The sequence below is a fragment of the Phallusia mammillata genome, chromosome 6, assembly GCF_965637545.1.
Source record: "Phallusia mammillata chromosome 6, kaPhaMamm4.hap1.1, whole genome shotgun sequence".
In the NCBI taxonomy this organism is placed as follows: Eukaryota; Metazoa; Chordata; class Ascidiacea; order Phlebobranchia; family Ascidiidae; genus Phallusia; species Phallusia mammillata.
Window position 1 is genome coordinate 25,598,212 of NC_137257.1, and position 235,186 is coordinate 25,833,397.

Genomic DNA, 235,186 nt, shown 5'->3' on the forward strand with positions numbered 1-235,186 from the left:
GTTAAAATACTTGAAATTAAGTTCGCCTACGCTGTCATATTGTACGAACATCGTTGCCGCCCGGCTTCGCAATATAACCTTCTCTTTGGTCGTGCAAAAGGTTGCACATCTTTGCATTAAGCACAAGCAGTAAATCATACCAGCGTATGTGACTATGCAAAGCCTGCCTCGTTTGTTTCCTTTCATTTTATGGTTGGTTGATGGGATTTTAACTCAAACACAGAACTTTGATTTATGCATTTCGTGTGTGTGTGTGCAAAACATGCAAATGTACTGACTTATGGCGTAGTATTCTTTAGGTATGAGCCTGCACTCCATCGCATAACTTTGCAAGTATCTTGGTGAAAGATTTGACTCGGGAATGCAATCTGTTACAGGACTGGGTATAAACGCTAAAAACATTTGAATGTATTTTATATGATTTTATGCATATAAAATACAGCACTTAAAGGATTTTTTTTGTTTCTTAAAAACGTTTTTTACTCCAAAAACCTAAACTCTATAAAAATGTGAACCTCGGGTTAGTTGACTCCCTTCTTTACCGAGCAGTGGAAGCCCGAGCTTAATAATATCATGAAACGCATAATATACTTGACCTTTGTCTGCAAAGTTGTATTGGTGATTTGGTGAAATTGCCAAAAGGGCCGTGGTTTATAAGGTGAAAAGTTTTTTGCTTGGCTTGAGAACCCTACATTAATACGTATGTGTCTACAGAGTACGTATTCTGGTTCTCTTTTATTTTGGGGTATTTGGTATTCAGTTGTAAGTATATAAGTAAAGGGAAAGTAAGTATATAGAGTCGAGTTTCAGTTGGAAATTTTTTTTTTACATATTTTTTTATTTTTTTTACGAAATACTCGCTTTATTTGAGTTACAAACCCTCGAAGGTGTTTTAGTGCAAAATGCGTTTGTTTCTTAATTGTCATGAAAGCATTCTCATCAATAATAATAAAATTGCAAATTTAATTTCTTTCAACAACTTCTGTTTATTGGCCTGTTATTGTTATGTAGGGTTTCGCGGGTAAAAATACTTTGTTAATGCGAAGCAAGCTTAAACGTTTAAGAAGCACAATCTTAGGGCCCCGTTTGGTATTTTTTACAACTTTCGGTTTCGATCCGGACAGCAATTTCAAGCCTGCTTAACGGATTTGCGAACACAAATCTGTGGTAATATAATTGAAGTATAACCTTTTTGTTCTTACCTTCAGTAAACGTCGCGTGACGTTGTCGTATGAAATAAACTTGTGGGCATGCTTCTCATTTCCAAAGTTGGCCAGAATCAGCAAACAGTTCACCACAATCTCATGCTAAACGAACAAAAAATGGAAAATATGCTTAAACAGAAAGTTCTATCTCATACTTTAAGGGCCCCCAAAAAATAAAAACCTTTAGAAATTGGACGGTTTAAAATAATTTGGATAAAGTTTAACGTATTTAAAAAAAGTAAAATCCACCGGTGTTCATTAAAAAATAAGCTGAAGATAGATATTTGACTGTTTTCAAAGACATAATTGTCACATATGTATTTGGTGGATCAGAAATTCTTTTAAAAGGAGGACATTTGGGCACTTTTTCTTGTCCTTGAAAGACAACTATGATTTTGTTAAAAAGGAGGACAAGTCATCCAAAAAGAGGACGTATGGTAGGCCTACTTTATCCTAATGTCAAAATCTTTTGCGTTTCAGAAATGAGTTGGTGCATCCAGCGTGACTTACCGAACAACAAATGTCTGTCCCAATTCTCAACACAACTTCCAGCAGTTTGGCTTTTTGTTCGTTGCTTTTGATTTGACTGAACTCATTCGTAAAAACTTCGAGGTAACTTTGCATGTTGTTCAACTGCTTGACAAAAATATAGAACAAGTTACGATTCCGCACAGTTTAACAATTTAACTTTCACAACCACCATTTTTTTATTGACCACAGTTAGTGTGTTTCATGTCGTGAAAAGAAGAGTTGCATGCATTTTCATTCTTTATGAAGAATTTATTGAGTTGAATTTATTTTGCTTGGCGAAAGACAACATAGCGACACAATTAGCACTCAAAACAATCATCAAGCCGGAAATAGCTGCTGCCAACGTTAAAACAATATTGAGCGCAAAAAGTGAAGGGTCCAATTGGTGGATATGATACCAAAACGCGCTGCAACTACACCATATTATAAACAAAAGTATGCCAAACTACGGAAATTAGGTGACTCAAACTTATCAGGTAAACTTTTTTTCTTTTTTAGGTTACGCATTAACTTACGTGCAAATACAAACTATCTACCAAACTACCTTAAAATGCGAATCGTGGTACGTACCTCGTGTAAAGAAGATGGCAGGAGTGTTTCTAGTTCTTGTAATAGTTCTTGATCTGTAATATGACTTTGATTTTAGCTGATATTAGTAAAAGTAGAAGAAACTTGTTTAAACAGAACTACGTTTGCTTAACACCAAAAGGGCATGCAATATTTATGACAACTAGATCAGCGGTTTGTTTCAAAAAGCAAAACACAGAACTTCAGGTTTTAGAGGATCTACCTTGTGGCAATGTAGATCCCATTTTGTTGGCCTTTCTGGTAAAAGATACGTCCAATTGTCGAACATCAATTGTTATCACAATTGAAAACAATACTCAATAAATTGAAACAAAGCTATGTATCTATTGCATTTCTAAAGCAAATTTGATTCAAAATTTTACAAACACGGTAGCCTCCAACTGTGGCAACACTTTCCTTTTGCACGTCTACTTTACTGGCTAGCTTGGCTGGTCAAACAAAAACTGAGCAAGTCTCTTACTACTTGTGTACACATCCATTCCAGACTTGCAGAAGAACAATTATTTACATTCACTCTTGTAAAACTGACTTCGGTCACGTTTATGACAAAAGCGAGAGAGCAGTGTTTGCCTTTTTCAGGTGGAAAACACTTTCTTCTTGTACCTCAAGTTTATTTCTTGGAATTTAATGAATTGTTTGTTATAGTTCTTCTACAAATTGAATTCTTGCACTACAGATAAGTTGTTGGGCATTTCGTGGGGTATTTTTTGTCTTATACCGCCGCTCTGTCAAATGATTTCAGTCTTTTTCAGCTAGTTTGCTATAGCTTGTTGACAGCTGCAATATGGAATAGTTTAAAAGTCTATTCCGAAAGATTGTACAGTTTCATAACTTAACCCAAAATATGTTTGCAGTCCATGTAGTGGCCAACCAGACAATAAAAATGAAAGCACGTTTTAGCTGTTTCATAAATCCCTCACCATATTATATTTGCTGGTTACTTTGGCAGCCACAAGGCGGTTACTCGTCGCAATTTCGCGTTCAATCAATTATTTATTAAGTTGAAATCAGCAAATCTTAGATACACACAGCATTGCACACTTTTTAACACAACACAAAATGGAATTATAAAGGTAAAAATATTCAACAACTTAATACAACAAATTTAGGTAACACAGTTCGCACAAATTATCAACCAAACTTCACTTGGTTAGTAGGTTGATCAGTGGGCTGCAGATTTTCAAGGTGACGTCATCAGCACAGTAAAGTTCGTGATATCTCAACCCGCTGGTTACCATAGCTATAAAGCAAAGTTGCAGCACTTGTCATAGAGCTGTTATTTTAAACTACTTTTTCTAGGCCAGACAAAATACAAAAAAGTGTACTAGCTTTAAATGTGTGAAAAAGCATCTGTTAGCAGCAGCATTTATTGACATTTTTTGCTATAACTTTTTATGTTTTTATTCAAACTAATTCCCAAGCCGATTTCCTAAGAAACTCGAAAATCTTTTCTTCTGTGCTTTTTTTCCAATGGTTATCGGGAGGTAAATGATAAGAAAATTCAGCCCATAATTTATTTTTATTACTCACCAATCCAACCAGATGGAAGGAAGTTCTCTTCAACTCGGATAGGAATAATGATTTTCTGTAATTCAATCGCGTATTTTGCCTCCATTTTGCAGTAAACACTCTGTTTATAGTGGGAAGAAACAAGCGCAAGAACATGTGATGAGTTCTCTACAGCTTCGGCCATTTCCTCCATCATATTTAATGCAACTCCATCTCTGTCTATCCATGTTTTGATCCCGTTCGATGATAACAAGCCTTCCAGCTTCATCAAACACATTTTTCTGATAATTATTGCAGCCAAGATAAACATGGCTGAATTGGTATAAAGCTTTCAATAGGCAAACTATCACTTTTAACGATAATTGAACAATAATACTTCAAAACGGAATTTTTGAACTCTGCCTTGTTTTATGTTTTTTTGTGTGGCAATGATAACAATTACCTCCACTACCCGTATTTTAGAACAAGTTAGTGAAAAGTATAATTGACAGCCATGTTATACCCATTAGTGTCATTTAGTAATACAAATGTTGTTCATTCCTTTGGCATCATATCACGTACACCCTGTTTTGGTGCTTTCTACCTTAGGGGTTGCACGTACCTCGGTTCCCCCGATATAACACATTTTAGCCCATTTGAATTACGCAATTACCACTTTGATTTAATTCAATTTGTCATGAATGCGATTTTTTAAGCTGCAGAAACTTACAGGAAGAGCTACGTCGTTGTTTGCCCAACTGTAACTGATCATCACATGTTGTTGTTTTTTCTCCTGTTCGGATCCTTTTTCTTCTATTTCTTTTTTCTGGCCCATTCTTTTCTTTTTCAACATGTTTCGGATCCACAGTTTTCCGTAACGCTTTGCAGTTATGATTTCTCTCAAACTAAAAATAGAAAAGTCTTGAAACGAGATTTCCCTTTAACAACGGACAAAAGAAAAACACAAATTGTTTTCTTTAAATTTCCTTTTATGAATACAGTAAATCTATTTTAAACCAGTTTCGGTTAATTTGGATCTTTGCCTAATTTGGACTAATTTTTTGGTCCAGTCGGGCCCGGAGTAACCGAGGTTTACTGCATTTTACAATTTTCACTCGCTAACCTTAGTTGTTTTTTGGAAAACATCTTGATAAATTTTTCGTTTGAACTGAAAACTTCTTTGTTGATTTCGGTCATGTTCAAAGCCACGACAACTTCGTGTGATTTTTTCTGAATCTCGTTGCTTTCGCCTAAAAAATATAAATTTAAACTTATCATTGCACTGTCGAGGTTGATGGTTCTAACCCGACTATACTTGTTATGTTTATGACTTTGGATTTTTGAATGCTCTGCTACCAAATAGCATGTAGTTTCTGTTTGTTTGGCAAAGTGACAGAAGACATACTTGTAGGTTTTCGTTCGTAAAATCCAAGTAGCGCAAACAACTGTAAAATTTTTGCAATTAAATTTTGTTGATGCCGAAAAAACAAAAAAAGATAAGACATTTATCGTATAACTGCGCTTTATAGTGGATTGTCTTATGGTTCCATGACAAACCAGCTGTTGTTTCGGTATTACAAAAACGGGTGTGCAGATGAGGTAACTCTCCAAGAAAGATCACTTTGAAAGTTAAAACGAGTCTAGTTAACAGTAAAAATGAGAAATGAGTTCTTTACTTTAAATAAAGTTCGTCATGTCTTCTCTGATCGAGAAACTCGTTGTGCCATGCACCACCAATATGAAGTTTTAAAATTCAATTACAACAAATAAGTAAATAAGCAAACACAAATTTTCACTGCACCTTGCTTCATGTTGTCAATTAACCACTCAAGCATGCAGGAGTTAGCGATGACGTTGCTGTTGTCGTCATTAGTTACGATACGCGTGAGTGCATCCAAGATGTCGCCCTTGTTAATCTCCTCGTCCGTCGATTCCAATGCCTATTTATGCAACACAACACAGATATATGAAACAAAGAGTTTGTATTTAGATCTACCACTAACAACAAAGTCATGTTTCTACTCGTTTTTTACCCACAAAGGTCATAGCCAAAGCTCTTTGTAATTTCATTTCCCGTTATGTACTTTATAAAAATGAGTGAAAAAAATTCTTTTTTCTGAAAAGAGAAGTTATCAGTTTTGCGCCTACTGTGCAGATTGTTTCGTTATTTTCCCTTTTTTACCATTTGTTTGGAACACCGGTTCTCAACCACACTGTTTGCGCACCACCCGACAAATTTTTTATCACTGATGCATACCAGCCAATACCTGTTTGAATGGGTAGACCAAGAGATTGGTCTATCCTTCTTAAATAGATTAGCATGTTTCTGAAACCAGTAAGGTGGTATTCAAAAATATTGTCCAAGACACGGGTTTCGCCCAAAACCAGAGCTGTAGTTGGAACAGAGTTGCAATTCTTAAACTGGCTTAAAATGAGTACAGCCAATAGCTACTCACGTACCACCTGAAAAGTACCACTTGTGGCACGCGTACCACAGGTTGAAAACCACCGCATTAGAGCCACCTTATATTTGTGCTTGCTCGTCATACGGGTAAATTGCAAACACCCCGTGTTGGATGTTACCTTGAGTGTACGCAGTCGTGAGTTCGAATCTCACCGAACATTCAGAACATATTAACTTACTTAGTAGACATAAACTATGCCAAGTCAATTACCTTCAACAGACGACGTGGCACACTTTTATTGGACACGAACGTGTTGGTTTGTTCGTCATTACCGAAGCTTGCCAGGACCAACAAGCACTGAACAACTATGGAGTACTGCAAACACAAAAACATTTAAGTAAAGCAGGTAACCTTCGTTTACCGATATGACTCACTGAATAGCAAATGTCTGTTCCGATTCTGAGCACAAGATCCAAGATTTTAACTTTTTGCTTTTCTTCATCGATTTTTGGCAACTCGTCTTTCAACGTTTCCAAAGCACTTTGTAAACTTGCAAACTGTTTAAATAAGTTGAATCAGACTATTTGGAGGTACTGCTTTCATTTTGTCGATAACCCTAGTGGCCAAAGAGCTTGAATATTACAAATAAATTTTATTTAAAACTTTACAAATCATCGTTTGTCTTAAATCTCTCTGACAGTAACTTTTTACAAAAATGTTTCCATGTTACATAGATAATGATATTTTTAACTCATGGGAGAAGACATTTTTGAGCAGTTATTAAGGGTGATGGAACTACAGAAATTCTTAAAATACCTGTTTCAATTCGACGTTTGGCAATCTTTTCATCAATTCGTCCAGGATCAGATGATCTTCAACGAAAAACAAGTCTTCGTTTACTTCATGTTGCAAATAAATCGACTACATCAGTTTAATTTTAACGTTTTGTTAAAGCCCAGTTTTTTAATATTTTAAAATAATAATTTTAGGTTTTTGACTTAAAATTTGCATTTTTTAGATTGGATGACAGTATAGGCTTCAAAGTAATATAAGCTGTACAAATTTCAAGAAAAACTTTTAAACATCTTCGCAGACTCGAGAAAACTATTTCGAAATTGCGAATGATGTCTTGAAAAGTCTTTACCTTGTGGCATTGTAGAACCCATTTTGTAGTATTGTCTTTGTTGAAAACAATCAATATTGTTTAGCTTTGTTAACACAATCAAATTAAGCAAACCTTTGCAATTCTAAAGCAAAAAATCACACCTTTTTACATCTGAGGTCGTAAATCTGTCAACCATTGGTGAAATATAGCAATGCAGCAGCTCTGCTTGATGCGTACACATTTATTTATAGCTTACACATTGAATAGCTGGCAATTTTGAAGTACCAAGCTCTTGTACGTGAACAAATATTGCGGCTAATTAAAAGCCAAGACAACTTTCAATCCAGCTCAGCCTTGATTGGTTTCCACTAGCATAGATTGTTTGGAGAGTCTCCTGCATTAAGTGAACTTTGACTGCGCTTGTAGCATGGGTGGGCTAAATTAAGTATGCAAGAATAACAGTTTGAAATTTATTATTTATTGTCCTGCATAGAATATTGCCCAAAAAAGTCAGATTTCAAATACACAAAACAGTAATCTATAACAAATTTATAGAGCTCTTCTGGCAATTGCATTTTTATGCCAGGCAGCAATAGCTTATATACAGTAATCTATAAATACAACCTCAAAACAAGGAAAATACAAAATTGTTACAGCACTCAATGCGAAGTTTAAGGGTATTAGTTGTATATAGCGTTGCCTAAATAAATTTACATGCCAGATGGAAATAATTTGTGGACATGTGGCCTAGCTGTGTATGAGAGCACGTAGCACGTTGTTGTTTTCAAGTAAAGCACCTGACTATGCCGACTGCGGGTTTGTTACGAAGAACTTTGTCAATTATTAGTTAATACAAGTACCTGTCAATCCGCAAATGCCGCCGACCCTACTGCTTTAAAACGCCCACGTTATGTATGTCAACGAACAACACAACATGACTTTTAACATATGTTGTATTTGCAAATGCACAATAAATACTTAAAACAATAAGAACATTTCAAACGTACACAAACACTTGAAATAGCTCACACGTACGTTGTTCTAAACTCCAAGGGTGGTGGGTTCGATTCCCGAAGCGATTTTTTTGTTTGGTCCTTGTTCTAACCAGGGAGTCGAACCGGAACTGAAGCCGAACCCGCGAACCGGTTTGAGCGCTTAATTTCATTAAACCCGAACCGAACCCGAACCGCTAATTACGATTTTCTGAAAACCCGAACCGGAGTTGAACCGCATATTTTGTTGGGCGTTGGACCCGAACCGGAACCGAACCAGTAAAAAATGCAGTTTGTTTTATATTTTGTGATTTTGTTCAAAACAGCGCACTGAAGAATACGAGATATAACACTTATAGGGCGTGTCAAAAATAACAGTGTACCAGCAAAATTCTTTTGGAGTTTGTTAAGGTCAGGTAGATGATGGGTAGAATTAAATTAAAATGAATAAAATTTAAAACGGTTTAAAAACCGCAAACCGGTTCGGACCGGATAATTTGCCCAAACCGGAACAAAACCCGAACCCGAAAATATATATTTTTAAAAACCCGAACCGAACCCGAACCCTTAAAAACAAAAACAAGTAAACCCGAACCGAACCTGAACCCATATGACAAGCGATTCGACTCCCTGGTTATAACACAGATAAGTTTGACAAAAGATGTTTAAGATTCAACTAAGCATATCTTTGTGCTGAAACGGGTGGCATGTTTACTCTAAAACCAAACAGATTTTTATTCTAGTGAGTTTGAACATCCGAACAGTGAGATTTGACCCCCCCTCCCCCCCAAAAAAAAGAAACTACATGCATCTTGTGATCAGTTTTATATAAAAAAAATACTAGCATGACAAGAAGTGGCCTTTACAGTTACTGAGGAAAACTTGCTCAGTAATAAAAAAATTTCTAATAAATAAAAAATAAAAAATAAAAAAAAAAAAGAATTTTGGGAAAGGGTGCAAGTTGTAGTTTGCCTGGATAAAGCTTTCTTCACATGAGGGCGCAAATCCTGCTTTGTTCACTTTTGCTGTCATGCGGAGCTGTTAAACATCGGATGAGGGCTTCGCATTTATCCGAAGTGACGTCATCCTGGTGGAAGAATTTGTAGAAAAGCGACCCGCTGGTGATTTTACCTAAAGCAAGAGTAAAACAATAGTAAAATTATCAGGCTCTGGCGTTTGAAAGTTTGGAAACTATAGACAATGACACAGAAAACCATTCTTTGCCCAAAGTATATGCAAAATCTACAGCTTTTACCAAAATCTAAAACAATCACTGATGATGGCATGAGCATTTGCCAAAACGTTTTTGAATAATAGAGCATGTCGCTTTTTACGTCTTTTAGGGCCGTTATTTTTACCATTAAACTTATGAACAGGTCCGTATATAGTGTTCTAAAACATAATTTAACTTCCATCCGATTACCATGACGTTATGGTCTATAGGCCAGGGGTACACAGCCGTTTCACGAAGACGGTCGCATCACAGATCCTTATTTACCAACGGCTGCTAAGTACCTCAATTTCCTTCATTTACACTTTACAGTATGAATTACTGATGTGAAGAAACAGGGTTATCTTACAATATTCCATCTACCGTCCAGATTGTTTTTCACTTGATCCATTGGTTCCGCAAAAAGCTAAACGATTTGGAAATCAGTCTTAAGTGTTTATGACATCACCATCTGTATTGTTATGTTATTTGTCGCATATTTATTTAATTGTTTGCTCTTACAGGCTGATAAAATGTCTAACGCGTCTACACTTTGGTGACTTGGGCCGGTTTATAACCGACGTTGCATCCCTCACCTATCCAGCCAGATGGAACGAAGCCCTCTTCAACATGAACAGGAATAATCGTTTTTTCCAACTCAACCGCATACTTTGCTTCCATTTTGCAGTAGACACTTTGTTTGTAGTGAGACGAAACGAGTGAAAGGAAATGTGAACAATTTTCAACCGCCACTGCGATTTCTTTGATAAGTTTTAACTTTTGGTTGTTGCGATTCATCCAAGTATTTATCCCATGTGATACCAGTATACTTTCAAGCTGTAAGTAAAAATATAATGGTGTTTGCATGAAGGGCTGCAGCCCATGCCTTTGTAACAGACTCTGTAGTGAATCAATGAACTTTAATATTTGACAACTGAAATTATTATCGGACCACATTGCAACTATACCACATCCGGCCAAGAACAAAAAAAAAACAAATTAGCCTGTTGTGTCTATTTCTAAGTAGGCATGCAGTATTATCATGGTGCACCGTTTCAAGTACGGTATTATCATGCGCAAGTCGTACCAGAGTTGCAAGTCGGGCCGGGCTTTTCGGGCCGGGTTCGGGCCGGGTTCGGGCTTAGATATTTGTGAGAAAACGGGCTCAAAACGGACCTGACTTTACGTTCCGTGTCCGCCATTTTTTTAAATAAAATTACTCAGCAAAGTAAAAAGTCTCTGGCTTTGACCTAATGCCCACTCTACTCTAAAACGTATTGTTTACGCCATTGTCTACTATTGTTCATTGTGTTTGTTGTCTTTTTCTTTCTCATCCTTTGTTGCAATGCTTTCGTGGATAGGCCTGTCAATCAAAATTTCGGGCCTAAACGGGCTTTGCAAAAACGTTTCGGGTTCGCGCCGGGTTCGGGCCGGGTTTGGGCCGGGTTCGGGCCGGGTTCGGGCCGGGTTCGGGCTCAGATTTCGGGCCCGCTTGCAACTCTGAGTCGTACAGCAAAATACTCATCCTGTCGTGGGATTCTAACCCCCGCTAGGATCCCATGTACCAAATAATTTAATGATTTAAACTTAGTGGTATTTATCCGCAAAAGGGTAATTTGACATTTCTTGGGGAATAGGATTGCAATTTTTTGACTTCAGCTTTTTGTGACGTCATAGTCTGTCGTTTTATATTTTGTAGAAGGGGTAGATAAAATTCATTAGATTTTTCCTGAGCGTAACAATTATAAAAAAGCTAAGAATCACTGAACCTAGTCATACAGGGTCGGTGCCCAGGCAGCTGAAAGTCAATGCACATGACCTTTGGCCTTTGACATGCTGCGTGTTGTGTATATATGTTTTTTATGTCAGTTTGTTTGTTAGGTATCGCTATTGTGCAAAACAATAAGTAATGTAGGTAGGATTTGAACCAATAACTTCTCGATTTTATTTCAAACCCTTACCGCAAATGCGATTTCTTTATTCTCCCGGTTGTAGCTGATCATAACATGGTCTGTAGTTTTTCCTCTTTCTTGGCTTTCTGCCGCATAATTACGTTGGGTTTCAATATTTCTTGATTGCTCTTCATGTTGAAGGTTCGGTTTTAAACTCGTCCCCTGATTTGCTTGACACGCCGAAATTCGAAACACTTCTTTGAGTAGTTTTCTGAAATACAAGTGATAAAAGGGTTTCAGGCGAGTTGTTGCTTTGAGACAGTGGCTGGCGGTGTATGATGACTTTTGGGTTTGTAGATAAATTATTGAATACCCATGCAGTAGAAAAAAATCTTTCAAAAAGCTTTAACATTTCATGTAAAAGCTGTAAGGTATTTTATATTCATTCTTCTATTTTAAAGTTCTATTTTAAAGAAAAAAATGAAGCAAAATGGTTGTTGCGCATGCTAGCAGTAATCTTACTCAAAAATGGAATTGCCAACAGTATTATTTTAATTATTTTTTATATCATTTTAAGCTGGTGGTCCATAGCATAAAACGAGTTATAAACCATTCCTTTAATGCGAAAAAAATTCTCCTTTGTGACAAATTCGGCCCCCAATTGAAAGTTCTCCTTTGTGAATTATGCTTATTACGCTGTTAGGCCATGGACCATAGATATCAGAAAACTAAGAGAAAAATTTAAATGATATGTGTAATGCATACATGTTGCCTTACAAACACTCTTTTTAAAGATTTTACCAACATTGTCACAAACCTCTGGGACAATGTTTCGTTTAAAACCGAGTTAAACTTGCTCAGGTTGTCGTCGGTCAAATTCGTACCAGTCCTTGTCGCTTCCATCAACCAATCAAGCATTGATTGAGCGATGACGTAGCTGATGTCGTCATCGGTAACGATTCGCTTCAGTGCGTATAAGACATCCTCCCTTGAAAGTCGGTCGGTGTTCAAATTCAGGCCCTAGAATAAAATATGTCGTTTTTGGTTTGAGTTTCTTGTGGAATTTATTTGCCATGTTCACATATTCTGTTGCTAAACAACGTTGGGTATGGAAGTCATAAATAATAACGGATTTTTTGAACCAAAATGCAAAGTACAAAACGTTTCCATATTAGTTGGTGTATATGGGTCACCAACGAAGTCGGCCCAAACCCAGACATGAATAAAAGCGCTAATAATGTACAAAATCACTTACATTCAACAAACGTTCCTGAACAAACGGTCTGAAAATCAACTTTTTATATTTTTCTTCGTCGCCAGAATTCACTAGGACCACGAAGCTTAAATTTGTAATTTCCTCCTGCGGATAAAAAAAAACTTATTTAAATTTACTGAAATGAAATTTGTGGTACACTATTATACTAACGGAATGTTATTGAATCAAAGCTTAACTACAACTGAAATTAGTCAAGGGTGGGACTCGAACCGTTGACCTCAGCACTTTCAGGGCATATGTTTAAATTTAGATTATATTTCTTATCACATTGTTAAAATCTACTTGCAAGAAGGTGTGTAAGTGTATTACACACACCCACGTTTCGACTAGCACGGTTATCAATAATGAAAATAACACGCCGCTATTCTTTACCTATAACAAGGTGTGCCAAAGTCTATTTGGAGATTTCATAACTTACTTGCTGATGTTGATCTTTTCCCAGCTCAAAGACAATTTCCAAAGCTTTTGATTTTCTGTCGCCGTTTGGCATTGAACCAATTTCCTTGTTTAGTTTAACAAGGAAATCAGCATCTTCAAGGTCTGTAAACTAAATAAGGAAAAATGTTTGGGAGCGACAACATTTTAGCACAATGTGGACAGTGGCGTAGCCAGGGAGGGGCCAAAGGGGCCAGAGGGGCGATGGCCCCACCCAAATTTTCAAAATTGTACACTGAGAAACTTCAATTTAGTGTAATTTTGTCCCTCATCATTGTGGTTTCGTCTTTCAACTATCAAAGAAATATATAAATTAACAAAAATGACTGTTGTCACCAAGTTGTAAGCTGAAATCCATGCTTTTTATATTTATGTAGACATGGAATAAATCAATAAAGCGTTTGGCTGTCCCGTCGAATCAAACTTTGGCAAGTCATGTGTTAGGTAAAAGCACGCCTTATGCCGAGCATTAGCAAAACGTTGTACTAGAGTTTGACAGCAAACTATTCGGCCCCTCCCAATTTTTCGTCTGCCTATAGGCACTGTGCGTATACGCCACTGTGTGGATCTATTGAATTATCGTCAGTTTTAGAGACGTTCACAACACTGACCTGATTCTGCCATTGTCCTTCTCTTATTTGACGAAAATCTGCAAGACCTGAAGCATATTACAATATCTATTTCAGACAGTTAGGATTCAACATGAATTAATTATATTTAACATGAGCCTGGTATACTGTTATGGCCACACGTTACAAATATATGTCACTTGAAAAGACTAGCACCACCTCTCGAAGTGGTTTAACTTGATTTCAAAACATAATCTTGCAACCATAAAATCTCCAAATCGCCAAAAACCATGTAGACTTACACCCTCTGTAGATATTTAGCGTGTGGATAATTATATTGTGCAGTTAGGCAGTTCAACATTTTATTTCAAACTATAAAACTACTTTCCCACCTTTTGAAGAAGAGGTGCCCATTTCTTCATTTTAATTTTGAATGAAAAACCATCAGGTTTATATCTGCCACAGCCGGTTGTAAAGTTTTTGCTGGTGTGGGATATTGTTTAATCAGTAACTATGCTGACAAAACAAATAACAACGATACTATGCGGCCCGGTGGTCTGCGTTAGTGAAACTTTTAGAAATTCATTTAGCAGCCTATTATTTTTCGTTGTTTAACAAAGTAGGGCTACATAAACTACAATGACACAATTATGTGATTGCTCAAATACAATTAATTGGTGGATTTGTTGTATAAAATGTAGTAAAATTATCATTTTACATATGATTTCTGTGTGAAATATTTTTTTCCGTTTTTATTTCGGCTAAACAGAATTCTTTTTACGACATTAGCACTGTGACTTACTTCAGATAATTTACTGGAAAATACAGTGATTGTCACATTGGGGGATTGGATACATCATTCAACCGTAAATAATAACTGCACCAAACTCTATCATCATTGCCATTTCAATCGGAAAAGCTTGAAGTAAGTGATTTTGTGGTCTTATATGCTTTCTTCTACTGTGCCGCATTTAAAGTCGTTCACTTGGTTCGTTTGCGATTGTGTAAGGGCGTTTAAAGTGGCCTGTAAGTGCGTATTCTGCACTCAAATCTAATTGCTCCCCAGCAAAAGTTATTTTAAATTTTTGCGCCATTCAGTCTCGCGTGTTTATTACGTCACAGTGGAAAGATCAAAATCAAAGAGGCAAGATAAGCAGCAATCTATTTTCAAGTTGATTTCAGCGCTTTTGTTGCTGTTCAGAAGTTTAATATTGCCAAATGTGAGGGCTTTTACTTCGCGTACCTATGGGTAAGTGTTTAAGTAATGCCAGAAGTATAATAGATTTTATGTAATTACACTATTTTGGTAATTGCAATTAACTTGATTATGTTAAATCCAATGTACTAAAAACAACCGATTTTTCCAAACGCAATCTAGTTTCATACAAGTGTCGTAGTTCGTTTTAATTGTCAACTATGGTGTTTTCGTCATTTCTGCACCTTATAAATCCTTTATTTCTATCTGGACTTCGTCTTACCATAGTTTTTATTCATTTTTACACAAAATAGTGATTTTAGCTGCCGGTTCACCAGTATGTTATTGCTTTATAGAATCCACATTTTAATAACACTTTCTATGTCCTTTTTGTGTTAGCTACGAAACTACTACCTTTGAACATCTGCAATACAAAGTGCACTAAGGTGACTGTAACTGAAAAATAGCAATTTCTAAATTTAGGGTCAGGTGCCTCTAAGAAAAGCGCGATCAAATCAGTCAGCAACAATCGCATAATATCTTTGCCTCACCAACATTCAAACGAACACATCAACCTTTTGGTGAAGGGTCTTTCAGTATTACGTCACAACTCAGCGCTATGTGACGTCACTATCTGCATAAACGGTAAATATGGCAAATGTTTTTTGTGTAAACCGTTTAAAAATTGGAGTCATTTTGTGCAGAAACTGAAAATGGCCCCCCACTAAAATTTCCCTCACATAAGTGCGTTTTGGCGGCCTCTAGTGGCTATTTCCGAGACAAGCTTGGCGTATCTTCACACGGATTCGGTAAGAAATCTTAAATAGGCGACAAAAGCGACTTATCATCACTATTATTAAGCTTAAACGAGCTCATTTTGTGTAATCCACGACTTTTTTAGAACAGACTTCCAAAACTGATGTAGCGATAGAAGAAATCGAAACGTCAGCGGAACCGGATCTGACGTCACCTAAACACGTAAATGTGACGTTGGATTTCTCGATCAGCAAAAAATCGATGGAAGTCGTCTTGCAGTTCCTTTACACCGCCATTTTTGACGCGAAGATTAATCAACTTCCGGCTGTCCTCGAGGCTGCTGTAAGACTAGACATCGCGTCGTTGAAACGAAGATGTTTGAACGAAATTATGAACGGGTGTGTTGAGATTATTCTTTTAATACTAACATAATTAAAAAGATCCGTTGTCGTGTCAAAAATGATCCCCACAGAAATTTAATGTCTTTTGAGATATTTGAATAAGCGTGTAAGTTAGGATCGACATGATTTTTTCATCATCATCAAGCAATAAATTTTAAAAGACAACATACCGTATTTACTCGATTGTAAGCCGCGGCTTATATTGTTTTTTAACTCCGACTTTTTAATTTATTTGGGGTTCCAAACATGTATGCATGTACAGATTATACGTCGATATACGTTCTGTTGGGTACAGTTATCAACGTAACTAACAGATATGGGCAAATAGTTATACTATATAACAACAGAAAGATGTATTATGAAACAATCGTATCTAAAATTCCAGCGTGCGGCTTACAATCGAAGGCGGCTTGTAAACGAGTGAATACGGTATCTTCAATAAGCAACCCCGCTTATTGGCTATATTCATGCTTCGCCTTTTTTTGCCTAAAATAAATTGCTACAAGAGCAACAAAGGTAATTATTCCTGAAATACCATTACTACCATGACCTAAACTTACATGTGACCTTTTATTTTGTAGATTTCACACTGATTCGTTCCAAGCCATGTACAAAATTTCCAATGAGCTTGATCTTTCACTTTTTAAGGATTTTCTTTTGTCGAAAATTGCCGCAGATTTCGTTAATTTCGTCGACACGGATTGTTTTCAACGTTTAACTGAAAATGAGCTTCAGGTTTCCTTATTCGTTATTTTTCTTGTGATTATTATTTTTGTAGCTTTTTTGCACATTAGGGAATGCTAACTAGTTAACTATTCCACATTACCTACCCACAAACTTATTTGTCTTGGCAAAAACAAATTGCCTACTAAGCACTAATGTATATTTTTTAAACTGTTTTTGAGGTCCTGTTTGTGTACTCTTACGATTTGATACATTTGATTTCCGTAAACTTATTTTTTGCACAAAATATACTTTCTGCTCATCCAACATATACAAGCCGGGAATCTCCCTATTACAGTCCTCACGTTGCGCACCACAAATAGAAAAATACCGCGCTGCAAAGTGGCCCAGTCGCATCAGCTTTTAAGTTAAGATCATACTTTTAGGGATCATTTCTATAGTGTGTATCTTGAAAACGTCATCCAAGTATGACAGACCCTCAACTGCGATGATGAGACGCAGAGTGGGCTTCTGAGCATGAAACATGTTCAGTGGATGTTTCGATGTCCGCTGAGTTTGACGATTGTTCTGCAGTCAGAATTTCTGACAGCGGAGGAAGCTCACTCGTTCCGAGCAGTTGTCATTTAACAATTAATCGATCAATCCTTAAGTTACCAACTGGGGCTACCACAGTTGGTTCATTTGGTTATTGGTACATTGATATTGTGGAAAAGGATTTTTGCATCAAAAAGCCAGTCACTTGTTATCATAAAGTGCGCTTGATCTAACTTGATATGCAACAGGTTTTGTTTGGACTTCTAGCATATGGCTTTGGCATTATTAGGGCAAAATGTGAGAAAACAATCATCTAGGCCAGGGGTCGGCAACCTGAAGCTGAATACATGCACAAAACACTCTGCTTTCTCTTTATTATTGATATCTGCTGGCACGAACCACTATTGTTTAGAAAAACGTTGGCACGCAAGGTCATTAACACATGGAAATAACAAGTAAACTGGCATGTGTCGCCTAAAAGGTTGCCGACCCCTGATCTAGGCATTGTTCCATCCATCTGGTAAATTTTGCACAAGCGCTTTTGTAAGAGGGCTCTGAGTCAGATAATTTTGCTGACCAGTGGCCGTAGGTTGCCAACCCGTGCAGTAAAGCTTTGCTTGGACTTGCCATCATGAGCTTTGAATACACATCTGTGAAATCCAATTTTTTAATTTATAGAAAACAACTTTGGTTTACTATTGGAATGTCATTGCCAGTATGTACATTGTAGAACTTGTAATTATGTGCTCAAAGGTTGAATGTAAAATTTAATTTGTTGCCACTGCTGTTGTGTTCTGCCTGACCTGTATTTTATTTTTTATATCACCTAGTATTACTTCATATAAGTTTCACTTTCTTTTCAGAATATTACCTTGTTAAACATTGTGAATTGCTAAATAGAGTTGGGCGATTTATCCATGTTTCAAGTGTCTGTGTTTTATTATGTGATACATAGGACATTGTCAACAATAGAAATGGAACACTTTCAAACAATTGCATCATTCCAGAACTTCAGATGTTTAATGCAATTATTAAATGGCAAAAACATGTAAGTTACTAATGGTGAATGCAATGCTTTAAACTACAAAGTTAGTTCTTACTTTTTACCTTTCGTTGTACTTAACTTGTTCAATATGTATTGCAACATATTACAGGTCATATATTTAGATTTCATATTATTAGGAGATTTATGTTTTAATATCAAACATTGGCATTTTTGAAAACCTTTGTACTGGTACATTCATATCCCAATATTTGACCAACCAAATTGTTAAGCTTTTTACTTAATTATCTGAATGATGAGATAAACTGGACATTGTATGTAATGCTACAATTTTGCTACTATATTAAGGTCTTTATGGTAAACAGTTCTAATTGCCATTTTAAGTCATCTGCCTAGCTTTGAAAAAGTGTATGTACGTCTACATTAAGTTAGTATTGAACATGTATTTTAACTATGTGTGTGCAAAAAATGTGTTTAAAAATACTTTTCATATCATTATGCATAGATATGCTTTAGGACCAAAGAGAAAGGATAGCCTCTGCTGTCAAGCTTCTAAAGACTTTGCATTATGCCAAGATCCCTCAGTCAACCCTGTCTGGATATGTGATCAACCAATCTATTGTGATCGATAACAAGGAACTCTTTGGTAAGGTTTAAGCAAGAGCATTTATTTAAGTCAAACATATCTAATCCTTTATCAGAGTTTGTACAGTGTTTGTGTGTCAGAAATTTGGTTCACATTTAACTTACATTGTCAAAAAAGGTCTACAGTATAACAGCTACCATCAACAGTAGTCTTCAACAGGTCACAAACTTATTAACTGTGAATAAAAGTAACTTAGAACAAGTCTATGATAAATGTTTGTCAACGAAAAGTAAGTCTGCATTAGGGATGTTCAAAGTAGAATAACGAATCCTTTGGATTCGAATCCAGTTAGATTCGAATCCATTTTTTCCGTTTATATCAGGTAATTCGAACCGATATAAATGTGTGCTCTCGTCGTTGGCAAAAAATGTAAATACATGTGTTACGCTTTTACGTCGACGCCCGGTCGTTGTACCGGTTGCAAAGATGTCAAGTGCATCGTCGCCGTCAAATCAGTGAGCTCCATACTAGTTATAACGCCAAGTCACGAGTCGCTATAACAACGCCATAGCGACGGTTGTGCGTTGGAGGCATAATTAACGATTACGCATCTGATCACGTGTTTATGCCTATGCCATTAAATGACATACCAGCGACTTTTTGCAACGTCTTACCAGCATCTAATTGTTTCTAACTTTTTTTCTGACACAATAAAAATTTAACGGTCATGGCGTTAGGCAGCGATTGGAAGCATGGGATTGTCTGTTAATATCGCAAAAACAGTGATGGAATCCCATAACATATGACGTTTGCATCATTTTTTTAACCCCATATAAACATAAGAATGCAGTTAGTACACGCTGCAAAGTTCACATTTTGTGTTGCAAAATCGCTGGTAGTTTAATTGGAATTCAAAATCACTCAATGTTTTAACGTTGCTAGGGTGCCTGTTTTTGCAGTTGTTTTAGGTTAACAAACGTTATATTAGTACACTAGGGAGTGTATGTCAGTCCTCTCACATCAACAAATCAAATTACCACAGCATGCTTACAACATAGTTACTTCTACTGAAGGCAATAATAATCACTAAATAAAATTGTAAAAGTTATTTTTTAACCTTATGCTAATTTTTCTGGCTTAGTGGCTTTTGGGTCATTTAGTTTCAATGCAGTTGTGCAAAGTTTTTTCTTAGTGTTTTTCTTTGTTTTGGTTGTTTTTTATTACATTATAAATGAAAAATATGTTTTATAATGTATTAAACTGGACTACTTTAGTTGTTGTCAAGATTAATGATTGCTCAGTGAAAAATAACATAAGAATTGGATTCGATATTCTAGATTCGCATCAATTATTCTAGAATACCCAATTATTCTACTTTGAACATCCCTAGTCTGCATACTAGGAAATAGTTCAAAATGCTACATTAGGGTTTATATAGCATTGCAAGTCATATATGGTATTGTAAGTTTTTTTAGACCAAATCAAACATCTTTATTTAACCTAAATTAGTTTTTTTCGAACTGTGGTCCACATACCACTAGTGGTCCACATACCACTAGTGGTAAGGTCGGGTATGATATCCAGAAATAGAACATGTGTTTTATTTCAGGCATTGTAGAGAATGTTCTTGATGCGGACAAGAAGAGGATTTTAAACAGATTGAAACAGAAGAATTCCACACATAATGGAGCTGGTGATGTCATAATGCCAACTCGAACCACTGTCGTAGTAACGGGAGGACGGAGATTTGACCAGTTTACTTCAACGGTGTGTAGCAACATTTTGCTGTTTTTTGTTAAGCACATACGACAGGGTAAAGATGTATGTAGTTGATTTCTGTTTTTTTATTATGTATTTCGTTTAATTGCATACTGATTCATAAACATTATATCAGTTGAGAAAATACTTAACTGTTTGTAAAAAATCTCAGCAACTTGTGAGATCTTGTCATTGTTTGAATTTGTTTTAGATGTTTGTTTTAATGCAATGCTTTTGTTAAAATTTCTTAGACCTATATCCTTAACTTTTTGCTCAGTAAATTTATAATTGTGTTTAATACTAACATTCAAATCATAGAACGCCAGGCCTATTAAAGGCATCGTACTGAATCTATGTCTTAATACTAACATTGTGTCGAAATACAAATTTAAGAAGCAACTTAATGTGTTTGCCAAATTGCATATTCCTAATGCACAAGTGGTTTTCAGTGTGCTTTAAAGTTTGTGCTTATGCCCTGACACATGAAATAATTCTGCCTACTTAATATTTTGGATTCACAGATCCGTGAACTCAACATTAAGGAAGATACGTGGAAAGAAATTGGTCGCATGCCGAGCACGTTAGCCTACCACCAGGTGGCGGCAGTGGACAACTTACTGTATGTTGTTGGTGGTTTGGAGTCATCGAGACCAGATGTACGAGGTTCGGCTGCAACCTGGCGTTTCGACCCAATGAAAAACGAATGGGAAACACTGCAAGAAATGCATCAAGAAAGGTGAAATAGTTAGGGTTTTTGCATGCTTTGTCTTTCGAAACGCAAAAGCAAGGAACCATTGCATGATATTTTCTGCAGACAGTTAGTTTGTGGTTTATGCCTAGTTATGGCATCCAGTAAATTAGATAAGGCATGACTTTTTGGCCTGTTGCTCCCAACAACCTGGAGTGCTATAATCAGGCTACAATAGCTCATACCCCAATCTCTTGTTACTAACTGCACTGATTAAAACTCTACACAGTCTGCAATATATCTATTTTATAAAAGACACAAGGACTGATTAAAGGGTTTTGCCCCAAAGGATGCATGATTGATAACTAACAACTTTATCACACTCATTATAAATACCACCACACTCCCCAAATTACTTAGAATCACTGCTCGAAAACTCCAAATGCTTATTTATTCCAGATAAAAGTTATGGCTTGTTTACCTTCTTTATTTCGAGTCTGACTGTGTTATACTCACAACTACTTTCCTGTTGAGCTGCCTGATTTATTGCAAGTCTGTTAAATTATTCATTTTGGCTTGAGTGGATGAATCTAATATTGCAATCCTTTAGGTTCCTTTTAGTGATGGGAGGATACCAGGTTTTGAAGCGAGTACCACATGTATATACCTTCAATACCGAGTACTTAAGTACAGTGTTGTACTTAGTTGTATATCACTGGCTTATTTATCTGGCATGGCAGAGGTACAGGCGTGCACACACATACAAAAAAATGTAATCTCCACAGGATAGCAAAAAAATATACAGAACCTGGCAGAACTTTTTCCCGATTTTGTGCTGTCCGAAGCAAATGTTGGCCAAAAGTTGCCCGTATTCTTATGGTGTAAATCGGCCTTTGGTACTCGCCTGTTGATATAGAAAACTGCGACAAAATATTTCGATACCGAGTACGAGTATTGATACCACTGAAATTGTTCGATACCGAGTACATGGTACTCAACCCATCACTACTTCCTTTGGATGTGAGCAATGCTGCTCAAGTTTTTTGCTCTTAAAAACATGGGTGGGTTGGCGGGATTAGAACCCTCAACCTTGTGGACACTAGGCAACTGTGCTGATCACTCAGCCAACTTGGCAATGTTCTCCATTAACCCTGAGTTTAATATGCAAGCACTTGCCTACATCTTAATTTGATTTTGCAGGGCCCATTTTTTTCTTGGTGCTGTGGATCAGAGTGTGTTTGCAGTTGGCGGAAAAAGTAGCAATCTTATCAGAACTTCAGTGGAAAAATACAACATCACAACAAAAAAGTTTGTTTTCCACTGTACTGACTTTGTGTGTGGTGTGAATAGTTTGAGAGTACACTCAGTTTTTGTATATAACATCAAGGACATTAGTTTTAATGAATGCAACAAAACTTAACATTACTCAGTGAAGGATTAAAGTGATATAAGGATAAAATAGTTAGTTACATAATTGGATTAAAATTAAATTTTATAATCAATCAAAATTTTAGCATTTTACTATTTTTATTTTAATTGTTCATCAAAAAACAGTAACTTCATGGACATAAGACTATCTCATAAAACTGAAAGCCAGTCTGCTTTTAAAAAAAAATGTTGTTCCTTAAAAACATTTAATGTTAAAATATGTTTTTTTTTGCAACACATTACATTGTGAACAAATAATTTGCCTGCAAATGTAACATTTTATTAAAAAAAAAATTTTAGATGGGAATTCGTTGCATCACTAAAGGCCCCTCGATTTTCTCATGCTGGTTGCGTTTACAAACATTGTTTGTATATAAGTGGTGGTGTTGTTAGAAAATCATCAACGACTGATTTGTTAAGGTAAGTTGGCATTATGACTCTTGCATTTAAATATTTTTTTGTTGCAAAAATTTTGGTAGGCTTAACTGCAATGGGGTTGGGTGGGAACTTGGCCGAATGGCCTGGCACGCCTGACCCATATACAAAACCTGATCGGGTTTCGTCCCCGGAAGTATCCTGGGTTTGAATCCCGTGAACGACAAAGGGCAATTTTCAGTTCTCGGACTGCCGCCTGATTGTCGAAAAATACAATAAAACAAAAAACTGCAATGGGGTTTGTCATTTGTGACATCTATGCAAATAAACAGATTATGTGATTAACTGGATTCATCTGTGGAAAAAATTGTGTGTGTTACTGAATGTTAGAAGCTCACTATATACTGAATTTTGTGGCTCATATGAAAAGTGTGCTACTGTCATAATGGGTATGAAAGTTAGTCAACCACTGGGCATTTGAGTTTAGTTAATGTCGGTATATTTCGGGGTAAAAAACATAGAGACACAATTGCACTGAACAATCACCAACTGGAAAAAGCTGTGCAACATTGGATTGTTATAGATCGTAAAATGGTGGGTGGCACACTTGATGGACCTTAACTAAAGGCTCTGCAGCTACGCTGTGAAAAAGATTTGGGTAGTTTTTAAGTACTACAGAATTGATTAATATTTTACCCAGATACGAAGTTTCAACGAACCACTGGGAGGCGCTCACACCTATGCGGTCACTACGAAGTAGCCACATGATGGCGGCAGTGAGAGATCGCATCTTGGTGTTCAGTGGAGAATGTCTTAACCAAGGCATAAACGAATCACTCTCTGTCGCCCTCGAGTGTTACATTCCACAGGAAGATCAGTGGCACAAGGTGGCGCAAAAGATCTCATTTCAGGTTAGTCTTTCATTACACCTTTGCGAATTTAGTAGTTGTAAACAAGCATAATCAGAAATATTTTTTGACAAACCCTTGGCAATGGAAATATAGTCGACTTATAACAGGATATGTTTAAGATACAGTAATGTACTTTTTCGCAATTTGCTTATTACATGCCATAGTTGGGGGCTATTACCTTAGTGTAGTGGTGGGATTCAGCCAGTTCGCACTGGTTCTATGGAACCGTCTCACGAAATTTTATGAGATCAGCGAACCGGTTAGCATTACAAGTTACTGTCAATAGACTTTTGTAACAGACCTGGCTGAAACATATGACTTTTGTGATAGAACCGACTGACAAAAATTTGAATCATACCATTGCGACAGTGTATACCTGTAACACGATCCCAGTGGTGAAATAATTTATTAAACATTGTTGTGTTGCTGCGAGTGAATTTGTTCACACAAAAAATTTTGGTAAAACCAAACACCCACCTATTAAAATTCTCCACTCTGTTTAAACTCAAGGGAGAAAAGGAGTGCGCATGCGCAGAACTGGACGGCCTCGTTTATCTGATTGGTGGATGCGGCTCAAACGTCATAGACCATCGGAATGACGTAGCTAGTTATGACGCAGAGAAAGACGAATGGAAGAGTGTTGCGAAGTTGCCAACCCGGTTAAGAGGCGCTTCATGCTGTTTATTGATGCTGTAATCCCGTTTATTCTATGTTATATTTTATTTATTTTTTCATTTAGTAAAATGCACCGATTGTTTTTATTGTCTGGGAAAAGTTTTAACTGAGTTTGCAGTGTTTTAGTTTAGTTTGAATATTTTTCTATTTTGAGGTTGCTATAGACCTAAATGTTGTGTTACAAGTACCTTTCATGACACAATTTTAATCAGTAATTAGAAAGTCAAGGCATCGAGCCACCAGAGTGTCGTTAGATGGCTACACTAGCCAATACGGGCGATCTTTCGTCGCCAGCTGCAGTAATGGGACCATATAGGTCGAAACTGTTTGCACTGTCTGCAGCTAACTAAAAAATGTTGGACGAAAGAGTTAATATATACTTAAAGCAATTAATTTTTAAAACGTTATGGATGTACAATTACGCGTCGTTTGCATTTGTGGCACATTTTCTTAGTAATTAGTTTACACTATACACATACATGTATTTTAAATCAACGGTTAGACATCCTGCAAAGTCAATGTTAAAGTGCTGTATAAAGTGCCGGCTGCTTTACGGAAAGGCAATGAGATATTCATAAACATATACAACCTAGTATAACCCCAAACACAACGCAAATTTCAGGAAGCTGGTGTCGTTTTAACGCAATGACAAAAAGTTTCATCACAAACCACACAGGAAGCCATCAAATGCGTTTTAGCTGCGGTAAAAGGCAGTTATTTTGCAAAAACATTGTCAAAGCAAAACTTAACCGATGCTTATTTTGTGCTCACTGAAGTTTTTTTTATGTATTTTGGACTTTATTTAAGTAATTAGTAAAAATAAAAGCGTGCCTATTACTATCTTCTGAACACAATGAATATTACCGTGAAACAGTGTGTAAATAATGCAACGCACTGAAGCGTTGCAACGTAAACAAACATAAGAACACGTGAACAATGTTTTAGTTAAAATGTGAAAACGTTGCAAGTTTGCAACTTATCTGAGTTTAGTTTATTTCGCTTGGTGAAAGACAACATAGCGACACAATTGCACTAAAACAATCACCAATGTCGTTATCTTTTAAATCTTTATTTTATTTATTTATTTTTTACTTGATAAAGGAGACAAGATCAAATGCACAATGTTCCATTTCATCTGTTTAAGTGGCGTGTAGCGGTATAACCATGGAAATGAACTTGAAAATCGCTGTAATCGGTGCAGGCGTTGTTGGTCTTTCCTCAGCATTATGCTTGGCCCAGCATTTTCCAGCGTCCCAATTATCAGTAATTGCTTCAGAATTTTATCCAAACCGACAAGAAAATACAAGGTCAGTTAATAACTTGTTTTAAATATCAAGTGATTTATTCTGCCCCAAAATGCATTTTTAGTTCTGCATAGTTAGCTACAAATTATAAGCACTCAAAAATTTATAATTAAAAATATGCTAATTGACAACCTGCACTGATGATGACAACAGTAATTGTTGAAACGTCTGCATTATGTACCGGGGCGTATACGAATGCACTAAAGGTGGTAACTGCAGAAGGCATAAATTGCCGGAGGCGTCGTACCTAATCAGCCGGTCACCAAGCATTCACCACCATATGGCAAGGCGTAGGCCAGAAAAATCTAGCCTGCGGTGGGATTCGGACCCACGACAGACACTTCAGGGTTGATCCCAGTTATAAATTTATGTTCATCTTAACTTTTTTGTTATATTCACAAATCATTTTATTCAGCCAAAACAGTTGAGGAACTACAACAGTTCTGAAACACTGCTTTAACTGCATGGTTTAGTGGAATTCCTAAATTTTGTTGTTTTAAACATTGTTATTTGTTTAAATTTCTAGTGTGCATGGATTTGGGATGTTAACACATCGATTTGACAGTCCTAACACCAACAAAAATGTTGTTGCTTGGTTGTTAAAAACAAAAGAATACTGCAGCAAAATGCATCCAACAGTTGCAGAATCAGCTGGAATTCGGCCTGTGGATACAGCATTGGTATATTATGCAAAGGATGAAAAAGGGTTAAACACAATAAGTAAGTGCAATTTGGTGGAAATTTAAGAATGTGTAACTGAAGCAACATGTTCAGCAGAATTTATATTGTTCAATAAGTACCCAATTTTGTGTGCAGTGTCTGAAAATGCAAGATGCCTTCAAAATTACAAAAACATCACTGAGCGAAAAGCCACATTGCCTTTGTCACAAGATGACACTCTCAAGACACTTTTTACTCCACTTGAAGGTGGAGGCGATTTGTTTGCATTTGAAACATCAACGTATGTTGTTGACAGTTCACTTTATCTTCCTTGGTTGAAAAATGAGCTGGCATCTTTAAAAACAAGGTAAGACCATTAGAACGATTCTCTTTAATCAAAAATTTAGTTTTATTTTATACAAATCTCAGGCCGTTTAATACTATTAATGAAAAAAACGCATGTTCCTGTATTGCAAAAAAGCTTGACAATCAGATATAGGGCCAAATATTACTTTAGCTGTTGTAGTTGATTTATACTAACATTTAAAACCAGTGTGGACACAAACAAACTAAAAAAAACAAACAAACAAAAGAAAAATTGTCTCACTTTTTTCCCTTTACATTCACATTTAGCACTTTTGTGTTTATAGCAATGGTGAGTCAAAAGTGACATTTGTGTCTCAAAGAATTTCATCAATAGATGATTTAGCTTTGGACTTTGATCTAGTTTGATCTAGTGAATTGTGCTGGAAATAATGCCGGAAATATTGCCAATGACCCTAATATGTTTCCTATACGAGGTAATACTTTATCGAATAACTTTCAGATCATAACTATGCAACTAGCAGAAAATTCTGTAATTGTGCAATATTGTGTATACTCAATCGTTAGGGCTTAAACGAGCACATTTGCTGCAACATTGCGAGTTTGGTTAAATGAGTTCCTGACTTGTAACACATTTAAATCAGGTCTCAATTTTTTTTGCTTTTACTTTAGAAACTGGACACCTTTTTATCAGTGGTTTTAACCTTCTTATTGTTGTTACACCTGAGCAAACATATCAGTTTTATTTACCTCCTTTAAAAAAACTAAAACTATCAACTGTGATGTCACATAAGGATGAGATAATGGAACTAAACAATTATGATGCAATTACCCTCTTGAAAAATGTCAAAATACCCCCTCAGTTGACAAAAAAGTCATGAAATCATAAAACTAAACATTACTGTTTGAATGCATCAAATTTTAATCAAACTCCTCTGTTAATTGGAAAAAAGGAAAAGTGTAACAGTGTTGTTACAGTCTAAGTGCTTTTAGTCATGTAATTATTGTTTTGCAGGTCAGTACATAAGCGTTGAGAAAATAGCTGGAATTGACAAAATATATGCAGCGAGTCACACGGTCATATGTCCACGTGTCAATGACATTTGTTTGGGTGCTACTTTTCAAGAAGGTCGATCTGACACCCAAGTTGACACCAGGGACACTGAAAATCTTCTAAGAGAATGCGAGGCCCTTGTCCCCGCTATAAAAGGGGCAAAGGTTTTAAAAGTAGATGTTGGTATCAGGCCTGCTCGATATGTCGGTGCTCGACTGGAGCTAGAGTGGTGGAAATGCAATTCAGGACCATCCTCGAAAATTGGAAAGATACCTGTAATACATAACTATGGTCATGGAGGAATTGGCTTGGCTGTCCATTGGGGTTGTGCACTAGAGGTCTCTAGACTTGCCAAGTTGGCAAATTCTGTCAGAGCAAATCTTTAGGTGGATTCATAGTTATATTCTTTTATTTTGTTCAAGTTTGCGGTGGCGAGTGGGTGCGCGCGTGCTGTGTTATTGTTTACTTGAAAGCTTGTTACTTCTTCTGCTTCTCGTGGTTCGTATCGGTCATCTGCAGTAGCGAGTAAGTTCATTATTACGATTCTTAACGCTTGCTGCATAGAGCCGACATGATCCACAAAAGATCAATTTAGTTCTTGTCTTTTATTCTGGTTACGCAACACACATCAAGTCTCATTTATCTCAAGGAAAGGATACGACGGAAAAGAGAGATATCAGCGATAAACATTGGCTTTTAAACTGATACTCGTTTTTCGTGCGATCATTCCAGAACAGTACCGTCTTTTACTCACATCAACTATTATTTTGTTTTAAGTTAAACGCTTGCAAAGATATGCAGCACTGCAATGGATTGCACAACTATTTCGAAACACCCGGTTTACGCAACAGCCTGTCTTATGGTCAGGCTGTTGGAACATATGAGGAAGACGAAACATGTAACCAGTGATTCATACCGGAACGGAACGAAACATAATAACGTTATTCGTTCTAAGGAATTTATTTATTTCGTTCTGGACCGATATTTTCATTTCGTTCCGGTCTGACCGAAATAAATTTATAACGGTATTTCGGTCCTTGTGCTTTTTCTACCAAAAACAAACCGCACAAACACGGAGTGAAGGAGAGTGAAGTTGAATTTATTATTGCCACTAATATCACACATTATTTCGCAACAACATAATTGCTTCAATGATGTCCCCTTTCATGCGGTTGCGTTTGGCTTCCAGAATCAGTTTAAGCCCAGAAAATGATCTCTCCACCGAAACCTGTGTAACTGGTAGCCCCGCTGCCACTTGTGCTACTGCTTTCATTATAGAAGAGCTGTTGTTCCAATACTGAAAAAGATCTTCCTTTTTGTCAACCCGCTTGGACCAAAATCCATAGAAAACACAAGTTGTCGCACGCCATAGAAAACACAAGTTGTGGGGATGAAAATGGGGCGAAATTAGCGCGAATTTTGCATTGCGCCTTATGGGGCCGATTTATAAAATGATTAATTTGGATACTTTTGCGGTGTTTGATTTTGCAATTTCTGCAAAATTTTGAATAAAAATATAACTACGCTCAACTTATAATGTTTAAATGGAACTGATGAACATGAAATAGAGTTTAAATTAGGTTTTAGCGGGTAAATTTTCCAGTAGATATACATGTAGCCTACTTAAGTCCCGAAAGATAAAAAGGTTGTGATGTATATTCATCTAAAATTGGAATAAATAGTTTGACCATGGTCTTCCAAGGTCAGAAAAGTCATGACGTAATAGTGACGTCATCGTTTATTTACTGCATTTTGACGCTTTTAGCACATACTGAATTTTGAAAGCTTTTGGTACTACCTTTAAAGGTGTTGCACAATCTTTCCCTCTTTTTTTAATTTTTTTGAAAGATATTTGACACTTTTCAGTGATAAAAGTATTTATTGCATTAATTAAGGTCTATATACCATGTTGAATATGTGTACTGTCATATGCAACACAACCACAAGAAAAAATGCAATATAAACAAATACAACTAACATTGATGCATAAAACAACCAATATCAACAAAATTGTTAAATCTTCTTGAATCTATTCACCTGTACAGCACAAAAAGTCTCGTGGGAAATTTTGCATCCAAAGTGGCACTTTTTTTATTTATTTCAGTTTCAGCTGATACTTCCCACAATACATGTTATGTGAGGATATCACAAAAAATCCAAATGATTTCATTAAGGGCATAAAATAACATGCAAGAATTATTAGCAATTTTCAAAATTGGTGATTCCATAAAATCAAAAAAGTCAAAACTTAAGAGACACACTGCACAGTATGACATGTTTTTTTGAAGCTTCATAAACTCAAACACAGTAGTTAAATGAAGTCCAATAGATCCTGTGTCAGCCTTCTAAATGTCACAAAATTACATTTAAATCAATGAATGTTATTTGTCTTTCCATCTTGTTATGCATTACTATTTTATGTCATTATTTGTGTCTGTTTTAATCAAAATTGTTGCAAAATAAAACATTGGCATTTATGTTTTACTTTTTCTGAGTCTATATGCCTGTTGGTATTGCAAGCCAGGAGCCATATGCCAAACAGCAACTTCTTACACAGGTTTGGTGCGATGGGACACTAGATAATTCTTCTTCAGTAAGGATACTTTGAAATCAACGGCTTGTTCTTTTAAAAGCCCACCCATCCACCAGTTTCTTCATTATATTGGTGCACTTAACTGGCCACCAAACCACTTTTTTTACTATTTTAAGTTGCAAGTTTATATATATGCACTTTATTCATCTTATCATAGAACTGTTAAATGTATTGCAAATTTCTTTAGGTTTGCACTTTTTCCAGTAGCAAAAAAATAAGTTAACCGTTAACCTAAATAAAGACTTTAAAAAGTATAACTTTGATAAACAAACTGCTTTGGTAACACTTATATTTCTAAGTTTTTGAAATATCTGTACAGTCAACATTTTTTATTACTAAAAACGGACGGGATCATTTATATTTACTACACTTTATTCACAAATTTGCTAGCAAACGATGCAGAAAATTTTTTTCGCTAAACTATTGCCAATAAAACTGCTTTCCTGCAAACATTGTGTGTTGCCTAGCAACCAATGACGTCATTTTTACGTCACGCATAAATTTTCTTGTCAGCAAGGCAATTTAGAAATAAAAAATATTTAGTCGTTAAGCCAGGTTATTGAAAACAACATCCAAAACCCTATCCTTTGCGTTGTTAAAAGCGTGCAAAGTCGCCCCATTTCACGCTCCATGAATTCTCGTGCGACAACTTGTGTTTGATAGATAGACTTTGGCTTGGACTGTTCGTACACGTCGAGGGCGTCATTGAACTCGGTCGCCTTGGGAAGGTTTCCGTAAGTATTTTGCTCCAAATCTTTTGCTTTCAACAACTTTTCAATTAGGTCATCTTCTGAATCAAATCCTCTATTCCCAGCTCTTTGGTATCCTTCCGGACTGTTTTGCTCACTGGAAGTGCTGGCGACTGGACTCATTTCAAGTTGACTGTCGTCTGTAACTTTTTTTAGTTTTAACCACATTTCGTGCAGCTGTGCTCTTGCGACGCCCTTTTCGGAAGCCGAGAGAAGACAACGGTACCTCGGATCAACATATACTGAAACAAGTAGAGCTGCGTTGCCAAGCAAACACTTTTCTCTGCTTCTCAGATTGTTGGCAATACTTCTTGCAAGAGGATTATCATAATCAGATAATTGTGTCTTTAGTTTAATCCAGTGGGCATAGAACTCCCCTCCAGCAATATTTCGGGTTTGTAAAATCTTGGTTACGTCGAACACCGGTTTCAATGCATCAACAATGCGACGTACATTGTTCCATTCCAATTCTGACAAGCAAAGTCCTGCAACAGGAACACCTTGCGTGTTTATTTCGTCAATTGTGTCTCGCAAGTCTAGGACACCACGAAACATCATGTATGTCGAACCCCACTTTTTATGTGTTTTAACATGTTTCCGCCATGAGCCATCCCTTCAAAAACAAATTCGCAATGCCTGCATTTTATTTCAACTTTCTGCTTCTTCTTTACTTCAGTAAAAAAATTCCACGCTTGGTTTGTCCTTTTTCGACCCATCCCTTAATCTAAAATATCCTGGCAATAATATGAGAACGAAAATCGTAACATGTATCACTGTTATGTTACCAATCATAACCCGCACTTATTCCACTACTTAAACCTACAAAAGTCTTACAGTTCCACACACAGGCTAAAATATCTAATGACGTTAAATATCAATGCTCATTGCTTACCAACACTAAAATAAGTTAACCAAACGGAGTATAAGCAAGTTGCAACAAACAAAGATGGTTGTCTGGTGGTTATTACGTCACATAACATGTATGACAAAACAGATGTCATAGTGATTTAACTGTGATTGTATTAAAACAAATAAAAAACGATGATTTTTAATTGATGAACGAAGCATTTAAAGCAACTCTCCTGGATTTTTTCAGAACGAAATACCGAAATAAAAAATAACGGTATTTCGTTCCGTTCCGGTATTTTGAATATTTTTTATTTCGGTATTTCGTTCCGGTATTTGGACCAAAAATTATTTATTTCGTTCCGGTATAACGTTCCGTTCCGTTCCGGTATGAAACACTGCATGTAACAACGACACTGGATATGTGCTTCCAATAGTTACTGAATCATGAGAACCGATGGAACAGTAAAGTTACACCGCTCGATACCATATGTCGCAAAAGCAGCATATAAATTCCATGGAACGAAAAGTCATGGTTGCAAAGTTACAATTTTCCATTACCTAACGCTTAGCCAAACCAAAGTGCCAAAATGATGGTTTAAAAGCACGTGACCGCTACAAGTTTAAATTATTATAATGCTGTAATTAACTTTTCTTGAACATTTACCTTATTTATAATTGTGAGTTTACGTAAATAGTGTTTGAGTAAACAGTTCATTATGTGTTTTACCACAAAGTGCAATTGTCTTGTAATTTACTTGTGTAAATTTTTTTTGCAGATTTATTGTTGTTTGTACCAAACACAAATTTATGTCATTAAAAATGTCTTTTTAAAGTGAGGGGCAGTAGCAATTAACTTACCAGTCTGAAAGGTTTCAAGATAGAGTAGTTTTTTTTTTTTTCTTCCATCAGCACTCCTAGTTTTCAGACCAACAATATAGTTTTGTACATTATGCCGGTTAAATCCAGATAATCTCTTGCTTAATGTGATTTATGTACTATCCCCTGCCTTCCCGGATGTTTTGGGTCAGATTTAGCGTCGCTTGACGTTTTACAATGTTGTGCGATAGAACAAAATACGCGAGTGTTGGGTAGGATATTGCTTCAGAACAATTGATCTTTGTAATAGGTTAATAGCATTATTAAACTTGACGTTTTTCAGGGGAAAATTATGCCGCTGTCAGACCAGAGAAAAAGAGCGGCGCTTTTAAGAGAAAGAAAGAAACAAAGAACAAAAAAAGAAAAAGGCGACAGTGACCAGGCACGTCAATATTGTGGCACTGGTCAGACTAGCCTTTGTATCAGATGCGATACTGAGTTGAGTTGAGTTGAGTTGAGTTTATTTCGCTTGGTGAAAGACAACATAGCAACACAATTGCACTAAAACAATCACCAAGCCGGAAATAGCTGCGCAACGTTAAGACGTTATGAAGCGCAAAAAAGTGTCGGGCACAATTGGTGGATAGTAGTTGAACGCGCTGCAGCTACACCGTATTATAAGGCGTTATGTGTCGGGTGCTCACAAGAAAGTGAGTGTGGCGCAGAGTGAGTATAACACGACTGGGGGGGACGATGGTGGGACCAGTCGCGGGGGCCCTAGAATCTAACCACCCGTGTTAGGGAAAGAGGGTGGGGTTCGACAGGAAAAGAAACCACCGAAAGAAACCCTGCCGGATAGTTTCAAGCGCCGGAAGGAAGAACACACAACAAATCCCTAGTCGCCATTAATAGTTAACTTTGGACTCACTTGCAGTTCCTTATTGGGGGTAAATCGTCATAAATGACACCGAATGTGTAAAACAGGAAACAAATATTATCAAAACAGGAAAAGGTTTATTTTCGCAACAAATAAACGCTTGCTCTAAATCGAAGAAGAAACGACAAATATTGATACAATACAATGATAAAATATGTAAACTAACGCAGTGAAACCGTGTGAGATTAACGCGATAAAGCGACGCGTTGTCATGTCAACATGATCTTGACAAAGGACAATGATTTTCAGCAACTCGTGTAAACACCGTTTCAGACCTTAAATATTTGCTGCAAAGGAAAATATCTTGTGTACTTTAATACAATAAAACCAATAGACTGTAAATCCTTGGTTAAACAGAATCAGTCGGTTTTAAATGAAGGAATATATATTTCGCCGATATGACATCATCAGTTCCTGTAACCAAAATACAATACGATATAAAAATGATTGCTAAAACAAACACGCTAAAATAAATAAAAGCAGTAAAACACTAAAACAAGATTTTACTGTTTCAAACTGTCAACGCTGTCTGAACCAACCTCAAACACAAACAGAACAAGCGAAAACTCCGGCACTGAACCAACCATCTTGTGTGCTTAGTCTGTTTTATGCGATGGAAACAGAGGTGAGGTCATGTTACGGCTAAAACTGCTTACTCCGCAAACTTAGGTTGTTTAACATTCTTCAATTGAAGATTGCAATTTGCAACATATCTGCGACTGCGTGCAGCTGTGCACTCGAATAAGGTTAAGAATTGATAATGAATTCTAATTGAACTTTAAAATTGATTTTATAAACAAGTAATGAGCCTTAAATATATAAACATCGTTTATCAGCTGTGTAGTTGCTTGTAGATATAGTTTTTAACCTTGGAATTGGAAATGACCTTGAAAATTGCTGTCATTGGTGCAGGCGTTGTTGGTCTATCTTCAGCACTTTGTTTGGCCCAGAATTTTCCAACATGTGAAGTGACAGTAATTGCATCAGAATTTTATCCAGAACGTCAAGGCATTACAAGGTCAGTTTGTTTTCTTAAATTGTAAATAAGAAAGGTCACAAAACAGCTAGAAATTAATAATGATTTAATTCTAAACAAAAAACTCATACTTTCGTTTTTTTGTGATTTAGGGCAATGTTATTAAATGTCCATCTTGCAAAACATTTATCCCATTATGACTTGGTTGTTATTTTACCCATTGTTTAAATCTGCAATCTGGTGGTTTGAGAGGAAAACATGAAAGAAGAACTCCAAATTTTCATGTTTTAAGTGATTTAGAACAACTTCATGTAATGTGTACATAGCAAAACATTTATCCTATTATGACTATTATGAATTGTTATTATTGCAAAGGTTTTAAATCTGTAAGCTTAGTGGTTTAAGAGAAATTGAAGATACATTGCTTAAACCCAATAAAGGTTAAAAGTGTTGAAAGTGCTAATGAAATGTTATTTAGGATACTAAAGCTTAAGCAAAAAAATGAACCAACGTTTAAAAAAACTTGATAGTTTAAGAGGAAAAACTGAAAGAAAAACTCCAAATCTTCACGTTTTTAGTGATTTATGGCAACGTCATGTAATGTGCACATAGCCAAACATTTACTTAAAGTGATTTAGGGCAATGTTATTAAATGCGCACATAGCAAAACATTTATCCTATTATGACTTGATTGTTTCATAGCAATGGGTTTAAATCTGTAAGCTTGGCGGTGTAAGAAAAATCAAGGGGGTATTGCTTCAAAATAAATCAGTTTAAACTGTTGAAAATGGTAATGGCATGTTGTTAACAATGCTAGAGGTCAAGCAAAAAAACTTAACAAGCGCTCACACGGATTTAAACCTTTAGTGTACATGGATTTGGAATAATTGGACATCGACGAGAAGGTCTCAATACCAACCCAAAGGTTTCAGATTGGTTGTTAAAAACACGGGAATACTGCAGAAGAATGCATCCAACTGTTGCAGAATTAGCTGGAATTCGACCTATTGATGCTATACTGACTTTTCATGAGAAGGGCGAACAGGGGTTAAATTCAGTATGTAAGTGTGTTTTAAAGGCCAATTTTGACCTTTGACGCAACGTATCAAGCGGAATCTAATATCCACTCTGTAACTTTAGTATTTAACATTTAGTTTAATTTTTTTAATAACATTGTTTCATTTTTTTCTTGTCATATTAAATTTTGTTTACATGTATTTAACAGATAGAAAGTTATTGCACTTTAAATTATGTTTTTAATACAATTTACAATTAAACAAAACAAAACGTAAAACTAACAGAAAGTGTTTCAAATGTTTATTGATAAAATTGGGTGGATAGTGTATTTAATTTTGTGTCCATTACTACTTCCAGTTTATGTGTTTAATACACAGTGCCAGAAAGAGCAAGATGTCTTCAAAATTTGAAAAAGATCACTGAGAAACAGGCGAAAGAACTCTTTCCTTTATCACAAGATGGTGCAATGGAGCTGCTTTTTCCTCCTTTAAAAGCTGAGCATAATTTGTTTGCATTTGAAACATCAACATATGTTATTGACAGTTCGCTTTATCTTCCTTGGTTGAAAAACGAGTTGGCATCTCTAAAAATGAGGTGAGATGTAGCCTCTTATAGTTTGTAACCAGTGTTTTTTTAGTTGCATCACTTCCTTAATAACTTCATGATATTAAAACTTAAAAAAACTCTACAAATATCTTTTCTGATCAACTGAGCAATTTGGGTAGATATCTATGTAAAATAGACTAAAGCAATTAACTAGTTTTTGTGTTAAAGTTAGCATATTGTTTGGAGATATTGACCCTAGTTATAGATATCAGTCAGTTTGGACTAAGATATGAGATCCTTTGTCTTGCAGCTGTGTTTCCTCTTACTGCTGAAAATTTTTCTTGGCATTTGTGCTGTATTTTTGCCATTTGGTACTAAGTAAAAAACTCCATCACATTTAATGTAGAAACTGGTTTCATTGCTTTTACTGCTATTTTGACCAGGATTCTTGTAAGATTTAGACATGAATTTTGTTACTAGCTAATTTGATTGTTCCTTTGTCTTTTGTTGCACATGTAATTTTTTAGCCTACATTGACATCGTGTGACAAAAAACATTATCCATCGTTGTGACTCTGGTGTATTTTCTGTCAAAATGCAAACATTAGCAAAATGTTTGTATTCACAGCAATGGTGAGGCAAGGGTGACATTTGTCTGTCGCAAAATTTCAAATTTGGATGAATTGACCTCTGAATTTGATCTGGTTGTAAATTGTGCTGGATTTAATGCTGGGAAAATTGCCAATGACCCCAATATATTTCCTATAAGAGGTAAGTTGCCAATTTGCCAATAAATGAGTCAACCATTGCACATACAGTTTGACTTAGGCGGTAAAATTCAATTTAGTTGATCAACTTCGGTGTCAATAAATGTCAAAAAGAAGATATATTACAAATAAATATGTAAGCTATAAACATGAAAATAAACAATGTTTTTTGTGTTGTATTGCAGGTCAGTACATAAGCATTGAGAAAACAATTGGTATTGAGAAAGTTATTGCTGGACGCGAAACAGTTGTATGTCCGCGTGTCAATGACATATGCTTGGGAGGTGTATATCAGGAGGGTCGATCAGACACACAAGTGGATCCTCAAGACACAGAAAGCATTCTACGGCGATGTGAAACCCTTGTCCCTGCTGTAAAGGGGGCGAAAGTACTAAGGGTTGATGTTGGCATTAGGCCTGCTCGATATGGTGGTGCTCGACTTGAGTTAGAATGGTGGCAACGCAATTTAAAACCATCCTCAGAAGTCCTTAATACTACAAAACTGCCTGTGATACATAACTATGGCCATGGGGGAACAGGTTTTGCTGTGCATTGGGGGTGTGCACTAGAGGTTGCTAGACTTGCTAAGTCAACATATTCAGAAAGAGCAAAGCTTTAAGCAGATTTGTGTATTTTACCCTAGATCAGTGGCGTATCCAAGGGGGGGTTTGGGGGTCCGGACCCCCCCTTTTCAAAAAATTTTTCGGTAAATTAAATAGGCTCAAATCGTTCGGTTACGGTTGCGTGATAACAGGGAGCCGTTATGTCAAAGTCGTGAGCTTTCAATCTCTTGTATTCGCTTGTTATCTAATTGCCAATTGTGACGTAACAAGGGTTTAACAAGGAGTTTTATGCGCTAACAAGCGGAAAGTTACGTTCCGGTTAGAACGCTGGTTTTAATTGGTTTTTGTTAGTGTTAAATGTACTTTATGCAACTGTTTTTGCAGTAAAAGAATGTAAACTGAGTAAAAATGGTTAAAAACATTTAATGATGTATTGTTTCTGTTAACTTTTTTAATAATAAAATAACTTAACAGTTTCGACCTGACAAACACGTATTAAACGTAGTTTGTTACTCGCCAGGCACAATTTTAGTGCGTCCGTTACATTGCGCAACTTATCAGTAGGATTGCCGCTTCAGAAAGGCGTTCAGTTCTTTAGAAATTTCTGCCCGTTTTTTTTAAGCAACGATTTTGATTGCCTGACTGCAGTTTTGCTGAGTAAGCTAAATAGCAGCGGCGGGTTTAGAAAACTACAAAGCTTTTGCTAAAATAATTTGTCGTTCTGTCAATTGGACAGGTAGAAAAACCGCCGAAAGTTGGGCCGGGTTTCGGTTTTGGGCCTGCTTACAATTTTGGACAAAGCGCTTAATGCGTCGTTTTTACGTATAATGACGTCATTAGGGAATTTCCCAAAATAAAACGTTGCCCCCCCCCCCCTTTAAAAATTTCTGGATACGCCCCTGCCCTAGATGGTTGCATTACAATTTGTGCAGTGGTGTGATTCAGTCAGTTCACACATGTTTCTACAGAAACATCTCAAAAATTTTATAAGATCAGCAAACGGGTTAGCATTACTGGTTACTGTCAATGGACTGTAGAACCGGCTGACAAAATATTGGAATCCCACCACTAAATTTGTGTACAATTTTATAATTTAACCTCACAATTTTGGAGTTACCTATGCCAAAATGCAAAAAATTTCCAAACCTTCAAAATGTTTAAAGTCCATACCAGATATGTACACTGTTTTATGTGTATATGTTTATGTATCACAAAGACTAGATTTTTACAAATTTATATTTCCTTCAATTAATATCTACTCTGCCTCAATTTTTTGAACATTTTTTTTTACTTCAGGTTATCAAGTCAAGCCAATTAGTGTTGTAAGAAAAGAATATTATTTTACTAATTGTCACTGCATGTGTATGTTTGTCATCATGTTTACCTCGTTACAGGTGCCTGTTTCATAGAGCAGTGCTGTACAACCGCTTTCTGCTACATTACAACTTTACCCCTTCAAACGTTATGCAAGACATATTCAAACATTGCAACATTTAGGCATTTATAGCAGTTATGCTTTTTCAACAAGCGAGAGTATTTAATTAAAATAAGCCAAATCACTCAGCTTTTTTTTGTTTACTATGTTCTTATTTATGTTGAATTGTGCCATCAGATTTAACTTACATAAGTGTTACATTAGTAAGTAAACTGTGGTAATGGCAAAGTTTGTATTATTTCGCAACTACTGAAATGTTTATTTGATTAACAATGTTGAAATTTGATTTCTTTTCTGCTTTTCAATTAGATTCCATATAAAATAAAACGGAATAAAATAAAAAAGTGTGTTAAAAATTCTTGTGATATGTGAGCCTATGACATTTGGAACTTTTTCGAACTCATTTTAGGTGCTGAAAAATACAGTATTAAAGAAAAAATTAGATAACTAGCCACTTGGCTATTAATTGTTAGGATACCTTTTATTGTCCAAAATTATAACCAGGGTTGCCATTGACTTGAAACCAAAAATAAGGACAATCGAAAAATGAAATTTTCATACAAAACAAACGGTTTTGGAAAAATCTTTTGCAGTTATACGAGCCGTGACATATCATATGCAATATTTTGGAAGAAACAAATCTGTCACTTCTTGTTCGTAGACAATATTTCGTGCATCTCACAACAGCTCAGGTCTAGGTTTACTTTTACTTGTATAATAGGGATTTGACCAGTGTAGACACGCCTGCCTCGATGGCGGCTACAATGTAAACTATGATGTTCATTGGAAATTGTTTGGAGAGTCTGATCTTTGCATCTCAATAACAGCTGACTGATTAACAGCCACACATATGTCTCTTCTTTCTTTGTATTCTTGAATAACATTAAAGGCGAACGTCCAAATCAGCTACACATCCATATGGGATAAAAATAGAAGCCAAAAATAGAATCTTTCCCGGTGGAAAATAGAAGGCCGAAAACATCAAAGTCTACGCTTATATAACAGTGCGAAACATAGGCCGGTGTACGAATTCTTTTTCTCATATTAGCCTACTTATATTATTTATTTTAAGGTAGCCATGTGAATTATAGTGCCATAGCGCAATTTAGTGAACACCATATGCTTTTTACACAGGGTGGAAACGACGCGTTCTAATACGAAACACAACTGCGGAAACATTGCAAATGCCGACGGAAATATGTGTAACATTGCAAATGCCGACGGAAATATACTATGTTTACTGTTAGATCTTTCTGGAACCCGAAAAATGGCTGAAAATAACTTATGACTACCATAGAAACGGAAATATAAACATTAGTTTTTGCAGAAATGAGGGTAAACCCTTCCTTTTAGTGGTGTGAAACGTTATTGCGAAATAGCATGCAATCGTTTTCATAAACATTGCACAATAATGTTGCAACCGTTACACCAGTAATATAATAGGGATTTGACCAGTGTTGAAAATAAGACAGAAGAAGGACTCAAGTCAAAAATAAGGACATTTCTTAGAAATAAGGACAATAAACTTTTCTAACACATTGCCCTTCAAAGTAAGGACAAATCTTAAAAAAAGGACGGTATGGCAACCCTGATATAATTTAACTTCGAATGTGTTTATGGGACTTTCCCGATTTGATTGAATGATTGCGTTTTAGTTGTGGGAAAGTTCGATTCATTTGAGAAAAAGGTTTGGGTCGTTTTGTTTGCACAAGCTCTGCGCGTCACTGCGTCAATTGAGTTTCGGAATGCATGTTTCTGCTTGCAGCGTAAAGGCGTTGTCCGTTGCAGCATTAATCAATGGCGTTCAAAATAGCAGTAATAGGTGCTGGCGTCAACGGACTGGCTTCGGCGTTATGTCTTTGCCATCAGTTTCCCGATTGCGAAATTACCGTAATTGCATCGGAGTTTTATCCGGAAAAGAAAAACCTGTGCAGGTAAGATTAATGCAAGTTTTGTGTGTTTAAAGTGTTTTTTACTGTATTGTTTGAATATGTTTAAGAGCACGTTCGTGCATTTTTATTGTGAAATTGGACAGAACACTCTTAATCCCAAAATGCTGTTTTTAAATGCACATTTACACGTGTTTATTGAGTATTGACCCATTCATTTTTACTGGTAAACACAATTGAGCTGTAAAATTCTGAATAATCCTAGGGACCCAATTAAAATTAGGTACAACTAATAATATACTTGGTATGTTAAATGTTGTTGTTGATTGTTGATAACCATCCAGTAGGATGTAGTATATGTAACTTAACAACATATAGGAAAGACACCTTTCTAGTTTTCTATGTTACACCTAAATAGATTAATCTTGCCTAAGCACAGAATATGTAGAAGTAACAAACAACAGAAAATTGTAGTATTAGGTTTTAACAGTCCACTACTATTTAAGTGCCCATGGATTTGGAGTGGTGATAAATCGTGAAACAGGGGTATTGGATAGCCCTAATGTTACAAAGCATGTTTTGGCAACAATGAAGTTTTGTGCTTCCCTTCATCCTACAGAAGCTGAATATGCTGGAATTCGACCCAGTGATGCAGTTGTGCTATTCAACCAAAAGAAAGATTTTATTGATAGCATGAGTAAGGTTTTAATTAGGAAAACATTCTGTTTAAAATTACTATTTTTGGTTTATAGCAAGACTTGCTCGTCAAACTGGAATTGGCAACTTGTTTTGCAATATTAAGAAACTTAAATCTTTTTTAAAGAAAAGTTGGAATGTTGCAAGTGTAGTTTAGTGATAAGTTAAAGATTTTTCAAGTGCTCAAACCCCAAACTTTATTGAACAGTGGTTCTGAACCTTTTATGTCCACATCCCCTTGGGTGTTTGTTCTACAGTTCTACAGCCCAATTCTGTTGTGTTGCGTCATAAGGTGTTGTATATTATTTAATTTATTTTAAAACTAGTTTGTTTTTACAAACTCACAAACAATGTATTCTGGTTTGCAAAAATATGGTTTAAATTTGTTGATCTGGCATTGGACTTGTGTGCCCCCTTAGGATGTCTGATGCCTCCCATTGAGGGACCCTGGTTATAAACCACTGTACTAGAAACACTTGAACACTTGTTGAGAGAACAACCTGGTTTAACCACCACCCTGCTTTATTTGTTGAAAACCTTCGAAAACAGCAATTGTCTTTTTTACAGTTTCAGTCGGAGACCGTGAAAAGCTTGGTTTCCGCAACGCATCAAGAAAGGAAATAGAAATGTTCAATCATATGAATGACGGTGGAGCCAAACTTGTTCTCTTTGAAAATTTTGAGGAAGCTCCATTAACAATTTACAACTGCCCAGCATATATTATTGATACGAGCAAGTATTTGCCTTGGTTGAAGAATAAACTACTGCAAAAATGTAAAAGGTTAGGTGATGAAACTTGATGTTTTCATGACGTTTCATTAGGGTTGACTTTTGACTATTTCATTCTTGCATGGGTTGCTAAGTTAAAACCATTTTTTAAAACTTTGGTCAAATCTTGCTAGAACTATTACACCTGTTCTAATCAATGTTGCAGCTGAATTTTGTTGATAATCAAATTTATTTCAAATTTTCAGAAAGACATTATTGAATCTGCACAAAATACTTTACAAACATCTTTTTCTTTTTTTTATTAAAAAGTAGTTGGCAAACATCGTACATGTTTTCACAAACTAAGTCTTTGTTTGAACTAGAATGCTAAAACTTAGATATACCTAATAGTGTAATGCTGTTTTTTAACCTTTAGAAATGGGGACAAAATGGTGACATTTTTGACTAAAGAGGTTACATCGTTTGTTGAACTTTCACCTACTTTTGATTTGGTTGTCAATTGTTCGGGATGTGGTGCTAAAACATTGGCCTCTGATCCTATGGTGATACCAATTCGAGGTAAGAAAAAATCCGAAAAAAATTTAAGGGCAAAATCCAAGCTTTATAGAAAAAATCAACACCTTGTAATGAGCGCTGTCCACAAATCCAAGATGGAAGTTTAATGAAGTAGAATGTACACTAATAAACGGTTATGTCCGCAATGGCTGAAAAACTATTTGCATCCTCATGTTACCATTTGTACCATTGCCTGCTTTGTTATAAAAAGTGGAATCATGATTTTAATCATTGTTTTTTTTTTCTTAATCAGGCGTAGTGTACAAAGTTAAAACTTACATTATTCTTTTACAGGACAATACATAAAGGCCCATGTCCCCTCAGTTGACAAAGTGTATGTTGCCGCTTCTACAGTGATTTGCCCAGTTAGTAACCATGTATGTATTGGTGCCACTCATCAGTTGGGAAGATTCGAAACTCATGTTATTCCAGAGGACACTGAGAAATTCCTCTACAAGTTTAAAACACTTTTGCCCTCGTTTGGCAAGCCAGAAGTGATCTTATCTGATGTTGGTATAAGGCCTGGCCGGGTTGGAGGTGCTCGATTGGAGGTTGAAGTGGTAAAAGTCAAGGAATCTTCTGGAAATCTCCCGGTTGTCCACAATTACGGACATGGTTATAGAGGGATTGGTCAACATTGGGGATGTGCACTTGATGTGGCCCAAATTGCTGTGCAAGCTTTGGGACAGGGATCGAAACTTTGAATTCACTGCCTTTACCTTAATTTTACGATTTTTCATTGTTGCTTTAAATTAGTTCTTGATTATAAAGTATTAAACGTTTCCTATCGCATGGTGCTTTATCTGTTTTGGATTTATCACAATTATTTTAACTTTTACTAACCAAATACGTATTTGCTCTATTGGGTGCCCTCGATTAAAAGTGGTTTGGTAAGGTGTCAAAAAGTAATGTACGCCGCATTTTGTGATGTTAGGACCTAACTACTGTTTTTGTGACACTCATTTATGTTGCTATATAGTACAACTATTTGTCAACAATTGTTAGTCACGCCAATAATTTTACCCAACAAAGCAAATGTTGAAGTATAAAACCGATAGGCAAAATAATTTTGAACGCGAAACAAATCAAAAGGGTGCAAACTTTGTGATTTTTTTATTGTCATTTGGTTGCTATGTTGTCTTTTACCTTGCGAAATAAACTCAATTCACTCACATAATATCGGCATAACATAAAAATGACGCCACCAGAGCAGGGTGTCCAGCCCGTCGATCCCGATAAAAATGGTAGTTTATGCTTTGGTTTTAAACACAGTCTTGAATTATATTGCTAATTTGTACAGCAATGGCGGGGAAAGGAACGTTTGGAACGGTGAATTATTCGATCACTGGTACGAGATAGGTGTTCATTTTTCAAGCAGAAAAATGTAGAAGCGTGACAGGGTGTTTCGGTATCTGGTGGTATAGACTGGTTTGTTTGTTTTATTCTTATCCTTGGTGGGTGGTCTGAATATGTAGTGTTCTCAATGAGTACTAATCTATGGGCGTCAAAAATAATTCTTCCCTGAAAGGGATTGTATTTGACTGTATTTTTTCTGTCAACCGCTGGTTTGTTGCATGCGTTTGGTCAAGAACGTGTGCCTTAGACATACTTAAATTTACAAACATGTTAGGTATTTATCGAAATTTGCCTCTCCTGAAGTTTGCCCCGAATGACCCAGCGGTATCCACAGGCTTCCGAAAATTTCAAAAAGGCTTTACATACTGTAGTACATGATCCAAGAGTTTCATACTTTGTTGGTTGGCGCAGTGGGAAGTATTCTAAAGTATTTTGAATACAAGCCCTAATGTGCTAAAATTAAGCAATTGTTTGTGGTGGGTTTAGTAGTAAAATTTTCAGCCCAATTGGTCGACAGCCACCTATACAGAAAGGAATCTTTGGTGTATAAATGTGGCGGTTTACAGCTGAGCACGAGGTCTCTGCTTTGCTTTATTGTCAGATTTACTTGGCAGTTGTTTCGGTAATTAGAAGTCAGCTGTTTACGCTGCAGTGCTATATGTTTTTTTTATTAGCATTGACATTTACGCATACCTTAAGTTGCATAGGGGAGATGCGGGACCATTGGGCATGAAGGACCTTTGGGCCATCATGCGTTTCTCTCAAACTGGTCGCTGTAGGGAGTTCTCAGTCATACGTTAAAGTACTTGTGTTGTAATAGTTTTAAAGCTGTAACAACAAGAAGGTCAGTCACTTACAGAAGAAACTGTGAGCATAACTAAGTTTTCGCAGCTTGAAAGTAAATATTTTGCTCCTTTACATTTTTGTAATTTCTTTGTAAGAGAAAGCTAGTTAAAACACAAAGTTTGCAGGATATTAGTTAGTTAGTTGTAGCGTTAGATGAGCATTAGTATTTCTTCAGTTGATCTGTGTAACGTAGTTTAGTCAGATAAGTTCGTAATTGCGGCAATACAGGACCATTGAGCCAGTTGTTCACAGGACCATTGGGCATGGCCCAAAGGTCCTTTGAATTTACATCTTAATAGCGTTAATACATGCGTTGTGCTTGTGGGTTTTAAGTATGAATTTTTGTGTTAGGCCTATGTATTTATGTTGCATATTAAACTGTCAAAAACCTTTACACAAATGAATTGTTATATTAATAGAGTCTGATATTAGTCTAGTAAATCGTATAACCTATATCAAATGCCTACTTTCAAAAAAAATAAACAAAGAAAAGTATAGACATTATACTGACTCTAGCTTGAGAAAAGCTGTTCTAGAGGTTTTTGATAAAAAATGTAGCACCCGAGAAGCCGCTTTCAGCAACAACATTCCTCGTGCAACTTTGCAAAGATACATCAAAGAGGCGAAATCTACATCAACCCTTAACTTAAGCAGTTATGACTTGTGAACTGTGATTTCTTGTATTTATGGGCCTATAAAGCAATTGATGCTGGTTGTATTTCTTTCTTTTGATTAATATTAGATTTCTTTTTCAATAAAATTGTTCTACTTTCAAACACAACACTTAATAAGCTCCCTCATACGTGGTTTAATGGTCCAATATCACATGAAAATACTGGCCCAAAGGTCCTTTATGCGAGGCTCAATGGTCCCCAAGGGTAAGGACCTTTGAGCCATATTTTTTGTAATTTTTAAAACGGAATATCTTGCCAACGCATTTCCAAATAAGAAAGTTATGCCCTTGTGTAAGTGTGTTAAAACGTGTAGTATTAGTACAGGTGTTCAATGGCAATTTTTCTTTCGAACTCAAAGAAATAATCATGAAAAACTGAATTTTGGCCCAATGGTCCCGCATTTCCCCTACCTTAGACAGGATTTCAACTCGATAAATGATATTTCACTTTGTTACATATATCAGAGAAAACATTGTTGCTTATGATAAAGGTATAAAACTGAACGGGAAAGTTATGATAATTGGTCATTGAACGGTCATTGTCAGCTTGACCGCTGCATAACAAGAGGTCAGTGAAGGTCAACTTGCAGGTGTGGCAAAACTCTGTAAGAATGATTTGACATAAAAATGTAACATCTTTATTTTTGGACAAATAAACTAGAGCAACAATATATAAGTTGTATCAATCAGGCAATAATATTGTTGAACACGTAAGGATTGCATGTCATTGAAAAACGTACAAATGGCCATTACTTCGCATGGCGAAAGCTCATTTTTCAATATGTCATTAACGAAACTGGAATATTCGAAGAAAGGGTGTGTTTTCGTGGGAATATTCCAGTTTAAAACCGGTTGTGACCGGTTTCTGCCTCGTACCGAAACTCCAAACCGGTTTCAACCGGTTTCTAAAATCGAAAATTTAAATCCGATTTTTGAAAAAAACCTAAGGCTATAGCCTTTCCCTTTTTTCGATTGTAGGGGGTCAAAAAATCGAAGAAAAATTCGGTTTTGGGTGGATTTTCGTGGGAATATTCCAGTTTCAAACCGGTTATGACCGGTTTCTGCCTCCTACCGAACCTCCAAACCGGTTTCAACCGGTTTCTAAAATCGAAAATTTTGACCCGATTTTTGGAAAAACCCTAAGGCTATAGCCTTTCCGTTTTTTCGATTTTTGGGGGTCAAAAAATTGAAGAAAAATCCGGTTTTGGATGGATTTTCCTGGGAAAATTCCAGTTTCAAACCGGTTATGACCGGTTTCTGCCTCCTACCGAACCTCCAAACCGGTTTCAACCGGTTTCTAAAATCGAAAATTTTGATCCGATTTTGGAAAAAAACCTAAGGCTATAGCCTTTCCGTTTTTTCGATTGTAGGGAGTCAAAAAATCGAAGAAAAATCCGGTTTAGGTGGGTTTTCGTGGGAATATTCCAGTTTCAAACCGGTTATGACCGGTTTCTGCCTCCTACCGAACCTCCAAACCGGTTTCAACCGGTTTCTAAAATCGAAAATTTTGATCCGATTTTGGAAAAAAACCTAAGGCTATAGCCTTTCCGTTTTTTCGATTGTAGGGAGTCAAAAAATCGAAGAAAAATCCGGTTTAGGTGGGTTTTCGTGGGAATATTCCAGTTTCAAACCGGTTGTGACCGGTTTCTGCCTCGTACCGAACCTCCAAACCGGTTTCAACCGGTTTCTAAAATCGAAAATTTTGACCCGATTTTTGGAAAAACCCTAAGGCTATAGCCTTTCCGTTTTTTCGATTTTTGGGGGTCAAAAAATTGAAGAAAAATCCGGTTTTGGATGGATTTTCCTGGGAAAATTCCAGTTTCAAACCGGTTATGACCGGTTTCTGCCTCCTACCGAACCTCCAAACCGGTTTCAACCGGTTTCTAAAATCGAAAATTTTGATCCGATTTTGGAAAAAAACCTAAGGCTATAGCCTTTCCGTTTTTTCGATTTTAGGGGGTCAAAAAATCGAAGAAAAATCCAGGTACGGGTGAGTTTTCGTGGGAATATTCCAGTTTCAAACCGGTCATGACCGGTTTCTGCCTCCTACCGAACCTCCAAACCGGTTTAAACCGGTTTCTAAAATCGAAAATTTTGACCCGATTTTTGGAAAAACCATAAGGCTATATAGCCTTTCCGTTTTTTCGATTTTTGGGGGTCAAATAATCGAAGAAAAATTCGGTTTTGGGTGGATTTTCGTGGGAATATTCCAGTTTCAAACCGGTTATGACCGGTTTCTGCCTCCTACCGAACCTCCAAACCGGTTTCAACCGGTTTCTAAAATCGAAAATTTTGACCCGATTTTTGGAAAAACCCTAAGGCCTTTCCGTTTTTTCGATTGTAGGGAGTCAAAAAATCGAAGAAAAATCCGGTTTAGGTGGGTTTTCGTGGGAATATTCCAGTTTCAAACCGGTTGTGACCGGTTTCTGCCTCGTACCGAACCTCCAAACCGGTTTCAACCGGTTTCTAAAATCGAAAATTTTGACCCGATTTTTGGAAAAACCCTAAGGCTATAGCCTTTCCGTTTTTTCGATTTTTGGGGGTCAAAAAATCGAAGAAAAATCCGGTTTTAGGTGGGTTTTCGTGTAAATTTTCCAGTTTCAAACCGGTTATGACCGGTTTCTGCCTCGTACCGAACCTCCAAACCGGTTTAAACCGGTTTCTAAAATCGAAAATTTTGACCCGATTTTTGAAAAAACCCTAAGGCTATAGCCTTTCCGTTTTTTCGATTTTTGGGGGTCAAAAAATTGAAGAAAAATCCGGTTTTGGATGGATTTTCCTGGGAAAATTCCAGTTTCAAACCGGTTATGACCGGTTTCTGCCTCCTACCGAACCTCCAAACCGGTTTCAACCGGTTTCTAAAATCGAAAATTTTGATCCGATTTTGGAAAAAAACCTAAGGCTATAGCCTTTCCGTTTTTTCGATTTTAGGGGGTCAAAAAATCGAAGAAAAATCCAGGTACGGGTGAGTTTTCGTGGAAATATTCCAGTTTCAAACCGGTCATGACCGTTTTCTGCCTCCTACCGAACCTCCAAACCGGTTTAAACCGGTTTCTAAAATCGAAAATTTTGACCCGATTTTTGGAAAAACCATAAGGCTATAGCCTTTCCGTTTTTTCGATTTTTGGGGGTCAAATAATCGAAGAAAAATTCGGTTTTGGGTGGATTTTCGTGGGAATATTCCAGTTTCAAACCGGTTATGACCGGTTTCTGCCTCCTACCGAACCTCCAAACCGGTTTCAACCGGTTTCTAAAATCGAAAATTTGGACCCGATTTTTGGAAAAACCCTAAGGCTATAGCCTTTCCGTTTTTTCGATTTTTGGGGGTCAAAAAATCGAAGAAAAATCCGGTTTAGGTGGGTTTTCGTGGGAATTTTCCAGTTTCAAACCGGTCATGACCGGTTTCTGCCTCGTACCGAACCTCCAAACCGGTTTCAACCGGTTTCTAAAATCGAAAATTTTGACCCGATTTTTGGAAAAACCCTAAGGCTATAGCCTTTCCGTTTTTTCGATTTTTGGGGGTCAAAAAATTGAAGAAAAATCCGGTTTTGGATGGATTTTCCTGGGAAAATTCCAGTTTCAAACCGGTTATGACCGGTTTCTGCCTCGTACCGAACCCCCAATCCGGTTTAAACCGGTTTCCAAAATCGAAAATTTTGACCCGATTTTTGGAAAAACCATAAGGCTATATAGCCTTTCCGTTTTTTCGATTTTTGGGGGTCAAATAATCGAAGAAAAATTCGGTTTTGGGTGGATTTTCGTGGGAATATTCCAGTTTCAAACCGGTTATGACCGGTTTCTGCCTCCTACCGAACCTCCAAACCGGTTTCAACCGGTTTCTAAAATCGCAAATTTTGACCCGATTTTTGGAAAAACCCTAAGGCTATAGCCTTTCCGTTTTTTCGATTGTAGGGAGTCAAGAAATCGAAGAAAAATCCAGGTACGGGTGAGTTTTCGTGGGAATATTCCAGTTTCAAACCGGTCATGACCGGTTTCTGCCTCCTACCGAACCTCCAAACCGGTTTAAACCGGTTTCTAAAATCGAAAATTTTGACCCGATTTTTGGAAAAACCCTAAGGCTATTGCCTTTCCGTTTTTTCGATTTTTGGGGGTCAAAAAATTGAAGAAAAATCCGGTTTTGGATGGATTTTCCTGGGAAAATTCCAGTTTCAAACCGGTTATGACCGGTTTCTGCCTCCTACCGAACCTCCAAACCGGTTTAAACCGGTTTCTAAAATCGAAAATTTTGACCCGATTTTTGGAAAAACCATAAGGCTATAGCCTTTCCGTTTTTTCGATTTTTGGGGGTCAAAAAATCGAAGAAAAATCCGGTTTTGGATGGATTTTCCTGGGAAAATTCCAGTTTCAAACCGGTTATGACCGGTTTCTGCCTCGTACCGAACCCCCAAACCGGTTTAAACCGGTTTCCAAAATCGAAAATTTGGACCCGATTTTTGGAAAAACCCTAAGGCTATAGCCTTTCCGTTTTTTCGATTTTTGGGGGTCAAAAAATGCAAGAAAATTCCGGTTTTGGGTGGGTTTTCGTGTAAATATTCCAGTTTCAAACCGGTTGTGACCGGTTTCTGCATCCTACCGAACCTCCAAACCGGTTTAAACGAGTTTCCAAAATCGAAAATCTTGACCCGATTTTTGGAAAAACCCTAAGGCTGTTGCCTTTCCGTTTTTTCGATTTTTGGGGGTCAAAAAATGCAAGAAAAATCCGGTTTTGGGTGGGTTTTCGTGGGAATATTCCAGTTTCAAACCGGTTATGACCGGTTTCTGCCTCCTACCGAACCTCCAAACCGGTTTAAACCGGTTTCTAAAATCGAAAATTTTGACCCGATTTTTGAAAAAACCATAAGGCTATAGCCTTTCCGTTTTTTCGATTTTTGGGGGTCAAAAAATGCAAGAAAATTCCGGATTTGGGTGGGTTTTCGTGGGAATATTCCAGTTTCAAACCGGTTGTGACCGGTTTCTGCCTCCTACCGAACCTCCAAACCGGTTTAAACGAGTTTCCAAAATCGAAAATTTGGACCCGATTTTTGGAAAAACCCTAAGGCTATAGCCTTTCCGTTTTTTCGATTTTAGGGGGTCAAAAAATCGAAGAAAAATCCGGTTTTGGGTGGGTTTCCGTGTAAATTTTCCAGTTTCAAACCGGTTGTGACCGGTTTCTGCCTCCTACCGAACCTCCAAACCGGTTTAAACCGGTTTCTAAAATCGAAAATTTTGACCCGATTTTTGGAAAAACCATAAGGCTATAGCCTTTCCGTTTTTTCGATTTTTGGGGGTCAAAAAATGCAAGAAAATTCCGGTTTTGGGTGGGTTTTCGTGTAAATATTCCAGTTTCAAACCGGTTGTGACCGGTTTCTGCCTCCTACCGAACCTCCAAACCGGTTTAAACCGGTTTCTAAAATCGAAAATTTTGACCCGATTTTTGGAAAAACCATAAGGCTATAGCCTTTCCGTTTTTTCGATTTTTGGGGGTCAAAAAATCGAAGAAAAATCCGGTTTTGGGTGGATTTTCGTGGGAATATTCCAGTTTCAAACCGGTTATGACCGGTTTCTGCCTCCTACCGAACCTCCAAACCGGTTTAAACGAGTTTCCAAAATCGAAAATCTTGACCCGATTTTTGGAAAAACCCTAAGGCTATAGCCTTTCCGTTTTTTCGATGTTTGGGGGTCAAAAAATGCAAGAAAAATCCGGTTTTGGGTGGGTTTTTGTGGGAATATTCCAGTTTGAAACCGGTTGTGACCGGTTTCTGCCTCCTACCGAACCTCCAAACCGGTTTAAACCGGTTTCTGAAATCGAAAATTTTGACCCGATTTTTGGAAAAACCATAAGGCTATAGCCTTTCCGTTTTTTCGATTTTAGGGGGTCAAAAAATCGAAGAAAAATCCAGGTACGGGTGAGTTTTCGTGGAAATATTCCAGTTTCAAACCGGTCATGACCGTTTTCTGCCTCCTACCGAACCTCCAAACCGGTTTAAACCGGTTTCTAAAATCGAAAATTTTGACCCGATTTTTGGAAAAACCATAAGGCTATAGCCTTTCCGTTTTTTCGATTTTTGGGGGTCAAATAATCGAAGAAAAATTCGGTTTTGGGTGGATTTTCGTGGGAATATTCCAGTTTCAAACCGGTTATGACCGGTTTCTGCCTCCTACCGAACCTCCAAACCGGTTTCAACCGGTTTCTAAAATCGAAAATTTGGACCCGATTTTTGGAAAAACCCTAAGGCTATAGCCTTTCCGTTTTTTCGATTTTTGGGGGTCAAAAAATCGAAGAAAAATCCGGTTTAGGTGGGTTTTCGTGGGAATTTTCCAGTTTCAAACCGGTCATGACCGGTTTCTGCCTCGTACCGAACCTCCAAACCGGTTTCAACCGGTTTCTAAAATCGAAAATTTTGACCCGATTTTTGGAAAAACCCTAAGGCTATAGCCTTTCCGTTTTTTCGATTTTTGGGGGTCAAAAAATTGAAGAAAAATCCGGTTTTGGATGGATTTTCCTGGGAAAATTCCAGTTTCAAACCGGTTATGACCGGTTTCTGCCTCCTACCGAACCTCCAAACCGGTTTCAACCGGTTTCTAAAATCGAAAATTTTGACCCGATTTTTGGAAAAACCCTAAGGCTATAGCCTTTCCGTTTTTTCGATTGTAGGGAGTCAAGAAATCGAAGAAAAATCCAGGTACGGGTGAGTTTTCGTGGGAATATTCCAGTTTCAAACCGGTCATGACCGGTTTCTGCCTCCTACCGAACCTCCAAACCGGTTTAAACCGGTTTCTAAAATCGAAAATTTTGACCCGATTTTTGGAAAAACCCTAAGGCTATTGCCTTTCCGTTTTTTCGATTTTTGGGGGTCAAAAAATTGAAGAAAAATCCGGTTTTGGATGGATTTTCCTGGGAAAATTCCAGTTTCAAACCGGTTATGACCGGTTTCTGCCTCCTACCGAACCTCCAAACCGGTTTAAACCGGTTTCTAAAATCGAAAATTTTGACCCGATTTTTGGAAAAACCATAAGGCTATAGCCTTTCCGTTTTTTCGATTTTTGGGGGTCAAAAAATCGAAGAAAAATCCGGTTTTGGATGGATTTTCCTGGGAAAATTCCAGTTTCAAACCGGTTATGACCGGTTTCTGCCTCGTACCGAACCCCCAAACCGGTTTAAACCGGTTTCCAAAATCGAAAATTTGGACCCGATTTTTGGAAAAACCCTAAGGCTATAGCCTTTCCGTTTTTTCGATTTTTGGGGGTCAAAAAATGCAAGAAAATTCCGGTTTTGGGTGGGTTTTCGTGTAAATATTCCAGTTTCAAACCGGTTGTGACCGGTTTCTGCATCCTACCGAACCTCCAAACCGGTTTAAACGAGTTTCCAAAATCGAAAATCTTGACCCGATTTTTGGAAAAACCCTAAGGCTGTTGCCTTTCCGTTTTTTCGATTTTTGGGGGTCAAAAAATGCAAGAAAAATCCGGTTTTGGGTGGGTTTTCGTGGGAATATTCCAGTTTCAAACCGGTTATGACCGGTTTCTGCCTCCTACCGAACCTCCAAACCGGTTTAAACCGGTTTCTAAAATCGAAAATTTTGACCCGATTTTTGAAAAAACCATAAGGCTATAGCCTTTCCGTTTTTTCGATTTTTGGGGGTCAAAAAATGCAAGAAAATTCCGTATTTGGGTGGGTTTTCGTGGGAATATACCAGTTTCAAACCGGTTGTGACCGGTTTCTGCCTCCTACCGAACCTCCAAACCGGTTTAAACGAGTTTCCAAAATCGAAAATTTGGACCCGATTTTTGGAAAAACCCTAAGGCTATAGCCTTTCCGTTTTTTCGATTTTAGGGGGTCAAAAAATCGAAGAAAAATCCGGTTTTGGGTGGGTTTCCGTGTAAATTTTCCAGTTTCAAACCGGTTGTGACCGGTTTCTGCCTCCTACCGAACCTCCAAACCGGTTTAAACCGGTTTCTAAAATCGAAAATTTTGACCCGATTTTTGGAAAAACCATAAGGCTATAGCCTTTCCGTTTTTTCGATTTTTGGGGGTCAAAAAATGCAAGAAAATTCCGGTTTTGGGTGGGTTTTCGTGTAAATATTCCAGTTTCAAACCGGTTGTGACCGGTTTCTGCCTCCTACCGAACCTCCAAACCGGTTTAAACCGGTTTCTAAAATCGAAAATTTTGACCCGATTTTTGGAAAAACCATAAGGCTATAGCCTTTCCGTTTTTTCGATTTTTGGGGGTCAAAAAATCGAATAAAAATCCGGTTTTGGGTGGATTTTCGTGGGAATATTCCAGTTTCAAACCGGTTATGACCGGTTTCTGCCTCCTACCGAACCTCCAAACCGGTTTAAACGAGTTTCCAAAATCGAAAATCTTGACCCGATTTTTGGAAAAACCCTAAGGCTATAGCCTTTCCGTTTTTTCGATGTTTGGGGGTCAAAAAATGCAAGAAAAATCCGGTTTTGGGTGGGTTTTTGTGGGAATATTCCAGTTTGAAACCGGTTGTGACCGGTTTCTGCCTCCTACCGAACCTCCAAACCGGTTTAAACCGGTTTCTAAAATCGAAAATTTTGACCCGATTTTTGGAAAAACCCTAAGGCTGTTGCCTTTCCGTTTTTTCGATTTTTGGGGGTCAAATAATCGAAGAAAAATTCGGTTTTGGGTGGATTTTCGTGGGAATATTCCAGTTTCAAACCGGTTATGACCGGTTTCTGCCTCCTACCGAACCTCCAAACCGGTTTCAACCGGTTTCTAAAATCGAAAATTTGGACCCGATTTTTGGAAAAACCCTAAGGCTATAGCCTTTCCGTTTTTTCGATTTTTGGGGGTCAAAAAATCGAAGAAAAATCCGGTTTAGGTGGGTTTTCGTGGGAATTTTCCAGTTTCAAACCGGTCATGACCGGTTTCTGCCTCGTACCGAACCTCCAAACCGGTTTCAACCGGTTTCTAAAATCGAAAATTTTGACCCGATTTTTGGAAAAACCCTAAGGCTATAGCCTTTCCGTTTTTTCGATTTTTGGGGGTCAAAAAATTGAAGAAAAATCCGGTTTTGGATGGATTTTCCTGGGAAAATTCCAGTTTCAAACCGGTTATGACCGGTTTCTGCCTCCTACCGAACCTCCAAACCGGTTTCAACCGGTTTCTAAAATCGAAAATTTTGACCCGATTTTTGGAAAAACCCTAAGGCTATAGCCTTTCCGTTTTTTCGATTGTAGGGAGTCAAGAAATCGAAGAAAAATCCAGGTACGGGTGAGTTTTCGTGGGAATATTCCAGTTTCAAACCGGTCATGACCGGTTTCTGCCTCCTACCGAACCTCCAAACCGGTTTAAACCGGTTTCTAAAATCGAAAATTTTGACCCGATTTTTGGAAAAACCCTAAGGCTATTGCCTTTCCGTTTTTTCGATTTTTGGGGGTCAAAAAATTGAAGAAAAATCCGGTTTTGGATGGATTTTCCTGGGAAAATTCCAGTTTCAAACCGGTTATGACCGGTTTCTGCCTCCTACCGAACCTCCAAACCGGTTTAAACCAGTTTCTAAAATCGAAAATTTTGACCCGATTTTTGGAAAAACCATAAGGCTATAGCCTTTCCGTTTTTTCGATTTTTGGGGGTCAAAAAATCGAAGAAAAATCCGGTTTTGGATGGATTTTCCTGGGAAAATTCCAGTTTCAAACCGGTTATGACCGGTTTCTGCCTCGTACCGAACCCCCAAACCGGTTTAAACCGGTTTCCAAAAAAAAATCGATAAATTTTCCAGTTTCAAACCGGTTGTGACCGGTTTCTGCCTCCTACCGAACCTCCAAACCGGTTTAAACCGGTTTCTAAAATCGAAAATTTTGACCCGATTTTTGGAAAAACCATAAGGCTATAGCCTTTCCGTTTTTTCGATTTTTGGGGGTCAAAAAATGCAAGAAAATTCCGGTTTTGGGTGGGTTTTCGTGTAAATATTCCAGTTTCAAACCGGTTGTGACCGGTTTCTGCCTCCTACCGAACCTCCAAACCGGTTTAAACCGGTTTCTAAAATCGAAAATTTTGACCCGATTTTTGGAAAAACCATAAGGCTATAGCCTTTCCGTTTTTTCGATTTTTGGGGGTCAAAAAATCGAATAAAAATCCGGTTTTGGGTGGATTTTCGTGGGAATATTCCAGTTTCAAACCGGTTATGACCGGTTTCTGCCTCCTACCGAACCTCCAAACCGGTTTAAACGAGTTTCCAAAATCGAAAATCTTGACCCGATTTTTGGAAAAACCCTAAGGCTATAGCCTTTCCGTTTTTTCGATGTTTGGGGGTCAAAAAATGCAAGAAAAATCCGGTTTTGGGTGGGTTTTTGTGGGAATATTCCAGTTTGAAACCGGTTGTGACCGGTTTCTGCCTCCTACCGAACCTCCAAACCGGTTTAAACCGGTATCTGAAATCGAAAATTTTGACCCGATTTTTGGAAAAACCATAAGGCTATAGCCTTTCCGTTTTTTCGATTTTTGGGGGTCAAAAAATCGAAGAAAAATCCGGTTTTAGGCGGGTTTTCGTGGGAATATTCCAGTTTCAAACCGGTTGTGACCGGTTTCTGCCTCCTACCGCACCTCCAAACCGGTTTAAACCGGTTTCTAAAATCGAAAATTTTGACCCGATTTTTGGAAAAACCCTAAGGCTGTTGCCTTTCCGTTTTTTCGATTTTAGGGGGTCAAAAAATCGAAGAAAAATCCGGTTTTGGGTGGGTTTTCGTGGGAATATTCCAGTTTCAAACCGGTTATGACCGGTTTCTGCCTCCTACCGAACCCCCAAACCGGTTTAAACCGGTTTTTGAAATCGAAAATTTTGACCCGATTTTTGGAAAAACCATAAGGCTATAGCCTTTCCGTTTTTTCGATTTTTGGGGGTCAAAAAATCGAAGAAAAATCCGGTTTTAGGCGGGTTTTCGTGGGAATATTCCAGTTTCAAACCGGTTGTGACCGGTTTCTGCCTCCTACCGCACCTCCAAACCGGTTTAAACCGGTTTCTAAAATCGAAAATTTTGACCCGATTTTTGCAAAAACCCTAAGGCTACAGCCTTTCCGTTTTTTCGATTTTTGGGGGTCAAAAAATGCAAGAAAATTCCGGTTTTGGGTGGGTTTTTGTGGGAATATTCCAATTTCAAACCGGTTGTGACCGGTTTCTGCCTCCTACCGAACCTCCAAACCGGTTTAAACCGGTTTCTAAAATCGAAAATTTTGACCTGATTTTTGGAAAAACCATAAGGCTATAGTCTTTCCGCTTTTTCGATTTTTGGGGGTCAAAAAATCGAAGAAAAATCCGGTTTTGGGTGGGTTTTCGTGTAAATTTTCCAGTTTCAAATCGGTTGTGACCGGTTTCTGCCTCCTACCGAACCTCCAAACCGGTTTAAACGAGTTTCCAAAATCGAAAATCTTGACCCGATTTTTGGAAAAACCCTAAGGCTGTTGCCTTTCCGTTTTTTCGATTTTAGGGGGTCAAGAAATCGAAGAAAAATCCAGGTACGGGTGAGTTTTCGTGGGAATATTCCAGTTTCAAACCGGTCATGACCGGTTTCTGCCTCCTACCGAACCTCCAAACCGGTTTAAACCGGTTTCTAAAATCGAAAATTTTGACTCGATTTTTGGAAAAACCATAAGGCTATAGCCTTTCCGTTTTTTCGATTTTAGGGGGTCAAAAAATCGAAGAAAAATCCGGTTTTGGGTGGGTTTTCGTGGGAATTTTCCAGTTTGAAACCGGTTGTGACCGGTTTCTGCCTCCTACCGAACCTCCAAACCGGTTTAAACCGGTTTCTAAAATCGAAAATTTTGACCCGATTTTTGGAAAAACCATAAGGCTATAGCCTTTCCGTTTTTTCGATTTTTGGGGGTGAAAAAATCGAAGAAAAATCCGGTTTTGGGTGGGTTTTCGTGTAAATTTTCCAGTTTCAAACCGGTTATGACCGGTTTCTGCCTCCTACCGAACCGCCAAACCGGTTTAAACCGGTTTCTAAAATCGAAAATTTTGACCCGATTTTTGGAAAAACCATAAGGCTATAGCCTTTCCGTTTTTTCGATTTTTGGGGGTCGAAAAATCGAAGAAAAATCCGGTTTTAGGTGGGTTTTCGTGGGAATATTCCAGTTTCAAACCGGTCATGACCGGTTTCTGCCTCCTACCGAACCTCCAAACCGGTTTAAACCGGTTTCTAAAATCGAAAATTTTGACCCGATTTTTGGAAAAACCATAAGGCTATAGCCTTTCCGTTTTTTCGATTTTTGGGGGTGAAAAAATCGAAGAAAAATCCGGTTTTGGGTGGGTTTTCGTGTAAATTTTCCAGTTTCAAACCGGTTATGACCGGTTTCTGCCTCCTACCGAACCGCCAAACCGGTTTAAACCGGTTTACAAAATCGAAAATTTTGACCCGATTTTTGGAAAAACCCTAAGGCTAAAGCCTTTTCGTTTTTTCGATTTTTGGGGGTGAAAAAATCGAAGAAAAATTCGGTTTTGGGTGGATTTTCGTGGGAATATTCCAGTTTCAAACCGGTTATGACCGGTTTCTGCCTCCTACCGAACCTCCAAACCGGTTTAAACCGGTTTCTAAAATCGAAAATTTTGACCCGATTTTTGGAAAAACCCTAAGGCTATAGCCTTTCCGTTTTTTCGATTTTAGGGGGTCAAAAAATCGAAGAAAAATCCAGGTACGGGTGAGTTTTCGTGGGAATATTCCAGTTTCAAACGGGTCATGACCGGTTTCTGCCTCCTACCGAACCTCCAAACCGGTTTCTAAAATCGAAAATTTTGACCCGATTTTTGGAAAAACCATAAGGCCTTTCCGTTTTTTCGATTTTTGGGGGTCAAAAAATCGAAGAAAAATCCGGTTTTGGGTGGGTTTTCGTGGGAATTTTCCAGTTTCAAACCGGTTATGACCGGTTTCTGCCTCGTACCGAACCCCCAAACCGGTTTAAACCGGTTTCCAAAATCGAAAATTTTGACCCGATTTTTGGAAAAACCCTAAGGCTACAGCCTTTCCGTTTTTTCGATTTTTGGGGGTCAAAAAATGCAAGAAAATTCCGGTTTTGGGTGGGTTTTTGTGGGAATATTCCAGTTTGAAACCGGTTGTGACCGGTTTCTGCCTCCTACCGAACCTCCAAACCGGTTTAAACCGGTTTTTGAAATCGAAAATTTTGACCCGATTTTTGGAAAAACCATAAGGCTATAGCCTTTCCGTTTTTTCGATTTTTGGGGGTCAAAAAATCGAAGAAAAATCCGGTTTTAGGCGGGTTTTCGTGGGAATATTCCAGTTTCAAACCGGTTGTGACCGGTTTCTGCCTCCTACCGCACCTCCAAACCGGTTTAAACCGGTTTCTAAAATCGAAAATTTTGACCCGATTTTTGCAAAAACCCTAAGGCTACAGCCTTTCCGTTTTTTCGATTTTTGGGGGTCAAAAAATGCAAGAAAATTCCGGTTTTGGGTGGGTTTTTGTGGGAATATTCCAATTTCAAACCGGTTGTGACCGGTTTCTGCCTCCTACCGAACCTCCAAACCGGTTTAAACCGGTTTCTAAAATCGAAAATTTTGACCCGATTTTTGGAAAAACCATAAGGCTATAGCCTTTCCGTTTTTTCGATTTTTTGGGGTGAAAAAATCGAAGAAAAATCCGGTTTTAGGTGGGTTTTCGTGGGAATATTCCAGTTTCAAACCGGTCATGACCGGTTTCTGCCTCCTACCGAACCTCCAAACCGGTTTAAACCGGTTTCTAAAATCGAAAATTTTGACCCGATTTTTGGAAAAACCATAAGGCTATAGCCTTTCCGTTTTTTCGATTTTTGGGGGTGAAAAAATCGAAGAAAAATCCGGTTTTGGGTGGGTTTTCGTGTAAATTTTCCAGTTTCAAACCGGTTATGACCGGTTTCTGCCTCCTACCGAACCGCCAAACCGGTTTAAACCGGTTTCCAAAATCGAAAATTTTGACCCGATTTTTGGAAAAACCCTAAGGCTAAAGCCTTTTCGTTTTTTCGATTTTAGGGGGTCAAAAAATCGAAGAAAAATCCGGTTTTGGGTGGGTTTTCTTGTAAATATTTCAGTTTCAAACCGGTTATGACCGGTTTCTGCCTCCTACCGAACCCCCAAACCGGTTTAAACCGGTTTCCAAAATCGAAAATTTTGACCCGATTTTTGGAAAAACCCTAAGGCTATAGCCTTTCCGTTTTTTCGATTTTTGGGGGTCAAAAAATCGAAGAAAAATCCAGGTACGGGTGGGTTTTCGTGGGAATATTCCAGTTTCAAACCGGTCATGACCGGTTTCTGCCTCCTACCGAACCTCCAAACCGGTTTAAACGAGTTTCCAAAATCGAAAATCTTGACCCGATTTTTGGAAAAACCCTAAGGCTATAGCCTTTCCGTTTTTTCGATTTTTGGGGGTCAAAAAATCGAAGAAAAATCCAGGTACGGGTGGGTTTTCGTGGGAATATTCCAGTTTCAAACCGGTCATGACCGGTTTCTGCCTCCTACCGAACCTCCAAACCGGTTTAAACGAGTTTCCAAAATCGAAAATCTTGACCCGATTTTTGGAAAAACCCTAAGGCTATAGCCTTTCCGTTTTTTCGATTTTTGGGGGTCAAAAAATGCAAGAAAATTCCGGTTTTGGGTGAGTTTTCGTGGGAATATTCCAGTTTCAAACCGGTTGTGACCGGTTTCTGCCTCCTACCGAACCTCCAAACCGGTTTAAACCGGTTTCTAAAATCGAAAATTTTGATCCGATTTTTGGAAAACCCTAAGGCTATAGCCTTTCCGTTTTTTCGATTTTAGGGGGTCAAAAAATCGAAGAAAAATCCAGGTACGGGTGAGTTTTCGTGGGAATATTCCAGTTTCAAACCGGTCATGACCGGTTTCTGCCTCCTACCGAACCTCCAAACCGGTTTAAACCGGTTTCTAAAATCGAAAATTTTGACCCGATTTTTGGAAAAACCATAAGGCTATAGCCTTTCCGTTTTTTCGATTTTAGGGGGTCAAAAAATCGAAGAAAAATCCAGGTACGGGTGAGTTTTCGTGGGAATATTCCAGTTTCAAACCGGTCATGACCGGTTTCTGCCTCCTACCGAACCCCCAAACCGGTTTAAACCGGTTTCCAAAATCGAAAATTTTGACCCGATTTTTGGAAAAACCCTAAGGCTACAGCCTTTCCGTTTTTTCGATTTTTGGGGGTCAAAAAATGCAAGAAAATTCCGGTTTTGGGTGGGTTTTTGTGGGAATATTCCAGTTTGAAACCGGTTGTGACCGGTTTCTGCCTCCTACCGAACCTCCAAACCGGTTTAAACCGGTTTCTGAAATCGAAAATTTTGACCCGATTTTTGGAAAAACCATAAGGCTATAGCCTTTCCGTTTTTTCGATTTTTGGGGGTCAAAAAATCGAAGAAAAATCCGGTTTTAGGCGGGTTTTCGTGGGAATATTCCAGTTTCAAACCGGTTGTGACCGGTTTCTGCCTCCTACCGCACCTCCAAACCGGTTTAAACCGATTTCTAAAATCGAAAATTTTGACCCGATTTTTGCAAAAACCCTAAGGCTACAGCCTTTCCGTTTTTTCGATTTTTGGGGGTCAAAAAATGCAAGAAAATTCCGGTTTTGGGTGGGTTTTTGTGGGAATATTCCAATTTCAAACCGGTTGTGACCGGTTTCTGCCTCCTACCGAACCTCCAAACCGGTTTAAACCGGTTTCTAAAATCGAAAATTTTGACCCGATTTTTGGAAAAACCATAAGGCTATAGCCTTTCCGTTTTTTCGATTTTTTGGGGTGAAAAAATCGAAGAAAAATCCGGTTTTGGGTGGGTTTTTGTGGAAATATTCCAGTTTCAAACCGGTTGTGACCGGTTTCTGCCTCCTACCGAACCTCCAAACCGGTTTAAACCGGTTTCTAAAATCGAAAATTTTGACCCGATTTTTGGAAAAACCATAAGGCTATAGCCTTTCCGTTTTTTCGATTTTTGGGGGTGAAAAAATCGAAGAAAAATCCGGTTTTGGGTGGGTTTTCGTGTAAATTTTCCAGTTTCAAACCGGTTATGACCGGTTTCTGCCTCCTACCGAACCGCCAAACCGGTTTAAACCGGTTTCCAAAATCGAAAATTTTGACCCGATTTTTGGAAAAACCCTAAGGCTAAAGCCTTTTCGTTTTTTCGATTTTAGGGGGTCAAAAAATCGAAGAAAAATCCGGTTTTGGGTGGGTTTTCTTGTAAATATTTCAGTTTCAAACCGGTTATGACCGGTTTCTGCCTCCTACCGAACCCCCAAACCGGTTTAAACCGGTTTCCAAAATCGAAAATTTTGACCCGATTTTTGGAAAAACCCTAAGGCTATAGCCTTTCCGTTTTTTCGATTTTTGGGGGTCAAAAAATCGAAGAAAAATCCAGGTACGGGTGGGTTTTCGTGGGAATATTCCAGTTTCAAACCGGTCATGACCGGTTTCTGCCTCCTACCGAACCTCCAAACCGGTTTAAACGAGTTTCCAAAATCGAAAATCTTGACCCGATTTTTGGAAAAACCCTAAGGCTATAGCCTTTCCGTTTTTTCGATTTTTGGGGGTCAAAAAATGCAAGAAAATTCCGGTTTTGGGTGAGTTTTCGTGGGAATATTCCAGTTTCAAACCGGTTGTGACCGGTTTCTGCCTCCTACCGAACCTCCAAACCGGTTTAAACCGGTTTCTAAAATCGAAAATTTTGACCCGATTTTTGGAAAACCCTAAGGCTATAGCCTTTCCGTTTTTTCGATTTTGGGGGTCAAAAAATTGAGGAAAAATCCGGTTTTGGATGGATTTTCCTGGGAAAATTCCAGTTTCAAACCGGTTATGACCGGTTTCTGCCTCCTACCGAACCTCCAAACCGGTTTCAACCGGTTTCCAAAATCGAAAATTTTGATCCGATTTTGGAAAAAACCCTAAGGCTATAGCCTTTCCGTTTTTTCGATTTTAGGGGGTCAAAAAATCGAAGAAAAATCCAGGTACGGGTGAGTTTTCGTGGGAATATTCCAGTTTCAAACCGGTCATGACCGGTTTCTGCTTCCTACCGAACCTCCAAACCGGTTTAAACCGGTTTCTAAAATCGAAAATTTTGACCCGATTTTTGGAAAAACCATAAGGCTATAGCCTTTCCGTTTTTTCGATTTTAGGGGGTCAAAAAATCGAAGAAAAATCCAGGTACGGGTGAGTTTTCGTGGGAATATTCCAGTTTCAAACCGGTCATGACCGGTTTCTGCCTCCTACCGAACCTCCAAACCGGTTTAAACCGGTTTCTAAAATCGAAAATTTTGATCCGATTTTTGGAAAAACCATAAGGCTATAGCCTTTCCGTTTTTTCGATTTTTGGGGGTGAAAAAATCGAAGAAAAATCCGGTTTTGGGTGGGTTTTTGTGGGAATATTCCAGTTTCAAACCGGTTGTGACCGGTTTCTGCCTCCTACCGAACCTCCAAACCGGTTTAAACCGGTTTCTAAAATCGAAAATTTTGACCCGATTTTTGGAAAAACCCTAAGGCTATAGCCTTTCCGTTTTTTCGATTTTTGGGGGTCAAAAAATCGAAGAAAAATCCGGTTTTAGGTGGGTTTTCGTGTAAATTTTCCAGTTTCAAACCGGTCATGACCGGTTTCTGCCTCCTACCGAACCTCCAAACCGGTTTAAACCGGTTTCCAAAATCGAAAATTTGGACCCGATTTTTGGAAAAACCCTAAGGCTACAGCCTTTTCGATTTTTGGGGGGTCAAAAAATCGAAGAAAAATCCGGTTTTGGGTGGGTTTTTGTGGGAATATTCCAGTTTCAAACCGGTTGTGACCGGTTTCTGCCTCCTACCGAACCTCCAAACCGGTTTGACCCGGTTTCCAAAATCGAAAATTTTGACCCGATTTTTGGAAAAACCCTAAGGCTACAGCCTTTTCGATTTTTGGGGGTCAAAAAATCGAAGAAAAATCCGGTTTTGGGTGGGTTTTTGTGGGAATATTCCAGTTTCAAACCGGTTGTGACCGGTTTCTGCCTCCTACCGAACCTCCAAACCGGTTTGACCCGGTTTCCAAAATCGAAAATTTTGACCCGATTTTTGGAAAAACCCTAAGGCTACAGCCTTTTCGATTTTTGGGGGTCAAAAAATCGAAGAAAAATCCGGTTTTGGGTGGGTTTTCGTGGGAATACTCCAGTTTCAAACCGGTCATGACCAGTTTCTGCCTCCTACCGAACCTCCAAACCGGTTTAAACCGGTTTCAAAAATCGAAAAAATCGAAAAAAATCGGTTTTAGGGGGTTTTCGTGGGAATATTCCAGATTCAGACCGGTTCCGGTTATGACCGGTTTCTGCCTCCTACCTCTTAGATTTAAGCATTTGAAACCACAAGACCTGACAAACATATGGCAGAATAAATTATTCTTCGGGTCCTAAAATATCGTTTGCAAATCCGTGATTTGGAAACACTGATCTGAACATGTATACGCATGAGGTGTTCAAACTGTGGTGCGGTCAAAACTAAACTAAAAAAGGAACCTGAAATCTTTTGCTAATTGAATTTTCACTTAAATATTCCAGTCGTTCAAAACACCTTGCATGAGGACTACCCCCCCTTTGAAAAGCAACGGACCCTTCACTCCAGCTAAAAGTACCACTACGCTTATTTAGTAACTGTGCTTATTGCGCCTCCTTCCGGTTTTTTAAATTTTATCTTGAAACAAGTTACTATGTTATTAGCTGCACTAAATCATATTTGACCCAGTGGTTATCCCAAAACTACCAATATGAAAGTTATTACAGATACCTTACCTCAAACTTATTTAATAACCAAGCTCGTTGTGTCAGCTAACGTCAAATTTAAATCATGTCCAAAGTGATTTGAGATATTATAGTAGTTCTACCGAAATATACTTGGCCTATAAGTGATCGCATAACAACCAACATAAATGGTCTAAGCAAGGGGTGAGCAACATACGGCCCGCGGGACGCATGCGGCCCTTTATTAAAGGTTGTGCGTCCCGCAGAGACGCTTGGATTTAGTACTGGCAAACGAGTCAATTATTACATATTTTTGAGCTGATTAATGCGCCTGATTCAACAAACGCAGTATATTTATATTTTCATGCGAATCCATCATTAAACCAAAGGTTCAAACTTTAATTAGTTGGCTAAAATAAAACTGCAACTTAGTGTTTAAGTAAAAGCAGAAACAGGAGCGCTTGTGGTTTCATACCCATTTTATTCATGCAGGTTTCAAACAGTTGGTGAACACGATACCAAAAATGCGTTATGTTACAAATACTGCAGAAGGTAGCAAACACTATGGGCTGCACATTTGAAAAAGCAAGAAAACTAACGTAACATTTGCCACATTTATCACAATCCAACCGTAAAACACAAAGGAAAACAAAAAATAAAAAGACTGTTGCGTATGTAATAGATACAATAGACCACCTGGCGGTAAAGCAATTGTTCTGTTCTAAACCAGTAGTTCGTAACAAATATGACAATGTATTTACATCCAGTCGAAAATTACAAAAGACAAACATAATTTGTTGTTTTTAAGTTTTACTTGAAGACCTAAGATCGTAAATCTTACTACACGACAGAGAGAACAGCTAATATTGGTTGCTGATACGACACAAAACATCAACAATAAAAACAGCAAAGGTTGAATTCCAACACTGTTGATGAACTGCAGTGGGAAACTACACCAACTGTTAAAAACGTAATTGGAAACAGCAATGGCAACTACAGCAATAACAACAAGTAGCCGCAGAACCATTAAAACCGGTTAAAGTTGTTAAACTTTCAAACAATGTCAATAAACAAATTTAGGATGCATAAACTCAGTTCAAAAATCAAGAGTCACTTAAGAATAACTTCAGTTGTCGCGACTTTACACCATTTTTGCGTTTTGCAAACGCGTCAGCACCAAGAGCAGCACCATTGCCCATTGTCCCCACCCTCCCACCCCCCTACCCAAACAAACAGTTTCTGTGCTTAGGCAAGAAAGATAGGTATGACGTCATGCTTCCTACGTCACAGTAACGTCAAACAGTAACTGGTCTGTAGATATGCTTGTGTAGATTAGGCGTTTCCAATAATCTGATGATGACGTCAACGTTGAAAGAGGAGATGACGTCAGTGAAAGGTCGCCAAATGACGTCACCGTACGATCGGTGGATGCGTTGTGTGTGTAGGTGTCTAAAAAAGAATTTAAAAATATGTTGGAATCTATAAGTCCTTATTATACAGATCTTCATACGCTGCCTGGGTAGAAATGTAACTTGACTTTGAACTTTTAACGTTTGTTTACGTTTTCGCACACCAGTAATAGTTGTGGCATCGGACAGAATAGGTGAGGCATAGCTTTATAGCCGGCCTATTTCTCGTTACGAGCTGCACTGATGAAACCTTACAGGTCAAAACAGTTTGCACTGACTGCAGCTTACCATCTAGTGGCATGATGCTTAATAGTTTAACAAAGTGCACAGGTGGCGTAAATCAATGTATGTACATGCGACACATTCAAGAAAACTGTACCTGGTCTCTTGCACACTTCAGTGGTGTTAACACGGTCGCAAGTCTCCATGTTGATGGCGTTGTTGGACAGGACGTTCTCTACTTGAGGTTGCAAAGTATACTGGTTCGGTGTGTACGCTGTGTGTGCGGGTGTCTGAAAACATAAATGAAATAACGCTTTAAATTCTTTACTTCCCCAAGTTACAGATCCCCATACACTGCGCGGGCACTTAGTTAAACTGAGCTTCAAATATCGTGCGTCCTTTGAAGAGCTTTCCGATTAGAGGTTTAAAATTACATTACAAACAAACAATGGCTAAAGTAACGCTCACTTAAATTTTACAAAACGACCAGAGGGGGCGCTGCCACCAAGGTTAGTAACCTGTAGTTAAATATGTTATCTGACGACAGGCTGAACGTTAACAGCTAAGTGAATAAGCTCTTAAAATATGAATAAATATGTAAACACGCCTGTCGTCACAAGTGTTACTCTACATGGGGAAAGTACAAGTCATATTTATGTACCTTCACAGTATTTTTAATGACATAAACATAATTTACCTTTAAACTACGTGTACGAGATTGTCTTCGATTCTGTTGGTTGTTGCTGAATGAACAAGCAGGTCGACCAGGATATCTGAAACAATAAAACGTTGCTTACAACTTATAGGATATGTGAGATGGGTTCTGTTGAAGATAATTAAGGCGAATGGTCAGTCGTTTATTAAGATGTGTTATTCGCATTTCAGGTTACAACATGCGTGTGGACCAATTAAGACAGGATAAAATGGGTGTTTTAATCCTCTAAACTATGTTCAAGGTATTTTTACCTATACACAAAATGCGTTTGAAAATAGACTGCGTTTAGAAGTCAACAAACAATGCTTTTTAGAACAATGGTAATAGTGACGTCACTTACCGAAGTTTGTTTCCTGTCAATGGTAAAAGAAAGCTTGGGCCAAAATTAACTCAAATCTGTTAAAATTAGTTTATTTTTTTACTAATAAAAGATGAACAATGCTGAAAAAGAAAAACACATTTGTTAAACCTGAAAAGAAAAGGTTAGTAACACGTTTAAGTATACGTGAAAGAAATTAAAGTAAAATGTTACAAAACGCTCGTTAATTTAATATCAATAATAACGGTTACCTATTACAAACCTGTAAATTACAGATTTAAAATAGAACAATTACCCTGTTTAACAAAATATAACCAGACACCCTAAAACAGTTTCGTCCCTTAAACCTGAAAAAACGTCATCCTGTCAAAAAACAACAACGTTAATATTTTTAATCAACTCTTATAAAACCTGTAAAATACAAAATGACATTAAACTTTCCTATTATTCCCTAACAAACCTGTAAAACACAAAATAAGATTATTCCTACAAAACCTGTAAAAATAAACAAATTTCCTAATATTTCCTAAAAACCTGTAAAACAAAGCAAAAATGTAATTGTTTTACAAAACATGTAGAAATGTTTAAAAAGCCTGCAAAACAGAAAATACATTGTTAAACCTGCAAAAAAATACTTCTGCGAAAGATAAAAAAAATTGTTAAACCTGTAAAAAATACTTCTGCAAAAGATAAAAAAAAATGTTAAACCTGTAAAAAATACTTCTGTAATATAGAAACAATTTTGTTAAACCTGCAAAAAATACTTCTGTAAAAGATAAACAAAATGGTTAAACCTGCAAAAAAATACTTCTGTAAAAGATAAACAAATTGGTTAAACCTGCAAAAAATACTTCTAAAGATAAACATTTTTGTTAAACCTGCAAAAAAATACTTCTGTAATATAGAAACAATTTTGTTAAACCTGTAAAAAATACTTCTGTAATATAGAAACAATTTTGTTAAACCTGCAAAAAATACTTCTGTAAAAGATAAACAAAATGGTTAAACCTGCAAAAAATACTTCTGTAAAAGATAAACAAAATGGTTAAACCTGCAAAAAATAATAACTTGTTATGTATTTCAAAATACCTCAAGCTTTTTGTGGAATCATATTTTTTATATTTCAAACAAAAAGGCAACAACATTTAAAATCCAGTCCTGAAAAAAAAAAACATTTCGTGTGATTTTAAATGCTTTTTTAGATAAATTACAGTTTGCTTACCTAAAACGCAACAGCAGCGTAATCAAACGGAAATTGAAAACAGCAAAACCTGACTTCTGTTCTAACCGTTATTTCTTCGCATTGTAAAACTAGACGATGGCGGTTCGCATGGTTAGAGCGACGAAAAACAATCAAACATACAATAATAAGGACCTGTCGGCTGATGTAAAAAGGCACAACACCCCCCAAGAACTGGTCTTACTAACGGGAAATGAAAGGATAGAAAAAGTGGACTCGCACACATTTTGGTTGATGAAAGAGGGAAAACGAAAGCTCAAATTATTATGAGAGCAAGCAATCGGTGGATGAAATCTTCGTTGATCTCTCGCATGTAACCGGTGTTAGAATGCTTCAGGATTTAAAAAAATGTTTCTGAAAAAACGTTGGAACCGCCATCGTCCCTGCGCGGCCGACGTAAAAGTACACAAGCTTGCCTCAACTAACTGCCCTGCATACAACCGTCGCAAATTAGCCTAGAAACGTAGAAAGTGAGTCTGTCGTGTTTTACAACCACCCAAATTGTCATTGCCCCATTATGACAGAGTGGCCGGGTCAATCAGGAATACGACACTGAAGTTAGTTAAATAAATTAGCCTAAATCCACGAGTAAAATAAAAAGGGCTTGACCAGTGAAATGGGAATTAGGGGCATCAGCGCATCTGGTTTGCTGTTACATGAAAAAAATTATTTTACAGATTTATCACGATTATCTGGAGTTTTAACATTACATGCTTGATATCCAATTCGCAGTCTCTTCTTATTGAAGAAAACTTTGAACCGGATGTACAAGCATGCATAAAAAACTGGTCAAAACCCGAAAACCACACGCCCTAAATTTACAGTTAATACAGGCGCAACCGTTTGTTTAGAAGGGAACAGTGACGTTTACAGCGTATAAGTCGACAACAGCGTGTCACTGCCCCTTGCCCTCAGAGTCCCCCCGTAAGGACCCATTTGTTTTACGCAAACGCAGGGCTGGGAAAAAAATTAACAACAGTTTGCGCCCTATCAGGGTGGCTCACGGGACTTTTCTGGCGAAATGCAAAGCCGTTCTCCTCTGGTCCACGAACCTGGACCTTCATTGGAAATAGCGTTGTCCGGTACTCGGTCCCGCCTGCACCGCGGCCGGCGCATGCGGTGGAGGCCATGCCAAAACCGTGTTTCCATGCGCACCTTATTTTAGCTAAGGCCATTTAGCAACGCGCCACGCCTAGCTAAAAAACGATCTAAGCTAAGTCTCTATGTGGCGCGCCGATCCCAAACGTACCCCACCTATGTTACCTAGCCTATCCTTAGTTAAAGAGTGCCACTCTAGTTGTAACCCTAGCGCCAACTTGCTGACATAGTAGCACTCCTATAGACTTGGACCATTCTTTGACCACCGAGGAAGACTTCCTTCACGAGTCAACCTCGGCAAAGAATAGGTCACTCACCCTAGCGCCAGTTAACCTAAGTTAGGCCTATCAGTTCCGCAAACCCAGTTGACCCACGACAGACTCCTATGTTTACATACAAATAAATATATGAAGTTGAAAAACGTTGGTTGAAGGACGAAGACATGGATGTCGATGAGATGCAAGATGGCGAACCTGCAAAAAAGTTAAAATGAAACAGTGCAGCAAACTAGAATGCTGCCATTAAAGCACAAAATCCCACAGGCAAAATGTAAAGGTTTGTGCGAGGCGTTACAGTACTTATGTCATCGGCGCTGATTAAAATCCCCATTTTGCTTTAGGCCAGGGGCGTGCAACATACGGCCCGCGGGCCAGTGTCCGGCCCGCGACACCTATTTTCGTGGCCCGCGCAGACTTCAAAGTACTCTATAATTATGAATACTTTTTACTGCTAGAGCATGGAATGTTGCTATTTGTACACCATCACTGGTATTTTTGACTTTATAAAACGTCACACCGTGATGAGGTTTTATCCACTGTGACGACATATTCCCATTGATGCATCATAGTGTGCATTATGACAGAACTGCCTTTCTAGCAATGATTTATTAACATGATTTATAGGTGCAGTAAATATATTGACATTTATTCTACGAAAAGGTTAGCAGATATCTCCCATTGATCAAACAGTAACTTGATTGCGTGCGCTCTGCTATTAAATAAGCTGTTTAAAAAGATATGTGTTGCTTTATTGTCTGGCCCCCAGCATCATTAAAACTGTAAGTTGTGGCCCACTGCGATAAACAGTTGCACGCCCCTGCTTTAGGCGGACCCCGAACACGCCTTGCGTATAAAGATGGTTTAGGCATTGGGTGCTTTAGGTTACAACATCAGTCAGGTTTAGTTTATAACTTAAGACTTGTACAAAATATACACAAATAGTTTGTTGCTTGCCATAAGTTACACAAATGGTTTTATATTTCATTAGTTTAGAAACAAATACTCAAACTTGCGAATGTTTGACTAATATCATTGTTGTAAAATATTCTAAAACCTCAATAACTCAACAAGATAAATCTAGCTTTGGTTTACAGATGATTAAAACAATACTAAAATAGTTGCAACTTACCTTGTAACAGAGCGACCTTCCAGCCATGGATCCCGCAACAAAATGACTTTACAATGGACGGAACGACCTGGAAGTGCATTGGGACTCGCCTCTGATTGGTCGTGACGTTGTTAAACCTTGTCAAGCGTATCAACTAAAAACGTGGCGCGTTTGGCAAATGGTTGCATTCGAAAACTCATTGTTTGCAAAAAAAAATGCACAGATTTTTGTACATATTGCCATTTTTAGCACCTTACAGGTAATGTGTTTACGGTTCATATAAAAACAGTGAAAATAAGGAGTAGTTCAAAGCAGTGGTTCCAAATTGCAATGCTCAAGATATTAATATTGATATCTTGGTGCCGCGAGATATTAATATTGCAATACCGCGGCCCATCATTATTTTAACTTTAACCCGTTAAGTGCGGAATTTATTTATTTCTAACAGAGTTTCGGTGCGTATTAAGTTTCGCGTCTCGCAGTTATTGCTAGCTCCTTATTTTATACAGTTATTTAAAATACAGAAACCTCAAAAAATTGATCCAGTTTTGCCAAGGTGCCGCAAACTATTTATCTCTTTGATAGGTGCCGCAAGGTCAAAAAGGTAGGGAACCACTGGCTTAATGTGAAATCAACTCCTACAGTCGCAGTTCCGTGTTCTCTACATTAACATTATCCAAAGCCCAGTACGTGAAATCACCCAAGCCAAGAGAGGTGTTGGAAAAAACAGTGAATTAAACGCTTCTATATGTGCACATTGTATTGTTATATATCTTGTTTACGTGTACCTTGACGAAAAAAACATACTAGCACAGGAATCGGCAATAAGGACAAGGGATAACTTGATATATCAGCAGTTCGCCATGTCTGCAGTCCTGTCCTAGACGATACCAATTAACTAATACCACCAGAATTTAAGCACCGTCTTATTTATCTAAGCTCACGCAGAAAAAAAAACTTAAAGTATTAAAAACATTCAGATCTACGATGTATTGGGTTAGGACTAAAACATACTAATTAGCAGTTTTCTCGAATAGATTTAATCAACTGAATCAGATACGCTTTTGGTATGTTCACATACGTTTCCTATCCTTCTGGTGGGCAAAACGTAACAAAACATGGAATTTGTTTGAAACAACCAGTACTTTTGTATAGCAGTCTGTTTAAATAAGATTTGCTGCCAGGCAAACAATGGTGTTATTGTGACATGATAATTGTGTTGCATTTTGTGATGTACAGTTTTGTAGGTTTAATAAGTCATATGGTCTAATACAGCGGTTCCCAACCTGGGGTCGCCTAAGGCAGGGCTGTCAAACATGCGGCCATCCAACGTTTTTTGTGCGGCCCGCAAGTAACTTTTAAAAGTTATTTTTTTACTCATGCGAAATACCCTGTCAGACCAGTGAGTTCAGATGATACAATCATTCTCTACTAGTGGTATACGCAACGTTTCAATAGGATGATCGAAATAGCCCACCTTTATAATCAACAATTGCGATTGTTGCGTCATTGTATTCCATTATTTTCGGAGAAAGCAGTTAAGCACAGTTGGTTCTTTCACACTGCGCCACTGTAGCCTATATCTGTATATAGTGGCAGTAATGAACTTTTTTCTTTCAAATCTTTCAATTTTCGTTGTTGTCATGTTACATTGTCACAATGTTTCAGTAGTGCGCCCCTAGACTTACTTTAAAGTTTGTTTTTAGCCCTGAAGGTTGTTTGAGTTTGACACACCTGGCGGCCAAAGCCATGGTTCCCAACTTGTTTTAGGCCAAGGACCACTAGCCCCAATCAAATACAGTAAATTTTAATTTAGAGCCAACTACTTTTTGACCTTGGGGGTCATCGCAACTTGGCAAATGTTATCATGGGGTCACGGCACCAGAAAGGTTGGGAAACGCTGGTCTAATTGGTCATTTGTACAAAGATTCGGTTCCGGCCAAATTGTTTGTTGCCTATATTTTTACACCAAATTACTCATTTCAACCTCAAAAGTCCATAGAACTAATGTAACACCAATCACTCGACAGCATAACTTATGTCATTGTCAAAATCGTAGGGTAAAAAAATTTTCATTTGTTTGGGAAACTACCAAATGTTCTGCTTCGGTTCGTATCCAACTTAGACGATTCGGTACATCACTAGTTCTAACGGTAGCATAAGCCGTGTTTGGCAGCCTGCACATGCATTGGTGATCTTTTGTTCCAGTGTGTCGTACGTTATTATGCAAAAGGCACCTTTTTCGCTAACTTGCGTTCGTAAAAGGTTTGGTTGCGGCTTAAACTTAGCAAATCATTATCTTTGTAAAACTGGCTGCTTTAGGGACATAAATTCGAAAAGTCAAAGCTTTGTTACATCACTAGCAATAATCATGACATAAACCCAACTAAGTCCAACGTTTTTCTTCTGACAAACATTTCTTAAATTTAGTACAAGAACGTCACTAGTCATTCACGACATCAGCACCACTATCGTGGAAATTTTCATCAAAACATATTTTTACTGGATTTACTGAATTAGCAGACGTCTCAGTGTTCCAACTTTATTTCTTTTTCCTTGGACAAAAGCGTGGTATTTTTGTGCAGTTAATCTATTGGTTTTGTAACAAGCATTGGTTTTGTAACAAGCATTGGTTTTGTAACAAGCATTGGTTTTGTAACAAGCATTGGTTTTGTAACAAGCATTGGTTTTGTAACAACAAGGATTTTTGAGATTGTAAACAAAATGCTGTTGCAGTTGGGAACAAAAATTCAGTCATTGTTAGTGTGACAAATTTGAGAATAATGTAGAAGCAAAAACGAAAAAGAGCAGAGCCCTTAAAAAACAATTAGTCACATTTTCCCACTTTCAAAAGTTCTTTTGCATTTCGCCGCAAAACAATCTTTTTAGTGCGTCAAATTGAGTCTTTGGTTATTTTACTCACAAGCACATCAGTTTCATCGAAATGACATCCCACCATCTTAGGGGCTTCGTCGTGTACACCCTCAATTTTAATGCATGCCTCCTGAGGATTCCTGGCGACTTCAATGTCCTTATGATTACTTGTATACTTGTCAACATGCCCAACTTTAAAATTTCATGATTTGGGACGCAAAGCGGTGTTTCACGATTTGGGACGCAAAGGAGACGAAATTGTCGAGTTTCGATCTTTACACCCACAATGATTGGATCTGTTGATGTTGTACTGACCCAGTGGGTAGACAATTAAACACTCCGAATATCTGACTCTAATAAACAAACAAACTATCACTGTCGAAACAAACAACAAGACGCAAAGCTAAATTAACGTTCCCACATTATATTTCAATAAGGCATGCCACGAAAACGCCTCTTGCGGCTAAACACGCAACACAAAAGTCACCGCGCACGAATCAACTGTGAGACATCAATTCTAATGCGTATTCTAGTCACTCTTATGATAACTCTCCAAGTTACTCTAGTTACTGATTTTAAGTCTAAAATGCGTCGATCTTTATAGCGTTCAGGTCAAATCTCGTTATACGGGCTTAGCTGTAAAACGTTCGCCCGAAAAGATTAACTATGTTCTAAACCGTAATTATTCTTTAAATCGCTTTACAGAAGTGTCATATATAATATGGCTGGAGGCCAAGTAATACGTGGGTTACTGTTAACACGTTAAAAGCGATGCAATAATAGCCTTAAGCCAGTATATGACCGGTCCAGTAATAAGAAAAACAGGTTTAACAGGTGGTCAAGCTTTTGTGTAGAAAAAGGCGAGTTATGAACGGGGTTGACCGAGATGATATGACACGACAATTACACGAATTAAAATGTTTTGAATTAAAAAGTCCAAAGTCTGATATGTTTTGAATTAAAAGTCCAAGGTCCGATACAATGTAAAGACACAGTTTGATACAATTTGAACTTTACATGGGAAAACAGCTATTTGGCGATACTCGTCTTGTTTTTGCTTTTTTGTTTCATAAATGCGTCAAACAAGTGGTAAATAATTTCAGCAGTGAATATCTCGACTCCCACACTATCAGCAATTTCTTGAGCTTCTCGTTCAACTTTTACATCAAACGCAAGTATAACTGCCCACTGGGTGTCATGCTCGAGCATAACTGATGCTTTGACAACATATTTTTTGCATACAGGTCCAATATCGATGCCAGCATATGGTATTTTTGACTGCTTTAGGAATTCCAAAAGCGCCTCCAAAGAGCCTAATGTGGATGCTTGCACAAAAACTCCACGTTCTTTGAGTTTAATGCTGCCCAGTGCCTCACTTACTTCAGCTTGTACCTCCTCCTTAAGTATCTCGATTTCATCGTCATTGTATGCAACCCGTAATGATATGCCAGCAAGAGCTTTGTCCAAATCTTTTGCAAGAATCTCAATGCCATGGGCTGACTGTATTTCATTAAACTTATCATACGGATTTTTTACTCTGGTTGTGACATAAGCAGACCCTTGATATGTGTTACAATTGGACCCTCGGTTCCAGGCAAAACTATTGTATCACCTATTACCATACTTTGACCTTCCGTTTGTAAAAACCACATCAATTGTAGTTCCAAGCCCTTGAATAGCTGTGCACTAGAGGTTTTCTGAAAATGCAGGTTTCTTCGCAAGTTTCGTTTGACTGGTTTCAACAAAGAGAGCAATCAGATTAAAGGGCTGTTACACTAGTGAAGTTGTAAGAGGGTCGCACAAAGACAGGGGTTGTACACTAGTTAAGTTGGAAGAGGGTGTAAATAAGTTAGGTCGTAGGGGTCGCCCAAATAAATGGGGTAAAAATGAGAGAGGTGTCCCATCATTACTGTTTTATTAAGCTTTCACAAACGACAAAAACATATAACGGAGAAAAACAACACAAGTCAAAAACACGAAAAGTGAAGATAATAGGCGCCGAGTAGACGGTGGCGCCACTAACTTGGGTTTTTAAAGCACGGTGGCGGCCACCGTGGATATTTTGGTTAGTTTGTAGGGGAAAGAAGAAATTTGGGAACACATTTGCTTTTAAACAAACGTGCTGGCAAAACAGCCAAAAAACGTGAGTTAGTGCCTTGTTTATGACGTCAAACACACAATTGTCTGCCAGTGAATGTTGAGCCATTGTTGTGTACAGTGCAAACGTATTGAAATAAATGGTTAAACTTGACGAAACATTTTATAAATGTTGCCAAGCCCATCATAAACGTTACAGCATCGTGTTGTAATTGCGAACTAAACATCATTTCAAACATATCTTTTTTCCGATTTTGTTTGAATTTGAGTTCTTGTGGTTGCAAGCATTAGTGACGTCATGTTTTATGTTACCACCTTGCATTTTGAAACTCGGCGCCAATGGTGAAGGTGATCGGATTTCCGAATAGGAGATTCAATCCTTCAGGGAATGCCGCAAAACGAAATCTGAGAAAATACAAAAATAAAACATTCAGTTGAAAAAGATTCGGCCAGATTTTTATTTTGACCCTATATTTCGTTTTTTTATTGTGACCCAATAATTTTGAGGTAAAGCACGGTTATGGGTGGATTTTCGCCGGAATATTTCAGTTTTAAACTGGTTAGGGCCGGTTTCTGCCTCTTAGCGAACCTACAAACCAGTTTAAATCGGATTCTAAAATGTGAAACTTCATCCCATGTTTTGAAAAACCCAAAGGTCATAGCCTTTCCATTTTGTTCGTTCCTTGGGCGCCAAAATTTCGAGGTAAATCACGGTTTTGGGTTGGTTTTCGCTGGAATATTCAAGTTTTAAACTGATTAGGGCCGGTTTCTGCCTCCTAGCGAACCTGCAAACCGGTTTGAATCGGATTCTAAAATGTAAAATTTTAACTCGATTTTTGTAAAAACCCAAAGGCAAAAGCTGCCATTCTTTCGGTTTTTGGGGTCCAAAATTTCGAGGTAAATCACGGTTTTGGGTGGATTTTCGCCGGAATATTTTAGTTTCAAACTGGTTAGGGCCGGTTTGTACCTCCTATCGATCCTGCAAACCGGTTCAAATCGGATTCTAAACTGTTAACTTTTACCCCGATTTTTGAAAAAACCCAAAGGCTATCCCATTTTGTTTGGTTTTTGGGAGCCAAAATTTCGAGGTAAATCACAATTTTGGGTGGGTTTTCGCCGGATTATTTCAGTTTCAAACTGATGAAGGCCTGTTTCTACCTCCTTTTTTGAAAAAAAAAACACCCAAAACCGTGATTTACCACGAAGTTTTGGCCCCCAAAACCGAAGGAATGGATAACCTTTGATTTTTTCACAAGGTGGAGGGATATTGGGAAATAAATTTAATTTTTTATCAATTGTAATGTGTAAACAAAAACCAAGTGTGCACTGGAGGCCGTTGGTAAAAAAGGGATCAAAAAAGGCAAAATAGGTTGTGCACCCTGACATAGAGCAATATGATTGTAATTTAGAAGTTGATGTTAAAAAACAAGTTTGAAACCAACTTATAAAAGAAAATACCTGAATTGTCACACAAAACTGAAAACGGTGATTTTTCACTATTTTCACTTACTTGAAAGTTCATGTTTCCCGGAGATTGTAAATGTTGAAGTCCAAGTTAAAGAGAAGGAGCTGGACGAAGCTTGGTGTGTAGAACTACACTAGAGCAAGGGTCAGTCATATGTAGAAGACATCTTCCTGTGCACGATAAACGGGAGAGTGGAGCTGCAAAAAAGTTTTGTTAAAAAACATTGACAATAAATCCAGATTTCGAAAGTACAATTAATGATTGAAAACTGGGGTGGTATGGCACATTTTGCCATTGCACATACACTATAACCTATTTTAAAATGGTAATATATTCTCTACATTTCTATGGTATTGAGTCCCATGTTTTCTTTCATAACGTTAGTTGTTTTTAACAACATTTACCCTTTTGGGGGCTAGCAGGTAAATATGTAGGGTTATCTAGACAAACGAAGCGGATGGTACATCTACATAACTATATCTACCATCTGTGTAAGTTTCATCTAAATCCATTTCAGAGCAATACAAGTCAGAAAAATGCAGAGAAGAATAAATAGAAATCAAAATGTGTCCTCTTCAGGGAAGGGGACACATAATTTAGCAGGTAATGTTACAGACTTGTTTAAATTAATAAAACATGGAAGACCTAAACATTAATTTTAAATTTTACTGGTCCTACAGCTTTAAAGAGTAAGAACCACTGGTCTAAATGAATATGTCAGTATTTATGCCACTGAAAGTGCAGTCCTCAGTTTAAGAATTCCCTGAACTAAACCAATGTGCAAAGAGAACATAAAACAATATGACTTACTTGCATTTTTAGGTTTTCCTGGAGACTGTAAAGAAGAAGAGCTTGACAGCAGTGGAATGTTGGTGACCACAACTGGAGTGAAGGATTGTGGTTCATTCGTAGAAGGCTTCATCCTGTCTATAAAATAATGTGTAAGTTGTAAAATTGGCAAAAAATATTTGGTTAAATAAGTTTTTAGGTAATAGAGTGGAACTTAGATATTGGATGGTGACACTTGTCTACACATTGGGTGAAAAAAAAAGGAAAATAAAAACCAGACAAACAGGAAAAATGAATTCTGTGCAATTAAAAAATGAAATATACACAGAACAAAACTCAGGTTTTAGTTGCAAAGTCAGGGTGGCACACAAACACTTATCAGGTAAAGTTTTCACATACATACAAAGAGGTAAGTAACATTTATCACTGCAAGTTCAAATATAATACAACCTGATTACAGCATAAGGTTCATGACATATATACATAGCACTAGTTGACTTTGGCCGATCAACAAGTTGCTATTCGATTTTCAGTTAACAAAGCACAGTAAAAAAATATATTTCAAGAAATCATACTTAGACCAGTTATATTGTATGCTAATCTCCACAAAAACCTTATACATAGTAACAAAAATTTAAATAGTTAAAGACAACATAGCAAAAATTGTGCACAAAGTGCATTTAAATTGACACAAGGCACAAGGTTGTACATTTGAAAACAATAGGTTTATAACAAAGACAAAACTTTGTATCAAGTTTTACCCCGAAAGGAATACAGATGAGAGGAAAATTATCGAATGGCACAAAATGAGGAATTAACAGTAAACAGACAGTCGAAGAAAACTACAAGTGTCTGAGAATGACAAAAAAACAAACATTGTACCTTACTTGCAAGGATTATGAGAATTCAGCAGTTTATCTTCTCCGGGAATTGAATTTGTTGAACAAAATGAGCTGAACAGAAGAGTTAATGGTCAGCACTGAGATATACAAGGCATAACAGAATAAATTACGAACAAACAAAATCTATCACTTACTGGTCCAGGTAGTTTTAGCACTTGGATCCGATGTCTGCAATTGTGTCTGTTTCATATACAACAAGGTTTTTGCAGAAACAAGCAAACAATATTTTTCTTTGCTTCCTTTTCAATTTATTTAATATGTCAGTAATTATTCTGTCCTGTAGCAGAACATGTTATTTTCCCTTCATCACAGCAGGCATCCATTTGCAAGAAGGTTATTTTTAGTTTGGGTTTCTTTAGTTGGAGCAAATGTTTTTTTGCCACTGAATGAAGCATAAGCTGATATCCATTGCAGTTTACTACAACAACAGTATGGGTTTCTGGATGAAAATAAACTTGTGATGTAACCTAATGTGAAAAGCAAAGAAATAGCATGTTAATGTTTCACTTACAGGTTCAGGTAATCTTGAGTATTTTGATTTAAAGACTGCACTTATGCGTGATTTTGAAACCCAAAGTTCATCTTGTATGTTGTGCAAACAACTGAACAAACTATTTTCTGCTTTTTCATCAATTGAGTTTCCATACATGCGAAGTGTTTTTATCTTAATTTATTTAAACACAAAGAAACAGTTTAACCTTGCTACAACTCAAGTATTTCAATGTTTTACTAAAACTTACTGGTTGTGAAAGGTTGGAAATGGATTCCATAATTTTACAAATTCCAACACTTGTCAGTTCACAATTAAACAGATCCAGTTTCTCAACATTATGAATACAGGAAGCTATTGCAGATGCACTTTGGTCAGTGACATTGTTCCCACTAAGGTCCAATGATTTAATCTGTAAATCAGATAAACAAAATGCGATAAACTTGCAACACAATAATCATAATTTTAAAATACTTAAAAGGCAAAACATCTCAGTTTCCTAAGAAGACAATTATGTTAAAAACTAGAATAGTGGTTTTCCTACATATTGCCAGTTTTTATATATATACTACATCATATTTAACGTTGTATCACATATACCATTTACTATATTTATAATGGATATATATTTGGCACCTATGTTTTACTGGGTCCCTATCTTTTTCCTGGCACTTTATAACATAATTGTTTCTGCAAGCATAATGTAATGGGTTCCCACACATATGCATATGCGATTTGGTAACAGTAGATATAGGGCACAATCATTGTTAGATATTTACCAATTTACTATACACATCAATTTATCTACACATATGATTATTTTTGCAAGCAAAAACAAATGGGTCCCAACACACATGTTTGTGTGGATTTGTGGTAAACAAACATCCTGGTTATTTTTAGATTCTAAAGGAAAAACTTAACCAATTTTAGCCTAAACCCAACTTTAAAAGTTTTGTCCTTATTCTTTTTGCATCATTATTGTCATATAATTACAAAAAAAACAGTAAATAAGAACAGGAAAAATACTTTCAATTTAATCTCATGCTTTGACCTTGATATTGTCGTTCAAGGTCAGTTTTTGAACACAATTGGCATAGCAAAAACGACATGGCATAGCTGCGCAAAAACAGCTGATGTCTAATCACTAGGGCGATTATGTCAAAAAAAGGCCAAATTTTGTCCAAATTTTTGGGATTGGTCCAAAATTGTCAAAATCAGTCACAAAGTCAAATTTTTTTACAAAGGTAAAAATTGTTTACAAACTGCATTGTCGTGGTGTTGTAGAGGTTGCACTGTCAGTGAACTGTCCATTTTACACCATGCACCCTTCTTTTTTACTGTTATAATTGGCCCATTGCCTACTTATTGTGAATCATAAACCATCAAGTGAGTGAAATAATTAGGTTGATATGGCCTGATGCTCAATACATATGAAAACATGCAAAATTTTGGTAGGTCCCAAGTCATTTTACAGCAGCTGCAGGTTAGGTGCACCTCTTGCTTCGGTTTTTCTTTAGGTACTTCAAGTATCTTTCGTTTAGACAAATGTATTGAATTATTTTCGCTGTGTTTTAACCACAGTTTTTTGGCGGTGACTTTTGCACATTCTTTTGCTCTACAGCACTGGTTCCCAAACTTTATCTACTCGTGTACCATTTTTTGGTTCATGCAGCGTTTTCGTACCACCTACAATAATTTTTGGAATTTTGTGAATAAAAATGTTACTAAGCTTACTAACTAACTTTACCTTAGTAACTTTAGCCTTTAGTAACCAAAGGCTCGTAAATATTAAACAAAAATTAGTCAAACTTTTACCGCCTTCACTACAGTGCTACTGTCAACACAACTAGTGGACTTATTACATCGTAATAACAGATTCATTACGTCATAATAAACCTATTTCGTCACAATGAAACCCTGCTTAACAGTTCAATTTATCAATACACCAAGAAATTAGAATTTAGTATGAAATTTCACGCTCTACGTAACGTGTGTGAATTAAAATATTGCTTCCGATAATCACTAGAAGATCATTTGCGATCGTTTGGTGTGAACTTAATAAGTTGCTCGCGTACCACCTTGGAGACCTTCGTTTGGGAACCACTGCTCTACAGAGTAGCCTACAGCCATATTTTAACTTTTTGTACAATAATATGTTATTTAACTACTTGAATTTTTCATAGGTCAAAATTTTGTCAAAAAAGAAGTTTTTTGAAGTCAAAATTTGTCAAAATTTTCAATTTGCAAGTCAAAATTTTTGTTTTTTTAGGTCAATAAATAATCGCCCTACTAATCACCACTGCGACTGCCTCGTGAAACGTCCGTCTGAAAGTCAAGCTGAGCTCTCCCGCTGCATTTACCCGCCTTAGTCGTAAACAAGTAAACTACCACCTTGAGAAATAAGACTTCTATCTGACTTCTATCTGTCAGTACAGCCTTTTGTTTTGTTTTGGGGGCCGGTGGGTGAACCACCTGGGTGTTTGGGGTCAAATTCAGGAGGATTAAATTGGGAACAATAACTAACATCTGTGCAAATTTGAATAAATTTAAAGCGCTCTTTCTTGACCAAATGCATTTAACAAACCAGCATTAGACAGAAACAAATATTTTGGGGTTTAAGGGGTGAAAATGGGTAAATTTTTTTAAGGTACAATAACAAAGTATATATCTCCTAAATAAAGTACTTTAGCAAATATAGCTGTTTTAAAAATTTCACGTTTTGGGGGGCTGTTGGTGAACCGATGGATTAAATGGGGTCAAAATTCACATTTACCATCGTTAGACCAATATCTATAACGTGTGCAAATTTGAAAAAGTTTGAACTATTCTTTCTTGACCAAAACATGGGAACAAATCCATGTTAGACGTAAAAAAAATATAGACAAAAACAATGTGCCCCTTTCAGGAAAGGGGACCTATAAACTAAATTAGGCCTAAAGTAAAATATTTATGACCTCAATTGTTTTGAAACTTACTGGATGTAAAAGTTTGGAAATGACTTCTGCAGTTTTACAAATTCCAACACTTGTTAGTTGACCACATCTACAATCCCCTAGATCCAATTCCTCAATATTGTAAGTACAGGAATTTATTGCAAATGCAGTTTCATCAGTAACCTTTAAGTCAACATGCAATACTTTAATCTGCAAAAGAAAGTATAATTGTCATAAATCTTGGAAATTGATTAAATTTCTTTACAGCTACGATCAACAACCAACACCAACACCACTACCATGAACAGTTTATCACTGCCATAAATATGTTGGGCCACTGTTTGATGACATCATGTAACCATAAATAACGGACAATTTCTTTCCTTCACAATCTATTGTTGCACAAGCTATCGCACAAACAACCTCTGGGCAATGTTAAATTAGGTAACAGCCACAAATTACAAACCAACCAAAATGGAGTGGTTTATTATGGCAGTTTTGTGTGTACTATTGTTGCAAAAGAGTGGTGGGGTAACTGTTGAAGCTATAGGATGAAACACAACCATCAACATCTACATAAAAGTGGTAAATTCTCCCTGCCACAATGAGGGACAATTAACTGAACACATTGAATCAATGTTGCCTTCTTTCTATGCTAGAATGCATCTGGCAGACAGCAAAAATATAATATTAAATAAAAAGAACAAAACAAATAGTCAACAATAGGAAAGACACAGAGATCTTCTTAAAAAAACAGAAAGTTAGATAGCATTTTGGATAAGGACAGAAAGAGAAAAAGTACAATTCATAAGTTGATAAAAGTTTTTCTATTGCCCCGGTTTAAATGTTTACAGAGGTATTGTTATTATTTGCATAAAACATTAAGTGGCTGTGACCAAAACGGTCAAGGCAAGATTTTTTAGGTTAAAATTAAGGTATTTAAAAGACACAACTCGCACATAAACTCAAGAAACAAGCAAAATACAATCAGCTACATTAACTTCTGCATTGTTTTAAAACTTACTGGTTGTGAAAGTTTAGTAATGGCTTCTGCAATTTTACAAATTCCAACACTTGTCAGTTCACAATCCCACAGATCCAATTCCTCAATATTATGAATACAGGAAGCTATTGCAGATGCACTTTCATCATTAACTTTGTTACAACTAAGGTTCAATGATTTAATCTGCAAAACAAAACATTTTTGTGGTAAATATGTAACAAGGACCAAAATTGAAATAGTTTTTAGCCATAAACTAACATCTAGGGTTTGTCAACAAACCTATAAAGCCAAGTTTGTTTTTCCGATAAAAACTAATTAGGTTCATGTTAGTTAATTTTTAGCCATAGCATTATTTTAAAACTTACTGGCTGTGAAAGGTTGGAAATGGCTTCTGCAATTTTACAAACTCCAACACTTGTCAGTTGACAATTTTTCAGATTCAGTTCCTCAATATTATGAATACAGGAAGCTATTGCAGATGCACTTTCATCAGTGACTATGTTATATCTAAGGTTCAATGATTTAATCTGTAAATAAGATAAACAAAATGTAATAAATTTGCAACAATAAGCACAATTTTAAAAAACTTTACATCCAAAACCTCTTAGTTACCTAACAAGACCTGTATATATATATAAACTTATTTAAGCCTAAAGTAAAATATTTATGACCTTAATTGTTTTTAAACTTACTGGTTGTGCAAGGTTTGAAATAGCTTCTGCAATTTTACAAATTCCAACACTTGTCAGTTTACAATCCCTCAGATTCAGTTCCTCAATATTATGAATGCAGGAAGCTATTGCACATGCAACTTCATCAGTGACTTTGTTTCCTCTAAGGTTCAATAATTTAATCTGAATAGGATTGTATAATTATTATAAATTTCTGAAAATGTTAAAAATTCTATACAGCTATGATATATACGTCAACAAGCCAACCACCACCACCACCATAAACAGTAGTTTTCAATTTTTGTGCATGTCAAATCTATTTTTGCACAAGCTAGCGCTCAAGTAAACCTCTGGACCATGTTAAATTAGGTAACAGCCACATTTTACAAACCATCCAGCATAGAGTGGTTCATTACTGTCAGCTTGTGTCTCCTAATGTTGCAGGGGTGGTGGGGTAAATGTTGGAGCAAAGTTAGTGGCAAATTTTACAAGCTGTCCAAATTTCATTCAATATGGGTTTTAATTCTCTTGGTCGCTTGTGTTTCCATGAGCAAGAAACTTAAGTGGCATTGCTCCAACCCAGTGGTTTCCAATGGGTTGAACAAAATTGAAGTCACCCATTGCCTAAAACCAAAAATTCAAATAAAAAATGATCAACGGACTTTTTGCAATAAAAACAGGAAGCGCGATGGCGGACTCATTGTGAGCATAACGCATTCAGGTGTTGCCCGCCCACCGTGGATAAAAGTGAACAAACAAACAATAACGACAGTGTTTTCAAAAGTCACCTGTTTTAGGAGGTTAGTGGGGTAACTAATGGGGTTTACACCCAAACAGTTAAAACAGGAAACCACAATGACTTAATCAAGAGTCCTGTAAAATTTAATTTTGTCCCAATTGATTAATGTTAAAAATTTTACCCACTAGAGGTGCTTTAAGCAAAATGCTCCTCCCTGCCGCACTCCTCCCAACGTGTCGGACAAACTTTGGAAAGAAAAAACAACATTTTAGGGGGCTGTTGGGGTAAATACTGGGGTTGTCAAGACAAACAAAGTGGGATGCAAGCCTACATAACTATATCTACCATCTGTGAAAGTTTCATCCAAATCCATCTAACATTTAATGGAAAAAGAGGGTGGACAAACTGCAGGAAAGAAAAATCAAGTAAAATCAAGATATTTGAAGGAAACCCATAACTAATTTAAAACGCCGACCCAAAATGTTTAGTCCATATTCATTTTGCATCATTGTAGCGTTACATGCATTTACAAAAGTAGTAAAGGAAAAACGACTTGGAAAATCGAACTTTGACCTCAATATTGGTGTCCAAGGCCTGTTTGAAAATAATTGAAACTTCTTGAAATAAAATAGTGAAACATATTAAGAAGCTATGTTGTGATAAAGACAATTCTAGTTGTTCTGTCTGACACCGTAAAGACAAAAATGTTACAGCTTGGAACAACTGGAAAAAAACAATTTGTGCCTCTTTAAGGAAGAAAGCAATAATACTTGCAAACTAATTTGCTACTGTACCACACAGAGATCACAATATATTCTGCTTTACACAACCAACCTATCATAAATATTGTGTATTTGTTTTTTCACAAACCTGTATGTTGGGTTTTCCTAAATTTTCTAAAAACTCCTTTAAGCTGCCATGAGGAAATTTGCAGTGGTTTGAAATCTTGATGTCATGCTTGGTTTTAGAAAAACTCAGCACTTCTCTAATGCTTGAGACATCAGTCAAAAGTATGTTGCCAGTTAAATATATCTTCAAAGGCAAAAATGCGGCAACTTCTTGATAAAATGTTTCATCATCAATTTCTTGCAACCATGAGCAGACTTGCACCAGCTTTACCCTGCTCATGTCTTCAGTGTTTTTAACTCTTATTTTCATCTCATTACAAGCAAGTTTTAGTAATTCTGCTTTCTTATCCTGGAATTCTTGTTCATTTTGATTTGTTGTAAAAAAACAACTTTTTCCAACTTTATTGACATCAGAGTTAAAAAGACCAAACACAAACTTGGTAACTACCGCCCATCTGTTACTTTTAAACTGAGGAATCAGTTTCCGAAACTCATCAACACTTGAGAAGTAAACAAGGTAACAAGCAGCAAAATACTCTTGCCAAATTAAATGTGAAAAGTTGCTCTTTCTGTCACAGTCAAGAATTGTCATTCCCCAATTTTCTTCTGTTACAAAAGCTGAAAGAATGTTAACAAATGTTTCAATGTCTATTCCCACATTGTCAAGATCTGCTTTCTCAAAAACAGATTTTTTTTTCTCAAATCCATTCCATGCCAACTTGGCAATTTTATCCATGTATTTTTCATCTTTTACTTTGCCCTTTACAAATCCATCAGCAAAATAATACTTAAATCCACATGCAAAAATATGAGTAATGGAATGAAATCTTTCACTAGAATCCTCCTTAAAGCTTTTCCAAACAGCAAATGTAATAAACACACATTTAGCTGGCACATAACATGAGTAAGATAAGTTCGGGTTGCTTTCAATGATTTTCCACACTTGATATTTATGGTCAGGGCAAATCTGTTTACACAAACTCTCTTGAGATTTTGTATTTAAACCCAAAACTTCAGCCACAAATGATGGCCGATGATTTGCATTAATCGAGAAAAAATGATTTTGCCGAGATGTAAATAGCTTTTTTGCATTAGGTAGTATGTCTCCATTCATAAGACCAAATAAATAGACCAAAGGGTTGTTTTTTTCACGTAAGTTCACACCACCCTTATACTCCAAATCCCATTCTGTTGAAGCTTCATCAAGGCCATCAAAAGCAAGGTATACATTTTTGGAATATAAAATCTCTTTGAGTACTGTTTCTTGAAAAGCAGTGAATCCATCACCATTTAACATATTGTATTCAGTGTTGCCAAGTGAATATTTCAACAGAAAATTTACCAGCGTTACTGGTTTTTGAAAGTTTATATTTTTGACAGAAATGTAAAATACCCAATCCATATTTGTTATGTTTTCCATTTTATCCTGGAGTATATTCTCAGTAATAACTTTGGAAAGTGTTGTTTTTCCGATTCCTGGCTGTCCAATCAGGGCAACCACATTTCCTTGGCATTCATGTTTTCCTTGGCATTCACCATTTTCACTTGCTTGCTGTTTAGCTAACTGAAATAGACTTTCAACTGGAACTTTATTTTCATCTTTCAAATTAATCATCTCATAATCCTTTCTTCTGTTGTAATGTCCCTCCTCTTCCCAGTTTTTTGATGATTTTGCAAGTTTTCTCTGTTTCCTAGGTGTCTCATATTCTGCTGGTTGAATTTTTCTACTTGGTTTGTCTGTTATTTCCATCGGACAAATCTCAATTTTCTGTTTTGTTAATTTTAGAAAGTTTTTCGATGAGCATCGATCTTCAGCTGACTTTTTTAAATTATTTTTAACAGTTTGTAAATCTGAAAAATAAACACAAAAAAAAACTTATCAAAAGTCAAAACAAACTTATCAAGATCAAAGTCCATTAAATTTTTGCTGGCAACACTTTTTGTTTGCAACAAAGTTATTTCAGTAAATGTCTCCATCAAGTGTATTTGTAACATTAATAGGATGGAGTTAATTTCAGACGGTTTCATTGTGCAGGGGCACATGCACTTCAATACATATTAGGGGCTGTAAAGTTGACAAGTTGGCCGATTTTAGTCAAAATTTTACATACTAAATGAGTAACCCACTACAAAAACTGAACCACACAACATTTTTAAAGATTGCTTTGTTTTAACTCACCAATATAGGATCTGTCATCAGTTCTTGGTGGTTGCGAAGTTGTTCCAGTTGTATCTAAACAATTCATAATAATTAAATTGCATTTTCCTAATCCTCAAGTAGCCTCTCACAGTGCTGTAGTCGAATGATCATTTAATAAGCTTTTGATATAGTTTTCAGTAAGACAGTCTCTTGTCTTCAACAATTAAACCCCCATGACACCACGAACCCTAAGCAGACCACAAACACAAGTGACATATGTCTGGTTGTCTTTATAGTACTATTACACCACATAAACCTTTCCTTTGTGGTAAGCAGCAACATATGAAAACGTTTCACACTTCCACCTAGAATAAACTTACTTGTGTCGCGTCCAGAAATGTTAAAGGTAGGATTGTGGAAAACACCACTGATGTGAGGCTCAACTGTTGTTCCTGATGGCTCTGTGTGGATAATATGACAAGTTAACACAAAAAATGTTGACCCATTTAACACACATTTACCATAATGGGGAGCACAATAACAAGCAGGTTAAATCATTTTGTTTTTGTAGCAAAATTGATACAAATTTGGAAACAAACATTTCCATAGTTCAAAATACAAAAGTTTAAAAATGTTGTGGGATTGCTATGGAACAGCAAATGATTCTGGAATCAATTAATAAGTTTATTCAACAATTAGATTGCCTTTTAACTTCAATATTGATTCCTTACTTATGTCAATCTCTTTCCTTGTGTATAACTAAGGATGGTATTTATGATAGTAAATCAAGTTTTCACAAAAACATGGGCTGGTGCTGGTTCTAGTGCACCGAAAAGACAAGACATGAATTAAACTTATGATTAAAACCTATTTCGTTACATATGACTTTACCTGCTTGGGGGTGCTGAAGAACTTGTTGTTGCCTTTCATGGGAAATATTGTGTGTTTCTGTTGCAAGTGCTGCAGCAGATGTTTGGGTTTGTTGGGCAAAGTTATAATGTGCGGTGCCACATGAATTTGTTCCACTTAGAGCCGGATTGTCAGATTGCTGGTATGTTATAGATGGATAGCTAACATTATGATGCATTTCTATAGAGTATGGATTCTGTACAGATGGTGGCTGGTTCCACCATGTTCGAGAAAACTGCTGGGGGTAATAATGAGACAGATTGTGGTTTTGCTGCAAACCACTTGGACCTGGGTTAACTGTAGAATATTGTTGGATATTTAACTGAAAATTGGCGTGATGAGAATATGTTTGTTGATTGACATGTGGTTGTGCTCCAATATCAGCTGGATTCACTGCAGCATAATGTTGCTGGTTTGCATAGGAGTAGGTGGGACAAGTGTTCCATGATGTCTGATGTCGATATTGGTGCGAAATATTTCCTCTCACAGCTGCAGCATCAAACCGGTTCCTTGCACCTGTTTGTTGGGGTGGAGGAACAGCTTGGTTGGGATAATAAAAGATGTTTGGGTTTTGAGGTTGGTGGAAGATAAATGGAGTTTCTGGCTCTTGGAGTTGGAATGGTTGGTTAGGATTGCTGGTAGACGCCAAGTATTGTCCACTTGTTGAAGCATTCTGAAGATCAAAGCAAATTTAAACATGGATTATTATTTCACTTGACATGATTTGAAACTCTGGAATAATATTGTGACTGCTTTTGAAGCTTATAAGAAAAAAAACAGTAAAAACCATCCTAGATTCAAATTTAACCAAAAGGAAAGGCACTTAAGACAATATTTTAATGCACAACTAACCTGTATTTGGTCATCACCATGTTGAACATCACTTTCTGTGTCATTCCGCTCCATTAAATGCAAAACAAACTGCCACTTTACATAGAAGAAGTCAACAGTTGGTAAAACTAAAACACTTTTAAACATTTAAGTGAAATCACAAAAAGTAAAAACAAGAACATTTAGTTGACAAGTTTTTTACAGTTTGTGTAACTGATACTAGCGATAACACTAAATAATATACTGCTTTAATTGCTACAAGCCAAAAAAAAAAAAACATTCAAAAAACACTATGTCGGTCCTCTTTAATTTTGTTTTTCTATCATAAAACATCTGAACCCAAAAATTCTAAATTTCTTTTTTTGCTTGTTTTTTTTAGGTTAAATACAATACAATATATCACTATTTCCGACATAAATCAAAATCTTCTGACTTCAAATTCATTTTATCGCACATACAAAAATACAGGAACCACTATTTTACGGAAATATCAAGAAAATTTCTTCATGCTTTAAACTTTTGGTCAGGGGTCACTAAACAGCTTGAATTAATTGTCGTATTGTTGACACTTTAACATCACCAGCAGAGGTACAGCAGTGTAGCCTACAAAGCCTGTTTTTTTTTAGACACCGAACCCACTCTGGGTCCGAGAAAATGTCTTTGACTTCACTCCGGCTTCTGAAGAAAGGCGCAAAATTAGACTCCGACTTCTGATGATACTCCGGTGTAATAAACGATTGTTGTTTCAACGAAGCAATAATGGAAGAAACATGAACTCCGAATCCGGCTTCTGCAGATCTTATAAAACGTAAACTCCGGTTCCGGTTTGACTCCGGCAAATACCCGGCTCCGGACAATCCAGTACTCTGGCTCATGTACACCATCACGATTACACTAATTTACGGAATGATGAATTTACGGAATGGTAGGAATATAATGATTAGGGCCAAAACTTATTCAATGAATATGTTGTTTTCGAAAGTTGAGACAATAGGTGTAGCGACCGATCACTTTCTTGATCTAAATCCTTAGCTATACTCTATTTGTGCACAAATGTGTACACAGTGGATTTGTATTAACGTTATAATTAGGCTGAGTTAAATAGTGTATTGGATATCGTTTGTAACAACACTAACATGTAGGCCTACGTGTTACAGGTGCAGCTGTCAACGGGAAACTGTTCACAAAAATGACAAGATATGTTAAGCAGCTGTAAGGAATTAAATGCTGAAGATGTTTATTGGTTCACTTGTCATTACGCTTGAGCAAATAAAAATCATAATCCCCCTACGGAGTACACTTAAGGATTAGATATATAGTAAGCACACTAATTGAGTGGTAAAGGGAGTTGCTCAAAAAGACCAGAGTGAAACTGTCCACCAGTCGCTATCGCTCTTAAAAAAAGATACGATACTGAAATTTTGACAGAATATTCTACGCTTTTAAGGACAGAAACTTTCCAAAAAATATTGTTCATAACGCCAGGGGGACTTAGTAACATGTCTTGCATAGTTTTCTCCTAAACACAAACTTTAAAATAAGGGGGATTCATGGCGAAATATTATCAACAATATGCCATATTCACCCCGAACAATATTCAATGTGTGTTGGCCTTAAATTTAACGCTGCTCTTTGAAATTTGCAAATGTTATTCTCTACATTCATATTTTTATAATGAGCCATCACTCGAACTTTTGTCGCGTTGCCTTTAGCGCCACCCGGTTCTCCAATGAGATTCCAACCTCTTCAGACCGCCCTTCTCTTGACCAGGTATACAGCTGCTGCGTTTTTTACCGTTTGTTTCCTTCTCCGAGTATTATTTTAGCGTATTTTTAACCCCTAAAATCGCTAGGTTTTCGCAGCTGTGTCCTGTATTTTTCGTGCCACTTGAAGATAATATGTTACTGTGTTTGTTGCGTCGAAGTGCATGTGAACAAAATACAGTGTAATTTCATTTGATGGTGTGCTATTGGTGGCTGACTGGCTGCGTATCAGAGTTGGGCACGGATCCGGATACTGGATCGTGATCCGGCAGGATCTTCGTTTTTTGATGGATACCGGATCGGATCCGGATACTACTTTAGAGCTGCCGAATTATTATAATATTTGTGAATTTTTGTTGTATAAAATATCATTTTTCCCCCCTGCATACTGAGAGCATACTGCATAGTGCACAAAAAGAAATGCATATATGCGAGACTTAGTGGGGAAACACTAAATAACTTAACTATCAGCAACCAATAGTTGGATATTCAGTTCTAATAAAATCGGATATTTTTCGGATCGGATCTTATTGTTGCTCGAAAATTTTGGATCAGGTATATCACAATCCAGGATCGGATTTCGGATCTCAAATTTCCCGATCCGCCCATCTCTGCTGCGTATATGCGGTAATTCTTGAGAATGTGGAGGTGACCTGTTACGCTGACTCAAGAAGCTGGCCACTTCTCCGAAGGGTCTGCGTTACACCAGTAATCCAAACAAGTTGTACACACTCGATGGTTTGACATAATTGCAGTTGTAGTTATATCCATAACCTACATTCTGAGTAACTGGAGTTAACTTAAAAAACACGGTGAAGAAAACGTAAAAATAAATACTGCTCACCGCTAAGAAATCACTAACTTTGGTTTTGGCCACACTTTAAAAAAGTTTGCCGGACCCCAGCTTAAGGTTTTGCCAACTGGGATTATTGTTGTGCTTGTCCTGTTAAAAATGTGAAGAGCATTTTAATTCTCCTAACCCGCAAAAAAGACAACACGTTCGGTGCGATTCTCATTTTCTATCTTTGCTAATATATAATCAGAAACACTATTATTTTTGTGTAGTAGCCAACTCGGTTTGGGTGAACACACAGGACGCGACAAAATACCACGTGAAGGAACTAAAATTCTGAAATAGCGGAAGACTTTATTATAAGTTCTCCTTAAAAAGTACCAAAACAATCGATTAAAGAAAAACACAAGGAAGCTGAAAAAATCATTTTTCATAAAAAAGTGCTTTCGTATAATGAAATAATTCAAGTCAAAACAACCGCACGAAATATCAAAAAAAAACATATGGAAGCTTTTGTTTAAAACACGTTTCGTGCGAGTAACAAATCAATAAGCAACAAACATCATTTTTTCAGCATAACTGTCGATCAGTCGTTTTGGTGCATTGCTAATAAGACCTTCAAATACGACAACAGTACGTGCATATTGATTGTTACGTCATTTGCAATGACGTTGCATCAAAGATGTGATTTTACGATTTTGGTTTGTTTTCGAGTTTACATATTAAAGATTCTATCCTTTCCACATATAGCATTAGGTCTTGAAATCTAAAATAGTTGATTGCAACGTCTGGGTTGTGATGTTTCCAGCCGCATTCCAGCAGTTTAAAATGGCATCTGTTGAAGTATTCAGAAGTCGTACCTTAAGCATGAAATCACATAATTAGTTTGGCAAATTGCATATTATAGGTTTCTGAACTCTGATGTAGCCACGTTTAGGTTACTTGGCTTAATCATATAAAACAGTTTGAAACTTACACAGAAATTTACACAAATACTTACCAGAGTTAACACGAGCGTCAGCCAGAAACTGTTTATTATTTGGTGTTGAGTAACGAAACAGCCTGGATACAGAATCGTAGTCTCTAAGTGTTTGGTCCAAATAATCTTTCCACTGTAGATGTACAAATATAAACTTTGTTGGTTTAATTTTTATCTTCAACGGAAAGGCAACGTGTGAGTGCGCCATCCTCACTTTGAGTGAGCCCCCGAGATGTCTGTTTCATTGCAAGTACGTTAAATCATTTTTGATTTCAGTTTTTTAAACTTGGGCTGATGTTGATTTAGTTCAACCCATCGGATTTCACTGGGTTGGAGCAATGCTGCTTAAATTGCCTGCTTAAAGAAACATAACAGAATGAGATGGGATTAGAACCAACAAGTTTGTGAACACAAGAAAGTTGTTTTAGCCAGTGATTGGTACTGTGCATATTAAATATGCTATATGGAGTAAAAACTATTTGAATTAAAAAACTCATTTTAGGGGGCTAGTAGGATAACTAATGGAGGTTTAACACACACAAACTTAAAAGTAGGAAACCACAATGACTGCAAAATTTCAGTCCATTCTGCCAACGTTTAAAATTTCAACCACTAGAGGTGTTTTGAGCAACAACCGTTGATGTTTCTGACGTCAAAGGGCTGTTAACAACCCCCGAACTGCAATGGCGCAATAACACACCTAACATTCAACTAGTGATGGCACTAGATAAAAAATTATCACATGAGCCTGTATATGTTACATGCAGTGCAGTAATGGAGATGAAGTCTGTCGCATTATGCAGTAAATGCTTTATAACAAAACAGCCAAGATTTTAGTTAAAAAAAAAGAAATTAATGTGGTATGAAGATACTTTAACACCAACTACATTACCACACAAAAACGAAATCGGTGAAACATTTTCACTTACTTGAAACTTTTCCAGGATTTTGCAAATGTTAAAGTCCAAGCTAAAGTTGAAAAGCATCAGCTTGAGTGAAGTGTTGGTGACCAGCACTAAAGCAAGGAATTGTCAGTCATATGTAGAAGATGTCTTCCTGTGCATGATGAAAGGTAGAGTGGAGCTGCAAAATAGGTTTTGATACAAAACATTGAAAATAAATCTGAGTTACAAAACTACACTGGACAATATTTTTATCTTAAAACGATAGAAAAATTCCCTTAAACAACATCCATAATAAGAATGCAAGAGTCATCTTCTAAAAGTTTAATTTAGGTTGAATACATTTGTTTTAATGGAAAGTACTTCTGTGAAAACAATGGGTTTACCACCAAGACAAAATTTTAAATCTAGTTCTACCACACAGAAATACAGATGATGTGAAATTTCTCGAAAGGCACAAAATAGGGACAGTAATTTCTATTAATAAACCAGTGGTTCTCAACCTTTCGTGGACCATGGTCCCCTAAAAGTAACTTTTTGGCTTTGTGGCACCCTTTCAGTGACCCTGGTGGACCTGTGGTCCCCTTAAAAATGCAAATGACAATCTCATGTCGGGATTCGGTACTAATTTCGGCTTTAAACAGGTCGAATAGAGTAAACAAGAATCCATAATCGTGAAAGACATCAATATAGACAAATATAATGGGAAAAAGTCATTTAAATTAGGGAATAAAGTTAAAAAGAAAATGGCTTTTAGTGGATTTTTTGGGTGAGTTTACACCTGTGGCTCCCTGGAACACAGCTCGTGGCCCCCCAAGAGAACCACTGTAATAGACAGTTGAATGGCACTAAAAGCATCTAAGAACAAAAAACATTGTAACTTACTTACAAGGATTGGAAGAAATCAGCAGTTTATCTTCTTTCCCTCGAGATTAAATTTGTTGAACAGGATGTGCTGAGAAGAAGAGTTAATGGTCAGCACTAAAATATACAAGGCATAACAGAATAAATTACAAACAAACAAAATCTATCACTTACTGGTCCAGGTAGTTTCAGCACTTGGATCCGATGTCTGCAATTTTGTCTGTTTCATACACAACAAGGTTGTTGCAGAAACAAGCAAACAATATTTTCCTTTGCTTCCTTTTCAATTTATTTAATATGTCAGTAATTATTCAGTCCTGTAGCAGAACATGTTATTTTCCCTTCATCACAGCAGGCAATCATTTGCAAGAAGGTTATTTTTAGTTTGGGTTTCTTTAGTTGGAGCAAATTCTTTTTTGCCACTGACTGAACAATTAAGCTGGTATCCATTGCAGTTTACAACGTACACACACCATTCAGGTAGGGTTTCTGGATGTAAATAAATTTGTGATGTAACCTAATGTGAATAGCAAAGAAACATTATGGTAATGTTTCACTTACTGGTGTACGTAATTTTGAGAATTTTGAGTCAAAGTCTGCACTTGTGAGTGATTTTGACACCCAAAGTTCATCTTTTATGTTGTGCAAACAACCGAGCAAACTATTTTCTGCTTCCTCATTAATTGTGTTTCCACAGATGTCAATTTTTTTCATCTAAATTTATTTGAACATAAAGAAATAGTTTAACCTTACCACAACTCAAGTATTTCAATGTTTTACTAAAACTTACTGGTTGTGAAAGTTTGGAAATAGCTTCTGCAATTTTACAAATTCCAACACTTGTCAGTTGACAATTTTGCAGATCCAGTTTTACAATATTATGAATGCAGGAAGCTATTGCAGATGCACTTTCATCAGTGACTTTGTTCCAACTAAGGTTCAATGTTTTAATCTGTAAAAAAACACAAATGTGGTAAATCTGTAACAATAATAAAAAAAACTCAAGAAACAATACAAAAACTACATTAACTTCGGCATGGTTTTCAAACTTACTGGTTGTGAAAGTTTAGTAATGGCTTCTGCAATTTTACAAATTCCAACACTTGTCAGTTGACAATCCTCCAGATCCAGTTTTACAATATTATGAATGCAGGAAGCTATTGCAGATGCACTTTCATCAGTGACTTTGTTCCAACTAAGGTTCAATGTTTTAATCTGTAAAAAAACACAAATGTGGTAAATCTGTAACAATAATAAAAAAAACTCAAGAAACAATACAAAAACTACATTAACTTCGGCATGGTTTTCAAACTTACTGGTTGTGAAAGTTTAGTAATGGCTTCTGCAATTTTACAAATTCCAACACTTGTCAGTTTACAATCCCACAGATCCAATTCCTCAATATTATGAATGCAGGAAGCTATTGCAGATGCACTTTCATCAGTGACATTGTTCCCACCAAGCTTCAATGTTTTAATCTGTGAATCAGATCAACAAAATGAAATAAATTTGCAACACAATAATCATAATTTTAAAATACTTAACAGGCAAAACATCTTAGTTTCCATAAGAAAACAAGTATATTAAAAAAAAACTAAATCAAGCCTAAATCAAAATATTTATGACCTCAATTGTTTTCAAACTTACTGGTTGTGAAAGTTTGGAAATGACTTCTGCAAGTTTAACAATTCGAACACTTGTCAGTTCACAACTTATACAATCCCCTAGATACAATTCCTGAATATTATGAATACAGGAAGCTATTGCAGATGCAATTTCATCAGTGACATTGTTCAAGCCAAGATGCAATAATTTAATCTGTAAAAGAAAGTATAATTGTCATAAATCTATCTTTGAAATTGATAAAATTTCTTTACAGCTACGATGTACAAACAAGCCAACACCACTACCATGCACAGTTTATCACTGCCATAAATATGTTAGGCCATGGTTTGACGACATCATGTTACCATAAATAATGGACAATTTCTTTCCTTCCCAATCCATTGTTGCACAAGATATTGTGCAATAAACCTCCTGAGAATATGAAATTTGGTAACAGCCACAAATTACAAACAAGCCAACATGGAGTGGTTTATTACTGTCAGTTTTGTGTGTACTATTGTTGCAGAAGAGTGGTGGGTTAAATGTTGAAGCTATAGGATGAAACACAACCATCAACATCTACATAAAAGTGGTAAATTCTAGAGATGTACCGAATATTCGGTTTGCCGAATTTATTCGGCCGAATCGGTCATTTTTGCAAAGATTCGGTTTCGGCCGAATAATTTGTTGCGATTCGGCCGAAACCGAATCTTTTCCGAACACACATTTAAAGCGTTAAACGTGTCCTTTCTTCTCAGTAACAACGAAAATGTCGGGTTGGCAATCGTGCTTGGGGCCAATGCGAGTCAATCATTATATTTTTTGACATATTGACGCTTTTTCCACTGCAGACAAAAAATCAGTTTTCCATTGTCGGGTTGGCAATCGTGCTTGGGACAATGTTAAACCCTACAGAACTAAAATAAGGACGAAACACAACCATTCTGCACTAATTGTCTAGTAGATAAACTTCTGCTTTCATGTCAAACGCGTAGGATACGACTTTGCATGACGTCATATATGATTCGGTTGATTCGGCCGAATTTATTTGGGAAAACCACCGAATATTCGGTTTCGGCCGAATCGAAATTTCGCCGATTCGGTACATCACTAGTAAATTCTACAAGCTATCTAAATTTCATACAATTTCAATATTGTTTAAAAAAATACTAATTTAGAGGCTAGTTGGATAAACGTAGGAGCTTCAGGGTTAAACGTAGCAATTGACACCCTTAAATGGTATATTCTACAAGCGGTCCAAATTGTATTTAAAAAGGACACTGTTTTCAAAAGTCACCCATTTTAGGAGGCTAGTGGGGAAACTAATAGGGTTTTAAAAACTTCATTAACAATTGGTCAATTTTTGAAACTTTGACCACTAGAGGTGTTTTGAGCAACATTTTTTCTTTATATATAGAGGGTCCTCCCTGCCACAACGAGTGACAATTAACTGAACACATTGAATCAATGTTGCCTTTTTTCTATGCTAGAATGCATCTGGCAGACAGCAAAAAATATAATATTAAATTAAAAGTACAAAACAAAGTAGTCAACCATTGGGAAGACACAGAGATCTTCTTAAAAAAACAGAAAGTTACACAGCATTTGAGAAAAGGACAGAAAGAGAAAAAGTATAATTCATAAGTTGATAAAAGTTTTTATATTGCCTCGTTTTAAATGTTTACAGATGTATTTTTATTATTTGAATAAAAAATTAAGTGGCTTTGACCAAAACGGTCAAGGCAAGATTTTTTGGATTAAAATTAATGTATTTAAAAGAAACAACTCGCACATAAACTCAAGAAACAAAAAACATACAAAAAAATACATTAACTTCTGAATGGTTATTAAACTTACTGGTTGTGAAAGTTTAGTAATGGCTTCTGCAATTTTACAAATTCCAACGCTTGTCAGACCACAATCCCTCAGATCCAATTCCTCAATATTATAAATACAGGAAGCTATTGCAGATGCACTTTCATCAGAAGCATAGCTTCCTCTAAGGTTTAATGATTTAATCTGCAAAACATATTTGTGGTAAATATGTAACAATGACCAAAATTGTAATATTTTTTAGCCATAAACCTACATGTTACTAAACCTACATCCCCCCCCCCCCCAACAAAAAGAAAAAAAACTAATTAAGTTCATGTTAGTTAGTTTTTAGACATTGCATTGTTTTGAAACTTACTGGTTGTGAAAGTTTGGAAATAGCTTCTGCAATTTTACAAATTCCAACAGTTGTCAGTTCACATTTATACAGATTCAGTTTCTCAATATTATGAATACAGGAAGCTATTGCAGATGCGCTTTCATCAGTGACTTTGTTCCCATCAAGGTCCAATGATTTAATCTGTGAATCCGATAAACAAAATGCAATAAATTTGCAACACAATAATCATAATTTAAAAATACTTAACAGCCAAAACATCTTAGTTTCCAAAGAAGACAAGTATATTAAAAAAACTAAATTAACCTTAAAGCAAAATATTTATGACCTCAATTGTTGTCAAACTTACTGGTTGTGGAAGTTTGGAAACGACTTCTGCAATTTTACAAATTCCAACAGTTGTCAGTTTACAATTTGTATATTCCCCTAGATCCAATTCCTTAATATTATGAGCACAGGAAGCTATTGCAAATGCAATTTTATCTGTGACTTTCCTCCCACTAAGGTCCAATAATTTCATCTGTGAAAAAAGTATAATTGTCATAAATCTCTGAAAATGTTAAAATTCTTTACAGCTACGATGTACAAACAAGCCAACCACCATCATAAACAGTTTGTAATAAATATGTTACCCTTTTGCAAAAAAAGTACACACAACACAGCAAAAAATATGTTAGGCCACCATTTGATGACATCATGTTACCAGAATAAAGGACAATTTCTTTCCTTCCCAATCTATTGTTTCACAAGCTATCACACAATAAACCTCTTAATAATGTTAAATTAGGTAACAGCCACAAATTACAAACAAGCCAACATGGAGTGGTTTATTATGGCAGGTTTGTGTGTACTATTGTTGCAGAACAATTTCAATATTGTTTATAAACATTACTCATTTTATGAGGCTAGTTGGATAAATCTGCAGGATTAAACATAGCAATTCACACCTTTAAATGGCGTATTCTACAAGTTGTCCAAATTTTATTCAATAAGGACACTGTTTTCAAAAGTTACCCATTTTAGGAGGCTAGTGGGGAAACTTATAGGGTTTTGCACCCAAACATTTAAAATACAAAACAACAATGAAATTAAAGTGAAGTTTAATTAAAGTTTGATTAGGAGTGTTAGCATAATACTTTAATTGTCCTATTAATTTAAAAAAAAAATTTAAATTTAAAACTTTGACCACTAGCATTATGAGCAATGTCTGATAATGCTGATGCCATAAAGCTGTTAACCTAAAACCAAGAAGACACAAATAAATACAATAAATACACAATAAATAGTCTAGTTTGTAGCTGTGTTCTGCAAAAACAGAAATGCTGAAAAGCTGTTAACCTAAAACTAAGAAGACACAATGCGTTAAACACACAATAAATAGTTTAGTTTGTAGCTGTATTCGGCAAAAACAGAATTGCTGATTTTATTAACAATTAATGTAATGACTGAAATCCTTGACATTGAGACAAGCATTCATGCATAAAGTCATTATTGAAAGGACAAATAACAGTCAGGTCCAACTAAAAGTTACAAAATTATTAAAAATACTTCCCAATACACCAACCAACATAGTATAAAACTCCTGGGTCACTTACTTTCACTAGTAGAGCTATTTTAAAAATGTTAAAAATGAGGCCTGTGATTGGAGTGCTGTTTTGTTTGTGGGCAAGAAATCACTAATAATTTGCAAACTATTTTGCTACTGCACATACATCACAACATCCTCTACTTAACACAACCATCAGATTTTAGATGTTGTAATCTAATTATTCAACAAACCTTTATGTTGGGTTTCCCCAAATTTTCTAAAAACTCTTTCAAGCTGCCATGGGGAAATTTGCAGTGCTCTGAAATCTGGATCTCATGTTTTTTTTCAGAATGACTCAACACTTCTGTAATGCTTGAGACATCAGTCAAAAGTATGTTGCCAGTTAAATATATCTTCAAAGGCAAAAATGCGGCAACTCCTTGATAAAAATTTTCATCATCAATTTCTTGCAACCATGAGCAGACTTGCACTAGCTTTACCCTACTCATGTCTTCAGTGTTTTTAACCCTTATTTTCATCTCATTACAAGCAAGTTTTAGTAATTCTGCTTTCTTATCCTGGAATTCTTGTTCATTTTGATTTGTTGTAAAAAAACAACTTTTTCCAACTTTATTGACATCAGAGTTAAAAAGACCAAACACAAACTTGGTAACTACCTCCCATCTGTCACTTTTAAACTGAGGAATCAATTTACGAAACTCATCAACACTTGAGAAGTAAACAAGGTAACAAGCAGCAAAATACTCTTGCCAAATTAAATGTGAAAAGCTGCTCTTTCTGTCACAGTCTAGAATTGTCATTCCCCAATTTTCTTCTGTTGTAAACACTGAAAGAATGTTAATAAATGTTTTAATGTCAATCCCCACTTTATCCAGATGTTCCTTCTCAAAAACAGATTTTTTTTTCTCAAATCCATTCCATGCCAACTTAGCAATTTTATCCATGTATTTTTCATCTTTTACTTTTCCCTTTATGAATCCATCAGCAAAATAATACTTAAATCCTTGTGCAAAAATATGAGTAAGGGAGTGAAATCTTTCACTAGAATCCTCTTTAAGACTTTTCCAAACAGCAAATGTAATAAACACACATTTAGCTGGCACATAACATGAGTAAGATAAGTTTGGGTTGCTTTCAATGATGTTCCACACTTGATCTTTATGGTCAGGGCAAATCTGTTTACACAAACTCTCTTGGGATTTTGTATTTAAACCCAAAACTTCAGCCACAAATGATGGCCGATGATTTGCATTAATCGAGAAAAAATGATTTTGCCGAGATGTAAATAGCTTTTTTGCATTAGGTAGTATGTCTCCATTCATAAGACCAAATAAATAGACCAAAGGGTTGTTTTTTTCCCGCAAGTTTAAACCACCTTTATACTCCAAATCCCATTCTGTTGAAGCTTCATCAAGGCCATCAAAAGCAAGGTATACATTGTTGGAGTCTAAAATTTCTTTAAGTATTCTTTCTTGTAAAGCAGTGAATCCTTCACCATTTAACTTGTTGTATGAAGTGTTGCCCAGTGAATATTTCAACAGAAAATTAACCAGTGTTACTTTTTTTGGAAAGTTCATGTTTTTGACAGAAATGTAAAAAACCCAGTCAATATTGGTTACATTTTCCATCTTATTCTGGAGTATATTCTCAGTGATAACTTTTGAAAGTGTTTTTTTTCCAATTCCTGGCTGTCCAATCAGGGCAACCACATTTCCTTGGCATTCAGGTTCACCATTTTTACTTGCTTGCTGTTCAGCTAAACGAAATAGACTTTCAACTGAAACCGAATTTTTCTCTCTCAAATCAATAGTCTCATAATCTTTTCTTCTGTTGTAATGTCCATCCTCTTCCCATTTTTTTAATGATATTGCAAGTTTTTGCTGTTTTTTCTTATATTGTGAGGGTTGAATTTCTCTGCTTGGTTTGTCTGTTATCTCCATTGGACAAATCTCAATTTTCTGTTTTGTTAATTTAAAAAAGTTTTTCGATGAGCATCGATCCTTAGCTGACTTTTTTAAATCTTTTTCAACTGTTTGCAAAACTAAAAAAAAACAAGAAAAACTTATTTTACACGATCAAGGTAAAATAAATTAGTCTAAATGGGCCAAATATTAAGTATAATTTTGCTGACACTTTGTAACATGTTTGTTCAGCAAATGTCATCACCAAGTGTTTTTTATTGACAATTAATAGGGTGGGATAAAACTCAAGTTAGGAGAAAAAAAGGAAACTACATGAAACATTCATCTATAGTGAAATGACCAATTATAAACTATCCAATGAACAGTATACAAATCAAACTGAGTAACAAAATCAAACAAGACCTTACAAATTTAAGCTATTTAAGAACTAGAAGGGTGGCTTAGCACATGTTGCCCTTGCACATACACTATGCTCTATTTTAAAACATAAATATATTTCCTATGCTTATTTTGTATTGGGTCCCATATTAGCCATCGTCTTTTATAACCTTGGTTGTTTCTGCAGGCAAAAACTCATGGGTCCCCACACATGCAAAGTAGAAAATAATGCAATTCAATATATGAGTAAGTTTGGTATTGTGAAGACAAACACAGTGATTGGTACTGTGCATATCTAAATATGCTATATGGAGTAAAAACTATTTAAATTAAAAAACTCATTTTAGGGGGCTGGTAGGATAACTAATTGAGGTTCCACACACACAAACCTAAAAGTAGGAAACCACAATGACTCAATCAATAGTACTGCAAAATTTCAGTCCAATCTGTCAACATTTACAATTTCAACCACTAGAGGTGTTTTGAGCAACAACCCCCGAACTGCAATGGCGCAATAGCGATAATTGGCATACTTTACAAGCTATCCAAATTTTAGCCAATTCTGACATTGTTTACAAACTCACCCCTTTTAGGGGGCTAGCGGGGTAAATACTTGGGTTATCCGGAAAACAAAGTGGGATGCACATCTACATAACTATATCTATGATCTGTATAAGTTTCAGCCACATCCATCAAGCATTTGATAGAAAAAACGAGTCAGACAAACTTCGGGGAAAAATACCCATTTAGGGGGCTAGCGGGGTAAATACTAGGGTTATCAACAAAAACAAAGTGGAATGCACATCTACACTAGAAGGGTGGCTTACCACATTTTGTCATTGCCTATACACTATAACGTATTTTAAAACATTCATATATTTCCTCTGCTTATTTTATATTGGGTCCCACATTATCCAGCGTCTTTTATAACCTTAGTTGTTTCTGCAGGCAAAAACTCATGGGTCCCCACACATGCAAAGTAGAAAATAATGCAATTCAATATATGAGTAAGTTTGGTATTGTGAAGACAAACACAGTGATTGGTACTGTGCATATCTAAATATGCTATATGGAGTAAAAACTATTTAAATTAAAAAACTCATTTTAGGGGGCTGGTAGGATAACTAATTGAGGTTCCACACACACAAACCTAAAAGTAGGAAACCACAATGACTCAATCAATAGTACTGCAAAATTTCAGTCCAATCTGTCAACATTTACAATTTCAACCACTAGAGGTGTTTTGAGCAACAACCCCCGAACTGCAATGGCGCAATAGCGATAATTGGCATACTTTACAAGCTATCCAAATTTTAGCCAATTCTGACATTGTTTACAAACTCACCCCTTTTAGGGGGCTAGCGGGGTAAATACTTGGGTTATCCGGAAAACAAAGTGGGATGCACATCTACATAACTATATCTACGATCTGTATAAGTTTCAGCCACATCCATCAAGCATTTGATAGAAAAAACGAGTCAGACAAACTTCGGGGAAAAATACCCATTTAGGGGGCTAGCGGGGTAAATACTAGGGTTATCAAAAGAAACAAAGTGGAATGCACATCTACACTAGAAGGGTGGCTTACCACATTTTGTCATTGCCTATACACTATAACGTATTTTAAAACATTCATATATTTCCTCTGCTTATTTTATATTGGGTCCCACATTATCCAGCGTCTTTTATAACCTTAGTTGTTTCTGCAGGCAGAAACTCATGGGTCCCCACACATGCAAATTTAAAAATAATGCATTTCAAAAGATTACCATGAGAAAGTCGGGTGTTGTAAGGTAAAACACAGTGATCAGCACTGGGCTTAAATAATAATACTATGAAACCACAATAATTCAATCAATAGTACTACAAAATTTGAGCCCAATCCGCCAATGTTTAAAGGTTTGACCACTAGAGGTGTTTTGAGCAACAACCATTAATGCTTCTGACTACATAGGGCTGTAACCCCCTAACTGCCATGCCACAAAAACATCCAACAAGCAACCCACAAACACAAGTAACACACAACTGGTTGCCCTTGTACCACTATTGGGCCACAGAAATCTTTCGTTTGTGTTGCCCAATAACATACAAATACGTTTTACACTTTGGGGGCTAGTGGGGTGAATGTTGGGGCTACAGGGTTGAACACAACAATCAACACCTATAAATGGCCTCTTCTTCAAGCTATCCAAATTTCAGCCCATTCCGACACTGTTTAAAACCTCACCCATTTTAAGGGGATAACAGGGTAAATACTGGGGTTATCAACACAAACAAAGTGGGAAGCACATCTACATAACTATCTTTACCATATGTGTAAGTTTCATCCGAATCCATTAAACATTTGATGGCAAAACGAGTCGGACAAACTTTGGGGGGTAAAAAAACATTTTAGGGGGCTAGCGGGGTAAGTACTGGGGTTATCAACACAAACAAAGTGGGATGCACATCTACATAACTATTTCACCCAAATCCATCATACATTTGATGGAAAAAAGAGTCGGACAAACTATGGGTGAAAAAAAAACATTTTAGGGGGCTAGCGGGATAAATAGTGGGGTTATCATCACAAACAAAGTGGGATGCACATCTACATAACTATATCTACCATCTGTGCAAATTTCACCCAAATCCATTAAAGATTTGATGGAAAAACGAGTCGGACAAACTTTGGGGTAAAAGGGGGCTAGCGGGGTAAATACTGGGGTTATCAACAAAAACAAAGTGGGATGCACATCTGCATAACTATATCTACCATCTGTGTAAATTTCATCGAAATCCATCAAACATTTCATGGAAAAACGAGTCGGACAAACTTTGGGGGAGAAAAAAAAGAAGAAAAAAAAAGAAAAAAAAAGAAAAAACAAACAAACAATTTGAGTAAAATCAATATGTGTCCCCTTCAGGGAAGGGGACCCATAATAACTATATCTACCATCTGTATAAGTTTCAGCCACATCCATCAAGCATTTGATGGAAAAACAAGTCAGACAAACTTTGAGGGAAAATACCTATTTTAGGGGGCTAGCGGGATAAATACTGGGGTTATCAACCAAAACAAAGTGGGATGCACATCTACATAACTAAATCTACCATCTGTGTAAATTTCAGCCAAATTCATTAAACATTTGATGGAAAAATGAGTCGGACAAACTTCAGGTAAAAAAATACCCATTTTAGGAGGCTAGCGGGGTAAATACTGGGGTTATCAACAAAAACAAAGTGGGATGCACATCTACATAACTACATCTACCATCTGTGTAAATTTCATCCAAATCCATCAAGGATTTGATAGAAAAACGAGTCGGACAAACTTTGGGTATAAGAAAAAAAAGAAAAAAACAAGAAAAAAAACAAACATTTTGAGTAAAATCAATATGTGTCCCCTTCAGGGACCCATAATTACTAGGCCGATATGACAGCCTAAAAGAAACAAAACATCAGTATTTGAACACAATTGCCAGTAAGACTTTAAAAGGTTTATAAAATTAGACTGATTTTGAAGCTATATGTGAAGTTTATGTGTTGCAGTCAACAATACCATTGCTTATTGAATTCAATAATAATTTTTATTCATTTCATCACTTTTTTCTTTAAATATAGGCAGCCATTTGTAATTGCAAAATTGAAAATCTTACTTATACAAAGATCAGGAATTTTAAACAACAAATAAGAAGCAAACCATGTACAATGTTTGTAGTTTTTTCTACAATAAGTAATATGCAACAAGTTTATTACTCATGAAACAACACCCCGGAACTTTCAATATAGTTGTGATTCTACTGAACCACACACTTGCTTTTGCAGATTGCAATTTTTTAACTTACCTGTTTCTGATCTGTCATCAGTTGTTTGGGCTGCTCCAGTTGTATCTAAACAATTCATAAAAATTTAATTACAGTTGCCTAATAACTCATGGTTTAAACCAGTGATTCTCAAACTGTGTGCTGTGAGAGATTTCCAAGTGTGCCGCAAAATAATCCCTATTTTAAAGTGCAAACATTTCCTGGTGTTTTAGGACTCCATGAGGAAATATTGGTGTGCATAATAAAGTTTCAATGCTCATACTTTACTTGCTGGAAATTAAAAGCATCCTTACCCATCATAATAAAGTTGAAAATTACATGTTTACCTGTGAAGTGTGCTGCGGCAGAAAATTTTAGTTCTTTAATACGCCGCATGCTTAAAAAGTTTGAGAACCACTGGTTTAAACCCTATATATATATTAGATTATTGGTTTACAAAAGCCAGTTCTACACTCAAACACATTAAATCATCTTAAAAAAATCTTAATTATGACCAACATTTTTTTGCAGCAAATAGGGATGTTCAAAGTAGAATAACGAATCATTTGGATTCGAATCCAGTTAGATTCGAATCCATTTTTGCCGTTTATATCAGGTAATTGGAACCGATATTTTCATTGCATCAATCTTTTTCTTGGTTTTAAAGTTTGAGTTCTGTTCGTTTTGGTCTAGGAATTACAAAAAATTCAAATCACACTCTTACAAATTGCAGAAACTCTTGGTTAATTACATTTTGGTACCCTGTAGTTAGCTATTATAAATCAAGTTACAAGCGAATACACAAATAGCAAAATCTGTGTTTTTAATTACAAGTGTCTACACATGTGCTTACAATTGATAGTCAAGTTTCGAACTCCAACGATGGAAGCACCACTAACTGTTGCTCCTCCCATTTGTATTGTTTGGTTGTTTGCAACACTTTGGTCTGGTAAAAAACATATTGTGATTAATTGATGCTTTGCGAAGATGCTAGAATGCCTTAATTTTAGGTGTCAATTCAATATAAAGCATATATAAATGGACAACTGCCAAATTAATGACCATATACAATTTATTCAGCAATGCAATTGCTTTTGTTGGGTCATGTATGCCCAAACCATCATGTATGCCCAGTTTTTAAAGTCACAACTTTTTTCCAGAAATCCAGTGTAAAGTTTTTTTTACTAAAATGGTTATGTGAATAACTGAATTTGTGTACATATATATTTTATGGTAGCAAAGCATCAACACTGGCAAAAAGTGAATAGGTTAAACTGCTACTTATTATATACAGTAATAAAGCAAACAGTTAGCCAGTTAGGGCAGCAGTTGTTCATGGAATAGCAAACCAAGAAACCTTTAGATGTCAAAAACTTTGTAATTATAAATTCTGAATTCAGTTTGCCCCAGAAGATGTAAATAATGATCACATTTCTTAAACATAAAATTTTTGAAAGATCAGACCAACCAAACCATGTCATGTGTCAAAAACATTTTTTGGCATTTTATTCTTACTTTGTTGTATGTTTGTCTCACATACTGGAGTGTCAGATGTTGAGGGCTGAGTGCTGGAGGTTCTGTTGCTCTATGCTCTCCATATTTTGGTCTGGTACCTGCAACCATACAAAAATATATGTGAGATAAGAAAAACACGTATGCAATATGAAATATCCTGAAAATTTTTTATTTGCTTAATTAAAAAAATATTTAAACAGTAAAGGTGATAGTAGAAACACAAAGCAAACTGTAATGAGCATTCATGGGTATATATTAAAAAAAAACAAGAACGAAAGGTTGCAACATAAAAAAGACCAAAATCAAACCATATTGCAAAAGCAACATTTCATCTACGCACCCAAACAACCACAGGATTTGATGCACTGACTTGTTAAATTTTTGCTTAATGAGTTACTCCGGGACTATTCTATTTAAAATGCTATAATTTGAACCCAAATTTAAAGCTTAATAATATGGTGGTATTTAAAAACTAATAGGTGGGTCATGGGTGGGAGCATGATATTAACTAAAAATACCATTCAAGGTTAAAACAAAGGGTTTTAGAAATGTTAAAATATACAATATAGCGTACTAGCAGTTGTTGCTGTTGTTGCTGCAGTTGTTGTTGCTGCAGTTGTTGTTGCATTTGCTGGCTGTGTACCTGCAAGCATACAAGTATATAAATACTATGCTATTACAAAAGCAAAGTTTTATTAAGATGTGCACATTAGTATTAAATCAGCAGAAATAACTTTACATTGATCTTTATACCAGTTAAAATGGGTGACATATTGATTTTGAAAAGTACTTTATATCATTCCACTGTCTATGGGGATTTCTTATGTACAAAAAGGTTACAAATAAAAACAATTTGTAAAAAAACATTTTGTAGTCATACTACCATGCAGACTTTTGGCTATTCTGGTTACAAAAATTAAATAATAAATACAAACAAGTGCAATTATAAACAGTAATATTGACACAAAGGTGGAACTGTAGTATTGTTGATAATCATGTACTACGGCCAGGCCATAGAATGCTACTTAATAAAACAGTAACTACTTTGCCAACAATACAGTTGTGAATCTGTCCAATGTTTCTTGTTTATAACATTTTGTGGTCGCTATGTCAGGTGGCGCGGCCACATTGTGCTTTTCAGGCAAGGCGGCATATCACAAAACACCAATACCGGCATTTTTGTCATAGAATATCCAACAAACGGCACATTTGTAACTGTGTCATTTTTTTCTTTATAATTTTTTAGATATGTGACTGGTTCTAAAATGTGCCTGCAAAATTGGCATCAGAAAAGATAAATAACAGCTCACACTTGCAGCTGCTAAACTTTGCGGTCTGGATTCAATGAAGCACTTTACTTAATCAGTGATCACATAAAGAAATGTTTAAACTGGTATTTACCTATCCTAGTTAGGTAGCAACCTAAATAGTTTCAACTTTTACAAATAATAATACTGCATGCAAATCTATTCACCTGATTTTGGTCATTTGAATTGAGATGACCTTCGTTTCTGTTGCCTTGTTCCATGATAAACAAAACAAATATCTCAAATGTATTTGTGATGTGCCAGACAACAATTGACAAACCCTACTAATTCAAAATTGTTACAATCAGCTAGGAGCAAATCAAAAATCCTTCATTTGACCAAATTGAAACAAAAACACAAATATTTTTCTAACAAATTCCAGATGTGCACTGTATATTATCTTTTGCAAAGGTTTGTGAAAGTTTCTTTAGTCAAATTTTAACCAAATAAACACTGTATATTAGTGTTTTTAATTATGCTTACCCTGAACCCAGATTGGAAAGAATAAATCTTTAAATCCACCTGCCAATCAAAAGCGCAGAAAAATCACTCCGCGCAGAAAATTGTAATTCCATGCAAAAATCTGCGCAATTATTTTGACGAAAAAAATATCCTCCTCGCAAAAAAAAACACTTTCCAATCTGGCCCTGAACCAAAGTTGTTGAAAGACCACTGTAATAATTCGTATGACTTTAGCCACCACACAGGCACCCATTTTCCTGTGATTTCCGACAGCACCAAAATCACTTACGATAAAACAATTGACCCATGTACTTTTCTCATAAACAACAATGTTTCGGTTACACACAGTATACATCTACAAAACAGGCTATTTAGCCATTTTGCTGCTATGTGATTACCGACTGCACCAAATCACTTATGGTAAAAATCAACATATAATATCATGTTCATATTAAAATGTGAACTTTTGTTATAAACAACAAAGTTTTGCTGACACACACTATCTTTCAACAAAACAAGCTACTTTAAAATATTTAAACAACAACTTACAACCCACTATTTAAACCAGTCAATTTATGGAATCTATTTCAATAAACTGCGCAATCAATGCAAAACACATTTTTCGTGCAAACGTAATTTATTCACTTTTCTGGACTATACAGAAAGAAAGAAATGCGTTTTTTAGATTACTTATTTTAAAGTACATCTTTAAAATTTAATCGGGTGAATGAAACCACTGTACATTACATTCTAGACCTAGATTGCGTATTCTAATCTAGAGGAACCTCTATAAAACAGGAACAGAAACCACGCGCTCGCCTCACCGTGAAAAAACCTGAGGACCTGAAACCTGAAAAGTATTTCGAAAAAAATAACAACCGCTTGAAATAAACTTTATGCACTTCTGCTGCTAAATCTGTCAAAATTAAAGCATTTGTGTCACCCATTTTGTATTAGTGTAGTCACCGATACTTAATGTATCATGATCACGTAAAAGAAACAGTCAGTGGGCCAAGTTTGCAACCACAATATTAAAAGTTTGAGCACAAATCGCAACAGCAACCTAAATCGCAACGCTGGTGACCCCGATGTTTGACAAACACACAATAAAGTTAACATTGAATAGGCCTACAAGTGGCCGACAATCGTCATTGAATACAATCCATGGGCAATCGTCTTACTATTTTACAATTTTAACAAATCTTATCGCGCCGAGGTTCCTTGTTCAGGTCTTAAGGCCCGTTTACACTATGCTTAGCGGCGCCTAACCTAACCTTACCTTGCGACCCCTTCCGTTTACACTGCGATTATCGGTGCGTACCTAAGCTTACTAAATAATATACTAGACGTATTTTTTCAGCTCACAGCAAATGTCGATGACCATAAATTACCACATAAATTTATTGTTACCAATTTTAGATCGAAAAAGCTTTGTATCAATCTAAATTAAATCATATTTTGTTAGTAAACATGATTTTGCATCTTGGTATTATACAGGATTGTTCTGGGTGTTGTTGAATAGATTGGTGGCATGTTTATCTCAATTTCATGTTTCTATGACATGTAGTCCGCTGTGCTAGGGTAAATGTACATTTTAAATGCAATTAATTACAATATTTAAACACAATAAAACATAACATGCAATCATAACCATGTAATAAACGTTTAAATTGAAGGCAAATAGCGTGTCATCATTTATTTTTGGCAATTGAACCAGCTTTTTCAAATCAGAAACCCGCACACAGCGATAACACAAACCGTTTGCGCAGGTTCAAGCAGCTTATCCATCATCAGTCGGAATGCAGTTCTGAGGCCCTGAACTGCTATGGTAAAGATGCGGTTTGCTCCAATGGTGAAACCTAACACATTGAATAACTAAAAATATAAACACATTGCTACAAGCATGAACAAAATAATAAACAAGGTTTGTGCTGTTCTGGTTGACATGCGAAAGCATTAGATTTATTTCATAAACGTATAAAATTACCCAATGACATAATTTAAAGTGATACTTACGTTTTTGTTCGGTTTGCTGCCGAGATAGGCGCCTCGAACGAGATTGAAGCGCTTCATGGTTCTCTAAATCCCGTCTGCTGATCAGCACCGATATCTCTTATAATTCTCATTTTGTCTGAATAGCGTTACTTAAATGCGACTTCATGATTAACTTTCCGTTAGAGCAGGGGTGGGCAACCTGTGGCCCGCGGGTCGCATGCGGCCCTTTTCTAATATTTTGTGCAGCGATTCATCTTTGTCCAGCTATTTTTCCACAAATATGGCTATTGGAGTGTTCATTGTGTTGGAACTTTTGCTCTTTCAGTTTCCTGTTTGAAGTGCGATGTAAACCATAGGCTCCACCGCTACACTAATGTGTATCTGCTATGGTAATTCATATCCGCTTGTATTTGTGATTATCTAGTACACGCTGGAAATTTGAATTATTGTGTGCTTGATGTGCGGCCCTCCTGTAAGCTCCGGAGCGCAGAGCAGAGTTGCAAGTCGGGCCGGGTTCGGGCTTAGGTATTTGTCAGAAAACGGGCCTGACTTTACGTCCCGTGTCTGCCATTTTTTAAAATAAAATCACTCAGCTAAGCAACAAGTCTCTGGCTTTGACCTAATGCCCACCCTACTCAAAAACATATTGTTTACGCCATTGTCTGCTATTGCACATTGTGCTTATTGTCTTTCTCTTGGATATAGAACTGTCAATCAAAATTTCGGGCCTAAACGGGCTTCTCAAAAACGTTTCGGGTTCGGGCCGGGCTTCTTTGGGCCCGCTAGCAAATCTGGTGCAGAGTGTGAAGTGTTTTATTAAACGAAACGCAAATTCTTATATAGCGCAAAACACGTGGTACAAAATTTCACCAGGGAACACTAAATCACCAACACAAACATGAAATTTAGGACACACAAAAATACGCTACGTTTAAATGGCATATGTGGCTTTGGGCAATTTTTTAAGTTCATAATGTTAATGCTTTCGCGTGTCAACCACTACACTCATATCACCAGTAAGATAAGTAAACACGCTTTGAGTTGGGAATGATGAATTTACAGAATGCTCACAAGGTTAAAGAATGGTGGGAATAGAATAAATAGGGGCAAAACTTATTTGATGATTAGTAGGAACGGTATATGTTGTTTATAAAGGATATGACAACAGTGTAACGACTGATCACTTGCTAGATCTAAATCCTTGGGTATACTCTGTAAACTTTGATAAAAGACAAAAATGTATCACATAAAAAAACAACCAATAAAAAAACAAGAAGAGTAAAGATTATCGAACATCCAAAGAAGAGATTCAAGTCACCAGAAAAAGCCACAAAATGAAATCTAAAAAAAACATGAAAAGATAAAAGTTATGTTCGAACAGATTTCGCTGCAATAATTTTTTTTCAAACAGGTTAGGGCCGGTTTCTGCCTCCCAGCAAATTTGCAAATTGGTTTAAATCTGAATCTCAAATGCAAAAGTTTAACCTGATTTTTGAACAACCAAAAACCTAATCATTTTTTGGGGTTTTTAGGGGCCAAAATTTTGAGGTAAATCCCAGTTTTGAACAGGTTATTGCCAGAATAGAAGTTAACAAACAAAAATCAGCACAAACACTTACATCCGATGAATTTATACACTGGTGATCTTGGTAGATAAGAATCAGACTTTGCAGCTCGTTCAGGAAAATATGGAAGATGATTAGGTAACTTTGGAAACCTGCAAACAAAACATGAGATTAATTGTATTGGAAAGTTTTTGTAAAATTGATGACTGATCGTTTAAATACGATGGATTCACTGCACTCTATTTAAATAACTAGAACCAAACCTAACCAAATTAACGAGCTTCTACATGACAATATCTACCAGCTACGAAAGCATCATCAAAATCAACTAGAACATGGGTCTCTGTATTTACGACTGAAAATAAACTTCAGAATAAGTTTGTTACCATTTGTTACCAAGTTCAACTAAAAATCTTTACTTGGCCTCTATTAAAACCCAAGTTAAAATGCTTAAAAGGGGGCTGCACAAAAACCACTGGAGGGCAGCACATGTTTGAGACCCCTGCACTAGAAGATGACTTTGCACATCGCACATACACTGTTGTAGTTTTTTTGGTTCATGGCTGATTGAAGTGCTCATGAAAAATCACAATGTTTTTTGGACCAACAATATTGGTAGATTGTTTCTTAAATTTCCTGCTAGTTGCAACACTGCTTAAGTATTTCATTATTACTCTGAAGTTTTAAAATATAAACCAACCGGTTTTATGTCGCTTCAAATCACGATCACACTTGCAGGTCCAAGTTGAAGTTAAACATCATCAGCTTGACTGAAGTGTTGGTGACCAGCACTGGTGTGAGGGATTACCATTCATGTGGAGTAGAAGTATTTCTGTTGATGACAATAAATTGGGTAAAGTTGAAAAACGGACAATATAAATTTGGTTCAATGATTTTTGTTTAATTGTAGGGATAGGCTGAGCCGAGCCAGAACCCGAGTAATTGGTACCGAGCATGGCTGTTTTTGATGCTCGGTGCTCTGCTGAGAACGGAGCAATAAATTTGCATATCCATGCCCTGTGTACGAAACTAGTGTTCAAAAGGGTATCCAAGCACAAAATGACTGTTTTAAAATGCGCTAGATGTTAAAATGATGCGCATTATTGGGGCCTGTACAACTTAATACACCGCTGGTGACATAAGAGACCTTGAAAATCTACAAATTAGCATGGAAGTGGGACTGTTGTGGCGTCACAATGCATCGAGCTAAGCTGTACATGAGATGCTATGTGCTCGACCAAACAGAACATTTGCAGTTTTGGCCCATCCCTAAGCAAGCATAAATAGTTTAGCTGCGTTATTTGCGTTTAATCTACAATAGAGGTGAGTAACCTTCATCACTAAAGGTCCAAATAAAATTGCAGGGAACAAAAAAAAATGAAAACACGAATTGTTTTATTTTTTGGGGGTTTGATTTTAGTCCAAGGACTTTACCAATACAATGCATTAGTGATGGGACGAGCACCCTGTATCGAACGATATCAGTGGTATCGATACTCGTACTCGGTATCGAATTATTTTGCCTCAGTTTTTGATTCCAACATGCGAGTACCAAAGACAGATTTACACCATAAGAATACGGGCAACTTTATGCCAACATTTGCTTCGGACAGCACAAAATTGGAAAAAAAGTTCAGCCAGATTACATATTTTTTTTCGCTTTTGTATGGTGATTACATTTCTCAGCATGTGTGTGTGCACGCCTGTACCCCAACCATGGAAGATAAATTAGCCATTGATATACAACTAAGTACAACACTATACCTAAGCCAGGGGTGTCCAAACCTTTTTTAAATAAGGGCCAATTTTTACCAGGTGAGAACGCCCGCGGGCAAACGTTTTTATAGAATCAGAACAGAAATATACTGTATTGGAGGAAATTGTGGGATTTTGTGACGTCAGCACCATGTACACTTCCTTTTTACCGGTAAATGAAGTTCCATGGAAAGCTTTTGCATGATGTCGCAACAAAAACTTAATCCAAAGTATTGCGAGCCATACGCAACACCATTTAAAAAAACAGCCACGAGCCATGTGAAGTTTCGCCGGGGGCCATATTTGGCCCATGGGCCGCACTTTGGATACCCCTGACCTAAGTACTCGGTAATCGTACTCGGTATCAAAGGTATATACATGTGGTACTCGTACTCAGTATCGGTATTCGCTTCAAAACCTGGTATCGTCCCATCACTACAATGTATTAAAAGTATATCTAATGTTCGTTAGAAAAGGACAAATTTCATGGACAATATTTTCTACTTTTTATACTGAAGAGAAGACTTTGGTGTTAAATCACAGTGAATCAATCCTAGGACCAAATAAAGTTTTGCAAATACATTCTAAATCATTACTTACTTGAATGTCAATCTTTCTGGAAATTGTGGGACATTTACGTAATTGATGATAAAAAAGTCACAAAAATATCATGAAACAAGAACTGGCAGGAGTTGGTTAAAAATCTGTGATGCGGCAAATAGGTTGCCCTCCCTGAAAAAGAGCAACATGATTGTAATTCAGCAGTAAATGCTAGAAAACAAAATAAAAACGAAATTATGAAGTGAAAAATACTTTAACACCAACTCTATTATCACAGTTAACCCTAAATCAGTGAAATATTTTCACTTACTTGAAAGTTCACATTTCCGGAGATTGTAAATGTTGAAGTCCAAGTTAAAGAGCAGGAGCTGGCTAGCTTGGTGTGTAGAACTACACTAGAGCAAGGGTCAGTCATATGTAGAAGACGTCTTCCTGTGCACGATAAACGGGAGAGTGGAGCTGCAAAAAAGCTGTGTTAAAAAACATTGACAATAAATCTAGATTTCGAAAGTACAATTAATGATTGAAAACTAGAAGGGTGGCATAGGACATTTTGCCATTGCACATACACTATAACCTATTTTAAAATGGTAATATATTCTCTACATTTCTATGGTATTGAGTCCCATGTTTTCTTTCATAACGTTAGTTGTTTTTAACAACATTTACCCTTTTGGGGGCTAGCAGGTAAATATGTAGGGTTATCTAGACAAACGAAGCGGATGGTACATCTACATAACTATATCTACCATCTGTGTAAGTTCCATCTAAACCCATTTCAGAGCAATACAAGTCAGAAAACTGCAGAGAAGAATAAAGAGAAATCAAGTAAAATCAAAATGTATCCTCTTCAGGGAAGGGGACACATAATTTAGCAGGTAATGTTACAGACTTTTTTAAATTATTAAAACATGAAAGACCTAAACATTAATTTGAAATTTTACTGGTCCTACAGCTTAAAGAGTAAGAACCACTGGTCTAAATGAATATGTCAGTATTTATGCCACTGAAAGTGCAGTCCTTAGTTTAAGAATTCCCTGAACTAAACCAATGTGCAAAGAGAACATAAAACAATATGACTTACTTGCATTTTTAGGTTTTCCTGGAGACTGTAAAGAAGAAGAGCTTGACAGCAGTGGAATGTTGGTGACCACCACTAGAGTGAAGGATTGTGGGTCATTTGTAGAAGAAGTCTTCCTGTCTATAAAATAATGTGTAAGTTGTAAAATTGGCAAAAAATATTTGGTTAAATAAGTTTTTAGGTAATAGAGTGGAACTTAGATATTGGATGGTGACACTTGTCTATACATTGGGTGAAAAAAAAATGGAAAATAAAAACCAGACAAACAGGAAAAATGAATTCTGTGCAATTTAAAAATGAAATATACACAGAACAAAACTCAGGTTTTAGTTGCAAAGTCAGGGTGGCACATAAACACTTATCAGGTAAAGTTTTCACATACACACACAAAGGTAAGTAACATTTATCACTGCAAGTTCAAATATAATACAACCTGATTACAGCATAAGGTTCATGACATATATACATAGCACTAGTTGACTTTGGCCTATCAACATGTTGCTATTCAATTTTCAGTTAACAAAGCACAGTAAAAAATAATAATTCCAGAAATCATACTTAGACCAGTTATATTGTATGCTAATCTCCACAAAAACCTTATACATAGTAACAAAAATTTAAATAGTTAAAGACAACATAGCAATTCAAAATTGTGCACAAAGTGCATTTAAATTGACACAAGGCACAAGGTTGTACATTTGAAAACAATAGGTTAATAACAAAGACAAAACTTTGTATTAAGTTTTACCCCGAAAGGAATACAGACAACATGAAAATTATTGAATGGCACAAAATAAGGAATTAACAGTAAACAGACAGTTGAAGAAAACTACAAGTGTCTGAGAATGACAAACCTTACTTGCAAGGATTACGAGAATTCAGCAGTTCATCTTCCTTCCCTGGAGATTGAATTTGTTGAACAAAATGAGCTGAACAGAAGAGTTAATGGTCGACACTGAGATATACAAGGCAGAACAGAATAAATTACAAACAAACAAAATCTATCACTTACTGTTCCAGGTAGTTTCAGCACTTGGATCCGATGTCTGCAATTGTGTCTGTTTCATATACAACAAGGTTGTTGCAGAAACAAGCAAACAATATTTTTCTTTGCTTCCTTTTCAATTTATTTAATATGTCAGTAATTATTATGTCCTTCAGCAGAACATGTTATTTTCCCTTCATCACAGCAGGCATCCATTTGCAAGAAGGTTATTTTTAGTTTGGGTTTCTTTAGTAGCAGCAAATGATTTTGCCACTGACTGAAGCAATAAGCTGGTATCCATTGCAGTTTACAACAACCACCACACTGTGGGTTTCTGGATGTAAATAAATTTGTGATGTAACCTAATGTGAATAGCAAAGAATTATTATGTTAATGTTTCACTTACTGGTTCAGGTAATCTTGAGTATTTTGATTCAAAGTCTCGACTTGTGTCTGATTTTCTCAACCAAAGTGCATCTTGTATGTTGTGCAAACAACCGAACAAACTATTTTCTGCTTTTTCATCAATTGTGTTTTCATAGATGTTTAAAATTTTCATCTTAACATAAAGAATAATTTACCATATGTAATGTAAAGTGTTTTCATCTAAAATTATTTAAACATAAAAAAATAGTTTAACCTTACTACAACTCAAGTATTTCAAAGTTTTACTAAAACTTACTGGTTGGGAAAGGTTGGAAATGGCTTCTGCAATTTTACAAATTCCAACACTTGTCAGTTTACAATCCCACAGATTCAATTCCTCAATATTATGAATGCAGGAAGCTATTGCAGATGCACTTTCATCAGTGACTTGGTTCTCACTAAGGGTCAAATCTTTCATCTGTGAATCAGATAAACAAAATGCGATAAATTTGCAACACAATGATCATAATTTTAAAATACTTTACTGCCAAAACCTCATTGTAACCTAACAAGGCAAGTGTATTAAAAACAACTAAATCAAGCTTAAATCAAAATATGTTCGACCTCAATTGTTTTGAAACTTACTGGTTGTGAAAGTTTGGAAATGACTTCTTCAAATTTACAAATTCCAACACTTGTCAGTTTACAATATGCATATTTCCCTAGATCTAATTCCTGAATATTATGAATACAGGAAGCTATTGCAGATGCAATTTCATCAGTAACATTATTCAAGCCAAGATGCAATAGTTTAATCTGTAAAAGAAAGTATAATTGTCATAAATCTATCTCTGAAATTGATAAAATTTCTTTACTGCTACGATGTACAAACAAGCCAACACCACTATCATAAACAGTTTATCACTGCCATAAATATGTTAGGTCATGGTTTGACGACATCATGCTACCCGAAATAATGGACAATTTCTTTCCTTCCCAGTCCCTTGTTGCACAAGATATCGCACAAACAACCTCTGGGCAATGTGAAATTGGGTAACAGCCACAAATTACAAACAAGTCAACATGGAGTGGTTTATTAAGGCAGTTTTGTATGCTTACTATTGTTGCAAAATAGTGATGGGGTAAATGTTGAAGCTATAGGATGAAACACAACCACCAACATCTACATAAAAGTGGTAAATTCTACAAGCTATCTAAATTTCATGCAATTTCAATATTGTTTACAAAAATACCAATTTAGAGGCTAGTGGGATAAATGTAGGAGCACCAGGGTTAAACGTAGCAATTGACACCTTTAAATAGTAAATTCTACAAGCTGTCCAAATTTTATTTAAAAAGGACACTTTTCAAAAGTAACCCATTTTAGGAGGCTAGTAACTAATAGGGTTTTAAAAACTTCATCAACAATTGGTCAATTTTTGAAACTTTGACCACTAGAGGTGTTTTGAGCAACATTTTTTCTTTATATATAGAGGGTCCCTGCCACAACGAGTGACAACTAACTGAGCACATTGAATCAATGTTGCCTTCTTCCTATGCCAGAATGCATCTGGCAGACAGCGAAAAATATAATATTAAATTAAAAGTACAAAAAAAGTAGTCAACCATTGGAAGACACAGAGATCTTCTTAAAAAAACAGAAAGTTAGACAGCATTTGAGAAAAGGACAGAAAGAGAAGAAGTACATTTCATAAGTTGATGAAAGTTTTTATATTGCCTCGGTTTAAATGTTTACAGAGGTATTGTTATTATTTGCATAAAAAATTAAGTGGCTGTGACCAAAACAATCAACTCAAGATTTTTTTGATTAAAATTAAAGTATTTAAAAAGCACAACTCGCACATAAACTTAAGAAACAAGCAAAATACAAAAAAATACATTAACTTCTGCATTGTTTTAAAACTTACTGGTTGTGAAAGGTTGGAAATAGCTTCTGCAATTTTACAAATTCCAACACTTGTCAGTTGACAATCCCTGAGATACAGTTCCTCAATATTATGAATACAGGAAGCTATTGCAGATGCACTTTCATCATTAACTTTGTTAAAACTAAGGTTCAATGATTTAATCTGCAAAACAAAACATATTTGTGGGAAATAGGTAACAAGGACCAAAATTGTAATAGTTTTTAGCCATAAACCTACATCTAGGGTTTGTCAACAAACCTATAAAGCCAACATTGTTTTACCAACAAAAACTAGTTAGGTTCATGTTAGTTAATTTTTAGCCATTGCATTGTTTTGAAACTTACTGGTTGTGAAAGGCAGGAAATAGCTTCTGCAATTTTATAAATTCTAACACTTGTCAGTTGACAATCCCTCAGATCCAGTTCCTCAATATTATGAATGCAGGAAGCTATTGCACATGCACTTTCATCAGTGACTTTGTTTCCTCCAAGATCCAATAATTTAATCTGAATAAGATTGTATAATTATTATAAATCTCTGAAAATGTTAAAAATTCTTTACAGCTATGATATATATGTCAACAACAAGCCAACACCACCACCACCATAAATAGTAGTTTTTAATTTTTGTTCTAGCACTCAAGTAAACCTCTGGACAATGTTAAATAGGCAACAGTCACAATTTACAAACCATCCAGCATAGAGTGGTTCATTACTGTCAGCCTAATGTTGCAGGGGTGGTGGTGTAAATGTTGGAGTTTCTACAAGCTGTCCAAATTTCATTCAATATGGGTTTTAATTCTCTTGGTCACTTGTGTTTTTAGGAGGTTAGTGGGGTAACTGATGGGGTTTACACTCAAACAGTTAAAATAAGAAACCACAATGACTTAATCAAGAGTCCTGTAAAATTTAATTTTGTCCCAATTGATTAATGTTAAAAATTTTACCCACTAGAGGCACTTTAAGCAAAATGCTCCTCCCTGCCGCACTCCTCCCAACGTGTCGGACAAACTTTGGAAAGAAAAAAACAACATTTTAGGGGGCTGTTGGGGTAAATACTGGGGTTGTCAAGACAAACAAAGTGGGATGCAAGCCTACATAACTATATCTACCATCTGTGCAAGGTTCATACAAATCCATTAAACATTTAATGGAAAAAGAGGGTGGACAAACTGCAGGAAAGAAAAATCGAGTAAAATCAAGATATTTGAAGGAAACCCATAACAAATTTAAAACGCCGACCCAAAATGTTTAGTCCATATTCATTTTGCATCATTGTAGCGTTACATGCATTTACAAAAGTAGTATAAGAAAAAAGACTCAAAAATCGAACTTTGACCTCAAAATTGGTGTCCAAGGCCTGTTTGAAAATAATTGAAACTTCTTGAAATAAAATAGTGAAGCATATTAAGAAGCTATGTTGTGGCAAAGACAATTCTAGTTGTTCTGTCTGACACCGTAGAGACAAAAATGTTACAGCTTTAGTTTGGCATAAGAAAGCATAAAAAGGGGTAAAAAATTGGTAAATCAAACTAAAAGTTAAAAATCTTTTAAAGTACTTTACAATGCACCATATATGATGAATAAAATTTCTGGGCCATTTACTTTAGTAAGCGGAGCCATTTTTAAAATGTTTTAGGGTCCTGTGGGTGGACTGCTGTGTATACCTAGGACAATCTTTTGATATTTAAAAAACTAACTACACAACATGTGTAAAATTAAATAAGTTTAAAGCACTTATTCTTAAGCAAGCGATTGGAACAACTAGAAAAAAACAATTCGAGCCTCTTTAAGAAGAAAGCAATAATAATTGCAAACTAATTTGCTACTGTACCACACAGATCACAATATATTTTGCTTTACACAACCAACCTATCATAAATATTGTGTAATTGTTGTTTCACAAACCTGTATGTTGGGTTTCCCTAAATTTCCTAAAAACTCCTTTAAGCTGCCATGAGGAAATTTGCAGTGTTTTGAAATCTTGATGTCATGCTTGGTTTTAGAAAAACTCATCACTTCTGTAATGCTTGACACATCAGTCAAAAGTATGTTGCCAGTTAAATATATCTTCAAAGGCAAAAATGCGGCAACTTCTTGATAAATTTTTTCATTATTAATTTCTTGCAACCATGAGCAGACTTGCACTAGCTTTACTCTGCTCATGTTTTTAGTGTTTTTTAGTTTTACTTTCATCTCATTACAAGCAAGTTTCAGTAATTCAGTTTTCTTAGCCAGGAATTCATGTTCAGTTTGATTTGTTGTCAGAAAACAAGTTTTACCAACTTCACTGACTTTTAGGTTAAAAAGACCAAACACAAACTTGGTAACTACCTCCCATCTGTTACTTTTAAACTGAGGAATCAGTTTATGAAACTCATCAACACTTAAAAAGTAAACAAGGTAACAAGCAGCAAAATACTCTTGCCAAATCAAATGTGAAAAATTGCACTTTCTGTCACAGTCAAGAATTTTCATTCCCCAATTTTCTTCTGTTACAAAAGCTGAAAGTATGTCAGTAAATGTTTTCATGTCAATCCCCACATTGTCCAGATCTACTTTATTAAAAACAGTTTTTTTCTTAATGAATCCATTCCATGCCAACTTAGCAATTTTATCCATGTATTTTTCATCTTTGACTTTTCCCTTTACAAATCCATCAGCAAAATAATACTTAAACCCTTGTGCAAAAACATGAGTTAGGGAGTGTAATCGTTCACTAGAATCCTCCTTAAGACTTTTCCAAACAGCAAATGCAATAAACACACATTTAGCTGGCACATAACATGAGTAAGATAAGTTTGGGTTGCTTTCAATGATTTTCCACACTTCATCTTTCTGGTCAGGGCAAATCTGTTTACACAAACTCTCTTGAGATTTTATGTTTAAACCCAAAACTTCAGCCACAAATGACGGCCGATAATTTGCATCAATGGAGAAAAAATGGTTTTGGCGGGATGTAAAAAGCTTTTTTGCATTAGGTAGTATGTCTCCATTCATAAGACCAAATAAATAAAGCAAGGCGTTGTTTTTTTCACGTAAGTTCACACCACCCTTATACTCCATTTCCCATTCTGTTGAAGCTTCATCAAGGCCATCAAAAGCAAGGTATACATTTTTGGAATATAAAATCTCTTTGAGTACTGTTTCTTGAAAAGCAGTGAATCCATCACCATTTAACATATTGTATTCAGTGTTGCCAAGTGAATATTTCAACAGAAAATTTACCAGCATTACTGGTTTTTGAAAGTTTATATTTTTGACAGAAATGTAAAATACCCAATCCATATTTGTTATGTTTTCCATCTTATCATGGAGTATATTCTCAGTAATAACTTTGGAAAGTGTTGTTTTTCCGATTCCTGGCTGTCCAATCAGGGCAACCACATTTCCTTGGCATTCATGTTTTCCTTGGCATTCACCATTTTCACTTGCTTGCTGTTTGGCTAACTGAAATAGACTTTCAACTGGAACTTTATTTTCATCTTTCAAATTAATCGTCTCATAATCCTTTCTTCTGTTGTAATGTCCCTCCTCTTCCCAGTTTTTTGATGATTTTGCAAGTTTCCTCTGTTTCCTAGGTGTCTCATATTCTGCTGGTTGAATTTTTCTACTTGGTTTGTCTGTTATTTCCATCGGACAAATCTCAATTTTCTGTTTTGTTAATTTTAGAAAGTTTTTCGATGAGCATCGATCTTCAGCTGACTTTTTCAAATTATTTTTAACAGTTTGTAAATCTGAAAAATAAACACAAAAAAAACTTAAACAAACGAAAGTCAAAACAAACTTAGCAAGATCAAAGTCCATTAAATTTTTGCTGGCAACACTTTTTGTTTGCAACAAAGTTATTTCAGTAAATGTCTCCATCAAGTGTATTTGTAACATTAAAAGGATGGAGTTAATTTCAGACGGTTTCATTCTGCAGGGGCACATGCACTTCAACACATATTAGGGGCTGTAAAGTTGACGAGTTGGCCGATTTTAGTCAAAATTTTGCATACTAAATGAGTAACCCACTACAAAAACTAAACCACAAAATTTTTAAAGATTGCTTTGTTTTAACTCACCAATGTCAGATCTGTCATCAGCTCTTGGTGGTTCCGAAGTTGTTCCAGTTGTATCTAAACAATTCATAATAATTCAATTGCATTTTCCTAATCCTCAAGTAGCCTCTCATAGTGCTGTAGTCGAATGATCATTTAATAAGCTTTTGATATGGTTTTCAGTAACTCTTGTCTTCAACAATTAAACCCCCAAGACACCACCAACCTAAGCAGACCACAAACACAAGTGACATATGTCTGGTTGTCTTTATAGTTCTATTACACCACAGAAACCTTTCCTTTGTGGTAAGCAGCACATATGAAAACGTTTCACACTTCCACCTAGAATAAACTTACTTGTGTCGCGTCCAGAAATGTTAAAGGTAGGATTGTGGAAAACACCACTGATGTGAGGCTCAACTGTTGTTCCTGATGGCTCTGTGTAGATAATATATCAAGTTAAAACAAAACAAAATGTTGACCCGTTTTACACACATTTACCATAATGGGGAGCATAATAACAAGCAAGTTAAATCATTTTGTTTTTGTAGCAAAATTGATACTAACTTGGGAACAAACATTTCCATAGTTCAAAATACAAAAGTTTAAAAATGTTGTGGGATTGCTATGAAACAGCAAATGATTCTGCAATTAGATTAGCTTCAATTTTGATTCCTTACTTATGTCATACTCTTTTTGTTTATAACTAAGGATGCTATTTATAATAGTAAATCAAGTTTTCACCAAAACATGGGCTGGTGCTGGTTCTAGTGCACTGAAAAGACTAGACATGAATTAAACTGACACACTCCTTAGGAATAAAACCTATTTCGTTACATATTACTTTACCTGCTTGGGGCTGCTGAGGAGTTTGTTGTTGCCTTTCATGGGAAATGTTCCGTGTTGCAGTTGGTTGTGCTGCAACCGATGTTTCGATTTGTTGGGCAAAGTTATGATGTGCAGTGTTACATGGATTTCTTCCACTTGGAGCCGGATTGTCAGATTGTTGGTATGAAGAGCTAACATTTTGATGTATTCCTAGTGAGTATAGGCTATGTGCAGGTGGTGGCTGGTTCCACCATGTTTGAGAAAACTGCTGGGGGTAATAATGAGACAGATTGTGGTTTTGCTGCAAACCACTTGGACCTGGGTTAACTGCGGAATATTGTTGGACATTTAACTGAAAATTGGAGTGATGAGAATATGTTTGTTGATTGACATATGGTTGTGCTCCCATATCAGCTGGATTCACTGCAGCATAATGTTGCTGGTTTGCATAGGAGTAGGTGGGACGAGTGTTCCATGATGTCTGATGTCGAAATTGCTGAGAATGTGAAATATTTCTTCTCACAGCTGCAGCATCAAACTGATTCCATGCACCTGTTTGTTGGGGTGGAGGAACAGCTTGGTTGAAATAAAGACTGTTGTTTGGGTTATGAGTCTGGTGGAAGTTTAATGGAATTTCTGGCTCTTGGAGTTGGAATGGTTGGTTAGGATTGATGGTGGACGCCAAGTGTTGTCCACTTGTTGATGCATTCTAAAAACACAGCAAAAATCTAGATTTCTCACACATTAAATCGATTTCAGCTCCAGAAAAGAGGCTATTCTATATTGGCAATTTATAAATGTGTACAAGCAATTAGCAAACAGCATGTAATAATTTGATGACAATGAAAAGAACAAAGAGGAAAATGCAAAATTGTAATTACATAATTTAACCTATACTTTCAAAATTAGTGGCCACATTATATCCATGATATAAGAAAAATGAACAAAACAAATAAAATAACTTCTATCAAAATCTTAATCAACATGGAAAGATTTAGGTGATAACTTGCAGGTTTTAGCGTCATATGTTCTTATCACATAATCTATTACAACAAACACCTCAGCACACTTCAAACCACAATCTTTTTGGTAGCTTTTCAGTCACCCATCAATGGAATGGAAATATACAACTTAATAACCCAGTAATGACTGAAAAATAGATCAAGCGCAACCCATCATCAATTGTGGTGTGTTGTTTATAATGGCATTTATCAGAAACTGATGCAGACCCAACCCTAGTTCTTAAAATTTATAATCTTTTGTAAGAAGCTAAGAACTATTTAAAAACTGCGCAAATTATCTCATTAATAAAAAACTAGGATCAACAAAAATTCAAAGCTGGGATCAGCCCTAAACTGCCTATGTAGACCAGCAATCAAGGTACACTCATATATAAATCACAGTACGCCAGGCCCATTGAAGGCGCCATACTGAATCAGCCGATCACCATTACCAAGCATTCACCACCATATAGCAAGACATAGGCTAGAAAAATTTAGCCTGCGGTGGGATTCAAACCCATGACAGGAGTCATTCTGGGACTCATGCTCTACCAACTGAGCTACATCAGCAGTAGTACATTGAAAGTTAAATCACAAGCACCGTTGCCTGCCCTGTATGCTACACATTTTAACTTCGTAATTGGGGAACAGGTCCACCAATACTATTTAAGATGAACATAAACTCATAACTGGGATCAGCCCTGAAGTGTTCATGCAGAACAGCGATCATGGCACAATCATATCCCACCCTCTTCCCTAACATAGGTAGTTAGCATGTAGAGCCCCTATAACTGGTTCCATCATCACTTATTTCTGGCCTGTTGATTTGTTCTAACATTAGTGTTCCTTGGTATTAAGAGATAAACGGTACAAAATTTAAGACAGTAAATAGGATTTGCGTACCTCAACATAGATAGGGCAGAGGTTTAACTACATGATATGGCCAGGAAATGTCAAATCCTAAAAATAGTTAACGGCACATCAGCTTCCAGAATTGTTAATGTTTATTAGTAGTTTGGCTACAAATTCAGCTTCAAGCAAGTTGAATAAAATATATAAATAACTGTACTTTATTTTATTGACCCAAATGTGGGCCCAAAAATGGAATGGAAACTTGTCCATTAAAAATCTGAATGTTTATTCACTTCCGATAAATCCAAATTCATAATTTTAACAACACGCTCTTAATTCTGTGCATTACCAAAGAAAAGGGGTCATTCCAGAATGGAAAAATGGCTTAATGTCTCTTGGCGAATGTTTCTAGTGAACCCCCCCTGGGGGTCCTGGAATCCTGGTTAAGAACCACTGACTTTGGTCAGACTCAGAACTACACTAGATAGTCAAGTAAGCAATGTAGAAGAGTTTCCAAAAAAATGTTTATTTCAAACTGGAATTTATCTATCCAAAAAGAAAACTAATATTTTATTTATTTTTTAAATAATTACTGCAACCCAAATTTATTCACCTGATTTTGGTCATTTGAATTGAGATGATCTTCGTTTCTGTTGCCTTCTTCCATGATAAACAAAAGAAATGTCTCAAAAGTGTTTGTGATGTGACAGACAACAATTGACAAACCTTAATAATTAAAAACTATTACAAGCAGCTAAAATTAAAACAAAACGATTATTGAACTCAAAATACCTTTTGTGAAATTCATGACAATTGACAAAAGTAAAAAACATCAACACCTTTAAAGTTTTTGTCGCATCATTATAATGTTATGTATAATTTCAAAAGTAGTAAAAAAGAATTAAAATCAGTTCTACCAATCTCTGGCTTGTTTTAACTTGAGATTGTCTTTCAAGGCCTGTTTCAAACAGTTGAACTAACACATAAGCATAAAAATACTAAATACATGGTGTATACTATACCATAAAATAACATGGTATATTTGCGTATTTTATGTTAAATACCTTAAGTTGGTAATCGGTTAAATGAGGCCCGGCCATTCTATATTACATCGTTAACCGTACAGGCAGGAAAACAGGAACAGGAATCACCTCACTTGTCTGGGTGTGGTCTGGTGAGTTGTGACGTCTGACTGACCAAGTGGAAAAATGGGTGCGATTGAGCCACTGAGCGTAGCTGATGGGAGAATCCCCCTATAATCAAGAAAAACAAAGTTAACCGCTTGAAATAATATCTATGAATTGTCACTAATTAATCAATCAGGCAATTGTTAAGGCATTTGGTTCCACGTGATTTGTACTTGTGCACTGAATGTATCATTATTATTGCCTAAATCGTTCATTCATCTCTATCATCTTATGTTTTTAGTGGTTTATTGTTTCCAATAAACCTGGCGTATGATGTTTGTGTTTCTCAATTTTTTTGTGATAAAATCTACTGTCACGTACGGTAAGCGTTTTTAATCAAAGACTTCTTGACAAATTAGCAGCTAACACCACACCTCGCGGCAGGCACAACTTCAATTTCAACAGATAGCACAAAGTGCTAAAACATATCTATTTAAATGTGAGTTTCCGAAAAGGTTGACTACGACCATTTGAAATTGGGTTAATTGAGCTTGGGGGAATCCCCTTTGATTGCAAACAAATTAACAACCGCTTGGAATATTATCTATGAATTGTCTCCAATCAATTAGGCTAGATAGGCAAAAAGAGTATCAAACATATTTTCTCTCCTTCTTCTGTCGCATATGAGTTGTTGTTAGTGCATTTGTCATTAAACTTTGCGTATGATTTCGTTACGTAAGCTTTTTTGATCGAGGGCTTTTTGCAGCTAACACCTCACCTAACGTCGAGTCCTTATTAAGCTGAATCTCGATAGATGGCGCGAAGAGCAAACGAGCTTTTTTGTGTTTTTTTCTGACGACGATTTTAGCCACTTCATTAGATATCGTGTTTGAAATCAAAATCAAGATAACAAAATGTTTTTTTAGCTTAAAGCCGACATTTTTCAGTTTGGTCGAAACCTTTACAAACATTGCGCTTTGTATTTGAGATAATAATGTAACGTGATGTAACACAGTCATTACTTACTAACCTATTCAGCGCATGAAAAGTCAAACAGCAATAAATACGATGTTTCGTTGCGGTTTTCGCTACATGCTAAATACTTATGATTTTTCACATTGATAAAGTTACACTGAGCCGACTTCACATTGGTTCCCAAGCAGTTGCTTGGTCATTGTGGGTCAGTTTCCACTATTTATAAGGGAGTTATATGGCGGAAGTTTCCCTGTTACTATAAACAGCAGTAATAGTAAACATTATGCGAGTTTGCAAATTCCGCTTAAAACATTACAAGAGTTTGCAAATTCCGCTTAAAATTAGGCATTTAAAATCGGAAGACCTGACGTTGAAATTGATTGCCGAATAACTCTATTCCTCGAGTCCTAACACCTCGTTTGCAAACCCGTGTTAAGGAACCGCGGATTTGAACATGCGTGCGCACGAGGTTTTAAAATTGAAGTGCAGTTAAAACTAATCTTAAGGAGGAAACCAAAGCATTTTGTGTAAAATATGTGGCTAAAATATAACAGTGGTTTAAAACACCGTTTGATGTTTCGCGAAATGTCACTTTTTACAATTTTAGCGATACATTGCTCAGCAGCGTTTGAGGCTTTAATCAAATTCTACTGTATAAAGCAAAGCATAGACTGTATAGAGGAGGAATACCCAACCTTTTGGAAGCAACCGACCCTTCGCCAGCCCACAACTGCGCTTATTTAATAGCTGTGCTTATTGCGCCACCTACCGGCTTTTTAAATCTTGTCCTAAACTAAGTTAAGATGTCAGTAACTTTACCAAATTATAATTGGCCCAGAATTGTTCCTAAAACTAGCAATATTAAAGTTGTAACTTTACACCTTACCCCCACCAATACTTAATAACTGTGCTCATACGCCATCTACCGGTACTTTTAAATCGTGTCTTGAAATAAGTTACTATGCTTTTTAGATGCATTAAATCATATTTGACCCAGTAGTGACCCTAAAACTCCCAATTTAAAAGTTCTTACAGACTCCTTGTGCCTAAACTTATTTAGTTACTCAGCTCATTGCTCACCTATCTGTAAACCATGTCTGGCCTAGCAAAATACTTCTAAAGATAAACATTTTTGTTAAACCTGCAAAAATACTTCTGTAAAATAGAAACAAATTGGTTAAACCTGCAAAAAATAATAACTTGTTGTTACGTATTTCAAAATACCTCCAGCTTTTTGTGGAATCATATTTTTTATATTTCAAACCAAAAAGGCAACAACATTTAAAACCCAATCCTGAAAAATAAAAACATTTGGTGTTATTTTAAATGCTTTTTTAGAAAAACTACATTTTGCTTACCTAAAACGCAACAGCAGCGTAATCAAACGGAAATTGAAAACAGCAAAATCTTACTTCTGTTCTAACCGTTATTTCTTCGCATTGTAAAACTAGACGATGGCGGTTCGCATGGTTAGAGCGACGAAAAACAATGAAACATACAATAATAAGAATGACCTGTCCGGCTGATGTAAAAAGGCACAACACCCCCCAAGAACTGGTCTTACTAACGAGAAATGAAAGGATAGATAAAGTGGACTCTTTTGGTTGACGAAAGAGGGAAAACGAAAGCTCAAATTATTATGAGAGCAAGCAATCGGTGGATGAAATCTTCGTTGATCTCTCGCATGTAACCGGTGTTAGAATGCTTCAGGATTTAAAAAATGTTTCTGAAGAAAACGTTGGAACCGCCATCGTCCCTGCGCGGCCGACGTAAAAGTACGCAAACTTGCCTCAACTAATTCCCCTGCATACAACCGTCGCAAATTAGCCTAGAAAAGTAGAAAGTGAGTCTGTCGTGTTTTACAACCACCCAAATTGTCATTGCCCCGTTATGACAGAGTGGCCGGGTCAATCAGGAATACGAAACTGAAGTTAGTTAAATAAGTTAGCCTAAATCCACGAGTAAAATAAAAAGGGCTTTGACCAGTGAAACGGGAATTAGGGGCATCAGCGCATCTGATTTGATGTTACATGAAATAATTTATTTTACAGATTTATTACGATTATCAGGAGTTTTAACATAACATGCTTGATAGCCAATTCGCCTCTTCTTATTGAAGAAAACTTTGAACCGGATGTACAAGCATGCGTAATCAACTGGTCAAAACCCGAAAACCACAAGCCCTAAATTTACAGTTAATACAGGCGCAACCGTTTGTTTAAAAGGGAACAGTGACGTTTACAGCGTATAAGTCGACAACAGCGTGTCACTGCCCCTTGCCCTCCGAGTCCCCCCGTAAGGACCCATTTGTTTTACGCAAACGCAGGGCTGGGAAAAAAATAACAACAGTTTGCGCCCTATCAGGGTGGCTCACGGGACTTTTCTGGCGAAATGCAAAGCCGTTCTCCTCTGGTCCACGAGCCTGGACCTTCATTGGAAATAGCGTTGTCCGGTACTCGGTCCCGCCTGCACCGCGGCCGGCGCATGCGGTGGAGGCCATGCCAAGTCGTGTTTCTATACGCACCTTAGTTTAGCTAAAGCCATTTAGCAACGCGCCACACCTAGCTAGAAAAACGATCTAAGCTAAAGGCCCTACGTGGCGCGCGAATCTCAAACGTACCCCACCTATGTTACCTAGCCTAACCTTAGTTAAAGAGTGCCATTCTAGTTGTAACCCTAGCGCCAACTTGCTGACATGGTAGCACTCCTATAGACTTGGACTATTCTTTGACCACCGAGGAAGACGTCCTTTACGAGTCAACCTCGGCAAAGAATAGGTCACTCACCTTAGCGCCAGTTAACCTAAGTTGGGCCTATCAGTTCCGCAAACCCGGTTGTCCCACGACAGACTCTTATGTTTACATACAAGTAAATATTTGAAGTTAAAAAACTATGGTTGAAGGACGAAGATATGGATGTCGATGAGATGCAAGATGGCGAACCTGCAAAAAAGTTAAAATGAAACAGTGCAGCAAACTAGAATGCTGCCATTAAAGCACAAAATCCCACAGGCAAAATGTAAAGGTTTGTGCGAGGCGTTACAGTACTTATGTCATCGGCGCTGATTAAAATCCCCGTTTTGCTTTAGGCGGACCCCGAACACGCCTTGCGTATAAAGATGGTTTAGGCATTGGGTGCTTTAGGTTACAACATCAGTCAGGTTTAGTTTATAACTTAAGACTTGTACAAAATATACACAAATAGTTTGTTGCTTGCCATAAGTTACACAAATGGTTTTATATTTCATTAGTTTAGAAACAAATACTCAAACTTGCGAATGTTTGACTAATATCATTGTTGTAAAATATTCTAAAACCTCAATAACTCAACAAGATAAATCTAGCTTTGGTTTACAGATGATTAAAACAATACTAAAATAGTTGCAACTTACCTTGTAACAGAGCGACCTTCCAGCCATGGATCCCGCAACAAAATGACTTTACAATGGACGGAACGACCTGGAAGTGCATTGGGACTCGCCTCTGATTGGTCGTGACGTTGTTAAACCTTGTCAAGCGTATCAACTAAAAACGTGGCGCGTTTGGCAAATGGTTGCATTCGAAAACTCATTGTTTGCAAAAAAAAATGCACAGATTTTTGTACATATTGCCATTTTTAGCACCTTACAGGTAATGTGTTTACGGTTCATATAAAAACAGTGAAAATAAGGAGTAGTTCAAAGCAGTGGTTCCAAATTGCAATGCTCAAGATATTAATATTGATATCTTGGTGCCGCGAGATATTAATATTGCAATACCGCGGCCCATCATTATTTTAACTTTAACCCGTTAAGTGCGGAATTTATTTATTTCTAACAGAGTTTCGGTGCGTATTAAGTTTCGCGTCTCGCAGTTATTGCTAGCTCCTTATTTTATACAGTTATTTAAAATACAGAAACCTCAAAAAATTGATCCAGTTTTGCCAAGGTGCCGCAAACTATTTATCTGTTTGATAGGTGCCGCAAGGTCAAAAAGGTAGGGAACCACTGGCTTAATGTGAAATCAACTCCTACAGTCGCAGTTCCGTGTTCTCTACATTAACATTATCCAAAGCCCAGTACGTGAAATCACCCAAGCCAAGAGAGGTGTTGGAAAAAACAGTGAATTAAACGCTTCTATATGTGCACATTGTATTGTTATATATCTTGTTTACGTGTACCTTGACGAAAAAAACATACTAGCACAGGAATCGGCAATAAGGACAAGGGATAACTTGATATATCAGCAGTTCGCCATGTCTGCAGTCCTGTCCTAGACGATACCAATTAACTAATACCACCAGAATTTAAGCACCGTCTTATTTATCTAAGCTCACGCAGAAAAAAAAACTTAAAGTATTAAAAACATTCAGATCTACGATGTATTGGGTTAGGACTAAAACATACTAATTAGCAGTTTTCTCGAATAGATTTAATCAACTGAATCAGATACGCTTTTGATATGTTCACATACGTTTCCTATCCTTCTGGTGGGCAAAACGTAACAAAACATGGAATTTGTTTGAAACAACCAGTACTTTTGTATAGCAGTCTGTTTAAATAAGATTTGCTGCCAGGCAAACAATGGTGTTATTGTGACATGATAATTGTGTTGCATTTTGTGATGTACAGTTTTGTAGGTTTAATAAGTCATATGGTCTAATACAGCGGTTCCCAACCTGTGGGTCGCGACCCCAACTGGGGTCGCCTAAGGCAGGGCTGTCAAACATGCGGCCATCCAACGGTTTTTGTGCGGCCCGCAAGTAACTTTTAAAAGTTATTTTTTTACTCATGCGAAATACCCTGTCAGACCAGTGAGTTCAGATGATACAATCATTCTCTACTAGTGGTATACGCAACGTTTCAATAAGATGATCGAAATAGCCCACCTTTATAATCAACAATTGCGATTGTTGCGTCATTGTATTCCATTATTTTCGGAGAAAGCAGTTAAGCACAGTTGGTTCTTTCACACTGCGCCACTGTAGCCTATATCTGTATATAGTGGCAGTAATGAACTTTTTTCTTTCAAATCTTTCAATTTTCGTTGTTGTCATGTTACATTGTCACAATGTTTCAGTAGTGCGCCCCTAGACTTACTTTAAAGTTTGTTTTTAGCCCTGAAGGTTGTTTGAGTTTGACACACCTGGCGGCCAAAGCCATGGTTCCCAACTTGTTTTAGGCCAAGGACCACTAGCCCCAATCAAATACAGTAAATTTTAATTTAGAGCCAACTACTTTTTGACCTTGGGGGTCATCGCAACTTGGCAAATGTTATCATGGGGTCACGGCACCAGAAAGGTTGGGAAACGCTGGTCTAATTGGTCATTTGTACAAAGATTCGGTTCCGGCCAAATTGTTTGTTGCCTATATTTTTACACCAAATTACTCATTTCAACCTCAAAAGTCCATAGAACTAATGTAACACCAATCACTCGACAGCATAACTTATGTCATTGTCAAAATCGTAGGGTAAAAAAATTTTCATTTGTTTGGGAAACTACCAAATGTTCTGCTTCGGTTCGTATCCAACTTAGACGATTCGGTACATCACTAGTTCTAACGGTAGCATAAGCCGTGTTTGGCAGCCTGCACATGCATTGGTGATCTTTTGTTCCAGTGTGTCGTACGTTATTATGCAAAAGGCACCTTTTTCGCTAACTTGCGTTCGTAAAAGGTTTGGTTGCGGCTTAAACTTAGCAAATCATTATCTTTGTAAAACTGGCTGCTTTAGGGACATAAATTCGAAAAGTCAAAGCTTTGTTACATCACTAGCAATAATCATGACATAAACCCAACTAAGTCCAACGTTTTTCTTCTGACAAACATTTCTTAAATTTAGTACAAGAACGTCACTAGTCATTCACGACATCAGCACCACTATCGTGGAAATTTTCATCAAAACATATTTTTACTGGATTTACTGAATTAGCAGACGTCTTAGTGTTCCAACTTTATTTCTTTTACCTTGGACAAAAGCGTGGTATTTTTGTACAGTTAATCTATTGGTTTTGTAACAAGCATTGGTTTTGTAACAACAAGGATTTTTGAGATTGTAAACAAAATGCTGTTGCAGTTGGGAACAAAAATTCAGTCATTGTCAGTGTGACAAATTTGAGAATAATGTAGAAGCAAAAACGAAAAAGAGCAGAGCCCTTAAAAAACAATTAGTCACATTTTCCCACTTTCAAAAGTTCTTTTGCATTTCGCCGCAAAACCATCTTTTTAGTGCGTCAAATTGAGTCTTTGGTTATTTTACTCACAAGCACATCAGTTTCATCGAAATGACATCCCACCATCTTAGGGGCTTCGTCGTGTACACCCTCAATTTTAATGCATGCCTCCTGAGGATTCCTGGCGACTTCAATGTCCTTATGATTACTTGTATACTTGTCAACATGCCCAACTTTAAAATTTCACGATTTGGGACGCAAAGCGGTGTTTCACGATTTGGGACGCAAAGGAGACGAAATTGTCGAGTTTCGATCTTTACACCCATAATGATTGGATCTTTTGATTTAAAGACACAGTTTGATACAATTTGAACTTCACATGGGAAAACAGCGATTTGGCGATACTCGTCTTGTTTTTGCTTTTTTAAATCTTTACGATGTTTCATAAATGCGTCAAACAAGTGGTAAATAATTTCAGCAGTGATTATTCTAACTCCCACACTATCAGCAATTTCTTGAGCTTCTCGTTCAACTTTTACATCAAACGCAAGTATAACTGCCCACTGGGTGTCATGCTCGAGCATAACCGACGCTTTAAAAACATCTTTTTTGCATACAACAGGCCCAATATCGATGCCAGCATATGGTATTTTTGACTGCTTTGGGAATTCCAAAAGCGCATCCAAAGAGCCTAATGCGGATGCTTGCACAAAAACTCCACGTTCATTTAGTTTAATGCTGCCCAGAGCTTCACTTACTTCAGCTTGTACCTCCTCCTTAAGTACCGTATTTACTCGATTGTAGGCCGCGGCTTATATTGTTTTTTATTGTTTAGTTGTGCGGCTTATATTTTAATTTTATACCGAAATTATTTCTACACTCCAACATTTTAAATTATTTGGAGGTCAAAACATGTATGCGTGTACAGATTATACGTCGATATACGTTCTGTTGGGTACAGTTATCAACGTAACTAACAGATATGGGCAAATAGTCATACCCATGTAACAACAGAAAGATGCATTAAGAAACAATCGTATCTAAAATTACAGCGTGCGGCTTACTTTATTTTTTTAACACCTCAACATGCGGCTTACAATCCAGTAAATACGTTATTTCGATTTCATCGTCATTGCATGCAACCAGTGATGTGCCAGCAAGAGTCCATTTCTTTTGCAAGAATCCTAATGCCATGGGCTGCTTGTATTTCATTAAACTTATCATACGGATTTTTTACCCAAGTTCTCGCAATGGTTGTGACATCAGCAGACCCTTGATATGTGTTACAATTGGACCCTCAGTTCCAGGAAAAACTATTGTATCACCTATCACTATACTTTAACCTTCCGTTTGTTAAAACCACATCAATTGTAATTCCAAGCCCTTGAATAGCTGTGCACTAGAGGTTTTCTAAAAATGCAAGTTTCTTCACAAGTTTCGTTTGACTGGTTTCAACAAAGAGAGCAATCAAATTAAAGGGCTCTTACACTAGTTAAGTTGTAAGGGGGTCGCACAAAGACAGGGGTTGTACACTAGTTAAATTGTAAGGGGGTCGCCCAAAGAAATGGGGTAAAAAAGAGAGGGGTCTCATCATTACTGTTTTATTAAGCTTTCACAAACGGCAAAAACATATAACGGAGAAATACAACAAGTCAAAAACACGAAGAGTGAAGATAATAGGCGCCGAGTAGGCGGTGGCGGCCACCGTGGATAATTTGGTTAGTTTGTAGGGGAAACGTACAAAATATCGTCAAACCCGAAGAAATTTGGGAAAAAAGTTGCTTTTGAACAAACGTGTTGGCAAAACAACCACAAAACGTGAGTTAGTGCCTTGTTTATGACGTCAAACACACAATTGTCTGCCAGTGTATGTTGGGCCATTGTTGTGTACAGTGCAAACGTATTGTAATAAATGGTGAAACTTGACGAAATATTTTATAAATGTTGCCAAGCCTATGATAAATGTCACAGCATCGTGTTGCGATTGCGAACTAAACATCATTTCAAACATATATTTTTCCGATTTTGTTTGAATTTGAGTTCTTGTGGTTGCACGCACCACCTTGCATTTTGAAACTCGGCGCCAATGGTGAAGGTGATTGGATTTCCGAATAGGAGATTCAATCCTTCAGAGAATGTCGCAAAACGAAATCTGAGAAAATACAAAAATGAATCATTCAGTTGAAAAAGATTTGGCCAGATTTTTATTTGTCCCCAATATTTTTGAGGTAAAGCACGGTTATGGGTGGATTTTCGAAAACCCACCCAAAGCCGTGATTTATCTCGAAATTTTGGTCCACAAAAACCGAAAGAATGGCTGGAAAAATCTAGCCTGCGGTGGGATTCAAACTGATGACAGGAGTCTTTCTGGGACTCATACTCTGCCGACTGAGCTACCCATGCTAAGTTGGCAAACTCAGCAAATTTTGAGTCTCATATGGACTTGCTGGATCAAAGATCAGGGAAATACTGACATAAAAAGGGGTTTCATGCGCTGTTGTCGATACTAGAAGGGAAGCAGAATTACTTCAGCCTTTGAATGCTTATTGGTTAGAGCAAAGATGCATAACAATATAACGGTGACATCATAAACAGTTGAGAATGATCAACAGATCGTTCAGTGCAATCTAGGGAATAAGTGAGAAATGAAATCTGTTTTTTTTCACAAGGTGGTTGGATATTAGGAAATAAATTTAATTTTTTATCAATTGTAATTTTTAAACAAAAACCAAGTGTGCACTGGAGGCCATTGGTAAACAAAGGATCAAAAAAGGCGAAATAGGTTGTGCACCCTGACATAGAGCAGCATGATTGTAATACAGCAGTTTGTGTTAAAAAACAAGTTAAAATCAACTTATGAAATTAAAATACCTTAACCCCGCCTCTATTATCACACTAAACCGAAATCGGTGAAACAATTTCTCTTACTTCAAAGTTCACCTTTTCTGGTGATTGTAATTGTTCAAGTCCAAGTTGAAGAGCAGGAGCTGAACGAAGCTTGGTGTGTAGAACTACACTAGAGTAAAGGTCAGTCATATGTAGAAGACATCTTCCTGTGCACGATAAACGGAAGAGTGGAGCTGCAAAAAAAGCTGTGTTAAAAAACATTGACAATAGATCTAGATTCCGAAAGTACAATTGATGATTGAAAACTAGAAGGTCGGCTTGGCACATTTTGTCGTTGCAAATACACTATAACTTATTTTGAAATGGTAATATATTCTCTACACTTATATGAAATCAAGCCCCATATTAGCGCAACCGTCTTTCATTATCTTAGTTGTTTTTTAACAACATTTACCCTTTTGGGGGCTAGCAGGTAAATAGTAGGGTTATCAAGACAAACAAAGCAGATGGTACATCTACATAACTATACCTACCATCTGCGTAAGTTTCATCCAAATCCATCAGACATTTCATGGCAAAACGAGTCGGACAAACTTTGGGAAGAAAAAAAAAGAAATCAAGAGAAAACAAAATGCGTCCTCTTCAGGGAAGGAGACACATAATTTAGCTTTAGCAGACAATGTTACAATAATCATTATTGTTCCATTTTGCTATCTTTGGTGCTTCCACATTTGCTGTTAATAGAGATTCTGTGCACAAACTTGCATTAAAGATTATGCACACTGAAAAAGCAGTATCTTATCAGATATGGTCAAATGGTTTAAATAGATAGTGTATCATAAATATTGTTTTTATGTCAGCAACATTTTAAAAATTGTGGTAATTAGGGACATTGTGATGTAATCAGATGCATTTTTATTATTTATTTGGAAAGGATGGCATTTTTGTACTTTTTAGTGTTTTTACTTTTTTAAATTTATAAAACATGGCAACCCTAAACATTAATTTTAAACTTTACTGGTCTGCAAGCTTTTAAGAGTACGAACCACTGGTCTAAGTAAATATGTCAGTAATTACGCCACTGAAAGTGCAGTTCTCAGTTTAGGAATTCCCTGAACTATACTTAAGTGCAAATAGAACATAAAACAATATGACTTACTTGCATTTATAGGTTTTCCTGGAGATGTAAAGTTAAAGAGCTTGACAGCATTGGAATGTTGGTGACTACCACTGGAGTGAAGGATTGTGCATCATTTGTAGAAGAAGTCTTCCTGTCTACAAAAAATTTGTAAGTTGTAAGATTGGCAACAAATTTTCGTTGAATGAGTTTTTAGGTAATGGAGTTGCACTTAGATATTGGATGGTGACACTTGTCTACAAAAAAAATGGGAAAATAAAAGCCAGACAAACAGGAAATATGAATTTTGTGCAATTTAAAATGAAGTATACACAGAAAAAAGTCCAGGATTTAGTCACAAAGTCAGGGTGGTACATAAACACTTATCAGGTAAAGTTTTCACATACATACACAGAGGCAAGTAACATTTACCACTGCAAGTTCAAATATAATGCAACCCGATTACAGCATAAGGTTCATGACATATATACATAGCACTAGTTGACTTTGGCCTATCAACATGTTGCTATTCGATTTTCAGTTAACAAAGCACAGTAAAAAAATAATTCCCGAAATCATACTTAGACCAGCTATATTGTATGATAATCTCCACAAAAACCTTATACATAGTAACAAAAATTTAAATAGTTAAAGACAACATAGCAATTCAAAATTGTGCACAAAGTGCATTTAAATTGGCACAAGGCACAAGGTTGTACATTTGTAAACAATAGGTTAATAACAAAGACAAACCTTACATTAAGTTTTACCCCGAAAGGAATACAGATGACATGAAAATTATCGAAGAGCACAAAATAAGGAATTAACAGTAAACAGACAGTTAAAGAAAACTGCAAGTGTTTGAAAATGACAAAAAAAAACTACATTGTACCTTACTTGCAAGGATTACGAGAATTCAGCAGTTTATCTTCTCTGGAGATTGTATTTGTTGAAAATAATGAGCTGAACAGAAGAGTTAATGGTCAGCACCAAAATATACAAGACATAACAGAATAAATTACAAACAAACAAAATCTATCACTTACTGGTCCAGGTAGTTTCAGCACTTGGATCCGATGTCTGCAATTGTGTCTGTTTCATACACAACAAGTTTGTTGCAGAAACAAGCAAACAATATTTTTCTTTGCTTTCTTTTCAATTTATTTAATATGTCTGTAATTATTCTGTCCTGTAGCAGAACATGTTATTTTCCCTTCATCACAGCAGGCAATCATTTGCAAGAAGGTTATTTTTAGTTTGGGTTTCTTTAGTTGGAGCAAATGTTTTTTGCCACTGACTGAACGATTAAGCTGGTATCCATTGCAGTTTACGACATATACACACCATTCAGTTTGGGTTTCTGGATGTAAATAAACTTGTGATGTAACCTAATGTGAATAGCAATGGAATATTATATTAATGTTCCACATACAGGTTCAGGTAATCTTGCATATTTTGATTCAAAGTCTGCACTTGTGAGTGATTTTGACACCGAAAGCCAATCTTGTATGTTGTGCAAACAACTGAACAAACTATTTTCTGCTTCCCCATAAATTGTGTTTCCACAGATGCCAAGTTTTTTCATCTAAATTTATGTCAACATAAAGAAACAGTTTAACCTTACTACAACTCAAGTATTTCAATGTTTTACTAAAACTTACTGGTTGTGAAAGGTGGGAAATGGCTTCTGCAATTTTACAAATTCCAACACTTGTCAGTTCACATTTATACAGATGCAATTCCTCAATATTATGAATACAAGAAGCTATTGCAGATGCACTTTCATCAGTGACTTTGTTTCCTCTAAGGTTCAAAAATTTAATCTGTGAATCAGATAAACAAAATGCGATAAACTTGCAACACAATAATCATAATTTTAAAATACTTAACAGGCAAAACATCTTAGTTTTCTAAGAAGACAAGTATGTTAAAAACTAGAATAGTGGTTTTCCTATATATTGCCATTTTATATATACTACATCATATTTAACGATGTATCACATATATCATTTACTATATTTATAATGGATATATATTTGGCACCTACGTTTTACTGGGTCCCTATCTTTTTCCGGGCAATTTATAACATAATTGTTTCTGCAAGCATAATGTAATGGGTCCCCACACATGTGCATATGCGATTTGGTAACAGTAGAAATAGGGAACAATCATTGTCAGATATTTACCAATTTGCTATACACATCAATTTATTTACACATATGATTGTTTTTGCAAGCAAAAACAAATGGGTCCCCACATGCGTGCTTGCATGGATTTATGGTAAACAAACATCCTAATTATTTTTAGATTCTTAAGGAAAAACTTAACCAACTTTAGCCTAACCCAACTTTAAAAGTTTTGTCCTTATTCTTTTTGTATCATTATTGTCACATAATTACAAAAAAAAACAATAAATAAGAACAGGAAAAATACTTTCAATTTAATCTCATGCTTTGACCTTGATATTGTCGTTCAAGGTCAGTTTTTAAACACAATTTTTCAAAACTGAAAATGTGCTTGATAACTTAATAAAACGACATGGCATAGCTGCGCAAAAACAGCTGATGTCTAATCACTAGGGCGATTATGTCAAAAAAAGTCACAATTTTGTAAAAAATTTTGGAATTTGTCCAAAATTGTCAAAATCAGTCACAAAGTCAAAATTTTTTACAAAGGTAAAAATTGTTTACAAACTGCATTGTCGTGGTGTTGTAGAGGTTGCACTGTCAGTGAACTGTTCACTTTACACCGTGCAGCCTTCTTTATACTGTTATAATTGGCCCATTGCCTACTTATTGTGAATCATAAACCATCAAGTGAGTGAAATAATTAGGTTGATATGGCCCGATGCTCAATACATCTGAAATCATGCAAAATTTTGGTAGGTCCCAAGTCATTTTACAGCAGCTGCAGGTTAGGTGTAGCTCTTGCTTCGGTTTTTCTTTAGGTACTTCAAGTATCTTTCGTTTAGACAAATGTATTGAATTATTTTCGTTGTGTTTTAACCGCAGTTTTTTGGCGGTGACTTTTGCACATTCTTTTGCTCTATAGAGTAGCCTACAGCCATATTTTAACTTTTTGTACAATAAGATGTTATTTAACTACTTGAATTTTTCATAGGTCAAAATTTTGTCAATAAAGAAGTTTTTTAAAGTCAAAATTTGTCAAAATTTTCAATTTGCAAGTTAAAATGTTTGTTTTTTTAGGTCAATAAATAATCGCCCTACTAATCACCAATACGACTGTCTCGTGAAGTGTCTGTCTGGACGTCAAGCTGAGCTCTCCCACTGCATTCACAAGTCTTAATCGTAAACAAGTGAATTACCACCTTGAGAGTTAAGACTTCTATCTGACTGACAGTCATGGGCAGACTCCCATTTTTAAAAAGATTTTCGTAAATTAAATAGGCCAAACGTTCCGTTTACCACTGTGTGATTACAGGGAGTCGTTATCCCAAACCCGTGCGTCTTCATCGTTTTGTATTGGCTAATCTAATAATCTATTGTGACGTAAGGGTTAAATTGAAGAGTTTATTGCGCTGACAATACAAACGTGATTATCCGCCATGGACGCTGAAAGTGCTGACTCCACTAAATGTAATTATTAAACTGTTTTTGCATTTAAACCATGTTAAATCCGACTGTTTGAAACGTTCAATTCTAAATTGTTTATGACCTACCAAACACGTAATTGTTTGTCACGAACAGGGCTGCCACTTTAGATATTTTATAGCTAGATCTAGATGGTTTTGGTTAAGCCTAGATGTAAAATTTGGGATCTAGATGTTTTTTAACGTTTCTGAAAACCACAGGAACAGCAAAAGCCTACAAACGATAACCACAAAGCCTCGACGTTATAATGTTAGAACAGTAACAGAAAAAAAATATAGTGATAAAAAGGAAGAAGTAAGCTTCTTTAGAATCAAATATAGATCAATTTATAATAAAAACCTTTATATCTGTTGGTTTTTGGCTGATATATTACATTTAATGGGATTATTTTATGTTTAGATATATTTTTGGATGTTTTATTTCTCAATCTAGATGATTCTAGATATTTTTTGAGGTCAATCTAGATTATTTCGTTAAAACAAAAGTGGCAGCCCTGGTCACGAACTGTATTTACTCGATTGTAAGCCGCGGCTTACATTGTTTTTTACCTGCCGTTTGTGTGACTTAAAATCGTGGGCGGCTTATAGTCGAGGGTGGCTTGCATTATAATTTTATACCGAAATTATTTCTACACTCAAACGTTTTAAATTATTATGGGTTCAAAACTTGTATGCATGTACAGATTATACTTCGATATACGTTCTGTTGGGTACAGTTATTAACGTAACAAATAGTTACACTATATGTAACAACAGAAAGATGAATTATGAAACAATAGTACCTAAACTTTCAGCGTGCAGCTTATAATCGAGCAAATACGGCATATTTGATCGATGTAAATCAAACCATGTTGTTAAGGTACCTGTAATTGGAAACTTGCCAATGCTTGGCATTATTTTATGCCAATGCTTGGCCTTGCTAAGTAACCGACTTTATTGCATTCGTAAGTTGCGCAACTTAAAAAGTTAACCATCGTTTCAAAAAGGCGTTCAGTCCGAATTTTTTTTAGCAACTAATGAATTTTGATTACCTGACAGTCATGTTTATCTTGCAACAGCAGTTTTGTTGATTATGCTAGATAGTAGTGCCAAAAGCCATAATTGGAATATCACCGATTTCATTGAGATAATAATACTCAGGTCTCAAAACGTGGAGACGATTAAACACCAAATTTAGGTTTGAGTACAAAAAAGTTCCTCGTTCTGCGGCCCGCCAAGAACATTTTCTTAAACTTAAAGAAACGCAAATGAACAGGGCGGGAAGCTGGGAACTATGGGTTATGTTTTTGAATTTGTAAATAATGCAACTCAAGCTTTGTACGTCCATGATAGTGAAACAGTTTTCCCAGCCCTAAATTTCTGTTATGCCATTAAGCACTGCGTAGTTACAAATGTGATACCTTACGATGGCAGCATTTTTGGTGCATGATGTTATGACGTTTTTTAGAAAGAGGAATACCCAAATCGTATTACGTCAGTATCGCATCAGGGAATTTCCCAAATAATTGTTGGACACCCCCCTTAAATTTTTTCTAGATCCGCCACTGCTGACAGTGTTCACATATTATGGGCTGTAAAAGTAGCTATTTGGAGGATTAAGGCAAATTTTTAAATACTAAACGAATAACCTACTGCAAACAATTGTTTAACATTTCAGCAAATTAGGGGTTGTATTTCTGGCCAAAAACTTATTATTTTAAGGGTTTAAGGGATAGACATGGGTGAATCCAATAAAAAGTCACAAAATTCTTTAGAATAGCTTACATTGCACCAACCAACAAAGCATGAAACCCATAGAATATGTACTTGGGTCAGTACAGCCTTTTGTTTTGTATTGGGGGCCGGTGAGTGAACCACCTGGGTGTTTGGGGTCAAACTTCAGGAGGATTAAATTCGGAACACTAACTAACATCTGTGCAAATTTGAATAAATTTAAAGCGCTATTTTTTGACCAAATGCATTTAACAAACCAGCGTTAGACAGAAACAAATATTTTGGGGTTTAAGGAGTGAAAATGGGTAAATTTTTTAAAGGTACAATAACAAAGCATATACCTCCTAAATAAAGTACTTTAGCAAGTATAGCTGTATTAAAAATTTCACGTTTTGAGGGGCTGTGGGTGAACAATGGATCAAATGGGGTCAAAATTCACATTTACCATCTTTAGACCAATATCTATAACATGTGTAAATTTGAAAAAGTTTGAACTATTCTTTCTTGACCAAAACATGGGAACAAATCCACGTTAGACGTAAAAAAATATAGACAAAAACAATCTGCCCCTTTCAGGAAAGGGGACCCATAAACTAAATTAAGCCTAAAGTAAAATATTTATGACCTCAATTGTTTTGAAACTTACTGGATGTAAAAGTTTGGAAATGACTTCTGCAATTTTACAAATTCCAACACTTGTCAGTTGACCACTTCCACAATCCCCTAGATCCAATTCCTCAATATTGTAAGTACAGGAATTTATTGCAAATGCAGTTTCATCAGTAACCTTTAAGTCAACATGCAATACTTTAATCTGCAAAAGAAAGTATAATTGTCATAAATCTTGGAAATTGATTAAATTTCTTTACAGCTACGATCAACAAACAACACCAACACCACTACCATGAACAGTTTATCACTGCCATAAATATGTTGGGCCACTGTTTGATGACATCATGTAACCATAAATAATGGACAATTTCTTTCCTTCACAATCTATTGTTGCACAAGCTATCGCACAAACAACCTCTGGGCAATGTGAAATTGGGTAACAGCCACAAATTACAAACAAGCCAACATGGAGTGGTTTATCAAGGCAGTTTTGTGTGTACTATTGTTGCAAAATAGTGATAAGGTAAATGTTGAAGCTATAGGATGAAACACAACCATCAACATCTACATAAAAGTGGTAAACTCTACAAGCTATCTAAATTTTATTCAATTCCAATATTGTTTAAAAAAATACTAATTTAGAGGCTAGTTGGATAAATGTAGGAGCTTCAGGGTTAAACATAGCAATTGACACCTTTAAATGGTAATTCTACAAGCTGTCCAAATTTTATTTAAAAGGGACACTGTTTTCAAAAGTTACCCATTTCAGGAGGCTAGTGGGAAACTAATAGGGTTTTAAAAACTTAATTACCAATTGGTCAATTTTTGAAACTTTGACCACTAGATGTGTTTTGAGCAACATTTTTTGTTTATATATAGAGGGTCCTCCCTGCCACAACGAGGGACTACTAACTGAACACATTGAATCAATGGTGCCTACTTCCTATGCTAAAATGCATCTGGCAGACAGCAAAAAATGTAATATTACATTAAAAGAACAAAGTAGTCAACCATTGGGAAGACACAGAGATCTTCTTTAAAACAGAAAGTTAGACAGCATTTGAAAAACGGACAGAAAGAGAAAAAGTACAATTCATAAGTTGATAAAAGTTTTTGTGTTGCCTCGGTTTGAATGTTTACAGAGGTATTGTTATTATTTGCATGAAAAAATAAGTGGCTGTGACCAAAACGGTCAAGGCAAGATTTTTTTGATTAAAATTAAAGTATTTAAAAAGCACAACTCGCACATAAACTTAAGAAACAAGCAAAATACAAAAAAATGCATTAACTTCTGCATTGTTTTTAAACTCACTGGTTGTGAAAGGTTGGAAATAGCTTCTGCAATTTTACAAATCCCAACACTTGTCAGTTGACAATTTTTCAGATCCAGTTTCTCAATTTTATGAATACAGGAAGCTATTGCAGATGCACTTTCATCATTAACTTTGTTACAACTAAGGTTCAATGAATGAATCTGCAAAACAAAACATATTTGTGGTAAATAGGTAACAAGGACCAAAATTGTAATAGTTTTTAGCCATAAACCTACATCTAGGGTTTGTCAACAAACCTATAAAGCCAAGTTTGTTTTTCCGATAAAAACTAATTAGGTTCATGTTAGTTAATTTTTAGCCATAGCATTATTTTAAAACTTACTAGCTGTGAAAGGTTGGAAATGGCTTCTGCAATTTTACAAATTCCAACACTTGTCAGTTGACAATCCTCCAGATCCAGTTTCTCAATATTATGAATACAGGAAGCTATTGCAGATGCACTTTCATCAGTGACTTCGATTCCACTAAGGTTCAGTACTTTAATCTGTAAATCAGATAAACAAAATGCAATAAATTTGCAACAATAAGCATAATTTTAAAATACTTTACATCCAAAACCTCTTAGTTATCTAACAGGACCTGTATATATATAAACTTATTTAAGCCTAAAGTAAAATATTTATGACCCTAATTGTTTTTAAACTTACTGGTTGTGCAAGGTTTGAAATAGCTTCTGCAATTTTACAAATTCCAACACTTGTCAGTTTACAACCCCGCAGATTCAATTCCTCAATATTATGAATGCAGGAAGCTATTGCACATGCACTTTCATCAGTGACTTTGTTCCCACCAAGGTTCAATGATTTAATCTGAATAGGATTGTATAATTATGACAAATTTCTGAAAATGTTAAAAATTCTTTACAGCTATGATATATATGTCAACAAGCCAACACCACCACCATAAATAGTAGTTTTCAATTTTTGTGCATGCCAAACCTATTTTTGCACAAGCTAGCGCTCAAGTAAACCTCTGGACAATGTTAAATAGGCAACAGTCACAATTTACAAACCATCCAGCATGGAGTGGTTCATTACTGTCAGGTTGTGTCTCCTAATGTTGCAGGGGTGGTGGTGTAAATGTTGGAGTTTTTACAAGCTGTCCAAATTTCATTCAATATGGGTTTTAATTCTCTTGGTCACTTGTGTTTCCATGAGCAAGAAACTTGAGCGGCATTGCTCCAACCCAGTGGTTCCCAATGGGTTGAACTAAATTGAAGTCACCAACTGCCTAAAACCGAAAAATTCAAATAAAAAATGATCAACGAACTTTTGCAACAAAAACAGGCAACTCGACGGCGGACTCATTGTGAGCATAACGCATTCAAGCGTTGCCCGCCCACCGAGGACAAAAGTGAACAAACAAACAATAACGACAGTGTTTTTAAAAATCACCTGTTTTAGGAGGTTAGTGGGGTAACTGATGGGGTTTACACTCAAACAGTTAAAATAAGAAACCACAATGACTTAATGAAGAGTCCTGTAAAATTTAATTTTTGTCCCGATCGATTAATGTTAAAAATTTTAACCACTAGTGGCGATTTGAGTGAAATACTCCTCCCTGTCGCACTCCTTCCAATGTGTCGGACAAACTTTGGAAAGAAAAAACAACATTTTAGGGGGCTGTTGGGGTAAATACTGGGGTTATCAACACAAACAAAGTGGGATGCACATCTACATAACAATATCTACCATCTGTATAAGTTTCATCCAAATCCATCTAACATTTAATGGAAAAAGAGGGTGGACAAACTGCAGGAAAGAAAAATCGAGTAAAATCAAGATATTTGAAGGAAAGCCACAACTAATTTAAAACGCCGACCCAAAATGTTTAGTCCATATGCATTTTGCATCATTGTAGCATTACATGCATTTACAAAAGTAGTATAGGAAAAAAGACTCAGAAAATCAAACTTTGACCTCAATATTAGTGTCCAAGGCCTGTTTGAAAATAGTTGAAACTTCTTTATGTGAAATAGTGAAGCATATTAAGAAGCCATGTTGTGACAAAGACAATTCTAGTTGTTCTGTCTGACACCGTAGAAACAAAAATGTTACAGCTTTAGTTTGGCATAAGAAAAAGGGGTAAAAAATTGGTAAATCAAACTAAAAGTTATGAAATCTTTTAAAATACTTTACAATGCACCATCCATGGCTGGCCATTTACTTTAGTAAGCTGAGCCATTTTTGAAATGTTTTAGGGGCCTTTAAAAAACTAACTACACAACATGTGTAAAATTAAATCACAATATATTCTGCACAGAGATCACAATATATTCTGCTTTACACAACCAACCTATCATAAATATTGTGTATTTGTTTTTTCACAAACCTGTATGTTGGGTTTCCCTAAATTTTCTAAAAACTCTTTTAAGCAGCCATGAGGAAATTTGCAGTGTTTTGAAATCTTGATGTCATGCTTGGTTTTAGAAAAACTCAGCACTTCTGTAATGCTTGACACATCAGTCAAAAGTATGTTGCCAGTTAAATATATCTTCAAAGGCAAAAATGCGGCAACTTCTTGATAAAATTTTTCATCATCAATTTCTTGCAACCATGAGCAGACTTGAACTAGCTTTACCCTGCTCATGTCTTCAGTTCCTTTTACTCTTATTTTCATCTCATAACAAGCAAGTTTTAGTAATTCTGCTTTCTTATCCTGAAATTCTTGTTCATTTTGATTTGTTGTCAAAAAACAACTTTTTCCAACTTTATTGACATCAGAGTTAAAAAGACCGAACACAAACTTGGTAACTACCTCCCATCTGTCACTTTTAAACTGAGGAATTAATTTACAAAACTCATCAACACTTGAGAAGTAAACAAGGTAACAAGCAGCAAAATACTCTTGCCAAATTAAATGGGAAAAGCTGCTCTTTCTGTCACAGTCAAGAATTGTCATTCCCCAATTTTCTTCTGTTGTAAAAACTGAAAGAATGTTAATAAATGTTTTAATGTCAATCCCCACTTTATCCAGATCTTCGTTCTCAAAAACAGATTTTTTTTGGTCAAATCCATTCCATGCCAACTTAGCAATTTTATCCATGTATTTTTCATCTTTTACTTTTCTTTTTACAAATCCATCAGCAAAATAATACTTAAATCCTTGTGCAAAAATATGAGTAAGGGAGTGAAATCTTTCACTAGAATCCTCCTTAAGACTTTTCCAAACAGCAAATGTAATAAACACACATTTAGCTGGCACATAACATGAGTAAGATAAGTTTGGGTTGCTTTTAATGATTTTCCACACTTGATCTTTATGGTCAGGGCAAATCTGTTTACACAAACTCTCTTGAGATTTTATGTTTAAACCCAAAACTTCAGCCACAAATTGGGGTCGATGATTTGCCTTAATAGAGAAAAAATGGTTTTGTCGTGATGTAAATAGTTTTTTTGCATTAGGTAGTATGTGTCCATTCATAAGACCAAATAAATAAAGCAGGGGGTTGGTTTTTTCATGCAAGTTCAAACCACCTTTATACTCTAAATCCCATTCTGTTGAAGCTTCATCAAGGCCATCAAAAGCAATGAACACATTTTTAGATTCTAAAATTTGTCGCAGTATTGTTTCTTGTAAAGGGAATTCTGCACCAATTAACTTGTTGTATTGGGTGACATCCAAAGAATATTTGAACAGAAAATCAACCAGTGTTACTGGTTTTTGAAAGTTAATATCTTTGACACAAATGTAAAATACCCAATCCATATTTGTTATGTTTTCCATCTTATCCTGAAGTATATTCTCCGCGATAACTTTGGAAAGTGTTGTTTTTCCAATTCCTGGCTGTCCAATTAGGGCAACCACATTTTCTTGGCATTCAGGTTCACCATTTTTACTTGCTTGCTGTTTACCTAATTGAAATAAACTTTCAACTGAAACTTCATTTTTCTCTCTTAAATCAATCGTCTCATAATCTTTTCTTCTTTTGTAATGTCCCTCCTCTTCCCAGTTTTTTGATGATTTTGCAAGTTTTGCCCGTTTCTTAGCTGTTTCATATTCTGCTGGTTGAATTTTTCTATTTGGTTTGTCTGTTATTTCCATCCGACAAACCTCAATTTTCTGTTTTGTTAATTTTAGAAAGTTTTTCGACGAGCATTGCTTTTCAGCTGACTCTTTTAAATGCTTTTTAACCAGTTGTAAATCTAAAAAAACAAAAAACAAAAAAATTAAAAAACAAACAAAAAAAAGATCTCAAAAGTAAAAAAAAACTTCTTTATGTAGATTAAATTTAATTTTGATGGTATTTTATAACATATTTGTTTTAGTAACTGTCTCCATTAGATGTATTTGTGACATTAATAGGATGGGATTAAATTATAAGTACAAAATCAAAGAAAACCTTATGCTCCACAAATTTAAGCTAATCAGTATCCATGATAAACTTTACCGATAACAACAGAAAGAAACAAAACATCAGTACTTAAATACAATTGCCTGTAAAGCTTTAATAGATTGATATAATTAGGCTGATATTGAAACCGAATATTTTTGACCATGTGCTAGGCTATTGATCATAATAAATATATTTTTGTTGATTTCATCACTTTATAATTCTTTCTTTTTAAAAACAGTGACAGCCATTTATTACATTATTCATGTAAAAGTTTGTTCTCCCGAACTGTAATGGTTGTGATTCAACTTGCTTTTGGACATTGCAATTTTTAAACTTACCTGTTTCAGATCTGTCATCAGTTGTTGGGGCTGCTCCAATTGTATCTAAACCATTCATAATAATTTAACAACATTGCCTAATCACTCATGGTTTAAACCCTATATATTAGATTATTGATTTAGTTGTAATATCATGCAAATGCCAGTTCTTCACTCAACCAAAATGAAACATCTTAATAAGTCATAACAATGGCCATTATTTGCATTAAATAGGTCTGAGTAAAAACAAAATCATTTTTGATATAGACAGTTTGTTACTGATAATATTTTCGGTGACATTCTACTTGGTAAAAGGCTAATCTAATGTACTTCATTAATGGTGCACCAAGTTGGCTAACAGGATTTGACCAAAACCAAGTATTCAACAGCTTGCTAAATAAACCAAATCATTTTTGATGTCAAACACAGTCCTACAACAAGCTTCTGACACAAAACACATGTTTTCCTGTGAAGCAAATAATGGTGGTACCACAACAGAGTAGAAGTGTCACATTATTATCTTAGTCCAGCGGGTTATAACGGTGCCTCTGCATCATTGCCAATCTGAGTTTAGTGACCAGCTTGATAGTGCATGGACATTTTGAAGCAAAAAAAAAATACAAATTTATATTTCAAATAAAATAATTTGTTTTTTGAGTTATTTTTTTGAATAGCATTCTGACACATTTGAAGGTTACTTTTTTTCCTTTTTGTTTTTTGTTTAACCCTTTTTGTTTTACCAGATAAAATTGTTACAAAATGACATGAATTTTAGATCAAAATATGTAAAAAAATATGTTTAATAAACAAATTAAATTATTATTTTTTGTAAAAATGTTGTTTGATACATTACGATTACAGATTTTTTGATCAACACATATGATCGTTTTTGCTTGCAAAAACGAATGGGTCCTCACATGTGCGTTTGTGCAGATTTATGGTAAACAAATGTTCCGGTTATTTTTAGATTCTTATAGAAAACTTTCCAAAAGCATTAACCGAACTTCAAAAGTTTTGTCCGTATTCTTTTTTGCATCTTTATTGTCATATAAATACAAAAAAAAACAGTAAATAAGAACGGGAAAAATACTTTAAATTTAATCTCATGCTTTGACTTTGAAATTGTCGTTCAAGGTCAGTTTTTGTACACAATTGTTTAACATTTCAGCACATTAGGGCTTGTATTTCTGGCCTAAAACTAAAACTTAATATTTTGGGGTTCAAGGGGTGAAAATGAGTGAATCCAATAAAAAGTTGCAAAATTCTTTAAAATACCTTACATTGCACCAAACAACAAAGCATGAAACTCTAAGATTAGCATACGAGGTTGGCAACAGTGCTTGTGATTCGACTTTCAGCGGATTCTCCATGGAGCCTGAGTAGCTCAGTTGGTAGAGCGCGAGTCCCGGAAAGACTCCTGTCAGGGTTCGAATCCCACTGCAGGCTAGATTTTTCTAGCCTACGCCTTGCCATATGGTGGTGAATGCTTGGTGACCGGCTAATTCAGCATGGCGCCTTCAATTGGCCTGGCTTACTGTGACTCTCAGATTGTTCACTTTAGTCAGTACAGCAGTTTAAAAAAAAATGTTTTGGGTTCCTGTGGGTGAACCGCTTGGTCATTCGGGGTCAAACTTCAGGAGGATCAAATTTGGATTAATAACTAACATCCGCCTAATTTTGAAAACAATTTGAAGCCCTCGTTTTCGACCAAACCCGTTTAACAAACCAGCATTAGACTGGCTGAATATTTCGGGGTTTAAAAGGTGAAAATGGGTAAATCCTTTCAAAAAGGTACCAAACTCTTAAAATACCTTACATTATACCAAACAACAAAGCATATAACTCCCTAATGATGTACTTTAGTCAGTCAGCCATTTTAAAAAATTATGTTATGGGGGCCTGTAGGTCAACCACTGGGTCATTCTGGGTCAAACTTTAAGAGGACCAAATTTAGATTAATAACTAACATCTGTCTAAATTTGAAAAAAATTAAAGCACTCTTTCTTGACAAAAAATGTGTTTAGAGCAAAAACCCCCAAAAGTTTAAGGAGACATAGCATATGAAAAAGACATTATTAGAGTACTGCCTTGACCGCGAGGCTTTTCTGCTCATATTCTTAAAAAATGTTTGTGAGCTAAAGAAGATTTATCTTCGGTAGTTGACCAAGGTAAACTAAGTAACATTGTTACTATTTTTAAATTGAATGCCACATTAGGTTAACTTTCAACTACATCCCCAACAGGAAAACTCAAACTAACATCCATTTTAACTTGAAAGAGGTAAGCGAACGAAAAACAGCAAAAAAGGCGAACATTGCCCATTTTTGTTTAACGCTAACAAATACTGCATGATAGCAAATTATTAGGAAGAGGCAGTCATGCTACTAATATTTCGGACAAGCAGTGGCTTGCCTTATTTACCTAAACATTTACGGACAACAATCATAAATAAGAACAATAAAACAGGCAAATTTTTGTAACAATTTGTTGAAACCAGTTTGACACTTACTCATGTCACGCCAGCAATGTAAATATTACAGTTTGATAAATTGTTCCCACTGAGGTTTAGTTAAACTGGATGCTCCATAAAAAGTTATCATACATTTTCAAAACTAGCGGGGCAAATAATGAGGCCATTGAGTTTATATCTGCCAGCAGTAAAAGTTTCATCAAAATCCATCACAGACTTCAGGCCAAAAGTTAAACAAACTCCAATGGAAACCCCCCCATAAATATACCAGGAAATAGGTAACTTAATAAGACAGTGCACCAGTTTCACCCTTACAGCATGTTATGGCTAAAACCAGTTCAACTAAACCACACTCTATTTAGGAGATTGCAATATTTTAACTTACTAATGTTGGATGTGTCATCAGCTCTTCCTGGTGGCAAAGTTGTTCCAGTCGTATCTAAACAATTCATAACAAATTAATTACATCTTAATCTATTAGATTCTTGGTTTAGTTGTAATATCCACAAATAAGAACAATAAACAGGCAATATTATAACCATAAAATTTCTTTTGCAGTAAAGTAAGAACTAAATCAGATTTATTCCAGTTTGCTACTACAGTAAAACTTACAATATAAAATTTGTATGTATACTTAGAAATGGTCATTATAAAGCTCAATGAAGGCAGCAGTGATGCTTCCTCCCTCTTTGAATGTCCAAAACAAACTTAGCAACTGTTTTTATGACTATGTCTGTGCTTACACCGCTGCACAGAAGGTTGTGGCTTTCTGAGACTTAGTTCATATGTTGACTTTATGATTACAAACAATTGTTTGCCTGACATATATTAAATTGAAGTTTTGTTTAACCAGTTTAAATCATTTAAACAATAATGTTTCAAAGATTTAAAGAAAACACAAACTAATAATAAATTTGAAGCAAATCCTTGTTAATTTTTTTTACAGTTATGCCGTTGGGTATAGAGCAGGTACCATTATGACGTTTGCTCTATGTCCAACAAAAAAATGTCTGAGACCAGTTTTGTATAGTGGAGATGAACATAGCTCCACAAAAACTCCATTGCCATTTTTTGTTTTAAACTAACAAATGCTGAATGATAGCAAATTATTAGGAAGTGGCAGTCTTGCTACTAACATTTTGGACAAGCAGTGGATTGCCTTAGTCACTTAAAAATTTAGTGCCAACAAATACAAATAAGAACATTAAACAGTTTGATACTTACTCATGTTTTGTCCGGCAATGTTGATGGTGCATTGGGATACATTACTTCCACTGAGGTTTACTTGAACTGGTCGCTCTGTAAAAAAAAAGATATCGAATTTTCAGAAGAAAACAAAATACAACTAAGCAATACATTGTACCACATATTATGTTTAACAATGATCGAGTGATAACACCTAGCTCAATGGTGCAAAGGCGGCTGATAAGTTATCAGCATTAGAACATCTGTTAGCGAGAGAAACCGACTTTCACAAGCGAGGTTTTTTTGGAGACATGAAACATACATTCTCACACCAACATGATGAACGTTAAAACGGACGTTCTAATGCCGATAAATTATCGGTCGCTTTTGCACCATTGAGCTAGGTGTTATCACTCGACCATTGGTGCGCACTGTGTTTTTTACCACCGCCTTTTTTGTGTGTGTGTTTCGCCGCCCTTTTTGCTTTATAATAACTTGTGTTTGCAATTTATGTTATTACCCTGATGAAGGTGTTTCGTATGGGACATCGAAACGTTGGCATATTGAAACAAAAACTAAAGAAGGAGCTGAAATTTTGTTGATACATTATGCCTGGCAGCAACAGTATATTCATTTTTGAGGATTGCTTTGTTTTAACTTACCAATGTCGGATCTGTCATCAGTTCTTGGTGGTTGCAATGTTGTTCCAGTCATATCTAAACATAGAATAGGGTCAGTTTTTTTTTTAAAGGTTTGGTTTGGGTGACCGCTAAGTAGGTTTAAAAGACCGCAAGTGTTTCATTTAAATACCAAAAAATAGACTGCTGAAACCAAATCGTATCTAAACATAGGATAGGGTAATAAAAAACAATGTATTTTTTACAGCCCAAATTTTTTTTGATCAAACATTTTTTTTTGTAACCTGGAAGTTTGGAAAATAAAAAACTAAGCCCACAAAACATGTACTTGTATTAAATTGCTTTGGGAAAGTTTTCACCAAAAAGTATACCTGCATTGCTAAAAGTACAAATTAAAAAAGTAAGGAAAAAAGGGGAAATCAATTCAGTTTTCATGGGTAGCAATTTCCAACTGTTCCAACTGCCACCTAATTTTTTTTAAATGGTCCAAATGTCCATTTGTTTTTGTTCCCCTGACATTGTTGTTTTTGTAACTTTTTCAGGTTTAAAAAAACACATCAGCGTTTGTCAAATATTTTTTTGTTTTTTCGAAAAATCAAAAACATGTCACATAACTATCAAATTAGCCCTATCAGCTTTGTTGAAAAGAAAAGTTGACCTTTTGTTGCCTAAAATAAAAACAAATTGTGATTTTTTTACCCCACTTGACTATATAAATTACAATATAACCATTTAAATGTATATTGTGTTAGTTATTACTCTCTCCGAGACTGGGTCAGCGCTTACACCGCAAAACAAAAGGTCATGGCTTCGTGGGACTTTTTTATATTCCCTTTATATTTACAAACAAAGTTTTGCCTGACACATATATAATGGAAGTATCGTCTAACAAGTTTAGATCAGGGGCGGCATTACGAACACATCTCGCTAAGTTTAGCGAGCTCGGTATTGACGCACGACCTCGTTAAGCTGAGATTTGGTATTACGAACCCCCGTCTCGCTAACCGGACCTCGCTAAACTCCTCGCTAACTAACGAGGACCTCAGACCACTCGCTAACGCCAAATTGTTGTTGACAAAGTCACACAGTCACGTCGGAAATCAATTGTGGCTACGTATTTTGTTGGTAAATGTTTGTACAAACGAATAAAAAAATCGTAAATGTCGGTTTTAATTTAATTTTTAAATGGCGTTTGCGAAGAATAACTGTATTGGATTGATGCCATCAATTCACGAGGATTTACACATTTTCCAGTGAAAATAAATTGCAAAAATTCCGGTATAAAGTGTCTGATGCTGGAAGAACAAGAAACATTTAAGCCATTGTACCAACCGTCTGTGTGGTAGTGACTCAAAATTGTTTACACCCTCCATATTTTCTTCCAACACTGTAGCTATAAGATGAACGTGTCAAGATGGGTTGTTTTTACTGCTCACAGTAGTTATTTTGTGTTAAATTTATAACATTGTCAAGTATTTTTTATTTTTTTTAAGTACTTGTCCGTTTTGTAATGTGTCTCAAATCTTTGCCTGCAAACACTGTCATTGAGGAACCTCCACAATAAATGCAATAATCTGCATGACAATATTGCCAGATACTGAAGTGATTCCATTTTAATAACATGATTATTCAAACAGCATGTACTTGTGTTTATGAGAAACAAAAAGTGACAGTGTAGCATTACATGAATAAAATTGAAATGAGAAAACAAATAAAACTCAAAAATGTTGAACAAATTGACAAATGAGTTGTTCTAATATACCATGCAAGGTAGGTAATACACAGAAACACTAATGCACATAATACAAACACCATGTACAGTATTAACACTGAATAAAAATGTAGTTTTTAAGTGCCTAAGGCTGATTGTACTTTATTCAGCTTTACAGCAGTCAAATTTGACCTGTAATTTTGGTCACAATGCTCCAATTTGGACTTATTTTACGTGTGTGTCCAGCAAGCCTCTTTCTGCATCATGGTTTTGGTCTGTCTGTTTATAATGAGGACACTGGTTCTTATTTTGTTTTAAATCTGTAATTGAAAAATTAATATGTGATATTGGGATGGTTAATTGAAGATGCAAACCATAAAACCTCATAAAATAAGTTTTACAAAACATGTGTTTAGGTATAATAAAGTTGTCATTGTTTCAAACATAAATGAAAATCAGCCTAATGTCACCAGTTAGAAATTGTAAATCATTTTATAAAGTGCAAACTTACGTTAATCACAGATCTTACCGTATTGTTATGAAGCTCCAACGTTTTCTTTTCACAAAAAATATACCAAAAGATGTTTTGCACCTTTTCTATGATACGAAACTTCCATTTCAACTGTTGTCCACGTTTCAATAAATTCTTGCAATGTTTCTTGATGTTCTTATGCTACTTTATCAAATAAACAAATTCCAAACTGTCCATAAATTAGGAAATCCAAACATTTTGAGGTTATATTGCAAATTTCCATTAAAAACAGCATAAATGACAGGCGAAAATTGTTTGTCGCAAGGTGTCGCATAGTGTGGCGTGACGATTTCGCTGAGTCAGACGTCTTTTTTCTTACGATTTTGACGCATTCTCTCGTATTTGCGTCAGGCTTTAGCGAGGCGTTTGCGAGGACACTTCGTAATACCAAATACTTTACCGAGTTCCTCGCTCGTTAAGTCCTCGCTAAAGATTTTTTTACCGAGCTCGGTAAGTTAGCGAGCGAGGAAGTGTTCATAATGCCGCCCCATGTCAAAACAATGCAGTTTGAAAGTTTGAAATTGTGTAGCTAACTATATATAATGAAATATGTAGAGGGGGGGGGGGGTATTCAGGGTTAAACTTGGAAGGATCAACTTTGGATAACTAACTACTTTGAATATACGGAGAAACGCAACATTTCACCTATATGCACCCAAACAACCATAGGTTTTGTTGCACAAAAGTGATAATTTTTTTTATTGAGTTACTCAGGAACTAGTCTATTTAAAATGCTGTAATTTAAACCCAAATTTAAAGCAAATTAGTATGTTGGTATTACAAAAATTAAAAGTGGTTCATTGGCATGATATGACAAAACACACAATTTAAACGCAAAACAAAAGTTTTAGAAAAGGTTAAAATCTACAATAAAGCTTACTGGCAGTGGTTGCTGTTCCTGTGGTTGCTGTTCCTGTTGCCTCTGCTGTTATTTTGGCTGTTGTTTTCTCAAGGTCTATAAGCAAAACCGTGAATATTTTCAAATAAAACGGTAAAGAGTGGACATTCATGGGGATAACGACCAACAAAGTATAAAACTCCTGGATCATGTACTTTAGTCAGTACAGCCCTTTTTAAGATTTATGTTTTAGACGTCTGTGAGTGAACTGCTGCGTCATTCGGTTAATTATAATACTAACTAAATAACATCTGGGTAATTTTATAGCACTCTTTCTTGACCAAATACATGGAACAAACCAGCATAAAACAGAAAAACAAAACAAACAAAGCAGCAAACTTGCAAAAACTGGATGAGTTAAATTACTAATCGCCATTTGCAGTAATATGGCACAGATTTAGCAAGTTGGACACCTCCAGCAGTTGTTTATGGAGGAACAAATCAGGAAACCTTTAGAAATCTGAAAACTATTTTAATAATAAATCTCAAATCTATTCTTTACAAAAGTTTTAAACAACTAGAAAAGTGGCTTTCAGATATACTCCCATTTCATATATTCTATACGATATTTACCAATTTACTATATACACATCATTTGATCTACACATATGATTGTTTTTGTAAACAAAAACTAATGGGTCCCCACATGCGCGTTTGTGCGGATTTACAGTAAACAAATGTTGCGGTGATTTGTACATTCTTAGGACAAATTTTTAGAAAGCATTAACCCAACAATAAAAAAAAATGTTCGTATTCTTTTTGCACTATTATTGTCATGTAATTACAAAATTAAAAAAACGTAACAAAGACTTAAATCTAATCTCTTGCTTTGACCCAGATATAGTCCTCCAAGGTCGGGTTTTGAACACAATTTTTTTTAGAAAGCTGTAACAGTTGTGTTACAGACACTTTAAATTAAAAAGCAATTTGCTACAAGTGTATACATAACAAATTGTTTTTCATTTAACTTTGTTTCGCAAAACGAGTACCATTGACCTGTAGTAACCTCTCAGGGTGCACAGGAAAAATGAATGTTTGACCATTTGACACCGTTTTCAATAGCACGCCGTCATTCATGTTCACCAATACTGTTAAGCCTAATTTATACATGCCTTGAGTATTGACTCCTAAATTAATTGTCAAAAAAACACTACGTTATGAAGAAAGTTCTGAGCTGTGCTTGTAATACCGACTAGTTGACCTTAAGTAACCCGTGATTATGCGGCGGCCAACCTGACAGCGAGCATTTAAAAAAACACTTATTTGGCAAAAAAGTCAAGTTAATTTTTTCATCTTAACTTTTATTAACAAAGTTTTTCTTGACATATTCAAAACCGAAGCACGGTTATTAGGTTTAAATCACGTCATAGGTGTAAAACCTTCGCCAAAGCTAAAAATGTGAGTGATAACTTAATAAAACGACATAGCATTGCTGTGCAAAACGCTGATTTCTAATCACTGAAACGACGTCTCGTAAAACGTCTGTCTGACGTCAAGCTGAGCCCTCCCGCTATCGTAAACCAGTGGGTTACTCTCTTGGTACTTCTACCTACAGTGTCTTTCTTGACCAAACGAGCGTTAGACACATTTACGTTTCAGGGGCCTGTTGGTGAACCTCTGGGTCAAACGAGGTCAAAATTCACATGGACCATCTTTAGACCAATATCTGTAATGTGTGTAAATTTGAAAAAGTTTGAATCATTCTTTCTTGACCAAAACCATAGAACAATATCCTCGCTAAAAATTTCACGTTTTGGGGTGCTGTGGGTGAACCGAGGGATCAAACGGGGTCAAAATTCACATGGACCATCTTTAGACCAATACCTATAATGTGTGTAAATTTGAAAAAGTTTGAATCATTCTTTCTTGACCAAAACGTGGGAACAAATCTGCGTTAGAAAGAAAAAAATAAAAAAGAATAAAAAATAGGCAAAAACAATATGTGTCCCCTTCAGGGAAGGGGACCCATAATGACCATAACTTTTAAACATAACAATACGATCAGACCAACCAAACCATGTCTTGTGTCGAAAACATGCCAATTTTTATTCTTACTTTGCTGTGTGTTTGTCACAGATACTGGAATGTCAGATGTTGGGGCAATGTTAGTCTGGGCTTTCTGTTGCCCACTGCTCTCCATATTTAGGGCTTGTACCTGCAAACAAATAAACAAATATATTAAAATGAGACAGACATGTATAGAAAGCTAACTGTTATTTATTTACATATTGTTTGTGACAATTTTTGCTGACTTTATTATTTCACTTTGGTTTTATGTTACTTACTATTTCTCAAGCAAATTGTTTAACATAACCTGAAATAATTGTTAAGTGTATATCTCCGTGAAAGTAGATCAATTCAAAACAGAAATAAATGGTTGCCACACAAAAAAGCCACATATAAACTAAAAAACAGACTGCAAAAGCATCAATTCACCTATGCACTGAAACAACAATAGGTTTTATTGCACTAAACCAATGCATTTTTGTTTTGAGGAGTTACTGAGAGACCATTCTTTTAAAAATGCTTAAATTGGCCCCAAATAAGGATTTAAAGAAAGATTGAAATCTGCAACCTATCTTACCGACAGTTGATGTTGTACATGTTGTAGCTGCTGCTGCTGTTGTTGTTGCTGTTGCCATTGTTGCTGTTGTAGTTGCTGCTGTTGTTGTTGTTGCCATTGTTGTTGTAGTTGCTGCTGCCGTTCTTGTTGCTGTTGCCATTGTTGCTGTTGTTGCTGCTGCTGTTGTTGTTGCAGTTGTCTTCCTTGCATCTGCAAGTAGAGAAGTACATGAATACCAATTAAACTGCTCTTACAGAAGCAAGATTTCATTAGCTTGTGTATTTTAGTCACACAATAGTCAATGGGACACATATTATTACTTCGGGCTGGATTGTTTGGTGTGAGCTGTGCTTTCACATTAAACAACTTCAAAAACACTAACATACACATTTACAAACTTGTGTTGTGCCCATTGTAATACACAGCTACAAAAAATAACAAAAACATACTATGTGCATTTGGTTCCCTTGCATATTGTGAACTGCATTAGGGTAATAATGAGTCTCTTGTTGTTCCACCACTTGTGATGTCATAAAACCTCCTGTGTTTGATATACCAGCAGGTTGAAACAGTGCACCTTGCATTTCATGCTGCTGCTGTGACAAAAGGTTAGTTACTGTTACTGATTGAGATTTGATTATTGCCATCTGTTGAGAATTTACACTGTGGGCAAACATTGTTGTAGCCATAGGCGTAGAGTTTTAAAAAATACCGGGGGAGCGCCGTTTGATATTCCAAATACGATGCCTATACCATGTACAGTAGCTGTACCCGTATAAGACCAAATAACGACACCTTTTACGTACTTTAGCATGTGGTTTCTATCATATTAATTTGCAAATAGTCACTTGGCGCAATTTCTGTGGGTTCGATTGGAACGTTTGCTGTGCACCCGATAACGGCTGATGTAACAAAAGGACGATTTGCCAAATCAGCAATTTCAACAACGATTAACTTTAAAGTAACGTGTTATGGCGGGGAATAAAAGTAAAGCAATTCACGTTTTAAATATAGCCGACTATATAATGTTGACGCCTAAACTTAGGTCACCTTGGATCAAGTTTAGGCCGTTGCAGTACTTTGCCAAAGGACTTTAAACTCGGCTTAGGAAACAATTTATTAACTATTTTTATATTTATTTTTTATTGCAGAGAGTTATTGCGACAAATAATATTAAAACGTTAGTCTATAAATCATGTTTATGTTGCATTAAAACGCTCTTTTATTACGAAACAATTACAATTGTTACATTTCAACCGACGTCTGTTTGATCAATGGCGTGAATGCAAGTGCATTTGTTCAGCTGGAAAAAATGTTTTAATTAACCGATCTAACCTGAACAAAGATGCGATTTTGACATTATACAAAGGTTAAGGCCGGGGGTGCGCGGCACCCCCAGCACCCCCGTACTCTATGCCAGTGGTTGTAGCACATATTTCCAGAAAGATACAAACAAAGATTATGGTACAAAGTGGCCTGCAGTTCACCTATTACACATTGATAAATAAATACCACCATCAATTTGCAAATTGCACATGCATTTAAAAATCATAATGTTGCCCCCTGCAATTATGTGTTTGCATGTTGTCATAAACACCCACTTGTATTGCAGAAAATCCAGGATACACTATCTGGCCCATGTTATTGGCTTGGTTGAGTGGATTAAATTGAGAAGGGTGAATTCCATAGAATTGCTGGTTCTGACCATAATTCGGAAGATGACCACTTGCACCAGTATACTGTTGTGTTCCAATATAAGGTGGATTTACTGCAGCATAAGGTAGCTGGTTTGCATAGGAGTAGGTGGGACGAGTGTTCCATGATGTCTGATGTCGAAATTGCTGAGAATGTGAAACATTTCCCATCATAGCTGCGGCATCAATTTGATTCCATGCACCTGTTTGTTGGGTTGGAGGAACAGCTTGGTTGGAATAAGGCCTGTTGGTTGGGTTTTGAGGTTGGTGGAAGTTTAATGGAATTTCTGGCTGTTGGAGTTGGAATGGTTGGTTAGGATTGCTGGTAGATGCCAAGTGCTGTCCACTTGTTGAAGCATTCTGAAAAACACAGCAAAAAAATAATGCCAGATTACTCACACATCAAATAATTTTCAGAATTAGAAAAGACATCGGCCATTTATAAATGTAAACATACAAACTGTAAGCAGTACCAATAGAGCCTGATAATTTTATTGTGTTTTCAAAAGCTGATAACTAAAAAGCAGAATGTGTTTATTAAAATCATCCTATACCTAATGTTCACAAAATGGGGGACTCAAAATAATTTTTATACATTCTACTGGGATTTTTTTTACATACAAAATAGTTTTAGACGATGGATATAAATAGGCAATATAATTTGTTAAGACCACTTTATTGTCTTTAGGGTCTTTAAAGTAGAATGACGTAGTATTCCAGAATAATTATTTTGAATCTAGAATATTGAATCGATTTTTTACATAAATTTTTACTATGTATTATTTAATCTGGATAAAAGTAGTAGCAAACCATTTTAATACATTCATTTAAATGCAATGAAAGAAATTACCAAAAAAAAAAAAAAAAAAAAAAAACCATTTTAATACATTCATTTAAATGCAATGAAAGAAATTACCAAAAAAAAAAAAAAAAAACGCAGGCACATGGCTATTCTGGTTAATGACATAATAAAAAAGGTGCAATTAAAAACAATATATTGACACAAAGTTGGAATTGTTGTAAACAGTTCTTATCAACTTTTACATCACATGACTTCAATAATATTTCCCATTTAAATGTTGCATATCTTATTAACAACTTACTAAACAGCATTATAAAGTTTTAGACTTCAAAGGAAACGTAGCAGAAAACTTTGGAAAACTAACTAACATTTTGAACATGTTCAAGCACCCTTTCTTGACGAAGAGTGTGGCACAAACCAGCGTTCCACAGAATATTTTTTGGCAATTTAGAGGTTGTATTTCTTATCGACTGGCAAACTAAAACATAAATATTAGGCCTTAAAGGGGTAAAAAAGGGCACATAAAACCAAACTATACAAAATGTATTTCTTCTTTACCAAAGTGTCAAAAGAGCACTAGACAGAAGTAAATAAAGAATACAGATAAAACAGTATGTTTTCCATTCAGGGAAGGGAACCTATAATATTAGTAAAAGAAATTTTAATACATAAAAAACATTTCAACACAGTGCAAACACCAACACAGCATTTTTTGTTTGCACCAGAATTCTAAAAAAAATGAATGTTAGTAAAAAAATGAATGTTATTTAATGTTTCAGATGGCGGAAAATGTGTACTTCTGGAGCCTGTTCAGCCTTAATACACTGCTGGTGTCTGCATAAGGACCCTGGGAAAGCTATAAAACTAACGTGGAATTGAAAATGTCTGGGACATCACAATGCACCAAGCATGGTCAGTCAAGCACCGAGCATTAACACGAGCAAATAAAACCAAATGTTACAAAATGCTTCAAAATATTTCATAATGCACCAACCAACAAGATGAAACTCCTGGATCATGTACTTTAGTAAGTAAAGCTGTTTTAAATATGTCTATTTTGGAAACCTGTGGGTGAACTGCTAAAAGATCTGGGGTCAAACTTTGGAAGGATCAGCCCAGATAGATAACTATCAAGTGTGCAAATTAAAAAAAAAATTGAAGCACTTCTTCTTTACCAATGTGTCAAAACAGCATTAGACAGAAGTACCTAAAGAATACAGATAAAACAGTATGTTTCCTATTCAGGGAAGGGAACCTATAATATTAGTCAAAGGACTTTGATACAACAAAACACATTTCAACACAGTGCAAACACCAACACAGCATTTTTTGTTTGCGCCAGAATTCTGGGTAATAGCTAAGTATATTTATCTTGTTGAAACACATGATTAATCGACTAAGCCCAACCCAACTGGCAAACAAAGAGTGAAAAACAACTTACAGAGAAAAAGTGCAGTCTGGACAGTGATCTTTGTTTTAGTGAAAATATGTTCTGTCCAAAAATATTGACATTTTTTGTTCACTGAAAGTAATTGTATGAGTATGCTTTACAAGTGGCCAGTTCTACTAACCCTAACCAATCAACTTTATGATCCATAATTACTTTGATACAACTTGCTCAAAAATCACATTTTGGATACTTGACATTCAATTTACATATTGTTAACACCACAACATGTGGTTTAGGACTCAATATAATTGAGCAATGCAATACACAAGCCTGCCAATGAACTGCACTAATTGAGATTATATTATTCTCACTAAATGGCCAAAACATAAAACAAATTAAATACCTCAAGATACTGTTTTTTTGTTGTTGCCATAAAGATACTACTTATTAATACATCTTCAGTCTTTTGCCAAACAACATATTTTTTGACAAAAGAGTGTTCGTAAAAGGCTATGGGGTAAAGTGTATGTGTATGTGAAGGGGCCTTGTTTTGTATCACGGAGAACTGGCTTGTTAACCAATCAATCATATACTCTCTTTCCTTTATATTGGACATGACTGGTCTCATCAAAGCCATGGGGACAAAAATACATAAATTGCATGTTTTTTACAAACTGGAGATCTAAATACGAATTTGATTGGGCGAATGTTAGAACCAACGGTTTACCGTAATTTTCCAAGTATAGTGCGCCCCCGTGCATAATACGCACCCTAAACATGGCATGTTGATGCTGGAAAAAAGCCTGTACCCATATATAATACGCACCCAAATTTTTACTCTTAAATCCGTAAACGTAAAATTATTTCAAAAAAAGATCATCTTTTGAAACAACCGGATGTTATTCTGCCGGTCAGTATCACTGCACATGCGCTCGCAAACTTGATAGCGAATAATGTTTAGGATTTGTGACTGTAGGGAACATCGTGACAGCAAACAAGATCTTACTGGTCGCGTTCAAGCGGAACCAATCTTAATACTTGCAGAGAACATTTTTATTTTTAAAACACAAATGAAGTTTAATATGTATCAGATTAAAATACCTAAAAATCAGAATAATCAAATTCAAACTTATATACAAAATTTAGTTCGATCCGTTGTATATTGGCAATGATATCACCCCATTTACGTTGTCGCTAAATGGCAGTGTGCAGTATTTGACAATAACACACCATCAAGGATTGCACCATCGCATCAAACAATGTGTCGTCAATTATGAATTTTACTGACTAAGTGGGTTGGGCAGGATGGCTAAATGTGATGCGCGATTGACAACAAACAAGAAGAAAGGTCTGATTTCAAGTTTTATTTCGAGGCAGATTTTCTTCAAAAATTGTTGTACCCATGCATAATGTGCACCATAGATTTTAGGACAATAAATTCATTAAATTTTGCGCATTATACACGGAAAATTACGATAATTTACTTTGGCCAGTAGAAGGGATTTATGGGGAATTTGAATCCCCATGTTAACAGGTTGGTGCACATTATGCAAAAGGTATAACCCGCTGTAAGTAAAATATATTCACCTGATTTTGGTCATTTGGATTGTAATAACCTTCATTTCCGCTGCTCTGTTCCATCATAAACAAAATAAATCTCTCGGCAGACCCAGGTTTTGCCCAGGTCTGCCTCTTTGTGATGTAACAGACAACAGTTGATGAACCCTAATAATTCAAAACTATTACAAGTAGCTGCAATTAAAAAAACAAACAATTATTACACTTTGGATACATTTTTTTAGATTCCAGACAGCTGACAAAAGTAGAAAATTAGTAGAAAGCATCAACCCAAACCCTTAAAGTTTTTGTCCATGTTCTTTTAGCATAATTATAATGTTATTCATATTTACAAAAGTGGTAAAAAAGAATTAAAATAATTACTCCAAATCTCTGGATTCAATCTTGATCTTGTTGGCCATGGGCTGTTTAAAACAGTTAAAACTTAAAGTACAACGAACACTTACAAACTAAAAAGTCATGTTAAACCAAAGATAAAATCAAATCGTTCTTAAATTTGCTACACAAAATGCTTGGGAAGACTTGCCTAACCCCCCACCATGTGGAGACAAGCCCATAAATAAACTTTAACCTCAGTTTGGATGATACCGGTTTATCATGAATTCAGTTATAGTTAAACCAAGTTTTGTCTTGTGTGTACAAAATATGAAAGTGGTTCAATATGCACACTAACTGAAACCTAAAAATACACGGCATTAGTATCATTGGAAAACAAATAAATTACTGAAATTGTGACAGTGGAGGCTTAAATCAACAAATAACTTTTTTCAATTTTTAGCACATTAAGGTGGGTGCCATCTAAAACTGCGAGCCCACTTAGCCCCAAAGCCTACATTTAGCTGACTTAGCTCACACGAAGTCGGCTTAGTCTATGTATAACCATTTAACCTGGTTTGTTCCCTTTAAGCACAAGCTTAACCCATGTTTAAGCTGTTTTGTCCACTAAGTGCTCGATTAGGCTTTGTTATGGTGTGGGCAACATGGGCTACTTGGCATTCGGGCTAAGCAGGCTAAACAGGCTCACAGCTTTGGACGTCACCACATTAGGGTTAATGTTTCCAAGCTAAAAGACTTGTCAACTGTCACTACAGCAATAATATTACAAATACAAATTTAAACCAACTAAATGTGGTAATATTTATTAGTGTTATTGTTACTTTTGTAGCCAAAACTTTTCTATAAAGTGGATATTTGGAATATAATGCGTTAAATACTGCCATTTACATCACATTGTTAGTCATAGATTGCGTACTTTGTAGGAACGTCTGCAAAACATGAACAGAAACCACTTGACTCGGCTCGTTAAAAAACTTTGCCTTGCGTTTATTTGGTCTCAGACTCTCAGGTCAAATCTCGTGCGAAAACTGGGGTGGATCCCCCTTTGTATTTAGAAAAAAAATTACCAACCGCTTGAAATAAACTTAATGCATTTTTGCTGATTAAGATGCAGAAATTAAAGCATTTGTGTCAAGTTATTTGTGTTGGTGTACTTAATGTATCATGATCACGTTGAAGAAAAACTTGGTAGTCCAAGTTTGCGATCACAATATTAAAAGTTTGAGCATAAATCGCAACAGCAACCTAAATCTCCAACGCTGGTGACCCCGACGTTTGGCAAACCCACGATAAGTTAACATTGAATGCAAGTGGCCGACTTCAAACACAGGTTCAGTTCATAACGCAGTTCTCACTAAGTCTATTATAACATATGGTGCAGTACACAAACAGATCACAGGGGATATCATTACTTAACTGCGATTTCGTGGTTTTTATCCCGTTAGCGTCTGTTATAATTGTATGGAGAACTTATTAACAAATTCTGAATCCTCGTTAATTCAAACTGCTATATAATTCCGGACTACCTGTTTGTAATTTTGACAGTGTTGCGAATGCAATGGTTTTTAAATATATGTTTACATGAGCCTCATTTAAAAAACTATATTCCTAATCACACAGATTCCTCGTCACGTGGGGGCGCTAGACATAGAGTTTTAAAATTCTGGCCAGTTTTTCACCAAAGTTAAGACAAACGGTGTAGTGACCAATCACTTCCTAGATCTAAATCCTTAGGTATGTTCCGTTTGGGCACAAATACGTCCTTGGTGACTTTGTATTAACTTAATAATTAAGTTGAATTGAATTGTGTATTGAATATCATTCGTAACAACACTAATATGTACGCATAAGTACAACCGTCAACGGCAAACAGTCAACAAAAGGTTGAGTTGAGTTTATTTCGTTTGGTGAAAGACATAGCGACACAATTGCACTGAACAATCACCAAGCCGGAAATAGCTGCGCAACGTTAAAATGTAATGGGGCGAAAAAAGTGGACGGCACAATTGGTGGATAGTGATAAAACGCGCTGCAGCTACACCGTATTATAAGTCGTTGTGTCGGATGCTCACAAGAGAGTAAGTGTGGCGCAAAGTGAGCATAACACGACTGGGGGAAACGATGGTGGGACCAGTCGCGGGACCCTAGAATCTAACCACCCGTGTTAGGGAAAGAGGATGGGCTTTGACAGGATTGTATGCAGCTGCAAGAAACTAAATGCTGAGGTTGTTCATTGGTTCACTCGTTATTACGCTTAAACGAATAAAAATCATAATCCCACAACGGAGAACACTTAAGGCTTAGATCTAGCAAGTAAACTAGTTGAGTGGTGAAGTGGGTTGCAACACTACTGTTTTATTAAACACATACGACAAAACCGTATAACGGAGAAAATACAGCAAGTCAGAAAACCCGAAGAGTGGAAATGATCGAAATTCCAAAGAGGAGATTCAAACCGGCAGAAAATGTTGCAAAACGAAATCTGAGAAACACAAAAACCGACATGAAAAATTAAGTTAGAACCGATTTCACCGGAATATTTTAGTTTCAATCTGGTTAGGGCCGGTTTCTGCCTCCTGGCGAACCTCAAAACCGGTTTTCAAAGGCTACAGCCTTTCCCTTTTTTCGCTTTTTTGGGGGTCAAACTTTTGAGTTAAAGCATGACTTTTTATTGTCAAAACTTTATTTTGAAACGGGCGCCGGGTCGAAGTAGAAGGGCTACCACTGCAAAGTTTCTGGAGTATTATAAACAAGCTTGACACTTGTGGTTTTACAGGATGACCGCAATGCAGGTGAGAGGACATTTACAAGCTGATGAAGGTCATGTGAAGGTTACAGACTCGATGCACTACTTTACCGTTGGCAGCAGAAACTGAACCATTTGTCCTTGACACCAGTTTCCATTTCCCACCTTTGGGGATTGAGTTGTGGTCTGATGTTCTTCGATTTGTTGTGTGAATCCCGGTAAACGTAGCCCATGTCAGGATTCCTGTGAGCAAGTACTTTGTTAGAAAACCAAAAATCTAGTGGTTGTGTTTTGTTGTAAAGGTTTCACACCGTTGGCTAAAATATAAACTAGTGGTATAATATTAAATATGACTATAGACAGCTTACATTTAACTAATGATTCGACAATAAAAGAACTACAAAATGAAATCTTAAGGCTATGTATTTTACAATGTGCAGGAAAGAAATTGATATTAAGTCAAATTTTTTAAATTGGTATAAAACTCAGACTTTTACTGTAGACATGAAAATTAAAAACTGAAAGGTTGTATTAGCACTATAACCTAATTTGAAATGTTAATGTATTCCACGTATACTTATCTTATATTGGGTTAATGTATACTTATCTTATATTGGGTCCCATATTAGTCATTGTTGTTTATATCCTTAGGTACCTTTACCCACCCACGTTGTAAATAATACATTTCAAAAAATAACCAAGGAAAACAATATTACCAACATTTGGAGGTTAGTGGGGGTAAGTGTTGGAGCTACAGGGTGAAACACAGCAATTGACAGCTATAAATTGCAAATTCTCCAAACTGTTGAAATCCTCTACATTTTAGACTATGTTAAAAATTTTTACCTATTTTAGGAGCTAGTTGGGTATCTGATTGTGTTCTACACCCAAACATATAAAAATATGAAACCACAATGACCCAAACTACTGCCCTGTAAAATTGTGACCCAATCAGCAACTGTTAAAAACCTTGACCACTAGAGGTATTTTGACCACCTCTAAATGCTTCTGACATACATTTTTTTTTCTTTTTTTTTATTTCTTTTTCGCTATGTAGAGGCCCCGCCCCGCCTCAACCAGTGACGACCAACCGATCGTAGTGTATCTGTCGTCTCCTTCCTATGGGAGCTGCTCTTTAGCTCCTTGGGAGCAAAAATTTTTTTTACAATAAATGAAACGCAAAAAAGCGGAAAAATTACGCAAAACTTTAAAGTATACGTAAATGGGAACGAACGAAAGGAAAATAAGAAAATAGAAATAGGGTTACAAAAATGCGATTTAAATGTCGCAAGTTTTGCGGTTAAACAGTTTTATTAGATTAATGGCTCGTGCGAATAAAGTCAGTAACAATGACGTAACTTCTATGTCGCCGTGACCAAAGACATTTATGTATGTAAGGTTTGAGGTTTTATATTAAATAAGATTTCAAATTCATCTTCGTCATAGTTTTTTTCAAAGGTTTTGAGTTGTTGGATTAAATTTTCGTAGATTTTTGCTGCGATTTTTGTGACGAAATGGGAGGGAGATTCCAAGTATTCGTTTTTAATATCCAATTTAATTTTGTTTTGAATAATTTCTGCACGCCAAATTGCAATAATTTTTGTTGTTAAGAGGGGGGTGTCTTTATCAAAAAAGTTTTGTAGTATTAAATTTGGATTTGGGTCGAAACGAAAATCATGTTTATTGGAAAGAATACATTTTAAAGAATCGATAATTTGGATTGGTACATTGCAGTCGATTAGGAGGTGATTAATATTATCTACGTTTTTTCTACAGAGTTTACAAAAAATAAGCCGCGCTCTACCAGATTTTAAAGTGTACATTTTATTTTGTCTCATGAAATCGCCCCATTTATACGCTTTATGTATCGTTAAATAAATATGGTGACGCTCTAAGTTATTAAAAAATTTTCTTGTTCCTTTTTTCAGGCATAAAGCAGATCGCCATTTCCAAGTGGGGATTGAATTTGGGGTCGTTATTGTTTCTGATTGTTTTATTAGTTCGAAGTAGAAGTGCCTGAGTTTTGCTTCTTTCCAGTTAAAATCGGCGTTTATTTCTATTAGAGTATTATATAGGTTATAGATATTTTGCCAGTCGTTGTTGGGTTTCCAGGCGCTTGCTTTGCTGTTGTCGAATAGTGTGGGTTTAATATTTTTAAGCTTAAAACCTAAATTGTATGTCGCCCATTGTTGCCATATTTCTTTTAATTGTTCAGCGTTTAGTAGGTCTCGCATTTTTTCAAGTTGCGTTGCGTCAATTTTGGTTTGGATATCTGGCATTTTTAATCCGCCATTTTCAATTTGTGCTATTAGTTTTTTTCGGGATAATTGTTCCAATTTGTTTGGGTGCCAAAGAAATTGAAAAATGATATATTTCAGTTCTTTTATGTGAGTTTTTTGCGGTGGGAAAGCCCTAGCGAGAAAAAGGATTTTTGGGATTATTAACGTATTGATTATCGTTATTTTTCCTAGAAGCGATAATTGTCGGTTTACGAATTTGGATGTTACATTTTTGGTGTGGCTAATGTATTCTTTCCAATTTTTGTTTATGGGCCAATTTGAGGTAGTACAGAGGATGCCTAATATTTTGGTTTCGTTTTTCAAGAAATTTGGGTAAATTAAATTGATGTCAGATCTTATGTTATGTGAGAAAGCGATAATTTCGGTTTTGTTTTTATTAATTTTTTGTCCGCTTGCTAATTCGTATAAATTCATTTGGTTAAAAATTTCATTTAGAGATGGTTGGTCCGAAATAATAAATGTCGAGTCATCTGCGTATTGTTGTAATTTGGTTTGTACGGGGCCAATTTTAATTCCGTTAATTTTTGGATTTCTGTTTGTTGTGGATATTAAGGCTTCGGTCACGGCTACATACAGGAGCATAGAGAGACCACAGCCCTGCCGTACACCGCGTAGAATATTTATTTTTTTGGTTAAGATTCCGTTTATATTAATTTGGCTGGTAATATTTTTATATATTATTTTAATCCATTCAAGGGTGTATTCATTGATTTGAAGTTTTTGGAGAGTTTTGAACATGAAATCGTGATTTATAGTGTCAAAGGCTTTCTCTATATCAATTAAAACAAGTGCGAGGGGACTGTTTTTTTGTTTGCAGAATTCTGTTACCGATTTAATGTTGTAATGGATATGCTGGATATATCTTTTAGGTAGGCCGCACTTTTGTTCGATTGAGATTTTTTCGTTTAATTCTCTTTGTAAACGGTTTGCTATTGTTGTGCTAATGATTTTATAGTCTGCATTAAGAAGTGAGATTGGACGCCAGTTTTTAATTAAAGTTTTATCTTGCTTTTTTGGAATTAGTTTTACTATTGCATTTTTTAACGAGTCGGGAAGTTCTTTTTGGATGTAGATGTTAAGAGTTAATTCATGGAAAAAATATTTTAGTAGAGGCCAAAAAGTTCTATAAAATTCTGCAGGTAGGCCGTCTTCACCGGGGGAGGAGTTTTTATTCAAAGCCAGTAAAGCGATTTCAATTTCTTTTAAGGATAATGGGGTGGTTTGCGTATCGTTAAGTTCCGGATTTGTTTCAATATTGGATAAGAAAAGGTTTTGTGCTTGATCTGTGGTCTTTCCTTTATCTTGCCATAGTTTCGAATAAAAATTTTCAATTTCGCTTACAATTTTCGTTTGATCGGTTTCAGTAGAACCATTAATGTTAAGCGTTCGGATACTTGCCGTTTCTTGTTTTATCGTTTCTACGCGGAAGAATAGTTTGTTTGGTTTTTCTTCAGCTAGAATATCTTTAATTCGCGATCTAATCTGTGCGCCTTTTATTTCGTTATCGTCAAAAGCCTTTAATTTCTTTTTTAGCTCAGTGAATTTAATATTTGCGTTTAGATCGTTTGGGTCTAATTGAGCTGCTAAGTTATCTAAATCATTTCTATTTTGTGCGTTAATTTTTGCCTCGTCTTTTTTCTTTTGTATTGCAAACGTAATAGAAGCCTTTTTTATTTTTCGTTTTAAGTTTTCCCACGCAGTAATTGAGTTTTCAAACGCGTCTCGTTCGATTTCAAAGTTTTCTATTATGTTTCCTATTAATTTACGGTAGTTTGAATCTTCCAAATGGTTTACATTTAGTTTCCATGTGCTTTTACCCCATTTGTTATTTCGATCCAACAAGAACTTAGTCGAAGGTGCGTAGCAGTGATCGGAAAAAACTATTTGTTTGTGTTTAAAGTTTGCTAGTTTACTTAGTAAATTGATACTACAATAAATTCGGTCGAGTCTGGTAGCGGAATGGGTTGTGATACGGGTATAGAATTGTTTGTTTGGGTAGTAATATCGAAAGCAGTCGGTGAGTTTGAAATTTTTAATTGTTTGTCGCCAAAGGATTGCGTCTTTTTTAGTTCGATAGGAATTTATCATAGCGTCGGATTTTTCGTCTAATAAATTAAAGTCACCAGCAAGAATTTGAGCTTTGTCCGGGTATTTTAGTAAAAGGTCATTTATTTTTGTTATTTGGTCAAATCTTTGATTTGCGATTGCAGGCGTGTTGCCGGATGAAAGGTATAAGTTAATTATCATCAAAGGGATTTTGTTTATTTCGAAAAATAGTGTTTGAATGCGGTGTGGGATTACGATTTCGTGGTGAAAGTTTATTTCTTGCCCAAAACTTTGTTTGATTAAAATAATAGTGCCGTCGAGTTTATGTTCTTTTTGGAATGGGTTAGACCAATGAGAATTAAAGAAATAAATTAAATTGTTTTTTTGAGACCAGTTTTCGAAAAAAGTTTTGTTTAATTTGTGTACTTCTTGAAACAAAAAGATATCCGAATTCGATTTGCGTATAAAATTTTCAATGTGATTGTAGTTGCGTTCGAAACCGTTTGTGTTCAGGGATACAATTTTTAGGTTATTGTGCGCCATGGGAAATTAGAGGGAGGAAGAGCGTGTTCTGTTTTTAGTTTTTTTAGTTTCTCTGTCGATTAAACTGTTGTTTCCACTACTGTTACTGCTGTGTTTCCGTTTTGTTCCTCCATCTTCTTCTTGCTCTTTGTCTTCTTCTTTGCTTTGCTCTGATGATTCATCTGTGTTGATTACTAAAGCTCCATTACCGTCTGGGGAAGATACAATGGGAGAGGCATGTATTTCAGGACTGATAGTTGTGTTGGGAATAACTTGGGCGTTTCTGAGTGCATCTTTGTTTGGCTGAAGGGGAGTATGTAACGGCGTCTGGGGAATTTCATCATTAGAGGAGCTGGAGTGTGAACCGAATTGTAATTGTTTAGCGGCGCCAACTGCAAAGAGATTTCGAAGTGTAGGACTTGGAGTTGAATGATTGTCAGCTGGGTTTTGGTCAGATTTTGGTGCCCGGTTGGTTGTAGAAGGGGTTTTTTCAGGTATAGACTGCGACACTGGTGGTGCAGAGTTCAGTAGGTCTTTCACAGGTGGGGTGTTTCTGTTTGGTTGAGGGGTATTGAATTGAGGAGAAGAATTTGAGACATCTGGAAGAGCTTCTTTTTGTTTTTCGGAGTCAGGGTTTATTGGTTGGTTTAAGATTTGTGTCTTTTTCTGTTCGAAACCAGCAAGAAAGTGGGCTAAATTTTCTGGACCTTTGTTGTTGAATTGAAAGCCAAGGGGGGTAGATTGTTTGTTCTTCTGAAATTTGTTTTGTTGCTCTTTTTTTCAATAGGCGAAGCGTAGGGGCAGTCAGGTAGTTTGTGATCGAAAGCCTCGCAAAGTTTGCATTGGTCCTTTTTTATGCATTGGTTAGACCAGTGACCTCTTTGCTTACAGGTTTGGCAGACCGGGCCGAATGATTCACCCGGCTTGACAACTTGGATTGTATGCCCAAATGCTGTTATTTCGCTTTGTATGTTGGTAAGTTCAATTCTTTCAAGGTATAAGTTCATGTATCCGTTGCATATTGTGGGGAAACTTCTATGGGTTAGAAAAATGTGCTTGTAGTAGTTGCCCCATCCATATGTTTCGCAAATATGCATAAGATGTCGCTCATTAAACTCAAGTGGGACTGGAAAGAGGGTTATTTTGGTGTTGGGCCGGGGGGGTTTTTCGGCAAGAAGAGTAATTTTGTCGTCTCCATTATTCCCAAAGGTGAGGCCTCTATGGAGTCTTGTGTAAAGTTCAGTGTGTCTCTCTGTGTTTATTACGTCGTTTCTAAAAGTGATTTTAAAGATCGATTTTTTGCGATTAATGCATCGCACACCCTCAAGCGCATCTTCATAAAAGGGAAGAATCCCGTTGCGGGTGAACAGCGCGATGAATTTACCCAGATCATAATATTCGTGTGATTTTACGGTAATATGCAGCGTTCTATCTTCCAAGAGGTGTCGTTCAATGTTGAGGACCATTTTTGTAGTGGTTTTGAAAGTTGTAAGTCGATAAGGTAGGTTGCAGTTAAAGGGTGGGGGGGCGCACGTTTACAGCAAATTAAAAATTATCAGAAAAAAGGGGGAAAGTGGGAGAGTTCTTTTTAAATATTAAAAAAGCGGAGGGGGGTTATGCGATTTAAATATTAAATTGTATACAAGAAAAAAATTATTCGGATATCTTTTTGTTTTTTGATTTAAGTTTTGGGCAAAAATTAGAATTTAGGGCGTGGCAGGGGTGTGGCCTGTTTTGATTAGTGTGACAAAAATTGGTTTAAACTGGCGTGGAGGTGCTTTGTGACTTTAGGCGGCGGACAGATAGCAAAGGACGAGAAAAACAATTAAGTCGGCGGACTTAATTGGCAAAAACGTAGATAAGGAAAAAAACACGGGGAGGAGCCGAGGAGCCGCTCGCAGGCACAAGCCGGGGAGCGGAGGCCAGGGAGACTCGCCGTGGGAGAAAAAGAGCGCTCTTACATTTTCCTCTTCCGGCGCCGCTAAAGAGCGGAGGCAGAAGCGTGAAAAAGCAAGAGGGCGGAAGAGACCGGGGGGATAGAGAGCACTAGGTGGCGCGACAAGCCTTAGGGGCAGGGGACACACACAAAAGGTTTAAGTCACTATCAACTATCTACTACCAAAAGCCACGGGGTATTTAAGCACGAAAAAGGGGGTTACCGGTTAGGGGGCCTTAGGGGCGAGTTAAACTACTACAAACTACAAAGAACTTACAAGAAAAAAAACAGTTACCAAGAAAAAGGGGGTTACAAGGCGGCCTACACTAGAGTTTGTGGTAAATCTAGAAAGTAATAGAAGGAAACAAAAAGCCATGCAATGCGCCTTTGCGCCCACTAACTGAACAAAAAACAATAAATAAACTAACAAGCTGCCTGGGGTTAGTGCGTTAAAGCAAAAAGTAAACAAAAAAGCAAGCAAAAGATAGCACACCAAACATGCAAGGGGTTTTTTGATTCTATTGAATGTGCCAAGGTCAGCGTATGATGCTTACCTTATTCAAATAGAATGATTTATTCAAATTCTGACATACACCTGTAATTGCCATCTGCATAAATACCCCATGTTTTGCAAACAGATCACAAATCCAAGTAACATATGTTCTAAATTTTTCATTTGTGGTGACCTGAGCTTATGTACAGATGAAAAACACTTTTGGGGGTTAGCAGCTATCAAGGGGTAAATACCTGGGGTTATCAAGACAAACAAAGTGGATGACACATCCACGTAACCATATCTACCATCTGTGATTTTATCTAAATCCATAAAACATTTGATGAAAAAACGAGTTGGACAAACTTCTGGGAAGAAAAAAGGAAAAACACAAACAAACAAATTGAATAAAATCAAAAGGTGTCCACTGTAGAAAAAGGACCCCATAACTATTATTTGTGTAATAAACTAGAAGGGTGGCTTAGCACATATTGCCCTTGCATATACGCTATAACCTATTTTAAAACATAAATATATTTCCTTTGCTTATTTTGTATTGGGTCCCATATTAGCCATCATCATTTATAACTTTAGTAGTTTCTGCAGGCAAAAACTCATGGGTCCCCACACATGCAAAGTTGAAAATAATGCAATTCAAGAGATAACCATGAGAAAGTCGGGTGTTGTAAGGTAAAACACAGCGATCGGCACTGGGCTTAAATAATTATACTATGTAGAATACAAACTATAAAATTAGATTCACCCCAGATATTGTTTGAAGTATGTCCTATTTAACGTTTTAAAAAACTGACCCATTTTAGGGGGCTAGTAGGGCAACTAATTGTGTTCGACACACAAACTAAAAAATATATAAAAACCATAATGACTCAATCAACAGTACTGCAAAATTTCAGCTAGAGGTATTTTGAGCAACAACCGTCACTATTTCTGACGTCATAGGGCTGTTAACAAGCCTCTAACTGCCATGGCGCAAAAACGACCACCAAGCAACCCACCAATGAGCAACATACAGCTGGTTGCCCTTGTAACACTATTGCTCCAAAGAAATATTTCATTTGTGCTGCCCAGTAACATACAAATATGTTTTACACTTTGAGGACTTGTGGGGTAAATGTTAGGACTACAGGGTTGAACACAACAATCGACACCTATATATGGCATACTATACAAGAATCCAAATTTCAGCCAATTCTAAAACTGTTTAAAAACTCACCCATTTTAGGAGGCTAGCGGGGTAAATACTGGGGTTATCAACAAAAACAAAGTGGGATGCACATCAACATGTATATATCTACCATCTGTGTAAATTTTAGCCAAATCCATCAAACATTTGATGGAAAAACAAGTCGGACAAACTTTGGGTAAAAACACCCATTTTAGGGGCCGAGCGGTGTAAATACTGGGGTATAAACAACAATACTGGGGTATAAACCATTTTAGGGGCCGAGCGGGGTAAATACTGGGGTTATCAACAAAAACAAAGTGGGATGCACATCTACATAACTATATCGACCATCTGTGTAAACTTCAGCCAAATCCATCAAACATTTGATGGAAAAACGAGTCGGACAAACTTCGGGGGAAAAATACCCATTTTAGGGGGCTAGCGGGGTAAATACTGGGGTTATCAACAAAAACAAAGTGGGATGCACATCTACATAACTATATCTACAATCTGTGCTAATTTCAGCCAAATCCATCAAACATTTGATGGAAAAACGAGTCGGACAAACTTTGGGAAGAAAAAAAAAGGAAGAAAAAAAAGAAAAAACAAACACTTCGAGTAAAATCAATATGTGTCCCCTTCAGGGAAGGGGACCCATAATTATTATTATTAATAATGCATCAACACCAACTTTATTTTTATGCAAAGTGAAATAAGCAATATCTTCAATGGAAAATGTGAAGGTTGATGCCCAAGTTAAAGTTAAACATCATTAGCCCAACTGGGGTGTTGATAATTGATATTTATTTAAAGTACAGGTCTTTCAATGCTTTACAAAACAAAAGTAAAGTTGCAAAAATGATACATGGAGCCACACAAGTTAGTATGAAATTTTACTGGTCCACAAGCTTTGTAAGAACAACTGATCTGAATGAATATGTCAGCATTTATGCCACTTAAAGTACAGATGTCAATCTAGTCCTGAACTAAACCAAATGTACAAAAAGAATACAAAACAATGTGACTTACTTGCATAGTTAAGTTTTCCAGAGATTGTAAAGTTGAAAATCATGAGCTTCACAGCATTGGAATGTTGATGGCTGTCTATAAAATAATGTGTAAGTTGCATAGTTGGCAAAAATTTTTGGTTAAACTAGTTTTCAAATAATAGAGTAAAGAACAAATTTCCGATGGTACCTGGCTATATATTGAGTGGAAAGAAATGAAGAAATACTGAAGCATAAATTCTGTGCAGTTGAAAACTTAAAATGCATGAGGATGCCCACAGAACAAAACTCAGGTTTTAGTTGCAATACCAGGGTTTTGTAAACACTTATTGGTGTTATACTTTAATGTACAAATACACAGGTGGGTAACATTACCACTGAAAGTCCAAAAATAATTAAACCTAATCACCGCATGAGATGCACGTAATACCAACTCCATTATCATTCAAAACTGAAATTGTTTTTTTCTTTCACTTCCTTGAAAGTGCACCTTTTCTGGAGATTGTCTAAGTCCAAGTTAAAAACCATCAGCATGAGTGAAGTGTTAGTGTCCAGCACTGGAGCAAGGAATTGTCGGACATTTGTAGAAGACGTCTCCCTGTGCCAGTAAAAGGGAGAGTGGAGCTGCAAAACAAGTTTGTTAGAAAATCATTGACAATAAATCTGAGTTACAAAATTACACTGGGCAATATGTTTAACCCAAATTACCAGGAAAATACCCTACGAACAAATCCATTATAAGACAGCAAGAGTAATCTTCTAAAAGTCTAATTTAGGTCAAATATGTACAGTTTAATGCAAGAAATTTCTGTGGAAAATAGGTTTACCACAAAGACAAAACTTGAAATCTAGTTGTACCACACAAAGGAATACAGATGTGAAATTTATCAAACGGTAGTAAATATGGCATTGATAGTAATTTATACAAATAGGCAGTTGAATGGCATTAAAATACATCTAAAAAAAGGAAATAACATTGTAACTTACTTTACAAGGATGACAAGAATTCAGCAGTTTATCTTCTCTGGAAATTGAATTAGTTGAACAGAATGAGCTGAACAGAAGAGTTAATGGTCAGCACTGAAATATATAAGGCTTAACAAAATAAATTACAAAAAAACAAAATCTATCACTTACTGGTCCAGATAGTTTGCAATTGTGTCTGTTTCATATACAACAAGTTTGTTGCAGAAACAAGCAAACAATATTTTTCTTTGCTTCCTTTTTAATATATTTATTATTGTGATAATTATTCTGTCCTTTAGCAGAACATGTTATTTTCCCTTCATCACAGCAGGCAATCATTTTTAGTTTGAGTTTCTTTAGCAGCAGCAATATTTTTTACCTTTGACTGAAGCATTAAGCTGGTATCAATTGCAGTTTAATACCACACCAGTTTGGGTTTCTGGATAAAAATAAATTTGTGATGTAACCTATTGTGAATAGCAAAGGAATATTATGGTAATGTTTCACTTACTGGTTCAGGTAATCTTGAGTATTTTGATTTAAAGTGTGCAACTCTGTCATGTGGCACTTTAATTTTATCTTGTATGTTGTGCAAACAACCAAGCAAACTATTTTTAGCTTCCTCATCAATTGTGTTTCCTCTGATGTCAAATACTTTTATCTTAATGAAAAGAAATCATTTAACCTTTTTTCCAACTTGTGTACATTTTAATGTTTTACTAAAACTTACTGGTTGTGAAAGTTTGGAAATGGCTTCTGCAATTTTACAAATTGTAACACTTGTCAGTTTACAATTCCTCAGATTCAGTTCCTCAATATTATGAATACAGGAAGCTATTGCAGATGCACTTTCATCAGTGACTTTGTTCCCACTAAGGTTCAATACTTTAATCTGTAAATCAGATAAACAAAATGCGATAAACTTGCAACACAATAATCATAATTTTAAAATACTTAAAAGCTAAAACATCTTAGTTTCCTAAGAAGACAAGTTTTTTTTGAAAAAAAACTAAATTAAGCTTAAAGCAAAATATTTATGACCTTAATTGTTTTGAAACTTACTGGTTGTGAAAGTTTGGAAATGGCTTCTGCAATTTTACAAATTCCAACACTTGTCAGTTCACAACTATACAGATCCAGTTCCTCAATATTATGAATACAGGAAGCTATTGCAGATGCACTTTCATCAGTGACATTGTTCCCATCAAGGTCTAATGATTTAATCTGTGATTCAGATAAACAAAATGCGATAAATTTGCAACACAATAATCAGAATTTTAAAACACTTAACAGCCAAAACATCTTAGTTTCCTAAGAAGAAAAGTATATTAAAAAAAAACTAAATCAAGCCTAAAGCAACATATTTATGACCTCAATTATTTTGAAACTTACTGGTTGTGAAAGTTTGGAAATGGCTTCTGCTAATTTACAAATTCCAGCGCTTGTCAGTTGACAGTTTGATAGATCTAATTTCTCAATATTATGAATACAGGAAGCTATTGCAGATGGACTTTCATCAGTGACTTTGTTCCTGCCAAGGTCCAATAATTTAATCTGCAAAACAAAACATATTTAGGGCAAATATGTAACAATGATCAAAATTTTAATATCTTTCAGCCACAAACCTAAATCCAGAATTTGTCAATAAACCTAAAAATTGAAGTTTGTTTTGATAAAAAAACTAATTACGTTTGAAGGGATTTATTTTTAACATTTACATTGTTTTTAAACTTACAGGTTGTGAAAGGTTGGAAATGGCTTCTGCAATCTTACAAATTCCAACACTTGTCAGTTTACAATTCCACAGTCTCAATTCCTTGATATTATGAATGCAGGAAGCTATTGCAGATGCACTTTCATCAGTGACTTTGCTCTTACCAAGGTTTAATAATTTAATCTGTAAATCAGATAAACAAAATGCGATAAACTTGCAACACAATAATCATAATTTTAAAACACTTAACAGCCAAAACATCTTAGTTTCCTAAGAAGAAAAGTATATTAAAAAAAAACTACATCAAGCCTAAAGCAACATATTTATGACCTTAATTGTTTTGAAACTTACTGGTTGTGAAAGTTTGGAAATGGCTTCTGCTAATTTACAAATTCCAACACTTGTAAGTTTATGATTTGCTTCAAACCCTAGATCCAATTCCACAATATTATGAGCACAGGAAGCTATTCCAATCGCAATTTCATCAGTGATATTCTTCCCACTAAGATTCAATGATTTAATCTGTATAAAAAAGCATAATTGTCATAAATCTCTGAAAATATTAAAATTCTTTACAGCTATGATGTACAAACAAGTCAACACCACTATCATAAACAGTTTGCAATAAATATGTTACCCTTTTGCAAAAAAAAGTACACACAACACAGCAAAAAAATATGTTAGGCCACCATTTGATGACATCATGTTACCATAAATAATGGACAGTTTTTTCCCCTCCCAATCCATTGTTGCACAAGCTACCTCTGGGCAATGTGAAATTAGGTAACAGCCACATATTACAAACAAGCCAACATGGAGTGGTTTATTACTGTCAGTTTTGAGTGTAGTATTGTTGCAGAAGGGTGGTGGGGTAATTGTTGAAGCTAAAGTAGTGGTTCTTAACCGAGGTCCATCGAACCCCAGGGGTTCAGCAATGCAGAAACAAGGGTTCGACGAAAGTATTTTTGAAATACAATACAAAAACTCGTTTTTGTCAAACTTTAGGGTCTATAGTCGCTAAAAACAGCAATTTGTATTTGCTCAATATTAAAACACTGGAAGGTTAAACTTAGGCAGGGTTGTTTTAAACTGCACTAAACAGTTTTTGTGGTACTAAAAAGAGTATTACCATTTACCAGCCTAACAACCATATGTATCGATTTTTTGTATACCTATTGTGTGCCAACATGGCGAACAAAACAGGTACCACAAGCATCACAATATAGATTTTGACATCATAAACACTTAACACTGATCTCCTCGCTGTGCAGCTTAATCTGTGCACCAAACTAGAAATAAATCTGAGATTTTTGGGCGCTATTTGATGGTAAATATATGATATAAACCAAGTATTTTAAACAAAAATAAGCATGCAAATGGCGGCCGTTGGTGAAATAAGAATCTGCAATGCAGCCGTCCTAGCAAAATGGTTGTACACCCCTGCACTAAGGTTTTCTTTTCTTTTTTGACGTAACAAAGAGCATTGATTGCGTTGTTCGTAAGCAAAAAAAAAAAATTGTTGGCAGCAAAAACTTGTTATATACTTCATCTGTTTTATGTTTGTGTACAGATCCTAAAAATACAATGCTTTATTTTGGTAAAAAACAAAATTGCCGGTTAAGCAATCATGAAACAAGTTACTTGTATTATTATGTCAGAATTTAACAAAAAGACAAACAGTAACCACTATGTGTTGCCACTACGTTTGAACACAAACTAATTGACCCACCAAACAAAATGGGTTGAAAACCTAGGCCTGAAAAATATCATAGGAGTTCAAGCGTTATAAAAAGGTTAGGAACCACTGAGCTATAGGATGAAACACAACTATTAACATCTATATAAAAGTGGTAAATTCTACAATCTATCTAAATTCCATACAATTTTAATATCGTTAAAAAAACTAGAAGGGTGGCTTAGCACATTTTGTGGTTGAATTTACACTATAACCTATTTTAAAACATTAATATATTTCCTATGTTTATTTTGTATTGGGTCCCATATCATCCACTTTAAAACTTTAGTCGTTTCTGCAGGCAGAAACTCATGAGTCCCCACACATGCAAAGTTGAAAATAATGCAATTCAAAAGATAACCATGAGAAAGTTGGGTGTTGTTGGGTAAAACACAGTGATCGGCACTGGGCTTAAATAATAATACTATGTAGAATACAAACTATGTAGAGTTATGTAAATTTAGATGCACCTCAGATATTGTTTGAAGTTTAAAAAACTGAATAGTGGGCTAATGGGGTCCGAAACACAAACTAAAAAAATATGAAACCTCAGGGACTTAATCAATATGACTGCAAAATTTCAGCCCAATCCACCAATGTTCAAAAATTTCGACTACTAGAGGTGTTTTGAGCAACAACCGTTAATGTTTCTGACGTCATGGGGCCTGTAACAACCCCCTAACTGCCATGGCACAAAAATGTTCACCAAACAATCCACAAAGTCACAAACGAGTAACATACAACTGCTTGCCCTTATAACACTATTGAGCAACAGAAATCTTTTGTTTGTGGTGCCCAGTAACATACAAATATGTTTCACACTTTGGGGGCTTGTGGGGTAAATGTTGGGGCTACAGGGTTGAACACAACAATCGACAGCTATAAATGGCATACTCTATAAGCAAATTGCCAATTCTGACAATGTTTACAAACTCACCCATTTTAGAGGGTAGCGGGGTAAATACTAGGGTTATTTGGACAAACAAAGTGGGATGCACATCTACATAACTTCATCTACCATCTGTATAAGTTTCAGCCACATCCATCAAACATTTGATGGAAAAACGAGTCAGACAAACTTTGGGAAGAAAATAACCCATTTTAGGGGGCTAGCGGGGTAAATACTGGGGTTATCAACAAAAACAAAGTGGGATGCACATCTACATAACTGTATCTACCATCTGTGTAAATTTGATCCAAATCCATCTAACATTTGATGGAAAAACGAGTCGGACAAACTTTGGGAAGAAAATAACCCATTTTAGGGGACTAGCTGGGTAAATACTGGGGTTATCAACAAAAACAAAGTGGGATGCATATCTACATAACTATATCTACCATCTGTGTAAATTTCAGCCAAATCCATCAAACATTTCATGGAAAAACGAGTCGGACAAACTTTGGGGAGAAGAAAAAAAACAAAAACAAACAAACAATTTGAGTAAAATCAATATGTGTCCCCTTCAGGGAAGGGGACCCATAATAATGCACAATTTGAATAAATGTAGGAGCTGCAGGGTTAAACATAGCAATTGACACCATTAAATGGCATTTTCTAAAAGCTGTCAAAATTTCATTCAACTAGAAGGGTGGCTTAGCACATATTGCCATTGCATATACATTATAACCTACTTTAAAACATTACTATATTTCCTACACTTATTTTATGATGGGTCCCATATTATCTACTGTCTTTATAACATTGGTTGTTTCTGCAGGCAGAAACTCATGGGTCCCCACACATGCAAAGTTGTAAATAATGCATTTCAAGAGATAACTATGAGAAAGTTTGGTATTGTAACATCAAACACAGTGATCTATGCATAAACAAATATGCTATTTGTATGCTATTTGTTGTTGTAAGGTAAAATACGGTGACTGGTACTGAACATAAATAAATATGCTGTATGGACTACAAACTATTCAAATTTCATTCCATTCATCCAAATAGCATATTTATTTACGCTCGGTACCGGTCACTGTGTTTTATCTGACAACAACAAACTTTCTCATAGTTATGAATATTCATTCCATTCATACAAGGTTTTTCTCTGTCTGAGAAAAAGGGTTCCTTTTAATTCAACAATCAGTCCCTTTTAATTGCGAATTGCACCTGATTGTAGGGGGTAGTGGGGTAAATGATAGTGCTACAGGGTAAAACAACAATCGATACCCATAAGTGGCACACTCCAGAAGCTGTCTAAATTTTATTCAATTCAGACATTGTTTAAAAAATTGAGCCATTTTGGGGGATAGTGGGGTTGATGTTGGGGTCAAAGGGTTGAACAAAACAATAGACAACTATAAATAGCACACTGTATAAACTGTTGAAATTTTATCCAATTCGGACATTGTTTAAAACATTCACCAATTTTAGGGGGCTAGAGAGGTAATATTGGGGCTACGGGGTTAAACACAACAATTGACACCTGTAAATGACAAATTCTACAAGCTGTCCAAATTTTATCTAATTCCGACACCGTTTAAACAACTCACCCATTTTAGGGGGTTAGTGGGGCAACTAATGGGGTTCTACACCCAAAAGTAAAAAAATATGAAATTACAATGACCCAATCAACAGTTGTGTAAATTTTTATCCCAATCGGCCAATGTTTAAATTTCTGGCCACTAGAGGTGTTTTTAGCAACATTTGTTAACACATCTGACATCATAAGGCTCTTAACACCCCTCTGACTGGCATGTGCAAAAACGCCCTCCAAGTAATGCACAGAAAAAAGAATCGGCAGAAAAAAGAAAAAAATAACAGAGTGAAATCAAGATGTGTCCCCTTCAGGGAAGGGGACCCATAATAATGGCACTGTTTTCTCTGTTAAGTCACTCGTTTAAGGAGGCTAGTGAGGTAACTGATAAGGATTTACACCCAACCATTTGAATATGAAACCACAAGGACTTATTTGAGAATCCTGTAAATTTTGTCCCAATCACTTAAATTTTAACCACTAGAGGTGTTTTTAGCAACACATTTTTCTTTATATTATATTATAGTGACAACTAACCAATCACATTGAATCAATGTTGCCTTCTTCCTATGCAAGAATGCATCTGGCAGACAGCAAAAAATATAATATTAAATAAAAAGACCAAAAACACAGTAGTCAACAATGGGACAGGGTTTTGCTTAGAAGAACAGAAAGTTACGCAGCATTTGAGAGAGGGACAGAAAAAGAAAAAGTTGGATTCACAAGTAAGCATCAACCCAAAATGTTTTTTTCCAAATTCATCTTGCATTATTATAGTGGTACATACATTTACAATAGTAGAATGGAAAAAAGACTCCACTTTGACCTCAATATTGGTGTCCAAGGCCAGTTTTAAAATGGTTGAAACTTTTCCTACAAAAAGCCAAATAGAATTGCAGACCCAAGCAAATTAAGAATCCATGTTGTGGCAATGGAAAAACTAGTCCATCTTAACTTTGTTTCGCAAAACATAAATGGTAGCCAAACTGAATGACCTTAGGACAAGGTTTTTTGGAGCAAGCTATTAACCCTGTATGCACAACACACAATTAATAGTTTGTAGCTGTATTCCACAAATCCAATTGCTGCCTTTATTAACAATTGGTCTGACGTCTCATACAAGGGACAAAAATGTTACAGCTTTATTTTTACTAGAACATTCTCTGTGACACACATTGTCATGCAAGAAAAGGAAAAGAAAATGAGTAAATCCAACTAAAAGTTACAAAATCATTTAAAATACTATCCAATGCACCAACCAACAAAATATAAAACTCCCGGGTCATGTACTTTCGTAAGTAGAGCCATTTCAAAAATGTTTTAGGGGCCTGTGGATGGACTGCTGTGTCTATCTAGGGTAAACTTTGGATAATTAAGTAACTAACTACCCAACATATGTGTATAATTGAATACCTTTTTTGACCAAAAAGCTGCAACAAACAGACAAAAACAATTTGTGCCCCCTCAAGGAAGAAATCAATAATAATTGCAAACTAATTTGCTAATGCACTTACATTACAATATATTCTGCTTTACACAACCAATCTATTATAGATCTTGAATCTGATTTTTAACAAACCTTTATGTTGGGTTTCCCCAAATTTTCTAAAAACTCTTTTAAGCTGCCATGAGGAAATTTGCAGTGCTCTGAAATCTTGATGTCATGTTTGGTTTTACAATGACTCAGCACTTCCATAATGCTTGAGACATCAGTCAAAAGTATGTTGCCAGTTAAATATATGTGCTGGGGTAAAAATTGGACAACTTCTTGATAAAATTCTTTTTTGTTAATTTCTTGCAACCATGAGCAGACTTGCACCAGCTTTACCCTGCTTATGTCTTTAGTGTTTTTTACTCTTACTTTCATCTCATTACAAGCAAGTTTCAGCAATTCAGTTTTCTTAGCCAGGAATTCTTGTTCATTTTGATTTGTTGTAAAAAAACAACTTTTTCCAACTTCATGCACTTCTGAGTTGAACAGACCAAACACAAACTTGGTAACCACCTCCCATCTGTCACTTTTAAACTGAGGAATGAACTCACAAAACTCTTCAACACTTGAGAAGTAAACAAGGTAACAAGCAGCAAAATACTCTTGCCAAATCAAATGTGAAAAGTTTATCTTTCTGTCACAGTCAAGAATTTTCATTCCCCAATTTTCATCTGCTACAAAAGCTGAAAGTATGTCAATAAATGTTTTAATGTTAATCCCCACATTGTCCAGATCTTTCTTCTTAAAAACAGTTTGTTTCTTCACAAATCCATTCCATGCCAACTTGGCAATTTTATCCATGTATTTTCTATCTTTAGCTATTCCCTTTACAAATCCATCAGCAAAATAATACTTAAACCCTTGTGCAAAAATATGAGTAAGGGAGTGAAATCGTTCACTAGAATCCTCCTTTAGACTTTTCCAAACAGCAAATGTAATAAACACACATTTAGCTGGCACATAACATGAGTAAGATAAGTTTGGGTTGCTTTCAATGATTTTCCACACTTGATCTTTATGGTCAGGGCAAATCTGTTTACACAAACTCTCTTGAGATTTTGTGTTTAAACCCAAAACTTCAGCCACAAATGACGGTCGCTGATTTGCATCAACCGAGAAAAAATGATTTTGTCGAGATGTGAAAAGCTTTTTTGCATTAGGTAGTATGTCTCCATTCATAAGACCAAATAAATAAAGCAGGGGGTTGTTTTTTTCACGCAAGTTTAAACCACCTTTATACTCTAAATCCCATTCTGTTGAAGCTTCATCAAGGCCATCGAAAGTAATAAACGCATTGTTGGAATCTAAAATTTCTTTAAGTATTGTTTCTTGTAAAGAAGTGAATCCTTCACCATTTAACTTGTTGTATTGGGTGACACCCAGTGAATATTTCAACAGAAAATTGACCAGCGTTACTGGTTTTTGAAAGTTTATATTTTTGACAGAAATGTAAAATATCCAATCCATATTTGTTATGTTTTCCATTTTATTCTGAAGTATATTCTCAGTAATAACTTTGGAAAGTGTTGTTTTTCCGATTCCTGGCTGTCCAATCATGGCAACCACATTTCCTTGGCATTCAGGTTCACCATTTCTACTTGCTTGCTGTTCAGCCAAATGAAATAGACTTTCGACTGAAACTTTATTTTCATCTTTCAAATTAATCGTCTCATAATCTTTTCTTCTGTTGTAATGTCCCTCCTCTTCCCAGTTTTTTGATGATTTTGCAAGTTTTGCCCGTTTCTTAGCTGTCTCATATTCTGCTGGTTGAATTTTTTTACTTGGTTTGTCTGTTATTTCCATCGGACAAATCTCAATTTTCTGTTTTGTTAATTTCAAAAAGTTTTTCGATGAGCATCGATCTACAGCTGACTTTTTCAAATTATTTTTAACCGGTTGTAAATCTAAAAAATATACAAAAAAACTTCTTAAAAGTCAAAACAAACTTCTTAAGATCAAAGTCCATTAAATTTTGTTGGTAACAATTTTTGTTTGTAACAAAATAAATGTCTCCATCAAGTGTATTTGTAACATTAATAGGATGGGATAAATTTCAAGACAGTTTCATTGTCTGGCAGGGGCACATGCACTTCAACACATATTAGGGCAGGGTCACCAACCCTATGCCCGCGGGCACCTAGTCGCCTGTTGGATCATTTCTAGTCGCCCGCGGACTGGTTACAGAAATAGCCAGTTGCCCCTCTAGTTTGCACAAAATGCTGCGCCTTATAAAGATTGTATTGAAAGTGATGCAAGACGGTTATCTAACCATGGGAAATTAATACTTAACAAAGCATAATGCAACAGTCGTGACACACGACTGTTACGTCATGCGCGCGGTAATAAATTTCAGTGAACAAAGTGGTACCGTAAAAAATATGACCAGGTGTCTCAAACACTCAGGTCACATGCAGCCCTCCATGAATTTTTGTTCGACCCTTAAAGAATTTAAAGTTAAAAGTTGCTTTTGACTAGAGGGCTAGTGTAGATGTCCGACGAGCGCCTATATATGATGCCATTCAGTCAAAGTGTTAATTACTAAACCGAGTAACATTTAACAGCAGTGCTTTTTTGAAACGACACAAATTTTAAGCATAAAATGGTGGCAAAGCTGCAGTGACTGTTTTTTACAAAACCTTTTAATTCAAAATATGCAATAAATAAGCGTGCTGAGCTGTTGAAATAACGACAACCCAATGGAACATTCCAGCCACCCACTTTTTCTTCGTGACCTAGTGTGGTAATGTCCAGGACCGCTTCATTTTTAGAATAATAATAGTGTTTTAGTAGAAATTGGGCTGTGTTTTTGTTGGAATAAAAATTGTGACATGTTAATTTGAATAATGCCACTTTGACAATGACACAAAACACTTTTTATATAAACACGTTGTTTCAACATGTTTCTACTGTTTTGAACTGGTAGCCCTCGAGCCATTCAGGTATCTTAAGGTAGCCCTTGGGTTTCAAAAGGTTGGTGACCCCTGTATTAGGGGCTGCAAAGGTGATGAGTTGGCCGATCGCGCCAAAATTTTACATACTAAATGAGTAACCCACTACAAACAATTGCTTAAAATTTCAGCACATTAGGGCTAGTATTTCTGACCTAAAGGACTTGAAAAGCAGAAACCGAATATTTTACCAGTTTAACGAAACCACGCAACATTTTTGACGATTGCTTTGTTTTAACTCACCAATGTCGGGTCTGTCATCAATTCTTGGTGGTTGGAAAGTTGTTCCAGTTGTATCTAAACAATTCACAATAATTCAATTACATTTACTTGCTCCTTGAGTAGCCTCTCATCGTGCTGTAGCCGAACAATCATTTAATGAGCTTTTGACATGATTTTTCTAGCCTTCAAGAATATTGTTTTGCCCAATTTATATGTAACTCAGTAATGTTACTTCATTCTAAAATCATTCTCAACTGTGTTCTGCAATACCTACAAGTTGACCTTCAGTGACCCCTTCATCGTGCAGCAACCAAGCTGACAATGACTGTTTAATGATAATTTCAAAGACGTCTGTCATCTAGTCCAGTGCTCTTCAACCGGTGTGCACAGTGCACCCTAGGGTTTAACTTTTAACTAGAATAGTGGTTTTCCTATATATTGCTAGTTCACATATACTACATCATATTTAATGACGTATCACATATACCATTTACTATATTTATAATGGATATATATATATTTGGCACCTACATTTCATTGGGTCCCTATGTTTTTCCTGGCACTTTATACAATAATTGTTTCTGCAAGCATAATCTAATGGGTCCCCACACATGTGTATATGCGATTTGGTAACAGTAAAAATAGGGCACAATCACTGTTAAACTGGAATAGTGGTTTTCCTATATATTCCATTTTACAGAAACTGTGCCATATTTACGCACCATTCATTATAATTGTACCAATATTTATTATTCAATTATGATATAACAGGCCACAAAAGTATGGTACCAATACTTTTGTGGCCTGTTATATCATAATTGTTTTTGCTAGCAAAAACCAATGGGTCCCCCACACACATATATTTTGAGTTCGTAACAGAATGAATGGCGCATGCATATGCTAGGTAAGAATTTGAATTGCACAGATGACATTTGACGTATTAAAGAAATATTTATAAATTTTTGTTTTGTAACAGTCACAGCCCTTTGTTTGTTGAATTATGAGTTTTAATCCGCACATAGCGTTCCCTGTTGCCGTTAAGTTTCTACATACCAACAATATGATTGCTTTGCTGGGCTTTTTATGTCCAAAACCTGCTCTGAAACAGTTTTATTAACGCTTTCAGTTTGAGAAGTCACATTACACAGGTGTAACAAATCATGCTGCGTTGTCGCTCTGCGTTTCGAAACACAAATAAATTGACCTACATTAACGTTTACAGCTCAATATAAATAACATCGTAACATCTTAATTCCAACCAGTGAGAAAATGGTCAAGTGACGACTGCGTTCATGCATGAAGCAGAGGCATGTTTTCCACGCGCCACTATCGTCAATCACTCCCATTGCGTTAGTTGTGCACTGAGCGAGCGCAAATTTGACAAAAGACAGCATGTAAAAACATACTTTTACTATTACTGAGCCGATTGCACTGAAATTTTTAACAGCCAACAAGGAGCACCCTATCCACAGCTGTTTAAAATTTCAACAGGTTAAGTCTTGTATTTCTGACCTCATTAACATGTGAACAAACAAACAAATATTTGGGGGCAAAGGGGTGAAAATGGATATATACAACTTCAAGTTACAAAATACTTAATACGCTGCAATGTACCAATCAAAAAAGTATGAAACTCCAGAATCATCTGCTGTAGCAAGTATAGCCGTTTAAAAATTTTACGTTTTGGGGGACTGTGGGTGAACCGAGGGGTCAAACGGGGTCAAAATTCACATGGACCATCTTAAGACCAATATCTGTAATAACAAAGTATTGCTCATCCAGCAGTTTTTATTATAAATAATCGACGTTTCGACGTCCTATACAAGACGCCTTCATTATCCTGATGAAGGCGTCTTGTATAGGACGTCGAAACGTCGATTATTTATAATAAAAACTGCTGGATGAGCAATACTTTGTTATACAGTATGCCTGGCAGCAATAGCCTATTTCAATATCTGTAATGTGTGTACATTTGAAAAAGTTTGAACCATTCTTTCTTGACCAAAACGTGGGAACAAATTCGCATTAGACAGAAAAAAAAGAAAAAAAGTATAGACAAAAACAACAAGTGTCCTCTTCAGAGAAGGGGGCCCATAATGAACCAGTATTATTTGACTTTCAGGACATTAGAAAAAAGATGTAGGTTTCAACTAATGTATAAATGAACCCCTGTATTTTTTTAAATGTTGATGTCTAACACTTTCAGTGCGCTTGACCTATATCTACAACAAAAGGACGTTTGTGCAGAGTGCAGATTGGCGTTAATTTATGTTTTTTCATATCGCTTTTGTCGCTTGCTTTTTGCCTGCTTGTAGTATAACCATTAGAACAGCGGTTCATAACACAGGGTCCGCCGTCCTTTAGGGGTCCGTGGGGCAATTTTAAGAGGACTGCGAAAAGGTTGAAGCAATTCTATAATCTTATTTGGCGAAAGTTTGTGCCACTGAATAAGTTTAAATCAAGGTAGAATTGAGAATGGACTGTCTCCATTGCTAGCCTTTATTGCATGATAACTACCAAAAATACAATTGTTCACCCACAATCATAATGTTTTAATCTTGTCTATTTCACAAGCTGTCTTTAGATCAGAGGTTCTTAAACTGGGGGGTGAGGGATTCACAAGGGGGGCGCAGCACAATCTGGCTGCTGAGTTTTCGCCTGCAAACAATTGTAAATGAATGCATAGGAATAATGTCGGCACTGATTTCGAACTTATTGTTTGGAAATTGAAGTAAACTCTTCATTACTGTGAAATGGATGTCCAGCCCACGAGGCGATTTTTATATGGGCGCCAAGATATCCAAAAACCAAAAATTGGGTCGCGAGCCGGATGAAATGACCTCACAGGCCGTAGTTTGGTGGCCCCTGTGCTATTTCGTCGGCGGTACATTTTTTACTTGTTCTTAATTTCGCATCAGAGATTGCCTTGACTTTCAGTGCATCAACAATGTCGAGGCGTCGGGCGACATATGCGTACTTTACAAGAATACTGGTAACGTGGCTCTGTGCGCGCAAAAGCCTTCTTTTTCGTAACTTATCAGTGTTGAAGTGGCCATTTCCAACGTTCGGAACTAACTTGACAGTAGCTTAAAGCGGACCTACCGTGTATGTTGTTTTCGAAAAACAAGACAAACATCATCAGTGCTAATATTTTTAGGGGGGCGTGAGATTAAATAAATACTGTCAAGTAGGGCACGACCGAAAAAGTTTAAGAACCCCTGCTTTAGATTATTATTATGCGCAATTTTGCATAACTAGCTAAAACCCTGCAATCAACTTTCGTTTTTCTGAAATATACATTAAGGCTAAAGGACCGCGGGCCCAGGATATAATTACAAAGGGACTGTTTTAAAAAATAATAAAAAAGTCTGAGAACCACTGCGTTAGAAAGAGCACATGTCAATAGGAAATCATTCACCATATAAAACTGCTCATCAGGTAAATGGTGAACGAATGCCATTTCACCAAGTTGCAGATAACCAAGCAAGCACTGATAAACCAATAAACAAAACTGGTCAACTAAATTAAACTTGATGAAAAAATAGTGCTGTTGCCAGGCGTATATCATAACTTTCCTTTTTTGTTCAACCAGTAAATATAGAATTAACTTACTTGTGTCATGTCCAGCAATGTTAAAAGTAGAATTGTGGAAAACACCACTGATGTGAGGCTCAACTGTTGTTCCTGATGGCTCTGTGAGGATAATATAACAAGTTAACATAAAACCTTTACAAGGATGCAATGTTTGGTTTCTCAGTAAGAGAAGTTAAAAAAACTATTTAAACAAAACTTACTAATGTCCCCAGCAGCCTTGGGAGAGTTGTTGAATTTATTTCCACTGAAATGTGACTGAACTAAAGGCCCCGGATAATAAAAATGATAAAATAGAAACGTGTTTTTATGTTACTAAGTCATTTTAGTGCTGTTTTTGAGCTGTTGTAAGCAGAAAAAATGAATGAAACAATTTTTGTGCCGTTCAGGGATGCGGACCCATAACTACCATTAGTTGTTGTTAACCAACAACTAATGGTGCTGTTAACCAAATTTACTGACAGGTAAAACATCTTGAAGGTAAATATAATCACTTACTTTGTTGATCCAGTCGTTGTTTAGTATTAGCCTTTGATAATAAATTTATTGTTGTTAAGTCCAATGGTTGCTCTAAATATTTTAAAAACATATTGTTGGACTTTAAAATGGGAAAAAAATTGGACTTAATTTGCATAATTTAGTTGACAAAGGCAAAACTTGTTCATCACATAGTTGGCGACGTTAATACTGGGGAGGCAGTCTGCTTCCCGATTAGCACCAGTGTTAAAAATATCACATTAAAGTGCAGCACCAATACCTTGTTGTGCTCCAACATGAGGATTCAATGCAGTATATTGTTGCTGGTTTGCATAAGAGTGGGTGGGACGAGTGTTCCATGATGTCTGATGTCGAGATTGCTGAGAATGTGAAATATTTCCTCTCACAACTGCAGCATTAAACTGATTCCTTGCACCTGTTTGATGGGGTGGAGGAACAGCTTGGTTTAGATATGGACTGTTGGTTGGGTTTTGAAGTTGGTGGAAGCTTAATGGAGATTCTTGATGTTGAATTGGTTGGTTAGGATTGCTGGTGGATGCCAAGTATTGTCCACTTGTTGAAGCATTCTAAAAACAGTAAATAAAACTAGAAGGGTGGCTTAGCACATTTTACTGTAGCATATACACTACAAACTATTCTGCAAACTGTAATATATTCTCTATATTTATTTATATTGGGTCCCATATTAGCCAACATTTTTTATAATCTTGATTTGTTTCTGCAGGCAGAAACCCATGGGTCCCCAAAACCGCAAAGTTGTAAACAGACAACCATAAGAAAGGGTGTTGTAAAGTCAAACACAGTGATTGGTAGTGTTACTTAAAAAAACAAGTTATGTAAAGTACAAACTGTCCAAATCTCATGCAATTGAGACATTTTTATAAGTTTGTGTGCCTAAATAGCATAAAACACTGACATCTCAAAATGGCATATTATACAAACTGTCAAAATGTATTGTTGATTAATTCACCCATTTTGGGGGGTTGGTAGGGTAAATATTAGGGCTGCAGGGTGAAACACAATATTCAACAGCTACAAATGCCAAATTCAAAAAACTATCAAAAATTCATCCAAATCGGACGTTTTATAAACAATAGGTGGCTTAAGCAGTAAATATTGGGCTACATGGTGAAACACAACAAACGATGCCCTAAAATGGCACAATGAACAAACTGTCCAAATTTCATCCAAATCGGACATTGTTTAAAAAATCACCCATTTAGGGGACTAGTGGGGTAAATATTGGGGCTACAGGGTAAAACACAACAAACGATGCCCTAAAATGGCACAATGAACAAACTGTCCAAATGTCATCCAATTCGGACATTGTTTAAAAAATCACCCATTTTAAGGGGCTAGTGGGGTAAATATTGGGGCTACAGGGTAAAACACAACAAACGATGCCCTAAAATGGCACAATGTACAAACTGTCCAAATTTCATCCAATTCGGACATTTTTCAAAAAATCACCCATTTTAGGGGGCTAGTGGGGTAAATATTGGGGCTACAGGGTAAAACACAACAAACGATGCCCTAAAATGGCACAATGAACAAACTGTCCAAATTTCATCCAATTTGGACATTGTTCAAAATTTACCCATTTTAGGGGGCTAGTGGGGTAAACACTGGGGCTATAACCATATCTACCATCTGTGAAAATTTCATCCAAATCCATCAAACATTTCTTGGCAAAGTGGGGTGGACAAACTTGAGGGAAGAAAAAAAAAAAAAGAAGAAAAAAAAGAAAAAGAAAAAATTGAGTAAAATCAAAATGTGTCCCCTTCAGGGAAGGGGACCCATAATTAATGCCAGACTACTCGGCAATTTATAAATGTGTACAAGCAAATTGGAAACAGTATAAATAGAGTGTGATAATTTGATATGGTTGGAAAGAACAATGAGTAAAACGATAGGGATTGCCAGTGGGACCAGTATCAACTAGAAGAGTGGCTTTCTGATATACTTCCATTTTATATATTCTATACGATATTTACCAATTTACTATACACATCATTTGATCTACATATATGATTGTTTTTGTAAACAAAAACTAATGGGTCCCCACACGCGTGTTTGTGCGGATTTACGGTGAAGAAATGTTGCGGTGATTTTTAGATTCTTAAAACAAATTTTTAGAAAGCATTAACCCAACAATAAAAAAAATTTGTTTGTATTCTTTTTGCACTATTGTTGTCATGTAATTACAAAAACACTAAAAAAACGTAACAAATACTCTAATTTAATCTCTTGCTTTGGCCCAGATATTGTTGTCCAAGGTCGGGTTTTAAACACATTTTTTAGAAAGCTGTAACAGTTATGTTACAGACACTTTAAATTAAATAGCAACTTGCTACAAGTGTATATATAACAAATTGTTTTTCATTTAACTTTGTTTCGCAAAACGAGTACCATTGACCTAGAGCAGGGGTCACCAAACTTTTTTCACTGCGGTCCGGATAAGTTTAATAATGATTCGCGCGGGCCGAATAGTTTGCATGCCCCAGTGCTGTCTTTCCAAACCCTCGCGCCGACTTTTATAGGGGGGCAAGAGATGGTCTTTCTACAATCCTATTTAAAATCTGGTAATGCGACTGTTAAATTGTACAGTTGGTCTCATCCTACGAGCAATGCTTGTATATTATGTCACAAGTAACAAAATTAGGCAATTATTTGTGCACAATTAACACTTGTAGTCTTGTTTGTGACGTAACAAACCAATTTGGATCAGTCTTGGGCGTCGTAATTCTATGAAACTATAGGTAATATCAATTCTACATATCGCGACAGGAAAACTTTCGTAAGGAGTAGATTAATTTTTGAATGTTACAAAGTTATCAATACGATTTGGCAAACCAAAAATGTGTTTGCGGGCCGGATGAAATGGCCAAATGACTGCTTGACAATAGCACTTTCAAATGCTTTTAATAGCACAACATCCTTAGTGTTTTACAATACTGTTAAGCCTAATTTATACATGCCTTGAGTATTGATTCCTAACTTGATTGTCAAAAACCGCTACGTTATGACGAAAGAAAGTTCTGAACTGTGTTTGTAATACCTACTAGTTGACCTTAAGTAGCCCGTGATCATGCGGCGGCCAACCTGGCAACGAGCATTTAAAAAACATTTATTTTGCAAAAAAGTCAAGTTTATTTTTTTCAGCTTTACTTTGATTGACAAGGTTTTGCTTGACATGTACAAAACCAAAGCACGCTTATTAGGTTTAAATCACGTCATAGGTGTAAAACCTTTGCCAAAACTAAAAATGTGCGTGGTAACTTAATAAAACGACATAGCATTGCAATGCACAACAGCTGATTTCTAATCACCGAAACGACGTCTCGTAAAACGTCTGTTCGACGTCAAGCTGAGCCCTCCCGCTATTTTAAACCAGTAAGTTACTCTCTTGGTACTTCTGCCTACAGTGTCTTTCTTGACCAAACGAGTGTTACAAACATTTACGTTTCGGGGCCTGTGAGTGAACCGCTGGGTCATTTAGGGTCAAACTTCTAGAGGATCAAGTTCAGATTGATAACTAACATATGTCCAAATTTGAATAAATTTGAAGCACTCCTTTACCACACGAGCGATAAAAACCAGCGTTAAAAATTTTACGTTTTGGAGGCCTGTGGGTAAACCGCTGGGTAATTCAGGGTTAAATTTCTGGAGGATCAAGTTTGGATTAATAACTAACATATGTCCAAATTTGAATAAATTTGAAGCACTTTTTCTTCACCAAACCAGCGTTACAAACCAGCGTTAAAAATTTTACGTTTTGGGGGCCTTTGGGTGAACCACTGGGTAATTCGGGGTCAAACTTCTGGAGGATCAAGGTTGGATTAATAACTAACATATGTCCAAATTTGAATAAATTTGAAGCACTCATTCTTTACCAATCGAGCATTACAAACCAGAGTTAAAATGTTTGCGTTTCGGGGGCCTGTGGGTGACCTGCTGGGTAATTCGGGGTCAAACTTCTGGAGGATCAAGGTTAGATTAATAACTAACATATGTCCAAATTTGAATAAATTTAAAGCACTCTTTCTTTACCAAACCAGCGTTACAAACCAGCGTTAGACAGAAAAAAAAATACGGACAAAAACAATATGTGTCCTCTTCAGGGAAGGGGACCCATAAAAATACGGACCAAAAACAATATGTGTCGCCTTCAGGAAAGGGGACCCATAATTAAGATGAATAAACATTTGTTACTGGGATCAGTCCTGAAGTGTTCATGCAGAACAGTGATCATGGCACACTAATATATAAACCACAGTACTAAAATAATGCCATTTTTCCAATTAAAAATAAAAAATAAATATTAGTTCATAGAAAACTAATAATGTAGAATTTCATTTTGTGTGTGTGTGTGTGCTCTTCCTTCCAGTGCTTAATACTATCAGGCAGGGTTTCTTTTCTTGTGGAACCCCACCCTCGTTCCTAATATGGGTGGTTAGCATGTAGGGGCCCTACGACCCCACCATCATTTTTTTCTAGGTTGGTGATTGTTCAGTGGCATTGTGATGCTCAACTCAGTATGCCATGGCCATTGAAGGTAGCATACCGAATCAGCTAGCTTAAACACTTATAGCAGTGGTTCTCAACCCTTCCTTAGAACCCGTGGTCCCCTGTATATATCATGTAAAATGCAGATGGAAAACTCACTTAACTTGTAGTCCAGGCACCTGCTCAAAGATTAGAGGCCCAATCATTCGTTATCGCGCGGTGTTTTCGTTGCGTTGTGACGTGCTTGTGTTTCATTCTTTTTTCCTTTGTTTATCGTGCACTGTTCTAGTCGCATTCAGTGTTATTTACCCTGATGAAGATGACCTGTATAGGACGTCGAAACGTCGGAATAAAAATACTTTTGCCAGAAGAGCTCTATAGACTTGTAGTCCAGGTTTTATCAAAATAGGTATTAACATCAGTGTTCCTAAATATTAAGAGATAAACGGTGTAAATTTTAAAACATTAAAAAATTCCCGGCGTACCTCAACATGGACATCGCTGAGGTTAAATGTCAAGCTATGGCAGGGATATGTTGAATCAACAGGATAGTTAACGACACACAAGTATTTTTTATTTAAATAATAATTACTGTAAACCAAATCTATTCACCTGATTTCGGTCATTTTGATGATCTTCCTTTCTGTTGCCTTGCTCCATGATAAACCAAACAAATGTCTCAAAAGTATTTGTGATGTGACAGACAACAATTGACAAACCCTAATAAATTAAAACTTTTACGAGCAGCTAAACTTAAAACAAAACAATTCTGGGTCTCTTAATATATTTTGTAAGATTCCAGACAATTGATATAAGTAGACAATATCAACCCAAACCTTGAAAGTTTTTGTCCATGTTCTTTTCGCATCATTCTAATGTTATGTATGTTTACAAGTTGTAGAAAAAGTTGTAAAAGAGATAAGTACTCCAAAACCCTGGCTTGTTTAAACTTGAGATTGTTATTCAAGTCTTGTTTCAAACACTTGCTGAACCAACTAAAACAAACAAGCCACTATAAAATAACATGGTATATTTGCGCATTTATATTGAATACCCTAAGTTGATAATCGGTTTAAATGAGGGCCGGCCATTCTATATTACATTGCTAACCGTATAGACAGGCAAACAGGAACAGGAACCACCTCACTTGTCTCGGTGTGGTGGGTTTTGCAACGACTGACTGACCAAGTGGAAAAATGTGTGCGATTGAGCGTAGCAGATAGGGGAATACCCTTTCTACAAAGAAAAACATTATTAACCGCTTGAAATAATATGCATGAATTGTCGCTAATCATTCAACCATAAAAAATCTAAACCAAAAATTTCTAAATTTTTTTTTTCTTGTTTATTTATGTTAAATAAAATACAATATATCACTATTTCCGACATAAATCATAATCTTCTGACTTCAAATTCATTTTATCGCACATACAAAAATACAGGAACCACTATTTCACGCAAATATCAAGAAAATTTCTTCATGCTTTGAACTTGTGGTCAGGGGTCACTAAACAGCTTAAATTAAGCGCCGTATTGTTGACGATTTTAACATCACCACCAGAGGTACCGAGTCTGATTATTTAGACTTCGACTCCTGATCAGGGTTGCCACTCCTTGGTATTTTTCCCAAGATCTTGGGATTTCAGTGCTGAGCTTGGGATCTTGGGAAAAACTTTTTAAAACTTGGGATTTTTTGAAATTATTCATTTAATCATTTAAGATTCAATTAATACTATTCTTGCAAACAAAAATGATCCTTTTGCAAAAATCATCTTTTTATCTAACGATTTGCGTGACAGTGCTTCATCAATTTTATGTTCGAAGCCGTGTAAGTTGATTGAACTTCCCTGTCAAAACTAGTGAGTTAGGCCAGTACTACAGGCTTTCGATATATCATGTGCCAGTAAAAAAATGTACACAAAAAATATTTTTTCTTTTGCATTTTTCTGGTATTTCTTAGCGTCTTTTCAAAGGTACGTGATGGCTGGGACCTGGAGTAACTATAAAGATTATGTTGCCTGCGCCAGCTAGGATTTAAACTGTGTATCTGCCATGTTTTCGCTATCTTGGGATTTTGTGACAAACCTTGGGATTTTTAGTGAAGGAACCTTGGGATATCTGAAAAATCTCAGTGGCAGCCCTGCTCCTGATGAATGCGCAAAATTAGACTCCGACTCCTGAAAATACTCCGATGTAACAAACGATTGTTGTTTTAACGAAGCAATAATGAAAGAAAAATAAAGTGCGGATCCGGCTTCTGCAGATCTGACAAAACGTAAACTCCGGCAAATATTGGCAAAATCCGCCCCGGGACAATCCAATACTCCGGATCGTATACACCTCTGACCACGATTACACTAATTCACGGAATACTAAGAAAAGAATGAATAGGGCCACAACTTATTTGGTGAATAGTCGGAACGTAATTAACTATCGGAATGGAATGAATGAGCCCATATATGTTGTTTTCGAAAGTTGAGACAATAGGTGTAGCGACCGACCACTTTCTAGATCTAAATCCTTAGCTATACTCTATTTGCGCACAAATGTATACGCAGTGACTTTCTATTAATGCAATAATTAAGTTGAGTTAAATAGTGTATTGGATATCGTTCGTAACAACACTAATATGTACATACACGCGCACACTTTTGAAAAAATAAATATTTTTCACTTATTAATACGCGTATTTTGAAATTAATGTTCACCGACATGAACTTTATAACGCCAGGGGTACTCCATAAAATGACTTGCAGAGTTGTCTCCTAAACACAAGCTTTATAAAACAAGAGCTTGTAGCAACGGGGAAGCAGCACTTAATTCGCCGTCGAAAATTCATAACCGACACTCCAAAACCGATAAAACGCCATCTGTTGTTCTGCATTCAAGTCGAGTTCGAAGCCTGTCTTTTTGCCGAATTAAAAACAAACCTCGCATATTACTTCACTTCTATCTATTATTAGAAACAAGAGGTCTTCTAGTCTTGTGATTTGATCAAAACAATTGGTACTGATCAACCAATCTAGAAATATCTCTCAGTTTTGCACTATCACTACACCGAAAATCGCATGCGTACGTCCGAAAAAATAGAACATGTTCTATTTGTTCGGATGGCCTTGCGTTAACGTCCGTTTTCGGACAAAACACATGGTTCGCATTCTGTGTATACACGTCGACGGATCCTGTGTACAGCCACCTTAAAAATAAATACTGCTTATCGCTAAGAAATCACTAACTTTGATTTTGGCTACATCTCAAAAAAGTTTGCCGGACCCCCGCTTTAGGTTTTGCCAACTGATATTATTGTTGTGCTTGTCCTGTTAAAAATGAGCAAAATGTGAAAAACATCAAGCATTTTAATTCTCCTAACCCGCAAAAAAGACAATACGTTTGGTGCGATTCTCATTTTCTATCTTTGCTAATATATAATCAGAAACACTATTATTTTTGTAGCCAACTCGGTTTGGGTGACCACACAGGACGCGACAAAATGCCACATGAAGGAACTAAAATTGTCTACAAAACGGGCCGACGCATTCTGAAAAAATCTCCATAAAAAGCATAAAAACAATCGATTAATGAAAAACACAAGAAAACGTAAAAAAATCATTCTTCATAAAAAGTGCTTTTGTATAATGAAATAATTCGAGTTAAAACAACCGCACGAAATAAAAAAAAAAATATGGAAGCTTTTGTTTACAACACGTTTTTTGTTGTTGTTAAAAGGCTCCAGAAAGTTTAAAACAGTTGGTCAAACGCGGCTAAAAAGACACTGATTGGAACAAGCAACGAACGTAAAGAAAGTGAACTGTAGCAGGTGGGGTAGTGAAAAACCAGTACTTATGACGAAAAGATCGCAAAAACGTAAACCAATAAAAACTTTTCGAGTTTTCTCCATTAAAGATTCTATCCTTTCCACATATAACATGTAGCCTTGAAATCTAAAATAGTTGATTACAACGTCTGGGTTGTAATGTTGCCAGCCGCATTCCAGCAGTTTGAAATGGCATCTGTTGAAGTATTCAGAAGTCGTACCTTAAGCATGAAATCACATAATTAGCTTGGCAAATTGCATATTATAGGTTTCTGAACTCTGATGTAGCCACGTTTACGTTACTTGGCTTAATCATATAAAACAGTTTGAAACTTACACAGAAATTTACACAAATACTTACCAGAGTTAACACGAGCGTTAGACAGGAAATGTTCATTATTTGGTGTTAAGTAACGAAACAGCCTGGATACAGAATCGTAGTCTCTAAGTGTTTGGTCCAAATAATCTTTCCACTGTAGATGTACAAATATATACTTTGTTGGTGTCATTTTTATCTCCAACGGAAAGGCAACGCGTGAGTACGCCATCCTCACTTTGAGTGAGCCCTCGAGTTGTCTGTTTCATTGCAAGTACGTTAAATCATTTTTGATTTCAGTTTTTTAAACTTGGGCTGTTGTTGATTTAGTTCAACCCATCAGATTTCACTGGGTTGGAGCAATGCTGCTTAGTTTCCCTGCTTAAAGAAACATAACAGAATGAGATGGGATTAGAACCAACAAGTTTGTGAACACAAGAAAGTTGTTTTAGCCAGTGATTGGTACCGTGCATATTAAATATGCTATATGGAGTAAAAACTATTTGAATTAAAAAACTCATTTGAGGGGGCTAGTAGGATAACTAATGGAGGTTCAACACACACAAACTTAAAAGCAGGAAACCACAATGACTCAATCAATAGTACTGCAAAATTTCAGTCCATTTTGCCAACGTTTAAAATTTCAACCACTAGAGGTGTTTTGAGCAACAACCGTTGATGTTTCTGACGTCAAAGGGCTGTTAACTATCCCCGAACTGCAATGGCGCAATAACGATAATTGGCATACTTTACAAGCTATCCAAATTTTAGTCAATTCTGACATTGTTTACGAACTCATCCCTTTTAAGGGACTATCAGGGTAAATACTGGGGTTATCAACAAAAACAAAGTGGGGTGCACATCTACATAACTATATCTACCATCTGTATAAGTTTCAGCCACATCCATCAAGCATTTGATGGCAAAACGAGTCAGACAAACTTCGGGGAAAAAAATATTTTAAGGGGCTAGCGGGGTAAATACTGGGGTTATCAACAAAAACAAAGTGGGATGCACATCTACATAACTACATCTACCATCTGTGTAAATTTCAGCCAAATCCATCAAACATTTGATGGAAAAATGAGTAGGACAAACTTTGGGGAAAAAATACCCATTTTAGGGGGCTAGCGGAGTAAATACTGGGGTTATTAACAAAAACAAAGTGGGATGCACATCTACAAAACTACATCTACCATCTGTGTACATTTCATACAAATCCATCAAGGATTTGATGGAAAAACGAGTCGGACAAACTTTGGGAAGAAGAAAAAAACCAAAACATTTTGAGTAAAATCAATATGTGTCCCCTTCAGGGAAGGGGGCCCATAATAAACATATTTTTTAATTAGGAAATGAAAAACACTAACACCTAACATTCACCTAGTGATGGCACTAGATAAAAAATTATCACATGAGCCTGTATATGTTACATGCAGTGCAGTAATGGAGATGAAGTCTGTCACATGCCACAATAAATGCTTTATAACAAATCTGCCAAGATTTTAGTTAAAAAAACAAATTAATGTGGTATGAAAATACTTCAACACCAACTACTTTACCACACAAAAACGAAATCTGTGAAACATTTTCACTTACTTAAAACTTTTCCGGGAGCTTTGTAAATGTCCAAGCCCAACCTGAAGTTGAAAGAGCATCAGCTTGAGGGAAGTGTTGGTGTCCAGCACTAAAGCAAGGAATTGTCAGTCATATGTAGAAGATGTCTTCTTCAGTGTTTTTTACTCTTACTTTCATCTCATCACAAGCAAGTTTCAGCAATTCAGTTTTCTTAGCCAGATATTCTTGTTCATTTTGATTTGTGTTCAAAAAACAACTATTGCCAACTTTGCTGACATCAGAGTTGAAAAGACCAAACACAAACTTGGCAACTACCTCCCATCTGTCACTTTTAAACTTAGGAATCAATTTACGAAAAGCATTAACACTTAAAAAGTAAACAAGGTAACAAGCAGCAAAATATTCTTGCCAAATTAAGTGTGAAAAATTGCTCTTTATGTCACAGTCAAGAATTTTTATTCCCCAATTTTCTTCTACAAAAGCCGAAAGTATGTCAGTAAAAGTTTTAATGTCAATCCCCACATTGTCCAGATCTTGCTTCTCAAACACAGATTTTTTTTGCTTAAATCCATTCCATGCCAATTGAGCAATTTTGTCCATGTATTTTTCATCTTTATTTCCTTTTACAAATCCATCAGCAAAATAATATTTAAATCCTTGCGCAAAAATATGAGTTAGGGAGTGAAATCTTTCACTTGAATCCACCTTAAGACTTTTCCAAACAGAAAATGTAATAAACACACATTTAACTGGCACATAGCATGAGTAAGATAAATTTGGGTTGCTTTCGATGATTTTCCACACTTCATCTTTATGGTCAAGGCAAATCTGTTTACACAAACTCTCTTGAGATTTTGAGTTTAAACCCAAAACTTCAGCCACAAATATGGGTCGATGATTTTTATTAATAGAGAAAAAATGGTTTTGTCGAGATGTGAAAAGCTTTTTTGCCTCAGGTAGTATGTCTCCATTCATAAGACCAAACAAGTATAGCAGGGGGTTGTTTTTTTCATGCAAGTTTAAACCACCTTTGTACTCTAAATCCCATTCTGTTGAAGCTTCATCAAGGCCATCAAAAGCAATGAACACATTTTTTGATTTAATCTCTGAAAAAATCTTTTTTTCTGAATACCCTTTTTCACACAAATCTGTGTATGTCATAGAATCCAAGGAATTTTTCAACAGAAAATCAACTAATGTTACTGGTTTTTGAAAGTTAATATTTTTGACAGAAGTGTAAAATACCCAATCAATATTTGTTATGTTTTTCATCTTATCCTGGAGAATATTCTCAGTAATAACTTTGGAAAGTGTTGTTTTTCCGATTCCTGGCTGTCCAATCAGGGCAACCACATTTCCTTGACACTTATGTGCAACATTTTCAAGAGCTTGATGTTCAGCTAAATGAAATAAACTTTCAACTGAAACTTTATTTTTATCTCTAAAATCAATCTTCTCATAATCTTTTCTTCTGTAATAATGTCCCTCCTCTTCCCAGTTTTTTGATGATTTCGCAAGTTTTCTCTGTTTCCTGGGTATCTTATATTCAGCTGGTTGAATTTTTCTGCTTGGTTTGTCTGTTATTTCCATCGGACAAATCTCAATTTTCTGTTTTGTTAATTTCAGAAAGTTTTTCGACGAGCATCGATCTACAGCTGACTTTTTTAAATTATTTTTAACCGGTTGTAAATCTGAAAAATAAACAAAAAAAACAAGATCAAAGTCCATTAAATTTTTGCTGGCCACACTTTTTGTTCGCAACAAAGTTATTTCAGTAAATGTCTCCATCAAGTGTATTTGTAACATTAATAGGATGGAGTTAATTTCAGACGGTTTCATTGTGCAGGGGCACATGCACTTCAATACATATTAGGGGCTGTAAAGTTGAAGAGTTGGCCGATTTTAGTCAAAATTTTACATACTAAATGAGTAACCCACTACAAAAACTGATTTAACTCACCACACAACATTTTTAAAGATTGCTTTGTTTTAACTCACCAATATAGGATCTGTCATCAGTTCTTGGTGGTTGCGAAGTTGTTCCAGTTGTATCTAAACAATTCATATAATTCAATTGCATTTTCCTAATCCTCAAGTAGCCTCTCACAGTGCTGTAATCCAATGATCATTTAATGAGCTTTTGATATGGTTTTCAGTAAGACAGTGTCTTGTCTTCAACAATTAAAACCCCATGACACCACGAACCCTAAGCAGACCACAAACACAAGTGACAGATGTCTGGTTGTCTTTATAGTACTATTACACCACATAAACCTTTCCTTTGTGCTAAGCAGCACATATGAAAACGTTTCACACTTCCACCTAGAATAAACTTACTTGTGTCGCGTCCAGAAATGTTAAAGGTAGGATTGTGGAAAACACCACTGATGTGAGGCTCAACTGTTGTTCCTGATGGCTCTGTGTAGATAATATGACAAGTTAACATAAAACAAAATGTTGACCCGTTTAACACACATTTACCATAATGGGGAGCATAATAACAAGCAAGTTAAATCTTTTTGTTTTTGTAGCAAAATTGATACTAACTTGGAAACAAACATTTCCATAGTTCAAAATACAAAAGTTTAAAAATGTTGTGGGATTGCTATGGAACAGCAAATGATTCTGGAATCAATAAATAAGTTTATTCAACAATTAGATTGCCTTTTAACTTCAATTTTGATTCGTCACTTATGTCATACTCTTTTTTGTTTATAACTAAGGATGCTATTTATGATAGTAAATCAAGTTTTCACAAAAACATGGGCTGGTGCTGGTTCTAGTGCACCGAAAAGACTAGACATGAATTAAACTGACACACTCCTTATGAATTAAACCAATTTCGTTACATATGACTTTACCTGCTTGGGGGTGCTGAGGAGCTTGTTGTTGCCTTTCATGGGAAATATTCCGTGTTGCAGTTGGTTGTGCTGCAACCGATGTTTCGATTTGTTGGGCAAAGTTATGATGTGCGGTGCCGCATGGATTTGTTCCACTTAGAGCCGGATTGTCAGATTGTTGGTATGTTATAGATGGATAGCTAACATTATGATGTATTTCCAGTGAGTATGGATTCTGCACAGGTGTTGGTTGGTTCCACCATGTTTGAGAAAATGGCTGGGGGTAATAATGAGGCAGATTGTGGTTTTGCTGCAAACCACTTGGACCTGGGTTAACTGCGGAATACTGTTGGACATTTAACTGAAAATTGGCCTGGTGTGAATATGCTTGTTGATTGACATATGGCTGTATTCCCATTTCAGCTGGATTCACTGCAGCATAATGTTGCTGGTTTGCATAAGAGTAGGTGGGACGAGTGTTCCATGATGTCTGATGTCGAAATTGCTGAGAATGTGAAATATTTCCTCTCACAGCTGCAGCATCAAACTGATTCCTTGCACCTGTTTGTTGGGGTGGAGGAACAGCTTGGTTGGGATAATAAAAGATGTTTGGGTTTTGAGGTTGGTGGAAGTTCAATGAAGTATCTGGCTGTTGGAGTTGGAATGGTTGGCTAGGATTGCTGGTAGACGCCAAGTATTGTCCACTTGTTGAAGCATTCTGAGATCAAAGCAAATTTAAACATGGATTATTATTTCACTTGACTTGATTTGAAACTCTGGAATAATATTGTGACTGCTTCTGAAGCTTATAAGAAAAAAACAAAAACAGTAAAAACCATCCTAAATTCAAATTTAACCAAAAGGAAAGGCATTTAAGACAATATTTTAATGCACAATTAACCTGGATTTGGTCATCGCAATGTTGAACACCACTTTCAGTGTCATTCCGCTCCATTAAATGCAAAACAATCCACTTGGCAGATCCAGGCCTAGTATTCCTGGATCTGCCACTTTACATAGAAGAAGTCAACAGTGGGTGAAACCAAAACACTTTTAAACATTTAAGTGAAATCACAAAAAAAGCTAAAAGTAAAAACAAAAAGATTTAGTTGACAACAAGTTTTTTACAGTTTGTGTAACTCATACTAGCGGTAACACTAAATAATATACTGATTTAATTAATACAAGCCAAAAAAACATTCGAACAAAATATGTCTGTCACATTTGATTTTGCTGTTCTATCATAAAACATCTGAACCCAAAAATTCTAAATTTCTTTTTTTGCTTGTTTTTTAAGTTAAATAAAATACAATATATCACTATTTCCGACATAAATCATAATCTTCTGACTTCAAATTCATTTTATCGCACATACAAATAACAGGAAGTCAGGGACAGGAACCACTATTTTACGGAAATAACGAGAAAATTTCTTCATGCTTTGAACTTGTGGTCAGGGGTCACTAAACAGCTTGAATTAATTGTCGTATTGTTGACATTTTTAACATCACCACCAGAGGTACAGCAGTGTAGCCTACAAAGTACAAAGCCTGATTTTTTTAGACACCGAACCCGGTCCGGGTCCGAGAAGATGTCTTTGACTTCACTCCGGCTTCTGAAAAAAGGCGCAAAATTAGACTCCGACTTCTGATGATACTCCGATGTAACAAACAATTGTTGTTTCAACGAAGCAATAATGGAAGAAACATGAACTCCGGATCCGGCTTCTGCACATTTGATAAACGTAAAACTCCGGTTCCGGTTTGACTCCGGCAAATATTGGCAAAACCCGGCTACGCACAATCCAGGACTCTGGCTCGTGTACACCATCACGATTACACTAATTTACGGAATGATGAATTTACGGAATGGTAGGAATATAATGATTAGGGCCAAAACTTATTCAATGAATAGTCGGAACGTAATTAACTATCGGAATGGAATGAATGAGCCCATATGTTGTTTTCGAAAGTTGAGACAATAGGTGTAGCGACCGATCACTTTCTTGATCTAAATCCTTAGCTATACTCTATTTGTGCACAAATGTGTACGCAGTGGATTTGTATTAACGTTATAATTAAGTTGAGTTAAATAGTGTATTGGAATTTGGAAATCGTTGGTAACAACACTAATATGTAGGCCTACGTGCTACAGGTGCAGCTGTCAACGGCAAACTGTTCACACAAAAATGACAAGATATGTTAAGCAGCTGTAAGGAATTAAATGCTGAAGATGTTTATTGGTTCACTTGTCATCACGCTTAAGTAAATAAAAATCATAATCTCACTACGGAGTACGCTTAAGGATTAGATCTATAGTAAGCACACTAAGTGAGTGGTAAAGGGAGTTGCTCAAAAAGACCAGAGTGAAACTGTCCACCAGTCTGAAAAAAAAGATACGATATTGAAATTTTGACAGAATATTCTACGCTTTTAAGGACACAAACTTTCCAAAAAATATTGTTCACAACGCCAGGGGTACTTAGTAACATGTCTTGCAGAGTTTTCTCCTAAACACAAACTTTAAAAAAGGAGGATTCATGGCGAAATATTATCAACAATATGCCACATTCACCCCCACCAATATTCAATTTGTGCTGGCCTTAAATTTAACGCTGCTCTTCAAAAATTTGCAAATGTTATTCTCTATATTCATATTTTTGAAATGAGCCATCACTCGAACTTTTGTCGCGTTGCCTTCAGCGCCCCCGGTTCTCCAACCTCTTCAGACCGCCCTTCTCTTGCCAGGTACAGCTGCTGCGTTTTTCTCCGGTTTCCTTTTCCGAGTATTATTTTAGCGTATTTTTAACCCCTAAAAACGCTGGGTTTTCGCTTCTGTGTCTTGTATTTTTCGTGCCACCTCACCCTAATGTGTTGCTATGTTTGTTGAGTCCAATTGCACAAGAACAAAATACAATTTAATTTCATTCAAGGGTGTGCTATTGGTGGCTGACTGGCTGCGTATATGCGGTAATTCTTGAGAATGCGGAGGTGACCTGTTACGCTGACTCAAGAAGCTGGCCACTTCTCCGAAGGGACTGCGTTATACCAGTAATCCCAACAAGTTGTACACACTCGATGGTTTGACATAATTGCAGTTGTAGTTACATATATTCATAACTTACATCTTGAGTAACTGGAGTTAACTTAAAAAACACGGTGAAAAAAACGTAAAAATAAATACTTCTCCCCGCCAAGAAATCACTAACTTGGTTTTGGCCACACCTCAAAAAAGTTTGCCGGACCCCGGCTTTAGGTTTTGCCAACTGATATTATTGTTGTGCTTGTCCTGTTAAAAATGAGTAAAATGTGAAAAACATCGAGCATTTTAATTCTCCTAACCCGCAAAAAAGACAACACGTCCGGTGCGATTCTCATTCTTTATCTTTGCTAATATATAATCAGAAACACTATAATTTTTGTGTAGTAGCCAACTCGGCTTGGGTGACCACACAGAACGCGACAAAATGCCACATGAAGGAACTAAAATTGTCTACAAAACGGACCGACGCATTCTGAAAAAATCTCCATAAAAAGCACAAAAACAATCGATTAAAGAAAAACACAAGAAAACTTAAAAAAGTTCATTCTTCAGAAAAAGTGCTTTTGCATCATGAAATAATTCAAGTCAAAACAACCGCACGAAATATCAAAAAACAAACATATAGAAGCTTTTGTTCAAAAAACACGTTTCTTGTTTTTGTTAAAAGGCTCCAGAAAGTTTAAAACAGTTGGTCAAATGCGGCTAAAAAGACTCTGATTGGAACAAGCAACGAACGTAAAGAAAGTCAACTGAAGCAGGTGGGGTAATGAAAAACCAGTACTTATGACGAAAAGATCGCAAAAACGTAAACCAATAAAAACAGCTTTTGTAACTTGGTTACCACATTTTCATTGCAAAGTAATCTATTGCATCAAGACACAGGGATAAATACATCAGAACTTTGGAAGTATTTTCGAGTGCGAGTAACCGATTAATAAGCAACAAACATCATTTTTTCCGCAAAACTGTCGATCAGTCGTTTCGGTGCATTGCTAAATAAAACCTTCAAATACGACAACAGTACGTCATATTGATTGTTACGTCATTTGCCATGACGTTGCATCAGAGATGTGATTTTACGATTTTGGCTTGTTTTCGAGTTTACATATTAAAGATTCTATCCTTTCCACATATAGCATGTAGTCTTGAAATCTAAAATAGTTGATTACATTGTCTGGGTTGTGATGTTGCCAGCCGCATTCCAGCAGTTAGAAATGGCATCTGTTAAAGTATTCAGAATTCGTACCTTAAGCATGAAATCACATAATTAGCTTGGCAAATTGCATATTATAGGTTTCTGAACTCTGATTTAGCCACGTTTAGGTTACTTGGCTTAATCATATAAAACAGTTTGAAACTTACACAGAAATTTACACAAATACTTACCAGAGTTAACACGAGCGTCAGCCAGGAACTGTTCATTATTTGGTGTTGAGTAACGAAACAGCCTGGATACATAATGGTAGTCTCTAAGTGTTTGGTCCAAATAATCTTTCCACTGTAGACGTGCAAATATATAGTTTGTTGGTTTCATTTTTATCTTCAACGGAAAGGCAACGCGTGAGTGCGCCATCCTCACTTTGAGTGAGCCCTCGAGTTGCCTGTTTCATTGCAAGTACGTCATTTTTGATTTCAGTTTTTTAAACTTGGGCTGTTGTTGATTTAGTTCAACTGATCGGATTTTACTGGGTTGGAGCAATGCTGCTTAAATTTCCTGCTTAAAGAAACATAACAGATTGCGATGGGATTAGAACCAACCAGTTTGTGAAAACAAGAAAGTTGTTTTAACCAGTGATTGGTACTGTGCATATTTAAATATGCTATATGGAGTAAAAACTAGTTAAATTAAAAAACTCATTTTATGGGGCTAGTAGGATAACTAATGGAGGTTCAACACACACAAACTTAAAAGTAGGAAACCACAATGACTCAATCAATAGTACTGCAAAATTTCAGTCCAATCTGCCAACGTTTAAAATTTTAACCACTAGAGGTGCTTTGAGCAACAACCGTTGATGTTTCTGACATCAAAGGGCTGTTAACAACCCCCGAACTGCAATGACGCAATAACGATAAATGGCATACTTTACAAGCTATCCAAATTTTAGTCAATTCAGACATTGTTTACAAACTCACCCCTTTTAGGGGGCTAGCGGGGTAAATACTAGGGTTATCCGAACAAACAAAGTGGGATGCACATCTACATAACTATATTTACCATCTGTATAAGTTTCAGCCACGTCCATCAAGCATTTGATGGAAAAACAAGTCTGACAAACTTCGGGGGAAAAACATTTTAGGGGGCTAGCGGGGTAAATACTGGGGTTATTAACAAAAACAAAGTGGGATGCACATCTACATAACTACATCTACCATCTGTGTACATTTCATACAAATCCATCAAGGATTTGATGGAAAAACGAGTCGAACAAACTTTGGGAAGAAGAAAAACAAAGAAAACAAAACAAAACATTTTGAGTAAAATCAATATGTGTCCCCTTCAGGGAAGGGGGCCCATAATAAACATATTTTTTAATTAGGAAATGAAAAACACTAACACCTAACATTCACCTAGTGATGGCACTAGATAAAAAATTATCACATGAGCCTGTATATGTTACATGCAGGGCAGTAATGGAGATGAAGTCTGTCACAAGGCACAATAAATGCTTTATAACAAAACTGCCAAGATTTTAGTCCGAAAGACAAATTAATATTGTATAAAAATACCTCAACACCAAAATACTGTATAAAATACCTACTTTACCACACAGAAACGAAATTGGTGAAACATTTTCACTTACTTGAAACTTTTCCAGGATTTTGCAAATGTTAAAGTCCAAGCTAAAGTTGAAAGAGCATCAGCTTGAGAGAAGTGTTGGTGACCAGCACTAAAGCAAGGAATTGCCAGTCATGTGTAGAAGATGTCTTCCTGTGCACAATAAAAGGGAGAGTGGAACTGCAAAATAGGTTTTGTTACAAAACATTGAAAATAAATCTGAGTTACAAAACTACACTGGACAATATTTTTTATCTTAAAACGATAGAAAAATTCCCTTAAACAACATCCATAATAAGAATGCAAGAGTCATCTTCTAAAAGTTTAATTTAGGTTGAATACATTTGTTTTAATGGAAAGTACTTCTGTGAAAACAATAGTTTTACCACCAAGACAAAACTTTAAATCTAGTTCTACTACACAAAGGAATACAGATGATGTAAAATTTATCAAAAGGCACGAAATAGGGCATTGACAGTATTTTCTATTAACAGACAGTTTAAGAAAACTAAAACTAAAATCTGTCTAAAAATGACGAAAGAAAAAAACATTGCAACTAACTTTACAAGAATTCAGCAGTTCATCTTCCTTTCCTGGAATTGGATTAGTTGACCAGAATGAGCTTAACTGAAGAGTTAGTGGTCAGCACTAAAATAAGAAATAGTCTCTCAGAAAACAGAATAAATCACAAACTATATCACTTACTGGTACAGGTGGTTTTCAGCACTTAAACGAAAAGTCTGCAATTGTGCCTTTTTTATACACAACAAGTTGATTGCACAAACAAGCAAAAAATATTTTTCCCTTCTCATGTATGATTATTATTCTTGTAATTATTCTGTCTGTTGTAATTATTGTTTTAACTATAACTTGATTTTTTTTATCCTTTGCCACAAGAATATAATTTAATTTATCTGTTTGGGTTTCTTTTGTAGCAGCAAATATTTTTTGCCTTTGACTGAAGCAATAAGCTGGTATCCATTGCAGTTTACAACGGCACAACATCCAGTCTGGGTTTCTGGATGAAAATAAATTTGTGATGCAACCTAATGTCATAGGAACGGAATATTATTGTAATGTTTCACTTACTGGTTCAGGTAATCTTGAGTACTTTGATTCAAAGTCTGCACTTATGCAAGATTTTGATACTTTAAGTTCATCTTGTATGTTGTGCAAACAACCCAGCAAACAATTTTCTGCTTTCTCATCAAGTGTGTTTAAACCAATGGCAAATACTTTTATCTTAATGAACAGAACAATTTAACCTTGCCCCAACTTGTGTACATTTGAATGTTGTAATGAAAACTTACTGGTTTTGAAAGATTGGTAATGGCTTTTGCAATTTTACAAATTCCAACACTTGTCAGTTTACAATTCCACAGATTCAGTTTCTCAATGTTATGAATACAGAAAGCAATTGGAGTCGCACTTTCATTAGTAATGTTGTTCGCACCAACGTTTAATAACTTCATCTTTGAACAAAAAAAGGAAATAGTAATACATTCCCTAGACTTAATTTGTAATAGGACCCATACTAGTCATTGTTTTTTATTAATTTAGTTTGCTTCTGCCAGTTGAAAAAAATGCATTTCATTTCTATCGACACTAGGGTTGGCAAGCAGGACAAATTGACAGCGATCTACTTGACTGGTCAAATACTATTTTTAAATTTAAAAATCAAATGAGAAATTTTCTCGGACATGCTTTTTATTTGCTTAAAGAGTAAATTATTTCTACTAGCTCTTACATAGAAAAGTTAAAGGCATACTTTTGTATAAGTGTTCTGAAAGCCAAAATATATATGTACATATATATGTGTTTTGTTCATTTGAAATAAATGCCCAAAACAATTTGGAGATAATTTTTATTCGAAATTAAGATCTGATTTACGTTATGGCAAACTTTGCAAGGTTTACAATGCAATTAAAAAACATGGATCACATCTAAAAATGCAAGTTAATAGAATGCAATTTAATAATGCGTATAGTATTTGACCGATATTTGACCAATTTGACCAGATTTTACTTGGCTAGTCATACCCAACCCTAATTGACACCTATAAATAGCAAATTCTACAATCTGTCTAAATTTAATTTAATTTAAACATTTTAGAAAATCCACCACAGGCATATCTAGAAAATCCACCACAATGACTACAATGATGAAACCACAATGACCCCATCAACAGTCTTGTAAAGTTTTATCCAACTACAAGGGTGGCTTAGCACATATTTCCCTTGCATATACACTATAGCATATTTTGAAACATTAATATATTTCCTACACTTATTTTGTATTTGGTCCAATATCATCCATTGTCTTTTGTAACCTTGGTTGTTTCTGCAAGCAAAACTCATGGGTCCCCCACACATGCAAAGTTGTAAATAATACATTTCAAGAGATAACAATCAGAAAGTTTGGCATTGTAACGTCAAATACAGTGATCGGTACTGTGCTTAAATAAATACGCTGTATGGAGTACAAACTATTCAAATTCATTCCATTTATACATTTATTAAATGTTTTTTCTATTTTATGACTATCTGAGAAAAAAGTGTTAAATAGTGAGAAAATAGGCTAAAACACAACAATCAGCTCCTATTAATGGTGAATTGCACTTGACTGTAGAGGTCTAGTGGAGTAAAATGATAGGTACTACAGAGTTTAACACAACAACCAACACCTACAAATGGTACACTCTACAAACTGTCTAAATTCAATTTAATTCATACATTGTTTAAAAAAATTGAACCATTTTGGGGGCTAGTGGGGTAAATGTTGGGACAACAGGGATAAACACAATATTACACCTATAAATGGCACACTCTACAAGCTACGTAAATTTCATTCAATTCTGACATTGTTTACAAAGTGGACCCTTTTTAGGGGGCTAGCGGGGTAAATGTTGGGGCAACAGGGTTGAACATAACAAACAACAACTATAAATACTACCCTCTATAAGCTGTCTAAATTTCATCAAATTCGGACATTGTTTAAAAAACTCACCCATTTTAGTGGGTGAGTGAGGATGGGGTTTAACACCCAAAAAGATTAAAATATGAAACTACGATGACCTAATTAACAGTCATGTAAAATTTTATCCAAATCAACCAATGTTTAAAATTCTGACCACTAGAGGTGCTATTAGCAACATTTGTTAACACTTCTGACGTCATAAGGCTATGAACACCCCTCTGACTGGCATGTGCAAAACCACCCACCAAATGTTGCACAAACACAAGTACCATATGTGCCTTTATTATATCATTACACCACAGAAATCTTTCGTTTGTGGTGCGCAGCAACATGCAAAAACGTTTTACATTTTTGGGGCTGGCAGGGTAAATACTGGTGTTATCAAGTCAAACAAAGCAAATGGCACATCTGCATTACTATATCTACCATCTGTGAAAATTTCATCCAAATTCACCAAACATTTTATGCCAAAAGTGCATAGACAAGCTTCGGTGGAAAAAAGAAAAAAAACAGAGTGAAATCAAGATGTGTCCCCTTCAGGGAAGGGGACCCATAATTAGCCATGTTTACAATTTTGACCACTAGAGGTGTTTTAAGCAACAACCGGTAATGCTTGTGACATAATGTTACCACCCCTAATTGCCATGGTGCAAAACTTCCACCAAGCAATCCACAAACACAAGTAACATGTTTGGTGCTCTTATAACACTATTACATCACAGAAACCTTGCATTTGTGGTGCACACTAACATACAAAAACGTTTAACACTTTGGAGGCTAGTGGGGTGATTGCTGGGGCTACAGGGTTGAACACAACAATCGACACCTATAAATGGCATACTCTACAAGTTATCCAAATTTCAGCAACTTCCAACACTGGTTAAAAACTCGGCTAGCCGGGTAAATAGTGGGGTTATCAAGACAAACAAAGTGGGGTGTACATCTACATAACTATATCTACCATCTGTGTAAATTTCAGCCAAATCCATTAAACATTACATGGAAAAACGAGTCAAACAAACTGCAGGAAAGAAAAAACAAACAAAAAAACAAAACAAATTGAGCAAAATCAATTTTTTTAGCCTTTGCATTGTTTTTAAACTTACTGGTTGTGAAAGTTTGGAAACAGCTTCTGCAATTTTACAAATCCCAACACTTGTCAGTTGACAATCCCACACATTCAACTCCCTAATATTATGAATACAGGAAGCTATTACAGATGCATATTTATCAGTGACTTTGTTTCTGCTAAGGTTCAATAATTGAATCTGTTAAACAGAAAATAAATGTGATAAATTAGTACAAAATAATTAAATACTTTATAGCCACAACTTTTAAATAGATTAGTATGTTTTGAAGAAAAACTATTTAAGTTTATAAAAGCAAATATTTGTTTAGTCTTGGCATTGTTTTCAACTTACTGGTTGTGAGAGTTTGGAAACGGCTTCTGCAATTTTACAAATTCCAAGACTTGTCAGTTTACAATAATACAGAATCAGTTTCTCAATATTATGAATACAGGAAGCTATTGTAGATGCACTTTCATCAGTGACTTTGTTTCTGCTGAGGTCCATTGATTTAATCTGTAAAACAAAACATTGTTTTGTGCAAATATGTAACAATGATTAAAATTGTAATATTTTTCAGCCACAAACCTACATCCAGAATTTGTCAATAAACCTAAAAATCCAAGTTTGTTTTACCAAAAAACTATTTAGGTTTAATGTAATTTATTTTTTAGCCTTTGTACTGTTTTTAAACTTACTGGTTGTTTAAGGTTGGAAATAACTTCTGCAATTTTCCAAATTCCAACACTTGTCAGTTGGCAACCCCACAACTTCAGTTCCTCAATATTATGAATACAGGAAGCTATTGCAGATGCACTTTCATCAGTGATCATGTTTTTGCTAAGGTTCAATAATTGAATCTGTAAAACAAAACATATTTGGGACAATTATGTAACAATGATCAAAATTTTATTATCTTTCAGCCACAAACCGACTTCCAGAATTTGTCAATAAACCTAAACAGTCAAGTTAGTTTTAAAAAAACTAATTATGTTTGAAGTAATTTGTTGTTTAACTTCTGCATTGGTTTAAAACTTACTGGTTGTGAAAGGTTGGAAACAGCTTTTGCAATTTTGCAAATTCCAACACTTGTCAGTTTGCAATCCCACAAATTCAGTTCCTCAATATTATGAATACAGGAAGCTATTGCAGATGCACTTTCATCAGTGACCATGTTTGCTTCAAGGCTCAATAATTTAATCTGAAAACAGAACATATTTAGGAGTAGGACAAACATGTAACAATGATCAAAATTTTAATGTCTTTTAGCCACAGTTTTTAATAAACCTAAATAGATTAGTATGATTGAAAAAAAAAATAGTTTTAAAAAAAAAAATTTTTTTTAGCCTTTGCATTGCTTTCAACTTACTGGTTTTAAAAGGTTGGAAATGGCTTCTGCAATTTTACAAATTCCAACATTTGTCAGTTTACAACCAAACAGATTCAATTCCCTAATATTATGAATACAGGAAGCTATTCCAGATGCACTTTCATCAGTGACGTCGTTCAAATCAAGGTCCAATAGTTTAATCTGTGAAACAAAACGTATTTACAATAGATCAACTTTTGTAACATAATTGATTTGGTTTGTAACTTTAATTGCCATTGAGTTGAGTTGAGTTAAATCGTAGTAACACAATTGCACTAAAATATTCACCTTGCCGGAGATAGCTGCGCAACGTTGAGACGTTAAAAAGCGCGACAAAGTAGAGGGCACAGTTGGTGGAGATATGAGAAACGCGCTGCAGCTACACCGTTATTATAGGCGTTATGTGACGGGGACTCACATCAGAGGGTGAGGTTGGCGCATTAGGACATCAAGACTGGGGGTGAAACGTTGGTGGAACCAGTCAGGTTGGGACCTAATCTAACCACCCGTGTTAGGGAAAGAGGGTGGGGTTCGACAGGAAAAGAAACCACCAAAAGAAACCCTGCCGGATAGTTTCGAGCGCCGGAAGAAAGGGTGCAGAACATACATTGTGACGTTATATTAGACTAGTTCGCATTGGACTATATAAAAATAGATAACAGATTAACGTAAAGGAACACTTCCTCTAATATGTACACGAATAGTAAAAAGAAAAAGAAAACAAAACAAAAAAGTCAAGAATATTAATAACACAGTTCCTTCTACCAAGAAAAACAGATGTATCTGTGTATATACAAATTGGTAACAGTATTAACATGATGCAATCACTTATAGAATCAAAAATTTGTTTGCAAAAAAGTGGAACCTGTTTGTTGAATTCAAACCAAACTTTACAAATAATTTGTTTTGCATGACAAAACAATAACATACGCAGTTGTTAGTGATGGGGCGAGTATCCGGTAGTCAGTATCGATGATTTCAGTTGTATCGAAATATATTGCATCAGTTTTTGATACAAATGTTCGATACCGAAGGCTGGTTTGCACTGAAAGAATTAGGGCAACTTTTTGTCAATACTTGCTTTTGACAGCACAAAATCGGGAAAAAGTTTCGCCAGGTTATGTATATTATTTTTGCTATCCTGTGGAGATTACATTTTTCAGTATGTGTGTGTGCGCACCTGTACCCGATTAAGGCAGATAAATTAGCTAGTGATATACAACTAAATACAACACTATATTTAAGTGTACACTAGGTACTCATACTTGGTTATCAATATCAAAAGTATACACACATGGTACTTGTACTCGGTATCGGTACTCGCTTCAAAATCTGGTATCGTCCCATCACTAGCAGTTGTGCGATGAATTTTGGGTACCGCATTGTCTAGGCCAGGGTTCGCCAACCTTTACCACTTAAAGAGCCATTCGGGTCCTTTTCACATTGTATAAAAAGCACTGGGAGCCACAAAGCCCTATTAAAATAAATGCCACTGCATGTATGTTTTTTTTACAAATTTTGCGTCCTTTAGACTTTCGTTTCATGGTTTTGACCCTGTTGTAGCCAACTACTAGAATCGGAATCGGGAATACTAGAATGTTTTTTGCACTGCATATTTCATTTTCAACTTTTGTGATCAGCATAGTCGTCATGGGATTGGAATTTGAAAGCCGTGAAGAATCAGTAATTACTAAAAATGAGCCACATCCAAAGTATCAAAGAGCCGCATGCAGCCCTGAAGCCGCCCGTTGGCGACCCCTGGTCTAGGCATAAGAATTTCTATTTAAACACATTTTTCCATGTTTAAGAGTAATCACATGGACCGTTAGGCTAAAGCATTAATAAACAAACAATAAATGTCTATCAACTGTCTGGGTAAACCGCTAAATCAAGCAAGGTAAAAACTTAAAATGATCAACTCATCCAAGAAAGTTGTAAGCACTCTTTCTTGACCAGACATAAAGGGCAAACTGACATTAGACAGGAAGAAATAGGGTAAAAACTATATGTTCCACTTCTGGAAGAAATAAATGGTGCAAACTAATTTTCTGATGCATATATCACAAACATTCTGCTCCACAAAACCAGCCTATCATAGATATAATAAATCTGACAAACCTGTATGTTGGGTTTCCCCAAATTTTCTAAAAAGTCTTTTAGGGTGCCATGAGGAAATTTGCAGCTCCGTTTGATCTTGATCTCATGCTTTTTTTCAGAATGACTCAACACTTCTGTAATGCTTGACACATCAGTCAAAAGTAGATTGCCGCTTAAATTTATCTTCAAAGAAAGAAATGGGACAACTTCTTGATAACATTTTTCATCATCAATTTCTTGCAACCATGAGCAGACTTGCACCAGCTTTGTCATGCTCATATTTCCAGTGTTTTTCAATCTCACTTTCATCTCGTCACGAGCAAGTTTCAGCAATTCAGTTTTCTTAGCCAGGAATTCTAGTTCATTTTGATTTGTTGCCAAAAAACAATTTTTACCAACTTTTTTGATATCAGAGTTGAAAAGACCAAACACAAACTTGGTAACTACCTCCCATCTGTCACTTTTAAACCGAGGAATCAATTTACAAAACTCATCAACACTTGAAAAGTAAACGAGGTAACAAGCAGCAAAATATTTTGCCAAATTAAATGTGAAAAGTTGCTCTTTCTGTCACAGTCAAGAATTGTCATTCCCCAATTTTCATCCATTACAAAAGCTGAAAGAATGTTAATAAATGTTTTAATGTTAATCCCCACATTGTCCAGATCTTCTTTCTCAAAGACAGATTTTTTTTTCTTAAATCCATTCCATGCCAACTTAGCAATTTTATCCATGTATTTTTCATCTTTTACTTTTCCCTTTACAAATCCATCAGCAAAATAATACTTAAATCCACGTGCAAAAATATGAGTGAGGGAGTGAAATCGTTCACTAGAATCCTCCTTAAGACTTTTCCAAACAGCAAATGTAATAAAGACACATTTAGCTGGCACATAACACGAGTAAGATAAGTTTGGGTTGCTTTCGATGATTTTCCACACTTCATCTTTATGGTCGGGGCAAATCTGTTCACACAAACTCTGTTGAGATTTTGTGTTTAAACCCAAAACTTCAGCCACAAATTGGGGTCGATGATTTGCCTGAATAGAGAAAAAATGGTTTTGCCGAGATGTAAATAGCTTTTTTGCCTCGGGTAATATGTCTCCATTCATAAGACCAAATAAATAGAGCAAGGGGCTGTTTTTTTCACACAGATTTAAGCCAACTTTATATTCTAAATCCCATTCTGTTGAAGCTTCATCGAGGCCATCAAAAGCAATGAACACATTTTTTGAACTAATCTCTGAAAACAACTTTTTTTCTGGGTATCCTTTTTCACACAAACCTGTGTATGTCATAGAACCCAAAGAATTTTTTAACAGAAAATCAACCAGTGTTACAGGTGTTTGAAAGTTAATATTTTTGACAGAAATATAAAAAACCCAGTCAATATCGGTTATGTTTTCCATTTTATCTTCAGTACTATTTTCAGTGATAACTTTCGAAAGTGTTGTTTTTCCGATTCCTGGCTGTCCAATCAGGGCAACCACATTTCCTTGGCATTCAGGTTCACCATTTTCACTTGCTTGCTGTTCAGCTAAATGAAAGAGACTTTCAACTGAAACTTTATTTTTTTTTCTCAAATCAATTTTTTCATAATCTTTTCTTCTGTTGTAATGTCCCTCCTCTTCCCAGGTTTTTGATGATTTTGCAAGTACTCTCTGTTTCCTAGGTGTTTCATATTCTGCAGGTTGAACGGTTCTGCTTGGTTTGTCTGTTATTTCCATCGGACAAATCTCAATTTTCTGTCTCGTCAATTTCAAAAAGTTTTTTGATGAGCATTGCTTTTTAGCAGACATTTTCAAATCATTTTTAACCGATTGTAAATCTGAAAAAAGAACTTCATTCCTTTACAAGATCAAAGTCCATTCGAAAATTTTTGCTAGTAACTTGTAACATATTTGTTTTAGTAAATGTCCTAATCCAGTTTATTTGTGACAATAATAGGGTGAGATTTAATTCAAATTAGAAGAAAAAAATGATACTAACATGGAACATTTAAGTCAGTTGACCAAGAATAAGCAACAAAATCAAATAAGACTTAATGCTGCACAAATTTAACCACGCACATGTTTTTGGAGATTGCAATTTTTTAACTTACCTGTTTCAGATCTGTCATCAGTTGTTGGGGCTGCTCCAGTTGTATCTAAACAATTCATAATAATTTAAACACATTGCCTAATCACTTATGGTTTAAACCCTATATATTAGATTCTTGTTTAGTAGTAATGCCAAATCAAATACCAGTTCTTTACTTGAAATGTTTTTATTAGTATTTTGAGAAATAAATTCAAAGATACATATTTGTGTATTTATATATCAGCTACTATTATAAAGTCACAATCACACACATAGGACTTTTGGTGTGACCACATTTTGCATGCATTCTTTGGTAAGTAGGAAAAAATACAGCGGGCTTATTGGTGAACTGCTCGGTTATTTGCGGTTAAATGTAGGAAGGATCAACTTTGGATAATTAATTATTTTGTACATACGGAGAAAAGCAACATTTCACCTATGGTACCAAACAACCATAGGTTTTGTTGCACAAAAGTGATACTTTTTTAAAGAAAAGCACATTTTGTGGGGAAAAACAAATCTTGAACTAAAAAATAACATTTTAAAACACACCTCTTATCTTTTGGGTTTCAACTAATTTTAAAATTGCTAACAATTGACAAAAAGTTTTGATTAAAACATTTACAGACGAATCCGGTTAATCGCATAATCCGTTTAATTGCATCACAATTAAAAATCCCAAACCGTCGCCCATCATTTGTTAAGAAAATCGTCCGGTTAATCACATAAACCGGATATTCGCATCGATTTTCAACGAAATATGCGATAAACCGGATTGATGATCTCTATGTAAAAGTCGAACAGACCGAGTTTTTGGAATAAAAAACGACGATATGATAGTAAAATCCTCCGGAGGTAATGTACGCGAAAAAGGCGTAGATGCATTTTTGCATTCTACACCAAATAACGCATCTAATTTTGAAAATGACACGTCTCGACCATAAAATACTTTGCAAAAGTTATTAGGAGATTAAATCGCTGTGCGATAACAAGGAGTCGTTGTCTCACAGCCGTGCACATTGATCGTTTTTTTATTGGCTTATCGAATCGCCAATAGTGATATATCAAGCGTTTAAATAAAGAGTTCAACGTGTTAAAATTACGAAACTGGTGTTCTGGCATAGACGCTGATTGCAATTTCTTACTAAGTGCGAACTGCACCAAATTCGAAGTATTAAACTGTATTGAAACTTAAACAATGTTAAATGTAAAACAAATGTTTAAAAATGTTTCCTGTTATATTGTTCATGACCCGCCAAACGCGTAATGGTTGTAAAAATGTTAGATCGCAGTAATCGCACTATGTTGTTTAGATAACGTGCTAATTATTGCCATATTTTATGTCTTCTGTTCGTGACCTTGCACAACTTATCAGGTAGGACACCGATTAAGAAAAGCATTTATTCCTCTAGTATTTGTTGCTGCTTTAAATTTGTGAAGCAACGATCACAGGTTGATCAGGTGACAGCACGCTAGTCTTGCAGCTGCAGTTTTGCTGAGTAAGCTAGAAAGTAGCGCCATAATCTGAGTCGTTAAAGTTTTGCTAAAATCAATTATTCTTTTTGTCAATTGGATAACGGGTTATAATAGAAACTGATGTAGCTCGCCTTAGTGCCCTTGCGCAGTAGAATGTGCCAAAGTTGTAAGTTTGACTAGGTTTCGGTCGTGTACTTTCGTGTTTGGGCTTGCTTACAAATATGCACTTAGCACTTTGCCGCTTAACACGTTGGTTTGAACTAGAAAACGAAATGGGTTAGAAACAACAGGCCATTTTACGTGTATATTAGGCGAGAGGCCTGGCACATTTATAAGGGAAACTACCCAAAACAAGACTAAATCGTCATAAACCGTCTTCATAGGGAAGTTCCTAAATTTAAATGTTGGGCACCTTAGCTACAATGCGATGCAACATATCTTTTCAAATAAACCTGACTGCAAGAGAAAGCACAAATCAAGCGAACTGTGGCGTGTGCGCCAATTGAGTGTGTGTGTGCGTTTCTACTGTTTCTTTAACACACTTAGGCGATTGCACCATAGCCACGAGACAGTTAGGAGGCAAGACGTCATGCATTGCGCTGAGAATAATAAATCTAGTTTTGACTTCAGAGTACTTTTTCAATTCTCGGCAACAAAAGAGAGAAAATACTGCTCCGTTGTCATAGTTGTTTTAGTAGGGGAAGTGAAAATAAGCACTTGCGAAGGACAAATTAGTAGAATTTCCAAGTAAAAAAATGGCAACATTCGAGGTTAAGGGGTGAAAATTGGTGAATCCAACAAAAAGTTACAAAATACTTTAGATTATATTATAATCCACTAACCAACAAAGTATGAAACTCTTAGACCTTTACTTTAATGTGTGCAGCTTTATGTGTGCAAATTAAAAAATTTAAGCCTGTTGGTGAACTGCTGGGTCATATGGTAAATTTTAAGTTTGAAGCAGACAAAAAAAAATCAAATACTGACAAAACAACATGTGCCCCCTTCAAGAATGGGGACACAATAATGAATTACATGTTTAATAACAAATTCTGAAACAGTATTAAAGACACTGGCTGTAACAAACACAAAAATATTATAAAACAATTTTTAAAAATTCTATTAAACTTTTTTTGGTTTAAAGATGCTGTTCGTTTTGGTCTAGGAATCAAAAATAATTAAAACAAACTCAAATTGCGGGAACTGTTGGTTAAATAAATTTTATAAGCGCATAAGTTGTAGTTTGCTTCGATGAATCAAGTTACAAGCATTTACACAAATTGTAAAATGTGTGTTTTCAAATTGCAAATGTCTACATATGTGCTTACTATAAACATTCACGTTGCCTTGAACTCCAAGTATGGAAGCACCACTAACTGTTGTTCCTTCCATTTGTATTGTTTGGTTGTTTGCATGACTTTGGTCTGGTAAAAAACATGTCGTGGTTAATTGAACTAATGCTTTGCGAAGATTACCTATACATGTTATTTCACCATGTAGAATCAGTGGCCCTACAAACTATTTATTTTTCAGCAATACAATTGCTTTTGTTTTCATTTATGCCCAAACCACATTTTTAAAGTCACAACTTTTTCCAGAAATACAGTGTAAAGTTTTTTTTTCACTAAAATGGTTACATACATAACTGAAAAAAAAATTATACGTTAGCAAAGCACCAAGATTGGAAACATATGTATAGGATAAACTATTACACACTATATACAGTAATATAGCAAAGATTTAGTCAGTTGGACATGGGCAGCAGTCATTTATGGAGGAGCAAATCAGGAAACCTATAGATGTCAAAAAACTATGTTAATTACAAATTCTTAATTCAGTTTGTCCCAAAAGTTTAAACAAGATCACTATTTGAAACACATCTGTACGATCAGACCAACCAAACTATGTCATATGTAAAAAATATCGGAATTGTACTCTTACTTTGTTGTGTGTTTGTCACAGATTCCGGAGTGTCAGATGTTAGGGCAGATCTAATGTTAATCTGGGCATTCTGTTGCCCACTGCTCTCCATATTTGGAGCTTGTACCTGCAAACAAACAAATAAATATAAATAAGCTGTTGCTGCCAGGCATAGTATCAAGTCTATAGAGCTCTTCTGGCAAAAGTATTTTTATTCCATTTCGACGTCCTATACGTTTCGACGTCCTATCCGACGTCGAAACGTCGGAATAAAAACAAATAAATATGTTGGAATCAGACAGACATGTATAGAAAGCTAAATTTTATAACAATTTTGTACAATTTTCTGCAAGTTGCATGTTTTTACTTGGGTTTTTATGTTACTTACTATCAGTGGCTCAACTAGCGGAAAATTGAGGGGGCAGGGAAAGAACTACCAATACGACTTCCCCAAAATGGTTGGTCCGACGCACTTTTCCTCTAATTATCTGAAAAAACTGGGATTCGTCCTTGAATTGTACGGTTTGGAATGCCATGAAAAACTAACACTTGTAAGCCACAAAGCCCATCGTGATATTTGACGTTTTAAGGTATAACTAAGGTATTGTTTCGTAACAAATAAACTCGTTCAACTGAGTGTTTACTTTCAAACTGTCTACTACTGCTGCACCATATTATGTGTAAGTTTCTTGTGATCATTCCTCGTGCATATTTACGTCAGCGGCATCAAGTTGGAGTGGAAACCAAGTAAATCTCCACACAAAGATCGAGTGGGAACTTGTTGATTGAATCAAGAATATGAATGTTTATTCACTTAAATCCAAATTCGCAACACAACCTTAATTATGTGTATTGCGAAAGAAAAAGGGTTCTGACTCAATGGAAAATGGCTTAATGCTTCTTGGCGAGTGTTTCTAGCGGCCCTGCACCCGTGCCCCCCTGGAAGGGGGTCCCCAGTTGAGAACCACTGACTTTGGTCAGAACTACACTAGATAGTCAAGTAAGCAAAAAACAAAACATTTTAAACTGGTATTTATCTATCTTAAGTAAAACACTTAAAAGTATTTTTAATCTTAAAATAATTGCTGTTAACCAAATCTATTCACCTGATTTCGGTCATTTGAATCGAGATGATCTTCGTTTCTGTTGCCTTGTTCCATGATAAACAAGTATTTGTGATGTGACAGACAACAACTGAAAAGCCCTAATAATTAAAAACTACTACAAGCAGCTAAAATTAAAACAAAGCAATTATAGAACTCAAAATACCTTTTGTGAAATTCATGACAATTGACAAAAGTAAAAATCATCAACACAAACCTTTAAAGTTTTTGTCGCATCATTATATTGTTATATATATTTTCAAAAGTAGTAAAACATAATTAAAATCAGTTCTACCAATCTCTGGCTTGTTTAAACTTGAGATTGTCTTTCAAGGCCTGTTTCAAACAGTTGAACCAACAAATAAGTATAAAAATACTAAATACATGGTGTATACTATACATGGGCGCCGCCACGTAGGGGCAAGAGGGGGCAATTGCCCCCCCTTGGAATTTCAGTGTACCTCAATTTAACATATTTAGCAGCAAACCTAATTAAAGTGGCAGCGTGAGGATTTGTGACATCGTTCAATACTTTAACTTTTAGGCAACTCAATTGTGAAGTACACGATTTATGGCTTCATATGTAACAAATTCTTGATGCGGTAAAGTATCAGCCACAATTTGCCCCCTCTTGCAAAATTTTCTGCCGGCGCCCATGATACTATACCATAAAATAATATGGTATATTTGCGTATTTTATGTTGAATACCTTAAGTTGGTAATCGCTTAAATGAGGCCCTGTCATTCTATATTACATTGTTAACCGTAAAGGCAGGAAAACAGGAAGCAGGAACCACCTAACTAGTCTCGGTGTGGTGGGTTTTGCGACGACTGACTGACCAAGTGGAAAAATGTGTGCGATTGAGCGTAGCTGATGGGGGAATCCCCCTATAATCAAGAAAAACATAATTAACCGCTTGAAATAATATCTATGAATTGTCACTAATTAATCAATCAGGCTAACGTTAAGGCATTTGGTCCCACGCGATTTGTACTTGTGCACTGAATGTATCATTATTATTGCCTAAATCGTTCATTCATCTCTATCATCTTATGTTTTTACTGGTTTATTGTTTTCATTAAACTTGGCGTATGATTTTTGTGTTTCTCATTTTTTTTTGTTAAAATCTACTGCCACGTACGGTAAGCGTTTTTAATGAAAGACTTCTTGACAAATTAGCAGCTAACACCACACCTCGCGGCAGGCCCATGCTAACTTCAATTTCAAAAGATAGCACGAGCAAAAACATATTTATTTAAATGTGAGTTTCCAAAAAGGTTGACTAGGGCCATTTGGAATTGGGTTAATTGAGTGTAGCTTGAGCGAATCCCCTTTGATTGCAAAAAAATTAACAACAACTTGAAATAATATGTATGAATTGTCTCCAATCAATTAGGCTAGATAGGCAAAAAGAGTATCAAACATATTTTCTCTCCTTCTTCTGTCGCATATGAGTTGTTGTTAGTGCCTTTTCATTAAACTTTGCGTATGGTTTCGTTACATAAGCTTTTTTGATCGAGGACTTTTTGCAGCTAACACCTCACCTAACGTCGGGTCCTTATTAAGCTGAATCTCGATAGATGGCGCAAAGAGCCTTTATGTGTTTTTTCTGACGACGATTTTAGCCACTTCATTAGATATCGTGTTTGAAATCAAAATCAAGATAACAAAATGTTTTTTTTACTTAAAGCCGACTTTTCAGTTTGGTCAATACCTTTAAAAACATTGGGCATTGTATTTGAGATAATAATGTAACGTGATGTAACACAGTCATCACTTACTAACTTATTTAGCGCATGAAAAGTCAAACAGCAATAAAAACGATGTTTCGTTGTTGCGGTTTTCGCAACATGCTAATTACTTATGATTTTTTGCATTGATGCTGTGATACTGAGCCGACTTCACGTTGGTTTCCAAGCAGTTGCTCGGTCATTGTGGGCCAGTTTATGTCCAGTTTTGGCATTGCACAGACTTGGTGAAGCATGGGTTTTTACCCTGTTGCTCACAACAAATTGGTGTTCCGTTGGGTAGCTACACGAGCCAATACGGTCGATCTCTCGTCGCCAGCACCACTGATGAGACCTTACAGGTCGAAACTGTCTGCAACTTTTGATTTTGAAACTTAAATTCGCTGCCCTAAGGCAGGATTACAGCAAAGACCGCACTGAGCAAGACGGATTGTTGCCACATAATAACCGCATTGTGATGATATCAACAACACTTAGTGATCGGCATATCGTGTCCCCAGGCAGAATGCCGGTCAAAAATTTTAATGACCGGTTCTCGGATGATTTGATTGGACGAGTGGATACGGTTGGCCGACCACAGGTCTACGCCTTATCGAGATTTTTGCTTTTGGCCAAAATCTCAGGCAGTTTTAAAATGAGGGCTGAAATTCTTATTTAGAAGTTTTGGAAGTATTTTTTCCGACTTTAGTGGTTAATAAAACTTGTTTATTGTCTAAGCAAGTGCTAAAATGATTATTTGCTGAAAAACAGGACTCCGTCAGTATTTGTTTTTGCAAGCATTCAAAAGTTGTTGTAATGTAAAGTCAAGATACCAAACTGGAAAAAAGACCAGAAAAACAATGCTGGAAGTATGTAACTAAAAAGTAAGTTACGCCCCGGCCCCAGGAAGTGGCAAACTACGCTTTGGTGAATAACGGGTAAAATTGTCGGGCAGCAGCTATAAGCAGGTTGTGCCTGTTTGTTAATGGCAGTAGGTTGCAACAATTTTCTTGTGTTTGCTAAACTTTTGTCAACAGGCATGTTGATAAAAATGTTTTTCCTGTCGAAATTTTTCTTCCAAAGTAACAGACGTTTCAAAGTCTACTGGGCTTTAGCCCTGCAGGAGACAGAACCCTTCAAAGTTATTTCTCGTGGAGTCAAAACATCATTGACTAGTGGTAACAATTTTAGCATGTCAGAAAGTTTTGAACAAACGTAACAACAATTTTAAGGGACATTACATGGCGAATTTTTCCCTGCTACTATAAACAGCAATGATAGTAAACATTCCGCATCGCACGCTCAGATAACAACTATTTCCTGTCTGGCTACGTAACAGTGCACGTATAATGACGTAACAAACGACCTTTGTCACACGGTTTGTTCTCTACATGTATTTATATTAAGGTATATATTGTCGTTAAAATTTAAACAATGAAGTAAAATGATTCGCGACTGTACAACAATGTTTATTTCAAATGATAAAGTTGCCAAAAGATTTTTCAAACTTGTGTAGGTTATGACGAATTTAGTGAAGCTTATCTGTGTTATATGTTTACCCCAAACGTAGGATAAAAAAAATTCTTACAGGTCACCGCCCTGAATGGGTTTAATGGGTTTTAAATCATCGGGCAACGCGCAGAGACTTATGAACCAGGTTCAGCGTTTATCAGTTACGCTTGCAAGTTAACCGTTGTCCTGCAGCAGCTGTACATCGTACAAACCACAACTCGTATGTCACAGTAACTCTTCAACACACTTGCAGTTTAAGATAGCAAAGCTTCATGTTGTACCAGCCCCGTCACTATGCCGATATTAATCACAGCGCTATTTCACGCTGTATACGCCCGTGTTGGCCACGATCGACTATGACGTCACATAGCTGCGTGTTAGATCATGAAATGACGAGTTATGTCGTTTCACGATTAAGCTTCCGGCTACGTAACGCTGCGCTGATGCGGCTTTTCCGAATCGCTGCATAAGCTCAGCGTCCGTTATAGGACAAATTAGTTTGCAAGTTTTGGTAGCTGGAACTCGGTTAAGCTTGCGCAAACTTATTGATGGTGGTTGCAAGCTATAAAATAAAATACTTAGGGAAAGATTTTTTAAAATTATGCTGCACGAAAAAATATTTTATTAGTTTGGAGATAAATATTGATTAATGCGATTCGCAAATGATAAGTGTTTTTAAGTACAGAGATGCAATATTTAAAATGTTGTCAGGTGATTAGATTGCTGTAATACGTATTCGTGCCCCAGTTTAAGTTTAAGTTGGTGAAATTTAATTGTTTCTTTAGAGAAGGTAATTGTTTTTTGAAAGGTCGCGTTTTCCTGACATAGTACCAATTTATAAAACTGCCTCAATTTCGCCAAGCTGCTTGAGCAAGATGACATAAGAAGATTTGTACCAGAAAACTTTAAACGCATAAAAACAATGAAAAGGCAACATTTTATTTTACTTTTTTTTTACGGGGTTCGAACCCAGGACGCTCCACATACGAATCACGATCAGTTTTTTTATGTCTGTATATGGGCCAGGCGTCTTAAACCGAGATAAGACAAATAAGTAATAAAAAAAGTGCCTTTATTTACCATTGTTTAACATAGCAAATTTTCAACCCTAAGGTTTTTGCAGCAGTTTTCCGATTGTGAGTATTAAATTCTAATGTTGCTATTTATCCCTTAATGTTAAGCAAAGAACCGAAATAGAACACAAAGTTCCTTACCCTTATTAAATAAGTTAACGTTTTTGCGCTCCTAGTGGTGAAGTGGTGCTTTTTTTGGCGGGCGCAATTCCTATTTTGCTATAGTTTCCTGAGCATGGCGAATACCACTGTATCATGTTACCACGGCAGTACAGGGCATAGTTGGTGTGCGTTCATGTGGATAATATGAAACGTTACACAGTGGCAGTCTTTAAGAAGCTTAAGCAGAAATTCGAGCACATTTACTGGGATCGTTTGTTACTGCTGATGTATAAAGTGTGTTAGTTAAGTTGCGTAGTTTGTAGTAAGCAATGGTTTTGCGTGAAACATTTAAAAGCAAAATATAGTAAATAAGGATAATTACATTTTAAAACCAAGTGACTTTACTATAGCTAACGCAATTGAAAATGTATACGGAAACAGAAAACGTGTTGCAAAATTCCTATAAATATCTTTCTGTGAGGCTGCGTGTTGTACTGTAGTTTGAAAGCAGCCACGTTTTTGGTGGACTTTGCTATCGAACTGACATAGCTTATTTCGGGAAGTAAGCGATACAAAAGGTTTTCATTTGCTTGAATGTGAGAAATAAAACTAAACAACGGACTTGTGTTTTGTTAAGCGCGAGCCACTTTCAGCAAAATCAATATGTCTGCATATTAATCGAGATTTAGCAGTATAACAATTATTACTGCAGACATATTTATTTGAAGTTTAGCAGTTTAGCATTTATAAGTTTTTACTGCAGACATATACTTTGTTTTATTAAATCTGCCAGGCCTTGTGATACACACGCACGTTGTTGTTGTTTTACATCATGGTGCTGGAAATGAACGGATTTGAGTAGAGACAGGAGAGTCTGAACAGGCCAATACGTGTTCAGTGAGCCGTGGAGAAATGAAAGGGGCGTTTTCAACTACTAGGACTGAAGAGCATCGTTGTGTTGTTGTGTTTACGTCAAAACGTACAGCTTTACGCGTACGTCAAAAACTAGACGGTTGTTTACCACATGTGTCTAATAAAAATAACTTGCAGATAGCCCTGTGTATATACCACGCTCTAGATTAGCTGGGTATTTCGGGCTGATAAACGTAGAACGACTAAAATGTATTACCAAGTAACGTAGCCGGAAATATGAACAAATTTGAGTTGATTAATATCGCTCGGTGACAGGTTATAACTGCCCTGCACCGTTTCAGCGTCGTTTTGGTGTGATAAAGGTAGAACGTAATTGGTAAATTCAAACCTCACCAAACTTATTCAGGATACTGAATATTGTAATACTATACACGGATCTGTTCATAAGTTTATTGGGGAAAATAACGGCCCAGATAGATGTAAAAATTCGGCATGCACTGACAGTGGAGTGAATCTTTTATGTTTTTCCTGTGATTGGGCGCTACATGATGCGTGAAGTAATAGTCAAGAATAGAAAATTTGTGGCGAAAGCTATTTTGGTCTTGTTGCAAACATGTTTCTTAACATTCACGAATTTACGTACTAAAATTGTGCATGTGATACTTTAATTTTAAGTTGTGTAATTTCCAACCAAATTTATTGTAACCTTGTAAAACCGCTGGATGTAAACATCATTTAAAGTTTGCAGAGTCGAAATTTTAAATTCGGACAATTGATATTTTTGGATCGTTCTAAAATCGACAACGTTTTACAATAATTCCTAACTGCCTGCGGGCAGAAACTCGGTTGGACGAAGGTAGCAATAATATCAAGGCCCGAGGCCATCCGCAAATATAATAAACTCGCTTTTTCGACTTGCTTCTTATGTCAACAAAGACCACATTCTTTATCTATTGGCACGCCACAATACCACATGTATGTCGCCATAATAGACACTGTTGCTTGGTGAAACATCTTACTGTTTGCGGCGATTGTCGGTGTCACAATGTTAACTGACTTGCAAAGAACGTTTTGCAATAATATTTAATTTGTTGCAAACTTTTTTAAAGGTTTAGCAGACAATATTTCTTTCTTTTACAAACTATACGCCTCGTAACTGAACAAAGAGACTTTTTTAGTATTTTTTCAAAATTCTTAGAAACGCCATAATACAAAGAAAAGGGGAATCACTAATTCTAAAATAAATCAAGTTGTGACGTTTTAATCGAGATTCGACTTGTTTAAGAACGCCAGAAGCCGACAATAGTTACAGAATGTTTTATGTCAGTTAATGCAAATAATTGTGAAGTAGAAAATATGCGACGAATTCAACTAAAGCCCGAAGCAACTTGGCACGGTTTAGAAACGGATGATTACCGTTTAAAATTCTGGGAGAAATTTTGGGGCGAAAAAAGTTTTTCGAGATTTTCACGCTTGCGTCGCAGAAATTTGGGGCGATTTTCTAAAAATCGCAGTTGACAAAGTTTATGTTTGGCTCGTCTTAAACTTCGCCCACCAACAATGAAGCAGTTTATGCTAACACCTCGATTTTAAAATGGTGGTGTTATGAAATTTTGTACCCAAAAAATTGTTTAAAAAGTCGAATTTGTGACATTGCAATATGACGTCAATATATTATGACGTAAATGCATGAAACGAACGTAACGAATCTATACCTTGAGTTAAAATCAACTGATAGAAGAGAATTTGAAACATTCATAACAGAACGGCAGTTGAAGGTTCGAACTTCCAGATAAACAGGTTGTCGGGATTAACCTGATACTTCTGTCCAAACAATACAACAAAAGCGGGTAAAAGAAGAAAAGCTATTGGACAAGGGGAAAAAGTAGGTTACTATGTGATAAACAATGGGAATTGTGATGAGTCTTTGTTGGCGCTTCTGGCTGCAAATTGTTGCGTAATTAACCGGTTGCAAGCATGATTTGACACTGAAACACGTTTTTATAAATTGTCGGTGCAGACAGACTGTTGTTATTGTTCAGGGAAACCTTAATGTAGAGTTAGGTGGCTGTTGGATTAGAAACCTGTTTTTTGTTGCGGCGAATTGCTCAAGGCAAGTAACAATTTGTCTGCAGCACCTTTATGATTACAGTGTTCACAGGTAAATCAGTTTGCTGGTGTTATCAGAGAGAGAAGAAATTATAAACAACTGTTAAGATAGTGAGACTGAAAGATAGTAAATTGATGCATTTCCTTGCGCTGTAGAAATTATGAACAATATAAATACAGTGGGTGTAGTTGGTTCGCAGTGAAAATAGGAAAGAGTAGCAGGAAATAATACCGAGTGTGTTAAAAAAAATTGTATGTAGTC

The 235,186-nt window shown here is 36.1% G+C and overlaps 7 protein-coding genes, 5 long non-coding RNA genes, 1 other non-coding gene and 3 pseudogenes across 18 annotated transcripts in view; 4 read left to right on the forward strand and 12 right to left on the reverse strand.

Moving 5' to 3' along the window:
- LOC145232841 (uncharacterized) overlaps nucleotides 1-1,844 on the reverse strand; it is a 4,098-nt gene extending 2,254 nt beyond the window's left edge. The window contains exons 1-2 of the mRNA XM_080097519.1: nucleotides 1,716-1,844; nucleotides 1,203-1,307 (exon numbers count right to left, since the gene is read on the reverse strand). Of these exons, the coding sequence (XP_079953645.1) occupies nucleotides 1,203-1,307; nucleotides 1,716-1,829 (219 nt within the window). The 5' untranslated portion in view covers nucleotides 1,830-1,844. The remainder of the gene's footprint in view (nucleotides 1-1,202; nucleotides 1,308-1,715) is intronic.
- Nucleotides 1,845-14,941: 13,097 nt separating this feature from the next.
- LOC145234557 (kelch-like protein 13) lies at nucleotides 14,942-24,772 on the forward strand. The gene is made up of 13 exons (XM_080099270.1): nucleotides 14,942-14,945; nucleotides 15,375-15,536; nucleotides 15,596-15,700; nucleotides 15,823-16,045; nucleotides 16,630-16,783; nucleotides 18,222-18,314; nucleotides 18,786-18,915; nucleotides 20,465-20,622; nucleotides 21,135-21,349; nucleotides 22,502-22,609; nucleotides 23,030-23,149; nucleotides 23,805-24,015; nucleotides 24,526-24,772. The coding sequence occupies exons 1-13, from the start codon at nucleotides 14,942-14,944 to the stop codon at nucleotides 24,709-24,711; spliced, it is 1,869 nt and encodes a 622-aa protein (XP_079955396.1). The 3' UTR covers nucleotides 24,712-24,772.
- Nucleotides 17,142-17,349, forward strand: LOC145235279 (small nucleolar RNA U3). Its single transcript, XR_013861776.1, has one exon. It is a non-coding gene; the product is annotated as a small nucleolar RNA U3 (small nucleolar RNA).
- An 886-nt stretch (nucleotides 24,773-25,658) lies between the features above and the next one.
- LOC145232237 (D-aspartate oxidase-like) lies at nucleotides 25,659-30,516 on the forward strand (annotated as a pseudogene). The gene is made up of 5 exons (XR_013860847.1): nucleotides 25,659-25,997; nucleotides 26,521-26,714; nucleotides 26,811-27,021; nucleotides 27,305-27,454; nucleotides 27,994-30,516. The product of XR_013860847.1 is annotated as a D-aspartate oxidase-like (transcript).
- Nucleotides 30,517-34,813: 4,297 nt separating this feature from the next.
- LOC145234558 (uncharacterized) lies at nucleotides 34,814-44,325 on the forward strand. Its single transcript, XM_080099271.1, has 10 exons — nucleotides 34,814-34,994; nucleotides 35,820-36,013; nucleotides 36,347-36,563; nucleotides 37,143-37,285; nucleotides 37,467-37,897; nucleotides 41,074-41,213; nucleotides 41,675-41,865; nucleotides 42,432-42,645; nucleotides 43,009-43,151; nucleotides 43,443-44,325. Exons 1-10 carry the CDS (start codon nucleotides 34,858-34,860, stop codon nucleotides 43,850-43,852), a joined length of 2,220 nt encoding a protein of 739 aa, XP_079955397.1. The 5' UTR covers nucleotides 34,814-34,857; the 3' UTR covers nucleotides 43,853-44,325.
- A 20,851-nt stretch (nucleotides 44,326-65,176) lies between these two features.
- LOC145234750 (uncharacterized) lies at nucleotides 65,177-67,514 on the reverse strand. Its single transcript, XR_013861340.1, has 4 exons — nucleotides 67,402-67,514; nucleotides 67,044-67,119; nucleotides 66,504-66,636; nucleotides 65,177-66,164 (listed from the first exon to the last, which is right to left on the reverse strand). It is a non-coding gene; the product is annotated as an uncharacterized LOC145234750 (long non-coding RNA).
- Nucleotides 67,515-73,951: 6,437 nt separating this feature from the next.
- Nucleotides 73,952-77,597, reverse strand: LOC145234559 (eukaryotic translation initiation factor 5B-like; annotated as a pseudogene).
- LOC145232105 (uncharacterized) lies at nucleotides 75,877-79,492 on the reverse strand. Of its 2 annotated transcripts, none has more exons than XR_013860831.1 (5): nucleotides 79,366-79,492; nucleotides 79,217-79,282; nucleotides 78,351-78,467; nucleotides 77,586-77,737; nucleotides 75,877-76,480 (listed from the first exon to the last, which is right to left on the reverse strand). It is a non-coding gene; the product is annotated as an uncharacterized LOC145232105 (long non-coding RNA). The 2 variants fall into 2 exon arrangements; XR_013860832.1 differs by having other exon boundaries at nucleotides 79,212-79,282.
- Nucleotides 79,493-79,582: 90 nt separating this feature from the next.
- Nucleotides 79,583-209,438, reverse strand: LOC145232100 (uncharacterized). Its single transcript, XM_080096612.1, has 22 exons — nucleotides 208,521-209,438; nucleotides 207,641-208,337; nucleotides 207,117-207,197; nucleotides 206,778-206,831; nucleotides 187,394-189,210; nucleotides 181,951-182,121; nucleotides 181,278-181,439; nucleotides 180,948-181,109; nucleotides 180,616-180,777; nucleotides 120,370-120,531; nucleotides 120,026-120,187; nucleotides 96,744-96,914; nucleotides 96,413-96,574; nucleotides 96,150-96,311; nucleotides 95,887-96,048; nucleotides 84,350-84,511; nucleotides 84,023-84,184; nucleotides 83,679-83,840; nucleotides 82,697-82,864; nucleotides 79,972-80,133; nucleotides 79,743-79,895; nucleotides 79,583-79,670 (listed from the first exon to the last, which is right to left on the reverse strand). The coding sequence occupies exons 1-22, from the start codon at nucleotides 208,572-208,574 to the stop codon at nucleotides 79,650-79,652; spliced, it is 5,331 nt and encodes a 1,776-aa protein (XP_079952738.1). The 5' UTR covers nucleotides 208,575-209,438; the 3' UTR covers nucleotides 79,583-79,649.
- On the reverse strand, nucleotides 87,683-89,056 carry LOC145232108 (uncharacterized). Its single transcript, XR_013860834.1, has 4 exons — nucleotides 88,947-89,056; nucleotides 88,436-88,516; nucleotides 88,095-88,148; nucleotides 87,683-87,766 (listed from the first exon to the last, which is right to left on the reverse strand). It is a non-coding gene; the product is annotated as an uncharacterized LOC145232108 (long non-coding RNA).
- Nucleotides 92,563-95,553, reverse strand: LOC145232103 (uncharacterized). Its single transcript, XM_080096617.1, has 5 exons — nucleotides 95,271-95,553; nucleotides 95,118-95,187; nucleotides 94,260-94,413; nucleotides 93,352-93,463; nucleotides 92,563-93,211 (listed from the first exon to the last, which is right to left on the reverse strand). The coding sequence occupies exons 3-5, from the start codon at nucleotides 94,314-94,316 to the stop codon at nucleotides 93,042-93,044; spliced, it is 339 nt and encodes a 112-aa protein (XP_079952743.1). The 5' UTR covers nucleotides 94,317-94,413; nucleotides 95,118-95,187; nucleotides 95,271-95,553; the 3' UTR covers nucleotides 92,563-93,041.
- On the reverse strand, nucleotides 108,027-109,806 carry LOC145232109 (uncharacterized). The gene is made up of 3 exons (XR_013860835.1): nucleotides 109,495-109,806; nucleotides 108,595-108,663; nucleotides 108,027-108,118 (listed from the first exon to the last, which is right to left on the reverse strand). It is a non-coding gene; the product is annotated as an uncharacterized LOC145232109 (long non-coding RNA).
- On the reverse strand, nucleotides 112,582-166,517 carry LOC145232101 (NACHT, LRR and PYD domains-containing protein 3-like). 3 transcript variants are annotated; one of them, XM_080096614.1, is made up of 26 exons: nucleotides 166,357-166,517; nucleotides 162,485-162,937; nucleotides 161,333-161,479; nucleotides 160,905-161,093; nucleotides 160,376-160,475; nucleotides 158,303-158,377; nucleotides 155,204-155,257; nucleotides 154,581-154,655; nucleotides 153,742-153,795; nucleotides 150,908-150,952; nucleotides 148,565-150,378; nucleotides 146,881-147,042; nucleotides 146,556-146,717; nucleotides 146,212-146,373; nucleotides 144,934-145,101; nucleotides 140,626-140,787; nucleotides 140,397-140,549; nucleotides 140,011-140,324; nucleotides 139,857-139,927; nucleotides 139,007-139,122; nucleotides 138,381-138,596; nucleotides 115,976-116,124; nucleotides 115,705-115,836; nucleotides 114,050-114,181; nucleotides 113,404-113,501; nucleotides 112,582-113,125 (listed from the first exon to the last, which is right to left on the reverse strand). In XM_080096614.1, the coding sequence occupies exons 1-18, from the start codon at nucleotides 166,411-166,413 to the stop codon at nucleotides 140,292-140,294; spliced, it is 4,065 nt and encodes a 1,354-aa protein (XP_079952740.1). In that variant the 5' UTR covers nucleotides 166,414-166,517; the 3' UTR covers nucleotides 112,582-113,125; nucleotides 113,404-113,501; nucleotides 114,050-114,181; nucleotides 115,705-115,836; nucleotides 115,976-116,124; nucleotides 138,381-138,596; nucleotides 139,007-139,122; nucleotides 139,857-139,927; nucleotides 140,011-140,291. The 3 variants fall into 3 exon arrangements, with proteins under 3 accessions (XP_079952740.1, XP_079952742.1, XP_079952741.1); XM_080096615.1 differs by lacking the exons at nucleotides 112,582-113,125; nucleotides 113,404-113,501; nucleotides 114,050-114,181; nucleotides 115,705-115,836; nucleotides 115,976-116,124 and adding an exon at nucleotides 138,067-138,080; XM_080096616.1 differs by lacking the exons at nucleotides 112,582-113,125; nucleotides 113,404-113,501; nucleotides 114,050-114,181; ... (1 more) ...; nucleotides 115,976-116,124; nucleotides 138,381-138,596 and adding an exon at nucleotides 138,016-138,080.
- Nucleotides 123,670-125,163, reverse strand: LOC145232104 (uncharacterized). The gene is made up of 4 exons (XM_080096618.1): nucleotides 124,917-125,163; nucleotides 124,425-124,505; nucleotides 124,092-124,145; nucleotides 123,670-123,761 (listed from the first exon to the last, which is right to left on the reverse strand). Exons 1-4 carry the CDS (start codon nucleotides 125,091-125,093, stop codon nucleotides 123,735-123,737), a joined length of 339 nt encoding a protein of 112 aa, XP_079952744.1. The 5' UTR covers nucleotides 125,094-125,163; the 3' UTR covers nucleotides 123,670-123,734.
- On the reverse strand, nucleotides 168,564-179,970 carry LOC145232107 (uncharacterized). The gene is made up of 5 exons (XR_013860833.1): nucleotides 179,907-179,970; nucleotides 179,410-179,543; nucleotides 178,942-179,016; nucleotides 169,541-169,672; nucleotides 168,564-169,165 (listed from the first exon to the last, which is right to left on the reverse strand). It is a non-coding gene; the product is annotated as an uncharacterized LOC145232107 (long non-coding RNA).
- A 1,492-nt stretch (nucleotides 209,439-210,930) lies between the features above and the next one.
- LOC145232102 (NACHT, LRR and PYD domains-containing protein 13-like) lies at nucleotides 210,931-227,651 on the reverse strand (annotated as a pseudogene). The gene is made up of 17 exons (XR_013860830.1): nucleotides 227,531-227,651; nucleotides 226,446-226,551; nucleotides 225,833-225,928; nucleotides 223,051-223,095; nucleotides 220,971-222,777; nucleotides 218,853-219,014; nucleotides 218,523-218,684; nucleotides 218,182-218,343; nucleotides 217,838-217,999; nucleotides 217,523-217,684; nucleotides 214,751-214,912; nucleotides 214,530-214,682; nucleotides 214,146-214,458; nucleotides 214,002-214,088; nucleotides 213,466-213,620; nucleotides 212,048-212,159; nucleotides 210,931-211,882 (listed from the first exon to the last, which is right to left on the reverse strand). The product of XR_013860830.1 is annotated as an NACHT, LRR and PYD domains-containing protein 13-like (transcript).
- Nucleotides 227,652-235,186: the final 7,535 nt, after the last annotated feature.

Bases quoted from the DNA above. Each gene is read 5' to 3' on its own strand.
- LOC145234557 (XM_080099270.1), top strand. The intron at 16,784-18,221 runs GTTTCCTTATTC...TGTGATACATAG, and splicing joins TAACTGAAAATGAGCTTCAG to GACATTGTCAACAATAGAAA. The intron at 18,916-20,464 runs GTAAGGTTTAAG...GTTTTATTTCAG, and splicing joins CGATAACAAGGAACTCTTTG to GCATTGTAGAGAATGTTCTT.
- LOC145234558 (XM_080099271.1), top strand. From the start codon at position 34,858: ATGACCTTGAAAATTGCTGTCATTGGTGCAGGCGTTGTTGGTCTATCT. The intron at 34,995-35,819 runs GTCAGTTTGTTT...TTAAACCTTTAG, and splicing joins GAACGTCAAGGCATTACAAG to TGTACATGGATTTGGAATAA. The intron at 36,014-36,346 runs GTAAGTGTGTTT...TTTAATACACAG, and splicing joins ACAGGGGTTAAATTCAGTAT to TGCCAGAAAGAGCAAGATGT.
- LOC145232103 (XM_080096617.1), bottom strand. From the start codon at position 94,316: ATGCTTTTCAACTTTAGCTTGGACTTTAACATTTGCAAAATCCTGGAA. The intron at 93,464-94,259 runs GTAAGTGAAAAT...GTACATCTACAG, and splicing joins AAATCCTGGAAAAGTTTCAA to TGGAAAGATTATTTGGACCA. The intron at 93,212-93,351 runs GTAAGTATTTGT...TTCATGCTTAAG, and splicing joins TGACGCTCGTGTTAACTCTG to GTACGACTTCTGAATACTTC.
- LOC145232104 (XM_080096618.1), bottom strand. From the start codon at position 125,093: ATGTTAGCTCTTCATACCAACAATCTGACAATCCGGCTCCAAGTGGAA. The intron at 124,146-124,424 runs GTAAGTTTATTC...TGAATTGTTTAG, and splicing joins CATTTCTGGACGCGACACAA to ATACAACTGGAACAACTTCG. The intron at 123,762-124,091 runs GTGAGTTAAAAC...TTTATTTTTCAG, and splicing joins TGATGACAGATCTGACATTG to ATTTACAAACTGTTAAAAAT.
- LOC145232101 (XM_080096614.1), bottom strand. From the start codon at position 166,413: ATGATGGAACAGAGCAGCGGAAATGAAGGTTATTACAATCCAAATGAC. The intron at 158,378-160,375 runs GTAAGAATAAAA...TTTTGCTTATAG, and splicing joins TGTGACAAACACACAGCAAA to ACCTTGAGAAAACAACAGCC. The intron at 150,953-153,741 runs GTAAGTTAAAAT...TGAATGGTTTAG, and splicing joins TGATGACACATCCAACATTA to ATACAATTGGAGCAGCCCCA.
- LOC145232100 (XM_080096612.1), bottom strand. From the start codon at position 208,574: ATGGAGCGGAATGACACTGAAAGTGGTGTTCAACATTGCGATGACCAA. The intron at 84,185-84,349 runs GTAAGTTTAAAA...TCTTATTTACAG, and splicing joins TTTCAAACCTTGCACAACCA to ATTAAATCATTGAACCTTAG. The intron at 79,896-79,971 runs GTAAGTTTTAGT...AAATAAATTAAG, and splicing joins TTTCCAACCTTTCACAACCA to ATAAAAACACTTCGCATGTA.